Consider the following 230,661-nt stretch of genomic DNA (forward strand, 5'->3'; position numbering starts at 1 on the left):
ATATATTTTAATAATTATAGATGCATATTCCACGCCAAATCGATCACTTTTTGCACTCGATGTCCGGGATTTTGTTCAAACTGAAATATTAGGAGAGGGTTTCAGTCACCACTTTGCTGGTGTTTCCTCCTCCATTCACTGTGGCCCCATCGCTCCTAACTCTGACTGTACCTTTAACTGTGTGTGGGTTACTATCTAAATTTGTATGGGTATGATTATAAATGTTGCGCCAATGCATTTAAATAAAAAAATGTTGAAGTGTATAAAATGAGTATCTCTCAGTTTGTATAAAATTAGCTGTTATTTGAGTTGAAATACAAATACACTTAATTCTTTGTTTCAATCATATTAACAAATTTCAATGATTTTAAAAGATGTTAAATAACTTATTCGAAAGCTGAAAAGTCGTAGATTGTAATTAATTAAAAAAAATCAAATCCGGCGTGATGTTATTAATTATAAAGCTGTTTCATATTATGTACATTGTTTAGAAGCCCGTATTTATGGAACGATAATTCGCCTCAAATGGTGTCGGGAAGTGGGTTCCCGCAGCAACACTGTTCGCTTGTTTCATGTTCCATGGACCTGTTCATTTCCGCCTAGTACCGGTTTATGAAACAGCAAATTTGAAATCTGAATACCGTGTTATTTATTTAGGAAAGGTCTTAATTCTAAGTTTTTTATTTTATATAGAAGTAATCAATATATTCAACCTTTATTTTTATTAAACACACGTATAAGTAAGTGTATTACCATATTTGTTTTGAAAATTGTAGAACTAACCTACAAAATACAGCATGCTTGAATAAAGTAAATTGAAATTTATATTTATTTCTAGATTAAGTTGCTTCAGGCAAAACTTTTTAGTATTCAGGCATGGTAGATACTAGGAAAAGCAATAAAAACAAAGCAGATAGGACAAAAGTTAAAAAAAATCTGAACAGTGCTGTGACGACAGGCGCAAGTCCTAAGGTTAATAAAATACCTACGGCCTTAGTCAGTAAGTTAAACAATGCTAAAAAGAAGAAAGCTAAGAGATTGAATTATTCTCCTCAAAATCTTCAGAATGCTATTAAAGCACTGGATACAGGCATTTCCCTCAGAAAAGCTGCCAAAGCATTTGGAGTTCCCCTAGCCACTCTAGCTAGAAGGAAAAACAATCCTGAAATAGTAAAAACGAAAACTGGGCCAGCAAATGTTTTATCAGAAGCTGAGGAACAAGAAATTGTTAATTGGATATTACATAAAGCAGAAAGAGGTTATCCAGTTACCAAAACAGAGCTGTTAAATTCTGTACAAAAGTACATAGAATCGTTAAAGAGGAAGACTCCATTTACTAACAACCGTCCAGGTCGTCATTGGTACGAAGGATTTAGAAAACGCAACCCAAATTTGTTACCTAGAACAGTACAACACTTAACTTTAACTAGAGCTACTGTTACAAGAGAAAAATTAAGAGAATGGTTCAACGAACAAGACAGCTATTTGAATAATAAAAATTTGCTGGGCATTTCTCCAAATTCGATTTTTAATTGCAACGAAACAAACATTTTATTGTGTCCTAATTCAGGAAAAGTTTTAGCAGAAAAAGGATGTTGCTCAGATGAAAGTCTCACTGTTCTCTTCATGTACAGTGCAGCAGGTACTCGTGCCCCACCACTGCTAATGTTTGCTTACACAGAAAGTGTCCCCAAGAAAATGATTCAAAATACTCCAAAGGGCTGGGGCATCGGCATATCGGAGAGTGGAAGGATGACAGCAGAAGCGTTCTATGAATATATGACAAATGTGTTTTACCCATGGCTTCTAAGAGAAAATATACAGTTCCCAGTTATAATATACTTAGACAATCATTCACACATGACTATACCATTAGTATCTTTCTGTCGAAACAAGCAGATTGAGATTATACCACTTTATCACAATTCAACCCACATGATGCATCCTCTGGACACAACCTTTGTCCACCTTTTTAAAGAAACGTGGGAAAAAACTGTAGCAAAGTGGAAAATTCAAAAAAATGTAATGCAATTGAAGAAAGAAGATTTTCCAACAGTTTTGAAAATGGCACTTGATAACTTAAAAGAAGAAAAAGATGTTATTCAAAGTGGCTTCAAAGCATCAGGACTAGTGCCCTTTAATCCTAATGCTGTCATTTATGATGTTTTGCCAAAGAAAGAAAAAAGTGAAAGTATTTCAACTCACAATGAGGAAACTATGAAAGTGTATCGAGTTTCAGATACTATAACTGAGGATGCAAAACAGCATTTACAAAATTTTGAAAAAAATATACCACCTGAACTGTTACTGGAATTCAAGAATGCTCTGTCAAATGGATCATGGACTGGCAACATCGAGAAGAAAGCACTTTTTGAGTACTGGCTTCAAATATTAGGGAAACATCTTTTGGTATAAATAAATATTTATGAAGTTTTAAAAATCAGAAATCATTAATTCCTTTTTCTTCACGACGGAACGGAGAAAGCATATGCGTTTAGGATAAGAGGTTGTATTGTTTTGTGTGTGCTGATGTCTGCTCCCATTTTTCTCCAAAACTACTGGACCGATCTTCACGCGTTTTTTTTGTTACATTAATTAGGTATCGTTTGCCGGCTGGTTCTTAGATACATTTTATGGTATTTGACCGCCAGGCGGCGCTGCAATACAATGGCAATTAGTGATCCTGTAGGGAGTGATCGGAACAACGTGTTTCGTCGCTGATTGGTTGCCGCGATTTTGGAGCAAAACCGGAAGTAGCCAGAGAAAGAAACTGTAAAAAAGAAAGAGACAGAAATACTGACATAAGGAGTGAGAGAGAAATACTGATAGAAAGAGATAGATGTGTTTATTTCCGGTTTTGCTCCAAGGTGGCTGCGGTTATACACTAATAGCAATACAAAAGCAAGAGTGTATATTCTAAAGAAATTAAATCTTTCTAAGCCGTTCCCACTTTTGTAATGCTACAATATTGTGTGGCCTATTGAACATAGTCCTCTAAAAAATTGAAATAAAAATAAAATTAAAAATTTTAATAAAATCCACGACGATGTCAGCAAAAACTTAACAATAAAAAATAAAACACAGTGCTCTAAAAAGAGTGAAATTATAAATAATATTTGGATAATGTGTTTACACTAGAACATTTCATGATATATTTTTATCGATTTATAATTAATTAACAGCCGTCGTGCGTGACCCCACGTTTAGGTAAGGACTAGGTCAGATTGTTGGGTAAGGCGCTAGGTCACGCACGACGCCTGAACGAAGCCGTGTGGCTGTTGTTTATTCTTAGCGTAGTAGTTGTGTGCGTGATGAAGCTATGCGTAAACCAATACGAGATGAAGCTATCGAGAAAGAATCAATGTTCTGACCAATAAAGCTACTGAATTTTCTCGGAGCTAACGCACACCTATTCTGATGTATGTATTTCTACGCTAAGAACTCGGTTGGGCCTACACGTCAGGAGCTTGGCGCTATCCCCACCACTTCTGACTCGCTCTTGTTCTGCGAAGGCGAGAGCGAGTGAGAAAACGTTGAGAAAAGGAGCACCGAGGCAGACAAGCGGTGTGGTGGGAGAATACCCCTCACGAAACTCACCGGCCAATATATCTGAAAACGACTTTAGTTTCGTATATAATAACACAGATATTCAAGAACTTATTGGTATACAAATAATGTGCATATCTGTGCATTTTCTTGAGTTATGAAACTTTTTATTCCACAAAGAAGAGAAGATTCCTCCAGATATGCTCGATTTATTAGACTTACCAGAAAGTGCTACAGCATCGGAAAATGAATCATCAGAAATTGATAATTTTTGTACTTATACATAGTAAATAAAATAAAATAAAAGCTAAACGTATTTATTGCGAATAAATTTGTATGTTTGTTATATTGTGCTGCTAACATTCAAACACATTTCATTACGTAACCAATAAGACTGCTAGAGAAATAATAATTTCTTCGTGCTGAAAGTACTCATCAGAGTCTAAGCGAATATATTGGATGGCGTGCAAAAGCTATTTTTAAATATTACACACTTTTTTTATAGTTCGTAATATAGGAAACTAAAATACTGTGTTCTAACTCCTTAAATTCCAACTTTATAATGCGTTGGAGAAAGGTTTTAAAAACCCTTAGAAATTTCACTGATAATGTAAAAAATTTGATTTAAAGTTATTTTTATTTACCTTAAAAATTCGATAGTAGAAGCTTCAGACTACCTAGTAGACAAATGCTATATATACCTAATAGAGAAATAAATGTAATAGTAATAGTAATGCAATAATGAAATAGCATAAATTAGTAATTACGAAATTTCTTAAATGTTTCATGGACATCTTCTCGAGAAGAGCAATCTCGTATTGATTATTCGAAAATTTTCGTTATCAATAAAAATATACGTTAAATCGTAAAAGAAATCGTTGTGTAACTACGCACTTTCCTAATTCACCTATCGATTGGGGACTACTATCTTGTCTGAACACGCACACCGCGATAAATACATAATTCGTTTCATTCTTTCCGTTAGCGAGCTCAAATCAAGATTATTCTCGACAAGTGTGATTCATGCTTAAGTCTGCGGTTATAAATAAAAATACTAAGCACGGGTTTTCCTTTTTCTAAATGATACGACGGAGGTCAATAATCCTGGAATTTACGTCTGCCAAAAAGATCAATCAAGATAATGTATACATGAAATGTGATATCGATAAGTTTCTAAGATTTGTATCCAAGGGAATGAGCGATTCAGTTATCATGCGACTTCGTACATCGTACAACTTTTCAGTAATGTCTCGACTATGGGTCAGTTCAGACGAGCGATGCGGCGTCGTTGGGATTTCGAATCGGTACATATATATTAGGGCTGTTCGAGTACTCGAATATTGTAGCTTGAAATTCGGGCCGAGCCGAGTCGAGTACTCACGGGGGTGACACTTATTGATGTATATTTTGTTACTAGAGACACTATAATAACAGTCTGGCCATGAAAAGGCCAGCTTTGATTGGTCCGCCATTTTTTATCTATTCCCGCTGATTTTTAAATCTGTCAATTATACAATTCTTAATTGTAACACATTTTTAAAAAAATATATGGTTGAAAGTTAATACAAAACGTTTTTTGTCATACTTTTCTAATTGTTTGTAATATCTATTTATCTGAAAACGTGCATTTGGGTAATAAAAAAAATAATGTATATATATTCATAAACACTTTCATGACATAACCTTATTTTGAGGAGTTATTGCTATATATATGTACTACCATGGACCTGAAGGACGGTGCATGAGCTAGACTTATAGACGTGGGGGTGTAAGCGAAAGACGGAAGGGGAATCGAGCTGTTTCAGCCATCTTGTTATGAGATACTAGTGGTGCCATCTGTGTCATACCGTGGTAAACTTTGAGACTTTACACTTGCATTACACGGATTTGCAATTGTGTTCCGTGCTGCTCTTCTTTTTCTTTTTTAAATGTTCTAACGGTCCTTACGCAGAAAAAAAACTGGGCAACTTTCACCTCGCAATGACCGGCCGTCTTTTCCGCACATCTGCGATGCACGCGTTGGCAACGACTAAAGTCACTGAGGGTGACAATAAGCAGAGACAGGAAGGGTCGTCAGGGTCATTGGCACCAGCCCGCTAATATTGGGAAGATCCCAGGTCTGGTCTGGACGCCTTTGTGTACGACGCACAGTGGGCTGGAAATTCCTTTTTTTTGTGGGCAAAAGTCAAAACTATCCACGGTGTATCACACCTCTTTTAGCGTCTAAATACAGTGTACTGTATCGCAGAAGTAATTGTTAATTATATTTTCTGTCACTTCGAGGAGCCGAACACATACTATAAATCGTGCGCATCCAGCCTGCGCATTTTCACTAGCCCAATTCATCATCCAACACAATTTTATATATAATGTTTGTTCAACTGCTTTCTGCATAGGACATTTAATTATCTTATAATAAGTATATAACTTTCAGGTTCTGCTTCAGTGTTTTGCTAATAAAAAAATGCCTAACCCAACCTAACAAACTTTATTTTCTGGGGACATCCCCTCATCCATTTTTTCTTTTCACTTATAATTCCTTACTGCCAACGTAGCATATTGTAGCATAAGCACATTTCAAGTAATTAAAATGTACAATTAATTTTCTACGTTTACACTACCAGCAGACTTTCCGTTTAAATTTTTACAAGTACAACGCAAACACTGAGAATTTCTTTCCACATTCAGAATAGAATATGGAGGTAGCTAACAGCTCCCTCTCGCGTTCACCAGGCAGCCGCGTATCTATCGGTATTACCATTTCTGTGCAGAAAAAACCTGCTGTATTACCGACCTGCCAAATCGGCCAGGTCACGTGACGTGTCAACCCCCTTAAGGACATCACGCCCAGAAAGGGGCCGTCCTTAAATTACTTAAGGGTAATTTTGGCGAATTCCACCCCCGCTCCCTCCCCCCAAATATAAGCATTCGTAAGATTTGATATTCCAACCCCCTCCGTACGTAATATTTTTTACACTTAATTTTTTCAGTTATTAAAATTCTTTTAACGGTTTATATAATTCATTTAACTCGGTTTCGGAAAATTTAAACTAAAACTACTGTTCTGGAACATTAATGATAGAATTTGTATTTATTGAAAATTAGGTTAAAAAATATTACGTAAGGCGCTACCTGACTCCCCCTCCCCCCCAAAAGCCTTACGTAATTTAAGGATGACCCCAAAGGTCAATTTATTTTAGATTCCACGACACTGGTATATTCTGTGTCAGGACCTATGAATCTGTGTACTCACATATGGAGTGCATCAAAGTAAAATCAATTAAAAGTTCTTGTCTCTTTTGAAAATTATAATGAAGAATATCTATACTCACCGTGACATCACTCATACAGAATAAAATTCTCAATTACAGTAATTACAATATTATTTATCAACCCCCTTAAATGTCCACCCACTTTCTTCCTCTCTTATCAAGTTTTAATTCTTAAATTTTCGCAATTGCGTTACTATTGACTTTATCGTAACACACAACTGTTCAATTACCTGCCGATCAAAGTGAAGAAAGGTTGATGAATCATCGAAGTGAATACCGCGAAATCACAAGATTTCTGTTTCTCGCGGTAATCATCAGGGAGGTGAAATCCTTTACGTCTTTACGAAATCACTAACCTTCGATCTTGTAAGATCTCCAGAGACGCTTGAGCCGAATGGAGGATATTAACGATAATTAGACAAAACCCATTTCCGAGTACTCATATCTATATAGATATCTGAAAGAAACTAAATGACTTTGTTCTTTATTAAGGTGAAACTACTTTTATAGTTAGTTACCATATTGCTTTTTCATATCAAGATATTTCTTTTATATTATGCACGTAAAGGTGTTATCGATGGCTTCGTGCACAAATATTGTATGTCCACTTGTAAGCGTTTTCGAGAAATACAGATTTAAACATGCAACGGTACATAAGATTCAGGGACATACAATGAACAAAAATATTATTTTTAACAAAATTATGAAATAAATGTAAATGTGGATTTTATACAGCATAAAGAAACAGTCAAGAACTATTTGTTGCATATGTATAACAACTCAATTTTCACAAAAAGTGGACATACATTATTTGAGGAGCGATTTTTCAAAAAGGCATATTTCCACATAGAACAAATTTTTAATAACCGCAAAAATCTGTGGTACCTACGGTTATTAAAAAAATCTTGTTGTACCCACAATGGAAGTAGACACCGAAGTCCCCATCATAGTCAGCGGGGACTTCAACATCGACGTTACTACAAATACTTCACTTCTCGACTTCATGAGCAGAGAATTCAACTTACGAGGGGAGGACACCACGAGGTGGACAAGTTAAAAAAAATTATAAAAAAAATAATTTATAAAAAAGTAAGTTATAAAAAAAAATTTATGAAGTTTTTGGTTAACGTGGAGACATCTTCAAAAGGCACCCCGACTCTTTCAGAGGGGAATCCCCCGGGGGCGCCAGGGTAGTGTGGGATTTTTGCCCACTAAACCCCATGGCCACTATGAAATTTTTAATAATTTACATGTAAATATCTTTATTATTAAGGCCTATTGGCAGAAACGCTGGGACACCTATTTACTTATTTTCGACATAGATCCAGCGTGCCAAAGCTCATCAAAATCGGTGTCTATGGTGAATGTCCCAATTTCTGCTCATGTCCCCATTTCTGTTCATTTCGTATTTTTCTTATTATTATAAGCGTTACGTTTGTACTATAGTTGCAACAAAATAATTCTAAATTATTTGAACATTTACGCGTGTGTTGCACGAGCTTGGGGCTAATCAGAGTGCAGCATAAGCAACGAAAAACTTTTAAAATGAGAGACTCATGATTTTTCGACCGTGTCTTAGCTGGTTGTGCTAAGGAACAGTGTCACTATTGGTATTCGATAATTGGGCAGAAAATAGTTTTTGCAATAAAAGTTCTTATTTAATAACAAAAACAGATACCGTATTGTGCTCTGGATGTAGATTTTTTACTATTTTTTATTATTTTAAGTAGAAAACAGGTGATTAGGTTTAGGGTCAAGTGAATCACCGTCGTGTCCGCATTTCTATTCACCAAAATTTTAGCAACATAACCTCACAATTCAATATAGGCTGTAACCTCTATTTCTACTCGAAGGCATTTTATTTTTTGTTTATTATTATTTTATGCTTTACTCTTATGTTACAAAACATCTCCATAAAAGATGCAACATATTTTAACCTGAAAAGGCAACATATTATGTGAGCAGAAATTGGTACAAATGGTGAGTATAAATACGTACATCGCTATTTTTCGTGAGCAGAAATACGGACATTTAAAGCATTATATTTAATTACAAATTACTAGTAGTTAAACATCTTGAAATATCTTTTTTAAGTAGTTTTCGACTGGTTGATTTATTATTAAAGAATTAATCAATTACTCTGCAAAATTTGATCACAAACAAATTGTTTACACCTTCTTTCTGACGAGTAACCTCTTAAATGAGCAGAAATTGGGACATTCACCTTACCTCATGGTGTCCTCCCCTTGTTAGCTTACGTATCAACCGCATCACCGACCATACTTGGAAAAATTAGCATTGATCTTACATTCGCCAGAAATCTAGATGTATCTTACATGTCATTTGTTTCATACTTTAGCTATCACAGGCCTATAATCAATAAAATTGTCCTGGAATATTAATATCAAACTTACTTCTTCAATATCCGAGTATTTACGTCAAAAACTGCGGTTTGTGTCCCCGATACAACCTACCCGATTTTAGATACAAGGACTCAACTTTTTTTCCATTCATTATTATACTGTTGTTTTAAGATGAAGCGCAAAAAACGAAGTTTAAGAAATTTTTGTCTAATTTGGACGTATTTTTGGGCCAAAAATTTTTTTTTTAGATAAATCCAATCGCGAGCTTTTGCCAAACCAACATTTCTGTTTAATTGAGTTTTCTTGCCTTGTTATATGATTTTTATTTTTCGAGTTATTCGCGATCAAAGCGAAAATGGTACTTTTCACTTTGAACGCCTATAACTTGTGAACGCATGATCGGAGAAAAATTATGATGAGTGTTTTGGAAAGCTAAAAAATTTTCCTTTTAGGGTCCGTAATTTCCAATTTAATGAGATTTTTCAGTCTATAAAATCCATTTTTAAAACAAACCCCAAAATTGCATACTTACCATTTTTTACAAAACATGATGCCGCTTCAAGGAAAATCATGGAATCATTCAAGTGTCCACGTTTTTTTTCAGTTAAAAGTACCCATAAACACTGTGCAAACGACAGGACCGATCAGATTTTTTTTCTGTATGTCATAAATGGTGAAACATGCGATATGGCCTGAAGAATTGAAGGATCACTTGCTTTACGTTAAATTTTCTCTTCGAAACGAGCTTTTTGTCCTCGAAGCTTTTTAACGATGATTTCGTGTTTTTTATTAGTTCAACGTCATTTTAGTAAATAGGCGCGCTTTAATAGGCGTTTCGAACCCGCGTTTTACGAAATATAAAAATGCTTATAACTGCAAAACTAACAGTAAGTACCTATTATTGGACCGATGAGTGTACCAATTTTTTTATTATTTTGGTGAGTGGAACCGATCCTGAAAAATGTCCCACACTTGCATAAACACCCTGTATAAAGTATTTATCTAGGTATATGAAAACTTATTCTTTAATAATAATTTTTATAAATAGCTTGTTTTTCAGAGAAGTTCATTACCTAATAAGAAATCACATACTTTTCGACTTTACGACTGTTACGGCCCTGATCACAATATTATAAGATAGTACAAGATCAAAAGATTGAAAAATGCAAGGATTGTGATAACGATTGGTAAAATATTCGAAATATGATAAACTATGTTGTTTTATGTTAAACCATCAGCTGATTGAAAAAAACCCCGGTGAATTAAACAAGTTTTAATTAAATTTTGTACGACCGGAAGCCAACTTAGGAACAAAGCTGTTACTTTGGTTTACAGAAGTTGTACACCTCCGCAGGCAGAAAGTGTTAACTGAACGAATAATATATTTCAATCTCGGTGCGTAAGAAACCAGTATCAAGATCAATTACGTAAAGGGAACAGAAAGAAGAGGTCCCGAGATTTCTTTTTATTTCGCAGTGTATATATGTATATAGTCTAGCATCCTGAATGACCCATACTTTCACTTTCGTAATTAACGCAAATGCCTGTGCCTCGTGTTTACTCGCGTAGCAGCTGGGAACAGTATGCGGATTTCCCTGCGGAATGCGTTCTGCTGGCGGACAAATAATAATCATTTTTAGTTTCAGGTTCTTCGAGCAGCTTAGGTTTGCTGGCCTCCGAGGATGTCGAGACGCGATATCCGGTCGCGCACGCGCACATAGTGCCTGTTCCGGTGTGCAGTTGGTGTAATCGCGGTTTGAAGACATCCGAATGCTGGCATAACATACAATAACGGCTATGATACAAGCCGCTGTACAGACGATTTCACTTTTAGCCAAGAATCTGCATCCTCGTCTCTCCAGAAGGAAAGCCGGCTTACTTGCCTCTCCGTCGTGCGCGCGTCGTGTTCCCTTCTTTCCTTTTGCCTGTGCCGTACCATAGTCGAAGGCATTACAAGACGATATGGACGATAATAACGCTGTTGTACGCTGGACCGCGGCGCTGTATAGCTTATTCTCTGGCATACGTGCAGCTCGAATGCTGGCGTCGAGTTACACGCTCGACCACGATATATAGGTTCACCGAGTTAAAACAGAAATTAGGAGCGAACCGTGTCCCCTTTCTCTTGCCAAGCGAAGCGTGGTACAAAATACTTTCCCTCTCGTGTAGCAAGGCAGCAGGCTGCAGATCGTTGGGCGAAAGAGCGAGCAGGAAGGAAAAGGCAGGGGCAGGCAGGCGGACAGGCCTGTGGCTCGCAAACGGAAAACCGGAAAACGATTGCTTCTAATCGCGAGCCTCTGGCGTTTCCCTTCTACTTCTGTTCTTTGTCTTTCGCCTGGGCGCACACGCCTCCTCCTCTCCATCCCGCTGCAACCGCCACGTCACCATTTAGTCCTTCTTCGTTCAACAGGATACGTTTTCTAGTCCGAGCTGATGCGGGACCCGCCGAGCCTAAACTTTAGCCTCGAGATTCGGTCAGTACAAGTCACGCCAAGTGTAGCCACGCTTCCTGTCGTGGACTTCGCGATTTCGTCTCTGCAATTTGTTGCTCTTGAAGAACGAAAGTCGTCTGGCGCATCCGACATCATTCATTGTCTCGAGAAATGGACGAATCTCGGAAGGTAGTAGATCGTGAATAGAGCAGTGGGTCGATGATTTAAAATCATTTATGCTCTGTCAGTCAGTATGTTGAATTATTTGTTGTATACCAACGTCATTTAAATCTATATAAAGTATTAGTCAGCGCGTTAGTTTTCCAGATAGCAATAGTAAGCATCCTGAAGTCCTTCTTTTATGACCTTATCCGTACCCTATTACTCATCCTTGAACCTCGATCTCTATGCCTCATCCCTTAACGACCGTTAAACTCAGGACAACCCCCACTTTTCAGCTTACCGAAAACCGTACATATATATATATTACACGCAATTCTTCCAGTCAGAAGTACTTGAGCACTTCAGTCCGAATAGCCTGGACACGAGAATCTAGTTCTGAATCTATAATCTAGTATTTATCTGTAATCGTCTTAGTTTCCGTTATTTGTATTAAGTTATTTAATAAAATAAAAGTAATACGAAAAATACGGAATACAACATACTTAACGATCAAGCGAACATAGGTACCTGTATGTGAAGTTCGATCGTAATTATACGGGACTCTCGCCCGAGATGATTAGAAGTGTATATAGTAGCATTTATTCTACCTACTAACACTCACGGTTTAAGAGTTTTAAACCTAAAAATCTCCTCGACTCGTCATATCGTTTAAAGTCTTTATGATAAAAATATTGTTTGTACAAATTACTGGGCAAAAGAAATTACAACATTTCTTAGGTTATCTTTCCTGGGTGGGACTGTAATCATCCCTGGCGAGAGTCTCGTGTAATTACGATCGAACTTCACATGCAGGTAAGTTCGTTTGATCGTTAAATTATACATCGAATCTCTCCCTCAAGATTACAAGTGTAGCTTTTCAGAGTATGACAAACAGTTTTATTTTCATTATTATTATTAATATGTGAATATAAGTGTATGTTATATCTTAACTCAATGCAAAAACTATTTTAGCTTTCTAATTGTGACCACATATTTTTGGTAACGTTTAAGTTTACTAAGTACGTTAACACGGCTGACGCAAAACCTTCACTATCGTGGAAGGTGATTGGTCTTTTATAAAAATTAGCCAATGCAGTTGAATTTTTTTACCAACCTGCTGTCTTTTTGATCAGGTCTAAGCTTATCCCTTTTTCTGACGCTCTCGAGGTCGACGCATGCCTTGTGTTATGTGTCGTAAAAGACACGTCTATGTTACACTCCGAAAGGACCACCACTTGCTCAGAGTTTGGCTGGATACCGGCCCATGCGGTTTGCGAAAAGAGAGAAACAATAACTATTCGTCCTTTCGAATACGCTTAGTAGCCTCCACATACCTTAAAACAGTCTTAGTCACACAGATTTTGGGTTTGCTAGCAAAAAATGGAAGATCTAAAACTGGCTGCGGCGCTCCTGGTCTCGATGTTTTAACAAACCGAGGGATTTTAATCCTTACACCCTGCGCCGAAACAATGATATACTCTACCGAGATGAGAGAAAAGGTTTGAACTCTATGAGCTGTACTAAGGGCTAACAGAATGTTCGTCTTATAAGACAACTGTCGTAATGAGAACTGTTCCAGGGGAAACAGATTGATCATTTTTCTTAAGACTGGACTTACGTCGCATGTTGTTTCATAACGAGGCGTACTCGGTTGCGAACGAAATATTTCCTTCATGAAACGGGATATATATACATTATGTGTGAGGTTTTCTGACGTGATCAACGAAATAGCTGCTCTTGCGGAGTTGAGCGTTCCGCAGGACGCTCGCTCTTCAAATTTTTTGAATGGGAACTCTAGCACTGCCAAATGTGTGGTTTCCAGCGGGTCCCAGTTTCTTTCTTGAGAGAAGCTCCACCATTCCTTTAATGCTATATTATATTGTTGCGCCGGGGCGTTTTCATCTCCGGCCACCCCGACGCAAAGGAGTAGAATAATGATTACACGGGCGCACACACGACTGAACTATATTTGATTATACAGAGCAATAGTTTACAAAGGAACGACCCGCGCGTCTGAACGCAATGGCGTTCGGTACAAGACCATCTTCTTGTGGGCCTCCCGATCGTCCTCTTGAAGGGGGCCGACATTCTTCTATCTTCAGCTACGAGCACCAGCCGGCAATACACGGGCCTATACCCGGTGCTCGTAACACTGCTCCCCCCTCTGGAAGAGCGATCGTCCTGGCCGCATTGAATCCTCTTTGGAATCTTCGTACCCCTGTCTGAAGAAGTGGCCGTGCAGCCCCGTGGCTTCCTCAGACATCCGCCTCGGCATTTGCCTTCTCGCTCAGGGGAAAACCACGGAAAAACCCTGAGCAAGGCGTGGGTACAGCGGGACTTCTGGGGGTAGACCTCATTGCCTGAATTCTATTCGTTTCGCTCCTCGCTTCCTCTTGAAATGTCTCGCGACAAAATCCACGGGGAGCTCCGGGCCTATACCCGGTGCTCGCAACAATATTATTTTATTATTGCCCCTGCCAATGAGGCGACTACAATATGCAATGATGCAATAGGAATTTTTTTTTCTAAAAAAAAAAACGAGCTCCTGGTAATTTCGCTACATCCAGGGTAAGCTTGAGAGGGTGGTACCATTTCCTGCAAGGAGGCACCAAGAGATCACGATGATCTGGGGTGAGCTCGTTACCAGCTTTATAAGGGCCTGATACTCCTCATATCACGAACACTTCCCACCACGGCACTGTTGCTCATGAAAACGTGGGTTAGCGCTTCAAGACGATCTTTCCCCATGCTCTCGAAAATGCTGCCCGGCGGGCATCCAGTTGATCAGGCAGGTCCTAGTGGCTGCCGGTGCTAACCAGGCATCGGTTCGTCTACGTTTTCCAACTTCCCAACGTCTCCCGGTGATAACCAGGCACCGGTTCGTCCGTAACTAACAAATTCACAAATAAAATATCGATCCTCGGCTTCGCAAGCGACCTGAGCCGTGCGTCGGCTCGTAACAGGGTCAAGAGTAGCAGCGTTGCCGGGAAACATTTTCAGGACAAGGCGATTCGCGGAGGGGGAACACCTACAGGAGTGGTGGTAATGTGTGCGCGAGACGCCACGATGGGAGACGAACCGATGCCAGCGCCAAGCCAAGTGACGCCAGCCTCGAGGCTGCCTCGACAACATACATTTCCCGGTGACACTGGTTGGCCGTGGCGTCACTTGGCTTGGCGCTGGCGTCGATTCGTCTCCCATCGTGGCGTCTCACGCACACATTACCACCACTCCTGTAGGTGTTCCTCCTCTGCAAATCGTCCTGTCCTGAAAATGTTTCCCGGCAACGCTGAAGGGTAGTGACAGAAATATTACGAGATGAGGACTCTGCTTCTATTGGGATTAAAGAGTCGTCATCTGTGTACATCAATTGGTGACTGCTGACTAAATGTTTCTCATCCTATAGGTAGTATGATGATACTATCTTTATTTTATCTGAAGTCTGTGTTCAATGCTGAAGTTGTCTATACTGGGTGAAACACGTAAAGCATGACAACTGAATATTTTGAAAAATATTGACGGTATTAAAAAATGTTACTACTTAGGAAAAATTGAAGTATTTTAGGGGCAAAATTTACTTTTTCACCGCCTGTCACCGCCGTTTTTTAGGTGGAACTGTATAGTTTTCAATGTATATAACACTCTCCAACACGATTTTGTTCCACAATATCCACTGGATGATTCTTGTAGAGTTTTTCGCCCTGAACACTAATCCGCAAACCGTTTGTCACCATCACCCTCAGTTTTTGAGAAATTCGATTTTCAAAAAACTGCAATTTTTCAAATTTGAAAATCTTGTGTGTCGAAACGGTAATAGTTATTCGGTTGCTTGTTGCGTCAAATTATTCTATAAACCCTCCCGAATACAACGATATAAGTTACTATTGCATTATGAACATTTAAATATGTTTAAACATCGATCAAAGAGAAAAGGAAACCCGAAATGCACCCATTTTTGAAGATATCTTTAAATTTATTTCCAAAACTAAGGGTCTAGGAGAAAATCTGACTACTCCACGCGACGCGGCAGATAATTTTGCTTCAGAAAGCATCAACAGAAGTGGTAAGACACATTTTGTTTTCAACACAGAAGCGAAATAGTTTGGCAAAACGTGCGGCGTCGACAGTGGTAGTCAACGGCGGCGCGTGATCCACTGCCGCTCAGCGCAACCCAATCGCTTAACGCGCGTGACTACCACTGTCGGTGCCGCACGTTTTGCCAAACTATTTCGCTTCTGTATTGAAAACAAAACGTGACTTACCACTTCTGTTGGTGGTTTCCGAAAGAAAATTTTCTGCTGCATCGCGTGGGGTGGTTAAATTTTCTCCTAGACCCTTACTTTTTAAAATATATAGCAAGATATCTGCAAAATTTGGTGCATTTCGGGTGTCCTTTTCCCTTTGATCGATGTTTAAACATATTTAAATGTTCATAATGCAATAATAACTTATATTGTTGTATTCGGGAGGGTTTATAGAATAATTTGACGGAACAACCAACCGAATAACTATTACCGTTTCGACAGAAAAGATGTTCAAAGTTGAAAATTTGCAGTTTTTTTGAAAATCTAATTTCTCAAAAACTGAGGGTGATGGTGAAACGGCTATTGAATGTTACAGAACAGAAAACACGTTCAATTTTGTTGGACAGTGTAAGTGTTGTTCGCACTCAGGCGAATTCAATGACTGTAGTCACTCAAGATCAATCAAAGCAGCTATATTTTTCCAATCGCATTCATTTGCAATATTCTGATGTTTCGTGTCTACTGGCGGTTGGACAGATGTTCGAAATCATGACCTCCAGCTTTTAAAAACTTAGCAATTACCTTCCTAGCTGCCAACGTCGTTATTATGTTTCAAAATATTGCCTTCATTAGTTGTAGCGGTATTATTAATGCGAACTGCTAAAACTCGTGAAAAATGAGGGAATTCCAAGAATTTTTTGACATGTTGAAAAATTGCAGGCATACAGCACAGGTGTACTCTGAACGCTATCCTAATCGTCCACCTAAATCACGTATGGCATTTTTATGACTGATATGAAAATTAGGATATGCCAAGGTTATACTGAAGTAACGTGGGACATTGTTGAGTAGGGTGCGAATATCCCTTTGCTACCGAATTGCGAAATGTTTCCAAGTTGGAGGTGATCACATCGAACACCCAAAAAACATTAGAATATTATAAATAAATGCGACTGAAAAGATGCAACTGCTCTTTTTTACCTGTGAAAAATATACGGTTTCGTTTAAAAAAATTTTAATGACTTTGAAATGTACTGACATCTTCGCGTAGAAAAAAAGTTAATTATGCCGATAACAAGGCCCCTGAAAATGCTTCAATATACCTACTACTTGTCACGCTTTCGGTGCATCATCCTGTAGATACATGGTTTTGCAAGATAATGGAAAGTATTATTATTATATACATACGTTTGCCAACGTATCACAAATATAATGAGGATCACGGTGATTTTTACTTATGATCGTCTTTCAGCTTTTAGCTGCATAGTGTTTGAATATATGTATGTATATATGTAATTATTCGGGATATGAAGTGACAAAAATGAAGTACCGTAACGAGCAGAGGCTTGACATGATACTCATTTGTGGTGAGTATGTTTGGAATGCCTGATATTTAGCGTGCTTGATATATAGAATGATTGATATTTTTCAACGTTATCTCAGACCCCTTTCAGGGCTCCCTTAATTCGTTTAGGACGCTACTTTATAGGCATGTTATGAACCTACACGTTGTTACTTACAAGGAGAGTATTTTAGGTGTCCGCCTCCGATCATTTTGATTTTTGGATATGTTATAGAGGACCGAAAAATAAGAAATACGTATTTTTTTATTTTTCCCTGTTTTCATATTTGGGGGGTGAAAACTGCGTTCAAAGTTAGGGTTTAAAAATCATTTTTGTCGATTTTTGAAAATCTGGTGAGTCAGTCATATTTCGCATTCAAAGACACAAAATTCGTCCTTTGACACTATTCCCCTATCTCTAATAGTTCTCGAGATATTCCACAAAAATGATTTTTCAACCCTAACTTTGAACGCAGTTTTCACCCCCCAAATATGAAAACGGGGAAAAATAAAAAACACGTATTTCTTATTTTTCGGTCCTCTATAACATATCCAAAAATCAAAATGATCGGAGGTGGACACCTAAAATACTCTCTTTGTTAGTTTATCATTTTAGGTGTAAGTAGAATGCTCACTTATGTATTAATTATTGCTTAGTAGTGCTCAGACTCTGTACATTGAACTTGTCTTCTTTTTCTTTTGTATACCATGGGAATTTCCGTTTAATAAATAATAATAATAATAATAAATTGTGGCATGTTATTCCCATTAATTTAGAAAATAATACGGGCATGTTCGTTTACGTAGGTATGACCTTCATTGATCTTGCATGGCTCGGAATTGTAGGTCGTTAAACTCGTCTTATTAGCATAATACAAAATAGTATAAAATTATATAAAATTTACCCTATATCTATAAAATCATATGTGACGACAATTTCATTGTTTTTTTTATCGATTTTGTCACGTTTTCTGTAACGCTTTAAATGTCACGTTTTTTTGTAACGCTATAAAGTGGGGATATTAGAAATAACAAAGAAATGTGTTTGGTGTCCTTCTCGCCATTTATACAGGTTTAATGGAATACTGTTCTTACTTAAAATTCATGTGGCGTTTCAAAATTAAAAACTAAACCATCACGGAAGTCGTGTCACGATTTGTGAAACGCTTTAAATGGAGGTTATGTAAAAAGTGTTTGGTGTCCTTCTTTTCTACATTTGTCCAGGTTGAATGGAATACTGTTCGAATTTTAAATACATGTTGTGTTTTGAAATAATAACCAAAAATTCATGGAAGCCATTGTTTTTAATGGCCAACTTCTTGGTAACGCTTTAAAATAGGGTTATTGTAAATCATAAAGATGCGGCGAAGATCACGGTTAGCTAGCTATATTTCTATTCGTGATTAATTCAATTTTTTCGACCACTTTTAATAGGTTTTTAAAGGTTTGTCAACAATAAATTATACTTCGTGGCGTCGATAAGGTAGGGAATGACATGGAAATAATTCATGTTGAAATCAAAAAGATATGTTGGTTGTCCATCTGTTCTACATTTATCCAAGTTTAATGGAATACTGTTCAATCTTAAAATTCATCAAACAGCTGGCGCCTTGGGTGCTCAACACCCTGGGACAATCGCTTCGCTCAACGTGAGATCACTGATTTACAGGGTTTATTAAATTACCATCCGTGCTACACAGAAGACAATTTCCCATAGTCTTAGCATTTGCTGTAACAATTAATAAGTCTCAAGGACAGAGTTTTGATCACGTTGGAACATACATCAACAGACCTTCATTCAGTCATGGACAGTTATATGTTGCATTGTCCAGATGCCGCCCAAAAAAATTGTATAAAAATTCAAAGTTCGAAAGTTATTGAAAATATTGTGTGGAAAGAAGTATTGTAAATAAAGATGTTCTGAATTTAAGACAGCTTATATTTTCTATCGATATAAATCAACCTGATCTCGACAACTAAACAGCGAACGAAAACACCTGCTGAACGAAACAGTGAATTTTGCATAAAAGGGAACCAGTAACGAAGGGGGCGAGCTCGCCCCCGAGGAGGTTAGGCGCCGGAGGCGCCAGGGGGGCGTAGCCCCCCTAGTAACATATATCATAATATGAAAAAATCAGGAGGATCTTCATTTCCTCCTGACATTTCCACGTAGGATGATAATAATTTCATCATCCAAAGTAAAATCACACAAGTTTTATAGAAAACTAGCTTTAATACTCGCCCGAAATTTAGATTGTGATTTTATAAAAAAAAAATTTTTTTACTATTTACATATATATATTTTTTTTTATATAGTCACATTCATCTGGATTAGTCAACCATAATGAGCTGAGTCACATTGTGTGATCCCAGAGTTTATCCTTCGAAAGTTTTTAGGCGAAAGACAAGCACACAAACACATTAGAAGCTTTCTGCTTTATTAAGATATTTTTTAAGAAGTCATGTATGGGAAATGGTTCGCGTGACAAATCAGGTGGAACAACCTGCACAACTCGAAACTGTTCCTGCGTCTTTTGATTTCAAATTAAGTTTGTCCAGCTCTGGTCTACTATCGCTCATCGACACCGAAAGGGGTTTGAGAAGGACAGCTCCTCCTGGATCGGTGACTTTCTCGATTTTGAAACGATTCGGCCAGTAGCGTAGCGATCGGAGAGGTGAGCGTGGCAACCTTCTCACCACGGCGCGGCGCGGCGCGGCGTGCACGTAGAGGCCGCCTAACAATCACAATCGCCAGTGCCACCGAGTGATCCCCAGTCCCTGGCTTGTTCCCCACCTTCTACTTTTGCTACCGACATCGACGGGTATCGTCGGCCGCAGTTAGACCGAGTCCGCTCGCGCATTCACATTAATTTCCAATCCGCGCTGCTCTTGGTCGCCTCTCGTTTCTCCCCTTGGAGTACTCGCCGCGAACCCGCCGCGGGCTTCAGCAACCGTGCGACGTCCGTCGATCGAGTAGCCGCGATCTGCCACGGCGTGAACGAACGGTGGCCGCGGGGGTGACGAAAAGAGGTGCCCGCGAATTCGTTTGCGCGCAGCGCGGTAACGTCTCGATCCTGAGGAGGTGACGCGTGAAGCTTGCAAATTCCAGCTAGGCGTTCTGGTCGGTACCCCTCTATCGTTCGCCGAACGCATTCGGTATCCCGTTGAAGGGAGGAACCAGCGAAAGAAGTAACCGGGACCAGGAAGCCGACTGGTGCGCGCGGCAGACTCGGTTCAGGATATCACAGGATACATATTCGCGTAAGGACATTCAGCGCTGCGGCCGGGATCGAATTTGCTTGTCTCGGATCGACAGCGAAAGTGCACGTCCTCCGTACGTGCACGGTGTACGGTGCACTGGTGCCAGATACGAGCCACGCGACTAGCTGGTCGCTTCGCCGAGAACGGATGAAAACCGGAGAAAAGGATGCATTGTGTTTTGTAAAGTACACCTGCCGCTTTGGCGTCTCGGTTTGCGACCGACGTGAATGTTTGTCTTATGACCTGCCCGAGACAGCTGGCCAGCTCGACTTTTCGCACGGTGATCGGAAGACGATTTTACGTACATATGTTCGCCCGAGGATACGCGTTTTCACCGCGGCTGACGAGAAACCTCCAAAGGTGAACGTGTTCGGGCTTATAGGACACGGCTATGGTGTCAGGAAGTGGGTGTTTCGCAGGCGTTGCTAAACGCCTGATGTTGCGCGCGTATTGTCACTTTGCCCTCAAGATGATATTAGATAAATTGATCTTCTTTAATGATCTAATCGCCGAATTTATTTTGTTTAATTGTTTGCTGGAAAGAATTACAATTTAGCTTCATTATGGTACATCTTACATTCTGTCGTTAATGTTTGTGGGTAGAATGATCGGACAACATTAAATTGTTTGCGGCGTTCTTAAAGATGAAGACCTAAGATCTTCGTCATTGCAAAAGCTATTTCATTTTACAAGAATCGACTTCGTTGATATTCTTTCTAAATGGAAACGAGCGACTTCAACTTCTTTATCGTCCAGCTGCTTCTCTTTTCCCATTCACATAAGGTGAATGTCCCAATTTCGGCTCATTTAAGAGGTTACTCGTCATAAAGACGGTGTGAAAAATTTGTTTGTGATCAAAATTTGCAGAGTAATTGATTAAATTTTTAATAATATATCAACCAATTCAAAAACTATTTAAGAAATATATTTCGAGATGCTTAACTATTAGTAATTTGCAGGGCCGTACCTGGGTTTTGGCCGCCCAGGTGCAAAAACAATATTGCCGCCCTTATTAATTTAATATTTTTTTATTAAGAATTTCATATGCAGTGTTTACTTTTATATCTTATATACATAATTTTAAACAGTTATGCAAAAGAGTTTCGATTATTATTCTTATTAGTCAAAACTTCTCATATAATAAACGGCCTGCGGCCGCCCTTAAGTTTGCCCAGTTGCGGGGGCACCTTCTGCACCCCCGCCAGGAACGGCCCTGGTAATTTGTAATTAAATACAATGCTCTAAATGTCCGTATTTCTGCTCACAAAAAATAGCGATGTACGTATTTCTACTCACCATTTGTACCAATTTCTGCTCACATAATATGTTGCCTTTTCAGGTTAAAATATGTTGCATCTTTTATGAAGATGTTTTATAACACAACAGTAAAGCATAAAATAATGATTAAAAAAAATTAAAATGCCTTCGAATAAAAATAGAGATTACAACATATATTGAATTGTGAGGTTATGTTACTAAAATTTTGGTGAGTAGAAATGCGGGCATGACGGTGATTCACTTGACCCTAAACCTAATCACCTGTTTTCTACTTAAAATAATAAAAAAAAAAATAGTAAAAAATCTACATCTAGAGCACAATACGGTATCTGTTGTTTTTTTATTAAATAAGAACTTTTATTGCAAAAACTATTTTCTGCCCAATTATCGAATACCAATAGTGACGCTGTTCCTTAGCACAACCAGCTAGAACACGGTCGAAGAATCATGATTCTCTCATTTTAAAAGTTTTTCGTTGCTTATGCTGCACTTTGATTAGCCCTAAGCTCGTGCAACACTCGCGTAAATGTTCAAATAATTTAGAATTAATTTGTTGCAACTATAGTACAAACGTGACGCTTATAATAATAAGAAAAATACGAAATGAGCAGAAATTAGGACATTCACCTTATACAACAACAAACAAGTAGTAAATAAATAAATGCATTCATAAAACGGCTGGAGATTGAAGTTTATAACATTTTCTCCATTAACTCGTCAAGAAATGAATTGCCAAATTAAAAAATATAAAATAGCCAACATTCTTTGAAATCTATTTTTTATGCTAATTTTTTTTACGTTTTCATAACAAATATTTGTTTTGTACGATTATATTTCCCTATGTCCGATACTGAAATTTTTACTTTGCCTGCTTTTCTGTATGAAATTAGTGATTTTTAAAAGTGACTTTATAAATGTTAATAACAATAGATGACTCCATTTGAACATCTAATTCGACGTAAATAATTAATTTTTACCTGGTTAAGTTTCTGAATTTGCATTAAAGAATGCGTAATCCTATGTCGGATAAAAGCATGTAGCTTTGTTTGAAAACACATTGGTGAGTTGAATTGCTCTGAAAAATATAATTTTAAATCCTGAACTGAAACAGTTTGCGCACTTTGTTCTGTCTGTGAAACCATTCAACTTCATTTTGTAGTACAAAAAATTGCACAGACTGGTAATTTTTAAAAAATTGGATTGTTGTATCAGTTTCGTATGAATAGCATGAAATTTATATGAAATGGATTGTGAGGTAGCATTATGCAGGTTGAATCTAGAAGTTGGGCTGTGCTATAGTTCTAGGCAAGGGCATACATGTGGTAGAAATTTGATAAAAGAAAACGTTGCACTATAATAATATGACATTATATTTGTGATGAATTTTCTGTATCCTCGCTTTCATTTACATTCTAGCCAAGTTTCTACAATTATCCTGTATATAGAAACTAAAACTTAACGGTAATACAATAATGACAGGAGATAGGAATGTACCTATTTTACATACATGTAGTGGACTGTCCTGTAGATTACCGAAAACTGCGGTGACTTTGTCCGCGCCGGGGTGACATTGCCCACTTTTCGGAAAAACTTTTTTTATTTTTATTTATTTTTTATTTTATTTTTTTGTGAAGTGATTAGAACATATGGTGTTTTGTAATCGATAGCAATAATTTTTCCAAGGTCAAACGAAAAAAACAATAGCGAATTCAATCATATGGTAATTTTTCAGTCACAGTAAAATAATGGGCAAAGTCACCCCAGTTTACGGTACACACACAATATCGCGTTGTTCGAATAAATTTTTAATTGTAATTCTCAAAATCTTCAATATAATTAAACTTGCAAAAGAAAAAAGTAACTCGAACTACACTTGAAAATATATTTGTGAGTACACTACGCGATTGTACCTACATACGGTCAATTTTATAACGAGACACCCAGAAGCATATATTTGAAGAAGTTGGAAGAAAGTGTATCGAGATCTTGAGACTTGAGTGGTTTTTCACGAAGTTGCAGTTTTTATTATAGTTTGGAAAGTTTTCTCAGACCAGCGGCCATGGCCGTGATGGAAACACCGGTTCCCGTCAGATCACCGAAGTCAAACATCACGGGGCGGCGTACTGGGGAAAGATGGGTGAACGGACCGGACCACCTGTTGTTGTCTCCCGGTGCGTCGCTGCTGCTGGGACCGAAGGAGAGAGAGAAGGGAAAAAGGAAAAAATAATGACTATCTATCATTGGGCTATATATAAGCGAAATGCTTGAAACGTCATCCTGTGTTACAAAAACACACAGGAAAACAAAAATACAATACAATTACAAGTTTTCCTAGAAAGACGGGCGCGAGTAAAATCAACCAAATCGCATTTTCTAATATATGATGTACTTTAACGAACTACTCGCTTTGTTAGAGGAGAGAGATAGGCGGCAGGGGTGCAGTCGACCACGAACCTTCCAAGGAAGATTTACGCGCAACGCTCTTTTCTCTGGTTTTCAGTGCAAATGGCGGGCGACTTTTATTTTCGGCCATCGTTTCTGAATCTGTATAATCGAGGAGACGAGTTTTTTTTCGCATGAATTTTGCATAGCCTCGTCGAGTCAGAAGTGCAGATGACGTATATGGGGGGGAAAAAACTGGGCTCCTCGGTTGCATTTTTGACTCATCCTCGAAAATTACCTGCTTTACCTGAAACTCGTCTGCTTTTCGATTCATCGCGATCGTAAGGAAAGGGAACGAGCGTCGGAACCGTACGAAGAAACCGCTAGTGTGTTGATGTGCAGTGATCACGAAATTGGTGCGCGCGGGAAACACGTTGGGACTAAGGTCTTTTAACGGGAACAAATCCCACTGGTCGTAGTGGAAGATCCTTACAGTAGGCAGTTTTACCCTCGGCACATGGTAAAACGTTCCTGATCCTTCGTGGTCGTTTTTACGTGTCGTATGTGCGTGTGAGTGCACCTTTCAACTCTTTCATCATCGCGATGATATCGACAATCCTGACGGCTTCGACGATGGAAACATGAAGATTCTGCAAGATCGTGCACTTCATCGACGCAGCTCCACTCCTGTCGACCATACCTGACGTGAGTTCAACAGAATTTTCAAGAAGTCATTTCATTCCAAATCTATTAGATTCGTAATCATTCAGTCTTCCCGTATTTTATTTATTGTACTTTGAAATTAAGTAGGATAGAATTTTTGAAAATCATCCGTACGTTAATGACAAACGTATCAAAATGCTGACATAGCTAGATGGCAATTGAAGGTATTACAAGCTGGAGCCACCTCTAGTGATTGCCAAAATGCAGAGTTCATTTTCCAGAAGGCTACGGGTTACATCTGAAGACTTCGGATAATTTCAAATTTAAAAACTTGGTCTATATAAATTTCTACTGTCTCAATTGATACATGTATTGAATAGTAAGATTTTCTTTAAAGCAATCTGGGCTTAGTCACGCGGAGTAGTTAAATGATGAGTGGTTGAAGTCTGAACTTTGTTTAAATGTCATTCTGAATTAATCGTTTCTGGCTTGTAGGTAGGACAGAATTTATTTTCATGCATTGTTAGCATGAGAATATCTACAGTCGTTTTTATATTTTGAACTATTGTATCTTACATGTATTCTAACTTGAATAAAAATTTAATCTCAGTACATTATCGCAAGAAAGGTACCTATAAAGGAATGTTACTTACTTTGCACTTTGGTGTTTAGCACTAACTGATCGTTAGTGCTAAACACCGAAAAGCTATACACGAAAGACACTTTGCATTTAATATGCAGTGTGCCTATGACGAAAGGTGGTGTCCTTAAGGGGGTATTACACACAAAAATTCGATTTTTTTTTTGATTTTCTAATAGTTTGGGTTCATGAAAATATGACCCTAAAAGATTAAGGTGGAATTCGTAAAACTCCCAGAGTTATAGGGGCTTAAGGTAGTGCCTAACCAACTACGTTAGTAAAATTAGAGTTGGGTAATGAAGGATAAATATAAAGTAAGGTAAAGGCACCAGTAGTTGACCAGTTAAGAGAAACCCTTCACGTAAACAATAGTAACTACCTTGCTCTTTCATTAAATAGTGACAGTCGTTGCATACAGATACTCTTTAAGGTTTCTAAATTATGTAATGAGAACGATTTTTTAAAAAAGTTATATTATAAAAATCTTAGAACCATTTTGCAAAGTTCAGTAACTGCTTCAGAAGTTGACCATCGTTGAAAATAAAAATACTAGTAGTTGACCCTATGTTGGTCAGTAATTGACCACCTATACTCGAAAGAGAATTAAGGCAATGACGTAGCTAATTGTCTTAAGCATCGTTTATTATCAATAATTTAGAACAAGTTAGAACTAAAAAGAAAGTGAAATTGAAAGAAACTGGGTAAATTTACGAAAAAGTTGTATATATGTTAGTGATTTTTGAAGTCGTTGATTCCGAATCCGATATAGGATTTGTAAAATTAATTTGTTTAAACACTTTGTTTAAACAAATGATTGCAAAATTACATGTTTTGGTACATGTAGAATCGTGTTCTGCGGGGGAAATAAATAAACAAACATGTAATAAGTCTCCGAAATTGTTTTATTTATTCTAAAACGTTGTTTACAATATAATTTGTTAAATAAATTGTTTAAATAAATTAATTTTTTAAATCCTAACAGTATATACATAGTTAGTAAATTGACTATACCTGTCAACTTCTAGAAACAATTAGAATGACAAGAGTCATTACTTGACCACCCCACAAACTCTGTGTTTCTGAGGTTTGTATAACAAAATGGTGCATTTATCAAATATAGAACACTGTGAGAGTTTAGCAAGTGAAGAGTTCAGTCATAAAGAGTTAATAAACTAAGAATTTTTTTTATCTGAACTATACACCTGTTCTTAACAAAATCATTAAGGAAATAACTATATAGGAACACACTACTCACTTTGATGTAAATAAACGCCCGGTAATACTATTCATAATGTACTTCACACTTGAGTGTTTTAGATCTTAGTCGGTAGATGTCGTGGCACGTCAACTGCACTTTTTTCAAAACATCGTCACTTCTATAAACCTTATTTTTCACGTTTTTCTGAAAAGTGGCCAACTACATGGTAAACTACTGGTGCCTTTACCTTAGTATGATACTACAGAAATAATAATAATAATTTTTAACATCATGTATACATATTTTAAAAAGTTCAATGTTACTATAAATAATTGTAATACGAAAATAGAATATTAAATTGGTTAGCGTGGTGAATTGGAGCAGGAGATCTGACAACGTCGCACACATTCGGAGCGTCTTTTATAACCAAAATGTCGGAAAAAATGTTCATATGAATTTGAATCGTCTTGTGCGCCGGTTGTGCGACGTTGCCACGTTGACTGCTCTACGTAATTTCTAAAATATTTGCACGTAAACCTATTTTTTATGGGCATTTACAAAGAAACCATGTGGTCAGTTTCGCAGAAATTAATAAATTCCTTTCGTGACATTTCGGTGTACTTTTGTGCCAATTTTGGAACACTTCTTGAATATAGTTTTCCTGTTTCAGAAGAAAAACTGAATTCAGAACCCCCTTTTTCCGACTCTGCCATATGCCACTGTGTTAAAATGCGTCAACTTTAATTAACAATTTCTCGATAACTATGCGGTAAATCGACTTTAAACTTTGTACAAGGGTTTCTTGTATTCGAAATTAGTTTCGGACGAAATTTAAAAGAATTCTTGAATTTAGTAGAATATTCAGGAAATACCTTAAGGAGGTTCGATACCTCACTTGAGGGGCAAGCGGCGAGAAGGGTAAGCCTATGCTTATACATGGGAGCTCTGCAGTGATACCAATTTTAGATAAAAAAAAATTATGTAGACAAAAATGTTATTTACATGTCTATTCCTAATAAAATTATCACTACATATTTTGTTTTGGAATTCAATTAAACAAAAAGTATGTTTAATGCAGTTAGAAATATAATATTTTCATTAAAAGTAGCGTAAAATATGCGAGCGAAATGCGGCAACGTCGCTTTGCGTCCATCTTTTTTTCTCTTTCCACTTTACACTTGTGGCGTCCCTTTGCGCGTTCGTACTGGTTCGCAACAAATTACTAAATACATGTTTACAGCTTGGTAGTGTTTTTACAAATTTTTACTGTATCCTTTGTACAAGTATACACTGTATAGATGACTACCTGGCGTACAGCGTTGCCACGTTTCAAACAGTTCCTTCAGGCAGTTCCAAAAATACGAGCACACTGCTGTCTATTTATTCAATTATCTAATAAACCGTACGGTAAATGTCCATTTTTTTTAGAATTTTTAAAAATAGTTTTTATTTTATGGATAAAAAATGAGTATTTCTAGCTAAAAATAAGTGTTTTCATTCATAAAATAAGAACTATGCATTGGAAAAACAAATGCTTCGATTAAAGACTAGATTTGAATGTCTAGAAGAAACCTACAAAATTTCAGAAAGATTGGTCAAGCGATTTTGGAGAAATCGTGGTCACCGGTGTAAAAACAGCTTCGGGTAAATCAGTTGTAATTTTCCAATAACTCAATATTTTTTTATACCAAAACATAATATAATAACCTGTTAAAGCGTCCCTCATCTGAATACAAAAACCATTGCATAAATATATGCATGTACTTTCTGAAATAAATTCCCAAAGAATCGATTCTTTTTCTACCTCCTGACGGTAGCTAACCCCTTAAGGGACGTGGTTGGGGGATGTTCAATGAAATAAGAAAAGTCCTGTAAACGTGGTACCGAGAATGTACATTTAACAATATACATTCCATCAAAGTTTAATGTTATTAACGTCCGAAAGTCATAATAAGTTCTCGAAACAGCCACTACTTCCCTGTATCCAAAGGCTAATTGATCGCAAAAATGACTGACGCATTTGCTGCAATATATTTCGTGTGCTAAACTACATTATTTCGTAACTTCTCGCCATTTTCAAATGCATTTCTATAAACTTGTGTTACATAGTGGGGAAATGTCGAGTAAACGTGTCTATTTAAAGAAAAATGATTATAATTTAAATTTTTATAAAATTGTCACCTAAGGGTAATTTGAACTTTAGTGTCGTTAATTATTTCTGCGATCGTAAATATCTGATGAAATATGCAAACGTTACCGAAATCATAGTTAGGGGAATTTTTTATCTCATTTTTACTGATCAACCATCTTTTTAAAAAAAAAACATTTTTTCAGGGACAGCCTGTATAATGTCAAATAATAAGTCTAGTTTGTCAATGAGCTGTGTACGCAACTACATACGTCCACCTCGGTGCACAATTTCAACGACGAATGAAGATCTAGTGGAAAAGAGAAAACTGTTGAAATAATTAATTTCTTCATAAATATAAAATTATAAATACGTGAATGCAATCAGTGTTGTTTCAATGATTTTACATCAACTTCTTCGGCATTCGTATTTCTGATTCTAATTAGAGACTATCGTGTTAGTTTTACCGTTCGCTCGTTATAAACACCGTTACGAAATAATTATTCACGTAAACGCCTCCAATCGATTAGTGGCAGAGGCAAAAGATCTTGCATCGGACAAACTACTTCCGCGAAGCTCGCTGAAGACGCAATTAGAAGAACACGAAGAAATAATAATTCCACATTACATAAACGTTAATTTACATAAACATTCGACAATCGTTCGTGTCTGAAGTTTATTATAATCCTACTGAATTTGTTTATAAACAAGCAATAGTACATCCGTTTCCTTTGGTTTATAACATTAATTGCAGGAACTAATATTATCTGATTAAAGACTAATGTAACTGATATGGATACTGAGTAGGTGTAATTTATTGCAATTTGCAATCCAAATTCTTTACTTATGATTTGGACGTATGATACAGTGTTGTTTCACACACTGCAGTCAATCGTTTCTTCGTTTTATGCACGGTGAAAGTGCGGTAATTAGTAGAAAAGATTATTTTTATATTACTTCTTGGTTTTACGTTTACTGTTAATTTTACACCACTTCTATATTTCCATACTAATTAGACATCTTTTGTGCTTTAAGATAATTCATAACAAAATCTTAAATCGCTCGAATTTTGTTTTAGTGGTTTATTTGTTCTTTTAATTACATGTTTCATTTCCAACCGACAAAAGTTATTGTAACTTTAATTATAGAGCTGGTATCCAATTGTAATATAATAGTAATTAACTCTGAATAACGGCTCGTGTAGGTAGGTACTGTTTCACTACGAAAACTGTAAATTTACAGTAGTACAGATTGTTTCAAAGCACGTAACATGAAGGGGGAATTTCTTTGTAATAGATGAATAAAAACTGTACAGTGAAATTTGTTTGTGGGTACAAGTGTTACTTTTTCGAGAACATTAAGTTTAATACTGCGGATTGAAGATCTCAGTAGCCCTCGGTATACCGATACCAATTCGTAATTGCAATGTATTTGCAGTTGTAATTGCATAGTACAATGTAATTGAATTATAATTACGGATTAAGAGGTAACCAAATTGAGAGGTAATAAGAGGTGGGAAAGAAATATGTAGGTAAAGGTTTCGAACAGAAAAAAATTATTATGAGTGCTGAATAAGGTTATTATTCATAAATTTATTATATATAAAGAGAAATAAACCCCTTTGTTACAATTTTTCCACTTTTTTCACTTCTTCAGAGTTTTGAGCTGTAATTTAATTACATTTTATTTGAATTACATTGTAATTCAATTATGCGCACAATTACAGTAATTAGGAATTGAATTAATTGAAAAGTTTGAATTATGTAATTGAGTTACAATGTAATTGAATTACTATATAATTGAAATACAATGTAATTAAATTACAGTGTAATTCAATTAGCACAACTGTGACCGATACTCGATTTTAATTATGAGGAAGTAATATTTTTGGTAATAAATTGCATTGTTCCCATACGTTGTACGCAAACACATACTTCATGTACTGTGAAATGTCAATTTTTCCATAACTGACGTTTTGAATATGAATTAATTTCTGATTTATTTTTGAGCGTGTAATCAATGCAGATTACGATGTAGATTTCAAATTCTATAGAATTCTTTCATCCTCGTTTTTTATTTTCATTTGTTTTTCACCTTTTAATTGCACGCTTCGCTTTTGACACGTCAAAGTCAACCGTACGTGTCAGCAGCGCGAATCATATTTCCAGTCGCAATGAAATGTTTAAAAACAATCGGTCGTATGGCGCGTACGTTCGACTTCTTATTTAAAAAATGCAAGTTACGCACGCTTTGATACGTATATACATGGCAGTATAACGTCGAAAGTAAGATTAAATCTAATATTTTTGTTCAATAAAGGTTCTTTCGTAAGCGGAAAGTTGTATAGGGGGCGTGACAAGCAAGTGCTGCGCGAATACGCGAAGGATTTATTTAGAATCGGACATCGTTTTATATAGGACTAGCAAAATACCCTGCGCTTCGCTTCGGGCCTAAGAGATATTAAGGACTCCATGAAAACACAGTTTACCCCCTTTCACCCCCTTAGGGGTTGATTTGTGCAAAATCCTGAAAATGATTTTTGAGGATTTGTGTGGGGAACGTTTGTATGTAAAAACCAAGTTGATATCTAATCGGGCCTAAGAGATATTGAGAAGTCCGTGAAAACACATTTTACCCCTTTTCACACCCTTAGGGGTTGATTAGGGCAAAATACTGAAATTGTTTTTCAGGCATTTGTGTGGGCAATCTTTGTATGCAAAAACCAAGTTGATATCTAATCGGGCCTAAGAGATATTGAGAAGTCCGTGAAAACACATTTTACCCCTTTTCACACCCTTAGGGGTTGATTAGGGCAAAATACTGAAATTGTTTTTCAGGCATTTGTGTGGGCAATCTTTGTATGCAAAAACCAAGTTGATATCTAATCGGGCCTAAGAGATGTTAAGGAATCCGTGAAAACACATTTTACCCCTTTTCACCCCCTTGGTGACCAAATTTCCAAAAATCCTACCTTAGTAGGCGCCTGCGTCACGAAAAAAATGTACCTTCCAAATTTTACGTTCTTGGGTTAAACGGTTTGAACTGGGCGTTGATGAGCCAGTCACAGTCATTCAATCAGTCAGGACTTCTTCTTTTATACATAGACTAGCGTTCCCGCCTGGGTTTCGCCTGAAATATTAGCGTTACTGATTCATAATCTGTAATCTGCAATCTGAAAACTCGAGAGCCCTCGGCCACTTATTCCCGCCGCGGTGCTATTTCGCAAGCGAGAAGCGCCCGCCCGGTCGCCACCTGGTGGTGGCGTCGCGATCTACTATTATTTCAAAATCATTATTTAATTATGTAAAAAAAAAATAAAAACGTTTGAACCTTCCTCTCACCAAGGCGAGCAAAGTGATGTGGCACGCTTGTGGGTACAGTTCATATTTACTGAGAAACCGCATTTCAAATTATGCAACTTCAATTTTATATAATAGTATACATAGATTAGTACAATACAAAATAATTTGCAACAGTTTTAATGCTATGACCAGATTTTATAGCTTCCAAAGCATTTTCCAATTGTTGTTGCGAATAGTTTTTTCGTCGGTTATATTCTTTCGTCTTTACTAGCCATATTTACTTATTGAGGTTATGGTGCAAACTGACAAACACGTGAGATGGAAACATGACGTGGCATCTCGTGTCAATAATAGGAATTCATACATTTTACGAGTTCCGATTATTGACCCGAATAATTATTATGAATTTAATAAAAAAATTCGAAGCAATTTTTTTAAATAGTAAATTTACAATTATTTTTTAACTTATTCGAATATAGATTTCTTACATTAATATACTCGTGTAAGAAATACTTAATACCTAAAATTTGGTTGTTCTTAAGTTCGGTAACGAGAAACTACTTTTTCACGGCTTTGTAGCTGACACAATTGAAAATATTTATTAATTACTTAATTATATGTTATGATATACATTAGCGAAACCATCAGCAAGATACTTTGCACATTCACGAATCGAATTCAATACTTAAAACGCCCGTTCCGAACCGAAAAAAATCATATTTAAATATAAAGGATAAAGTGTTAATAATTGGGACTGGGTCGCTAATTGGGACATTTGCCTTAATTTCACGCTGCATAAAGTGTCTGCGACTTGGAAGGAGCTTTATTTAAATTTACTCCATATTTTGTAAATGCGAGTCTATCTAGTTGTAAGTTTCAACCAAAATTGTGTACATTATGAATATTTTACTGCTTATCTTTATTGCTTCTTGATTTTGATTTCTACACAACAGTAGATGTATTGTGCATACCTACACGTACGTTAATATTCATACCTGTTAAAAATAATACTGTCCAAACAGCTGAAGAGTTTAAGTACAACCCTCCAAAATTTCTTTCGAGCTTCTTTGTGTAGATCCAATTTATTTGAATGTATTGTTCGAAGCCACTCAAAACTATTAAGTATTCGTGCCAGTTCAAATAAATAATCAAGCTACAAGATATGAGCCGTTTATTTTGAAAGTGGCCTAACTCCATTTATACTTAAATCAAGATATTTACTATTGATAATGTCAGAAAGCAGTGATGAAGGTAATTTTAATTAATTAGTATTTACAAGTTAACCTGAGTTTTTGGACAATTGCGTTAGTTGAATAACCAGTACATTTAATTAATATAAAACTTAAATTTTAATATTAAATTTTAGAAATTATTTCACCCATGGGGAAGAACAGAACAAGACTATTTAGTTCAGATAGTGAGCAAGAAATAGTAACTAATGATTTAAAAAAAAAATCAAAAACGAAACAGAATTATAGAACAATATTCGTCTTCAGGGGATGAAGATACGATTAACAATGGAGAAGAGATCGATGAATCATACATCCAAAAAGTGCGAAAGATTAAACGGAATTCAGGAAAAAGATATTGTACTCAAACCGGAAATATTGTACCTGAAAAAAATTTCGAAAACAAAGATTGCCGTTGTCGGAATGCTTGCGCAAAAAATTACGACGAAGAAGAAAGAAATAATATTTTTGAGAAGTTTTGGGGTTTGGGAGATTTTAACAAAATCAATTTGAAGCTTCTTAAATTATGTTGAATGGACTTGGGCACCTTCAAATTTTATAATGAATCTGGTTGTTAATTTTGGAAGTGGCCTAACTCCATTCTTGATAAGAAAACGCATATTATTCACTTAATAATTGCCACTATTTTAATAGCAACTATAAATTTAACATCCTTAGATACACTTAAGCAGCATGACTCATTAGTATCCTATACGTATATTTTTAAATTCATTGAAACGCAAACCCTTAAATATCTCGATTCGAAGATAAATGGACTTAGGCCACTTTCAAACTAAACGGCTCATATCTCCCATTACAAATGTAAACAGCTTCACGTAAACAAAGACTGTATAAATTTTTTGTTATTAAATCACTGATCTGTCATAGGTAAAAATGTGCTCGCAAAATGGTGTGCCCTCAAATATTTACCATTTGAAATACCCTACGCTCCAGTTCGAAACAGAATCGCAGGAAGGAATTGGTAAATTAAGCACGTGCGGTGCGTCGTTCTTGTTGGACTATGGAAACGTTTCCACGTGTCACGGCCATCCATTCTCGTTCACAGGCGTGAATAGGTACAGATGCGGGTTTCCGATTTACATACGTGTACAAAAATAATTATATCCCGTTAACGGATCGTAATGCTCACGATTATCATACTAAAAAAAAGAGCAAGGAATGAGTCTTATTAGAGGAGCATGATTCATGTTTGTTGATGAAACCACTGTAGCGCCAATTTTGGAAAATGACGAAGTTGACACACACTTGGATTTTTCGATCGATCTTCCTCTATCTTTAAAGCAGGATAAAAGATGTGGCGCATAATGTCCCTTTGTACGTCAATACATAAACAGACACGTATAGTAGAATCACACCCAGCCTTGTGTATGGAGGCGTTTCGAAGATATGAGATTGTCCTTGGGTTCTTTTTAAAACTGAAACCTGTATTTGTTTGTAGCGGGATGGTGGTATACCTACGTTGTTCCGAATTCAACAAATCAGTCGTTTTTGTGGCGAGGTTCTCATAGTTGTTTGCGGGAGAACGAAATAAGAAAAGGTAGACAGTATCACTCTCTTACTGACTTTAGGTTTATTTACACCGTTTGTTTAGGTGCTCGATGCGACGATCGTTTACATCGCGATACTTTTGTAACCGATTTATTAACCCTGCGGGAGGCGCACCCCATGTTGTAACACAGGTTGTCGCTACCGCACAGTGTAACGAGTATATAAGAAAAAAAATCAATTTTCCATTAAGATACAGTTATTTACATGTAATTGATATGTTAATCATATTTGTACGCAAAAATATAATTTTTAACATAAAACAATTGGTTAAAATATATTTTTGAACGTAATTTTTATTAGTTAAAATATATATATTTTTAATACATTTAAACACAAATTAATAACAAACATATGAAACAATTATAAAAAATAAAATAATTTTTTTAAATAATTCGTATTGATAATAAATTTTAAATTATTCATTTTTATTATACATCTTCATCACTACCAGTTGAATCTGAAGGAATTCAAAGCTTAGTGTCTTTTACAAATAAATATTCTAGCACGGATTTGTCTAATTTTTCGTTTTATTAATGTATTTCTTCTTATGTGGAAGCACTTGGGAGCAGATCAAATTTACAACAAATTAAAGGGAATAAAAAGAACTAATTGTAGTAAAAAAATGAAAGAAATTTCGTTTTTTTTTTTTAATTCTCTCCAGAAGTTAGAAGATGCGACAAAAAAAGTAATAATTTGAGCCACTGGTAGGTATCCACATCTTTAAATGCAAGAATTTTTAATTACTAAAACGAAAGAAGGATATATTTTGCTTGTTTTCAAAAAAGAAAGAAAGAAAAGAACTTATAAATACAACAAAAATGCAGTGGGTAAATATTTCCTATGTATAGACTTTCAATGTAATTACCGACCTTAAATCCTTTATTTATGTTACTAACTTATGACGTTCTTATGTCGGAGGACTGTTTACTACCAATTCCACGAAATGAAATAAAAAATTTAAAAACTCAAATTTTTGCTTTTTGAACACGTGCCGCGACACTGTGCACCGGCTCAAAAATACTCAAAATTGAAACGTAAAAAACCACGGCTTCAGAATATAGTTTTTTAACTTTGTAATTTTTATGTTAAAGTACAGTGTTTTAAGAATCAAACAAAATTTATGAAATATCTTAAAATCTTTATTAAAGTTCTTTAAAAAATTGTAACAAAAACTCAAACAGTCTTCATATTTTCGTAACTAGCGCCTCTGTGGTAAATTTTACCTAGTAGCGCCTCCCGCCGAGTTAAAACCTGTTCCACACTATGAAACTAGTCTATTGTTGTTTTAGCATTGTGCTGCTGCATATGTATGTCAGAACTTTGCGGAGAGTTCTTATCATTTCGCTCTTCCTGCAAACAATCATAAGCACCTTACCACAAAAACCACTAATGGTTGCATCAACAACAACGTGTACTATAATATTACTATAAACAAACACATGTCCCCATTAAAAAAAAAACAAAGATGACCTTCAAAATTCCTAAAACGCAATTAACTACAAAAATTTCTTTTCATCCTACTTATGTACGTGTACTTTGAAATCATGTAAATTTTGTTAAACCCATTTTCCTCCAAATTTCAAGTACATCGCCAACTAGATGATGATAAAAAAAATTGAGAGTCATAGATTAAATAAGGAAAAACTTATTTTTTACTATTCAGTGCATTTTTATGTTTTTGAAGTCGGCTTTAATTTTTTTTTTAAATTTCTTATTTTTTACTTTTTAGTTATTTACGTTGTATAACTACATTTATATTAAAAAATGTGGGCAGACCTACAAATGGAGCTGCTCGTAAAGAAAATAACTGTTTGCTAGGCACGGAAGAATCCAATAGGGTAATTCCGGGATAGTTGGCCATACTTTCTTTGTAAGGCTCTCACACAAAAAGTTTTATGATTTAAATAAAAACAATTATGACACGAGATACTTTAATAATCTGCCTTTACAACTAGCTACAAAAATTAAACAAAAATGAAGACAAAATCATAAAAAATTAAAATTTTATAAAACCTTCGGTGGGTCATCTTTCCCTAAGTGTCCGGCAGATATGGGCAGAGATAGCTGAACGGGACGTATAACACACACATACGTACACTATATTGAATGAACAATTTTTGGTCAAAATGATTGAAACAGTTAAACAAGTTTATTAAATTTAAAACTAATTTTTCGTATTAATGATGTCATTAAATAATTCGTGTGGTTAAAAATTCGAATAATATTATAATATCGTGACATAAATAAATATAATTAATATACTCCTGGAAACTGACTGTTCCAAAAAATACAATACCTAAATTATAAAAGAGCACTAACTTGAATTGTTAACATTTGTTGATAAAGCGTATACAGATCATTGCATTTTGATATGCATACATAAGTTTGAATGATTTCTTTCATTTCTTCTTTCCAGCTCGGGTATTATTTGACCCACTGAACTTTCACAGCTCCACAATGGGCATTGTTCGGTACAGTAAGCAGTATGGTAAAAACTTACCTACAAATTAAATAGTCGAATGTCTGTACTGAATGCGTTTTCCAATATTTCTTTACTACGACTTTCCTTCATTCAATTACCCACACCTTTGAATAATCCTGTGCCTCTCATCATAATTATCGTAAGGAAGAAAAATGGAAATACATCAAGAGTGAAAGTAGTATTCTGAGATCATAGTTCATTTCTCTTCACACAAAGATGTTAGTAATAAGTCGCAAGAACAGCGAACTGGATGTATAGTGCCTATCCGAGATATAGTGACTTAGGTGTGAAGTCCCTCAGCGGGGCCTTACCCGACACCCGGCCGGGTATTGGCCGCCAAACGTGCCCCCCTACTACCTCTTGCAGGACTGTATTTAGAGAAGACCAGGACAAAACCGGGGCCCTAACAGAAAATAAAACAGAAATTCAAGATACGGTTTATCATTATTAAAAGACATCAATTAAGCTTTGCTACTGGCTATTAAAAATTGTCTCGTGTTAAATCCAAATAGGTACATTTTAGTAAGGTATATGTACTGCATTAGAACAGTAGTGGAGAATTTATGAATCAATATAATAATTATGTAGGAATTAATTAAAATTTACCATTTAATATTTTTTTATACGCTGCGTTAAACTTCTTCTCCGTACAGCCTATTTCCCGTACACAAAAAAGGAATTACTAGAAATTTTGAAAACAAAAACATTTAATAAAACATATGTAATAGATGAAATTGCAAAGGTATATGGACACACCGTATTAAGGCTGCCGCCATACTTTTGTATATTCAACCCAATTGAAATAATATGGGGAAAACTAAAAAAAAATATGTTAGGTGGCAGAATAAATTTCCAAAATACGACAACAGAGTTATAGAACTGATCCAGCAAAAAGTGAACGATATTGAAGCGGTGCATTGGAAAAGAGCCATTAATAAAGTTATAAGAATTGAAGACGAATATGTTCAACGAAATTTGTTGCACAATTTTACAAATTTTATAATAAATAGTGACGATGATACTGAAGAAGAAAAAGAAGGAGAAGACGAAGGAGAAGACGAAGAAGAAGAAGGGGGAGAAGAAGTTTAACGCATCGTATAAGAAAATATTAAATGGTAAATTTTAATTAATTCCTACATAATTATTATCTTGATTCATAAATTCTCCACTACTGTTCTAATGCAGTACATATATCTTACTAAAATGTATTTGGATTTAATACGAGACAATTTTTAATAGCCAGTAGCAAAGCTTAATTGATGTCTTTTAATAATGATAAACCGTATCTTCAATTTCTGTTTTATTTTCTGTTAGGGCCCCAGTGTTGTCGTAGGGGGGCGCGTTTGGCGGCCAATACCCAGCAGGCTGTCGGGTAAGACCCCGCTGAGGGACTTCACACCTAAGTCACTATATCTCGGATAGGCACTATATTTACACATTTCTAAATTCTTCTTACTTTATACTTATACAGAGCCCCTTAAGGGGGGAGCCTGGTGTAGCGGATCGAAGAAATCGATTTTTTTTTTTGCATAAATCAATAGTTGAACACCACGACAATATGTTCCCAAAGCCGCAAAACGAAATTCGAAAAATTAAAGCGGATATAGCCGGGTTTGCTACGGAGCGCCAGGCTACCACAAAACTTTAAATGCGTTTTTCTCGAAACGACAGTTTCACACTTTGCGGGCAATATTACTCCAAAAATATTCAACCAATCGACTTGGCCTTGTGCACGGATATTTGTGAACATTTTCTTCATAGAGCTAAGTTATTGGTATAATGATATTGTTTAAATAAATAACTTTTTTTACACATTTAAGGGGGGGAGTCTAGTGTAGGGGGTCGAAGAAATCGATTTTTTTTTTGCATAAATCAATAGTTGAACACCACGACAATATGTTCCCAAAGCCGCAAAACGAAATTCGAAAAATTAAAGCGGATATAGCCGGTTTTGCTACGGAGCGCCAGGCTACCACAAAACTTGAAATGTGTTTTTCTCGAAACGACAGTTTTATACTTTGCGGGCAATATTACTCCAAAAATATTCAACCAATCGACTTGGCCTTGTGCACGGATATTTGTGAACATTTTCTTCATAGAGCTAAGTTATTGGTATAATGATATTGTTTAAATAAATAACTTTTTTTTAGACATTTAAGGCAAAATTTCGTTGGAAACAGTGAATTTCTTATTCAAGAGGCCGCCATTTGTTCATTTTGCATTTTTTAAGTTTCAAATTTCTTCATTCTGTGCGTACTCTCATAAACTAAAAGAAAACTGTTCGATTTTTGGTTTCAGACGAAACCAAAAGACGCTACGTTGCCCGCAGTGCAATAATTGCGTCGCCAACGGACTGGGCATAACTTTGTTATTTGCCGCTCTTTTTTAATAATTTTTTTTTGTTATATACCTTAACCTGTTAATACAATATCCTGAAAGTTTCAGAAAGATCTATCAAATACTTTCTTTAAAAAAAATCTCGAAAAATGCCTCGATTTTCATTTAGTTACACCAGGCTCCCCCCTTAAGTTTCCCTCAAAACAAGATCACAGCGAAAGAAAATCAACTGTGTAATTTGCGACGTTCCTACAGCGAACACAAAGACGAACACCAGAGTAGCAAGAACGCTTCTAATAGCTTCTGTTCGTAGATATACCTATATTTATGTATACGTTTAATTGCCGGTAAATGTCAGCTTCGTGCATGAACCGCGCGGTCCATTGACAGTCCCGGCCACTTTCAGTTCTCTATTCTCTGGCACAGTCCCCGCTGTTACACTTTCCTTCGTGCGCTGTCACTGCCGCTGGAGAAACGGCCCGGACAGATCGAAACTCTCGTTTTCAATATCTCCGAGTGCCTCGTATGCGCGCACCGTAACGGGCAAATCAGCTCCGATTGTATAACGCGACCAACCCCTTATACATACACATAGGTACGCTACATTATGCCACGTGCGTTTACCGTTTGCATCTGTCCGCTAAGTGGCTCCCAGTCACTTTAATTAACAGTCATATTTGGTAGAGCGCGGTTTCTGCGGTTCCAGAGCCAATTGTAGGCGCTTCAACGATTAGGCTTCGAGCATCGAGGAAGCAGCAAGAAATGTAATAGCGTGCAGAGAAATTAATTGTTACTAGTCAGCTCGTGTTAAACGTCGTGCGAATGCAATTATTCGATAGTCATCGGCGAGACAGATAATTCTGTCGCCACAGCCACGCATTTCTCTTCATTTGTCTCAACATGCCATTTCATAATGATTCATTCTTAAGTATGGAAATACTGCCACCTGCAGCCTACAGTTGGCAGTGTCTGTTCTGTCGTTGCAAGAGAAGTTCGTTGATGAGGTACAAGTAGTAGCGGAATCAAGTACAATGGGTATTCATTAATATCGATACCTAAGTTTATTCTACTAATAGAATAATTCTCCTATCTGTAAATGCTCCACTTACAAGGGGAGTATTTTAGGTGTCCGCCTCCGATCATTTTGATTTTTGGATATGTTATAGAGGACCGAAAAATAAAATATACGTGTTTTTTTATTTTTCCCCGTTTTCATATTTGGCGGGTGAAAACTGTGTTCAAAGTTAGGGGTGAAAAATCATTTTTGTGGAATATCTCGAGAACTATTAGAGATAGGGGAATAGTGCCAATGGACGAATTTTGTGTCTTTGAATGCGAAATATGACTGACTCGCCAGATTTTCAAAAATCCGCAAAAATGATTTTTCAACCCTAACTTTGAACGCAGCTTTCACCCCCCAAATATGAAAACGGGGAAAAATAAAAAAACACGTATTTCTTATTTTTCGGTCCTCTATAACATATCCAAAAATCAAAATGATCGGAGGCAGACACCTAAAATACTCTACTTGGTAGAGCATTCGCTATAATATACATATACTTTATGCATATAATTTGTTATAATGCCACTACCTACTTGTACGACAGCATTGAATCCCTTTAAATTAATATTCAAATTTAGATGAACGTACATATTATTATCTATGCATACTGTGCGTGTGAAATATGTGTGTCAGCGAATGCCTGAGCAACAAAGAAAGCAATGAAACCCGTTCAAGGTTCCAACATGTTTTCTTAAAGTTCATTATACATGCCACCAAGCATTGCTTCTGTTCTTCAAGGTTCTTAGATAGGATTCAAACATGTTCCAGCAGGTTTTCATACTAGGTATTTGTAATATACTTGGTTCACACTGTTGACAGACTATAGGCACTATCAAAAGGTAGGATTTCCTAGACGCGATTCACCGCGGCGTACAGTGGTTCGAGTATAGTTCATGCTAGCTGGACAAAATTATTTTTTCGCGGTATTGGGTTTATATGGGGTTGAAATTGTATCGCAGTTTATTATTTCACCAAAAATATCAATAAAATAAAAATATGACTAATTCAATAAAGGAAAAAGAACAAAACGACAGTAGATGTTGTGCTTTAACTATAATTATCAGTTATAACATTATGATTATTCCTGTAATTTCTAAGTTTTCTATGGAATTTTTAAAAAAATTTCGAACCACAGTTGACTCACCTAACATAAAATGGCTATTAAAACAGTATTTTACTATATCTTCCACGCTACAAGGGTTGAATGTACGGAAAGTAGAGACTTTCTAGTTTTTTTTAATCACATAATCGATCTGCAGAAATTTGCAAAACTATATTTTGTGAATTGTTTTCGAGTACGACGCTCGGCAGGAGGGATAGCACAGTTGTTATATTTCAGACTCTATACGTATTATAGATTAACTATAACTATAAGTGTGCCTTATAACTATTAATTTCTTGTTAATTACATTACATTACATTATAGAGTCTGAAATATAACAACAGTGATATCTCTTCTGCCGAGCGTCGCACTCGAAAAAAATTCACAAAATATAGTTTTGCAAATTTTCGCAGATCGATCGTGTGATTAAAAAAAACTAGAAAGTCTATACTTTCCGTACATTCAACCCTTGTTGCGTGGAACGACGTGGAACATATAGCAAAAACACTGTTTTAATAGCCATTTTATGTTAGGTGAGTCAACTGTGGCTCGAAATTTTTTTCAAACTCCACAGAAAACTCAGAAATTACAGGAATAAACATAATGTTGCAACTGATAATTATAGTTAAAGTACAATGCTGTCGTTTTGTTCTTTTTCCTTTATTGAGTTAGTCATATTTTTATTTTATTGATATTTTTAGTGAAATAATAAACTGTGATACTCATCAGGTTTGTTTCTAACAATTTGAACCCTATATAAACCCAATACCGCGAAAAAATAATTTTGTCCAGCTAGCATGTAGTATGCTCGAACCACTGTGCGGCGAGCAGACCTCAGGCACCGCATTGAGGGTCCCAGTTGAGTTCGAGCACTTAACGGTTGGCATTCCTGTTTCAGAAAAACTGGATTGTTTATTCTTTATCGTATCGACATGGAAGTGACACCGATGACTTCCTTGCGTTTTTCCAAAGAAAATCATACCAAATATCATGTAAATCAGACTATTTTTAACGAGGTTACTTTGAAATCATGTAAATCAATTTTTCTGCTTATTTCCTTCATTATGGTCCGAATTGCATCGTTCTTGGGGTTAGTTTCATCGGCGAAACATAGGGAATCGATTGGCGTTGTTTTCGCAAAGATCTGATGAGAAATGCGGAAATCCTGGACATTTCTCACATCTTAATGGTACTTCAACCCCCGGGTCGAAAGCCATAAAATTCGGTGAGGTACCACGGGGGGTTGACCACGCCACGTGGTCCCAGCCGCCATCTCTTTGACAGGCGTCGCTCCAGAATTACTCTGTACGATACACATTGAGCTATATTTTTATAAACTGTGACATAAATATAAAATCTCGTATCCTAGATTTCATGGGCCTTCAAGTAAAAGGTGGTTCAACTCTCCCGGCCTCCCCCTACATACTGTATTGTCATTGAGCTTTATTTTTATAGCTCAATGGGAGAGTTGAACCACCTTTTATTTGAGGGTCCATGAAATCTAGGGTATGAGATGCATCGATTTTATATTAATGACCCCTCGTGGTACATAAGGTATGCAAAGAATTTTTCTCGGTAAAAAATAAGCTAAGAGAAAAACGGAAAGCGAGAAATTGAATAATCAGATAATATAAGAATTTCCAGAAAGTCAGATGAGCGAAAGAAATAACAATGAATGTACGATTTTAAAGTAAATTTTGAAAGGGGTCATTTGACCCCACTTGGTACGTTTAGTGTTAAAGTGGCTGTCAGATAGTACTGATAAAATAAAATATAGTATTCTATTTAACAAAACGAAGTTAAATATAGCAGAAACATTTCAGGTAATAAAGTTAGGTGCAACACCCTGTATATTACATAACACATGTAATATTTTGCGAAGATGTTTTTACTTTTACGTAATTACATGTAGATGGCGGGACTAATTGTAGGGAACCCTACTGGGTCATGAAATTATAGACTGCTTTCTTATGTAATTATCTTTATGTTTGGGGGTTATGGTAAAAATGCTAGAAGAAAGGAAGTTAGACACAAAGAAAATGCGAACACGTGTAGCTGCAATTATTAACGTTGAATAAATATCTATTTGTGTTATATAAGAGAAGAGTTTATCCTCACTAATTTCACCGCCTTTATCCACATACTTTTCTGTAATACATTACACATTTAATACAGTCTACCATTTGTACAAAAATGTTTATATACACATGTTTTATGTATGTATGTACCTATGTATATTATATATTCGTAGAGACAATATTTTTTCGCTTCGTTTTCTTCGAGAAAGAAGAGAGAAAGAAACTGAAGAGTACCTAAAGCGGAAAATATATAAAGTTTAATTTACTAAATAAAACGATTTAACTTTCACGATCAACAAATTCTGTGCATTACATATTACTTTTACATTTCAACTTTTCTTTTCCTTTCTACTTTCTTCTTCAAAAATATCTACCATTTGCATCGATAGAGTTTGAGATTATGAGAAACTTAAATTACTGGAACAATTCCAGATATCCTTGGAACATTTATAAGTATTTTAATTAATTTCCAATATAACATATAGTCCGCAAATAGTTTCGAGTCCTTCACACTGTAGTTATTCAAGTATTTCAAAGTTGTCTCCCAGTTAGGTTAGGTTTAGCTTTTCCGAGTACCTAATACAACAGATGATTCTCAGTGTAAAGCCTGCGTGTAGAATGGAATTTATATATTTTCACGTTTCCTAATGAATAGAATCCTTCCAGCGGCCCAATATTATCGGGTATTACATAGCGCAGAGAATATTCGAAAAGACCGACTTCCGCTTCTTTGCTCGAACGACTGATTTAATTCCCTAGCGCTTTCACGTGCGGCCAACACTGTTACTAATTGCGCGGAAATATTCGCACAGGTTAGTTTCCTTCCGTCTGCCGTTGCGTTTCCTTGATCGCGACAGACCGAGCCGCAGATTTATTATACTGCCTCTAGAATAGTTTTTGATTCGTGCCAAACCTCCGTCCCGTCCCATTCCGTTCTCACAGGGCGCTTTCACGCCCGGAGAAAACCAACCTTTCGATAAGCATTCACGTCGAATAGTTCGCGCACGGCCGAACGAAGTAGGCCGTTGCTCGGATCGTTTTCTCGTGATTTGACACATCGCCGAATTTTTCAGTCGCTCTTTCCCCTTAGCTACCCATTCCACCCGATTCCCTCTCAATTCTCCGCTTCGGGCGGTTCGCATTAAATTTTCCCGTCCTTCGAAAGTAAAAAAACTATCGTTTAGAAAGTAAAAAAAACGTGCGCTCGGGATGTGTTGCCAGCCAGTTATTCATTTATATAACAGGCCAGTTTATTAAGTTGCAACCGTTATTATGCCCGTTCGTTAGATTACGATCGCTCCGTCCGGTTCGCCTCGTCCGAAGGAAAAGAGAAACGTGAAACCCCCCGCGAAAGCGATTATTACACTTGGTAAACGAACTTCGCTGAACAGGTCACGGTTACAGTATAACGATTACACTCGGCCGTTTGTTAAACAGTCCCGGGACGTAAAACGGTTGTCTGCGCTGATTGCAGCCGACTGGCAACTCGAACGGAACGATCTGACGTGGACGAGTCCGGCTTCCGCGGAGAAATTTCCGACCGAGAATCGGTAATTCAGAGAGCCGAGACCCTGGCCACGCCGATCATTCCGTAACAAAATACCGGGGATTTACATGCGTACAGTTGCTCGCACTGAATGTCGTTACCCCCACTGTTTGCGCGTTGGGCTTTATAAAACACGCTATATGTAAATAAGATACGTTTGCAACGAATGTAGGAACGTTCTGTCTTTATTATCACGCAACATATTTAATGTAAAAATGTCAATTTTCTGGAACGAGAACAAAAGCGTAACGTTTATAAATATGTACATATAAAATGGGAATCTCGTGTTAGAAATTATTGGGCACTTACGTACGTTTACCATAGTTTATTCCTTTTATTATTTTCTACTGCACGAAGTTTATTATTAATTGGTTAGACAGTGGAGATTTTATTACGTGTTCTGTGCTCTGAAGAAAGTAATTGTACAACATTACTTTTTTTTTTAAATGGTTCTTTGTAACTGCTATAATCAATTCTAAGTGACGAGAATAATGCAGAATTCGCACAAATGTATGAATACCGTCATTAAGAATACCTGTAATGGTGATTTTCAAAATATTCGGGATACTAGAATCGGAGATTGTGCTATACAGTGAGTAAAAAAAGTATTTGGACGGTTTTTAAAATCGCATAACTTTTTTAGAATTGGTCCAAACAACTTGAGTTTTTTTTAGAAGCTAGAGGGATTAGTTTGCTAACTGACGCGTTTCGTCGTTTTGAAAAAAAAATGTATTTGGTTGGAATAGCGAAAAGAATAGTAAAGATCGATTTTCTAAACTTTTTTTGTGAGCTTGTAATGAAAATTAAAAAAAAAGTTTGTAGATTGCAGTAAGTTGTATACGTGCCTAAAATTTCATCAAAATCGGTTAACGTTGCTCCGAGCTACAAACGTTTAAAGATCGCAGAATAAAGTCGAAAATAGCTGATTTCGGGAATTTCGCAATTTTCGACCTTATTCTGCGATCTTTAAGCGTTTATAACTTACAGCAACGTTAACCGATTTTGATGGAATTTTAGGTACATATGTAACTTACTTCAATCTACAAACGGGTTTTTTGAATTTTCATTACAGGCTCACAAAAAAAAAGTTAAAAAAACGACCTTTACAATTTTTTTTTTATATTCCGACCAAATGCATTTTTTTTCAAAACGGCGAAACACGTCACTTAGCAAACTAATCCTTCTAGCTTCTAAAAAAAACTCATGTCGTTTGGATCAATTCTAAAAAAGTTATGCGATTTTAAAAACCGTCCAAATACTTTTTTTTACTCACTGTAAGCGGTTCAAGGCTGACAAAGTACTTACATATCTATACTATTATATAAAATTGAAGTCGCGTACTTTGAAATGCGGTTTCTCAGTAAATATCAACTGTACCCACAAGTGTGTTACATCACTTTGTTCGTCTTAGCGAGAGGAAGGTTCTAACGTATTTATTTTTTTTTAAATAATTAAATAATGATTTTTAAGTAATAGTAGATCGCGACGCGACCGCTAGGCGGCGACCGGGAGAAGCGCTTCTCGCTTGCGAAATAGCACCGCGGCGGGAATAAGTGGCCGAGGGCTCTCGAGTTTACAGATTGCAGATTACAGATTATGAATCAGTCACGCTAATATTTCAGGCGAAGCCGTGGCGGGGACGCTAGTTATGTATAATTGTGGATAGTTACATGTGTAAAGAATTTGTACGATTTAAAAGTCGAGATAATGTAGACACGCATATTTTTGAAAAAATCGTTTCTTTATATGTGTTGGTGATTATGAAAGTGGTGTAAGTTATGTATTTTTTTGTTTCAAGATATTTAGACTGTGACAAAAATATGTAACTACCTATTTCCTTTCTCACAAATTACTTACAGAGAACAAATGACTTTCACCAGTATCGAAATGAAGGTAAAAATGTCGCAGCTCATTATAAAAATTATACTATCATGTCATTGCTTACTTGACGGCTATTTTGCAACAAATATTGAAATATAAATCAATATAACATAAAATAAGAGAAATCTCAATTTATTATATATTTTTACTTACACCACTATCGTAATCATCGGCACATATAGTTGTTGGATATATCGTGATCCGTTTTAATATAAAATATAAAAAAAATGCTATAGTTCCATTTAAAATACAGAAGGTAACATGCACATCTCCGAAAAAAATGCAAATACGGATACCCTGGTGTACGGAAGTTATGCATATTTAAATATAATTAAACTTGTTTCTAAAACATTTTTTGTAAAGTTCAAGGAAAGTCCTGAAATTTCGTGGTGGCACTTACGTGGGACACCCTGTATAATATGTACGTTTCTGGATACCGTAAAACCTTGATTATCAAAACATCGATTAACAGAACGTTTAATTATACGAACATCGATTAACGGGACATCTGATTATTGGAATACTGATTAACCGAATGCTCGATTACCGGAACAGTGTTTGATGGGGAAAAGAAAAGCAAATGCCTACAGCACAGTATATTTATTTCGCTCATATTTTAACATTCACAGTTAGATTTTCAGTAGTGAAACATATACTGTTTATATTAAGCTGCCAATAAAATGAAAATGTGTGGTCTTATCTCTGAATACATATCGAAATCTGCAACGCACAAAAAGGGTGGAATGAAGATGAAGAAGAAGAAGAATAGAAATTCGGGCAACATCTGAATAATATTCCCCATAAATTCTCAAGGATTCACTGTTTTGAAAACTGTTATGAGAAATGCTATTAAATGTTATTGAAATGTTATTAAGCCTAAACAAAAACTACAACCACCGAAATAACTTTAAAACGAATATGTAGGTATGTCCATTTACAATTTATAATGTTTGGGAAGCAGAACTGAAATGTTAAAAAACTGCAAAATATTTGTTTGAGGCTTCTCAATTTTGTTCACTATCGAAACACTTGGAAATAAATCCTTTACATAAAAGCGCAATCGCGTTTTCCGAACGAGTTTTCCATTCGATTATCCGATCTCTAAAAGTTTGCCACTATAGTTGACTATAGATTAGTATAATAATAATTAATGTTCTATTATTCTGTTGTATGATTACATATACTAACCCAACCCTCTATTTGTATGTTATAAAAATTTTCATTAGTCTTTATGATCGAACAACTAACAATATAGATGATATTTTACACTTAAATTTTTAAAGTGTCATACATACGTACCTATTGCATTTTAAGAAAAAAAAAATAAAATAGAAAAAGGCGTGGGGAAAAGAGGAAATATGAGCTATCGTACGTTAGTGACGATTGAAACCGTTGGAAATAGCAAGCAACTGGGGCACGTGATTGGATCAGCTGGCGCGCTTCGATCATGTACGCTCGACGATTGCAAAAGTGAATTGGCGATTTCTTGAGCGTCGAAAGTCCTTTCCCGTGGAGGTATAATTACGTCGATTCTCGCCATATTTAATCGACAGCGCCCAAGGAGGGAGAAGAACCGTGCGGTGCCATGAAAGTACCTATGTATTTGGAAAAGTCACGGGCGACGAACTGGTATTAAAGTGTTCAGTCAATTTTCACTTCATCTTGCTCCGTGGAGTCAGAGTTTATTTTATCGCTTTTTGTGGCGTTCCGTGTGAGAGCGCGTGTAGTTTCTAATTTCTACCAGTGTGAATAACGTCTTATTTTAATTATAGGTGTTATAGTTATTAGTAAGTTGTTGTAAACCCCGGTTATTTTTTGTTTAGTGACAAGTGTAATAATCTCTTGCTATTACACTTTTAAGCCTCCGATTTTTACCCATTAAAACCCCACGGCCACTATGAAATTTTTAATAATTTACGTGTAAATATCTTTATTATTAAGGCCCATTGGCAGAAACGCTCGGACACCCATTTACTTATTTTCGACTTAGATTCATCGTGCTAAGGCTCATCAAAATCGGTGTCTACCTCATGGTATTCTACCCTTGTTAGCCAGTCTTCTTTTTTTTCGTTTCGAAATAATTTTCTCCGCATCCTCTGCAATTATTAAAGTCAAAGGCAGACTCTTAAACGGAATCACATTTATTGCCAAATTTTATTCTTTTAGGGGACTTTGTCTGTGTTCGACGCGATTCCGAGTAGGGTACCTTTTGAGCGGCACAGAAACGATATCTTCCAAAACTTGGGTTGGCGTACGTTCTTCATCGATTTCAGCAGCAGGACCCCTGATGCTTGGTCGATTCTAGTGTGCATTCAGTTTCAAATTAGTAAAGACCATATTAGATCGACCGGGATCATTGCTAGGACCATTCTAGGCTATACAAAAACAACCTTGAAAATATCTGAAATTACATCAAATACAACTATGGCCATCTCTCCCGGAAAAAATGACCATCTCTCCCTTAAACCCCTGGTAAGATGGCTATTCCCATTTCACTTAGACTAACAAACGTAATCCTGAATATTGTAAGGTTAAAAACACTGTAGACAATGCGCTATCGAAAATACATATTGAGAACTAAAAATATTCAGCATAAATAACATAAACAAGGTGACCAAAATATAGACCAAACATTTTGAAGCACTAGCTTAAATTTCACAGTGGATTTACAAACCTTTAAAAACTTTCTATTCCAACACTTTGAACTGAAAATGTTACTTTTCTAACCACACTTTGTACCCACGTGGAGGCAGCGTAATTAGGGTAAACTGCACCAATGCTGGCACTGCACTAATCACTGGCACTCCTGAGTAAAAAGCCAAATATTAAAAAATACGAGTTTAGAAAGTACTTTTTTACAATTTCTTATTTTTCTTTCACTGCAACACTGCAAAGCCCAGTAGTTGAACTACACACTTTACATCTGGCAACACCACAAAGTGGGACAAAGGGCTGAGATTTAGGTGTTTTCTTAAAATTTTGATAAGGGCTAGGTAAGCATATTTTGTCGCTTTATAACTAAGTAATGGATTGAAATACCGATTGACTAAGTATTGTAGGTATTTAATACTGAATTATATAGTCTGTTTAAACACTTTAAACTTCGTTTTTATCTACACACGTTTTTCTATATAACCTCAAATGTTAGGATGCCAATGATTGTACTTTTATGCCTATTTTTGTTTTTCATTGAATATCTTTAAAATAAAAGGCTTCATAGGTACTCAAGAGGTTTTATTTTAATGAGAAATCCATAATCATTGATAATAACTGAAAATTAGGACCATATAAAAACTTCACAAAAAAATATAGACATTCCAATTGGGATTTCCGCTTAGGGTGCCAATCATTGTACAATAGGCGTTTCCTTCTAAAAAATACTGTCACTGCCCATCTCTCCCGTATGACCATCTGTCCCTGACTTACCCTATAGTCATGGAAATGAATTGCATTGTATTTATTTAAGTGTTCCCCTTAGGGTTACAATGGCTTCCATTTACATGTATCTTAACCTAACTTAACTTAACTTAACCTAACCCCTCCCCCCTTCGCACTTATCTTTCCCTCTCTCTCGTTCCTTACCCTATCCTTACTCTATTTCTTATCCGATTACCCTCTACTTCTTACTTTCCCCCCTCCGATTTTCCTCCGTGTTCCCTTGTCTTCTTTCCTCCATCTTTTTCATCTACCCTTCCCTTTCCCCTAATATTATTCTTATCTTTTCCTGTCTTCCCCCGCCCCTTTCCTCCTCTCCACTGCTCCTTCCCAAAACGTGCTCCCACGTTTCCTCTTCTCGCCCGCATACCCTACAGATCCTTTCTTCTTCTTCTTCTTCTTCTTCTTCCCAGTACCTCGCTTCCCTCAATTTGTTTCCCACCCTCCATCTCGCAATCCTCTTCCATCTCTCTTCTTTCCACCCTTTCCTCAGGTACTTTGGAATCCCTTCCACTCTCACATCCCTGTACACCTTGTTGTACCTGGCCTCCCTTCCATTTCTCCTTCTTGCTTCTCTCTATATTTTCTTTCCACTTCCCTCCATTCCATTTTTCCTTCTCTCCTTCCCCCCTCCACCATACTCTGCTCCCATCCCCTTTCCTCGAAGTACTTCCTTCTGCCTTCCTCCCATCTCGAAGGGTTTGCTGGAAGCAAGTAACGAGTAGTCTTCGAAATGAATAGTCCAATTCGCAGGAAGGGAGTGCCGATGTTATTGTTTAAGTCACCGTTTGTACCTAAGATTGTTAACAAGTTGCTGGTTGGTATCCTACCTACATACCGATTTTTTTATTTAATTCTGCAAGACAAATATATCTGTATCTTCAGCTACAGCTGACGTGCATGCTTTAACAGAAATAGTATGTATTGCATCCGTGGCAATTGCTTGGCCTTTTGTGGGGAACGGAACACTAAGTTATTGTTGTGTACGTTAGATATTCAGTTACTGTCACTGCTTTCATTGAATTCCACAAGTGAGCACTCCTTTAGTCAGGAGCATTCACGACAGATGTACCTACTGCCTTTTGACACAACCTCCAACCCACCAGGGGGCATCGTCACTGTTCTTAAAGTGGTCGTTACACACTAATTTTGCACTCGCGTTACTATAGAACGAACAAACGCACAATACCCTGCTCTGCTCTGTCTTCGACCTGCTTGATAGTCGAAACCGAACTTATCGCATTCAACACAATTTAAGTCTTTGAGTATTTGGAAGTTATTTTCTGCAACTTACAGTTTAGGTTATACAGCTGATCAAATTACAGAACAATATTATTTTGACACAAAACAGCTATTTTCATAACACCTTTTCACATGAATAAATATTTCTCCTGTATTAATTAGGTTCACAGTTGGAGTAACTTAGTGGAATACTCGAAGGAAACTTATCTTCATTTAATTATCACAAGTTCGCTCATTCAAACGTATGTCAAACAACTGTTGTTATTAACAAAATGTAACACTCAAAATTCATCTTTAATGCTATTGGAAATTGCTTATTAAATAAATCAGGTTTTTTATTTTATATTTTAGTTTTATTTAACGACTAGGAAAGAATATCTTTCTATGACGGTATACTAAACAGAAATAAGCTCTTCTCTAACAACGGACTGTTTTATCACCGTTGCCGGATATTGAAAGAAAAAAACCTTATCTTTTACTATATTCAGGTTTCCCTGAATGTTGAATCACTTTTGCCTTTTAATAATTATAGTAATCCAACAAATGCATGTACTTATTTTCTAATTATGTTGCATACATTATGTTGTACCTTCAAATTTCCCCAATTTCTAAAGCTTTGTTGTGAAGATATACACAGTTCATATGCCCCATTTAAAATTGTTTCACGTAATTTTTGTTGTGCCTTAACCCGGGAGTAGGTGCGCCAAATAACTTACGTTAGTAGGCGCACGTCGGTCATTTCGACCGATGGTAATGTAATCAGGAATAACTTAATAAAATGACTAAAATAATATAAATAATGCAGAACACTGTATTTTACTTATTTCAGAATCGTTATACGTAAGTAATTTTCATTTTTTATGATAAAAAGATTAATCGTATTATAATATTATGAGTTCTGTAAAATTTATTTTTATAAAAATGATACATTGTAATTGATTTTAAAAATAAAATGTTACATAAAAATTTGTGCGAATGCAAAATATAAAATTACATTGTCTATTTATCAATTTGAATTTATCACTTGATTTTTAATTTTCAATAATAGCAATTATCTAATATATTCTATATTTATATTTGTTTTTCAAAAAATATACTTATAAATTTATGGTTTCATAAACGTATTAAATATTTATATATTTCTCGGATTAGAAACTGCATCTTGAGGATAAAGAATAATACTTACGTTTCCTTCACTCAAAGTACACGCCTCCTCTAAATCTGATATCTCTATATCCGCAGAATCAATTTCCGAATCTGTATCGTGATCGGATTACATAACATAATCGGAATCTCCTGCGGAATCACTGATCTCGTCTTCAATGTTTTCATTCAATAAGAAATCTCGGAAATTAGTATCAGCCATGATTGCCACACAGTACGCGTCGTACGCGACAGACGAAACGAGACTAACGTTAGCAGGCGCGCTATGGTCGAAAAGACCGACGCGTAACAATGTATGATTTAAAACCTACACGAGTGCACTAAGTGTCGCTCCGTAACGTAAATAAGTCAAGAACTCCTTCAAAGGGGAATAGCTCCACGAAAAAAGTAAACAGTCGAACGCTGTGGATCATGTTTCAAAACATATGAAATCGTCGGTTGAAAAGACCAACACGCGCCTACTCCCGGGTTAAAGGAGGCATGTGTACACACAGTGCCTGTACACGCGAAAGATTTACGAACCCATGCTTATTAAAACTTTTTGGAATACCACTAACGAATGACCTTTACTTAAAATACATTTTTTTTTTAAATTGAAATGCATTTTCAAAGTTAATACAATTATAAATTATTGAAAGAGATTGTCGAAAAGAATAAAGGTCCCAGGTTGAATATAGAAAAGGAACAAACTAACCATTTGACAGGTATAAAAGAAAAAGCCAGGCATTAAATTCTAAATTATTCTAAATTACCAGCAAGTCATGAATAAATTAACTTTCTAAGGCAACCGTTAAACAGAAAGTCGGTACGACTTGTAATTCATTTAATTTTTTAAATAGATACAAAGTATCCAAAATGCATAGTACGTAAAATCCGAAAGAATTTGAGAAAATTTACTAAAAGTGTAAAAAAGAGTTTGTCTGTGTGAGGTTTTGTTTCTGATAAGATCGATTTCAAAAAACGCAAATGGTACTTTTCATCGGAGAAATATTACTTTTATATATTATAAATTTATGAAATAAACATTTACACCGCAATCTATTATATAGAATTTTAGAATGGGCGTACCTTATCGAATTTTCAAATGACATTTTTTTTACAAATAATGCCCCGTCGAGAAAATTTACTGTACACTTCTGGTTTATGTCACATATTTTGAGGCGATCTATATGAGATATAATTTCAAACTGATATAATAACTGTCAGTTAAGAGAAAGTCGGAAGTAGCAATAAGAGGCATTGGTGTACAAGTACCAGTACAAGGAGTAATAAAGGAATTGAACTCGAAACAAAAATATATAAAATTTGAAATAAAAATTAGTAAAAGTTCTATGAATCAGAGTAAGCACTACCAAAAACGTAAATACAATTAATTAATAATGAAGTACCTAAGTACCTATATATATTTAATTCGAAGCGCGTGCAATCTTCTGCCATGCTAATCTTTTAAGAAATTGAAAATCACACTGCAACAAGTATAACCACAAAATAAATTAATTTCCAATAAATTTCATTACTCAGTGAAATTTGTATTTTCAATTTCGAAAAAACATTATACATTTCATAGAGTTTTACGTTGTATGTCAAGCTTAAAGTGGCAAATGACACAAACTTGGATCACACTTCTCTTCGTCATAAAACCAGATTGTCCCCCAAGTGGCTATATAGGACTTCTTCTCCCTTCCATCTTCAGATGGATTGAAAAGTTAGGCGAAATTACGTTCTCGCCGTTCTGGTTCTATCCAGCTGACGCAACAAGCTAAAAAGTCGCAGCTACTTAATGTCAACTAATGGCGAAGACTCGGTTAAAACTGTACACGTGAGGGACAAGAAGACGCGCAGGTTGTAACACACCGCGTAACGGTTCCCGGAGTGTTGAGATTAAAAATACAGTAAACTGGCGGTTTACGTGAGTTACAGGTACCACCACCTTTCGATCGATGACGGAGAGAAAAAAAGGTTTACTTTCAATCGCGTAGCATTGAGCTCTCCCGCTAGCTCTCACGTGGGGCTCCACGTGAACGTAGGTGGCTTATACAGTCAGCCACTCTGAAGAAAAATATGTACCGCGGTACAATTGGGAAATTTGTAACCGAGGACGGCTGCAAAAGCACGATGACACACATTCTGGGGAGACGATCACTTTTAAAAATGTCACAAGATATCTCGACGTGAATCACCCCTTCTTATGCAACGGTTAATGCCTCGTTACAGGAGCATTTATTGACGCTAGAAATTTCTTCGGGCAAATTAGTGACTCGTGCAATTAACAGGGCACAGTTTTACGTAAATGCATTCCCATTAGCGAGTCGCTTACTTTACAACCGGTAGCCACCTAGCCGGTTGAGCTATCTTTATTGGTTCAGGTACATTATATTATGTTGAGCACGCGTATGCCGAAAAATATTGCGGGGCGATTACACTGTCCAATAAAATTGAACTTTTCTTCTGTTCTGTAACATTCAATAGCCGTTTCTTATAGGTTTTCGTGCGCTGAAAACGAATCCGCAAACCGTTTGTCGCCATCACCCTCAGTTTTTGAGAAATTCGATTTTGAAAAAAAATTGCAAATTTTCAAATTTGAACATCTTTTCTGTCGACACGGTAATAGTTATTCGGTTGCATGGTCTATCAAATTATTCTATGAACCCTCGCGAACACAACGATATAAGTTATTATTGAATTATAAGCATTTAAATATGTTTAAACAACGATCAAAGGGAAAAGGACACCCGAAATGCACCAATTTTCGCAGATTTCTTGCTATATATTTTAAAAAGTAAGGGTCTAGGAGGAAATTTGACTACTCCACGGGATGCAGCAGATATTTTTCCTTCGGAAACCACTAACAGAAGTGGTAAGTCACATTTTGTTTTCAATACAGAAGCGAAATAGTTTGGCAAAACGTGCGGCGCCGACAGTGGTAGTCACGCGCGTTAAGCGATTGTGTGACGCTGAGCGCAGTGTATCGCGCGCCGCCGTTGAGTACCACTGTCGACGCCGCACGTTTTGCCAAACTATTTCGCTTCTGTATTGAAAACAAAACGTGACTTACCACTTCTGTTGGTGGTTTCCGAAGGAAAATTGTCCGCTGCATCGCGTGGAGTAGTTAGATTTTCTCCTAGACCCTTATTTTTGCAAATAAATTGAAAGATATCATCAAAAATGAGTGCACTTGGGGTGTACTTTTCTTTTTGATCGTTGTTTAAACATATTTAAATGCTTATAATGCAATAATAACTTATATATTTGTATTCGGGAGGGTTCATAGAATAATTTAACGCAAAAGATGTTCAATGTTGAAAATTTGCAGTTTTCTTCAAAATCGAATTTCTAAAAAACTGGGGGCGATGACGACAAACGGTTTGCGGATTCATGTTCATGGCAAAAAACTCTACAAGAATCGCCGAGTGGATATTGCCGAACAAAAATCGTGCTGGACAGTGTTGTTAGTGGTATAACTGAGAAGAAGGTGACTCTTAATGAAACCGTAAGTCGTAAACGCAATACAGATGCGCAGTTGCTGAAGCTTTATTCCTCACTTCCCAATTTTTTTTTTTAAAGAATCACCTCGTTCCAGCCTAACATTCATTAGACAATTAGGAACATTCGCTCAAACACAAGATACCTACTTGCATAAACTACATACTGCTCGTGACACGGACACCTTAGGTACACACAGACAGAAGAAGGTGTGCTGTTAAGCTGTGATAATCATGATCATTATCTAGCGGGAAAGGGGATCGTCGAGGACGGTGCTGTCGAAGATGATCACGGTGACAATGAGGCAAGAAGCTTCTGTTGCCAAGTAAGTATATGTAGATAATGAATGCGGAAAGCCGAATGATAATAATAATAATAATAATAATAACAATTTATTCACGGGACAAGCCCATTAAGCCCAATAATAATATAGGAAAAGATAATTACAGTAAACTACAATAAAAAAAAAAAAAAAAAAAGGGAGAAAAAAAAACACTAGACATGAACAAAGATTACCAGGTAGATAGATGGGGAATAAGCTAAGCAAAGTAATGCCTTCCGCAATAAGGGCTCTCCGAGTACTAGTCTTAAAGCTAAAACTAACGCTAAATACCAATGACGGCGACAGTGCTGACGACAACCCTGACGACAACGAGCGTCGAGGATGAAGTAGATGGAGCGAAGCACGTTGCGCGCTGTTCACCGACTCTGCCTATGTACAACGTAGCGCGCCGATACGGTGAAAGCTGATATTTTGTAACACTCCTGCCATTCCGTTCCGTTCCGTTCCGTTCCATTCCATTCTATGGTATTGCCCGCTGCAGCCGTTCGCTCGGTCACCTCTCGCCCGGCGCGGCGCGGCGGCTCCGCTCGTCTCTCGTAATCGAATGCGAGAACCCAGTGCTAGCAGTACAATGGTAGGCGCACCCAGAATACATTTTTCTCTGTTCTTGCATTTACGTTCCGCGAGATTCTCGTTTCTCGGCACCGACGTGGCTGATTTTCTTGAGCCAGGGTGCTGCTAACTAAGTAGTTGGAAAGGCATTCCAGTGCGCCATGCGATCACGATTGTCTTTCAGGGTGACATCCTAGCAAGATGTTCGATGGCTACCGAATGACGGGATATAGCCGGGTACTCGAATTACTCATTGTAACTCGAAATCCGGATCTGTATTCGGTGTCGAATATTTTATCTTAATGACTCAATTAAGCTCTGTTTAGTTGGATTCCAACTGAAGAGAGCAAGTTTAACTAGGGTGAAGGTACAAGTAGTTGACCGTGTAGCTGTAGCTGACAACTTTAAAAAAAAAAAACCGGGAAAAATAAGGTTTTTAGAAGTGCAACTATCTCTTTTTAACAGCGCACCGCACAGTGGTCCCAAATCCCAAAAAGCTGGGCAAAATTCAATTTTCGAAGTATACAGCAGCTTTTTGCTATTATAGCAGATTTGTTGTATATACATGAGTGCATCAAATACCGCTTGAATTTGTTAAATATGTTGATTGGTTATTGATATATAGGCCGTCAAAGTTGGCGAAATTTCATGCTCCTTAATGTCTTGAAAATGGGAGCATGTTTAATGTGTCAGAGAAAGTTTATCTGAGAAGATCAATATGTGAAACAGTTTACCATTAAAGTAGGTGTTATAAGCATAAACTTTCCACAGAAACAAAGTAAAATATCTATGAATTTATCCTTGTAATTCCCTTCTCAATGTGTCATAAATCTAAGTCGTGTTTTAATAAAATGGAAGGAAAACAAAGATGAGTGTCACCGAGTGTCATGCTGTAACAAGCTTCTTGATATAAAGTAACATGTCAAGTGTGATATCCAATTGAGAATATTTGCGGAAATTTGCGGTTTTTTTAAGATATTTAAATTTAAAGTGCCAAGTGTATTTAGTATAAGTATGAATAAAACAGCATTCGTTATTTCAAACAACCCTTATAATCCATAGTTTTCTTTTATTATTTTCGACAACGTACTTGCACTATGTGACCTACTAAACGGAGAAATGTGAGTTATTTCACTAGAATCAGAAAAATTAAAATTTTCAAAATAATTTTTAAAGAAGTTTTTAAATTATCGTCGTCATATTAAAATCAACGTTCTAATTATATCGTTTTAGTCAAAAATCGGAAAGTAATCAATATATACCTGTGTATAACTGTAAATAAACTATTAATATAATTCCCTTCGCATTTTTTGTTTTAATCACTATTCACTTTAGTTAAACTTTCTCTCTTTAATTAGAATCGTTATAAACAGAGTTCTATTCAGCCATGATTAAATATCCGAAACCGGGTACTCGGATACTCGGTTCCAAGATATCCGGATAGTAGGAGCCCTATTTCTAACAATAAGTGAAAGTAATATTTAGCTGAGAGATTAGTGAGTAGGCAATTTATTAAGGGGGTCAGCATAGCTCGTTCCCCTCCACAAAATTCTGCGCATTGTTAACACTGTATCTGTACCATTAATTTTATAATTTTGACAAACGTATGGTCCTTAATTATTTGCTGGCCCTTAAGGATTCCCTTCAATTCCTTATCTTGATAAACACCATACTACTATAGTTATGAGACTTGTCGATGTCACTTGTAGACACATCATTTGAATAACATAGTGTGCGCGCAAAACGGTCAACCCACCCGACCCGAGTAGCAGAACGGATGGTTACCAGAATTGGAGCGCACCGCGGTCTTTAACAGCACGCTGTAGAGTCAATTTGAAAATCTTATTTTATAGACAAAACTTCAAACAATCCCAACATATTTTTTCGGATGTTTACAAACATGAAGCGGTATTTAAAAAATAAGAGGTTGTTTAAAATTATCATGTTGTAAATATAATTTTTCAGAACGAAAATATATCGTTTCAATAAGGCGAATATTTCCTTATTAAAATGAGAGATGATCTAACTTCGTGTAATGTTTTGGAAATAAGTTTTGAAGCAATTCCGGAGATAAAAACTCATTTATAGACCTTCCTCATTTTCGTGAAAATGAGGAAAAATTGTAAAGTTCAATTTCACGTCGATTAGGTACATTATATTTCAGTTTCACCAAAATTCGAGTCATTGAACACAAAAAGTGATTGAACTAGCGTGAAATAACCAGAGGCGGATTCAGGAGTGTTTCTTGGAGGGGGCGAAATATGTAAAAGTACATAAGTACATTTTTGAACCCTCTTTTACAAGATTTAAAATTTGCTTGTTGCTTATATTTTTAATATCTCTATCTAATACTATAGTTTAAATAATTAAATTCACATTAGTTACTTATACAGAATAACACACAATGTCATAATATTTTTCTACTTTATTACTCTTCAGGGGGGCGATCACCCTTATCGCCCCCTCTGGAACCGCCCTTGGAAAGAACCCCAATAAGTATCACGAGATAAAATGATGATATATAACAATTCGTACATAAATTACAAAATACAGGAATGTATTGCTATATTCCCTTCTCACTCGAAATTACATAAGAATACATAACTTGAAAAGTGTAAGGATTCTGTACCTGTGGAAGCAGTACTGGAAAAATTAAAAGGATTTATCAAGAGACACGGTAGCGTCTCGCGCCAAGTACATGCTTAGCGCGCGACACAGAGTGCTCTATAACGCCACGCACCGCTATCAAGAACCCTTCGATTATCGAATCTCAATAATGGTTGATCCGATTAATTTTTTAATGGTCTCAACGGATTTCTTGGGTTTGATTTAAATGAGAAAAGTTTCTTCGTTTTGTTCCTACGTGCCTTATGAGCTGAGATATTTCAATGTAAAGTTTCAATTTGGCGAATTTTATGTTAATATGATTAAGAATCGTCATCGTCAAGTGTTGGCAAGAGGGGAGCATGAAAGCAGGGCCGTTCCTGGGTTTTGGCCGCCCAGGTGCAAAAACAATATTGCCGCCCTTATTAATTTAATATTTTTTAATTAAGAATTTGATATGCAGTGTTTACTTTTATATCTATATATATATATATATATATATATATATAGATATAAAAGTATATATATATTAAATTAATAAGGGCGGCAATATTGTTTTTGCACCTGGACGGCCAAAACCCAGGATATATATATATATATATATATATATATATATATATATATATCTACACATAATTTTAAACAGTTATAGTTCAAAAGAGTTTCGATTATTATTCTTATTAGTCAAAACTTTACATATAATAAACGGCCGCGGCCGCCCGTAAGTTAGTATGGCCGCCCAGGTGCAAAAACAATATTGCCGCCCTTATTAATTATTTGAAATAAATATTTCAATACCAATAAATATTTTATTCAAAATACTTGGCGCTGCGCTCCGAATTGGTGTTGCTAAACTGAATAAATATGTAGAAATCGCATTAATATTTTTCTTTCTTTCTTGTCTCAGTGGTGTCTTGTCTTATTTTATTATTTATACCAAGACAATTAACATTTTTTTGGTTTCGCGGTGCCAAGTATTTTGAATAAAATATTTATTTAGGTAGGTAGCTATGTCACTTGATTACTTTAAGTTGGAACAGTTATCCCATTACTGATTAAAATCTGGTGCATTGAACCTTCATCTATAAGTTTTTTTAATTGCGATTTTTTTTATAAAATTACAGATCGAATAGCCATTTTGTTAAAATTTCTTTTAAATTCAACTTACTGTATCGAAATATGGAGGGAGTTTTAGAATACTCTGAATGAATTTTTGTATGAATAGAAAATAAAGAATTTTGAAATTCGTACCTGATTCTTTCAGAGTACCATCAAATCGTCCGAAAAGAAAAGAAGAATACACGATTCTATAAGCTAATGTTTCCAGAAAAGTTACTAATCTCTCGAGAGATAGAAAAGTAACATTTAGGAATCCTTGAACGACTGGAATCTTGATCTACAGTCCGGTTAGTTCTCACAGAGAATTTTTGATAAGTAACTGTCGGACTTAATTTACACTGGCTGACTATTCACGAATCGTTCAAATATTATTCGGCGCTCTTTAACATTGACCGTACCGTGATCTTATCGCTGATGTAAATCACGTCTCAAAGGGCAACTATTTCAGAGCTGACGGAAACAAGACGTAACGAATAAATTCCTGTCTTCAAGGATTGTCTCATTCACGATTACTAATAACTCGGAAATTATTCTTGCAAACTACTCTTTGTTAGGTATGAAAATTTCTTTATTTGACATCGAACTCCATCACGGTATTCTGGAATTAACACGGTAAAAATTATTTCTCACTTGTACCGTGACGAATGCATGTAACACGTTGCTTTTAAGTGATAAATAGTGCATATTTATTTACCAGATGGGGGTAAGTGGTCAGGTGTAGCTTTTGGCATCTACACGTGATTTTGTCTCATTTATTCTAATTGTAAGTTATTTTTCTAAATGTCTCATAAGTCATACGATAAGCTTACTTATTAGATTATTCTTACATTCAAGCACCCTCTTGAATCTATTTGCGAATTGTAAGCTGTCATATTCATCGTTTTCCCTTCGAATGAATTTTTATATTATTCTTGTTCTACTTGTATTTTATTATTGTTTTTATAAGTGACTTTATAACTTAACCCTCGGGCGGGCGCGCCAATGAGAGGTACAGCAGGCGCGTGGTGAACTCAGTTGATCAGTTGAAAATAATCATTTTAGCCCCCTTATATATTACACTTCACAAACGGTTTCTCTGTTGACAGTGGTAACTTAAATTAAATGCGATGGGAAAATATTAGCAATGTATCCAAAAATGCAGTAAATGTATTTAAAAACACAAAAATAGTATATGGAAAACATTTTTAACATCAAAAATGAGAATCAACTGGCACAAGCATCATAGGGTTCTTGAAACACACCACGATCGCGCGGAGAGAATGTTAGTCTTACCGAGACCTAATGAAGGGAATACGCAGATCGGTGAACAGAGTTCACAAAGCGCACCCGCTCGAGGCTTAAGGGGAGATTCCAGTCTAAAAATCGATTTTTTTTATTTCATTTTTAGGAATACGTGTTTAAAAGGATTTGTTGAAATTCGTAAAATTCCCGAAGTTATACCCTAGTAGCATTTCTGGTTGGCCCACAGTATCCCCAAGTTGGGAGTTAGTTGGCCATCAAAATGCCAGCAATAAATGCTACTAGGGTAGGCATTTGAATAGCGGCAAATGCATGGGTAACATCCGGCCACTCGGCACTCAAAACTTTAAACGCGTTTTTCTCGAAACAGTGTTCTCAAAACGGTGGGACCTGTATCTCCAAAATTTATTATCCGATTCGACTGAAACTTTTTTTACTTTGAAGAATATACTCAAGGCTCGGAGGGATATCAGAAAAAATTATAAAAATTGAAAAACTATAATTTGCTAAGGCGTTGAAAGGATGATAACTATAGGGAAAAAGTGATTTCAATCTTCAAGTGTCGTTATTTTCTAAAAAATGTTATTTTTGCATTTTTTTCTGGTTTCCCCCCTAGCCAGAAGTATATTCTTCAAAATAAGAAAGGTTTCAGTCGAATCGGATAATAACTTTTGGAGATACAGGTCCGTCCCACCGATTTGGATCAATTTTTTGACGACTTGACTTTAACGACTCCCCAGTGCCGTCTGCAATGATTAATTATAAAACAAAAAATATATTTGTATAATTTAAGACATCCTTAATACAATACAAAAAGTCCCATTAAATTATATATATTAGTTTTCCTTTAATTAATTCCTAAAGATCACCTATTTTTGGGGGGGCTCTAGACCGGAAGGTCCCCTTAAGACAGTTCCTAACCAAATATATTAGTCAAATTAGAGTTGGGTAATAAACGATAAATATAAAGTAGTAAGATACTATGGAAATAATAATAATAATTTTTAACATCATGTATATATATTTTAAAAAGTTCAATGTTAATATAAATAATTGTAATACGAAAATAGAATACTAAATTGGTTAGCGTAGTGAATTGGAACAGCAGATCTGACAACGTCGCGTTCATTCGTAGCGTCTTTTATAACCAAAATGTCAGGAAAAATGTTCATATGAATTTGAATCGTCGTTCGTTACTTAAATTTCTAAACATATCGATTGTGCGACGTTGCCACGTTGACTGCTCCACGTAGTTTCTAAAATATTTGCACGTAAACCTATTTTTTATGGGCCTTTACGAAGAAACCATGTGGGCAGTTTTGCAGAAATTAATAAAATCATTTCCTGACACTTCGATGTACTTTTGTGCCAATTTTAGTACACTTCTTGTATATAGTTTTCCTGTTTCAGGAGAAAAACTGAAACTATAACCCTCTTTTTCGACTCTGCCACATGCCACTGTGTTTGCAGAATATTTTTTATTCCGAAGGCTAATGAAATATTAATAGATGGATATTCTTAACTTACAACGATACTGATTAACTTTCTGAAATTCTCTGAAAATGTTTTCCACATTTTTGTAGGTACACAAATACTTTTTATACTTTATCATCGAATCAATCAGATTTTGGCTTCCTTCCTGCCAACCTTTCACAGGATTGCATATTGCATGCTTCCACTATCCCTACAATCAATTCTTCTCTCATGCCAACTGGTGTTGCATAAACATCATCTTTTAATGTTTCCCAAACAGAAAGTCCCAGAGGTATCAGATCTGGCGATGTACGCAAGAACAGCGAAGGCAATAACAATTTTTAAGGAATGATTCACGAGCATATTATGTTTTCTGTAACCTTTTCAGCGAAAACTACGTATCCTATCAGATTCCAAGCGAGTGTCCTTTTATTTCGGGGTATAACACCCTGCGTAGCACTCGGTGTGTTAAAAGTACATTTCTGTTAACTAACACAATTACTTCATTCCTTGTAAAAAGTCACGTTGTTGTATAATTTGTTGTCAATTGCCATGCCACTGCATGGAAGAGGGAGCTCAACATTTCTCTCATGCGATCGGTAGGAGACAAAAGCGCTCGAAAGTCGAATACCAATCAATCGGTTAGTTGACGTGCGGATATCGCGACGAGTGACGGCTAGCCGACTATCACACGCGTTAAATATTCAGTGTCGGAAAATGTGCGTGACCTTGACACATAACTCAGAAACTGCAATCTCTTCGGTAAGACGTGTTTTGCACGCCATTCGTGTGTATCGAGTGGCTTTGTAGACCACTCTGACGGCCATTCGAGTGGCTGTCCACGTTTGCATTCGCACATGTGGTAGAGATTACGTGAAAAATTAATACGGTAAGTAGAACCGCGAATACTCAAACCGCTGTTGTTCAAATGCTTTATGCCAAACAGGGCATATAAATAGGTACCTGCGGAACACCGCTTCCCCTATCGAATCATGAGTAAGGTGAATGTCCCAATTTCTGCTCATGTCCCCATTTCTGCTCATTTAGTATTTTTCTTATTAATTTAAGCGTTACGTTTGTACTATAGTTTCAATAAAATAATTCTAAATTATTTGAACATTTACGCGAGTGTTGCACGAGCTTCGGGCTAATCAAAGTGCAGCATAAGCAACGAAAAAATTTTAAAATGAGAGACTCATGATTTTTCGACCGTGTTTTAGCTGGTTGTGGTAAGGAACAGGGTCGCTATTGGTATTCGATAATTGGGCAGAAAATAGTTTTTGCAATAAAAGTTCTTATTTAATAAAAAAAAACAACAGATACCGTATTGTGCTCTGGATGTAGATTTTTTACTATTTTTTATTATTTTAAGTAGAAAACAGATGATTAGGTTTAGGGTCAAGTGAATCACCGTCGTGTCCGCATTTCTACTCACCAAAATTTTAGCAACATAACCTCACAATTCAATATATGCTGTAACTTCTATTTCTGTTCGAAGGCATTTTATTGTTTGTTTATTATTATTTTATGCTTTACTGTTGTGTTATAAAACATCTCTATAAAAGATGTAACTTATTTTAACCTGAAACGGCAACATATTATGTGAGCAGAAATTGGTACAAATGGTGAGTAAAAATACCTACATCGCTATTTTTCGTGAGCAAAAACGCGGACATTTAAAGCAATATATTTAATTACAAATTACTAGTAGTTAAACATCTTGAAATATCTTTCTTAAATAGTTTTCGACTGGTTGATTTTTTCCCAGATAGCACAGGACGTCTTAAAGACGTCCATTTTACGTCTTTTTTTGGTCTGAACGTCTGACGACCTTATTAAGACGTCTTTAAGACGTCGGTGTCGAGATGTTTCTAAGATGTCTGTCTTAGGCGTCTTTAAGACGTCTGTGCCAAGACGTATTTTTTACGACCTTTTTAAGACGTCTTTAAGACGTTTCTAGGATGTCGGTCTTAGGCGTCTTTAAGTCGTCTTCGAGACATCTGCGCCAAGACGTCTTTTAAACGACTGTGTTGAGACGTGTTTAAGACGTCTGTGTGAAGACGCCTTTAAGATGTTTGTCCTGAGATATTTGTAAGACGTCTGTCCGAGTAAATGTTTAGGACGTCTCTAAGACGACTAAGAAGTTTTTTAAACGACTGTGTTGAGATGTCTTAAAGACGCAAATGTACATAAACAAGTCATGACTAGGCCGGCTCGCGATGAATAGTACGCGACCGCCAGGTGGCGGCCGGGCCGACCGCTTCTCGCATGTGGGATAGAGCAGTCATGCCTATAAGAGAGCCGGGCAGATCGTATACCGTCATTCTCCAGTACCGGCGTTTTTTGACGAAGGAAATTTATATTTTCTACTTGAACTTGAATATGCCAAGAAATGTCTCGTTCATTCGCTATTGCAAGACGTTCTTCTTTTTAATGAAGAAACGAAAATATTGATCAGCATGAAAATAGACTTTCTCAAATGAGAAGAAGAACAACTATTCGACGGGCTTTTCTTTTTAAAAATTTTTCAAAACTTTAAATTCATTAAAAAATTCTAATAAACACAAATCAAGTCACGCTTTAATATCTCTAAAATATCTCTTTAAAGAGCTGCAGTAGGCCTAATCAAGTCGTTACGAAGACATCTTTGAGGCGTCGTGAAAGTCTGAAACAAACGTCTTTATGACGTCTTTAAGACGTCTTGAAAATCTGAAACAAACGTCTTTATAACGTCTTTAAGACGTCTGTGTGCTATCTGGGTTATTAAAGAATTAATCAATTACTCTGCAAATTTTGATCACAAACAAATTTTGTACACCTTCTTTCTGACGAGTAACCTCTTAAATGAGCTGAAATTGGGGCATTCACCTTATGAGGTTAATATAAAATTGACGACGCATACAGTCGTAAATAATAATGATATCGCCGTAGGAGAAGCGTGTACGAATAGTGCTAATTGTAGAAACAAAACACGAGACGACCAAAAAAATTGATATACATAATTTTCAGAATTCACCAAATTAGTCAAACCATCGTAGCAAACTGTGAATCTGGCATTAAAAATATTTGCACTAAAAATCGTTGATGCATACACAGACTTACAAGAAAATTTGTGCTAAATGGTTCGAGAGACAAGAAGCATGTAATTCCGTATAGTTTACATTGCGGTAAAAAGCTACATCATTCAGTAATTAAATGAATAACAGTAGATAATTCTTCTGAAATAACAACACTACAATTAACCAAGTACCGCATACTGTATTACCTAACAACATGCTATAATAAATAAGGCTTGCATTTATCAGTAAGTGGCTTTACATTGCCCCGGAGGAATGAAAGTTAAGTGGGAACATTCCGATTTAACGACCCAATTATTCTTTAAAATGAAGTAACATCATATTATTTTAAAAACGAAATAACTGTACGATATAATAACATATTATCTAAAAGGACACTTCGAAAATGCCACTTCTGTTTACGATTTGCGTTTTGTGTCATCTTCTACACAAGTATTTAATTATTTGATTTCCCCATAACCTTTGATATGCATATTCTAATTAAGAAAATTTTTTAAAAATATGGCGAAATCTGGTAGTTGTTCCATTAAAATGTTAAGAAGTCACTCCTTTATCTTTAATAGTTCCTTTAACTCGGCGGGAGGCGCTACTGGGTAAAATTTACCACAGTGGCGCTAGTTGCGAAAATATGAAGACTGTTGGAGTTTTTGTTACAATTATTTAAAGAACTTTAACGAAGATTTTAAGATATTTCATAATTTTCGTTTAATTCTTAAAACACTGTACTTTAACATAAAAATTACAAAGTAAAAAAAAAATATTCTGAAACCGTGATTTTTTAAGTTTCAATTTTGGGTATTTTTCACCCGGTAGCGACAACCTGTGTTACAATATTATTATTACTATTAAATGTCTTTAGTGCACCATTACAATTAAAATTTAAAATTAAAATTACAATGGCGAGTAGGCGAGGTTCAGCATCAACTGCTGCTCTACAACCTAACCTAAAAAGCCGTTGGGAGATAGGAAAAGAAAGGAAATAACTACGAAACGACTACAGAGGAAACCGTGAGGGAATGAAAGAACGAGCACTAAGTTTAGAGGAGGCATAAGGCGACAGAGAACGTATACCAGAAGGAATGGAGTTACAATAATAGGAGGCTAAGTAGGAGAAGGACGCAGTGAATTTACAAGAGTGATGGCGAGGCGCAGACAAGTCAAAACAACGTCTCGTTGTCATAGAGCCGCTATAGTGCAAAGATAGATTGCAGCGAAGTAGATCATGCAGATACATCGGCGTACCTGTTGCGAGTATCTTATAGACAAGACAGCAGACAATGGGGTGCGCCTCCCGCCGGGTTAAAAAATGGCATGTGATAGACTTAACAAAACATCCTTAGTGTAAAATTATGTTGTCATAACCGTAACTCCATATATCGCTCGAAAATTCCTTTATTATTCAATCATTGCACAGGATTCTACGCAAAGCATCTTCTCATGTGTTCGCGTGCGTGATTTATTGAAATCAGCATCGTCGAGATCGTAACATAAGAAAACACACTCACGCTGCAATAATGAGCCCCATTTCAACGTTCCGCTGATTTATTTATTGAAGTGACGCCAGTTACGTAACCACCCCCTCCCCCCCCCCACCCGCGCGGTTCTATCGCGATCACGTTGTTTCGATTTCTTTCGTTAATTGCAATAGAAATCCGTGTAATTCGCCAGGCCGGGGGAATGTCTGCGGTGAATTTTATTACATAAAGCGTATTCCCGTTTTCGATTCCGCTGACTGTGAAAATTGGCGAACGGGCACGGCTGCGAGTAATTTGCACAACGCCTCCGAGTATTGCTGCTTCGACAAAACATTGACGCGTTCACGCCTGCGAGGGCCCCGCGAGCCGATGCACTTGCTCGAGAGAGCGTGTCCGGCTATCTCGAATGAAAGAGTCGATCGTTTCAAGCGAAAAAAGGCTTAATTTACTCAAGCGGAAATTGCTTTTGAAATTTTAGACGAAGCTCCTGTGGACAATTGCCTGTGAACCGAGTCGCTGGAGGACTCTTTTCTATGGCCTAGACGCCGCGCTGTGCCGCGCCGGTGGCATTGCGTAATCTTGAATCTGGAGTAACAGCAGATAACTTCCGGGTGGCTGAAGAAGTTGTTAAACTTTGAACGGTTTTTTTTTCAACTGTAACGCGCATAGTTAGTGGATGGTATATCCGAAAGAACAGTTTCCCCAATGATTAGCATAACTCTGTGCGTTGTACCTAACTAATTCTTCGATGCATACTCGTGGGAACCAACGTTCACCAATAATCTCGATAACCGCTCGACTATGTTTCTCTCTCTCCTCTGCAGGCGCACGTACTCCACGTTTATGTACTTCCTAAAAAATATAATAAGAAGAAGAAGACAATTTATATTATGATGGATGGCTTTTGGGGAATAATTATGGTATGGCTTGAAAAAGCAGTATTTTTGAAAATAATATTTATATAGGCGAGAGTAGGGTAAAATGGAACGCTTAACTTTGGAGGGTGATACCAAAAAGTCGGAAGGAAAAAAGACACGGTGACTTCAACAGGAGTCTTAAGTGAACCTTAGACTGTAATAAGAAAATCAAAGCCTTTGTTAAGAAAAATATTTGGCAACAAAGGAAAATGAGATTTAACGGAGGTATTGAAATGTTTGTCCCGGTCAAGTGGCGGGGTAAAGGGTGGTCTTCCACTTGAAGACCATGTAAACGTACAAAATCTTTATTTTTATGATTTAAAAATGTATTCGTTTATGTAAATAAATATAAATATATGTTTTAGGTATAACTATTACAAATAAAATATAACAAAACTAAACATAAGAAAAATATTTTACCAGGTAACATAATAATCAAATACACGTGGATTTTTACATGAATAATGAATATCAACACGTGCATGGAGAATTATTTACTTCTTGCGTTAGTGCATTTTAAATAAAATTTGTTAACTTAAATTTTGTTTTTGTATATTTTTTTATTATTTACTTTTTAGTGTCTAAGTTTTGATTTGTGGTTATATGTTGATTTTATATCGATTGAATTGATTTGATGTGTGCTTACAGGCTGATTTCAAGTCGTTTGGATTTGTGGTTACTTATGGGTTATATTTATTAATGACTGGGTAATTTTTTCACCCCTCCCGGTTGTTTTTCATAATTTTGTATTGCCATCATAACTACGCACTCGTGCAAAGTTTCAAGACAATTGGATTAGTGGAAGTGGGTTAAATAGGTTTTCCGTTTTACCCCAAGCAAAAGTGTTCCACTTTGCCCCGCATGGGGTAAACATTTAATATTTACGCTTCAGCGTGAGGTAAAGAACTGGGTAAAACGTCAAAATGTTCTTCCCGTTATAAATTTTCTAAATCCAAGTGAAGAAAAGTGATCGAAACTACAACACAATATCGAAACATCGATACCGGAAATGTTTGCAACACTACTAATCGAAAAGTAACGTGTGCACGGGTGTATGGGCTAGGTAAGTACCGCGGAGGGCGCCGCCTCGCGGTCACTTTTTTGAAAAGTGGGATGATTAATCGAATGTATGGGCGGTATTCTCAGTCGCTACTTATTCCAGGGGTGCACAGGGAGCCGTTTTAGTGCCTTGCTAAGAGCAACCCGCCTGTCCCGTTGCTAAGGTTAGAATCGGTGAGGAGAACTGCAGTAGTGTACATGCCTGCTCGTAGGCTCGTAACGTAAGTATATGTAGCTGGTTTCAAGTCATACCAAATTCACGTACACTACTGCAGTTCGCCTCACCGATTCTAACCTTAGCAACGGGACAGGCGGGTTGCACGCAGCTAGGCGCTAAAAACGGATCCCTGCGCACCCCTGACTTATTCTTAAGCAAATGCTTAAGGAGGTTCGATACCTCACTTGCGGGGCAGGCGGCGAGAGGGGTAAGCCTGTGCTTATACATGGGAGCTCTGCAGTGATACCAATCTTAGATAAAAAAAATTATGTAGACAAAAATGTTATTTACATGTCTATTCCTAATAAAATTATCACTACATATTTTGTTTTGGAATTCAATTAAACGAAAAGTATGTTTAATGCAGTTAGAAATATAATATTTTCATTAAAAGTAGCGTAAAATATGCGAGCGAAATTCGGCAACATCGCTTTGCATCCATCTTTTTTTCTCTTTCCACTTTACACTTGTGGCGTCCCTTTGCGCGTTCGTACTGGTTCGCAATAAATTACTAAATACATGTTTACAGCTTGGTAGTGTTTTTACAAATTTTTACTGTATCCTTTGTACAAGTATACACTGTATAGATGACTACCTGGCGTACAGCGTTGCCACGTTTCAAACAGTTCCTTCAGGCAGTTCCAAAAATACGAGCACATTGCTGTCTATTTATTCAATTATCTAATAAACCGTACGGTAAATGTCCATTTTTTTTTAGAATTTCATAGGAATACTTAAGCTTTTCATTGCAACATTTGTTAGGACTTTCTCACTATTTTTAAGGACTCTGTGTAACATTTTATAGAAATTTTATCGCTTCTCCCATAACAGCCTGTGTATAAGAGCGCAACTTTGATTTCAATTTTTTCATAAATCGTGCTGTCAATCGACTTGAAATTTTAACACAATGCGGACTACACTTTGAACATTAGATCAAAACACTTTTCAAAGATTTCTCATTTTTTTTGCTACGGTATCGAACCTCCTTAAGCATGTGGCATCCTCTACTAACCTAGTATCTAGTAAAGGATGCCGAATGCTTAAGCATTTGCTTAAGAATAAGTAGCGACTGAGAATACCGCCCTATGACATGGTTGAATATAGTGGGGAAAGAAATGAGGGTGAAACTAGCGGAGGTATTAAATGTTTGAAATTAGTTAAAGGATAAACTCGGTACGAAATTCACTGTACGGTCACGCAACAAGGCGATGGCAATAACTTTATAAAATATTCCTAATAGAATCTTTCAATTTTAGGTATAACGTCCACTACGAAATCTTCATTTCTGTATATCAGTATGTTGCACATAGTCCTGACTGAAATAATAGGGTTTATTATAGCTAGTACATAATAAAACAATTGTACAGAAATTGGGAAACCTTATGTAATGTTTACAGTGTACTTATATATAATAGTTTTGAATTTTAAACAGTACGTAATTATCTCAGCTTTAACTTTATATATATTTACATTATACCCGTAACCACGTACAACCCGTTAAACAACAAATTACAAAACGCATATTTCACGTTTGAATCTTAAACAGTTGCCGCCCGTACACTCCCAATATTTTAAAAAAAATCCGAGAGACGGCGCGACCGCTCCGCGCCGAAGATACTTACCTAGCCCCATGGTCTGTTACGAAATGCTGTGAGGACTATTTGGTCCAATGTCACGTGATACCTAAGAGAAACATTGATGTTCCGTTTTACTCTACTCTCCCCTATCTGACACTGTTCTAAAATTATAATTCAATGATTTAAGTGTTTTAACTTCTGTTCTTTTACGGTGGGCAGAAATAAATGTAGGTGTTGATAATTCCACGACATTCAATCAATCGATTTTTTTACAACAATTTAGTATATACTATTGTTATAAAAAATTGTGCAGGACATAAAATTACATGAGGTAAGTTCGGGTAATAAGGCCCAGCAGGTAATAAGGCCCATCTGTAATTTATCCTTGGCAGGTCAATCCACAATCTTGTTAATGCCATCTATTGCTTTTACTACATACGAAATGTCACTCGAAGAACCCCCACGCGTTTAATATAACATTTGTCGGCTGTAAATTCAAGAAATGTTTCGCCGGTACATTACGTTGCTACAATTATAAGAATTACGTCGGTTTTTTGGCTTTGTATTGGGAGTGCTCATTATCCAATTACTGTGCAACGATAGGTATGTGTAAGTGCATATGTTGGCAACATATTCCCAGAAAATTGATGATTTTGTAAAGTGCAAGCTTAACATATAACCTCGGTAATGAGGAAGAGACAAAACAGATAGTAAGGCCCACCAAATTATTAAGTGGGCTTTAAGGCCCAGGAAGTAACCAGAGACCCCTTCCAAAGCAGGAACGGTATTGAGAAGAGCTCCCAAGCACGTGTCACTTCAACCAGAAGAAAAAAGACAAGATTGTGTGAACAAGAGCCCACGGTATCCACCTCCAGAGAAAACGTGGATGGCAACTCTGCAGACAGTTGGTTTTGCAAATTATGCAGAACTGCATTCAAGACAGATATGCGACAGTGTGTCATGTGTCTCACCTGGATACACGAGGAGTGCGTTGGGCTCACACCTGAGGTCGAAGATGTCTTTGTTTGCGCGAATTCTACATATTAAATAGCTGGGCCTTATTTCCTGTAGTGCAGGTAATAAGGCCCATCTATTTAATATGTACAATTCGTTTACAAAGTTTTTAAAATCCTATTAATTTCCTTATTTGTTTTGTTCATATATTGTTACAAATATTACAGTGTATAGTTTAATGTCCATAGATTTCTATAAAAAAAAAGTTTTCAAAAATATGTACAAGTTTTTTTTAAAAAAATTATAGAACCTTAGGTGGGCCTTATTACCCAAATATACCTTATATTATAACTTAATATTTCTAAGAGCAATCTTCAATTTAGTTTTAAATAAAATTGGTAGTGCAGGTAATAAGGCCCACCTATTTAATATATACAATTCGTTTACAAAGTTTTTAAAATCCTATTAATTTCCTTATTTGTTTTGTTCATATATTGTTACAAATATTACAGTGTATAGATTAATGTCCATAGACTTCTATAAAAAAAAAATTTCAAAAATATGTACAAGTTTTTTTTTAAAAAATTATAGAACCTTAGGTGGGCCTTATTACCCGAACTTACCTTATATTATAACTTAATATTTCTAAGAGCAATCTTCACTTTAGTTTTAAATAAAATTGGCCCAGCTTTGTTACACGAACTTGGTGTAAAACAGTTCGATACGGTTTTGTAATTTGTTAGCATAATTATCGCCAGACATTGAGACATCTATTACAAAACACTTTGATAGTATCCGTCTTAGGAGTTGAGTATAAGAAGCTTGTTACAACGTATAATCTCGAAGCATGCATAAGATGGTCAAATTGCCAGTTCTATTACCTTGTCTTGCAATAATTCTTCATGCTAATGCGTACAACAACGAGACAATAACAACACTGTTTTCTAAATGTAGTTCAAGTGCTACGCGTTGTTAGAAACAGCATGTTAACTGGTTTGTCGGTAGTGCGTACGGACCTTGCCAAGAAATGGAGGCCAATTAGCAGAACGTAAATTAATTCGACGCAGGTCGAAATACGCAACTGGTTGCACTCTTCATGGTAATTCCTCACGATTTCTTCAATTTCTAGTTACATAAATGACGAAAGTACGACGCAATAGTAGTCGCGATGTTTTAATGAAATTCCTTGCTTCTTGCTTGAACTGAATAAAGCACGTAAGTCGTAAATGCAAAAAATTCGCTCCGCGAATTTCAGCGACTTTTATGTAACTATAAGACAGACATCTACGTGTAATGTGGTCACCATTTTCAGTCATAGTTACAGTTACAATAACAGAGAAGTTATAGGTTGACAATTATTGTTAGATGTAGCACTTACAGCTGTTACTTTTATAATCGTTATCCTTGACCAGAAGTTCCATCATGTACATTCTACAGTTTCAATTACCACATTCAGCTAAGAATTCGTAAACAATTTATTTGATTCCAAGGCTCTCAAAGACTCTTGCAAAACGTCACTGGTGTCTAATACTAATTGTAAATTTCCTTCGTATTTTTCCTCCGAAGAAGGTTCGTGCAATGATGCCTTTGTAGGCGCAGAAGTTTGAAAATAAATAATCTTATTATAATCCCGCTGACGCTTTTATTGTTATGTACCTACTTGGGGCGGATAAGTTTATTTTTTAAATATAATTTACAACATATTGCAGCTTATAAAATTTTTTCATTGTGACCGTGGCTTTTACATCTTGAAGCTCTTCAACCGAGCAAGTGATAGGAATATAAATACGTCGTTAACGTGCAAAATTATTTCTGTGTACAGTGACTCGCATTAATATTCGGGCATCATGCTGTGTACGAGATTATTGCTCTATATATTTGTTTACAATAGTGTTATTGAATTGCTTTTTTTGTAATATATTAAAAGACTTACAAAAAATTATATAACTAACGAAAAAAAAGTATTTTCAAAATTTTGTTAACGCAAGTTTGTAGCGCTTATCGCACCATTAAACTTTTGTTTGAAACATTTTTTTCTGTCTGTTGTACTTTGAAAGTTATAAGCGAAAAAGTGGAAGTGCCAATTTGACTTTGAGGTTAGTTTTCACCCCCTCAAAGGGCGATAGGGCCCAAATGAAACACACCGTTGCTCTTGTTTTGAGTCACTCCATAAAACCCACAAAGTTGCGTTCTAAACGGTGAGTCCGGGTTCGCGGTGTTCCCTTGTCAGTACTTATTGATTTCGTTAATATTAGACGTATTATTAGTGAATATGGGACTAAAAGGCAAAAATACATGCTTTGAAATTCGACAACTGGTTATTTACCAGAAAGAAAAGGGAAAATCATATCGAGAAATGGCCAAATTGCTAAATGTGGGCCAGGGCTGGGCAACCCGCGGCCCTTTCCCCGACTTGCCTTCTCTGCTGGGTCGCAGGAAAACGATCCCCACCATACTCTTTTAACTCCTACAGTGTGCGCCGTACCTATACAGGGTCAGCGTTTTATCCTGCCGTGTGCGCTCGCGTGAACTTGTAAAATGGCAACAGCGCCTCACGGACGCATTCCACTACAACCATGCACCGGCCCAGCGGAGAGCTGCCAGCGCCCGCTGGACAGCAGTGATGCCCGAGCTCCGCAAATTTTAGGATTGCATTCCGATATCTTTTATAGTTCAAAAGTTATACGAAAAAGGCCCCAAATTTTTCAACCCGGGCCGGGAAATTCTGAATAGCTCTTTGCGACGTTAATTTGAAAGAGACCATCCCAAAATTCTCGAAGCTCGGGCATCACTGCTGTCCAGCGGTCGCTGGCAGCTCTCTGAACGCCGGGACGGTGCATGGTTGCAGTGGAATGCGTCCACGAGGCGCTGTTGCCATTTTACCTGTTCGCGTGAGCGCGGGTTGCAGGATAAAACGTTGACCCTGTATATGACCGCACTCGTAGGAGTAAAAGGAAGGGACATGGAGTGACGGCTAATCTGCTGATGGTGGGGGTACCGGCTGACTGGTAGTGGGGACTGTGCGGCCCGCGACGGCGAACAAGTTGCTCAGCCCTGAATTGCAAGCAAGAGTACTGTAGCAGATATTGTACACAGGTATATTCATGAAGATCAAATCGATTCAATTCGGCAAAATGGACGTCCAAAATTATTAGATTCTCGCGAAGAACGCAACATTGTTAGAAGAATAAAGAATTATCCTAAAGGAAGTGCTATAAAACTAGCTGCCGAATTATTCCAAGAATCTGGAAAGAAAGTACATCCCGACACAGTGCGTCGGGTATTAACCTTTAGAGGGCCGGGCTGGCCAGTGTGGTGACCACCTAAGAATTTGGATACTTTACCGGTCATTTTGGTGGTATATATGCATAAATATTAAGTAAACAAAATGTACAATTTCAATGAAAAGATCCTGGCTCTCTAAAGGTTAAAAAACCATGGACACAACGGCAGGGTTCCACGAAGAAAATCATACATAAACCAAGTGAATCCTAAGAAACGATTAAATTTTGCTAAAGACTACGTTTCCAAAGACCAAACATGGTGGAGCAGTGTAATATTTGCGGATGAAAGCAAATTTAATCTGTTTGGGTCAGATGGAGGAACAACGATATGGCGTAAAGTCAATGAAGAATTGAAATTAAAAAACTTGAGAGCAACAGTGAAACACGGCGGCGGCAGTGCAATGGTGTGGGGTTGCATCTCAACTGCAGGTGTTGGTGAACTAGTTTTTATCGACGGTACTTTAGATAAAATGAAATCTTTAGACTTATTGAAAGAAAATTTAATCAAAAGTGCTGTTAATATAAAGTGACCAGACGTCCCGCATTGTGCGGCACAGTCCCCCGCATTTGAGCCCTTTGTCCCGCATTGAAAAGTGTCCTGCAAAGTGTCCCAGACTGGACGTGTCACCTTTCACATTTTCGCAGTGGCATAAAGTTACTGTTTCCTCTACTATTTTTGTTGCGAGAAAAGAAATATTTTTAATTTTGTTTCACTGTATCACTTTATAATCACAAGTATGTATTTTTAAATATATAAATCCTCACGGATCTGTTAATCCTTATTTTTTGCTTGCTTGCTTGCCCCGCATTGTAACAGAAAATAGCTGGTCACTTTATGTTAATATGAACATACGCAGTAGTTTTAAGTTTTATTAGGACAACGGTGCTAAGCACAAATCGAGAATTGTACAGGAATACTTACCTACATACATATACACATGCACATATATACATACATTCTAGGTTTGGGGAAGGCTATATTTGAGTACGCACAGTACCTTGATATAAGTTGTAGCTGTGTATCTGGTATAAACAAAAGGTGGTAAACTCATTCTCAATTATACCACACCCGCACTATTCTTCAACAGACCTTATAGTTTATAACACCAGATTTAATTTGAAACAGCAAGTATAAATTATTTAATTATATCTTGTTCTGAAGAAGATGATTGTCTTACTATGGCCAATTGTTTTATTTCCATTTAAAAACAATTAATATGTCATTATTTAATAAAACAAACTGATACTACAAGGTATTATTCGCAATTGTTACCCGCAATTATAGCAAGAGCAAGAATAATAACAACCCACTTGACATTCCATGTCAATGACATGTTATTAGCTGTATCATAGGCTTCTTAAAATATTCCAACAAACTGCGTGCCACGTTTTTTGCATAATCTGTGGTATATCGAATAAAGTACTAAATCATCTGTGTCGTGACTCCGTCGTTGGTCCCTTTCAAAATTCTTCCACCGAACAAAGGGCAAGAAGGCCCGACCAGTTCACGGAAGTGCGCCACGCAAAGTTTCGAATTTATCGTCGTCTCCTCCCACCGCCCTCCCTGCCGTATTCATCCACCGGGCTTTTCTACCGCCGTGCGTAACATACCGAGTTCACGTTTTGGTTCACATTACCGGCCCCGAGTAGAAGATATCCATCTTGGATCCTCGACACAATTTGGCGGCGGAACACGTCCTTCATTTCTTTTCATTTCACGTAGCACGCGGCAGAGCGACAGCCACGAACTCACGGGCCCCACGGATTGCTAAGCGTGGCAAGATAAAGTCGTTTTCACGCTCCTCCAATTTTGGATCTGCTCGATACACCGTGGATCCTGGGTTTACGCCGGTTGAATACGGGTCAAGGTTGAAAATCGCTGCAGCACATACGCGTTTTACGACCGATTGCGAGCCTCCGGTAGGATACGTGTAATGTCGCGTTCAGAAAATCGAACCTGTGCGTTGTGTAAGTCGCGTGCAGATACGGTTAAGCCCCGTTACGGGCTTGCGACAAGTTGCCGGCAACTTGGTCGACAAGGGACCAGTGTTGGAGATCCGTTTGGTTCTTGTCAAAGAGCACGCTCTCTAGCACTTCATCCTGTCTTTCTTTAATAACCATTAGAAAGCGTGAGGCTGACTTCGACCTTCGTTGCCCAAACCCAAGGCGAGTCGATGGGGGGCTCGAAGTGTCTTTTCGGTTTTTCCGCAAGGGCTAGCTGTTTGTAGGACCCTTGAGGGCAGTTGGATTCATAGCTTCAGACAGTACACAGCGTCTTAGCAGTTACAAAGCTAAAATTATATTCTCCGTAAACTCCATGTACTGGAAGAGTTTTTACTTTTAAATAAAGTATCGTTTTAAGTTTTTTGGAACGAGTGTTTAATCTCCTGGTACACAACACCAGAAACCTTTGTTGTTCGTCGCGACCAAGTGCGTACGAACTCATATATCCCCCGTGTACCTCGTGGTCGTTGGCGACCTGGTCGCCGGCAACTTGTCGCGAGCGCTTAACGGGGCTAAAGGCCCCTTATCGCGACGGCGCACAGTGGGGTATTGGGCCTCAAAAGCTGGCCAAAATTCTAGATGCTTTAGAATTTGTTCAAACTTGGTATATAAGGGCTCTTGGGGACGCTGATTTCGAATCGCATATCAAAACTTCAAAATTCAAAATGATAGCGCCAATATGGCGCCAAAAGTTGCAGAAAATTGACCAACATTATTTTTTGTTGTTTCGTGAAAAACAAAAATACTTTATTGATCTTAAAAAATATATTGTGTCACAATAAAATAAATCGATGATCAATCAGATGACGATGTCCACGGTTCCTTGTCGCGTCGGAAAACACTTCAGCTACGAACTCTTCATCATGGGAACTTGAATCTTGCGTGTCCAAGGACCTGTCTTAGTCACTAGGAAGACTCATTTCTATGGTTTCTTTGAGGAAGAGGTTCCTGTTAACACGGGAACGCGACCGTACAGGCGTGCGTAAAACGCTGCAACACTCGATTGTCATTTCTAGCTAAATTAGCTGTAAAACTACCATCCGGACGAATCCGGAACCAATTTCTTTTGCATTGTGATCACAAATCTTTATCAAATGTAATGACACCAAGAAAAGCATCCGGACGCACCCGGAAGTATAACAAAATCGTTAATGAATTCTTATAATCGTAAAGAAGATTTACTGAACTCTCGATTATCTTCAAACGTTAATAACCATACAAATATATATGATGAAAAACTAAAACCTGTTCGAAAGTGCAGTATATACTTACCTGAAAAGCTCCCATAATGGAAGAATTCACACACTTTCATTGTGTAAATAAATAAATGCATAAAAAGGTAATACCTTATGCAGAATTTTCTGTCGACACATACTTTGTGTTGCGCAAATGAGAGCTTTTAACACAATCTACTTACAAGTTAAATAGAATTTTATTCTGACTAACAGAAAGCGCATCAAGTATTCTATTTGTTGAATAACACTATGGCTGTTCCACAGCAATTTGGACTTGTAACATTCAATAGCCGTTTCTTATAGATTGTTGTGCGCTGAATACCAATCCACAGACCTTTTTTCGTTATCACCCTCAGTTTTCGAGAAATTTTATTTTGAAAAAAAAAAATAATATAAGATATAAGTTATTATTGCATTATGAACATTTAAATATGTTTAAGCAACGACCAAAAGGAAAAGGACACCCGAAATGCACAAATTTATGCAAATATTTTTCCTTCGGCAAACATGAACAGAAGTGGTACGTCACGTTTCGTTTTCAAAACAGAAACGAAATAGGCAGTTTGACAAAACATGCGCTATCGACAGTGGTAGTCAACGACGGTGGACTTTGGGCTCGGATTATCTGGAAAGACCTACCCACCCCACTGTTTTGCTTTCTCGCTGCGAGCGAGGGCCTTCGGGCCCTAGGTAGTAGACCGCCCGTTGACAGCCGAGAGCAATAAAACCAACAGGCCAGATAAAATGTTCATGTTCTTGATAAGTGTTGATAAACGTATTACCAATCGATTCCTTATGTCTTCCCGATAAAAATGGCCCTAAAAATTATATAATTCGGACCATAATTAAGGATATTACGTGAGAAATTTATTTGCAGAATTAAAAACTTGTTTCGTTAAAAATAGTCCGATTAAAATTATTTTCGGTCCAATTATACGGCAGAACGCCAGGGATCCATTGGCGTCACTTTCATATTGATACGATGAAAAATAAACAAATTCAGATTCTGTAGAAACTGACCGGTAGGCGACCGCGCGCGGGTCGGGCCGCAAAGGCCTTCGCCGGTTATTCGACATTCTGCTTATTGTTAGTATAAGAATAACATGAAAGCTGAAACATTATTCACAACTCAAGAGGAAAGGCCTATGAATAAACGAAGCATCATTCGCCGTCGGAGGAACTCCCCTTGAATAACCAGCTTCATCTCTGGCGCCTTGAGTAAAGCTAACTTACAAGGGGAGATCACCATGTGGTAAACACCGATTTTGATGAGCCTTGGCACGATGGATCTATGTCGAAAATAAGTAAATAGGTGTCTGAGCGTCTCTGCCAATGGGCCTTAATAATAGAGATATTTACATGGAAGTTATTAAAAATTTCAGTAGCCGTGTGGTTTTAATGGGTAAAAATCCCACACTACCCTGGCGCCCCCGGGGGATTCCCCTCTGAAGGAGTCGGGGTGCCTTTTGAAGATTTCCTCAAGTTAAAAAAAAATTTATAAAATAATTAAAAAAAATTTATTAATTAAAAGAATTTATAATTTTTTTTTTAACTTGGTGAAATCTTCAAAAGGCACCCCGACTCTTTCAGAGGGGAGTCCCCCGGGGCGCCAGAGTAGTGTGGGATTTTTACCCACTAAAACCCCACGGCTACTATGAAATTTTTAATAATTTACACGTAAATATCTCTATTATTAAGGCTTATTGGTTGAAACGCTCGGACACCTATTTACTTATTTTGGACATAGATCCATCGTGCCAAGGCTCATCAAAATCGGTGTCTACCACATGGTGACTAAGGAAAAAGATGAAGTCTCTTTATTTGAAAAGTTATTTCAATAATTTTTTATTCAAATAATGCCCATCTCTGCTTCGAGGGTCGAAAGCCATAAAATTTGGCGAGGCCCCGCGGGGGGGGGGGGCTCGTCACGGGGTACCAGGCGGCATCTCTTTGACAGGCGCTGAGAGAGAATCACCCTGTACTTGTACCAAAACAATCCTTTGGAAGTATTTTTGGGAACTCTGAAATTTTAATCTAAAAAAAATTTATTCTTAAATATATAAATATTAATTTAAATTATACTCCGATTTCAATTCAGATTAAATTTTACCTGATACGTATTAATCAGTAAGTTCTCAATCAAGTGTTTAAAGTCAAAAGAAAAAGCCAAGGATTATTAAACGCTTGATTTTTTACTATGATGTTCTTGGAAAGCGTGACGTGAACTTCTCCTTTCCACTCTGAAAATGGAGCACAACAATGGATTGGCCGACATTTAACCGCCTTGTTCATTTTGACGATCGATGAGAGGTAGTCTGTCGGAATACGCTGCTTTCGGACCCGAGTCACGGTCGAAGTGAAATTGGTGTTGGGAACAATATTGCGAAATGTACGTAAGAGCCTACTTAAAGATCGGTCTAGTTCGATACGGGTCAAGGTTGAGGCATCACAAACGTGAACGCGAAGTGGATTCTTTGAGACCCAGCAAATGTGCACCCAGAAAATGGTGCTCGAGAATGATCAACATACGTAAGTTAGGTTTATTTTTTTTTTTTTACCTCTCCATTATTATCGATTAATTGCTTCTATTTTTCCATTAAAAGTGGCGGAAATAATTATATCGAGTGAAATATTAAACCATTCACGTCATTCGTAAAAATTGACCTCCCTAAAGAAAATTATGAAGTTCATTGTTCTTAATAATCCATATCACACGCTGGTAATTAATCCACAGAAAAATTTGTATAATTCAGATTTATTATTCAATTTTTGCAAAACAACCAGTTCGGACATATTTTTAGATGTTATGCTAAAAATGATGGGGCAGGTAGTCGCATAGTTTACGGAAATAATAGTACATACGTAGCAATTCAAATATTTACAGAATCAGACGTGTAATAGGTTAGGTTGAAAAACAGTCCTGACTGAACCCCGCCTTTGCATTTGTCGTGTTTCTCTTTGTTTTGTATTTGCTGTGTCTTGTTTGTTTGCTATAAAGATGTTTAATAATATTAAAAAAAATAATAATAATATGTATTCATAAAGTTCTTACTTCGTGCAGTGTGTAGAAGATAGTTAACAACGTATTATGATCGGTTGTGAACGATGATTAATCGTGTCCAGTGTGTTCTGATTGTTTTGAAATGTTGCCCGTACCAGCAGTACTTATTCAAACTTAAATATGATTCAAAATTATCGTTGTGGAATGGAATGAAAATGTGCGAGAACTGCAGTAGTAGAAAGAAAAAATATTAGTTATCAATTAGAGAGCTAAGCAAACATGCAAAAAATTGATAATTATACCTTTTATTTAAGTTTTTATGTATCAATATATAATTATAAGTTAATACTTTAACCTTTGGTACATAGTTTGAGCAACATTTAAATAAAAATTTGAGGTTATTAAACTTAAAAAAAAAGGAATCAGAAACCATCTTCCCCTGCCACGGGGTATGACGGGGTACCATAAAGGGGGTAAGACGGTTCCCCTAAATATTTCCAGAATCGATGCAAATATGAATTTCTTCTAAATTGTTTTCTTCCTACCCCCCGTACAGGAGTTGCGGGACCATATCTTTTAAATATTCGACAAGTTCTTCCACTTCTGTTTGCGAAAATACACTCTTAATTGGACCTAACCGAATGACCACTTGATTTCCCTGTTTCAATTTTTGGACATAACGTTCCAATGTTGTTTGTGGAAGGCAATATTCTCGAGCAGCTTCCTTGTACCCCATTTTTGGGGGTTAGAACTTCATCTACAGATTTCTTCATAAAATCTTTTCACCATTTTCTCCGTCTAGCTTTTTCGGCTGTACTTACGAATGGCTCCAGTGGTCGATCCATACGAGGTTTGAGGGAAGGGGTGGGGAGGGTGTATGGACCCTAAATCTAAAATTGTTACTTCGGGAATTTATTAGTTTCCGAGATATTCATAAAAAACTTTTAGTATTTCTGTTGACTTATTCCGACTTAACGCATTCCACTCTCCACCTTGTCCCGGGTATTAGCATTGGTTGGGGCTAGAGTAGCGGGGGGGGCGGTGCGCGCGCCCGCTTGCGGGCGCGTAAAGCTTGGTAGCGAATAGAGCTGTACGAGTACTTGAATATTCGGGTAGCTTGAAATCCGAACCAATCCGGGACTCGGTTTCCAAGCCGAGCCGGGTACCCGAAAGAACCGAGCGGCTCGGATAGAACCAAGTACTTGAATTTTTTTCAAGCGGCCCGAAAGAACCCGGGCGGATTGGATGGAACCGAGCGGATTGAATTTTTCCAAGCGGCCCGAAAGAAACCGGGCGGATTGGATGGAACCGAGCGGATTGAATTTTTCCAAGCGGCCCGAAAGAAACCGGGCGGCTTGGAAAGTAAGCGGGCGGGCCCTAAGAAACCGGGTGGCTTGGAAAGAAACGAACGGTCCGCTCGACCTTCATTGGGACCGTTCGTTTCTTTCCAAGCCGCCCGGTTTCTTTCGGGCCGCTTGGAAAAATTCAATCCGCTCGGTTCCATCCAATCCGCCCGGTTTCTTTCGGGCCGCTTGAAAAAAATTCAAGTACTTGGTTCTATCCGAGCCGCTCGGTTCTTTCGGGTACCCGGCTCGGCTCGGTTTTTCAAGCCGAGCCAGGCTCGGCTTGCTTTTTCCGGGTACTTGATCAGCTCTAGTAGCGAACCCATGTGAGTTTGGAGATTTCTTTCCATCCTACTATATAGGGTGTTATTCTACTGATAGTCAATATTCTAGGGGGTGATTCTACATGCCAAAATAAGACGAAAATATAGAATATAATTTTTTAATATCGCGCTTCGTTTTCGAGAAAATTGACTTGGAATTTCAGCTAAATACGCGTGCCTTTCCGGCGTTCAACGAGGGCCGAGAAGATGGTCAGGATTTGCCGCGTTCCAGCTGACCGCCAACGGCTTCGACCGACGAAAACATCGAAAAAATCAAGAAAATGATCATCGAAAATCGTCGCTTGAGTGTTAGAGAGGTGGCTCGTGAAGTGGAAATGTCTCACATGTCCGTGGATAACATTTTGTCTGAAATTTTAAGCATGAAACGCATCGCTGCACGACTTGTGCCGATAGAGCTGATTTTTTTGCAAAAAGAGCATCGAAAAGTGGTTGCTGAAGAGATGACTTCGCGAGCTTCTAGTGACTCTACCTTTATGAAACGCACCGTATTCACGAGATATGGCCCCGTGTGACATTTTTATATTTCCTAAACTGAAATTACCACTTCGCGGAAGGCGTCTTGAGTCGATTAAAGCCATAAAAGAGATTTCGCAGAAGGAGCTGAAGACTATACCTTCTTCAGCGTTTGAAAAATATTTTTAAAACTGCGAGAAGCGTTGGCTTATGTGTATTGCCTCAGATAGGGTCTATTTTGAAGGCGATACAATAAATTTTGATGAATAAATAAGGAGTTTATGTTTTATTTACAAATTCCGGGTACTTTAGTTACATAATATAGGTATAGAGAATATATTTCCATCATTCGCATAAAGCAAGAATTTATAATGCGAAAATGCTGCCAAAATGTCATTCATAAAAAAATTGAGTAGCAGAGGAGAATAAAATATTAATCAACCATTACGAAACCTTGAACCAACATTATCACATGTAATTTCTCCTCGTCAACGGTACTTAATTTCTTCTATTGCTGATGTTGAAATTGAAGATATTTGACCCAATCTTCCTTCCCACCAAGTGCCCTCTTTTCAGTTAAATCGTGAAAAATTACTTTTTGTGCCTCCTCTGCTACAAAATTTTACCTTGTTTACACAATTCATTTCAATTAGAAAACGAATAGATCAAAAACAATAGTTACCTGATTTGAATAAAACAAATCTTCTCAAATGATTGTAAACCTTACTTTAGGTACTTTACCAAAAACTAGGCTGAAAAACAATTTACTTGAGCAATCAGAATGCACAGCAGAATCATATTGCATAAACGATATTCTTTCCTAAAGCGTATGTACACAACGTTCCAATATAGGTATGTACGTACGTAATATACACTTAATTTTAACAGGCAATTTTCCGAATAAGCATATCTGCGAATCGTTTTTTCAAGCCTAACGATACTCATTCAAACGTCAAATTTGATTGACAAATAAATACATCGTTTATATTTCAAGAAAACCGCCTGAATAGAAAGCTCGATTAACAAATTCGAGAATCCGCTCGCAGAACACTTACGGTCGTTAAATCCACCAACCGCATCCACGAGCCAATCTTGATTGCCGGTGAAAGGAATAAACGCTCTGAAAATGTTATCTGAATCGTATCGTATCCTGGAGTATAATTCCAAGTCGAATCAGCGATAAAGCATTATTATATGTGGATACGAAATAATTACCAAGGTAGATCCGTAGACTCGGCAATAATTGGCCGCATATCTGTCCCCATTGTCGAGGTCGCTAACGTTGCACAAACGCGGAGTGCAGCGCAACAGCTAAAAACTTCGTCTCTGGGAATGTCCTTGCGTAGATAGGTCCCGCATGAGTGACTTTTGCATCGTTGCTTCTTGCATAACGAGACGGCGGCGGCGACACGGGGATTGCGGGTGCATAACCCCTCCTGTGTATCTATATTAGAGGTGACGATCGACCGGTGACATCCTTTACGCAATCGAATTTTTTCTTCTTCTCCATTTCCGATTATTTATCGCCGAAAAGGTCACTTACCTGCAGCATACCTGACCGTTGATCCTTAAGGAATCCTTTCACGTCGCCAGGGTTCCGTGTACGAGCGAACACAGTATTAGAAGCTTTTACTTACGAATGACTTAACAATTCTTTTCACCTTTTCATTTTTGCGTCTCCCTCCGTACAGTAGTAGGTACCAAGCGCATACTGAGATAGTTAACTAAATGAATCGAAGCCTGCATACTTCACGGAATTAAATGTTTCAAGTTCTAAACATGTGCAACATTCCTTAAAGGGGTACAGGACTGTTGGATACGTAAAATCGGTGGTTTCGTTTGTGTCGGGTTGCTTAGGTACCAAGTAATCATTATACCCGTAATTTTCATAGTTTATTGTGGACGCGTTTCCGAGGAATTACTAAAAAAAAAAATTGTCGGAATGTTCAAATTTGTTGACATTATTAAGCGCTGAAGGTGGCCCTGTGTGGTGCGCAGCTGTAGTCGGTGTACGTAATATCAGGTGAACCAATCATCTGAAAGCAAAAGGTTTTGAGGTTAGTAATTTCTGCACCAAAATCCAAATCATGGAATTTGACTGGCGAATTTAAGCAAAAATTGTGAAAATTACACACGAATCAGTGTTTTTATAACAACTTTTACGGAAGAAAATCGTATTTAAACGTCTTCAAACGTTTGTAAAATTTTTTACAAATATCTAATGTTGATGCGGAAATTCCATGTTTTGGAGTGTGACGTCCCGGCCCCACCACATGGGTCACGCCGGTTAGTCTCCGCCGTCGCCGCTAGAGGTCTACTCTTCTCGCAAGTACTATTGTCCACTCTCGTTCATATATATACAAGTTCCAAGTTTATTTCCTCATAGTCCCCGTGTTTAGGGCAGGGGCCGTCAGCTATCTGCACATTTTTCCCCCGTAGCTTAATATAAGACTATTAGCTATACGTTGACATTTATTTTCAATTTTTGTTCTCCTTTATATTCTTTCTGCGACAACTGCTGTCACAGACTGAGGTATTATAAGTTATGAAGACTCTCGTACGAGTAATAAGAATATTATATACTGTTAGGCATTTCTTTTTATGTTTACTCTGCCAAAGATTTATTTAAAAGTATGTACTATGTTTTGAAATAAACACTTTAACAAAAAAAAGGGGCCGTCAGCTATAGCCCTACTGATGAAGTCTGGCTGACAGTCCCACCCAGGCTTCCGATTGGCAGCATTATTTTGTCAGCAATCGCGTTTAATACAATAGAGCAGGTATCCCCAGAATATTATTGACCTTCAATTGATCAAATTCACCCGCGACTTCTCTTCTTTAGTACCCTCCCGACCATTGACAATGATTCCATTAATTCTCTCGCCACGCAGGATGAGGCTTCGTCCCTTAGACAGCTCGCTTCTGGTTATATCACCCCTCCAATGGTTTCCCCCTTCTGTGGCAATGCGGGACTGATCCAAAACGCAGGTAAAACAATTCCTATCATTTATCATTGGCGGCGCAATAAGGCCAACAAGCGGCTGGCGCTAGGCCCCTACTGAGACTTCTTGACCGATAGAGCTAAGTTCCGATTCTCGATCCCCAAGAGGAGGGACTTCCATGATTTTCGCCGGCTTAACTTTGATAAATACTGGTGGCTTTCGAATAATAGTGAACACCTGCGCGACCTTGGAGAACGCAGGCTATTGCTCCTGCGGGATCGCCCCTTCTAGCTCCTGGAGTTTCACTTGCGATCCGCGACCTATAACGACTCATTTGGGTATTTCTGTACATAGTCCTAGTTGTTAAGTCTTTAGTTTGTAAGCATTAGTTTGTAAGTTTTATCCCAAGACTGATGCAGGCTTTTTTTTGACGTTGGTATTTTTCCCCACACAACCCCTTCGCCCCGCGAGTCTGACTGGTCAAACTGGTACATAGTTTTTCCCTTCTCTTGCAGGGGCTAGCGTACAGTAGTACGAATGTATTTTCAAATATGTAGACATAACTGGACACTCACAAACCATCCCAGATAATTGAGCTTTTTTCTTATGTTTGTTGCACTCATCAATACCACACAAATGTACTCCTTCTTGTCAATAAACATCGTGATAAAAAAAAGGCTGACGCTCCCAAGACGAAACACGCACATCCTTATTTTCCTCCTCGATCTTTAATGCCAATCCACCTGCCCCGCACAGTACTCCAAAAAGCGTGGCCGGCCCGAGGGATTACGGTTACGCCGGAGGCGACCGGGCAAGAGCCCTCTTTACCAGTGTTGCCAACTCAGATTTTTGAAAATCCGTACGAGAAAAGTTCAACATTCCGTAGAATTTCGTAGATCCCCCTTTGAAAAATCCGTTTATCTACGGATTTTCTTCAGAAGTTTTAATTATTACGTGTATGATAGAAGATAATTCCCTTGCTCATGGAAACCGTCCATTCCCAAATCCTTTCTAGAAATCCTATATTTCGACCCTCCCCTAATATCCTCAAAAGAATTATTGTCACAACAAAAATTCACAAATTACGAAAAAAAGTTCACGTGCAAAAGTTGTGAAATCGACTTTTACTAATTCCACTTCAGTACAAGAGCTTTCCCCAAAAATAATGTTTCCCCGAAAGTCGTTTTCGCCAGACTTTCGTCCCGACGTAAATTCACGAAAAGGAATTAAAAAAGTTCACATGCAAAGATTCTGAAATCAACTTAGCTAATTCCTATTGTACTCGTTCAAAATGCAGGGTGATAGAACTAGAAAATAATAGCTTGAATTCCAGCGATTAAGTGTGATGAAAAGCTCTTGTAGTGAAGTGGAATTTAGGTACCCGCAGTAAATCGGCGGTTTGGATCGTGAAATCAATGGCGACAGATGTCGCTACTAGTCGTTACAAAAAAAAAGTGATTCTTTTGCTGATTATAGGTTACTAACTCATGAAAAAGGTAAAAAATTCGAAGATTTCAGTTTACAATCCGTAGATCTATACATAAAATAAAAAATCCCTAGATCTACGGAAAAATCCGCAGGGTTGGTAACACTGCTCTTTACGTTCCGGAATCAATCACCAATCACCATCTCGATTTCGGGCGTAACAGGAGAAAGGAATTCTACACCTCCAGTTAAAATTTCAAGTGAAATATTAATTCGTTCACAAGTTATGATGTACGCCGTAATGTACGATGTAGTTCCGAGATAAACCGCTTCAAAGTTAAGTCGCCCTACGCCAATACCGCACTGCGGGGCCGTTACTCGGCGGTGCACTCACAAGGAAAGTATTTTAGGTGTCCGCCTCCGATCATTTTGATTTTTGGATATGTTATAGAGGACCAAAAAATACGAAATACGTGTTTTTTTATTTTTCCCTGTTTTCATATTTGGGGGGTGAAAACTGCGTTCAAAGTTAGGGTTGAAAAATCATTTTTGTGGAATATCTCGAGAACTATTAGAGATAGGGGAATAGTGTGAATGGACGAATTTTGTGTCTTTGAATGCGAAATATGACTGACTCACCAGATTTTCAAAAATCCACAAAAATGATTTTTCAACCCTAACTTTGAACGCAGTTTTCACCCCCCAAATATGAAAACGGGGAAAAATAAAAAAACACGTATTTCTTATTTTTCGGTCCTCTATAACATATCCAAAAATCAAAATGATCGGAGGCGGACACCTAAAATACTCTCCTTGTCATTTACATTCAGCGCTATAATTTCCGTAATTATTCGAATTTCGTCATGAAACTTTGTGGTAAATGATCACAAAGGATGACACTTTCAGAATTAATAATAAAAAAAAAAACATTTTTCGAGATTTCAATAGTCCTGTACCCCTTTAAGAAAAAAGAGAAAGAAAGCCTAGCTGTAATGGTCTTTCTAAAAGTACACATAGTACTGTAATCGTTTTACTTGTTTCTCCGGCCTCTTTACACTCACGGTGAAAGTATATTTATCTATTTATATTTGCGTGGAACTGCAAGGATATTTAGATAACGATACTCTACCAAATTTTTTTATTCGTGTTGGGTCATGTACGTAATGTTGTTATTCACAAGGAACTCCATAAGGTGAATACCATGGACATGGGGCGTATACCTACATCCTTCGTGCTATAGATACAAACTGGTTACGAAACTTTTCGTCGGTCCAGTTTCATGTCGATGCAAGAAATACATTGACACCCTTTAAATCTTTGCTCCAGATACGAGGAACGGGTATTGCATAAGCTCTACGGGGTACGGGGTACCATTGAATACCCTGTAAGAAACACGCCGATCTCGTTCCTTCGTGATCAACCATTTCCATAAAAATCGCATAAACATCGAGGTTCGTTAAGACCTCGCTAGAGATTGGAAGATCCTTTCAAAATCGATCGATCGTTATCTGTCACTATTCCCCGGATGAAATACGAATTTTTAATTTATTAAATACAGTAAGAAGGCTATTAATATTTATGTTAAAAGCGAGTAATTATTAATACAGTTAATTATTTTTCGATGCCAACATATACCTATTTAGTGTAGACGGTGTTATACTGTGTGTATTATAAATTATAAGCGAGAAGACGTGCAAGACGTAAGCGAACAAAAACATTATTATCATATTACTGTACCACCATTAAAATTTTGGAAAATTATTTTCAGCATGTGTAACCAGCGATTTGAGCTATGTAATGATTTTTCCGTTACGTTTCCTCGTGTCGAATTCCAAATTTCGATCATATTTTTCTTTAAAAGTACTTTCGTGTTTATATTTAAAGTTATCTCTTTCCTTCTTTAGCTAATACGTGTTCAAATATTTTGCGGTGCTGTTTGAGCAGTATGTACATGGTTTAATCTACAAAATCCATTGCTTAACAATTTTCGCTGTATGTTTAGAATAAATGTCATATTAGTAACAAAAATCATCCAGTAACCATATTTTTTAATACAAACTTACGTTTGCTTCGGGATAAGTAAGTATTATTTATGTAGCCAGTTATTTTCCTAAACACCACATTTTTGGTTGCAGATACACTTTACAGCCATAAAACTCTAGACACATTATTCATTAATTCATTGTTTTTTTTTGGAAACAAAAGTCCGTTCATTTGATGCAAAAATATCATTATACATTTTGATTCATTAAACAGTGTGAGATGATTCTAAATCAGGCTACATACCTATATTATTAGTTTTACTGCTGTGAGACTTCTTTCCCGAGATTGTGGCATAAGAATAAAAAATTTCTTTGTCATTTATACCTTCAAAGTTTTGGTTACAAAATATGAGCAATTAGTGTTTCGTGGTCTTATTTCCAGCGCAGTACTTAAATATCAGGAAGTAGTACCTTTGATGTAGATTTATGGTCGTGCAACTCAAATCATTGCCAGGATTTATGCAAGTATAACGGTTCTAAAACGCTCTTTAGACGTACATATTTTAAATATTTGTTCGCTTGTAAGTACCTACATATTGTATAATACGTATACAGGTATAATTTGTACCATTACGATGTCGTAATAAAACGAAATGTGCTTGTTTCTGTTTAATGGTATAAATCTGTGAATGGGACTTTTGTAAGGTGTCGTAAATAAGGCGCACCACCTGACAGAAATTGACTACGCTGAAGGAACAAAAATAAATGACAGTTGATCCGTGGAAAAGTTCGGCAGAATTACATTTGATCATTTAACTCGATTTTAAGATAAATGGTACTTAAATAATCTCTTCCTTTCTCTCCTCCGTGAATGTTAATCGAAGAGACTTATTGCTGTTGGGTCTATTTTTTTTTTCATGTCTACCTCGAAACGTGTCTGCGCGACTTCTGAATACATAAAGACAGAATCTATCGGCCTTAATTAAAATATTATTTTTAGACGAATTTGCATAGTATCATTGGGCCCAAAGCTGGGACAAAAAATAGCAATGCCAACCTTCCCGTTAGATCCACCCGCTACACCTTCCCAATAGATCTTAGCGCTAGATCTTCTCGGGTGATCTTACCGCCAACTCTGCCCGCCTGACTTTCCCGCCTAAAAAAGCACAGGGTAGCGTCGTGCCCTCAAGGGGTATACATAAAACCCCGGAGCTCCACCGAAGCCACAGACTCCAGTACGGACTACATCTTAACGGGGAGACCACTGTACAAAATCGGGAAAATAGATTTTTTTATTTTTCACAGTTTCTGAAAGACATACGTATCAAGAATGCTCTCTCCAAATTTTGTGAGGAAATTCATAAAACTGACGGAGATATAGTATTTTCGATGAAGCGGTGTCAAGCGCGCGACTGACAAGGGGACCTTCAGGTTTGGCAATTTCAGAAAATTTGGATACTTAGTGTACAATGTACATGAAGGTCTTCATTCGGGCATTAATTTCTCAAAGCGGTAAGACGCGCTTTTTAACCAAATTCGAGAAAATCGACTTTGAAAAATTTTGAGATCGCTTATATGTATACAGGGTGTTCTCATACCTATGGTCAATACTATAGGGGGTGATTATACAGGCAAAAATAAGACGAAAATCAAAAGCGACGAAATTGCGGTAATGATTTTGTTTTCGAGAAAATTGACTTTGAATTTCACCTGAATACGCGTGCATCGTAGGCGCGTACCCTTCAAGCGTGCCCCTCAAGCGCCTACAATGCACGTGTATTTAGGTGAAATTCAAAGTCAATTTTCTAGAAAACGAAACCATCACCGCAATTTCCTCACTTTTGATTCCCGTCGTATTTTTGCCTGTACAATAACTCAACTCGTTTTTATTTGTGGGTATGGGTAATATTTATTGATGACTGGGTAATTTTTTCACCCCTTCGGGTTATTTTTTTTTTTAAATATTGTATTGTCATCCAAACTACGCACGCCTGCAAATTTTCAAGACAATTGGATACTTGGAAGTGGGTTAAATTTGAGTTGTCAGATTTGAACCATACATACATTAAACAAACAAACAAACATACAAACAGGGTTGTGCCTCGTGGGAAAAATCAATTTGTTCGTTATTCGTCAGATGAAGATAACTTGGATTATTCGTAACATCGAATAATAATTGCAGATAAAGTATCTTTTACTCAATTCTTTATTTAAATAATTTTTTACCCACATAGACCCCACTTCTGCTTTTAAAACTCGTCTATTAACATCCAAAAATAGCACGAGTCTTAAGTTATAAGTGTTGCACGCATAATCGAATCCTATATGTTTATACATAATTAAATAAATATGTTGGAACCATTTCTGAGTATGTAGAAAAATATTAGCAGTAAGTGTAATAATTAAAAATGACTAAACATGTTGGAAATCTTTACGAGGATATTTTGTAAAATTGGTATAAAAAATATTTCAGACAAACATCTGGAGTAACACTACACAGACTTTATGAGCTCATTATGAAATTAACCATTATAGCTCATAAACCCTACCTAATTATTTGATAAAATTAGTTTTTATTCCATTGCTCTAATACGTTTTATCAATTAAGTCAGGGTTGACTACGTTTATTTATTCTATTTATTTATATATATTTTCAGGTGTTCATAAAGTAATTCAAATTTTTAAAAAATCCCAAAATTCTCGGGATTAGTTACATCAAATCCCGGGATTTTTGGAATCCAAAAAGCAGCCGGGATCGCGGGATCCCGGGGCTGTATTCCCTACCTGTGTATAAAACGTTAAATTATATTTCAGTTCTTCCCACTTTGCGTCGATGAGAAACACGAGGAAGTTTGTTGGTTATGTTTAAACGACGCAAGACATGGCGAGAGTTTTGCGGGCATCGATTCATATTTCTGTCGCTCATAAATTACGACTTCCAATTGAGGTTTTTCGTTCGTTCCGGGAACGAGCAAGTGCGGCAAAAGTAAGCAGGCACGACCTAATGGTTCTCACGCATACGTATCGCGGACTCGCGGAGGGAGGAGGCTGCGGTCGCAACTCACAATACGGGCCGTGTTGTTGGAGCCTACATGGAATTCGGTGTAAATTTCTAGACTGCGTGCCACAGCCCAATCCCCGGCTCTTGCGACAACGCGCTTACGACTTCCGCAATTCGGTATCGTATTAATAAGCGCGCTATTTCTTGCGTTAACACGATTAATACGGCCGTATATCGTGGTTACACGGCAACACCGATCCCGGGATCACAGATCTCATTGGACGACCCGTGTCGAAAGGCGTTGGTCGCACTGCTCGACACCAGCATTCAATACGCATTTGTCTGTTTCGAACCGGGAATATGATTTCGTTCATTTATCGAGAATCTCCATTCACGGAACTAAATAGCGGATTACCTTGAATGGGTCTCTAAGCACCAAGTATTTTGGTCATCGTCGACGCAACAGTTCAAACTCTACTTCTAATTTTAGTCTGCCACTATAGTCTGCCAGCGGCGGTGGCCGCGATGGAAACACCGATTCTCGTTCGATCACCGAAGTTAAGCATCGTGGGGCGCGTATCGGGGAAAGATGGGTGACCGTTTTTCTCGTGGTGCGGCGCTTGCTGCTGGCAACCTTACGGGTAGGTTTCGAGTCAAGATATTTGGTCTTTTCAGACCTCATTCTGCTTTCCGTCCACCCTATGGCCTTGCACGGTGGTTTTCTAGAAGGAGATTAAATGCTCACTCCATCTTGCTTGGTTTTATCGCGATAATCGCCAATCGACCACCCTCTTCCCCTCCATTAGAATGGGTTTCCCTTGTACGGACCCAGCGAGATGGGTCCGGTCGGAAATTCGACCATTCAGTAAGAGAAAGCCACATTCCAAGTGTCGCCAAGATCCCCTCCGGACAATAGATCCCTTTTAACAATATCCTGATTTCCAGAAGAGTCCCTTTTTCCAAATTCCGAGTGAGTTTTGAGTTTTTGTAACTTCTTCTTCAAAAAAATTTGTAGAGCATAGGCTCCAGAAATTGCTTGTTATCAACTTGTAAAACTTTAACATTAAATATCTCGTAGGGTAATTGTGGGAGGGATGCCGCACTCGGAGCACAGACGAGGTATATGCCGCACTCGTCTGTGCTCGGAGAGACGCCGCACTATCGGTATTTCAGGGATGTCGGTAATAAAACACACCGATTTCATTTGTTTGAGGCTGTTGATTTGGGTCAGTTTGCCAAGCAAGAGCGTGTTTCCTGTATTATTGTTAAAGATTTTGCTGTTTTTCGAAGTAAATCTAGCGCACTTTACCTGAATAGTTATACGTCGCGTTTATTTTACTATCACAGTAGCTAAAAATTCATAGTTTTTCTTGATAAAACTTTTGTACTACGGAACAGTTTACGGTTGAAATTATTCGAAAGCTCTTGCTTCGAAGCTTCTTTTTTACCGACTTCAAAAAGAAAGAGGTTATACATAGATTCGACCCGTATGTATTTTTTTATGTTTATCACCGTATAACTCCTCAGCATATGGACTGATTTTGATGTTTTTTTTTTATTCAAAAGAGGGCGGTGGCTCCACCCTACACTGCATCAATATTGGCCCAATATTTTGCCAGTTCTGGTTAATAATAAAAACTATTGTCACCTAATTATTATTATTTTATGTACATACACGCATTTCTCCTAAGCACGCTGTGTCAATATATATAAAACTAAAAAGACAAAAAATACAAAAATTAAAAAAAAAATTAAAACAGACTTCAAAAAAATAAAAATGCACTAAATAGTACAAAATTATTGAATCTATAACTCTCGTGTTTTTTAAGTCGGCGTCTCATCATTTGCACTCTGTAAATCTATCGCCGACTTAAAAAATATGAGAGTCGTGGATTAAATAAAGGATTCAATTTCTTTACTTTTTAGTGCATTTTTATTAATTTTTTTTTGAAGTCGGTTTTAATTTTTTTATTCTGTCTTCCTGTCATGCAGTGAAATTATACTTTCATTGTCAGCTTTGTAGCCTTAAGAAATGACTTTATAAATACTTTCATAACCGGTCAATTTTTGCGAAATAAATTTACCCAGTCGTAATTCAACGACGTTAATACTCTATGAAATGATCCCCCTCAGGCACGTTTATCATAAAAAAAAATAGTATCGTTCAAATAAATAAGTCACGAGTACATTAATTTCTATTATCTGTCTTTCTACATTTTTAATAAAAACAAGGTGCTTCGATCAGCAATCGAGGTTAGCTTTATTTCTTCCAGATCTTCCATCCACTCTTTCATTACTACCACCGGTCCTTGATGTTCTGCATAATTTTTTTTTATATGGAGCGTTTTCGACTCTGGTAGCTACGGCATGTCACCGTTATTTTTAACCAGTGTAGAGCCGATTGCAGTCTAACTGGTATTATCAGGAGCACGATGTTTCACAATAAGTATTTTTCCACGAAAGGTTGGCAAGCAACCTGCACAATGCGAAGAAATTAAAAGCAATAGTAAGAAAGAGGATTACTCAATTACAAGTAGCATTGGTTCGCGGTAGACAGCCTCTAATAAATTAAACACCTATTTCCTTCCGTCGGTTTCTGAGCGTTATAAATTGCACCTGCCAACGGAAACTTGTACTTCACTCTTTTGTCGACGGATTGAGGGATAAGTCGTACCTGATTGACGATCGAACAAATTCATAAATATTGAAATACGAGTGAGTTTAATAATCTCGAACATCGGTGATTTCCCTAAACGAGCTGTTGCTATACTCGCCGCATTCGTGAAGTGTAATTTTCGCTTTAGTGTTAGCAGGTATGTAGTTGGCTGTGAGTCACAAATTACTTGTGTAAGGCACACTCTTACGAGAGACTTTATTAATGTACAGCATGGTTCTGTAGTGACATTATTACACACTCTCGCTTGTCGATCGAGTCCTCTCACTGGCAAGGACAGCTCAAGAATGCTCCTTGCATCCCATTTATATCGTAAGAATCGAAGCATTCCACGTAAATCCCTACTCGTCCAGGGTAACTCTGTTTCCCGCCAAAATGCCAGGAGAGAGTTACTTTCTTCCCGCGCGTTTACAACACTGTTAATCGAAAAGTAACGCGTGCACGGGTCTATGGTCTGTCACAGAATGCTGTGAGGACCGTTTGGTCCTTAGACCTGTGATGCCAGATCGGGGACGGGTTCCCTCGAGAGTTTCCCCCACCTCGCGCATACTACGCCGGAGCAGCGTGTCCGTGAGCTCGGCGCTTCGGAGTCTGACTCACGGACACGCAGCTCCGGCGTAGTGTGCACGAGGTGGGGGAAATTCTCGAGGGAACCCGTTCCCGATCTGGCATCACAGCCTTAGACCATATATACCTATAGACACGGCCTGCTCTATATGAAGCCACGAGTCATAGTGAAACAAAGATAACGGGCAAAAGTGACGTCACTTGTGGGCAAAAGATAATTCAAAATGGTGGATAGTACCTCATACTATATACACAAGTGAGGTTATATCTTTTTCTGTGAATAATTTTTGAATAATTATTAATAAAGGTGCAAACATGTTGTATAAAGAATTGCAAAGACAATGATTAAATCGCATTTTCGGAAATATTTATACATCGCTGTAACTTACATCATTACTTTGCCCACATGTGACGTCACGTAGATGATTTAATCTTTGCGTCAGGGCAGTTACCTGAAGCCGTGTCTCTAAGTATATATGGTCTAAGGTTTGGTCCCATGTCACGTGATACCCACAGAGGATAAGATAGAGTGGAAGCATCCCATAAGAGCCCGTGTTAAAAAGTAATATACGAGACGCAGCGCCCTCTGGTGCTTCAGGCCCTCGAAATTTCGATAAAAGAGGCAATATTTAAAAATTTTAAAGTTAGAAATGAATGAATTAAAATATTAATTAAAGCAGAAATAATGAAAAGAACTGTAGATTTGATATAATGTTAAAATTTATTAATGGTGAATTACATTATGAACATTACAAACGTATTACATACATCACATTACATATACGTATATAAATAATACATAATAAATAAAGTTAAATTAATTTTTAAAATTATACACACATAAGAACACAAATTATACATACATAAGACATCCTTAATACAATGCAAAAAGTCCCATTAAATTATATATAGTAGTTTTCCTTTAATTAATTCCTAAAGATCACCTATTTTGGGGGCTCTAGATCGGAACCTCCCCTTAAGTTTACGTAACAAATAAATTCAGAGTTAAGAATCGACAACAGGAGCACATTATGTTAAACAGAATTCTACCATCTGCATAGAGATTACGACTGCAATGTCAATTAAACGTAAATAGCGGTTGCACAGATGTGAAGCACAGTTTACCTTCCTCATCATGCGTTGAACTCTCTTTCGTGACAGCAGTAAGCAATGTGTTTTCATTGATGTCTTCCCCGGAACTCTATAAGATGTATCTTTTATACCATTTATCCACTGCAAAACTACTTAAGCAAATGTTATTTAAAACAGAAATAGGAAATAGCAACTTGAAAGAGCGTTGCAATCTCAATAATAATATTATATGGAATTCATAAAAAGAATATGAGTTCTTTAGTATAGGGTAAATTCGGGAGACATGGTCGACCTAATATAAAATGGATATTAAAATTAATATTGATATCACTTATTTTATCAGAACAAACCTATATGTTTAGAAATTTATGCTAATTCAGAAGAACTGGTCGATATTTGTTTTAAGACAACATTTACTGTAAATCGGGTTGAGAACTGAAGTCATAACATCTGACCACCTCTCCCGAGGTGCCGGGAGAAATGGTTTTCGTCGTTGGCACAGATCATTCGTATAATTATTCATGGAAAAATAAGAAAGAAGAAAGCAAAATTATTTATGAGTGAATACAACTACTATTACCCGGTCGAAAGAAGATCCCCAAGAGGCGGGCTCGGGTGATACAGTCCGTCGCTATGACGATTGGTCAAATCACCTACTTTGGCACACTTTTAAAGACGCGACACACGAATTTTGGTTATTGGCTGAAGTAGGCACATACATTGTCGCACCGCGCGACGAAGAGAGCGCACAAAACACATCGAGATCGAGTGGAATAGAGCGATCTGACCGACGAACGCCAAAGCAATAGCGTAGGCATCTCAGACGGTTAACCATTAATATATAATAACATAAAAATTTCCTTATTTTTCACAATATATTCAGGAAAGTATTATCATTGGTTTGGTTAGATTTTTCTGATTAAAATAAGCCCAAACGCAATCTCGCACAGATTGTTTAAAAAATAAGGAAATTTTTATGTTATTATATATTAATGGTTAACCGTCTGAGATGCCTACGCTATTGCTTTGGCGTTCGTCGGTCAGATCGCTCTATTCCACTCGATCTCGATGTGTTTTGTGCGCTCTCTTCGTCGCGCGGTGCGACAATGTATGTGCCTACTTCAGCCAATAACCAAAATTCGTGTGTCGCGTCTTTAAAAGTGTGCCAAAATAGGTGATTCGACCAATCGTCATAGCGACGGACTGTATCGCCCGAGCCCGCCTCTTGGGGATCTTCTTTCGGCCGGGTAATAGTACAGATTCATTGATATTTAATTTGTTTACGCTAAACAAGTAGAGAACGCATCAAAGAAAAAGTGACCTACCTAGGGTAGGTGGGGATATTACTGCGGATGCCCCGATTACTGCGGATATTCTAAAGCAGATCATATTATATAATGAAGAAAATTGAAACTGAGAGTAAATTATTTATACAGGGTGTTTCATGTAAACTGATGCAAGTTATTTTTTATTTTTACTTAGGTACCTATTTTTATTTATCTTAGTTTTTATAGTTCATTATACCAGATTATATAATAAATAAAGTACCATCGAGGGGGTTTCCCAAGAAGAGCAGGGGGGGGGAATACTGATTGTTTAAAAATATTTTTCCTTCTTTTTTATAGATTTTGTCTAATTTGATAATATTAACTGAACATATTTTTTTATTTTACATAGCTAAGGGGATATAATAAAAAATATTTTTCAAAAGGGGAATTTTATGGCCACGGAAGAAATGTTAAAACCAATGTTTAGTCCATTAGAGCAAACATGAACTAACTGCTGTTCTAACAAATTAACCAAATTATGATGTTACCGCAAACATAATAAAAAGTTCAAAAACGATTTATGGTACTGTTTTGAAGAAAAGACAATAACGCGTAATAGATAAAGTTGTTAAAATTCCTGTGCTGTTAAGTAATAATAATAATAATAATAATAATAATAATAATAATAATAATAATAATAATAATAATAAGTTTATTTGTACTACAGGCTCACAGCCTATTACAAAGAAGGTTGTTTGGTTTTCACATCTACATCCTTACTTAAGCCTACTAACCATACTTTATATATTATTTATACTCTTATAACCACTAGGAAAAAAAAACAAACCTAAACCTAAACCTATTTATACTCTCATTACATTTCAATTAGCACAAGTTTTCTTATTTTTATGACTGACTGTACAAAATAAAACATGTTCTTTGCTTCCTCGATATTCCCAATATTTAATGCTTCAGGGAACTCTTTTCCCCTAACTTTTTGTGCATGCCCTTGTTGATATTGGGGACATACAAACAGAACATGCATTAAAGTCTCCCTTCTTCCCATGTTAATGTGCTGTTAAGTAGCTGCGTTGAATATTCAAGAAAATATGTGTATTACCATGTATGAGTTAATTATAATCTCACTGTCAATACCGCCTAGAATATTCATCTCCGCCTTCATGGAGTTCCATATAAATTGACGTTTGACAGCTTTCCGCCTATCCGGAATCTCTTATTATCGAGGTAACGACGGCTACTTAAGGATTCCGATAAAAATGATTTCCGGACTCCTTGAGGCATGGCCATCGGTTCGGACGATCCAGAAAAATGCAGCAAGGTTACGAAATTCCCATGATAGGGAGCGCTACGGTGCGCGTGTTAAATGAGACACAAACACACACGCCGAGCACGTTCAATTTCGCACGTGTCCCTGAGACAGAATAAAGACGAGGAGGACATTTAATTCTGAGAAAATACTTACGATCGGCCGACTGATTCACGAATGGAATGAAGATTTAACTCGGTTCTTTCCTGATGCGGACAGTTTTGTACGTGTTTGTCCGAGTAACCTCCGCGATGTTCACTACTGGCAATGCAGAATCATTAAATGAACATAAATAGCATTTAATATGTAGCAATATTTTAATAATTGATAATACTTTTCCGTTTCTCATAAAAAAAGAAACTCGAGGTTTATGATACCCGCAATAACTATTGAGGCCGTAAACGAAGGTCCCGAAGGAAAACATGCTTTGTCCAAAATTCAATCACGAAAGGAACGGAAAGCGGCTTACTCAAAAATAGTTTTGCTGACGCCAAATGTTCATATTTGGTCGTGCCTAAGGCCGCTACAAGTCCATTGATTGATCTTGGTTGCTAGCCAACAGTAGGTAAGTGCTCCTCGATACTGGATCGTCTACCGAATCTCGGATCTAAATAGTCACCGCTATCCTCATAATTTGCTTTGTGGCAATAGAGACTGGAGATTGGTTAGAGGCTGGTTTTTCATACACACATGATAATATCGATACTCGCTGGCTTCGTAGCGGGCCTTAGTTGCGGATACAGGAGAATCTGAAAAAGGTGGGCTAGCCAAGGCCGCAGGTTGACTCATTATCTCATTAGATCAAAATCATAATAGAACATGATTTTACATTGCCAACCTATAAGAATCGGGCACTTATGAATGAATAAGCACATTTTGTAGACAGATGTAAGTCGTGGTCGATTATCCTTTAGGGTAGCTGAACCACTGCTGTGCAACAGTATTTGTTATCCGTCATATTAATCTGGCATTACCGTATCTGAATGAGAGATGCACGCCCCGATAAAATTCTCTTATACTTTAGTCTTTCGTAACCATTACTGCAATGTAATAATTTCACCGTCATGAAACCTCCTATGACTTCAATTATAGCAAAATATGTTTGTAGCGGAACTGAGGACGAATAAGGTATCTTAAAATTAAAAAGTATTTAGACCAGCTGATTTGATCGCAGAAAAGAGATCTCTGCTTGTAATTAATTTTTTTTTGTCTCCTACGAATTAGCTGCATTTGCGTTTTGCGTTTTTATGGCATCATCTATTAATTTTTGCTACCTTGTCAATTATCCTTGGTTTAGCTCGCACTAGAAAGTGCGCGGTATTAAGAAATATCGTGCGAACGATTAGCATGCGGTACTTAAATATATTTAGCAATAACTACAATTCGAAATAAACAGTATACGACATATGGCGCATAAAATGAAAAAAAAAGTGGGAAATATTACTTGCACTGCGTGTTTCAGCCTTTTCTTTTTATCAATCGAGAACTCTGTACGTTTCGTCGACTGAACGTATTTTTAATGCAAATACTCTTTGAATACCTATAACTGATACATGTGTCTCTTGGTGAGAGGTGTGCAGAAAGTGCCTGGTAATTATGGCGATGAATATATATTAAGATAAGATTGTAATAAATCACAAGACAGCAATAAATTAGCAATGAGTCTTCATGACTTTCAAAGCCCACGAACGTATTAATCAGAATCTCGAAACTTATAAGATAAATGTTCCCCTTACCGGCCTGTAACTGTTACTAACCAATCACTTTTATTTTTTCATTAAAAGTGATAAGTAAATTGGTAGGGTAAGGTGAATGTCCCAATTTCTGCTCATATCCCCTGTTAGAATATAATGTTTATTTATTTAAGAAAATAAAAGTTACACAGTCGATCGTCAGTATAATAATAATAAGAACTGTGTAAAACTTAAACTAAAAGTAATAGAAAGAATAGTCTTTAGCGCGATACAAGTTAACCGTTTGGAGGGTTTTCTCGGACTGACAAGCGCAGGGGTCGAGAAGACCGTTTTCCCCTCTTTTGGGTCTCCTGTAGCGAAAGAAAGGAAAACTCACAAGTCACCGGGTCCCCAAAGTCCCTGACACTCCAACTCCAGGAACAGTCCATCGTTGTACACATTCCAACATCCCCATTTCTGATCATTTCGTATTTTTCTTATTATTATATGCGTTACGTTTGTACTATAGTTGCAAGAAAATAATTCTAAATTATTTAAACATTTACGCGAGTGTTACACGAGCTTGGGTCAATACATACATCGCTATTTTTCATGAGCAGAAACACGGACATTTAGAGCATTATATATTTAATTACAAATTACATCTTGAAATATCTTTCTTAAATAGTTTTTGAATTGGTTAATTTATTAATTACTCTGCAAATTTTAATCGCAAACAATTTTTTTACACCTTCTTTATGACGAGTTACCTCTTAAATGAGCAAAAATTGAGACATTCACCTTATATCGAAGAAGAAATTAAACAAATTACTTAGCACAGACCTAAGATAATCGTCAGTAAACCTAGGTGCGTTGATATAATTTGTATTGTAATGTTTAAGACTGTATGCATACAGGGTCAGCGTTTTATCCTGCAACCTGCGCTCGCGCGAACTTGTAAAATGGCAACAGCGCCTCACGGACGCATTCCACTACAATCATGCACCGGCACGTCGAATTTATTATTGCTAAATTCATGAAGTCTCGATTGAGTACTGCGGCCCGCCGGAAAGAAGACTGTTGAAATGTCACAGGGGGAGAGAGGTTCTTCGCTCGCATTGGCTCCGGCCGCCCGTGACCCGTTTGCTTACTTCGTATTCGTCGACGTTGTCGCGCCGGCCAATAGGGATATACTATTCGGGCCTGATATTCGGACCCTAGAGTTTCTCGACTGACTTCTTTCCATCGGGGCACAGTAGTTATGTAGTACTTTGTATTATAGAGGCTTCGGTCGGACAACAACGAGCTGGGAGGTGTTTCATGATAGTTTAAGAAGGATTAACTTATTAAGTAATGTTCGCCGTAATTTATAACCTTTTAATTTTAGCATACAAAAGTGTTTTGTATACATTCTATTTAGTGTGTTATACTAATTGTAAATTATCTGATGTGTGCAGCAGTCTCGATGCATTCATTTGGTATTTCTATTCATGATACAGGCAAAACTTCATAATTTCACGAACACTCAACTCAAATGACAAATTAGATGATAATATCTACCTATGAAGGAAGCAGATCAACAACTGCAGGATATGCAGAAACAATTGGTTGGTACGCAGCATATAGCTACAGATAGGGATAATTTCTGTGAGGAAAACAAAAACACGTTCTATCCGTGCAATAAGAGGCTGACATTAACGATAAGAAAAATTATGGTCGGACTCACGATCTCTCTTGTCGCCCGATTCGTCTCAACCGGTCTTCTAACCGGAAGGAACAGTTTCTCATTACTTCCTACACGACACGAGCAATCAGACTGCAAAGAAAGTGATTGTACACGCCGCGCAGAAGCAATCGGTGTTACTTTGCTAGATTTTCTTACTCACTGCCAACGAATAAGTCTGCAGTTCCGTTTGTAGTGAGATTCAATTTCAATTCCATAGTTCTTGTTATCGCAATACGAAATAAACCATGTCGATCAATTTTTTTTATAACTTTTCCGTTTTCCTGAATTGTTTGTGTGGTATTTGAATTAATTACATTCTTTCCCAACGTAATTTCAGTATAAATGTCTTGAAACGTATGTATTTTGATTCTGAAGCTGAGTTTTTCTGAGATTTGAATTTGTAAAATCGTGAAATATTTTGAATTCACAATAAAATTGAAGAAATTTTAGTTTGAAGTAATAAATGGAAGATAGGTAATGAATCGAACTTAATGATATACCTATTCTCTGTGTCATTTAAGAAGGAACCTGCCGACCGACGAGTTTAGACCGGTTCTGCGCAGGTTGACGCTCATTGGTGCCGGGAGAAGCCACTATTGGCTGTACCCCCACCAACGCTTCTTCGGAGCCAATGAGCTCATTCTATATGCGCGAAACGGGTTCCTTCTTAAATGACTGGGAGTATATTTGAAAATAAATGACAAATAACGTTCATTTGTATGTAACCAATTCATTTTTATATTCATTTGTATCAAAGCTAATTCGAATGAACATTTTTTGGTTCCTTGGTTGAACGCTGCTCATATCCCGCACTTGATTCTGAAATAGGTACATACACGTTTTAGGTAATAATTAAAAAGGATCTGTTGTATAGTTATGTAATGTTATAATTATGTAGTTACCATGGACGTCCGGAGGGGGTGCAAAAGGGGTAGTTGCCCCCCTGGCTTTTAAGAAAAAATCGCTTATTTTTCAAAACTGATTTTTATTAAGTTTATATTAAAAAAGGGAATATTTTTAAACTTTGGTTTTAAATTTGTAATTAAATTGACACTATAAAATGGGTTAAAAAAAGCAAGAGGGGTATATTTTTATTTACCATCACCCAAAGCTGCCCCCCCCCCCCCCCTAGAAAAAAGTCTCCGGACGCCCTTGGTAGTTACAGAACATTAAAAAGTAAAAAAAATTAAGTTAAACATAAAACTAGAAATATAAGATAATATTTTATGAACGATATCTATTTTATCTATATTCGTAAAAAATGTATTTGTTACGGGCGAAGTCCGCAGGGTGTACAGACATTGACATTGCCCGGGCAACGTGGTGGGAAAATTGCTGATTGGGAATTTTGTTGTTGAGCGTGGCAGGGATGGGAGGGCATGCGGTAAGGGCTCTTACTTTTCGCGGGTTTCCAGTTACCCGGGTACCCGGTGAACCAGGTCCTACCCGGTTACCCGGGTGCTACCCGGGTGTGCGGGTATTACGGATACGATTACCGGATACTCGTGTTGTACGGGTAATCGACGAAATACCGGTTATTGCAGTGGATCGTTACAAACATTACACCTGTCTTATATTTATCTGTAATCTATAAAATATTTCAACGTGAAAGAAAAAATAGAAATTAAAAATATTGTATTTCGTAAAGTAATGTGTAATAGAAATTTAATATAAAAAGGGCTCGACTATGTTAGCTTAAATAACTAGAGGAAATATATTTTGTTAAACTGTTTTATTCTACTATGTATGTATATATTTGCTGATTCCCTTAGGGTTACAGGGTATTACGGCGCAACTTACAAGGGGAGGACACCATTTGGTAGACACGGATTTTGATGAGCCTTGGCACGATGGATCTATGTCGAAAATAAGTAAATAGGTGTCCGAGTGTTTCTGCCAATGGGCCTTAATAACAGAGATATTTACATGGAAAATTATAAAAATTTCATAGTGGCCGTGGTGTTTTAATGGGTAAAAATCCCACGCTACCCTGGCGCCCTCGGGGGATTCCCCTCTGAAGGAGTCGGGGTGCCTTTTGAAGATTTCCTCAGTTAAAAAAAAAATGATAAAAAAAAATTTATGAAGTTTTTTTTAACGTGGAGAGATCTTCAAAAGGCACCCCGACGCCTCCAGAAGGGAATCTCCCGCGGGCGCCAGGGTAGTGTGGGATTTTTACGCACTAAAACCCTAAGTTTTTAATAATTTACATGTAAATATCTCTATTATTAAGGCTTATTGGCTGAAACACTCGGACACCCATTTACTTATTTTCGACATAGATCCATCGTGCCAAGCCTCATCAAAATTGGTGTCTACCACATGGTGTCCTCCCCTTGTTAGCCTGCCTTATCCTTCTACGCCGCTTCTCGCTACTTAAGACTAGCCACACTATTTAATATTTACATAATATTAGAGGATTTTTAAAAACCAGACTTAACCTAGACCTTACGCAAAACGCAAAACGCGCGTTGTTTTATTCTAGTATTAAATACGTATCGTAGCATTATCGCTAATGAAACTTGACCTCTTATTATACCTTTTTGTTCCATGAATATTGTTAGCTACAAATTATTAGTAATATATGAGATACTTTCATTTTTTCGACGTACATAACAGTTCTTCCGTAGTCCGTTCTTGTACTCAGGTCCGCGATTTCCGTTGCGTGGTTCCTATGAGCTGTATTACCCGTATCATACGAGTATCGAGTACCCGTAACCGTATTACCCGCAGACCCGGGTAGCGCCCGGGTAACCGGGTATCACCCGGTTAACCGAGTACCCGAGTCACCGGGTATCTGTTGGATTGTTGGTAACACAAAAATGAATTTGGTTACGTATGAGAACCGCTGACAAAAGCAATAAACCAGAGGCCAGCGGGCCCATGGGTCTGTTAGGGAATCCTTATTCTAACTGCAAGGGTAAGAGACAGAAGGCAGGCCTGTCCCTTTTCAAGTGGACAACGGACTTTTCGAATTGCCTTTGCGTTTTCTCTTCACTTCGAGTCTTGCCTTCAGCACGATACGACGTCCTTCCGAGCTGAGTAAAATAAACTAGAGTTTATAAAGAATATACTGTTTTACAGTTTATTTCATAACCCATTTCCAATAGTATCACCCGGTTAACCGAGTACCCGGGTCACAGGGTATCAAGAGCCCTAGCATGCGGTGGAGGAAGTAGCTATGTGTTAGATGCGACGGAGGATAAGAATGCTGTGATCTGATGAAGATGATGGATAAAGAGAAAATAAGTCCTCAAACATCTTATGTCGGAACTGTACAACCACTTCTGCGAGCTTTGCCCAGTAGCGATGTGCATTGTTGACATTGCCCAAGCAATACCGACTCTGTACACCCAGCGGACTTCGCCCGTAACATATTTATAACTAGCTTTAGTGCTCGGCTTCGCCCGAAAGAGTAACCCAAAATACAGCCACTGTTTGGTCCCACGATTTTGGAACTGAATTTTATGCGAAACGATACGTTATGATGAGACATCAATCACACGAAATTTTCAAGTTGAGATGACAATTACTTTCTGAGATATGGGAGGTCAAAGAAGTGATAATTCGTTGACGCTTCAGCCCATACTCTTGGATGTACAGACTTTTATGGCAGTCCGATAATTTAAACAATTATTTCCAGGGGTTTTGCTGACTGCTAACAATTTGAACTTAGATTTTTAAAATTCACAATGGCCGATTCAACATGGTGGACGATATATTTTTTAAAAAAAGCACCCACTACACAGACATTTATATTTCTTCATTTTTATTTTTTTTTTTTGTGAATTTTGAAAATCTAAGTTCAAATTCGTTGTTAGCAGTCGGCAAAATTCACAATGGCTGATTCAATATGGTGAACGATATATTTTTTAAAAAAGCACCCACTACACAGACATTTATATTTCTTGATTTTTATTTTTTTTTCGTGAATTTTGAAAATCTACGTTCAAATTCGTTGTTAGAAGTCAGAAAAACTCCTGGAAATAATTGTTTAAATTATCGAAGTTCGTACATCGAAGCGTATGGGTTGATGCGTTAACGAATTTTCACTTCTTTGACCTGCCATATCTCAGAAACTAATTGCCACCTGAACTTGAAAATTTCGTGTGATTGATGTCTCATCATAAAGTATCATTTGGCACAAAATTCCGTTCCAAAATCGTGGGACCAAAAAGAGGCTAAAAAATGCCTCATTTTTGGGTCCCTCTTTAGATTCTGATTTTATAAAAAAAAATTATTTATTTCTCTGTGAAAATAGTCATATTCATCTGGATTAGCTAGGCATAATGAGCTGGGGCACATTCCGTGGCCCCAGAGTTTACCGCTCGAAAGTTTTTAGGCGACACACAAACACATTCTGCTTTATATATTAAAAATAAGGTAAAATTAATTTAGGCAACTTTTTATTCGAATAAAAGATTATTCGATATTTATGAACAATATCATCCGTAAATTTCATCCGTAAATTTGAAGACAATTTATTCAAAGGGTTACTACAAATAATTTTAATTTAATTAAAGTTATTCCGTTATCCTATCACTGTTAAGATAATAAATATTTAATTCGTGACGGGACGTGAGAAGGATAATTTAAGCTCGCGAATTATTGAAACATATTTCTGCAAAATGCAACAGTTACATACATAAAATCGATAACTGAATTGTACATGTTTATTGGGGGATGAAAGAAAGCAAAACTGAAAAATTCATCGTTAGGTACTGTATTTGCTGATTTTGTATTTCGAAGGATCAAGATCAAGCCTTACAATATTTTGGCCTTTCCAAGCCTGAATGCTAAAACGTTTATAATTTCTAGGTACTAATCCTATCGTCCATTTTAATTTTTTAAAATTAAAACATCAGTTTGATTCACGATGGGAAAAATTTCAACCAGTCTTTATTAATCCGTTATTATTATTTTTCTAATTCGAAATCGAAATCTGTCACCAAATTCCCCATTCGGGTCGAACACCTACAGTGTACACATGCTGCTCGAAGTAAAAGCGGCAGAATCAACGTGTATGCGACCGCCGTCGCGTTCCCTGCTATAATTTCACTGACTTGGATATTTTTTTACAAATTCTTAATTAGCTACCGACTCGACAGCTCCTTGAATATCGCTTTATAGTTTCCCTCGGCGACGACGCAACAACTTTCCACTACTTCCTGCTATTCAAGCACGACGTTTAAATTGAAAAGAAAGTTAGCCGTTGCTTTGTATGTGGTATAACGCTCTTTATTCTCATTCGCTGCCTCCCCAGATGAAGCTCTCCCTGCAAGAGATCACCGTGTAGTGCGAGTGTCCGACGAGGGAGATGTAAAATTACTTTTCGCAATCGCTCCCATCGCTATCGTCTCTCTCCCTCTCTTCCTCCTGTGAGGCGACACGGCGAGCGATTCAAGTGCCCTTTACCTCGGTTCATCTTCGACTTTCTAGGATGCAACAGTTGGCAGTTCGCATTTGCAACACACAATTAGCTTTACTGTAATCATCGGTGAACGAGGAAAACGATAGTCGTTTCTCCGCTTTTTCAATAAAATGACAAAAGAAACGAAGTACAATGATTCAATAACGAAAGTGTATTATGAACACCATTGTGACTCCCCTCGAACGCCTACCCAAAGTCCCACCAACCGAAATTGAGTTTGCTACTGGTTCCTTTTGTTCGCATGGTCAAAGTTGCGAATTTTTAATTCGTTTTTAAAGCTTCTCCCATTAGATTTGCAAATTGAAAATCGATATCATTCGATTCATTCAGGCCCATGGTTTAGAACAATTTACAGACTTAACATTAACTTTCTTATACTGTCCTCTAATTAGTTACTTATGTTTCACTGTATATCAGGGGGTTTCTGTATCGTGCCTCTACGAGCTATAGTGACTTAGGTGTGAGGCCTCTCAGCGGGGTCTTAACCGATATCCTGCTGGGTATGGGCCGCTAAACGTGGCCTCCTACTACCTCTTGCAGGACTGTGCTTAGGGATGACCAGGATAAAACCGAGGCCCTAAAGATTAACTAATATAATTTCGATTTTCATAAAATAAAAAAGAAATTGAAGAAATTGATTATCATTATTAAAAGACACCAATTAAGCTTTCCTACTAGCTATTCAAAATTGTCTCATTGTCAGCACATATTAAATACAAATCCATTGTAGTAAGGAATATGTACTGCATTAGAACAGCTGTAATATAAATTACTTTATATTAACAACTTATTTTCAATTAAAATCACTGCATGTTTGAGCTAATTTTAGAGATTTTACCCTTTAGGACCCCGGTTTTGTCCTGGTAACTTCCCTAAACACGTTTGGCGGCCCGTACCCAGCAGGGTATCGGTTAAGGCCCCACTGAGTGTCCTCACACCTAAGTCACTATAGCTCGTAGAGGCACTGTACCTACCTAAGTAGCATTTCTGACGGAAAACAATTGTCCAGCCTTTGGGCCTGCCATCCCTGGCGAAGACCTTTGGCAGGTATAGTGCCTCTACGAGCTATAGTGACTTAGGTGTGAGGTACCCTGCGTGCTCTTAACCGATACCCTGCTGGGTACGGGTCGCTAAACGTGCCCCCACTACTACCTCTTGCAGGACTGTGTTCAGGAAAGACCAGGACAAAACCTGGGCCCTAAAGGGTAAAATAAGTTATTAATATAAAATAATTTATATTGCTACTGTTCTAATGCAGTAGGTACATATACCTTACTGAAATGGATTTGTATTTAATATGTGCTGACAATGAGACAATTTTGAATAGCCAGTAGCAAAGCTTAATTGGTGTCTTCTGATAATGATAAACAGTATCTTCAATTTCTGTTTTATTTGTTAGATATGACTATCCTCGAAGGCAAAAGGAAACGCTAAGGAAACACGCTCCAGGACAGTTCTGGGGTAAGTGCCGCGTGGTTCATCACAGTCCTCTCACCAGAAGGCAAAACCTTCCCCACTCCGTGGCTAGATCCTCCAGGAACAGAGTCCCCATTCTTTGGCAATACGGCGTCGGGCCGATTGCCATTCCCATAGTCTTTATCTTACTCTAAACAACCAATCATTCGACACCCGATGGCTACGAGACCCAACGTGGTCATCAGCCATCGCCCGTCGCCAGGTCTGTTTAGTCTCACGTACCCTCCAACAATACCGCGCGCAGGCTAAGTCCCTGCCATAAATCCTTAAAGGCAAGCCAGCATGAGGCTATCCGCCTTCGACTTCACCCTTAATTTTGGTGACGCTAACATATTTTATTAAAATCGAAGTTGTCACACTTAATCTATAGGGCCCCGGTTTTGTTCTGATCCTCCCTAAACACAGTCCCGCAAGAGGTAGTAGGGGGCCACGATTAGCGGCCCATACCCAGCAGGATATCAGTTAAGACCCCGCTGAGTGACCTCACACCTAAGTCACTATAGCTCGTAGAGGCACTATAGGTATCCACTTCAACAGGCAGCGCCACCCGTGGCGCCAGTAAGACCGTCCCCGGTCCTTGCTATTCCAGAGGGTTTTCTTCCAGTGAAAATCAGTAATTTCGCAAGCGCTATATCTTAAAAACCAGTGGAAATAAAGTGTATACATTAAAGTATATCAGCAGCTAGAGAACAGCCAGGGACAGTCTTCTTTTGCATTTTATCTCATACCTTATTGAAGAAGTCGATAACATTTTAAGTCAGGTGACCCAAGGAGTGTGAACCATGCAATGCAGATCAAACCATTAATCTCTGAATTAGCAGGAGCTAAGTAGTACCTAGTCTGCTTCCAAATGTATTGACATTAAGCCAATTTGACAGATAGTAGAAGCAGCTATAGGCGCAAGAGCAATAGGGTGTCCGATAGTTTCAGTCAAAACCCAAGAAATCATTCGACATAGATTTTTCGTTCTCAAAGTCACATCGAGCTTGTGATGTCGACTGCAACGCTGTACAATTTAAAATATATTTGGTACTGCGTGTAAAAGTGTTAATGATTCTGAAATTATCTTGAAAATGACCTTGGACGGCGCCACTTCCCTGTAGACATTCTTTCATATTTTCAATAGCAGTGAAGGCAATTAAAGTGTTCGAGATAAGTGGGGATACCCTGTATGTTACGATACCCTCTATGCATTCATCAGAATTGTCTTGATAACAGAGATCCGTATAAAGTTTTGAAACACCCTGCATCAACCTTCTATTAATTTCAATATTTCATTTCGAAACAGATTTCTGATAAAGCATGCATAACATTCATATCACAAAAATAGTCAAACATCTTACAAAACAGCAATATCTTCCACGGTTTTCTAAAAGAAAAACAATTTCTGTACTACACAGCATAGGGATTCTGGTTAATTACCTCACTTTAAACGTTCTTTCTATATTCGTATATTGTATATACGAATTCTGAAATAGAACAATTATGCCTCATTTTTAATTAAAGGACAGTTGTACAGAATTTTACAAGTTAAAATAAATAACTTGATATGATGTAAAAGATTTAATGTATTGTTTTAATAATTTGTGAATCAATAAAACATTAAATTTATTATAATGGTTATATTATATTTAGTTTGTACTATGTATTATAGTATAGTAATATTTCTACTGAATAAGTAGTTTATACAGTGTACCCTAGCTTTTCCATTTGTTCAAGTAACATTTTAAAAATTACTCCTGATATTCATCGGAGTAAGCAATCTTTATCTCTGCCTGCAGCAAAAAAAAGTAATATTTATGATGTATGATATTGCAGTTAATGTTTTTGCCGAATGTCTAACTTATTCAGCTTTTAAAATATTGGCTACCTTATTGAGCGATAAGTCATAATTTGCGCGGTAATTTGTAATAATTTGTAAACTCTTATCTCTCATTTCGATTGTCATTGTTCTCAGTTTCTTTTCATTACCGGCATCAATTCACAAGTATCAATTCCTCAATTTTAACATATGAATATGCATATATCAAACTGTTTGAATTTCGAGCAAGAAATTGATTTCGCAAGGATTTTAAAGTTTTCGTCATTCATCTTGGTTACCACGGCTTCCGAGAAGTAATAATTAAACTTTAGGGAAATCAACATAACTGGATCTTTGGTGTGTTCCAAGAATTCTGGTGATCCGCCAACTCATTTAAATTTACAAGAACCTGTATCCGAAAAATCTGTACCTTACAGTGTAACGTCGTCCCCATGCTATTAATCGTCAAAATTCAGAAAATGTGTATGAACTTCATGTAAAATTACTTGCAGACAGAAAGCAATTATAATATAACGTCATCGTTGTTACTGCTAATGACAGTTTAATACTTTGCAATTTGTAGACGACCAATAAAAAGATCACCACTTATGTGCTTTATAAATCAACAATTTATTCTTCCCATCAACGAATTGAAGGGATTTCTTTGCAACGTAAACTCAACTTCACCTTGTCAGTCAAGAGTCCAAAGTATTAACCTAATTAGTAATTACCCTTTCACCAGCCACAGAGTTCCAGATTGGCGTCGATAATATAACCACCCCCCACCCCCATAAACACGACTCATGTATGAAAGAAACTAATTCCCTTTAATTCTCGAAAAAAATTAAAAAAGTTCAGATGCAAAGATTGTGAAATCAACTTTGCTAATTCCAACTGTATACAAATCAATTCAGTGCTCAGATTTTCAGCTTCGGTTTTAAGGAATTAGCGGGCGTTGTATAAGAAAAAAATATGAAGTCGATTTAAAACAAAATGTTTCATATTCTCTGGGTCTCTCTTACAGCGTATTCGGACGGTCGCACCGGGTGCGAATTTTCGGTGAGCACTAGTGCAGGTTGCCGAATGTGCTATTAATCTATTACCGACTTTGATTCATTTAAATTAGTCTCTACAGAAGATGTCGCTCTTGTAAAAGTTTTTGTGTCAACTACAGGGCTCTCGCCCGCTAATTCCTTAAAAGAGAAGCTGAAAATCTGAGCACTGAAGTGATTTGTATACAATTGGAATTAGCAAAGTTGATTTCTCAATCTTTGCATCTGAACTTTTTTAATTTTTTTGAGAATTAAAGGGAATTAGCTTCTCTCATACATTTGTCATGATTATTGGGGGTGGGGGAGATTTCATCACTTTTTTCTTACATACAGATAAATCTAACGTAGAAGTACAAATGATACTCTTTTTTGTCCTCTACTTTTTCATGTATTTGAGGGGGGTAGGGCAGAGGAGTGACATTATAAGATTTCTGGGAAAAGGTTTTTGTCTGTTGATTCTGCTTTTGAAAGGCGACATCTGCTGGCGTCAAGTGGAGAAGTTGTGGGGGATATCCGATTAGATAGACTACGTGACTAATCGAGGAATTTAGGAACACGTCCGTTAGGTCGGGGAACAGAATATTTAATGAATTTATACAGAAAATGTAACAAAAACCTTAGCAACTAATAAACAGAAGAACAATTAATTATAAACATTAATAACTCACTTCATTCATTCTTCATTCATTCGATAAATTATAAAGTCGCGCGCGAACAGGCATACCACAACACAAACACGAAACCCCACAAAGTAAAACGAGAATGGCGACATCTACTGGCGTCAAGTGGAGACGTAAAACGAGAATGGCGACATCTACTGGCGTCAAGTACTAGCGCTACGTGACGTCTGACTGTCTCTTAAAAAAAGTATCATTTCGATAACTATTAATTCAGAATAATTCTTTTATCTTTTAGAAAAACAGCTTGAAACATTAAGTAAAACGACAAATGGGTTAAAAAAAAAACTTAATTGCTGGATCATGTTAAAACACCGGAACTACGTCAAAGATAAGATAATAAGGCCAAAATAGCTGCGGGGTCGTACCCATTTCGCTAGCATTCGTGTATAGAGACATGGTCGCTCAGTGTGCCTATGGGTAGAGGGGGAAGGGGAATTAGCTTCCAGACGCCACCGCGTCTGTTGATCTTTGCGAGAACGTAATCTTTTCAAGGAAAGAGACTGACAACGTTGAACGCGATCCCTTCTTTTCCGAAAAATTGCTTCAGAACCAATCGATTCCATTCCGGTTGGACTATACATTTTTGTATTTTCTGTTTTCCTGTGTGTTTCTAACACACAGGATGGCGTTTCAAGCATTTCGCTTATATTGCCCAACGAACGATAGTCATTTTTCCTTCTTCCCTCCTCTCTCCTTCGGGTCCCAGAAGCAGCGACGCACCGGGAGACAAAGTGGTCGGGCGGTCACCCATCTTTCCCCAGTACTCCGCCCCGTGATGTTTAACTTCGGTGATCTTACGGGAACCGGTGTTTCCATCACGGCCATGGCCGCTGGTGGACTATACATAGTATCATTTCTTGAGGATCTGTCATATTGGCTTTAATGTACAGCCAAGCTGTGGATTTGAATCTTACGGAACGGCCACACATACAGGGTCATCCGTTAAAACTGCAACCTGCGCTCGCGCGAACTTGTAAAATGGCAACAGCGCCTCAAGGACGAATTCCACTACAACCATTCACCGGCCCGGCGTTCGGAGGGTTGCCAGCGACCGCTGGACAGCAGTGATGCCCGAGCTTCGAAAATTTTAGGATGGTCTAAAATTTCTAGGATGGTAGGAAGGTTGCAGTGGAATGCGTCCGTGAGACGGTGTTGCCATTTCGTCTGTTCGCGCGCGCGTAGGTTGCAGTTTTAACGGATGACCCTGTATTTAGTGTACGCGGTGTAGGAGCCGGCATTCTCTTCCAAGAATCTTGCCTGAATGTGTATGGGCCATTCTACGCCAGCTCGATCACTTTTGCTCCTCGATGTCAGGGATTTCGATAATATTTAAATATATTACAGTCCATATGAAATTCGGGACGGCTTAAGTAATCACTTTTCTAGTTTCGAAGTTGTTTAAAAAATACAAGCCCCTCGAAGTTTGTAATTTTTACCGATTTCTACGGAAACTGCCTTCACAAATGAATTTTTATCTCGGAAACTATTAAAGCCACGGACTTCGGTCTTTTTTGTTATGATTATGAAGGATTTTTGCGGGATCAAAATATTTTTGTTTTTCAAATTTCACAGCGCACATTGAATTATAAAATGAGCAATTTTTTTCTGCAGAAATTCACTTCTGAACGCGTCGCGTTTTCCGTAGGCCGTTCCGCTTACGTCCCAGAGCGCCTAAAAGTGTATTATAGTGTTTCGGTGGACGCGTATTTACTTGACTAAAATTCAAAGTCAATTCTCTCGAAGACGAAGCGCGATATAAAAATTGTATTCTATATTTCCTCTTATTTTGGCCTACAGAATCACCCCATAAAATGTTTATCACCTGTACTGAAACACTGTGTGTGTGTCTAGGTACTATCTGACAGGCAGTGGAGTACTTTGCTCAATTACGCAGCAAGAAAGTCAAAGGTAAATTTGAAGGTCTAATTGAAGCTGAAAATGAGTTTATCACTCATGTTCATTGCGAAAGGCACCTTTGTCTCGCGAAGGTCGAATGTACTCTACATGGAAACGTTACTTCCTAACGAAACAATAGTCGTTTTACTTTTGTCACTTCCCATGGATTTCCCTTGTAATAAAATTTTCACCTCCATAAATATACCTTGGCCCGTACAATGCCCGCGAGTCTAATGCGCGAATGTGGGGCAGTAAAAGTAATCAAAGGCGAGAATTGCAGAAAATGTGTTGTCAGCGGTGATCGCTGCAAATAATATCATTTACGTTCTTTTGGGGACAACTCTTTTATTGGAAACAAATGGTCCCGCGGTGTCGAGATTACAAAGTGTTTTTCATGTAAACTCGGGCAAATAGAAGTAATTGCTTTCACTTGTGCTTTACTTTACAAACTTTTTTAGCACAAACCTGTCTAACTGATTTTACTGAAATTTTTACGGTCTCTGAATTAAAATGGTATAGTTTTTTTTAAGTAATTATTTACCGTAGGTCCCTGTCTTATTATATTTCACTTTCACACTGTGCATCATTTGCGAAATGTATGCACTTAAACTCGTAAAATTGAATTAGATCAGTACACCTAAAATGTAATAATGGATAAAATTTAAATATAGAACATAATAAATTTAAATACAATTTTTGTAATTCATTTAGACTATTTGGAGTGAAGTACCTAATAGAATAAAGAATGTCGTATAGTCACAATTAAATAGAATTGCTTTTAAAGAACATTGATCAGTTTCAGTTTTTTTATCATATTTAAGTATTATCAGCAAATAATGGTGTCCAACTCCTAAGTAGATAAGGTATGAGCATATGAGTAGGGCGCTAGACTACCGCTTTAAGTTAAGTTATCATGATTAAAATAATCGTTCACCTGTGGATTTTACATAACATTTCAGAAAAGCAGAACTAAACAATTCAACAAATCAAACATACAGTGGCTCGCATTAATATTCGGACACTTTTTAAAATCGCATAACTTTTTTAGAATTGGTCCAAACGACTTGAGTTTTTTTTAGAAGCTAGAAGGATTAGTTTGCTAAATGACGTATTTGGTCGTTTTGAAAAAAATGTATTTGGTCGGAATAGCGAAAAAAAATAGTAAAGGTCGATTTTTAAACTTTTTTTGTGAACTTGTAATGAAGATTAAAAAAAAACCGTTTGTAGATTGCAGTAAGTTGTACACGTGCATAAAATTTCATCAAAATCGGTTAAAGTTGCTCCGAGCTACAAACGTTTAAAGATCGCAGAATAAGGTCGAGAATCGCGAAAATTCCCGAAATCAGCGATTTTCGATCTAAAAAACTACTTTTTCAAGAAAACGTTATAGTGTATTTTGAGTCTGTGGCACGTGAGAAAGGTTACTCTTATATTATTGTGTATTACTTGCTTAAAGAATTGCCAAAGGTTCTAATAAATATTTAAACTGATTGATTAAATATCTTGACTTTTCATTAAGGGTGTATACCTAGTCAGGCGGTTGAAAAGAGGCGAATATTTGTGAATTTTTTTTGAAGAAGCGGAAGCGTATATTTTCACAAAACTTTTTGCGCTTAAAAGAGCAACATTTAAGGAACATTTGGTAATTTTTTCGTAGAAAAATATTTACGTTTATAATAAAGTAACAACCGACATCCTAGAAGCATTTTTAAAAATTTGATTCTGCTAAAAGCAAAAAACAAAAAAGATTTCGTGAGCATATTAATGTATCTTCCGCTTAACGGAGGGAATTTCCGAAATATTAGTTTAAAACAAAATGCAGGCTTTTTAAACTTGAAATCCTGATTTTTTCGTGCAAAAATCACGCGAAAAAATCAGAATTTCAACTGGATGTGTAGAACATGTGTCATTTCGGCGCAAGCCTCTGATACGGTCTGTAAAAATTCGAGATTTTCATAAAAAAAATCCGGTGACTTCTTAATTTTTTTTATGAAAGTCTCGAATTTTTACGAACCATATCAGAGGTTTGCGCCGAAATGACACATATTCTACACATCCGCTATTTTTTTCCAAGTCAATTTGAACCTCAATTCGCTCACAATCACAAAAAAATGAAGAGAAAAAAATATTCGAGAAAAACGCATTTAAAGTCTCTGGGCAAAGGCGACGCTATAGGTTGCCGCTTGACGTTTTTAGCTGCCAAATCTACAATTTTGCAAATTTTACTATAAACCAAGCGGCATTTCATTGAGAAAAGATAGGACTTTCGGAAAGTGCAATAAAAAATTGAATTTTCGACTGCCTAGTCCCCTCAACTGGCTCGTATTTCCAGAAGAAACATTGTTTTCTCTCGAGGAGCGAGATGAGCCATTTAATCTTTAGCATGTAAAACTAGATTCGCGGAATGTTAGAAAATGGAATCGACCATGTAACTAAGTAGTGAATTTACAACGTATTCGACTTAAAATTAGTGCAAATGGAATTTCCAGTTATTATTATAGTTGGGCAAGCTACAACGATATAATTTTTCTTTACAGAGGTATTTCAATTTTTACGGAATATGATATGTGAGTCCGGTAATTCGGGAAGGAATCTTAGTCTGCGAACATAATTTCCGTTCTCTAACAGAAAATGTATTTGCTTTGGTACCTTTCGCCGCGCCGCGCGTTTCTCTTGAAACGTAATTAAGTTTTCATTATAGTGGAATTAAAGATTCTAATATATGTGCGTTTTATTTCTTCAATAATTTTATAACACAATTAACGTAGTTTTTTCTTACGAAACAGGATGAAAATTCATGATTAGTAGATAGTTGTAAAAAGGAGATTTACAAGAAGCAAACATCTAAGTAAGATGTACAAAATATGGAACATTATTTATTAAATCACAAATTGTTAAACTAAAATTTTTATTTCAAACTTAGTAAAAGAAATCCCAAAGAAGCCAAAGCCAGTGGCGGACAATATAACTAATTAATTTTGTCGAATTATAATCTATGTATGTACATGTATTTTCTTCAAATGCCTTTATATTATAAAACATAAATAATTTTGTATTTCATAAACTAAGTAGTAATAAAGAATTGGTAGTAAGTTGAGAAGAGTTTTTGAAGCGTTAAAAAAATGAAAAAAAAATATATATTTTCACTTGAACCGAATACATATGTTCAGGGTAATCAATGGTAAAATAATGTTCTTTAGTAAATCGTAACCTAAAGTGATAGAAGTAAGCGACAACGTATTTTTGGAGAGGAAATGGAAGATGTGTAAGATTTTAACACTTTAATAGGGTAAAGGACCCAATTACTGTCACCCTAAGCTGTTTTACGTCAAATAATAAATAAATCTTGTGAAATGATGCATAAAAAAAATTTAGCATACAACTGAAACTGTTATTTATACGATACAAAAAAAACAGTATTTAATTTTTTCTTTAAAAATTTGAATAAAACAATCAAAAATTTTAAGCGGATATTAGGAGAGTGAAAACGATGACTTCATTACTAGCGAAAGAGAAAACAAGGCGTTAAAGAAAATGCTTTAAAATTGTAATATTTAAGCTATTAACATAAAAAAAAATATAATGTTCTAAATAATATAAGCATCATAGAAAGTAATAAAGATCCAAATTCAACGATTCATTAAGTCTTTTTACTTATTAATTGGGTGACAGTGATTGGTACAAGCGTTTCAAGCATTTTGGTGTTACTGCCATGGCAGTAACTACTCATGTGAATACAGCATGTCCTCATTACTGACACCCAACGTCATGATTTTTGGAAAAAATGACAGTAAGTGTGATAGCAGTATTAGGTTAGCTAGCAGTAATTCGGGTGACAGTATTAGGTTGGCTCGCAGTAATTGGGGTGTCAGTATTAGGTTAGCTGGCAGTAATTGGGGTGTCAGTAATTGAGTCAAACACATTTTAAAAGATATCAGTAATAGATCCCGAAATATATTTTTTAAAAATTGATGCTTTTATACATAAAAATCGAATTTTTAAGGTTCATCATTTTTTCCATCAAGTAAACATATTAAACAATAATAAATAACAAGAACAACATTATACATTTAGCCTATAAGTACAAAACTATAAGATAATGTTAGAATCAACGCTTAAAGTGTCAGTAATTGGGTCCTCTACCCTATTTAAATCAAAGGCACTCAATTGTTGACAAAAAATGTCAGGTTAATTCAGGGGTGCACAGGGAGCCGTTTTGAGCGCCTAGCCGCGAGCAACCCGCCTGTCCCGTTGCTAAGGTTAGACTCGGTGAGGAGAACTGCAGTAGCGTACGTGCGTGCTCGAAGGCCCGTAGCGTAAGTATTAGGGGCGTGCGGGTACCCGAAATTACGGGGCCCGATTTGCGATTCGGGAGCCGATTTTCTTGCTTAAAAATTCTTACATCTGATCACACTGCAAAATCATAACTTAAAAGTTATCGGGTCCCGGGTACCCGAAATTACGGGGCCCGATTTGCGATTCGACAGCCGATTTTCTTGCTTAAAAATTCTTACATCTGATCACACTGCAAAATCACAACTTAAAAGTTATCGGGTCCCGGGCACCCGATAACTTTGTGATCAGATGTAAATACTTTTAAGCAAGAAAATCGGCTCCCGAATCGCAAATAGGGTCCCTTAATTTCGGGTACCCGCAGACCCCTAGTAAGTATGTATAGCTGGGTTCAAATCATACAAAATGCACGTACACTACTGCAGTTCGCCTCACCAATTCTAACCTTAGCAACGGGACAGGCGGGTTGCTCGCAGCTAGGCGCTAAAAACGGCTCCCTGTGCACGCCTGGGTTATCGTATGACGTTTTCCTAATCACACTTTATATACTAAAAAGATCGTCCTTTTTTTTACGCGATCTGACATTAGCAATGGCGACAAAACAGATTCGCATTTGCCTATTTTCGGGTGGCAGGCGCACCTCGAATTTCGCGACTTGTGCTATGGCGTGGTCGAAAGTTCTTGTTTTGACGCGCGCCGTCAGCGTTAATTGATGCAATTCAACTTTCCTTCCGGGATCGTCGTGTGTTCTAGCTGTTTGTTCGTATCCAACGCCTCTTCTCGCCGGTTCGTTACTGTCGGCTTTAGCCTCAGGCATGCGTGAACCCATCATGTAGGTTAGCTCTGATATTTTTTTTATTTTCCCCGTTGCGCTTCGGGCGCGGCGCGGCGAAAATTATGTAATGCGCGTGGGTTTCTTCATCGTTACTTACGACACTCGTCAATAAATTTCTTTTCTAAGCAGTAACATTCTAACGACGATGCTGCATTGAATATTTTATGAGGAATAAATCGTTTGTGTTCATATGTTATAGCAGACACACGTACATGTGCACATATATGTACATGTGTCTGTCAAGCGTAAAATTTTTGAGAGATAATTCTGAAATTTTACGATCTTTACGACGACGTAAACGATAGTAAATATTTTAGAGGTGTTGGATGTAAATTAAAAGATCACGTTTCAAATAATTTGCAAGTACTATTTTTTTTTAATTATTACATTTTTATAATCGACACATGTTATAAAATTTATGTCGTGTCTACCGCACTTTACATATACACGAAGTGTGCGGTTTTTAACAAACAATTTATCACAAAGGTCCATTGTGCAAATAGTTTGACATATAAATAAACATACGTTACGCGTGAAGCTTGCTACATAATTTTCCCTGTTACTCTTCCCATGAATGTCGATTTAAGTCTATGTACATACAACAGGGCCATTTTACACCGATCACCCAATAGCACTGTCCAACAGCCATTTTGGTCTGTAACATTCAATAGCCGTTTCTTATAGATTTTTGTACGCTAAAAACAAATTCGCAAACCGTTTGTCGCCATCACCCTCAGTTTTTTGAGAAATTCGATTTAAAAAAAAATGCAAATTTTCAATTTTGAACGTCTTTTGTGTTCAAACAATAATAGTTATTCGGTTGCATGGTCTGTCAAATTATTCTATCAACCTTCGTGAACACAACGATATAAGTTATTATTGAATTATAAGCATTTAAATATGTTTAAACAACGATCAAAGGGAAAAGGACACCCGAAATGCACCAATTTTGCAGATATCTTGCTATATATTTTAAAAACTAAGGGTCTAAGAGATAATTTAACTACTCCACGCGATGCAGCAGACAATTTTCTTTCGGAAACCACCAACAGAAGTGGTAAGTCACGTTTTGTTTTCAATACAGAAGCGAAATAGTTTGGCAAAACGTGCGGCGTCAACAGTGGTAGTCAACGGCGGCGCGCGATACACTGCGCTCGGCGTCACACAATCACTTAACGCGCGTGACCACCACTGTCGACAGCACCCTTTTTGCCAAACTCTTTCGCTTCTGTATTGAAAACAAAACGTGACTTACCACTTCTGTTGATGCTTTCCGAAGGAAAATTGTCCGCTGCATCGCGTGGAGTAATCAGATTTTCTCCTAGACCCATAGTTTTGGAAATAAATTGAAAGATATCTGCAAAAGTGGGTGCATTTCGGGTGTTCTTTTGCCTTTGATCGTTGTTTAAATATATTAAATGTTCATAATGCACTAATAACTTATATCTTTGTATTCGGGAGGGTTTATAGAATAATTTGACGCAGCAGGCAACCGAATAACTATAACTCTTTCAACACAAAAGATGTTCAAAGTTGAAAATTTGCAGTTTTTTTTCAAAATCGAATTTCTCAAAAACTGTGGGTGATGGCGACAAACGGTTTGCGGATTCGTTTTCAGCGCACAAAAATCTGTAAGAAACGGCTATTGAATGTTACAGAACAGAAAAAAAGTTCAATTTCGTTGGACAGTGTAATTTAAATGTTAATGTAAATTTGACGTATCTAAAAATAATTCATAAGTGACATGCTTCGACATTGCCATTAATTCACCAGGAAAGGCGACATACTTCGTTACACGTAGTGGCCAATAGCCAAGAAAGTATTTATATTAATCCGCCATCACGTTTAACAACATCGTTCGTTCATAAAGATATTCCGTGTTCTGTTTCAGCGATGTGACGCAGCCCATCAGGAATACTTTTACGCAAAATGATTCGTGCCCTTGTCCTTCTATGCATGGCCGTTCTACCTCTCGTACGATGCCACAAGGTAAGACCACGTCAAGTACCATCGGGAGCACCAAGGACACTGTTATTCCGTGCAAGCGCTTCCGTAAAACAAAGGACACGCGAAATGCCGCGGTGGTCCGGGCCGTTGACTCGAAATGACAAGATGGCCGCAGAATGGGACAACATTAATTGCCGATTCGCCGCTTGTTACGTAGCGAGTTCACGGTGCGTGGAACACTGGCTTCCCGTTTATTACTTTGTTAACGAAGGAAAGGATTTAGTCTGCTCACTGGATCTAGACTGCTGTACTGTACTCTCGTATCTTCATACACCGTGCCATCAGATTTCCGTGTACATATGGGTATAACTTACGTAAAATTACACGATGCGTACCTATGTAATCAGAATTATAACCCTACACCTTTCTACGTAAACTGTGTACTGCTTTCAGTGGCATAGTATTAACCCTTTCACGACGGCTGATTTTGATGCATAATGCATTTCCCTTCTCCTATTATGCTTTCTACACACTACATATTTGCGCCTCGCATTTTTTTTTTTTTTTAATCAGAATTCTTTTGCTTAGTGATACAAGCGAAGTTCGTTGCAATTATTGCCGATAAGATTTGCCAGAGGCGGGGTGCCTTTAGTTCGCTTCGAGTAATATGAAGGTGCGTCTTCACCAGCGTTCACGAACTGTTCACGAAACCAGTGGCCATAGCCGTGATGGAAAACACCGGTTCTCGTTAGATCACCGAAGTTAAGCATCACGGGGCGGTGTACTGGGGAAAGATGGGAGACCACCTTTCTTGGGCCGAAAAATAGATAATTCTTTGTGAATTTTTTGTACAAAAACGGTTCAACAAATTAATTTGAGGTTTGGCAGGCTGTTTTATTGTATCGTGAACTATTGTTCTGAATTTTTGTGTGCCAGTGAAAATAAACATGGCAGATACAGAGAGCGTTGAAAATTAATTCGGTGGTCCTGGCATTGACGAAAAGTACCGCAAAGGTTATCCGAAACACAAGAAGGAAAAGAGATTCTTTTCCTTTCCTTTCCAGGACCACCCGATTATTTTGCAACGCTCCCTCTGTATCTGCCATGTTTATTTTCACTGCCACACAAAAATTATATATTTTTCGGCCCAACAAGGCGCAATCCCCCCTTAAAACACTGCGATCGATTTTTCGGTGAGCTTGATAGTCTGTCGACCGTCGCGTCCCGTGAGCGCTAGTAGGAATCATCCTTCAATGGTACTGTTTGTACACTCGAACCGGTAGATAAAACGAATGGGACAGTAGGAAACAGCAGCAGTAGACCCGATCGAATTTCCTAACGTAATGTGTGAAAGTGATCGACCTTAGGAGTCTATGGTAGAGTGATAGTTAATTACAACTCGATTTCTGTGACACGGTAAGTGGCTAGGTGGTCTTAAATGGTAGAAGCAGACCTTGGGCCGCGATTGGAAAACTTTAAATACATACGTGTATGTATTGATTACGGTGAGGCCGTGCACAAGCCAAATATGCGAGTCGAACTCTCACGTATATGTATGTGCATGCTTCAAATGACTATTTGATTATCAGCTCCGCAATCATTGCCAAGTAACACGCACTTGACGCACTTCACGGCAATAAAGCAATCGGTAATAAAAGGCAAGTGACTCTAACGTAACGTGTGTGTGGGGTATAATTCATTAAAACTTGTTCAACTGGAAGAAAATATTGCAGAATGATTACTTTTAGCAATCTGTACTCGACGGTCTTCTATCAGGGTGGTAGAAGACAAAAGTGGATTCGTCATTAAAAACTGTTTTAGATCATAGGGTAATAACAATAATAAGATAATGTCAATTTAATATACTTCTTTGTAACTCTAAAAATTCACCACTCTTTCAAAACTCTCTAAACGCCGCTTGCCAATAATTATTTAACGCACATAGCAGAAGAAAAGTACTCTTTTTTAACGATTCTTTGTAGATTGGTCTTACGCGACTGGCTGTCTAAAACGTTTGCTTAGCTGTGCATCTGTCACAAGTAAACATATACTTTCCTGAAATTTCAATGAAAATATTTTAGGTTAAGAGCTAAGAAGGGGTGGGCACCATGGTAGACACCGATTTTGATGAGCTTTGGCACGCTAGATCTATGTCGAAAATAAGTAAATAGTTTATTCCCTAAAGTGGGGGTGGTCAAATTTAGTAATTTAATTGATATAGTTTAATTTCTTTGATCTGAAGCCTTGACTAGAACTGAAAATTTGAAAATCTGGCATCCGATTTCTGGAGGGTAGTGGATTCCTAGACTTTCTAAAATTTAGTTTATTCCCTAAAGTGGGGGTGGTCAAATTTAGTAATTTAATTTCAGTTAATTGATTAGTTGAATTAATTGATGTATAAATGTAGATTTTAAATTGAAATTATTTATATAGTAATTTAAATATAATGTATAGAGATTTAATTTAATAATGAATGAAAGTTTGAATTAGTTATTAATTTTAATAAAGGTAATTTTAGTGCCAGCAACAGCGGTGAAACTAAATTTGTAAATTAATCTATTTAATTTTTGAATTGGTGAATTTATAATAAATATATTTAATTAAGTTGATTTAAAGTATGGTGAAATATTTTTAATTATTATATTAAATTTTCTTTAACTAATGTTTATTAAATTTTATTAGAAGTTAGGATTAGATACCCTATTATAGAAGTGATTTAAATTGAATTGACTAATAAATGTTGATCATTAAAATTAACAAATGTGGCGGCTTTATAATTTATTTAGAGGAATTTGTGAATTAATTGATAATCCACGATAGGAGTAACTATTATAAATTTTATGTATTGCTGTCCGAGCGTTTCTGCCAATGGGCCTTAATAATAAAAATATTTGCATGTAAATTATTAAAAATTTCATAGTGGCCGTGAGGTTTTAGTGGGTAAGACTCCCACACTACCCTGGCGTCCGCGGGAGATTCCCTTCTGGCGGCGTCGGGGTGCCTTTTGAAGATGTCTCCACGTTAAAATAAAACTTTATAAATTATTTTTTTATTATTTTTTTTAACTTGGGGAAATCTTCAAAAGACACCCCGACTCCTTCAGAGGGGAATCCCCCGGGGGCGCCAGGGTAGTGTGGGATTTTTACCCACTAAAACCCCACAGCCACTATGAAATTTTTAATAATTTCCATGTAAATATCTCTATTATTAAGGCCCATTGGCAGAAACGCTACTGCACCTATTTGCTTATTTTCGACATAGATCCAGCGTGCCAAGGCTGATCAAAATCGGTGTCTACCTCATGGTGCCCTCCCCTTCTAAGACAGACCACCAGCTGAAATATTATTATATAATTGTTCTATGAAACGAATATCAATTTGTCTCTATTTGTTCCAATGAAGCAGAGCAGCTTGTACAGCGTGTACTATAAATAAACATAATTTATTTAAAATATAAAAGGAATGCTAATATAATTGAAAATATAAATGACAACATTGCACCGCAAATTGTTGATGCCTTTGTAACGATTCTAACGCATAATAATAAGGAAATGCAAAATGCCGTTAATGATGAAACATATACTACATCCAATTGCAATAATTAATACCCAATGAAAGTTGCGTTTTTTCGCTTCCTCGCGTTAGTATTACGTGTTATTGTTCTCACGATACGGCAACAATTACTTTTTCACGTCTGATATTTCAACACGCCACACGTCGCCCACACGTGGGAACATTATTTAAGAAGAAAATATTTAAAAAATAGGAAGCAAGCGATAGTTTGATCGAATCAGTGTTATTGACAGTGGCAGTCAAGACGCAAAAAGTCACAAACTGACTGATAATGAGAAAATCCACTTTCCTGCCGTTCAAATGTTCAAATATTGATTACCATCAACATTAGCTGTTTTCTCATAAAATATTGGCAACTTTAGTTTAAATGGTGTGTATTATATTTGTATTGTACAGAGTGTCCCAAAATTGAGGCAGAGTCCGGAACATGCAACATCCTGATGTGAGACATCAAAAAGTCCTTTGCCGTTTTGGGATTCGAGGCTTCGTTCTTGAAATATTAACAGTTGAATATTAGCAGTGGAACTTCCGGGCCGCGCGGTTTAAAGCCGAAACAGCTGACCCGAAGCAGAGACCTCTAGCACGTCCACGCAGGAGGCGCGCGTGCGCTATCGCGCGCTCAACTGACTCGGCTTTAAGAGCGGAATTGTATTTTTGGGGCTATAAACAGCAAACTTTGCGTTTTTTTATTAATTATTAATAATAAACATAGAAGTGATGCACGATCCACCAACACACCCCGCAAAATTCGTCGTCCGCTGGTGTGGATGATATTAAATTATAAATATCAATTTTATCTTTCAGGTAATCTGAAACAGAAAAATGAAACTGCCTTTTACTTTATACATATGTGGCTTCAGTGTGGTGAACCAAAATAAAAGAAAAAAAAATTATTGAGGAGAGTGGTGAGTTTTTAAACTGAAAGGTCTGAAGCTTTAACCTTCTTATGTAACAAAAGAAGTATATAACAGAGAACTTATCGGTATTCTGGTTCATCAAACGGAAGCTACATATGTATAAAGTGAAACGCCGTTTTATTTTTCTGTTCCAGATTACTGGGAAGATAAATATCATCCACATCAGCGGACGAAGAATTTTGCGCGGCGTGATGGTCGAGCATGCATAACTCCTGTATTTAATATTAAAAATTAATTTTAAAAAAACTGCAGCTTCTTCAAAGATGCATATTAACATGGTCCTTTCGAATAAATCGAATCGCTACTTAGTTTCTTAAAAAAAAATTCCCAAGTTTTTACACCCCTAATATTCAACTGCTAATATTTCGAGAACGAAGCCTCGGATCCCAAAAGAGTAAAGGACTTTTCGATGTCTTCGTGCATCAGGATGTCGCATGTTCCGGACTGACGCTCAATTTTGGGACAAAATTTTGAAATTCTTGGGGGTTTATGACACTTTAATCGCTGTTACTAAGGAAGAAGATACGCCAAGCCCTTCTATGCCCTTATAATTAGAATTTATGACTATTCCTGCACATAAACAGTAAACGTACTTAACATGAAAAATGTACAGAATATCTTAATCCCAAAAATTGCGATGCGATAGTAACGCTGGTATCGTAAACTTAATTCTTACTAAGAATCTTAACAAGTAGGTATGTTATTTATATATCTGGTGCGAGTAACGCAGGTTCTTGCACACAATAGTCTTTTACAAATTTTGTCACGTTAGATTAAAATAAGATAATGCACAACAAATTAAACCCTTCACGACATCAATTGCATAATGAAAGCTGAACTATGGCATTGGCAGCGGGAATTTGCAAAACTGAAATGTTACCAGTACCATTTACATAGTGTTTTATGTTCTGTCAGAATATATTTTTATATCATAAGTAATACATATAAAATAATTATTAATACGTTCAAGATCTATGTTCATAGTAAGTACGTTTGTACACGCGACAGTTCTATAGCGCAGGGTTAGTATCTTGAATCTTGGATATCGATAGCTTAGTCATTAGTGCACAAATATTGTATGTCCACTTTCAGCGTTTTCAAGAAAAACAGGCTTAAACATGCAATGATGCATAAAAATAAGGAATATACAACAAACCAAAATATTACTTTTGACTTTATGAAGTAGATATAAATGTGATATTTATACAGCATAAAGAAGCAGTCAGGAATTATTTGTTGCATATAAAAACTCAAATTTCATAAAAAGTGCACTGTGACGTCCCGGCCCCACCACATGGATCACGCCGGTTAGTCTCCGCCGGCGCCGCCAGAGGTCTACTCTTCTCGCAAGTCCCGTCCACTCTCGTTCATATATATACAAGTTCGAAGTTTATTTTCTCCTAGTCCCCGTGAGTCTAGGGCAGGGGCCGTCAACTATAGCCCTACTGAATGAGTCTGGCTGCCGGTCCCAAGACGAAAAAACACCGCGCCAAAAATCTTCTTCTTTTCCTCCTCGATCTTTAATGCCAATCCACCTGCCCCGCACAGTACCCCCAAAAGCGTGACCGGCCCCGAGGGATTACGGTTACGCCGGAGGCGACGGGGGGCAAGATCATCCCTCTTTACGTTCTGCAATCAATCACCACCCAATCACCATCTCGGTTTCGGACGTAACAGCACATACAATATTTGTGCACTAAGCCAAGCCAAGCCATCGATATATTCGTTTAGCAGAGAACTAGAGCTGGTTAAGCAAAAATAGAAAAATGTGGAGGTTGCGTGATACATCGAAAATATCAGTCGCTAGTCGCAGAAGTATTTCATGTGAAAGTGTGCGTACAAAGGTATTAAAAGCGCCCTCGAAACTCTTTATAAAATACCGGTTTTATTCCACGATTTTTCATAGTGAATTTCCCGGTTCTTTTTTTATAGAAATTGGAAACTGATATAGCATCACTTCTCAGAATCAATAGGCCGAATAGCAATTCTGAGCAACCCATATTGATTGATATAATTGGTGAACATACATATTGATTCTGGTCAGGATTCCAGTATCAGTTCTTATGTCGACCCCATACCGATTTCATATCGGTACCGTATAAATTTTTTTGTATCCGTCCTATATTTGTTTTAATATTACTTTCACATAGAATAAATTGCATTATGATGTTGTTAAATCTTAAATCTTATTTGTTAAATTCTAAAACGTTATGAAGAATCAGAAAATGTAATATAGGTGTAGAAGCAATTCTTGTGTGTATTGGCTTTTACCAGTTCATAAGGATCGTATTTTTAAAACAGTTCCAATCTTTGTGGAACCGATAGTGACACCCATACGGAACCAATATGAAACCGTTATCGAACGGGCACGAGGACTGACAATTTATAATCAGAATCGATACACAGGAGAAACTTTTCCCCCATAAAAGTTATACTGTGTATTATTTCGGTGCTTCACAACTGTTTCAGAAGGCCTGGTCGTATAAAATCTTTATTTCTATAACAGTTTCAATCTCGGATTTTTCAATTTCTCTAAAAGCCATGTCCATTGAATTATGTTGTTTATAAAAAAATCCACCATCTTCACGGATCCTTCCTTCAAATTTAACTTTTCGCGTACAGAATATTAAACGAAAAGATTCAGAAACTATAAAGTGTAATTAATACATACTCATATAAGTAAAAATATGTTTATGAGGGAACTTAGTGTAGGTAATCGGCAGAAATCAACGATCTTTTGGCGAATTTTTTGAAAGAAAACTATACATACAATCTTTTTAAAACTTTCAGACTATATTATTATGTTTTTCAAGAAGCGAATAAACATTTTTTTATTTAAAAATAATGCGGTAATTCCAAATGGCGAAAGTGTTTCGGCGCGGCCTCGATGTTCAGGAAGTTCAACCGCGTGGAGTCTAGGGTCTGTTGTCGTGATCTGAAACCAGTATACCATATAGTTTTGTGTCTTTAATAAAGTTACGCTACGAAAGAACCTCATTTCGCATTCAGAAATGCAAAATTAAGATAATGGTGAGTGATTGAAAAATAGATGCGTCTTTCATTAAAAAATTTCACGTTAATTGTGCAATAAAACTTATTAAATTTAATAATATTATTCCGGATTGAGGTACATCCATAGTGTACTTTTATTAAAAACAGAAAATTATTTGGCTTTTTGGTTTCAGGCTACTACAACGGACCCTAGACTGCACGCAGTTGAACAACTTGGACGCTCCAAAATATTTGCGCCATTTGGAATTACCGCGTTATTTTTATATCAAAAAATGTTTGTTCAATTCCTGAAATACTTAATAATATAGCCTGAAAGTTTTAAAAAAATTGTATGTATAGTTTCTTTAAAAAAAATTCCCCAAAAACAACCTTGATTTCTGCCAATTACACCAGGTTCCCCCCTTAGTCAAAAGAGGGTAAAAAATTCACGTTGTCAGTGTTACTTTCGACTTTCAGCTTGGTAACTACAATAACATTTTTACTCTTACAACGTAAATAAAGCAAATAATATTCCCCACAATTATATTTAATGAATATTAAAATTATGATTATTAGTGCATTATAATTATGTATATATATAGCACTATTGTACGCAATCCATTTTTGCCTCGGTGACGTGTAGACAGTACTTGGCAAGTACAAATTAGAAATTGATGAAGAAATATTCACTATTCAGTTCATTAATGCATTTTGAATGCAGAACATGTTTCGTGGACATAAAAAAAAAACAATCAGATACATTTTTGTTTAGAAACTACGAGTGATGAACAGTATAAAGAAAATCAGAACCGAATGAGTTCTACTTCTGGGAGTGACAGTTCGGACTACAGTAGAGCCTCCCGTATCCGTATTAATAGGGAGACAAAAGCGGCAGGGTATGAGAATTTTCGGCTAACAGAACAATCACTTGGATAATCAAATTGGATAATAGAAAACACTTTGTTTCAATATTTAAGGATCCCATATGTTTCGCCTGCTAAATAACATATTTTTTTTAACATAAATAACTGTGTAGGGTTACATTCTTTTTGTACTTTGTAAATTCGTTCTTCCCATTAAGAGTTTCACATGGAGAATGCGATCTAACATTGTCCATGTACCACCAAAAGAGCTTTTTCTTTGCGATCTTTACTAACTTTGTGACCAGGAGCTTTTGTGGTGGTGCCTTCCAAATTAAACCCGCTTCGTCACCATTGTATAATGGATATCACTGATCACTTAGAAAATTATGAAAGCCTGCTTTAAAGGTTTCCGCGGTGATACTATCTGCTGAAAGTGTTTTCGGCCGAATACAAGGCCGTATACACAAGACTGTATGTAAACGTCGCTACGAAACGGCTGCTCGGATAATAGAACGTTCGCGTATTCGAGTACTTGGATAATGGGGGTTCGGGATGCGGGAGGGTCTACTGTACATACATATGCTGGCTAACGGTAGGCACTTGATATTCAGTTTAGTGAGTACTCGTAGACTTTTAAGTCCTGAACATTTGCTTAAACACTTTGTATAAATCAATAGCGCCGAATAAGGAGCAAAGTGTTTGTTTCTAAGGATAGCAATATGTGAAAACCGTGTGGCTTATAGTAGAACTTACCGAAGTCAATGTCAGGAGGTGAAGCAAGTTCACATGGGAGAAATAAAAATCTAACGTACTGAAATTTTAGGAAATCGATATTAATCATAATGTGAATGAAACTAAAAACATTTTGGCCAGCTTCATCGAATTCATAATTAACTTTCTCTTGTACAAGTATCAAAACTTTCTTCGCGTGCCCGGAATATCCCACATAAACTATAGAGTGCTAGAATTTACGATGAACTTTTTGTTTGTTGCAGATCCACGAACACATGACAAGGGAAGAGATGTTATCGGTGTTTCACACGGGACATGAGTCTGGTAATCGCTGTGAGAAAATTAGTTGCTAGCGGTAGATGGCTGTCTGTTCTTATGATTTAAACTTGAATTACATTCATTGCGTGGAAGAGGCCTTGTATAAGGGAAAAAAACGATTGAATTAAATTTACTTAAATCTATGCAGGGTGCATTCGCCTAACTTTATCACCTGACATGTTTCAGCTATATTTAAAATTTAGCTCGTAACAAGTGACAACCATGAACAAAGACATGTTGATGAACAAGTGATGCGTTGTAAAAGGTCGAAGATTAAATAATGAGTTTAGTGGCAAAGAAAATAAATAATACTATTGTCTTACGTGCATGGAATTTTATAGCAAATAAATGAAAAATTGGTGCAATGTAGGGGAGACCGGGGCTAGTTGATACGTTATCCAGTTTTCAATTTTTTTCATTTTTGTTTGAATTAATTACTTAATAACAAATATGCTAAAATAAACTTTGGTCCTTCCTCTTTAATATATAGTAAGAGAACTTGAGAAAATACATAAAAATGAAAGAAAAAATGTTACGCCACTGCGGAACAAGTTGATACTGCACTGGGGCACGTTGATACATCTGTAAAATATCCGTTTAATGAATAACCAATAAATTTGACAAATATAAATTTAATTTAGATACCTTTCCAACAATATAGATTAAAAATGAACAAAGACGTATTCTGAGAACCAAACAGATATTTGAACAAACATAGAGAAACATTTTTAATTTTTTTTTTATGTCTGGAATATTCCACTTTAAAGTGAGGTGTCTTCTTCTTTTTGTTAACATATTTTAATAAACTCATTTTGTCAATATTGTATATTTTCGCGCTTTGCTTTAATGATATTAAATCATTTTCTATTGCTGCACACGCTTTTTCAAAAATATTTATAGATATTTCGCCGCGATTTGTCTTTTTGATATAATTTCGCATCATTTTCCTAGAAATAAAAGGAAAAGATTCAATTAAAAGTAGTCGGGGAAAATTTATACACTGTATCAGCACGACCTAGAGGGCTTTTTTTTATATTTTATAAAAAAATATAGAGCATATAAACAAAATGACAAAACGTAATTGTTTTATCTTCAAAAGACTGAATGTGATGCCAAATTAATTCGGGTTATAAAATTCTCTATACAGTTTCAAGACAGATTGAAAAGTGAACACAACTGTACTCCCTGTCATTTAAGAAGGAACCTGCCGATCGACGAGTTTAGACCGGTTCTGCGCAGGTTGACGCTCATTGGTGCCGGGAGAAGCCACTATTGGCTGTACCCCCACCATCGCTTTTTCGGAGCCAATGAGCTCATTCTACATGCGCGAAACGGGTTCCTTCTTAAATGACAGGGAGTATACCCTATTTACTTTTTCTCTATATAAACGAAAACAGTTAAAAAATGATTGCTAACGTCAAGGTACACATACGTATGTACGCTGGATCGTAAGGAAGAATTGAACAACAAACTTCATATATCTCACTCAAATGGAGCTATCGTCTGTATCAACCTACCCCTGTATCAACTAGCCCCGGTCCTCCCCTACTGAATGTAAGGATGTGCTCATAAAAAATGCACCAGCCAAAACGTTTTTTTATAACTGATTATAAATTTTACCTGTTTCATTTATTCTTATAATTCAAGTCAATAAATATTTTCATTCTGTAAATTTAAATTTGTGTTACTATCGGCTGGGACATTCCATGCGAACTCAGACAGATTTCGGAGTAAGTTTTCGTAGATTGCTGAAATTTGAATATGTTGCAGTGTTTAGTGATATTTAAACGTACCTCAAAGGATTTTTCAAAATTTTGAAAAATGTCGATTTTACAGCTGTTTGAAGTAAAATGCTAACTATGAATAAGTATTAAAAGAATACAGTACAAATACAAGGTCTCACACGTTTTCCGAGATCTGCACCTGTTACTTTATTTTCTTTCCAATTGTATACCAGTTACTTCAATCGAATTTGCATGGAAAAATCAAGCACTGAATTCTAGTTTTCAATAGCTGTTGTGGAACAAATATAATGTAACATAATAAATGCATAAAAGTAAACATACATTGTATCGAGCCCTCACAATTTGGAATTTTTTCTATGAAACTCGTGTGACTTAAAAAAAAGTGACATGTAGGCATTATAGAGTGGTATAATTGGATTCCTTTTATGTTCCTCTTTATTAACATTATAAGTGCTAATTTTCCATTTTCAAGACGCTCCCTGAACTTATTTTCAATCATTTTAAAACATAATACCTTTCTTTATACATATTTAGTTGGGATAATAAAGTGTACATTGTAACATAATTGACTTCCTGAGCACAGTCCTTAACTACTTTTAATATTTCAGACCAATTTCTATTACGAGCATATAAAAATTGACTTTTCAAAAATTTCTTTGACACTTTTTATAAGCACCATGAGAAAAAACACTGTACCCTAGACAATTGTTCTATAATCGTTCTGTGTTAGAGCTTTTATTTATTTGTTTGTGACAAATTTATATTAAAACTAAATAAATCATTCTGTATTTGATTCATTTATAACTTTGTGGTAAAAGTAATATTTCAATAACTCACGGATGAGACACGAATTTTTTTCTGACAATGGGAAGAAGAATGCAATTGTTTCTTGATTTTCATTTTCTGTTACATGAAAGTGGGAAAGAACGCTGAGGAAAGAAGGAAGTCAAATGTGTTCGTTAGAAGTAAATTAGCTACCTAATGAGTTAATATTGTAAAACGAGAACATTAGAGAGAGAGAGAGAGAGAGAGAGAGAGAGAGAGAGAGAGACATTAGAATCACCAAAAACAAACTACATTTAAATTCCAGTACCAAAGTACGAGATTGTGCCTGTATTACATTCGGTGCATAAGAGAAGTTTGGAGAAGCCGGAGATACACCTAAAGGCCTTTGGGAAGGACATCAGTCTGTCGTTAAAACGAACAGAGGGGTTACTGACAGCAAAGCATTTACCGATGTGGACTGTCACGAAAAACACGTCGCAACCTGATGGCCTCTACTACGAGAAGGTGACAGATGTGAGTTTTTATTAAAAAAAATCTCCTTTCTTCGCCTAAATGACGTAGATACTTTGACTCTCCTTTGCTAACTTTAAAACATGGCTACTGCTTTTATGGTATGAATATACAATTTGATTTACTGATGTGACATGTTCGTATAATTATATCGCCATGGTGTTTAATGTGATGTCAATGAAGAGCAATAATTATGGAAAACCCCAGTCGACGAACACAAATTCATATGGAAATCTGTGAGCGTTTCTTCCGGGAACTGAGCGTAGGATCCATTTCAAATTGCCAAGGTACCTTTTTATACTTATGAACAAAAGGAAAAACCATTAAGGCTGCCGTCTCACTGGGCCTTGAAGTGTGCGCGTGTGCTCACACAAGCTAGGAAAAGCGTGTACGTATACGCGGTGTAGTAAACAAACGGTTTCAATCAACATTCGTCCTGGAATCGGCAAGAAGGAAGTTTTTGCGGGTACAGTTGCCTCCAGTAGACATTCGTGCAGGGTGGTCTGGTGCGTTTGAAGGCTATACTGCCGAATGGACCCAGTGGCCGATCGACATGAGGTTCGAGGAGAAGGGTGGGCAGGGTGTGTGGACCCTAAATCTAAAATTGTTGCTTCGGGAATTTATTAGTTTCCGAAATATTAATAACAACTTATTTTTTCTGTAAAGGGTCCCACACATGTGTTGATACAGATCACGATGCATGGATCTGAGATTTGTTTCGAGTATCAAACAACACGTATATGTAGGGGAGACCGGGGCTAGTTGATACGTTTTTTGCAGTTTCAAAATATTTTTCATTTTTGTTTGAATTAATTACTTAATAAAAAAATATGCCAAAATATACTTTGGTCCTTCCTCTTTAATATATAGTAAGCGAAAACTTGAGAAAATACATACAAAATGAATGAAAAAATTTTATTTGGACGATCAACTTGGATGTATCCAAACTATTTACTTTTCCTTTATATAAACGAAAACAGTTGAAAAACGATCGTTAACGTCAATGTACACACACGTACGCTGGATCGTAGAAAAGAAGATAATTCTTCTGTATCAACTTGCCCCCTGTATCAACTAGCCCCGGTCCCCCCTACTTTGGAACGGAATCATTAAACATCAGTATAGTTGTCAGCCTTGAGTTCTCGGATATGCTAAATATTTAATAACACATACTGCCCACACATTTCAATCGTATGCAATTTAGAACATAAGAAACAAAAAGGTAATGATATCATAAAAAAACAGCAATAAATACAACAACAACTGTACACTAGGCGCCAGAATCGGCTTCCGTTCGGAAATTTGGCAACGTTGCATGTCACTAGAACCGCTGAGTTACGCCTAGTGACATGCGACGTTGCCAAATTTCCGAAGGGAAGCCGATTCTGGCGCCTAGTGTACATCTGTGTAGGAGAAGCCCTTCCCCGGAGGTTCAGGGGTAGTATGACACTTTTACTCACTAAAACCCAACGGACATACATTCGCGCCATACATATGTACTCCAGCCCCTTCGTACACACTTCCCTTTGTATGAAAAGGCAGCACGAAAGACCCCTATAGGTAGCAAAAAATTGCAAGAAAGTGACATGTTGGACTGATAAAAAGGCTAGACTCTTCGAATCTCATTGATCCCCCTTCGCTTCTTGTGAGACTTATCTCTGCACGACGCGCGGTGATGAAAACAAGGCCTTTCATGGCAAGCCGATCTTTACGTTTACATCTCGAGGGATGCATTATTTCTTTATACGGGCGAAACATCCCAAAATCGGTTTACTCTTGCTGCGCATGGCCTGCGCCGCATGTACATAGAACGTCGTTGTTAATTGTTCTTTCTCTTTCAGGGCGACACAGATATCGGTGACATCTATCAAGACACGACGAACATGGCGTCCATTCTGCTGCACCGGGACGGGAATGGGAAAGTTCTCGTTGTAAGAGGCCATTCTTTCTTAATGTACCTTTCGACATCCCTCTATTATTACGACTCGTCTCTTCCGCCAACCGTCGTGACTTACTTACTCCCTCTGTTATAATTATCGCAATACTGCAACCCGTAGTTGCAACGCGCAAGTACGAAGCAATTAGCAGGGCCGTGATTAGGGATAAATTCGTTGTTACTACACGAATGGTCATCAACTTGCGGAGGAAGAGGGCCAAGGGTAAAGATGTACCTCGCAGCCGTGTCAGTTGCCAGTAAATTGCTGACGCTTTAGGACCCTGTTTAATGTAGAATTTTCATGCGCGAGATTGCTGTATATATAATTGCTGCGAATTCCTAGCCCTAGCAGAAAACGGGATGCATTAATCTTAAAATTAGAACTACTCTGCATTAACTGGGCCGCAACATAAGTTCTACGCGGAGCACAATTATGTCGCGAGGTTTTTGTTCATATTTACAATACATTTAAGGGGTTATACCTAGTCAGGCGGCCGAAAAGAGGCGAATATTTGTGAATTTTTTTTGAAGAAGCGGAAGCGTATATTTTTACAAAACTTTTTGCGCTTAAAAGAGCAACATTTAAACAACATTTGGTAATTTTTTCGTAGAAAAATATTTAAGTTTATAATAAAATAACAAGCGACATCCAAGAAGTATTTTTAAAAATTTGGTTTTGCGGTGAGCGCTGCCATTCGGAACCAGATTATCTAAAGTCAAGAAACAAAAAAGATTTCGTTAGTATATTAATGTATCCTCTGCTTAACGGAAGGAATTTCTGAAATATTAATTTAAAATAAAATGGCGGCTATTTAAATTTGAAATCCTGATTTTTTCGCGTGATTTTTGTAGGAAAAATCATGATTTCAACTTTAAATAGCCGCCATTTTGTTTTAACTTAATATTTCGGAAAATTCTCTCCGTCAACCTGAGGATACATTAATATACTAACGAAATCTTTTTTGGTTTTTTGATTTTAGATAATCTGGCTCTGAATGGCAATGCTCACCGCAAAACCAAATTTTTAAAAATGCTTCTTGGATGTCGCTTGTTATTTTATTATAAACGTAAATATTTTTCTACCAAAAAATTACCAAATGTTCTTTAAATGTTGCTCTTTTAAGCGCAAAAAGTTCTGTAAAAATATACGCTTCCGCTTCTTCAAAAAAAATTCACAAATATTCGCCTCTTTTCGACCGCCTGACTAGGCATAACCCCTTAAACCACTGTAAAGGGCTTTAAATAAGGTACCAAATAAACAGAATTAAATTTTTTCTTAACACAAATAAGTTCAAAATATTAAAAAATAAATAAATAAATAAATGTAAAAGATATTAAATTATACATCATTAGAAAGGAATAATTTTTTCCCATTTTTAGGCGTAAATTTCATTCCGATATCTTAAAAGGAAGACCCGAAAGGTGGGAAATTTTAAATCCGGCCCACTGTGCGCCGGTTCATTTTGGTATGTTTTCACGTCGATATGTTCTGGAAAGTTTCGAAAGTATTGTCCGAGTATACCCGAATACATATTTGCCCGGAGCGAGTCAAGCAAAATTTTCTCGGCAGAAGTGACTGCTCGAAAAGGCATAATCGACTCGAACAGACATTTCCTAAAACCTTGCGCTACTCAAAGTGTTGACATAACTTTTTCATATTATTTTCCGTAGCTCGAGAACTTTTGCGAAAGGATGAAAAAGGATTTTACACTCATCATTCATATAAAAGGACAAAGTTCAGAGATATTAATGACATCAACTTTAAAAAGCACATTAGAAAATTTTCTATTTTCTTTCATAATGTCAAAATTTATTTTCTTATTATTCTAATAAAACAAAGTTTTACGCCCATCACTTCAAATTCTTACCACTATTTCTGCATCTAAATATCTTGGTTTTTATAATTCTAATAAAACAGAGAATGCAAACGTTGTCGTTTGTATTCGAACGCGATGCTGTTACGCATAAACAAGCTGTAACCAAAACGCAGCGAAGTGCGAAGGAAAATTGCTGAAACAGGTTGGTTGATCGTTTTGACATTTCCATTTTTAGGTCGCGATCGATGTTTCTTTCCCGGCTCGTACCAGATGCATTGTGAAAACATTGCGTGTACAAGAGAGAAGAAAAGCAATAAAATTCCCCATATTGGTTCCACCTTCCTCAATAGTTAGCAATTTCGAGAAGAAGGCTGTTGGTCTCAATAATTGCACGTCCAACCAAGCGAAACTCAGTTTCACTTAAATAGGAAGTTCGATCTCTCGTGAAGTCATAAAGAACGGGAAGAACAGAGGAGTATTGCTAAATGTGGTATTATTCACGGCTTGTGGCATCGTTCAAAATCCGTTGACAAACGTATAAATTAAAAGTGAAAGGACATTTGCATTAAGGGGGGACCTGGTTTAGGACGCTGAAAACACGGTGATTTTTTAAGAATTATTTTCTCAACAAATATAAATAGAATCCTTCCAAAACTTAGAGGGTGTTTCACTGTATATTCAGACAACAAGAAAACTTTGTTTTATTCAATAATAATTCATTTAATATTGTTTGTTAGTTGTCAAATTGTGCACCTACATCCTAGCGGATCCAATTTTTGTCCGAAATAAAAAAGGCGAGGTTTTGTTAATTGACATGAATTTATATCGTCCATGAATGAAGAACATTTATGGAGAAATTAAATTAAACTATTTCTTTTTGCATAAAAACGTCGAATTTTTTCCGTCAAGATTGTAACTTTTTCGTTAAAGTCCCATAATTTTTGTCAATTTTAGGCATTTTTCTTATTTTTTTAATACATCCACGATATAAATTCATGTGAATTAAGGGGACTAGGCAGTTAGAAACTCGATTTGTTTTGTTGTATTTTTCGAAAGCACCACCCTTCCCGAGTAAAGTGCCGTTTGGTTTATGTTAAAATTCGCAAAATTAAGGATTTTAGACTAATTCCAGGTAAACTAATTCCTCTTTCGAAACTTTAAACGCGTTTTTCTCGGAACCATATTCCCTCTTCGTTTTGCAGTGATTGCGAACAAACGGAGGTACAAGTCGATTTGAAAAAAATTCAGCATATGTGAAACATGTCTATTTACAACCTGAACCTACGCGTAAGTCTGTGAAAACTTCTGTTTTGACCAAAAAAAAATAAAATGGCTCTTTTCCCTGGCGAAAAATCAAGTTTCTTTAAAATTTGCCGGTTTACAGCCGCCATTTTTATAATTTTGATTTTTTTTTCTTTTTCAATAGGTTCAGGGCAGAATGGGAGTCAGGGCAAAGTATCAGTTTCAGAGGATATATCACAATTCAATTTCTTACGGCCAGAATCACTGCAAAATTACAGCGGCTCCAGAAAAAACACCTATATATATCAGGCAACTGTAGCGCTGTCATACATATGTATATACTATTCAAATAATTTTTTTTTACTGTTTATAGTATTAACAAACATTACCCAAAAGTACTAGTCACAATTTGTATTCATCTCCTTGTAATTAATTCGCAAAAAATACTTGACTGCCTAGTCCCCTTAGTCATTGAATCAGAGATCGATAATAGTTTACGTTCTAGATAAGCCTTCTAACTAATACTCACGCCGAGGGTTTCTACGCTAAACATAAATTTGTACAAATTAAGGGGTTATGCCTAGTCAGGCGGCCGAAAAGAGGCGAATATTTGTGATTTTTTTTTGAAGAAGCGGAAGCGTATATTTTTACAGAACTTTTTGCGCTTAAAAGAGCAACATTTAAGGAATATTTGGTAATTTTTTGGTAGAAAAATATTTAAGTTTATAATAAAATAACAAGCGACATCCAAGAAGCATTTTTAAAAATTTGGTTTTGCGGTGAGCATTGCCATTCGGAACCAGATTGTCTAAAATCAAAAAACAAAAAAGATTTCGTTAGTGTATTAATGTATCCTCAGGTTGACGGAGAGAATTTTCCGAAATATTAATTTAAAACAAAATGGCGGCTATTTAAATTTGAAATCCTGTTTTTTTCCTGCAAAAATCACGCGAAAAAATCAGGATTTCAACTTTAAATAGCTGCCATGTTGTTTTATCTTAATATTTCGGAAAATTCTCTCCGTCCAGCTGAGGATACATTAATATACTAACAAAATCTTTTTTGTTTTTTGATTTTAGATAACCTGGTACCGAATGGCAGTGTTCACCGCAAAACCAAATTTTTAAAAATGCTTCTTGGATGTCGCTTGTTATTTTATTATAAACGTAAATATTTTTCCACGAAAAAATTACCAAGTGTTCTTTAAATGTTGCTCTTTTAAACGCAAAAAGTTTTGTAAAATTATACGCTTCCGCTTCTTCAAAAAAAAATCACAAACATTCGCCTCTTTTCGGCCGCCTGACTAGGTATAACCCCTTAAATTGACTTACTAACGCAAATCAATGGTTGTTGTATTCCAATTAACAAAACGAGCTATTGTTCCTTCAAATTTGTACACTTTATCACTGTTGTTCTACAACGTAAGCCTCTTTGGACCTATAAATCATTAAGATCTAGAAACAAATTATTTTATCGGCGAACTTGTAATTTCCTTTCCAAGCGATTAGTCTGCTTCAAATGTGAGACTAATTTTAGCGAAGGCTAGTAGACCGGAACTGTTTGTAAAATAATACTCCGATAATAACTCGCGTGTAGTTCTTGATAGGCTTATTGAATTATTGAAAGCGACAAAAGTACCGGGCAGCTAAACTTCGGAAATAGCGCATAACGTGGGTTGGTTACGTAACAACGTAAAAGCGTTGTTTTACGCGACCCGCGTGTCTTGACCTTTTGCTTTCACTCTCTTCCTCCTTCAGTCTGACCAGTGCACCTCTCGAGCCGCAGATCGAACAACTTGATCGTGCCCAAAGATCAGGAATATCAGCCATCGGGCAATTCCATCGGCTTTAACTGCTTCCCGGTGAACACGAAATGTCTACCTCCATGGACGGTGTAGATACACACGCTAGATAAAATTAGTCACGTTGCAGTAATTACGACTCGTCTAGACTCTAGACTCTAGGCGGAAGTATTCGCCATCAGGCGGAAAATTGGCGTCGTGGCCACACTCGATCAAGCAATTGAACGATTACTTATAGCTTTTTTATTCCGTAAGAGAAGTAACAAATGTTTTATCGAAACGTAAAGTGATACATGCAAAAAGACCCCCTTCATTTTCTGTTAGACGGTTAACTTGCTTCCTGCGGCGTTCTGATGCTTATACGTAGTTTTCGCTTTCTTCTTAAAAGTGGATCGGGTAGTAATTGAGAAAGAACCGTAATTCGTGAGAGTTTCTTGAAGATTAGAAAGATGTGGGGCAAGGCGAAGAAACTTGAAGGTGAAAGATCGGCATGACTACAGGGTGATTTAAAAGAACGGCCAAAAGACTAATGCGCATACTATACCTATTCGCAAAAACGAAGGAAAGGCGTTTATTTAACACAGTTTCGGGAATTAACTCCAAAATTTACCGCACTTTATTTATCAAATGTTGCAGGACTACACATACGTGTGGATACCGGGTGACGCGAATTCCGGGATAATAAAATAGGACAAGAAAAAATAAAGCGGCGCTTGCTTAAAATAAATTAGTGGCCTAACGAAAGGATATTAAATAAACGAACTATTGCGCGTTTACCACAAAAATTAAAGTATACAAATTTCTTTGAAAAGTGAAAAAAATCTGGTCTGTTTCAGGATGGTAACATCGGTTCAGAACTGATGATTCGACCGCTGCCAGATCGTGTGTTACACGAAGTAGTGAATAAGATTCCGGCTCTTCGTGAGCCTGAATTACTTCCAAACGTAACGAGAAGTAAAGGAGATCTAAAGCACACGAGTCATCACGTGGTTTTCAAGAAAGTGAGTGGACCCAGCGGCGACGAGTACAGTGATTTCAGTAAGTACCGGTTGATCTTTACGCGTTACCACATTGAAGGTGAAATCCTCTGGGGATCGATTTCTCGCAATTAAACATCGGTTTCAGCGCTGATGGAACCCGACCACATGGCCAAAAGGTACAGGCTGAAGCGCTCGGTCAGCGATAGATCAAAGAGGGAAGCACCTTACGTGATTTATCCGGAAATCCTGTGCATTGTGGATTACGATGGATACAGGTGAGATGAACGACTTTAAGGGGTTATGCCTAGTCAGGCGGTCGAAAAGAGGCGAATATTTGTGAATTTTTTTTGAAGAAGCGGAAGCGTATATTTTTACAGAACTTTTTGCGCTTCAAAGAGCAACATTTAAAGAATATTTGGTAATTTTTTCGTAGAAAATTTTTTACGTTTATAATAAAATAACAAGCGACATCCAAGAAGCATTTTTAAAAATTTGGTTTTGCGGTGAGCATTGCTATTCGGAACCAGATTATCTAAAATCAAAAAACAAAAACGATTTCGTTAGTATATTAATGTATCCTCAGGTGGACGGAGAGAATTTTCCGAAATATTAAGTTAAAACAAAATGGCGGCTATTTAAAGTTGAAATCCTGATTTTTTCCTGCAAAAATCACGCGAAAAAATCAAGTTCATTTTTTAAGCTGGTTCCATCTGGAAATCCAGATCCAAACCAAAATGGAATATATTGGTCTTTTCAAGTTATTTTGCTACCAGTTCTTACACAGATTTGCATATCGAAAATGCATGTTCAAGAAACACACATATTTCTGAATGAAATCGACTCAAATTTTTAGTTGTTTCTGACTAGAATGTAGAAGTGAAGATCAAAATTCGGATGATAGTCATCGGGTTTTCCAAGGCATTTTTACTACCTGGTTTTATTTGTATTCGCTACATTCGCGACACATTTATGGTCCCTCGACCGATTTTACTCAAGTTTTCAAGGAGTCGTCGAATAATCGTTACCACTTAACACCGTGGAGTTAAGGTTTGATATAATTTTATTCTTAAACCTACTATTATCAAGAGCTTCTGTCATATCAACTCTTGCATCGAAGTCTTGATCGGGGATCAAGCTGCCTCGTTAGCTCCCGGCGCCGTTCTTATGTCTTGCGGCGCACATCGCTGCCGCGAGAGGAGTTACCGGTATCGCGGCCACCTAGCGGTGTTCGAACCAACTCAATTATTTCTCAAGTATGAGTTTCGTAAAACCGAAAGGAAGCGCATTAATTTTCTATCCACCAGTCCATTGGAAACCGGGCTAAATTCTTTCTCTTCGAAGCCCATATGCATCCCGTGAATTATTTCCTCTTCCAGATTGAATCCGTAAGATTTTTGATCCGCAATTTCAGATACGAACCTTCCGGGTTTATACAAATGGTAATTCCTGATAGAAACTGATAAATTTTGGACCTGAAAAATCCTGATTCACCCATCGATCTGGATATCCGCATTGAACCGGAAAAAAGATTTTGAACTGCCAAAAATCACTGCTTGAAAATCCAGGTAGTACCGCATTGAACCAGATAGATCCAGTTCAAAATTCAGTGCGGTTCTAACTGGCAGTTTCAGCAGGGTATGGCATTGAAACCTAAAATTCCATGTCACACTTTGTATTCTCGAAATTATCGCAAAACTGTCAGGCAACCATAGAAGGAACATGCAAATGAGTAGATTAAGTGTTTAACTATAAAATTTCGACATATTTTAACCATGATTGGAACGATTGAATACTTACTGGAAAAGTTTTGCAGATTGACGTTTTCTTATTCTACAGATTAAGTAAGATTACTCGAAAATGTTAAAATGGCGGTTCATCGACAAATGTCATTAGTTAGCAGGTCATTAGCCCCTATTATCTACGGTGTTACAAATTAGATAGCGTTAGTATTTTATTAGATACTTCCGTATTCCAAATTACCAACAGTATTCCAAATATGCAGCACTTCCTCTACATATACAACTGAAATTAGGAACACAGCAAAGCGCACAGTCAGATATTCTGAAAGGTATAATTATACACCATACATAGTTGTAAAGTGGACCATCTGGCAAACATTAGTGTTATTATTAAACTTATTATGCAATTTGTTTTAATTGCATATCTATAGTTATTCCAGCAGTTACATAGTAGGTGCAGAACTACTTAGCTCACCCGTTACCCGGTTTCACCCGGGAATTATTTATGATGAACTAAAAAAGCCTAAAAAAAATATAAATACCCTATCGTCTAATCTAGGACGTACATAATGTATATTCAAAATTTCATTGAAAGCTGTTCAGCCGTTTAGGCGTGAAAGAAGGACAAAAACAGACAACCTTTCACTTTTATATATTAGTAGGGATAAAACGTTAGAAATCAGAAACCATTATTACCTGGATAAATTATTTCAATAAAACAATTTAAATTTCCTTGCATAAATTACCTCAGATGAATATCTACTAAAAATTAGTTGAATAATGTTCCACATTGCTACAAAATATTCATACTTGCTAAACATACCTAATGAGTTTTTGATTACCTACAATTTTTTAGTCACTTGCGAGTAATGTCACAAACAATTTAGCCGTCCAACTTCATATCACACGTACAAGTTACGCATTTAATTTGAATGAGAACGAACAAAAAATAATCAAGAACGAAACCACAAGTCAAAGAAGTATTCTAACAAAATGGATCGATGACTAATCGAGGTTTCTCTTTCAGATTGCACGGCGGTGATAATGTACAGATCAAAAGATACTTCGTGTCTTTCTGGAACGGGGTAGATTTAAGATACAAGCTTTTAAAGGGGCCAAAAATCCGTATCAGTATCGCGGGAATCATCATCTCACGGGTAACGTGTAATATATGAACCCAGCTTCGGCATCCAAAAAACCATAAAATCGTACAACCTGTCGCGTTATGCAACTGCGCACAATTTCTTCCAGGGAAGGGACGCCACCCCGTATTTGGAACGGAATCGTGTAGGTCGAGACGCCATTGATTCAGCGGCTGCGCTGACTGACATGGGCAAATACCTTTTCCGGGAGAGAAGGCTTCCGGTCTACGACATAGCTGTCGCTGTGACAAAGTAAGAGTGCTCGTTTCATTAACTACAACCTACGGATAATACGTGAATTATGTGAAATCTAAATGTACGTAAACTTTTCACTCGCCAACTTTTTTTTTCTCTCAATTAATGTTACCTACGAAGTAAGAAGAATAGATACTAACAACGAAAGATAAAGGAAGTAATACTGATTAACTCGCGTACAGATCGCGGATATCGATCGATCGAATGTTCTCCCCTTCACAAAAGAGCACTAAACGAATACGTTCTATGCCCCCCTATATTAATGTTATACCCTCCACACAGCAGTCTGGTGATTTCATACTGTTTGATTTTTATCCCGCAAAACAGGTATGATATGTGCCGTCGTAGGAAAGGCGGCCGCTGCACTAAGGGAACTGCCGGTATGGTTTATTACATAGCGATCACGCTTTCTTTTTCAATTTGTGCTTGTTTATTCTTTCTTACCATGTTATACTTATCATTAGCATTGGAGAGTATTTATACTGACCTTAATGTAGTGTTGGGTTTGACGGTGCAGTAGTGGCATATTTTGATGGGGCATATGGGATCATTCACCAGAGGATAAACAGTTCAAAAGTCTTATCCTTTCTCGTTAAAGAAGACTCGTTGCTCAGAACATTTCATATTTATAAGTACAAACTTAACTCGTTATGTGTAGGAAAGATGATAAAAGGGGATGAGTGGTTTGCACACTTTGTACGGGATCACCAAATCCATTTGAACCGCAAGGTGCAGCATTTGGTAAAGAAAAATCATGCGCACCTTTAAGGTACTGTAAAAAGATATGAATATTATGTTTATTCGTTAGTTTTACAAAACCACTTGCTTAGATGTCATTTTAAAGAAGGATCTTTATCAGTAGGACTATCACTTCAATCTATACTAAAGAATCTTATGAAATTAAAACGATGGCATTACTAAAACCTAAAGAAGAATCTGTAAATACGTTGTAAGTGCTATTCCTTATTTTATAGAATTCTATAAAAAGTGTTGAAAAGGTCATCCTATCATAAGATACAGCAGGGTTTCCTAAACTATTTTCCGCTGAACCTGAATAGGTGTTACGCGACAATTTGGGAAGGTTTTATACACTGCAACACATTTAAAGATCTTCTACTAACAAGGGGAGGACACCATGTGGTAGATAATGATAGAGATATTTACATGTAAATTATTAAAAAATTCATAGTGCCCGTGGGGTTTTAGTGGGTAGAAATCCCACACCACCCTGGCGCCCGCGGAAGATTCCCTTCTGGAGGCGTCGGAGTGCCTTTTGAAGATGTCTCCACGTTAAAAAAAAACTTTATAAATTTTTTTTGTATAAATTATTTTTTTTTATAAATTTTTTTTTTAACTTAAGGAAATCTTTAAAAGGCATCCCGACTTCTTCAGAGGGGAATCCCCCGGGGCGCCAGGGTAGTGTGGAATTTTTACCCATTAAAACCCCACGACCACTATGAAATTTTTAATAATTTCCATGTAGATATCTCTATTATTAAGGCCCATTGGCAGAAGCGCTCGGACACCTATTTACTTATTTTCGACATAGATCCAGCGTGCCAAGGCTCATGAAAATCGGTGTCTACCTCATGGTGTCCTCCCCTTGTTAGATTCGGAGAACTTATAAAGTGTTAGTATTATTGCAAAGTATCCGATATACGAACAGTTCAGTGAACCAGCAATTAACATATGACTATGTCGAAATGCACACAGTGTCAGTTCATGGAAATTTCTTATTCAATACTTACTTGTGTTATGATACGTGAAGAACAGGTTCCTCAAGTTCGTAATGCTTGATTCTAAATACCGAGGGATATTGATTAAGTGTCACACGCCGATTTTGACGAGACTCTGCAGACTTGCAGAAATGTGAAAAACATTCGATACGTATTTCTTTTATCGGCCATCGTCCAGATTTAGGTGGTGAGAATAGCCCCCAAATCTGAGGGTAAAATCATATTTTGCTAATATCTCAAAAACCATTGGGTGTAGATAACAAATTGATATAGCAAAATGGTGTGCTTTTAATGGCAAATTCAGCTACGTAAACAGTTTCAAGAAATATCCATTTGTTTAAAAAATATTTCAGTACAATGTTTTCAAACCTCAACTTTGACGAATATTTTCACCCGATGGCCGATAAAAAAAGTACGTATCCTGCAGAATTTCGTAAAAATCGGTGTATGCCACTTGAGTAATGTCGCGTGTAAGTTTCTAAATTCAAGCTTGCTTGAAGATTATTTTCCGACATAGGGTTCAACTCGTATTGGTGACAACTACAATATGTGTGCAGTACTGCTTCGTTAAGGGGTTATACCTAGTCAGGCGGCCGAAAAGAGGCGAATGTTTGTGAATTTTTTTTGAAAAAGCGGAAGCGTATATTTTTACAAAACTTTTTGCGATTAAAAGAGCAACATTTAAAGAACATTTGGTAATTTTTTCGTGGAAAAATATTTACGTTTATAATAAAATAACAAGCGACATCCAAGAAGCATTTTTAAAATTTGCTCACCGCAAAATCAAATTTTAAAAATGCTTCTTGGATGTCGCTTGTTATTTTATTATAAACGTAAATATTTTTCCACGAAAAAATTACCACATGTTCTTTAAATGTTGCTCTTTTAAGTGCAAAAAGTTTTGTAAACATAAACGCTTCCGCTTCTTCAAAAAAAATTCACAAATATTCGCCTCTTTTCGGCCGCCTGACTAGGTACCCTTAAGAGCTCGTGGATCATTCCTCCCACCTTTTTTGTTTACGCAGACTGGAAATTCATTGCACGCTAGCTCTCGGCTCCTGGAAACTGAGAGTGATAAACTCGGCGTTCGTAGTAAGTCATGTGCTACTGACAATTTCAAGTTATTAATTGCATCTTCCTGAAAGTGGTACCAGTGGATATCTGAGATTTTCCTAATGAGCGGTTACGAGCTTACGTTCCGCCCGATCACGCGAGCCCTTAACCTGGCTATACTGTATCTATAAAAGTTTAAGACTACCTATTCGATTAAATTAAAAACACTTGTTAAATCTTCCAATGATAACATTGCAGTTTGTACCTATAATTGTGAAATGCCCAAAACTGAACTATTACCACAAATAATTTGTAACACTAATATAACAAGGCAAAACGTTTTATCTAGCATCTATGCAGTAATCAAAGTGTGGGAGATACAGTTCATTTGAGTGGACGAGAAAGCATACGCTTTTGACAATTGTAATTCACTACACTTATAAATATGGTGTTGAATATACTTGACATGTAGTTATTTGAGGAACTATTTGCCTCTTTAAAAGAAAAATAGTTTAATGTGTATTGCGCATACCTACTCAAATCTTTTAGTAAGAGATCCAATTGAACTTGTTGAGGTAATGGTATACTAATATGCAATATCTGTAGAGCAAACTCACAATCGTGAGAACGATCAATCTCACAAATTTCCAAAATTGAAACCGAAACGCTAGCGCTGTGCATAGAGATCTTTCTAATCAAACATATACATAGCACCGAAGATTTAACACAAATTTTTACAAAGGAGATGCACGACAAGAAGCTGTATATGTTATCTTAAGAGATGATTAATAATTGCTACAAAGCATCAAACTCCGAATATTTAGAAAAATTTCCATGTAAAGAGTGTTTTAGCAGGAAAGGTCTATATTCTCATGGGAAGTCATAGTATCGGTTGTTCTAAAAAAAGAAATTCAGATGTACGTGCGCTATTCCACAATGTTACTGTAATATAGTTATTTGGATGCACAGCTGCAAAATTATTGATAACAAAGAAATATTTCTTCCGGTTGTAATATTTATTATTCAAATCATAAAGTTATTACAGTTTATATACATTTTCAAAACCATTTTCTACCGTCAACATCAATGCACTTTGCAACTCGCCTGAGAACATTATGTGTTGCTCGTCAGGAGTTCATTTTGAGTTTCATTTACATATGTCGACCACAACATTTATTATGCCACCGAGCAGTTCGGCTTGTGTACAGGCAGTGAATTCACACTTTACTTTTCATTTAATCACATAAACAAAAAATATGTAAATAAAAATGTTTTATATTAAACGATTTTATTAAAAATGAACTAACAACTAAATTAAAATGCACTAAAAACTAAAAAATAATTCTCTTCTTGTACTGTAATTGTGATGATGTTAATATCACTTTAAATGATTCACTTTAAATAAAATCGTGGGGTACCATGTGCAACCAGAAGTTGAAGTATTAAAGTGATTCATGTCCTGTTATGAAATATCGTTCCCTACGATTTTATTTAAAATGAATTATTTAAAGTGATATTAACACCATCAAAATTGTACTACAAGGAAAGAATTTTTTTTTATTTTTTTTTATTTTCTCGTTTTTAGTGTTTGTGGATTTACATTTCACAGCTCGGACTTCTTTACAAAAATCTTTTATTGCTGTATACAGTTTAACACTTTACTGAGACGCTATAATGCTACAGTCACTAAAAAATAATTATTTTCTTCTACTACAATTTCGATGGTGATATAATAACGCCTGCAAAGTTTTAGTTTTACTGTTCGTACATATGTGACGGATCATTTCTCGATAAATTATGTATTTTCGGTAATCGCGATGCGACTAGCGCCCCGATGCAGCGACTTTTTGTCGTTTTCGTAAAGAACGCGAGTGGCTCATTTCAAGTCCTTTGGATTTGTAGTTATGGATTATATTTATTTATGACTGTGTAATTTCTTCACCCCTAGGGTTAATTTTTTTTTAAATATTGTATTGTCATCCAAACTACGCACGCCTGCAAAGTTTCAAGACATTTGGATAGTTGGAAGTGGGTTAAAATTGAGTTTCCAGATTTGAATCAAACAAACAGAGGATCGAAGCTGAATAACATCGTTTAAAAATCATTTAAAAATCAGCAATATCTCTAACAATAAGAAAACAAAACAGCCAACTTGCGAGGGAAATAACTTATTGTTCATAAAATTTAAAATCCTGCGTGCAAATAACACATTGTTCATTAAATTGAAAATACTGCAGGCAGATAATATCATTGTTGATGAAATTGAAAATACTCCACGTAATATCGGAATCGGTTCGAGATAGGACACATATACAAGGTGATTCAGAATTACAGGTTACGAGGTAGTAGGGAACGACAAAAAAAACATTTTCTGTCTCATATACAATGTTTGAGTTATTTAATTATAAATCTTTAAACAGTAATCTTTAAAATCTTTAAACAGTGTGATTTGTTATGCAGAGTGTCCCAAAATTGCGGGACAATTCTGAACATTCAATATCCTGATGCAAAAAGACATCGAAAAGTCCTTTACCGTTTGGGGATCCGAGGCTTGGTTCTCGAGATATTAAAAGTTGAATACTAGCGGTCCAAGTTCCGGGGCGCGCAGTTTGAAGCTGAAACAGCTGAGTGCAGAGCAGTGGCCGCTCGCACGCTGCCGCGCGCTCAGCTGACTCAGGTTTAATCTGTGGGCTCCGGAACTTAGACCGCTAATATTCAACTTTTAATATCTCGAGAACCAAGCCTCGGATCCCCAAACGGTAAGGGACTTTTCGATGTGTTTTTGCATCAGGATATTGTATGTTTAGGATTGTCCCTCCATTTTGGGATACCCTGTATGTAAGATGATGATAACATCACTCTTTTCTCATACTTTAATTTTAACTTTCTTATAAATATGGCAGAAGTTCCCGTCACATTATTTACAACGTCTTCGAGATAATTAGCTAATAATTTTTACTTCAGTGTACGGAAATGTCACTGTTGCGCTGATGCACCTTTCGCAATGAAGTGAATGGTCAGAAATTTCAACAACTGTTTTACATTCAGAAAATGAAAACTGTAGAATAATATCTAACGTCTAGTGGTAGGAATTTACAACTAACCAGGAGAGGTTTTTAGGTGTCCTCCTCCGATTGCTTTTGTTTTTGGATGTGTTTTAGAGGACGGAAAAATAAGTAATGCGTCTTTATATTTTAGCCCCTTTGCATGTTTAGGGGATGAAACCACCCCTCAAAGTTCATAAGAAAAGGTGCAAAAGTTCCTATTGTTAGTTTAAAGAATATTTTTGCGTCGAATGTTGCGTCCACGGAGCGTTTCCTGGTTGGCAGGGCCAGCGGAACCCATTATACAAATGATGCGCCGCATGAGGGCGCCAGCCGAAGGGGGCGCTAAAAAAAAATATCGCACGCTTATTCATAAAGGAATTCAACTCCCACATAAACAAAATGTAAATGTAATTCTTTTTTGTACTCCGTAAAGGCAATACATATTAAATAGAAAACAGATGGAAAACTTTGGGACGCCAAAAATCTTGCATAAGGGCACCAACCATCCCCGTGTCGGCCCTGCTCGTTGGCCAAGTTTGTAGGTTTATCAATACAGAGAATATTCACAGTAACTCAACTATATTCTATTCAACACACTACAGAACGATAACTAATAGTTTAAACAATATGGGTTTTTATAATCTCAGTATGTCTATTCACTATGGCGCTCGGTATAAGAGTGACAGAGGTCGATATCATTATCGTCGTTGGGTTGGGGAAGTCCGACCATCTTCTCTCTTCGGATGCGAGCACCAGCAGGTCATGAATACTGTTAGGCACGGTGCTCACACCAATATTATGACATTGTGTTGAATAAAACTTGATATAAATTTCATTTTCGTCATAACTCGCTGTATGGACGATATTCTTGTCGTCAATACCCCCCCGCCTTACGTAATTTAAGGACGACTCCTTATTGATCAAGGATTCATTGGTATTTCACACAACCGTAATTGGCGAATTCTGCGTGCGTCTCCGAGCGATCGGGGTATGGCGGATTACTTGTCAGCAACAATAAAGCGCAATAGGACATGTTTATGAGACAAAAAATGTTTCTTTCGTCCGATGTCCCATGCCATAAACGTTTTCTCAGAGAATGACCGATACTATGACCTCCTACATTGACCTTCCCTCCTGGGGCACCCTGTATAACAGAATGAATCTGGAAACTGAAACGGACTGTAGCTTTTTTTTACAAGATTGCAACAATAATTGATAGAGGACAATCTTGCTGTGATTAGTAAATTTTACTTTACCACGTCCACATTTATTTAAAAAAATGGACCGATGTACATAACTGTGACGTGCAACCACGTTATTTAAAAATGGAATCGTATACATGCTTTCAAATTGGCAAACTGCATTTTAAGTTTTATGCATAACTCGGTTGCCGCGTGCGCAATGTGTCTTATGAGGAAGCGTAATGGATGGAAATTTTTAAACGGTAAAATTTGACAATCGGAGTTCTGACTAATGCTATTTTCGTTTGGCTTGCAATTAGTCATCTTTATGTTGTTATGGGTTTCGTTTAATCCCTAGGTGTGTCGTTTCAATAATGAATCAAACCCTTTTAAGTTTTTCCAGTTATTGAAAGTATGGCTGCTCCAGTTGAGTTCAATGAGGATGTTTCTTATAATATATTACTGCAACAGCTTCTGAATTTTATGCATTCTACAAACACTGTGAACATACATGAGCTTTCTTTTTGCTAAAGCTATCGCGATAATATTCGATAGGCAGGATAAACTGACACTTCGTTTAAGTATCACATTTAAGTACCATCAAGTACGGACGACGTACAAACATGACTGTACATCGTAAGTACCTAGGTACGGCGCGGTAAATGTAATACTGAACCTTTGTCTCGGATGAGATGTTTAAATATCTATTGCAATAAAATCAGTTTCTGACATAGAATACGAAATGTCTCGGGATGTATCAATTTTTCGATGCCTACGGCTTAACATACAACCTGCAGAGTGTCCCAAAAATGTTAGAGTTCCTTGACTGGAATGACTCGTGGGGTGATTTGAAAACGGAGTTGGGCATTAACTAAATAAAAAATTATTCAAGTAAGGATCAAATAAAAGTTACTTTAGCGTTAGATTATTCGACGAATAAAGTTATTTTTTTATTCGATGAGAATTTATTCGACGAACAAAGTTAATTTTTTTATTCGACGAAAATTTATTTGACGAATAAAGTTAATTTTTTTATTCGTCGAGAGTTTCAACTTCAGCGTCGAATAAATTTTTTAACTTTAACTGTAACTAACTGTAACTGTAACTTTAACTTTATTCGACGGTGTATTCGGCGTCGAATAATTTTCTGGCAAGCGTTCGAACCGTCGAGGACAAAGAGGCCGCGATGCTAGCGCGATGCAGTCGCTGCTCGTTTATCTGTGCACACTTGCGTAGCGCAGTCGCGATGCAACAGCGATACAAATATGACGCGGTGTTCGGAACGATGGAGCTGCAGTGATGGAGGGGGAAACATCTACAGGAGCGGTGGTAATGTGGGCGTGACTGACGCAGGCGCAGTTCATGCACACATTACCACCGCTCCTGTAGGTGTTTCCCCCTCCATCGGTGCAGCCGAATTCCTCCGAACTCTGCCGAACACTGGGTGGACGCTTAGTCGCGCGACTGTATCACTGCAAAAAGTCGCCGTGTGCATAGGCCCTAAGGCCTGGCGCTCACGTTACAATGTACCTAGTATCGCCCGATGACGAAAGTTTAAATCTTCATCAGTTTTATCCTACCTTTTTGCAAATAGTACCAATGCATCGTAGAAGTCTTCCTGGCGAAAATAAGCCTAAGCGCGACGTAAATGGCACTAGTTTTAACAGTATCGAATTTTAATACACTATCCTGAAGAGTGGCACATATTATTGTTACAACCACTTAGTTCAATTATATAGGTCGTGCTTAGGCTTATTTTCGCCAAGAAGACTTCAACAATCCATTGATTTTATTTTCAACTCGGGTTAACTTTATTCGACACATTTACGAATAATTTTTTTAACTTTTATTCGTTATTCGAGATTTTATTTAAATAAAATTTTTGCCCATCTCTGTTCGAAACATCTTTTCCCCTGGCGAAAATGATCTAAAACGATCTAAAAATGATCTAAAGAGGTCTAGAAGATCTAGAACAGAGTTTAGGCCTAATAGTTAACGAAGAATTTCGCTTCGTTTCTTGAAAATTTACTTTACTTTCTATTAGGACTAGTCAAGGTCAACACTTTTTTACTCAGTATTCAATATTCTTCGATACTTTGACATAAAACAGGGGTGCACAGGGAGCCGTTTTTAGCGCCTAGCTGCGAGCAACCCGCCTGTGCCGTTGCTAAGGTTAGAATCGGTGAGGCGAACTGCAGTAGTGTACGTGAATTTGGTATGACTTGAACTCAGCTACATATACTTACGTTACGAGCCTACGAGCACGCACGTACACTACTGCAGCTTTCCTCACCGATTCTAACCATAGCAACGGGACAGGCGGGTTGCTCGCAGCTAGGCGCTCAAAACGGCTCCCTGTGCACCCCTGGCATAAAAGATATAGCATTTCAAGTAAAATAACGAAGTTGACCTTGAAATCTCCGAAACGTCTTCACCTATACAAAAAAGTACACGCACTACATAATCTGCTCCTCCTCCAAACCATGCAACTCTTGCGTAAACATTTTTTCGTACAACGCATTATTTAGAAGTTACTCGAGGTGTGCAAGTTGCATGGTCCACCTTGTATATTTATACACAGAATAGTGAGAAGGCTCCATTTATTTATATAAAATAAGTACATGGTTCTTCTTGTAAAATATGGTCAAGCAAAGTCAAAACTCACTAATTTTCTTTATCCTCGTGTAGAAATAAAGCTATACATTGCCTGATCCAGTTTCTAGAGTCACGCTGCATGGGTTCGTTCTTTCGTCGACATTTGGGCGCTTTACACATGCGCTCAAAAGTCGACGATTGCCTGCCACATACCGGCATGCACGCAAAACTGTTGGTGTGATGTAAATTTCTCTGTACATACGTCGAAACTTGAGTGAAGTAGGAACGCCGTGATTTGTAGACGCAAGAATCACGCTTTTGTGTCGGTGTAGGAGTGAAGGAAAGAGTGCACGCAAGAACGTACTAATTCTAAATAGGCAGCGGGTTTGAGATTCGGGCTCGATTTCTTTCGGTCGACTGCGTCGACTCCAGAATTATTTTGGTTGTACAGGGTCATCATTTAATCTTGCAACCTGCGCTCGGGCGAACAGGTAAAATGGCAACAGCGCCTCACAAACACATTCCACTACAACCATGCCCCGGCCCGGCGTTCGGAGGGCAGCCAGCGACCGCTGGACAGCAGTGATGCCCGAGCTTCGAAAATTTTAGGATGGTCTCTTTCAAATTAACGTCGCAAAGAGCTACAGTAATCGCCCGTTATGAGTTCGTCGAACGAGGCTGGCGGCGGTCTCATAGTCTGTGATGCCAGATCGGGGACGGGTTCCCTCGAGAATTTCCCCCACCTCGCGCGTACTACGCCGGAGCAGCGTGTCCGTGAGCTCGGCGCTTCGGAGTCTGACTCACGGACACGCAGCTCCGGCGTAGCGTGCGCGAGGTGGGGGAAATTCTCGAGGGAACCCGTCCCCGATCTGGCATCACAGCTCATAGTGGCTTGCGGACATGGTTCCGCGAGGCCAGTGGCGTGAGTGAGAGAACCGGACAACGAGCGAGAGGACACGAAGTTGCCGTCGGGTACGAAAGAGAGAAAGCATGATACTTTGTCTCGCTCCGTCTCTCAGCTCGAGCTTGGGCTCGACCCGCGCGCGGGCCCGTTCAGCTGAAAGACGGAGCGAGACAAAGTATCATGCTTTCTCTCTTTCGTACCCGACGGCAACTTCGTGTCGACGCTATCGTGTCCCCTCGCTCGTTGTCCGGTTCTCTCGCTCTCGTCCGCGGGCTTCCAAGAAATGGTGGGGATAGTTGCCGGACTCTCAACGGGCGGAAAAACGGACTCATAACGGGTGATTACTGTACAGGATTCTGAGGTGCGAGTGGTAAACCGATCATAAAAGCGGAGCGCACGGCTCGCTTACCTGGGCCGGGAAATTCCGAATAGCTCTTTGCGACGTTAATTTGAAAGAGAACATCCTAAAATTTCGGAGCTCGGGCATCACTGCTGTCCAGCGGTCGCTGGCAGCTCTCCGCTGGGCCGGTGCATGGTTGTAGTGGAATGCGTCCTTGAGGCGCTGTTGCCATTTTACCTGTTCGCCCGAGCGCAGGTTGCAAGATTAAATGATGACCCTGTACTATTGCGAGATGAGAAGATGCAAGACTACCCACAAGCTGAAATGTCACAGGGGCAAGGGGAATCGCCCGCTCGCGTCAACGTATCCCCTCCAACACAGTTCGTCCCGTGACGAAGAACGCAAACGAAACCAATCGCAACAATCCGCGGATATGGACAGCCGCTAAGAACCGAAAAGCAGGACTTCTTGGAGGGGATAAGGTGGAGCGAGCGGGCGATTCCCCTTGCCCCTGTGACATTTCAGCTTCTGGGTAGTCTTGCTTCTTTTCATCTCGCAATAGTATATACTTCCGAATGGCCCCACCAGTGTTGCCGGGAAAATGTGTTCCTGGGCAAACTATTCTTACTGGATAGGGGACTGGGAACACGCCACGCATACGCGTGATGACGCCGAAACATCTGTTTTTCCGAAGCTACTTTTAATTCACCTGAAGGTGCTACAAATTATGAAAATAGTGTATAACTCAAAAAACGACTTTAAAATCGTACAGTTAATAAATTAATGTTAATTTATATAATAGTAGATAGCAACGTACATAGAAATTTGCATTACACCAGCACTTTTGCATGCACGCCGGCAGGTGACACGCAATCGTCGGCGTTTGAGCGTACGTGTGAAGAGCTCTAATCAAACCGATGAAAGCAATTTGTAGGATTTGAAAAGTATGCTACCGACCACACCAAGTGACAACACTATCGCTAATTGGCAATGATTTATACGCGTGCTAGTCGTGTGTTTGCTTTATCGTTAATTCCACGCTATCGCCTTCCGCGCAAACCAACCGTGTTTCTGAGCTTGATCAAGGAGGAAACTCCGAGCACGATGTTTGATATCGCTTCACGGTGTTTGCTTTGTCAAGTCAGGAGTTCAGGCTGGGCACACATCAGCACTGTTCCGGCATGCCAGTGCCCGGTGGTAAGAAGAAGAGGGGCGTAGAGGATCTCTTCTTCTCACCATACATACTCTGGCACGGAACTGACGCGGAGCTGATAAGTGCGGCCAGATCTTTAACCGGCAATCCTCGAGAATGAACCCATTAATGCTTTATACTCGTCAGAATCCAGGTGGAACACAACTGGCTGTTTATAGGCGCGAAATTGTGAAGAGATCTAGGAACCGTCGCTCTAGAATCATGCCTAACGTGTGCGAGATTTTATTATAAATTTTGCTCTTACCTAATGGGAGAGGACTTGTCATATTGTATACGAGCGGCACGTTTCCGTCGATTGTCCCGTGACGTGGCCCGAACCAAACAGATTGTGAACCTACATGATAAAGAGGAACTTTTGTTGTTGTATTGCAGATTAGATATGTGCAGGAGGCAATACGCGAATGACGTGTGCAATAGAGGAACCGCAGGTACGTCTCTCGGGTTTAAACGAACAACAAAACAGAACACGAAATTGACGAGCGAAGTTTTATCTTTCAAGCTCTACTTATGTGCACTGCTCTATGAAAGTTTGGTCTTTCTTTCCATTCTCAAATCTCTTTCACTGCAACTCCACGTGAACGGATCTAAAATGCATACACCCCGTACGAATGACATCGTTAAGGCTTTCGTGGCCCAGGTTCTTGCAGTTGGTACTGTTTGAAGCTTCCAGGTATCGAACTTGTCCTTCTGGAAGTATGTTCTAACGTTTCACCAACATCACGTCTGACTTTCTCGGGATGAAGAATATACTGATAAGTAGCCACGAAACATTAGAATCATTTCGGCAAAAGGACATAGCTTGCACTCGGAAGTCTGGAACATTATAAGTATGGGCTGTCCACAGAATCCTGGTCTAACAATAAGCTATGCACACGCGTAACACTCATTAAAATAAAGGACAAATTTTATGGTCCCCTGGTGCGACTGATATTATACGCCCTGATAGCCAGATCTGGACAGCAGAATCTGACGTCAGAACTGCAGCAGTCTGTGTCCGCATTTGGCTGCGTTGTGATGTGCAGAGCCTGAGGTGCTGTGCCTGATGTCAGATGGACAGCAGATCGACAGCAGATTTCACCGTCTGTTAGGCACAGCAACAGCGCCATCTGAGGTCCAGAATTACCAAGCAATTGCCTACAGATGGCGCTGTTACTGTGCCTAGCAGACGGCGAAATCAGCTGTCGATCTGCTGTCCATCTGACATCAGGCACTGCACCTCAGGCTCTGCACATCAGAACGCAGCCAAATGCGGACACAGACTGCTGCAGTTCTGACGTCAGATTCTGCTGTCCAGATCTGGCTATCAGGGCGTATTTATGATTTTCGAGTAACTTGATACCAGAATACTTTATGAGGAGAATAAAAAATTATCAAAATCTCAAATCTGTGCCTCGTATTAATTCTTGGTCCCGATACTTTTCGCATAGATGTTAAACAATACTAACAGTTTATAGATGAGATAAGTGTCAATACTATTATAAATGTATGAAATCTCGTAAACAGAATGCAATCGTTATAACATAAGCAGTTGTATTACTAAGTATGTAAATAGAACTTCAAATAATCCGCAATTCTTACAATACTTGTGATTAAAATTCGTGGATGCCTAATTAATAAACTATGTTCCTGATATATTAACAACGAAGGAGAGAGTAAATCATTAACACGCATATTTCGTAATATTACATACATATATTTGGAAAAGTAGGAAGATGTAATATTTGTAACATTATCAAGAGTACATTTATGATGATATCGACAGTAACTCATTTTGTGGTACCAGTATCGATTAGCACATGTTCCTAGGAAATGTGTCGGTACCAAAACTTGATATGAAGATGCATATGTATTAATATTTTAGTACAGAATTACTTAGATATAAAACGTAACTTGGTAACCATTGCTACTTAAATTCATACTGCCTAACAACTTTTCTATTTGTTTTGATGAGTATTGCACGCACGAGGGCCCTGTACTTTAAACGATTACGCGTCGCCGTCGCTTTTCTCTTCACTTATATTTCCCCCCTTTTTACTTTCTTACTATGGCAGCTTGTACAAGTTCTTCATTCTGTGTCTTTCAATGTCACCGCAAGGCGCAAATGGCAGGGATGAACACAGCGATCGGAGCTTCCTTGAGCTGAATGTAAACATTCTGCCCGGCTTGGTCACGCGTGTTTTCCTGTTTCCGAACCTCACCTCTCTTACAATTAGTCTGTGGGTTACAAGTTTGCCTCTCCCTCCTCTTTTTCTCTCTATCTTTCTCGTGTCTCACACTGATCGCACGAACGAGAACGAAAGTGGTCCATTGTATTTGACCTGAAACGGCACCTTTCCGGGCGCGAGACTTTTCCCTTTTAAATCTTCCCTGCTCGGCTCTCTGCGCAGTGGCTACTGTGCCGCAGTGTCTGCTCATGTCTGTTGCATACACATGTAAACACGCCCTTGGCATATATATAATCGTTCGCCTATAATCATTTATGTGTCTGTGCATTATATCGTGATACTCTGTCGGATTAATCGTGTGTGTTCTCGTGTCATCTTATTATGTACTTTAAGAATATCTGGGAAACGTTCGTTCTTCTGTCACTTCTACAGTCTATTTGTTCCCTTCTGAATTACTTATGTCTTTTCTTTGTCTTTGGCTGCATTTCTGATAAGGACCGTGATCGGTAAGTTTTTAGATCGAAACAACTGAAGGAACGTTGAGAAACAGAATAATATTGAAACGATAGATATCACGAGGGAATTACTGTACCTCGCGTTGGAATTGTTAGGGGGAAATGTTCTAAACCGATTTCACGATAGACGATGGTTTCAGTGTTTCAAGGGCTTCAGTTAACTGATGAACGCTTAATTAACACCAGATGCATGCTGCCTATTACAGTTCTGATCGACCAGCTTTGCGCAATGAGAAAAGTATTTAGTGAACCAAATTAATCCTACTATTAGGTGTCTGTTACAATCGGCAACTTAACGGGGTACATACGTGTCTTCATTTTTGAGAATGAACAGAATTCTTTTATTGAATGATGGTACAATTTTATCTCATCATGTGTAACTTTAATTTCCATCGTAATGATTTAACACTAATAAATATTGAAATTAATCTATGTATTATACGACATTTGTTGCTATTCACAAATTTTATTCTTTGCCGTTTTATGGGTATTTTATTTATCCTGTTTGTGTATAAATCTGCAACTTTCAACTGAAAATAGACAATTACTATATTCATTAATTTTATTGTTGGTATTAACTTTGCAACAATCAGTGGCGGATTTAACAGGGCGGCCGATGAGCGGTTGCCGCCTGGGCCCCTGCCTAGAAGGCCTCCTAGGGCCCAATCTTTAAAAAAAAGTATGAATTTATCCAAACTATATTTTTTTCTGTACCACTACACTGAGACCGTTTTTAGTAAACTACCTCTTCGTTTTCCTGGAAAAACGGGTCCCTCCAGAAGTCCCCGTAGGGCCCCATCCTTAAAAAAAAATTATGATCCTATCCAAACTATATTTTTTTCTGTACCACTACACTGAGACCGTTTTTAGTAAACTACCTCTTCATTTTCGAGGAAAACGGGGTCCCTCCAGAAGTCCCCGTAGGGCCCCATCCTTAAAAAAAATTATGATCTTATCCAAACTATATTTTTTTCAGTACCACTACACTGAGACCGTTTTTAGTAAACTACCTCTTCGTTTTCCTGGAAAAACGGGTCCCTCCAGAAATCCCCGTAGGGCCCCATCCTTAAAAAAATTATGATCCTATCCAAACTATATTTTTTTCTGTACCACTACACTGAGACCGTTTTTAGTAAACTACCTCTTCATTTTCGAGGAAAACGGGGTCCCTCCAGAAGTCCCCGTAGGGCCCCATCCTTAAAAAAAATTATGATCTTATCCAAACTATATTTTTTTCAGTACCACTACACTGAGACCGTTTTTAGTAAACTACCTCTTCGTTTTCCTGGAAAAACGGGTCCCTCCAGAAATCCCCGTAGGGCCCCATCCTTAAAAAAATTATGATCTTCTCCAAACTATATTTTTTTCACTACCACTACATTGAGACCGTTTTTAGTAAACTACCTCTTCATTTTCCAGGAAAATGGGGTCCCTCCAAAAGTCCCCGTAGGGCCCCATCCTTAAAAAAAATTATGATCTTATCCAAACTGTATTTTTTTCAGTACTACTACTCTTAGCCCGCTTTTAGTAAACTACCTCTCCATTTTCCCAAAAAAAATGGGCCCCTCGGAACGTGTGCCACCTGGGCCTTTTTTCTTAAATCCGCCACTGGCAACAATACAGATCGATAATAATCTGATGATACCAAGCGTGAGAATATGGTGAATGAATAATTATTTGCCAACCCACATCATGAAGGCACTTTTTTTAAGTCGCGATTATTACATTACCTCCGTACTAATTTGATATAGCGAAATCATTATCTGATTCAGGAGACAATGCATCATTAGCCTTATGAACTAATAATTTTTTGTAATTACTCATTAATACGTATCTAATATTGGTGTTACATAAAATTACGTACAGTTGGTTGTGACTGGAACATAGATTTCTTTTCGTCACATAACGTTGATAAAGTGGATTATAAAGATTGTAAACATAATTTCTCGAATCTGTCGCTGTACTCTTTACTTGCGAGTACCTACTCTATGTTGCTTTTCATAAAAAATCTCTGTTTCTCTGAAAAACTTGTTTGTATTTGCAGTAGTTTTCACGATACCATCGCAGAGAATGCAATTTTCAAAAATGGTTTATGTTTTAAACTTGAGTCATGATAATTTTTTTTCGTAGTTCTTAATAACACATTATTACTTCTTCAAAAAAGAAATACCCCACAACAAGGTATATTTTATGCAAGCCAAGTATTCTTATTTTCTCAAAATTGGAGACGCGTTCACATATATATGGTTGCTCTGGTAATAAATTAAAATCGCTAGGTGTATAGCTTATTAGTCTAAATTGAGTAACAAATTTAGTAGCGGCATTAACATTTCTATTAATATTCGTATAATACTTTATACGTACTCTAAGGCAGCACAAATTAACCCGTATGCATCTATCTAGGTTTCGCGTACGTGGGTGGAGCCTGTGTCGTAAATAAGCGTCTCGAAAAGGTGAATTCGGTCGCTATCATCGAGGACACCGGCGGATTTAGTGGAATTATTGTTGCTGCCCACGAAGTCGGTCATTTGTAAGTTATTACCTAAATGTACTTTAAATCAGTGTTTCAATAGATCACTGTTTGCACATATTTTGTTATACACGAGAAAGAAGTACTGCTGGGAGCTAAAGAGACTGCACCCGGAAGGAATAGAGGTCCTATTAGCCATAGCTTTCACTGTGCTGTGTTGTGTATGTATAATAATTGAATAAAACCTATACTCCATGTCATTTAAGAAGGAACCTGCCGACCGACGAGTTTAGACCGGTTCTGCGCAGGTTGACGCTCATTGGTGCCGGGAGAAGCCACTATTGGCTGTACCCCCACCAACGCTTTTTCGGAGCCAATGAGCTCATTCTACATGCGCAAAACGGGTTCGTTCTTAAATGACTCGGAGTATACAAAGAGTTTCATTTATTATCCAGCACATTATCTCAGCTCACATTCGAGCCGCACAAGATTTGACCTTGTGGCTTACACTCACTAATTACTTTAAATTCGGGCTACATATTAATTAATTAGCAAACATAATTTATATGAAATTTCAGCATCCTAGCTGGAACAGATTGCCAGAGATTATCATTGTTTTTAAAAATCCAGTAAAATTGCATATTTACCATCATCTCACTCTCGATATTTTGACTCGACTTCGAGCCAACACTTGGTATTGATACTCATCTCAAAGCTGACAGTGCAATTTCCGAATAAATATATATGCAAAAAAATTTATTCGTTATTAATATAAATAATTATATTCAAAGTTAAAGTTTCGATAGTAAATCAATCGATGTGTTCCTCAACATCGAATCGTTTTAAAAAAAGTACCATCCAATTCTGTTTATGTAACGGTTATGTAAATCAGCGGGTATCAAATCAGTTATAAATGCAGCATAATAAAACAGTAAAGCTGCATACCTACTTGACTTTGATGTGTTACGGAATTGTGATTAATTCCTTTAATTCGATAAATTAGAATATAAGTATGCAGGATTTGGAAGACAGTTGGGACATTTGAAATCAGATAAATCCTTCAATAAAGATTTGAAAATGTAATTTTTTGTTAACCCTTATGTCAATAACCAAACGTCCCTACGTTGTTCAATAACCAGGGTACCCACTAGGGCAGGCCTGCCCTTTACGGTGCAAATACGTCCTGAAGTTCTGGGACCCGGGCAACAGCCGAGCGCGGAACTGTTACGTTGCTAACTACAGCATGGGCTGCGGGAGAACTGCATCGCAACGGGTAACATTGGAGCAGTCCCGCGCTCGGCTGTTGCCCGGGTCCCAGAACTTCAAGAGGTATTTGCACCGTAAAGAGCAGGCCTGCACTACGGTGTAGCGAAAAACACTTTATTCGTCGGACCGCATCGTTCTGCGTTTGTCGACATTTTGATATTTTTCACTAAAATTGCGAATATTCAAGGCGAGGTTCACAACAGAAGATATTAACACTATTCCTACCACGACCGGTCAAATAGCCGTTTTTAAAATTTCGATTAGTATTTCCTACATACAACGTAATTAAATCGCCTTTAAACATCACGACTTTTCCTCAAACATACGTATGTACATGATATACTTCTGAATAAAAGGAACTATATTTTTATACTGTCAAATTGACTATTATCTTCATTCTATATTAAAAAATATAAGTCGTGCTAAAGACCGGTCGTTTGACCGGTCGCGGTAGGAATAGGTAGACGTGAAGTGTCGGTAGGAATAGTGTAAACCGATCGAGCTGAAATTTTACACATGTATTACTGTCGCGGGTGGGCAAGTTTTCCGCACTATTACTATGCGGTCCGACGAAAAAAGTGTTTTTCTCTACACCCTAGTGCCCGGGTACCGTCGTCATGGAGAATCACTATGTAAACTTTGACGGCATAATTCTCCGAATCCAAGACCAATAAAGGAAATCTGAAAATATATTTCGCTTTCAAAATGTTCAAATAACGAAGATCCAAGCAGTCATGACGAAATTTTCACGGGAACATGAAAAAAAAAATCATAAAACATGCCCAGGTGGGTACCCAGGTACCCGGTTATTGACATGAGGGTTAATTTCCACGTGTTGTCAAAACGGGATCATATTATCCGAATGAGCTGAATTTTTGTGTAGTGCAATTTTAGATCAAAAGGACCACAACTGGGGGGTCTCCTTTCAAAATAAAAAATCTAAAAATAAGTGGCACCATAATATATATACATGTAAAGGTGGTAGGGTCGATAATGAGATGATTCTTTATGAAAAAGGAAATAAATATTTAGAATTGTCGATTTATCACGTTTTTTTCGAAAGTACTCACTGTAAACATTAACTTCTAGCTATAGAGTACCACAGAGTCCATGATGATGAACTGGAAATCATTATATTTAGTAAAGTAACAGTACTGGTTATGTTACACGTTAAAAAGTACTGGGGTAAAGTTCGTTGTCAGAAACTTATTTTCTTAGAGACATCTCAATGTACTTGCAAGTCATGGATATATTTGATACTTGCAGGTACTGTCTGTGCTTTGCCATTTTGACTGATCAATGATAGCACAGAATAATGCTAATACATCATACCGTAACAGGTATCGTTACGTTCTACGAACAAACACTGTAAATTGTGTAAATTACGATAATAAATATTTTACTTTAACCCTCGGTTGTCACACTGTGTCAAATTGATCCTGCAATTTTTTAAGCAAAAAACTTTTTGTCGCAACTCTTATTGCTTCAATTTTTTTTTTTAAGCAAGATGACACTTTAAATGTCAACTTTCGACAATGGGCAAATATTCTACAATGTTCAAACTTTATTTCAGAATTTTTAAGACTTAATTTAACAAATAGTTTTTAAATAACAACTGATTGAAAATTGGCAGGGTCAAATTGACCCAGTGTGACGACGTTCGAAAAAGTAGGTGTGACCACCGAGGGTTAAAGTGCAGACACGTGTTGATACACATTTAAAATGGACACAACTTATTTTGATTGTGAAAATATCTTAGACAAAGTTATTCCATACTTTTCATTTGTTCCGTCGCGAGAATTAATATTACCTAGTTGATGATTTACAAAAAAAAGAATTTCCTTTAACTAGAACGAACAATCTTGGATGTATCATTGGTCTGACCGAAACAACTGTTCCGTAATTCAGACTTACTTCTGTCGTGTAAAAATAAGGTTGACTTAGATAGAACACATGTTTCAACGGAACTGTATATTATTTTAAGATACAAATATTATAGGCTAGGTGCAGTTCACGATGGTTCACCACCACCTAGCTACCTCGGCGGACCTGGAGCGGAAAAATGCCGCTGGGAGGACGGCTACATTATGAGTGATCTCAGACATACTGAGAAAGGCTTTAAGTGGTCTCACTGCAGTGTGTCGTCGTTTCATCATTTCTTAAAGTAAGATTCTAACGTAGTTTTAAACGACATAACGTATACGCAAACTATTACTTTGCAGAACTATTTAATGGAGAAAAATTTTGAACAAGTGAATCTTTAAATAATAAGATTTAATAAACTGAAGAACTATAACGACACTGAAGACATAAAACAATTACCAAACAATGCAAACTTTTACCAATTCTGCATAAAACTCGTTAAAATTTTATTTAGTTGCTGTGTTTTATCTGCATGCTATTTGCTACTAAATTTTAATTCTAAACAATTCTAGTAAAGGTATGGAGAACAAAAAGACGCTTACATTTAAATAAATATTAGAAAATAAAATATTGAGTGTAGGTACATGTATAAACTATGAAGTCAAATTTTAGAAGTGCATTATTGTATTCAATGTAATGATAAAAAAGGGTGTTCCTCAGGTTTCCGTAGAAACTTTATCAGTTTCCGCCACATTTCACTGTTGTTATTGTAACTTTTTAATAAAGCATTTATGGGCCTGTGTGTGTGACGTTTTCATGTTATTTTTAGTTGGTGAACATACTGATAAAGTTTGTACGGGCACCTGGAGGACACTTTGCATAAACATATATAGATCAATAAATAATTTATTTCTGGGTTTTCTATTCGCAAAAGAAAAATAGTTCAAATTAAATGTCACGTCTGTAACCGCCCCGACCCCCAGTGCAGGCAGTGCCCAAACACTGTGGCGGGTGGGATCATAGACATACAGGGTGTCCCACTAAGGAGTGGACAGCGCGATATCTCTTAAAGTATTGTCGATAAAAATATAAAAAAAATAGGGAATTGCATGGTTCGAGGGGGCCCATTTATTAGCGCGAACGAATTTTGTTTTCGATTATTATTTTAAAAGATACGATGGTCAAGTTTGGTTTTTCAAATGGAACTATTTTTTTTGAAGACCTGAGTTGATAGTGCGTTCCAAGACAAATTCAATAAGCTTTAATGTATACACTTTATTTCCACTGGTTTTTAAGATATTGCGCTTGCAAAATTACTGATTTTCACTGGAAGAAAACCCTCTGAAATGGCAAAAACCGGGGGCGGTCTTACTGGCGCCACGGGTGGCACTGCCTGTTGAAACTGATACCTACCTGCCAAAGGTCTACGACAGGGTTCGCAGGCCCAAAAGCTGGACAATTCTTTTCCGTCAGAAATGCTACTTAGGTAGGTACATCTGCGGTGTCGAGAAGCGCATCGTTACTTTTATTTCGCACTTGCTTCTACGCTCGGATGGCCGGTTCTTTTGGGAGGGATGCAAGTTGGATTGGTTACGTTAGGAGGGTATTGCTGTGACGAGGGCCTCTTGAAGAGAGCAGCCGTTTGTGAGGGATGCAAATCCGATTGGTTCTGATACAATCTGCTCCCTATGGTTGAAATTTAGTCTAGCAAGTTTCACTCCTCCTAACCTAACCAATCCAACTTGCATCCCTCCCAAAAGAACCGGCCATCCGAGCGTAGAAGCAAGTGCGAAATAAAAGTAACGATGCGCTTCTCGACACCGCAGATGTACCTACCTAAGTAGCATTTCTGACGGAAAAGAATTGTCCAGCTTTTGGGCCTGCGAACCCTGTCGTAGACCTTTGGCAGGTAGGTATCAGTTTCAACAGGCAATGCCACCCGTAGCGCCAGTAAGACCGACCCCGGTCCTTCCTATTCCAGAGGGTTTTCTTCCAGTGAAAATCAGTAATTTTGCAAGCGCAATATCTTAAAAATCAGTGGAAATAAAGTGTATACATTAAAGCTTATTGAATTTGTCTTGGAACGCACTATCAACTCAGGTCTTCAAAAAAAATAGTTCCATTTGAAAAACCAAACTTGACCATCGTATCTTTTAAAATAATAATCGAAAACAAAATTCGTTCGCGCTAATAAATGGGCCCCCTCGAACCATGCAATTCCCTATTTTTTTTATATTTATATCGACAATACTTTAAGAGATATCGCGCTGTCCACTCCTTAGTGGGACACCCTGTATATAGACGGAGCAGAAGCTGGGACTATAGGCGAGGGGAACGGTAGGCTTGGAGGGGAAAAGGCAGAAGTCAGATACAGGCACGTCGGCCCGACGTCAGGTTAGCTTCGGAAGCATTCGGTATACATAACCACTGCGTTACCCGATTTGCCTGTATCGCTCCCCTTACCGCGAATCTTACACCCCCCTCAGCTTACGCTCTGTCTATATATGTCTATGGGTGGGACGTTATCGGCGAAAGCCATCCTGCCGGGATCGAGCTTGCGCTGGTGGCTCTACCTATCCGTGGTGCCCACTGGACAGCGTTCCGCGCCGCATCGCGGCGTGTAGCGCTGACTAAACGAGCCGCCGCCCTTCGGGGTAGATCCAACTTGCCCAGTGATTCCTAGCGGATGAGGGCAGGGTTTTTCCAAGTACCATTTCAGCAGAACATCTACGCCGAATTTCCCTTGGCAGCGGAACGCGACGAAGGTTAAATTTTTGCACACACCACCTTGCCGGCCAAATGCTCGTATAGGCGAAAGCCTGAGGTAGAGCGCGCCCCATCCGTGCCAAGATGGCTACACTAGTTGTCACGTCTGTAAATGTGTTTCTACTTCGCTTGAATACATTGTACATATAGTTCGCGATTACTTTCGGCTTCACTGTACGTTGTGATTCATCATGGTCATTAAATCGTGGAGGAAAACCAGCTGCATGACTTGCACGGTCTCTGGACCTTGATGTGCTTATGTTTATATTCTTCATCTGGGGATATCTCAAACGCCTTGTCTATCAGAGGCCAGTTGTTAATTTAGAACAGCGTTGTCCAGCGTAGGGGCCCCTCACGCGCATGCTTCCCCTTCCAATCTTCCTCTGGCGCAGCGTGCCTTCCGTTGTCAAGGAGACCGCGCGACGCTAAGAAGGCTGTCATGATGGGCTAGCCCGGCTAGCGTCTTCGCGGTTAGCGTCGCGCGGTATCCCTGACAACGCGGACGAGAGTGGGAGAACCCCAAGCTCCCGCGGGAGCAACCTTGGACAGCGCTGATTTAGAAGATCTCCACGATTGTATTACAGAAATTTATCAAACGATTCGAAATGCTGGTGGGACTTTAGCACAATATTTGGCCGTCCATGATGCATTCTTACAAAGCATATGCAGTGTTGTCCCGTTAAGAGCACGAGCCCTCCGTTCCGGGAGAACATTTCTATCCCCGCTACTTCTATACTCGCCGCGATGAGTGCGAGAGACTGAGATTGAACGGGGGATAGCAGCGGCATCATATTACTAAAAGAAGACGGCAAATACGAAAGGCAAGCCGAATAGCATACCGTTTCGTTAAGAAACTGCCTTGTCCCCCGAGCGGCATGCTTACAACGAGACATCACTGTATACTTACTCAAGGCAGCTACTCTGAATGTTTCCTTTAATGCGAAAGCCTATAACTCGGAAATAAAGGATTTGTAGAACTATGTTTGTACATACAAATTATTTTTTATTACTACACCAACAATGAGTAGAATAAACTTGTAAAGTGAATTCTATTACTTTTTCGGGGTACCTCTTACAGAATTCAGCATTCAAATCATGATTTTCTGATACAATTCCTTGAATTACTGCTATTAGAAATTTCAAATAACCTATGGATTGGGATTAATAAATAGGTGTAGTGATTTAAAATTTTCTTTAATCTCTGAATTTCAGTGGTGATACAGCAACGTGTTTATATAACGCTCCTCATGAAGACGAAGCACTACCTAGAGTTCTGCCTGGGAAACTGCTCTCATTGGATGCACAGTGTCGGAAGGACCGCGGGACCAGTGCTTGTTTCGTAAGCTTTACACAAACAGATCAAATCAGCATAGATTGTTCTGGTATTCCACGATCTTTGGCAATATTGAGATATTGTAACATTTGTGTGACATTTTAGAAAGACGACAGAGTTTGCGCTCAGCTGTTCTGCTTTGATGCTGGTTCAGGATATTGCGTAGCATATCGCCCGGCAGCTGAAGGCTCGCCCTGTGGAGATGGTCAGGTAAATGATTAAAAGAAAAAGATTTTAATGACTAAAAACACGCTGCTAAAAACGCTGTAAAATATTTCCACGATATGACTATTGTTGACTTACTTTTATAAAAATATATGCTTGTTTCCGTAGCTGCTTTTATGTAAATCAAACAATAACAAACTTCATTTGTAAGTATTCACTTCGTCAGCTGCAGTTAAACTTTATCAGTGTAATAAAATGTTTAAATTGGTGCTCTCGCCCCTCAGTTTTGTGGCACGCTCTAATCGAACTCGGAGAATTCCAGGGATCAGAACGTGCCACGGTCTCGTTAAAGGGACCTCCAGACGCTGAGACATGAGTTGCAGTGAAACATTGATACGAGCATTGACTCCCAAGTTTCATGAAACCGGCATCTTGCTCACGAGCCAGGAGGGTGAGCAAGATGCAAGGCGCATGTACAGTATTTCCTCGTTACGGGCTCGGTTTGGTGTACGCGATACGGACTTTTCGCTATCCCCACCACTTCTGTCTCACTCTTGTCCGGCGAAGGCGAGAGCGAGATGGAACGAGAGCGAGCGAGAGGCACTGAAAGCGAGCGAAGACGGTACGAGACAGACGACGCGTTGATGTTTTGTCTCGCTCCGCCTTTCGGACGCCTGACACTCTGTCCTTTGCGTGCTCGATGGTCGCAAGCCCTTACCGTGAACCGGGCCTGCGTCAAGATTTTGCGAAGCGGTTTTCGTGCTCACGGTAAGCGCTTGCGACCATCGCGCACGCTCGCCGCGCACGCTCGCCGCGCATACAGTGTTCCATCGCGCAAGCTCGCCGCGCACGCAGTGTTCCATCGCGCACGCTCGCCGCGCACGCAGTGTTTCATCGCGCACGCTCGCCGCGCACGCAGTGTTTCATCGCGCACGCTCGCCGCGCATACAGTGTTCCATCGCGCAAGCTCGCCGCGCACGCAGTGTTCCATCGCGCACGCTCGCCGCGCACGCAGTGTTCCATCTCGCACGCTCGCCGCGCACGCAGTGTTCCATCGCGCACGCTCGCCGCGCATACAGTGTTCCATCGCGCAAGCTCGCCGCGCACGCAGTGTTCCATCGCGCACGCTCGCCGCGCACGCAGTGTTCCATCTCGCACGCTCGCCGCGCACGCAGTGTTCCATCGCGTACGCTCGCCGCGCACGCAGTGCTCCATCGCGCACGCTCGCCGCGCACGCAGTGTTCCATCGCGCACGCTCGCCGCGCACGCAGTGTTCCATCTCGCTCCCCCCTTCGGCCAGAAAGAAGCGAGAAACGAACACTCGGAATTAGGGCTCTGTTCACGATACAGGCTCAATGCCGGTCCCGACCAGCGAGCCGCTAACGAGGAAATACTGTATCAATGTTTCACTGCAACATGTACCAGCATCTGGAATCCACTTTATATTGAATCGGCGGACCTGACCTTTCAATATTAACGGGGCATTACTGTACTTTGATTAGCGTGTACATAAATTCGTTAAAACTATCCTATTCACAGGACAGTTTCGTGCTGATCACAATTGTTTCAATAATTACAGTACTGCCTAAATGGAAAATGCGTGGCTGAACACGAAAACATTATACCAGATTATACGCAAAATATTCCAACGTACGTCCGCCGAGACGGTACTTTTAATCCCACAGCCCAAAATCGGCCTCTATTCGCTCAATACAACAGCACAGAGTACAGGTAATTATTTAATGCTTTGTAATGTTTTATATTTTTTATTTGGAGCAATAATTTAATTATTGATATGTACATATACAAGGTCACAGTTAAGCGTATGCAAACACTTTCAACAGTTAAGAGTAGGTAGTACTTTAAGGAGAAAAATGTTATATGGACATAGAGTATACAGACCTTACGTTTTGAGTTAAGCAGGAATTAAAGCAAAATGTACACTAATTTTTATGTATTATTAATTTTCTTCAAGTCTCAAGAATATAAATTATTTAACGTCCTGCAATTGATTGCTGCTACCCTCCTATTACTGTTACAAATTACAAATAATAAAATTGAAAAAGTGGATAGGATTCCCTTCGTTGATAACCACGTCCCCTTTATTGACCAACTAATTTCAATTTTTCCATAAACGAGTAATTAAGAAAGTCGAACCTAGAGCGCCGAAATCGTCACAACCAATACCGTGTTCTCATATGTAGATACTTATCTATGTACTTGTTACTTTACCATGAACCAGAACCTAGACTTGGTTAGCATTTTACGAAGTATCGAAGCATATGCTTCTAAAACAATAATTGATTAGATTGTATCTTTAACCGTCTCACGGTAAATTTCATAACCACGTAGTGTGTGTGAATAAGTGTGTACTCGTGAACTCCCCCTACTTCCCCTCGCCCCGGTTACACAGGGTGTTGGCAACAGGTGTCAGAAACTTCAAGGAGCGATTTTACATGCCTAAATGAGACGAAAATCAAGAATGACAAAATCGCGTCAGAGGTTTCGTTTCGGAGTTATTAATTATTGAAGATACGCATAAAAAGCGTTTGACGCGAGGGACTTACAATTGAAGCGTTGCGGGTAGTATGTGTGAACTCAATAAAGACATGTCTTGAGAGAAACGCGCGTTAAACGTTTTCCATAAGGGCGAATTGGACAAAAAGTTCTTGTACCTCGTTTTATGTATTAGTAATTATTTTTTCGCTTTTTTTTAAGTATTGGGAATAATAAATGCAGCTATAAGATATTTGTAAAGTCAACAAATTTCCTTCAACCTTTTTTCTAAAGTACATGGGAAGTATACTATATTAATTATAAATATATGAAACAAATTTTTAGACGAAAAATATACTTTTTGAGGAGGTAAATATAATTCCAACGAAAAAAGTTTTTTGGGATGGTCAGTTTTTGAGATTGCAAGGTCATGATTTTTTTTTAAGTGATCTTATATTTTGTTTCTATATTGTTACAGAGCGTGAAAAGAGAAATTTAACCATATATAAACATGTATATTAACGGTATACTACAATGGAGAAAAACGAGGTACAAAAATAAAGAAAAATAAAGTTTCCCGTTGTCCGATCGACTTCAAATTTTGCACAGAGTATTTTTTCGTCCAGGGGCACAATTCTAGGGGGTGTCCCGAAAAAATTGAAAGTCGAAAAATAAGAACCATCCTAATGGGCAGTATGGGAATGAATAATTAATCTCCAAGAAACATTAAAGGAGCGGGTGGGACTGAAAGGGGCAGCCCGGCAAAGTGGAGGCTGTGGCGTTCGTTCTTACTACCGGTACTGTGAATGCTCAAAAGTGTTTTTTTTTTCATTTTCCATAAAACCATATTTTATATTGGAAAGAAGGGAGAACTTCAAAAAACATATTCATGGATATGTATGTTCTGTGTTGGTTGGCGTAGGTCAATTTGGTAAAATAAAAAAAATTTGACAAAATGTTGAGTCCGCCCTTACTACACGTAACGCCTCAATTAGAATACCTACCGCCAGCGCGCGGTAGCCAGGGCAGACGCGAAGAAGGCAGTAATAGGTACACTTAAGTATTGGTTTATTTAAAAAAAAACCCAAAACCCGTACCGCATGTCCATTTTTGTTGCACCATAATAAAATAATACTTGATTTTAAAAAATAATTTTTTTTATGTAAACTAGTAGGAGGGACACTTATTGTCGAATCAAGCGAAATCGATCAGTTTCTTTAATTTGATATAACTTCGAAAACAAAGCTTGAACAACCTGCGTTTATATAACATTTTTTCCTTATTTTGCGTTATAGAACCAACCCCAAAATATTAACAAGCTATTAAGGATTGCCCTTTACGATGTCTCTGTATCTTCCCGTTATTCTTAATTGAAATTGTTTCTTTTACAACACGCAATTTCAAGAAGTATGAAGTATCGATTCTGTATGAATGTCGAGTGTCTTGATAAAAGAAAAATAAGGCTAACCGAGCTCATCGACGTTAGATCTGGACTCTGACTTTTGATAATACTATAATGCTATGTCACGCAGGTACCCATGGGAATCGTCGACACACAGCACACCACAGTCGAGATTTAAATACTCCTCGCTATTCTCGAATATTTTTTCGTCAACATCGACGAGCAGCCCTTATAAACTCGTCACTTCATTCGCGACAACCCCGGCAATTAAATACACACAAACAACTGCTAGTTATTTGTACGCCAATAAATATAAGACTAAAGTTAGCGCTAGTAGCGATAATAATAATAAGAAGAAGAACAACTATGGTAGCACCACTACCAGAAGGTATAATAATTATTTGAATTCGTATTACACCGTTAGTCCTCTCCCGAAAATCACTAACGACCCGAGTTATCCAAAAATTACTCCGTTCAAACATAAGAGTACTATCAACACGATGTCGTTTCCAACAACAGCCAAAGGAGATCAGAACGGGCTTCAAAGCAATGGTCGCGGTAAGAGAAAACTGTATCACACCAAAGACATTACTTTCCTCTTGGATTACAGAACCTTCTTCTTTTCATCCCTTCAGCATCGTTCATTCTCGTCAATGTTATCGACTTGATAACAATTTCTCTCGGCTTCTTTCACTTTATCGCTTCTTCTGCTTCATCCTTTAAAACTCTATTGTGATATACGTTCTTGGTAGGTGATGTTCTTCTTTCTCTTACTTACAGAATAAATATTTTCGATCATCATTATGTAATACCGTAGCTGTTAAGACGCTGCGACGTAATTCAGCATTAAATCTCTGACAAATCGCTTCTGACATCACGTCGCTTATCCATTGTTCGATACCTCGTGTGCCGTTCACATTCAATTCACTTGCAGGACAGTGAAATGATTTCTGTAAACCAACACTTGACATCTATCTCTCCAATGATTTGTGATATCTGCTCTTTTAACGGATTGCTCAGCAAAGAATAACTATTGTGTATTATATTTGCGGTAATTTATAACACATTTCTAAGGTAGATCCCACAGATACATTGAATACACATCTTAGGCACTCGGTGTTCCTGATCATTAAATTCTTTCTTGTGACTACATGGTTGTATCATATAATGAACAACCATGTCATACTCATCCTACGTTTGTTATATATATACACACTTCTTGTATGTACACATAGAACAAAATTATAAAACTTGTTTCTTTGATTATATAATTACCAAACAACTATAATGGCATTGAAAATTTTCTACCAGCTTATAAACACACCGGATTGGATAGCGTCAAGTCTGCAAATAACGAACGCTCCACTTCCTTAATCGGATTTTTTGTATAATTAAACACTTGAAATTTAAAAAGAAAAACACTGCTGCATTTATAAATAGCCTTTAGTTAAACAAAAGTGAACTGAGTTCACTGCCGTTCTTGATAATAAATGGTATTTCAATTTTGAAATGTACAGGGTCAACATTTTATCCTGCAACCCGCGCTCGCGCGAACAGGTAAAATGGCAACAGCGCCTCACGGACGCATTCCACTACAACCATGCACCGTCCCGGCGACTGCTGGACAGCAGAGATGCCTGAGCTTCGACAATTTTGGGATGGTCTCTTTCAAATTAACGTCGCGAAGAGCTATTCAGAATTTCCCGGCCCGGGTTGAAAAATTTGGGGCCTTTTTCGTATAACTTTTGAACTATAAAAGATATTGGAATGCAATTTGCGCCGAAAGATGAGAAAAAATTATTCCCTCTTAATGATGGATAATTTAACATATTTTACATTTACTTAATTTTTTTCTATCAATTTTTTAACCATAATTGTTGTAAAAAGCTTTTGCAAACTGTTTATTTGATACTGTATTTAATGCTGCTTTTGAAATTCGTGGTGTTGATAGACAATAGAGGGTAGTTGTTTCTGTATCATAACTTTCAGAAATTGAGAAATTAAATTTTTATTCAATTATGTGTTAGTTCTGCAGAACTCAGAATCTATTCTTCTGGTTTTCTTTTTCATGATTTTATCCTTAATGCAGTGCATACCTAGATCAGACGTAAGGGGTAATTAATTGGACGTGTCTTTGATTGTAGCGGTATTTGAATTTTTTTTCTAGAATTTTTGGGTCTGAATGTTTTATCTACGCAACGCCACGCCTATACCGGCTTCCGTTAATGTCATTTTTTGGTACGATGCGCCAGGTGGCGAAAAACCTCTCCGTACAAGGGTATAGCGCCGCGGTCAACTCTGTCGTAGCTAAAATTTTTTGAGACGGGTACGAAATCAGTCGACATTATTTTCAAACCTCATTACAGTAATCTGGGGTGCAAGTAGTAAACTGATCATAAAAGCGGAGCACGCGGCTCGATTACCTGGGCCGGGAAATTCCCAACAGCTCTTTGCGACGTTAATTTGAAAGAGACTATCCTAAAATTTTCGGAGCTCGGGCATCACTGCTGTCCAGCGGTCGCTGGCAGCTCTCTGCTGGGCCGGGACGGTGCATGGTTGTAGTGGAATGCGTCCGTGAGGCGCTGTTGCCATTTTACAAGTTCGCGCGAGCGCAGGTTGCAGGATAAAACGCTGACCCTGTACTTGGTTCATGATAACTTCGAAACTTATTCCCCGCTGGTCCATTCCACTAATGTTCACCGAACACTGCCATCTCTTTTCAGAACCAGAGGGCGATGAGTGCACGGACGTAGGGTCAGATTGCGCGGAGCTGATTGACAGGCTGAGAACATGGCTGTGCCATTTGCAATCTGTGAAAAGCCGCTGCTGCGCGTCCTTAAAGACAATTTGTGTCGCTTGATCGCTCATGGAAGGATTAACAAATTGTTAGGACGTCGCGTGGCCGCATCGACCGACCACAGATCCGACATAAACCGGCGCACAATCAGCACGCGTTCAGCTCACTCGAGCCGAAGTCTCGGCAGAACGGAACTAAACTGTGTCCACGGTGTCGGGCCACTATTTTTCGAAAGAAAAACCTCTCAGAGTTCTGGATGCCCTCGCGGCTGCGATCGCGCGAAAGAAAAGTGGAATTCTCATCATTAAGTAGTTACGTATAACTGTGTTACCCAGAATATAACTTCATTTTTCTTTCTTTTTTACGGTAGTAGTGCAGGAGCTTTGTACAGTGAGCGGGTGCATGAATTCGACTACGAGCAACCTGTTCAGTCGATATCACCCGGTATATTCGGACTGCATATTTATTCGTGCATATGCACGCGATCGCGCGGGAAACTCGTGTCGCAATAGGAATGTTCTTATTCTATGCGCGATTGTATGTGTGCACATGAGAAGAGCTTCCCTAAAATCATGAAAATTGTAGCGCAAGACAATAAATGGTGATTATACAATGGATGTTTGTGTTTCCGGCTCTTTGCCCTTATCTTCTTGTCGACGTTTATTAAATAAAAATGCATACTGGTGATTGGAGTACACTAACTTAACATAGTATTATACCATTCCCAAATCAAAAGGTGAATGAACGAGGTATGCAAACTAGTATGCAAACTAATTCGAAGTTTTTAAGATATCGAGAAACCTATGACAAGATAGGAGTCTAAAGTCCATTTCATATATATTGGCCGGTGAGTTCGGTTCCGCGAGCAGTGCGCGAGGAGAAATCAGCCACCACCACCTGACGATCGTGGATTGGCAGTTGAAGTTGCTGGGCCCCCGAAGGGTATGGTGGGGTAACGGGAACGCTGCTTGACTCCGCCGAAACGTAGCCATGTGGCTGTTGTTTATTCTTAGCGTAATAGTTGTGTGCGTTACGAAGCTATGCGTAGGCCAATACGAGTTGAAGCTATCGAGAAAGAATCAATGTTCTGACCAATAAAACTCAAATAAGCTCCTGAATTTTTTCGGTCCTAACGCACACCTATTCTGATGTATAAATTTCTACGCTAAGAACTCGGTTTGGCCTACACGTCAGGAGCTTGGCGCTATCCCAAAATTCTCGAAGCTCGGGGCATTACTGCTGTCCAGCTGGCAGCTCTCCGAACGCCGGGACGGTGCATGGTTGTAGTGGAATGCGTCCGTCAGGCGCTGTTGCCATTTTACAAGTCCGCGCGAGCGCGGGTTGCAGGATAAGACGCTGATCCTGTATATTGAGAGATCAACGATAATCGTCAGTCTATCTCTCTTTTGATTTCGCTTTCGCGTTAGCGGTTGTCATTAATAGTAGAGTCTAATCATCGTTTCCCTCATTGTAAGCATGCATTGCAAGCAATGACGGACGCGATGAATTTATTGAAATGGTGGGTGGATGGGATCGGTGTTTGTTTAGGGATGGGTCACTTTCGTAGGTGCCTCCGCGTTGGTGTGCCCGGTTCCTTGGTAACGTTTCTCAAGCATTGCAACTTGCCAAACGATATCAAGCTAAAGCCTGCGATCTAGTCTAAGGGTCCAGATGAAGCGAAACTTACATTCAGTGAGTTTGGTTCGGTCTAGATATCTAATCAGGATTTTATTCTCTTTCAGGTAGGTATTTCTTCGATGGTTTTACATGACTCTTTCCCTGTCATGCATCTTATCGATGTTTCCATTCTCTCGTCTCCTTTATGTATCTCTTCGATGGCGTTTCATGATATATTCCAGGGGTGCACAGGGAACCGTTTTTAGCGCCTAGCTGCAAGCAACCCGCCTGTCCCGTAGCTAAGGTTAGAATTGGTGAGGTGAACTGCAGTAGTGTATATAGCTGGGTTCAAGTCATACCAAATGCACGTACCCTACTGCAGTTCGCCTCACCGATTCTAACCTTAGCAACGGAACAGGCGGGTTACTCACAGCTAGGCGCTAAAAACGGCACCCTGTGCACCCCTGATATATTCTATTTCATGCATTTCTTCGATGGTTTTGCATGATTTATTTCATTCCGACGATATATTCGATGGTTTTGAACTCTGTACGCCCTTGGCGAGGTATTCCACGTTACATCGTGAAAGCATTTCTCTTCCACAAATAATGTTGTTGTTTATATAAATTTGTATGTTAAATAAATTTGTTTTGCGTTAAATAAACTTGTTCTTGTTTTGTTGTGATCCTTCTTTCTCGGTCGTTCCACGGAATACGTTTATAAAACGATCTTTAAGTTGTTACTCTAACAGAATCATTTGTAAATCGCGGGTTTCGAATGATCTAATTTTACACTTCTTGAATTCTAATTCCTACCACACGTAGCGTTACAATCTGTTTCGAGGCTTCGCCGGTAACGTTGCATGCGACACAAAAATGGTAAGGGGGTTCTAGGGCCGGTATTCTCAGTCGCTACTTATTCTTAAGCAAATGCTTAAGCATTCGACACCCTCTACTAACCTAGTAGCTAGTAAAGGATGCCAAATGCTTAAGCATTTGCTTAAGAATAAGTAGCGACTGAGAATACGAATCCGCCCAAATTCAAATGCACATCGAGTCTGCGCATCGCCTGAAGCGGAACTCTGGAGTTCGGTTAGGAAGGGGAACTTTCCATAAGTTGTGCCAAGTTGCACCTTCTCTGATCTGCATTTGCAGTGATTAAAGCGATAATATTCAGTGGAGTGTATATACAAATATAATATGCCAATGGTACCTACTTGTAAGGAGTTAAATACAGTATTACAATAATTAATCCATTGGATTAATTTCAATTTATAGTATGGATATGTATATTATTGGTTAAATGCCTATTGTATCAGTTGAAGGTATTTACTGTAAATTTACGGAATGAATAAATTTGTAAACAGATGTTATTGTTTTGTTAATATTATCAACTTATTCGTTTAATCTTCGTACCACAGATATAAATCTTGGCGTTAAAAGTACACATTACATAACTGTACTAAATGTTTGTATGTAAATATACATATATATAAGTATAATAACAAAAACACTTCTGTCTTACTATCTAAATGTATAACCATATAATTATTATTGCGAAAAATGGAAATTAGTGAAATTAATAACCCTTCTTTGGAAGAGAGTATGTACAAATTATTGGGAGCATTTGCTTCATCAACCGAAGAAGGTATATACACGCCAAATTGATATACTGCACAACTTCAAATTGTAACTTTTAGTATTACACTTTTAAATTCATTACTTTCATTTTTATTGCAATCTTTAATTTTTCTTATCTTTGTGTTGGTTCCTTTATGCTATTTAAGTACACAAGCTTCTTTGATATATACATATAATTTGATCAAAAGAGAATTTAATTCATATATTTATTATTACTATAACGCATAAATTCGATTATAAAGAAAGTAACAAATAATATGTGCTTCAGACTTGTCAGAGATACTTCGTAAACTTTATGATTACAAGCATCCAAAGTTACCAATTGCAATATTTTTTGAATTCATGAAAGTCGCATATCAGGTCAACAGTAACTCCAAAAATGTAACCACTATGCAGTCTACAGACAATAAACTTGATTGGAATAAGCTGACAAAAATTAATTTAAATCTTGAGACACGAAATCATAAAATAATAGATAAACAATGTATTAATAGTAACGAAACGCATGAAAATGAATGTTCCGATGCGATAGAAAAAATGTTACTCGAACCATATGATGTCAATGTGAAAAATTCTGCATACTCTTTTGCATCGGCAAATGAGCAAATACATGCATACGATAAAACTGTACTACATAATGTTGAAAAATGTAATCAAGTTACGAAAAGCTCGCTACAAGTGGACGAGGCTAAAATCTCAAGATTCGTAGACACAGCAGAAAGTCTTTTAATGACATTGATGAAGAAAAATTTAAGTGAGATATTGCATGAAGGTTTACTGGATTCAGTACTACCATATGTGATTCCCAGACCTATTCTATCGCAACCTATTATTAAAAAATTTATTGCCAATGCTGAAATGAAAAAAACTAATTCATTAAGCAACAGTATTGAAGCAAGAACTATTACAAATGTAACGCATAAGGATAGAGAAAAGGACAGAAGCAAAACACATAGGAAGTCAATGGAGTAAGTGTATCAGTACTTAACAGCAATCTAAACCGAAGTGAACGTTGATATTACTAATGACATTTTATAGAACTACTAACAGCTTTTTCTGCGTCTGTACAGAAATGAAGCAGAAATTCATGTTTACGATGAAGAGAAAAATATTAAAAAAAACTTCCATTGTCCTCAAAAACTTCTTATTCAAAAAATGCGTTATTTTGCTGATGTAACGGCAGGTCAGAAATTAGAAGAAATAGACATATCAGTTCACTGTGACATTGTGATTTTTGACTGGCTAATGAGATGGGTGAAAAAGGATATTATAAAGAAATCCGAGTGGCCAATTTTGGAAGCTAGTAACGTCATTCCAATAATGGTATCTGCGTCCTTTTTACAAATGGAGCCACTTTTGGAGAATTGTTTGCAATATTGTCGTGACAATATGTCTGATATATTAAAAACATCGACAATTTTAACTTGTTTAGATGACAATCTTCTAATAAGGTATTTTATGTTTACTGAAATACATTTTATATCTTCATTCAGTAAAACAAGAGTAGTTTTGCTTTTAAAGTAACAGTAGACCATGTAAATTGTAGAATATTGTGTACATTTATCTTACAAATGTGAAAACAGCAAGACCCATGCATATTTCCTTATTTAAGGGGACCTTCTGGTCTAGAGCCCCAAAAAATAGGTGATCTTTAGGAATTAATTAAAGGAAAACTACTATATATAATTTAATGGGACTTTTTGCATTGTGTTAAGGATGTCTTAAGTTATAGAAATATATTTTTTGTTTTATAATTAATCATTGTAGACGGCACTGGGGAGTCGTTAAAGTCAAGGCGTTAAAAAATTGATCCAAATTGGTGGGACCTGTATCTCCAAAAGTTATTATCCGATTCGACTGAAACTTCTTTTATTTTGAAGAATATACTTCTGGCTAGGGGGATTCCAGAAAAAAATACAAAAAATTGAAACATTATAATTTTCTAAGGCGTTGAAAGTATGATAACTATAGCGAAAAAGTGATTTATTGAAATTTTGTCACAGATTTTGTAAAAAAAATTCTAATTTACCATATGTCGAGAAAAAACCAAAAATATCTTCGAAGAATTTTAACTCTTATAACTTTCAATATTAGAAGCTAAAAATCTAAAGAGTTGCTGTTCAGGTCAGTGGGGTATTTGGTGTAAACCTAGAACAAGCGTAGAATTTGTGCCCCCCCCCTCTTCCCATCCATATCATTCCAATTCCAGCTTTTCTGATCTACTTTTTTGTTAAAAATGTTCATCACACAAAACATTTAATTTATAATTCAGGTAATCCTTTTAAAGAAAGTGGCGTTGAAGGGCGGAAGAGACGAAAGTTTGAGGCAAATGAAGTCGAAAAGTGCAGCAAGTTTTTTTCGTAGCTTCTCTAAAGAGGCATGCGAAGCACACGAATAACACGCGTAAACTTCTAACATTAATCATCCAAATAAATTAATTCAAGAAACACTATTCCTTTCGGCTTTTCTGCACCGCCCCCCTCCCCCCACCGGCATTAGCGCCCAGGGCACAAGCCCTACTTGCCCCACCCTAGATACGCCTCTGTATTCAGGAATATTTTGAGAAAAAAAATATTTTGTAAGTAGGCTTTGGAGAAATGCTATTTATTTTGCATATAGAAGGTACAGAGTGTCAAAATCAGCTTATAGGTGGCTCACACACAGAGTATTAACGAAGGGTCAATAGTCAATTTTTACTAAAAAATTTCACTGTTATGATAAATAATTTAAGAATTTATTACAGATTGCTAGAAGGATTTTCAAACGAAGATGTAGAAGCATTAAAAGACAAGAAAGATAAAATTCAAAGTAAACTGTTTTGCAAATTAATTATGTCACTTGCTGACATAACACCTGACAATAGCAAGGGGCATTACAATTCATTGGCTACATTATATAAATGTAGTAAATGTGGGAAAAGTATTACTCAGTCAGTCTCTAATTACGTGCCATGTATCGCAAGTGCAATGAAAATTGATACCCATGGAAATATTCATAGTAAACATATAAGGTATAATTTATAATATTCAGATTTATTATAATATTCATAATTATAACGAAACCTATGTTATTTAGAGATGTAACGTGGTCTTTAAATGATTACATCGTTACTCTTCGAATGGAATTACGCTCTTGGCGTAAAGTTTATTGGAGACTGTGGGGTGACTGCCATTTTCTGTTTTGTACACGGTGCCATATGTATTTTCCAATTCACCAAATCAATTGGTGTTGTTGTCATGCAGAACTTCCACAATTTTTTATTAATGAACATCAAAGACCTATGCCATTTCCATTGGGCAGATATCCTTGTTGTAGTCAACGAGCACATAGATTTGAGGTACTACCAAATCAAGAGGGTTGTAGGTACAGGGTAAGTATTTGTAAGTATGTATCCAGGGTTGCCAGATCAGGCCTGATCTTTGCCGGAGATTTCAATTTCGTTGAGGATTACAATCTGGTGGGGGGAAGGGGGAGTGAGAGAAAAAAGGGCCAATAAGAAAACAGACATCTAAAATTTATTATAATAATGACTTCTTATAAAGGAGTAATAATAACAATAATAAAAGTATTGTGAATATTTATTCGAATATGTTACAGATTTTAAGTTTTTTTTTTATTTTTTTATGGCATGCTGCACCAGTGCAAGTGCGTGCCTGCCGAATTCGCTAATATTCTCTATTCTGCCGGAGATTTTTATTGTGCCTGCCTGAGGCCGGAGACAACGGTTCAAAACCTGAGACTCCGGCTGAATGCCGAAGATCTGGCAACCCTGTTTACATCCCTTATTTGAAAACTATTATTATTACACATGAGTTGAAAATTGTTTATAACATTGTTTTACAAAAAACTACAACTCTAGGTACTCAACTAACTTAACATAACTTACATATATTACGTCCTTTTTACTTAGGAACATATCCCAGACATTACAACACAAAAGGATATAAGTGTATTAAATATCTTTACCACACATCGAAAAATAATAGCTTTGGAAACACCGCAATTATTTTTCCCAGAGAAAGTTACAAGATTAGTCGCTTGTGATGCATCTTTGCAACCAGGAAAATTAATGTGTAAAGATATCATGTGGTGGAATGGAATAGAACTTGCGCTGCAACGACCAAAACTTGGACTCCTAGGTATACAAATACTTTTGTGCCTTGACTTACTATTTGTTAAAATTCCTTGCTATTTGTGCTATTTCTGTCTCTTAAATCACTCAATATTTAGGAAAAATTTGGAGTGGAACGGGGTTTCGACGATCATCTCAAGTTCAAGATTCACAAAAGTCCTTACAGAAAACTTATCAACAAGTTTCTGTTATGACTGATTATTCATCAATTATATCGTCAGCAAGTGATAGCGATGAAGATGGCGCTGTTACAACTTGCGATAATAGTAGTGTCGATGAAGAATCGTATTTCAGCGAAGAATCTAATGCGCAGACTACTATAAGGTCAAAAAATAAGATTGAGAAAAAGGCAAAGAATCAAATCATGTGGAGGTAACAAATCGACGTGCGTTACGAAAAGTAGCACGTTTCAATTTTCTTACGAAAAGTAGCACGTTTGCGTTCGTTCTCACGAAAACTACCACGTTTCGGTTTTCGCTGTGAAAACTAGCACGTTTGAGCGGTTTGCCACGAAAAATAGCATGTTTCGTCTTTCGCTGCGTAAACTAGCACGTTAGAGCGGTTTGCAACGAAAAGTAGCATGTTCGGGTTTACCCCGCGCTCGCAATTCCCCCACTCTCCCTTACTTAAATTATGTAGATTAAAATTTTCATATGTGTTGTCTTTTGGAGATTAGGTGGAATTATTATTTATTAAATACTATTTTCAACAATTGAATTCTTTAAAACTGACCACGCGCTGAAACGTGATAGTTTCTGTAGTCTGCAATATAATCCAAAACGTGCTATTCTTCGTGGCTAAACCGGATAATATGTTAGTTTTCGCCGTAAATTCCCAAATGTGCTATTTTTTGTGGCGAAACAGTACAAGATGCTAGTTTTCGCCGCAACAGTACGAAATGTGTGCTATTCTTCGTGGCAAAGCAGTCAAACGTGTTAGTCTTCGCGGCGGAAGACCAAACGTGCTAATATTCGTCAGAAACTACGGAACGTGCTTCTTTTCGTGGCAAACCGAAACGTGCTACTTTTCGTAACGCACGTCGAATTGTGATACTAAACAATTGACGATATCTTATTATTCTCATATTTCTTTAAAAAGTCTATGCTTCAGATTATTGACATCAAATTTAATTTGTTTCTAGGAACAATGGTCAATCTTGGAACGACAATTTAAATGTAAGGTACAATCAAGATAATCAAAGAGATTTCGAAGAAAAAGCAATTTTACAAATGACAACGCTACTAACAAAACGAATATCCGCAGATTTTTCTTTATTAGTAAAGTCGTTATATAAACAAAATCGAAAAAAATATCAATTAAATGGTATATAACTTTCTACTTAATATTTTATATATAACGTGTTAACATATTTAAAACTCTTATTACGATTAATATTGTTCGAAATAGGTGGAACTTATATGAGATTGGAAGCAGAATTTCGGGACCAACTAAACTTGTCTCACAAAAGCAAGAACATTTCAGGAAAGTATCTTTTACGCATGAAATCAAGTAAATAATAATTATGTGGCACTTGATATAATTATCATTAAATACTGTGTATGTTAAAGCCATTCCTTAACTCTTACATTACTATATCAAAAAAAGGAAAAGTGAAAAATATGTTTCAATAACGCAATTAAGAGTATTATTTAATTTGAAAACTTAATTCTTAAATACACCAAGCATGCAAGGATGTATTAATATAAAATTATTCTCACTTCACGCCTATATTTTAATACAACATTAAAATTTAATTATAATGTAAAATAAATGGTACAAAAATAAATACTATATGATAATTGAAAGAATACTTAGGCAAAATACCTTTACTTATACTGTTTGTCGTGTTTCTCGAGAAAATGTAAAATATTTAAGGTTTCTTGTGAATCGCGTACAAATCACTTCTGTCGATCAATTTGTTAAGCTCCTCTTCTGTAAAAGCTATATTAAAGATTAATAATTAGAGAACTATAAAATCTGTGCACGTTAAAATAATACGAAATTTTCATTTACGATTTACCTTCATTTTCAGATGCAACTACTTGACATTCTTTCGATTCCAAAAAACTCCGTAATTCTATTAACGTTCCCTTATCATTCATGTTGAATCCTTGAATCTTTTTAGAAATCACCATCTTCTCTAAGACACGCTTCGATTCTGCACGGGCCATAATTGCTTCATCGATGGTTCCTTTAGTACAAAGTTTATATACAACTACTGGACGGTTCTGACCTATCCTGTGGCAACGTGCCATAGCTTGTATGTCCATTTGGGGATTCTACAAACATATTTAATTATTCCGCGGTCGCGACAATTACAAGGCATACATAAGGAAAGTATTATACCCAGTCACTGTCATATATAATAACAGTATCCGCTGCCGCAAGGTTTAATCCAACACCACCTGCTCTCGTAGATATGAGAAACAGAAATATATCAGAGCTTTCGTTGAACCGCTTAATGTTTTCTTTTCTATCTTCTAGTCGAATGTTGCCATCTAATCTGACGTAACCATAGTCGCGCAACATAAGATAATCTTCGATCATGTCTAATATTAATGTCATAGTAGAAAATAATAGAACTTTATGTCCTTGGCTCTTAAGTTTTGCAAGCATTGCATCTAATACCATAAGTTTACCAGACGATTTAATTAAATCCTCGTCTATCTTTGGTAAACCACTTGCATCTAGAGGACAATAAACTAGATACGGGTGATTCACAATCTTTTTGTACATTGGTACTAAAAACATAAAAAAAATAAATATAACAAATAAACCTGATAAGAACTAACATTTCTCCGTAAGACCTTAACTTACCTCTATGTTTCATTTGAATATTAACTAAGAAATTTCGATTCCGATCATTAATGTTAGTGTATTGTTTCCATATTAATAAGTTGTTTTTATCGACAGGTTTTGTCTGTTTCCAAACCTCTGTGTCTGAACTGTCGTCATTTTCCTGGCCTGAATTACTTGGTGACATTCCTCTTTCAAAGTTATTATTTCCGATGTTCCTCAAAACACAACTTCTCTTAGGTCTCTTACCATCAACGTCCGGGTATATAAGTGTTGTTTCATCACTTTTACTTAATCTATGTATTTCACGATTCAAAACAGCTGTGTATAAGTCATGTTGTAGTTTTGTGAGTGGGGCATAAACAACTACTTCTTTCTTTGGCGGAATGTCTAAACAAACGTCTGTCTTTTCACGTCTTAACATAAACGGTTTTAGTATTTCACGTAATGTTCCTAACACATTCTTTTCTTCTTCTAATTTTAACATTTTTTTCGTTCCCTCATCATAGTCAAGCTGTTTTGCGTCAAACCACGATTCAAATACAGCTAGATCATGAAAAATTTCTGGCAATAAAAAGTTTAATAACGACCATAATTCTGCTAAATTATTTTGCAACGGCGTCCCTGTTAGTAACAGCCGATTCATGGACTTACAAGCCTTCAAAACTCTGAAACATAATGATCTAAAATAGTCATGATAATAGGACATAATAATCAGCGCACCATTTTTAAAGGCAAATTAATTAACACTTTGCCTGGTTGCGGGTTTTCTAAAATATTCGCACGGTCGCTTCTGTCGAGATTGTTTTCTCCGGCTCGTCTTTGCGATTTAATTAACCCTTCGGTGTGCACGCCCGCGGCAGGTAGTCGCCAATTTTACATTTCGTATCGATGCCAAAGTTTCATATCACGATTTGACGTCGTTCCCACCCACGGTCCGGATTGAAAACAAATACCATTCGATTCGTTAAGTCTTCAACTAATAAATGCCTTTTTCAAAAAAGTGGAGAGATTTTGGGAACAGTTAACAAAAATTAAAACTTACGATAGTACACACCGCTTGGAACTGCACGGATCCCATGGTCAGTCCGCACGCACGCGTTTTCAAAACAATAGCCTAGCGTAGGAAAGTATTTATATACGATGGGTTAAAACAAATTTTTCTTTCAGTGTTTTCAGTATTCTCGAGAAAAATAGTAGAAATATCTGCTCACCATATAAAAGATTATCAATATTAGGGAGCAGATATTCCTACTATTTTTCTTGAGAATACCGAAAACACTTAAAGAAAAAATTGTTTTAACCTATCGTACATAAATACTTTCCTACACTAGGCTATTGTTTTGAAAACACGTGCATGCGGACTGACCATGAGATCCATAAAGTTCCAAGCGATGTGCACCATCGTAAGTTTTAATTTTTGTTAACTGTTCCCAAAATCTCTCCACTTTTTTGAAAAAGGCATTTATTAGTTAAAGACCTAACGAATCGAATGGTATTTTTTTTCAAGCCGGACCGTGGGTGGGAACGACGTCAAATCGCGATTTGAAACTTTGACACCGATTCCTCTTAAGTTTATTAACAATAAACAAAATATTCTATATACAGTTTGAGAAAGCATTCCTTCAGCTTTAAAATGAACCCAAGACGGTGGCATTATCTTTAAAAATGACCGAGATATTACAGTTTAAGTGATGACGCGTCTGCCGATTTTGTATAAATTTTCGAAACTCTAACATTAAATATTTCGAAAACTATTTGACATAAGCCGTTGAAATTCAGTATACTTTGTTTTTGCAAGGTTATCGACAAATGCTGAAATTTTGAAAAGAATCGGTGAAACTAAATTTTTCATCTATTCGTTTTGACGTGGAATAGCTCGCACATGAGTGAAGAGTCGCTCAGACGGTGAGAAACGAGGCGATTTTCGAACTTGTTTTGTTTTTAAAGCAAACATAAAATCACTCCTATGCCAGGCAAAGAGTCAGTGTTTTTACAGCTACTTAAAATATTTGTGATAATAAATTTTAAGATACATACTGGATAAGTATACACTCGTAGTTTTTAATTCTATGTCCTTCGTCAATTATTATATATCTCCAATTCTGACTTTTAATAAAGGACTTTTCAAATAATGGTACCTCGAAACTCGTAAGTACTATCGGTTGTGTACTATAATTTTGCGGCATCTTGTGTTTCTTTCTTATTTCTCCTTGTGCAATTAATCTTTCGTCTCGATTACCATATAATAAAACGACTGGTAATTGCGGCGCAAATTTTTCAAATTCCATCATCCAATTTGGTATAGTTGAAAGAGGTGCAATTATTAAATAAGGGCCATCTTGCCGCTTTTCAATGAGGTGACACAGCAAAGCTATCACCTGTACCGTTTTACCAAGTCCCATTTCATCTGCCAAAATCCCATTTATACCATTTTCATAAAGAACTTTCAACCAATGAAATCCGTCCTTTTGATAATCTCTTAAATTTCCAGTGAAATACTTCGGTGCCTTGAAATCGTCATTAATGGTTGCTTCATCTGCTCCATTTTCAGAATCATTAATTAATTCCTGCTCAATGTCTTCATCGCTTAAGTTTAATTTATTTCGCTTCACATCAATTTTCTTTCGCAGCTGCAAGAAAATTACAATTAATAAGAGTACCCTACGAAGCGAAATCTAATAAAATTGTAATATTAATTTCTTTACATCGTCGGTTATATAATCCTGTATATCATAATTTTTCGGAACTTTCTTCTTTCCCGTATCTTGTGGAGGTGTGTTTTCGTCGGTGGCAATACTTTTCTTTACACCTTTCTTACTACCCTTGCTAGTGTCTTTCTCTGCATTACTATTGATTTTATTAACAATATATGAAGCGTAAAATTTACTTCTGTTTAATAAATGCATCAATCGTTTGTATTGTTGTTCCTGTAATTCGCGATTATATGCTTCATCTTTTTCCTTCTGTTTATTTTCAGATTCTAAGTCATATTGTCGCTTCCTTTTCTTTTGTTTTACCACGTTTTCTTGCAGAGGCTCATTACTCAATTTCATAGGGTCTGAAATATTTGTAAAATATGCTTTTCACATTCAGAACAGAAAAATAAAGAATACATAGAAATCTTTGTTATATCTTCTTAAATTATTATTATTATAATAATGATGTATACTAACAATGCAACAAACTGTTAAATTTGTTATGTTTAGATTAAAATAAAAGTGTAATTATATAATATATTGCAATTTTATACAAAAAATCTAAATAGATATGAACTCAGCAGAGTATAGATATAAATATGGCTTATTTTAATAATATAACGATACTGTTACTGCTGATACAATATTTAAACCGATACGTTCTGAGAAGAAACACTTAATTCTCTGAATAAAGATACTAAACAAACATTCATAGAGCTCATGATAAAACCGTTAAAATAAACTTAAACATAATCAATGTATTATTTTGAGAAAAGAAATAGACGTTTACACAAAGCATTGTTTTTAAAACAAAGCATTTTCCTTTAAGTACATTATATTCGTATTATGAACGTTGAAAGACGAAATCGTATGTATATACGCCGACCACAAGCTCCAGAAACTTGTTTCCGTTTTCTATTCATTTTTAGATAAATAGCATGTATGTTTACCTGTGATCAAACTTGTATCAATTGAACTATTAGACTTTAATAGTTCTGCCATTTTCAATTAACGATTAAAAATACTTCCTTTCCACCTACAGAATAAGCACCAGATTAAGCAGAAGCGACACAAAATTAACGATGTATTTAAACTTCTCTGACCCAAGTTTCCGTACCGGTCGCACGATCGCAAATGCCCGCTAAAGCAGATATCCCCTCCTAGGCGCGTGGTTGTTCACGTGGTTACTGTGCGAACTAAAGCACTAGGTTAGGTTAAGTTTTTTATTTTCCCCTAGTTTACAGTTTCTTATAAACTAGCGAATGGCACTTCAGGAAAACTAAAGCACTAAAGAGGTCAGTATGCGCATCCGCCACATCCGAAGTATCAGTAGAATTCTGTGAATTTCCAATTTGTAAGTACCGAATCTAAATTTAGTTTTGTTCAGTTTATTAAAGTTTATTTTTTTTTTGTTTAAGATTAAATTGTTACTTTCGTTGTATTATTATTCTAAATCCTCGTTCTGCGAGTAGAGCGCTTTAGCGCTAAACGGGCATCGACCTGCGCTCAAATTCCCCACGAGGAGTCAGTAGTTCCTAGACAGTCGCGCAACAATGGGTGTGTTCCGATTCACGCATACTGTGCATCACGGTGTAATAGACAGGTGTTCCGACTCCTTTTCAGAACGTGTGACTTTTTCGTCCTAGTTCTTCTGGCGGCCGCTAGATTGGCGCTTAAACAGAAAAAGCTGACTTTTTGCGCATAATACTACTACAATTACATAAATGCATGTGTACATGGATTTCTTATCGCGACGACCAGAGGAACCAAACAGAAATCGGCACACAAAATCGCTAGGGTAAAGGTGCTGAGTCGGAACACCTGTCAATTACACCGTGCTGCGCATAGACTGCAGGCAATGGTGATTGGTAGTTCATGCAGTGAGCGAACAGACTGCATAACCTAATTCGTAGAATTCCCTAGAATCCTCAACTTATAGCGCATGATTCGTGCAGCAACTACAGAAAATCAAACCATAGGTAGCCAATGCACATAATGCGCGCACGCGCATTTGTCCCTTTACGTACCCTTCTGTATTTCGAATTCGAATACTCCAAATACGTAGGGTAAAGTAGCCGAATATGAGACCCATTTCTTAAAAACATCATAACTCTTGACTAAGAGCAGTTTTATTAAAATTCGATACACGTTTTAAATGTAGAATATGTATTCACACATAGCTCTGTATTTGTTGTCATTGAAGTAAAATTATAGACTGACGTGAGTTAAGTTCGATATGTATTACTCGAATGATTCCAATGTAGCGCGCGAGTATGTATTTCAAAGCGTACGTAAAGAGACAAATACGCATGCGCGACTGACTATGCCGTCTATATACTCAATGCGCGAAACGGAACGCACCCACACATACATTCATACATACTCCGCATAAAGCCATGTTCACGTTATAGCGTAACTTAAGTAATTAATGTTACTAGGTGTGGAGCAGGGAAATTATCCATATCAAACAATTCTAGTAATTCGCAATTTGTAATGCAATTATTCATCTTTGTAGGGTAACTCCATGGTGTAACTCAACAAATCTGTGAACTAAATATATTCGAAGTGCAAACTATATGTTTATTTATCAACAGTACGAATTATTTAGAATATTCGTATTATTAAGGTGTATAAAAATTGTGATTTTGTTTAGATTGCATAGTAAAATTTGTTTGCCTTTCAAAAATGTGGCTACATTTTCTTTATAAATGAAAATAGGTATGTACATACTATGTGACAGGTGTAATAAGTAGCGTATGTGGGCGGATGATTTACGATAGAACTTTATTATTATATTTTTTAAGTATAAACGTCGGCGTTATATTTTAATGATTTGTTTGAGACATTGTTGAACTGTACTATCTCATATTTATTCTCTTCATGTAGGATGAATTATTGAAAACGCATATAAACTAGTTTAAAGAGGCGGATATGCAATAATTTTTATACTAAGTGTTAATAGAATTAACACGGTTACTTTTACAACTATGGGTAAGCAGAGAATATAATTTACACATACACGCATTTGAAAACATTTGACATTACCAATATTTCAGAAGATTCCATGGATGCGCGAAAATGGCAACAACATTTATCTTTATTGCGAGAACAGTATGTTAATTTATATAATGCGAATACAGAACTTCAACGTGAACATGCTATTGCTATTGCAGATAAACAAGAATCTGGATTTATCAAAAGACTCTTGATAATTATAGCATCATTATATGGTCAACATCGCTATAGGTTTGTTCTGAAATCATAAGTTTACGTATAGATATGATTAATAAATTGTGTATTTTATAGCGATGTAACTATTAAATTAATGGATCAAGAAATGCCTGCACATAAATTTGTACTGTCTGCTAGAACAGATTTTTTTAGTGACTCAATACTCTCTGAAATAACTACTTTGGGTAAGAATTTAAAGAAGAAATAAGAATATACAATGCGTATCACAGTGGTTCCCAACCGGTGGGTCGCAAAGTGTTATCTCGGGGGTCGTCACAGTTTTTTGTTTTTTTTCTAAATATCAAGCTAGAATTATATTCTGATATACTTATTTTTACTGTTTTCTTCACCTTAAGGGGTTACACTTAGTCAGGCGGCCGAAAAGAGGCGAATATTTATGAATTTTGTTTTTAAGAAACATAAGCGTATATTTTTACAAAACTTTTCGCGCTTAAAAGAGCAACATTTAAAGAACATTTGGTAATTTTTTCGTAGAGAAATATTTACGTTTATAATAAAGTAACAACCGACATCCAAGAAGCATTTTTAAAAATTTGGTTTTGCTAAAATCAAAAAACCAAAAAAAAGGATTTCGTTAGTATATTAATGTATCCTCAGGTTGACGGAGAGAATTTTCCGAAATATTAATTTAAAACAAATTGGCGGCTATTTAAAGTTGAAATCCTGATTTTTTCGCGTGATTTTTGCAGGAAAAAATCAGGTTTTCAACTTTAAATAGCCGCCGTTTTGTTGAAAATTAATATTTCGGAAAATTCTCTCCGTCAACCTGAGGATACATTAATATACTAACGAAATCTTTTTTATTTTTTGATATTAGATAATCTGGTTCCGAATGGCAATGCTCACCGCAAAACCAAATTTTTAAAAATGCTTCTTGGATGTCGGTTGTTATTTTATTATAAACTTAAGTATTTTTCTACGATAAAATTACGAAATGTTCTTTAAATGTTGCTCTTTTACGCGCAAAAAGTTTTGAAAAAATATACGCTTCCGCTTTTTCAAAAGAAATTCTCAAACATTCGCCTCTTTTCGGCCATCTGACTAAGTATAACCCCTTAATAAATTTACCTTACCATATATGGGGGGAGGGGGGTCGCAGGTTATTGGAATATTATAAAAGGGGCTTGCGACTCAAAAACGATTGGGAAATACTGGTATATCATAAATAGACTACGGATGTTTATGCATGTATAATATGTCGTAATATGCAATATATATGCAACACTTATGCAACATATATGCAACATATATGCAAAATACAAAGTGAGTCATCCAAAGTTGAAACCTGAAATATTTCTTGGAAATTGCTAATTGTAGCTAAAAATGTTTCACACAGAAGTATCTATAGTACATTCATCACTTTATTATTTTATTTAGGTAGGGTACATGTGCCTTATTGCGGCCCCTACCCAGTAGTCAGCCTTTTCGGAAATAAATTGCTTAGAAATAAGAAATTCGGAATAAAATCTTATATATTTAAACGAAACAATGATCAATGTACTCTTTCCTTCGAATGTGGGAACTTTCATGCCTTAAGCGGTAAAAATATGAACTGCAGAAAGCTTTTGTGTTGGCGATTGGATGGTTGACGACTAGTGAGTCAATTTGAATTAATTTAATACCATAGGCGGCACTTGGAAATAGTGTATACCAACACTAATACGAAGTTTTTTATGTTCAAATTTTGAATACGCGATTAATAAAATTCGAATGAACTTTCCGTGAAATTATAATTGCATTTAAACTTAGCATTATGCAAAACATATGCAATATGCAAAATAAAAAGTATAATTTTGGATTTCTCTAATGACAAAACAAATTTCTGTCCAGGTCCCATTACTTTATTTTTTGCCTATAAAAATATGCATTTGCCTGAACATCCGCAGTCTAATCATAAATACATCAACCCCCAAGAGTTTGAATATTCTGAAATTTTTGTACGGCTGTACTAAAATTTTGTTTCATTTTATACATTTGAAACTATGAAAATAAATTTTCTATAACATCATGATAATTTAACATTTACGGTAAATTTGGCCACAGAAATACTGATTTTTACATGTTTCATAAGTATTTATTTCTTTCACTTGGCGTTATAAGTAGCTAGTGCTGTTGTTTGCAGTAGGGTCATTCCACGCGAAGTCGGAAAATTTTCGGAGTAACATTTCGGATTTTGGTGCAACTTGGATATGTTGTAGTCTTTAGGGATATATAAACATATCTCGAAGGATTTTTCAAAATGTCAAAAATTATGGATGTTACAGGTCTTTGAAATATAGTGTTTACTTTTTTTCCAAAACTTGTAACTGTTGAACTAACAAACTGATAAGAATGACCTTTTGGGTGCTTACAGTGGTGATATAAGAGTACCTAATAAAAATTATTTCACCTAATAAAAACAAATATTTAATCATTTATTTAGCAATTGTTCTTAACAAATGCAATTTTATAATTGAAGGCCCCTTTTAAAACATTTGGAAAATTAGGAAGGTATAGCCCTGTTGTCCTCTTTACGGACACGTTTTAAAAAACGTGGACACTTTAAAATTGGCCAAATGAAAATTAATTGAATGTAACGCTATTAAATTAACTGTTTAACAATGCATTAAAAATGACAAGTTACGATCTTAAACATCCATATTTTCTTTATGCTTGAAATCCATCCATATAAATAAAAATGTAAATGTTCGTTTGTTTAAAATCTTAAATCTCCGAAAGTTCTTCACCGATTGCTTTGAAATTTTCACACAACGTTGCATTCGAATACGCGCGTGTTTTTATATACCTACTATTATATAGATGTCACACCTGTGACAGGTAAAAACATGCTTTTTTGAAAAACAGAGCCACAGCAACGCGTGGCCGGGTACAGCTAATTAATAATAAATTGTAATAATGAATTGATGATAGTATATTTTAAACATATTTTTCTATACTACTGTGAGCGTTTTCGAGATGCATTAAACGGTATAGGCTTAGATTGATGTAACTGTTAAATGATTAATCCTTATTGACATTATTTAAAAAAATAAGTAAAATTCTTTTCAGACTACAATTTGTTAGTGGATCAGCTATGATTTCGGATTGTTCTTCAGTGCATAGAACATATTCAATAATATTTCTAGGGTTGATTATAAATTGAATTTTTATAGCAAGTACATATTAGTTGGACAAATGTTTTCTAATACTTGCAAATTTGAAAACATGAGCATCTTTAAAGATGCAATTATTGCGACGTGGGATAGTATTTTTAAAAATACAATTAAAAACCTTATTTAAAGTATGAAAAAACGGTGTTTTTGTGGGATTTTGGACAGCAGTAATCATATTATACATTATCAAGTATGATTTATAAAATCGAACTAGTTAAAATAAAATAAATTTAGTTTAGTGTTGGTTTATTTATGGAATGTTATTATCAAGTAAATATTACGCCCGTATATGAAATTTACTCTCTTAACATTGTGTATTGATGTGAAACAAATTTTTTTTCGATTCTTTAATGAGACTGCAGAACATGAAAGCTTGGGCAGGCTGGTGTATTTATAACATACATTCTGTAATAAAAAATTGTATATCACAATTGTTCTATAAACATACTTATAGATTGGTCTCATTTGGACTCCAATGTTGGATTAGCATTATTGAAATGGATTTATACAGGGAAAGTGTCTCAAGAGAATTTAACATTAGACCTAATGAAAGGAGCATCTAATTTTCAATTATTAGAATTAGTCGAGCAATGTGAAAAATATTTAACTGGAATAGTGGAACTCAAAGATTGCGTACAATTGTATGCAGCTGCTGAAGAGTTAGGTGCCCAAAGATTAAAAGAACATTGTAGTTCTTTGATTTCAACGCATTGGGTAAGATAGAAATGATACTTACTAGTTCCTTTAATTATAACGTGACTTTATAAAACTTTAATGGATGTAGGAAGACTTAACTGGGGAAGATTTTAAGGAAATGCCTGGTTCCTTGTTGTACAAGCTACTGCAAACGAAAAGTAAATATCCATTACATGCTGCTGTTCGATTGATGAGGGAAGATGTGGTTTTTCTATATTTGGTGGAACATAATTCGGAGGTAAGTAATTTCCAATTAATATAAATTGTATGCACATGCAGTAGATATTGCTTGGAGATGTAGCAAACGTATGTACATATGTGATTCTATAAAAATGATTATATTTTGACCGTTCTATTTTATTATTTTTCAATTTAAGACTAGTAAAATAGATCTATAATTTTTTGAAACCTGATTTAAGGGGTTATACCTAGTCAGGCGGCCGAAAAGAGGCGAATATTTGTGAATTTTTTTTGAAGAAGCGGAAGCGTATATTTTTACAAAACTTTTACCGCTTAAAGGAGCAACGTTTAAAGAATATTTGATAATTTTTTCATAGAAAAATATTTACGTTTATAATAAAGTAACAACCAATATCCAAGAAGCATTTTTAAAAATTTGGTTTTGCGGTGAGCACTGCCATTTGGAACCAGATTATCTAAAATCAGAAAACCAAAAAAGATTTCGTTAGTATATTAATATATCCTCAGGTTGACGGAGAGAATTTTCCGAAATATTAATTTAAAACAAAATAGCGGCTATTTAAAGTTAAAATCCTGATTTTTTTCGCGTGATTTTTGCACGAAAAAATCAGGATTTCAACTTTAAATAGCCGCCATTTTGTTTTAAATTAATATTTCAGAAATTCCCCCCGTTAATCGGAAGATACATTAATATGCTAACGATTTTTTTTTGTTTTTTAATTTTAGCAAAACCAAATTTTTAAAAATGCTTCTTGGATGTCGGTTCTTACTTTATTATAAACGTAAATACTTTTGTACGAAAAAATTACCAAATGTTCTTTAAATGTTGCTCTTTTAAGCACAAAAAGTTCTGTAAGAATATATGCTTCCGCTTTTAAAAAAAAAAAATCACAAACATTCGCCTCTTTTCGGCCGCCTGACTAGGTATAACTCCTTAAGTGTTTTTTACTATCGTCTTGCGTCTGCGATTATTCACATTAATTATATTTCCTTCCAACTTATGGCCAAAAAATGAGTTGCAATATATCTTAAATCATTAGGTGAATATTCTAGTAAACTCAAATATCGTTTTAGCTCGTTTATTTAATCGTATAATTACTTTACTTTTTACTTAATAACATTGTAACGATTATAATTATAAAGGCACTGATATCGTGTATAAAGACATTAATGTTAGTTATTAACTAAACGATTTAGTATCGTGTGCAAAAAATCATGTTTTTATATTCATCTTAAAAAATCTCGAATTCTTGTCCTACGTACATGTCGCCACCAAATTTCAGGACATCGCTTGAACTTTACAAAAAATTATTTTAGAAAAAGAGTGAACTATATTTAAGTGTTCCTTAAGTATCCTTATTTGCATTTTTCGGAGACATGGATGTTACATTCTTTTTTTTTAAATGTACTTCTAGCAATTTCTTAATATTTTATATTACAACGAATCATGGCAAATCCAACGCCTATACATAAGTTGCAAAAAGAAACACGAATAACGTATAAAAAGTCAATGGTAGTCGAGCTTTCAGTTACAATAAATTTTCGAATTGCAATCTATCTTGTTGTAAACATAGCTCCGCTTGATAAAACAAATATACATTTGTTGCCGCTATGGTGCTTTCTCGGAGAACTTCTTTACATGCTGTGCGGATTCTTTCCTTTCTACCAACTATGTTTTGAATTAGAATCTTTTGTTTTCTTAGTGCCATATCAAGCGAAAATTGACCAGTTCCTTAATATATGTATGTTGCACAACTTCATTTGACTCTTTATATTATTTGTGTTTCTTATGTAACTTATGTATAGTCGTTGCCATGATTCGTTCTACTATGAAATATTTAAAAAATGCTACAGTTCCGTTTCAAAAACAGAAGGTGGCATCCAGATCTCCGTAAAAAATCAAGTAAGGGTACCTTGGTTTACAGAAGTTATACACATTTAAATATAGTTGAATCTTTGTCTAAAACAATTTTTTGTAAAGTTCGAGGAACGTCCTAAAAGTTCGCGGCGACACTTACGCGAGACACCTTGTATATTAAGAACAGAAATAAGTGCTTACAATATTAGGTACTTGGAATAAAAATGTTATATTGGCTTTGTAAGTAGTAATATCACTATTAATACAAAATTATAATATACATTCATGGGTTTGATTGATTGCGATGAATTGCATAAGTGAAAACTACAAAAACAATATTCTGATGGACCTGTTGGTGCCCCCCTGTCTTCACCAATGGAGCAACCTTCTTCATAAGCCGTTTTCACTATTTCTTCTTTATTTTGCCATTTATTATCTACCTTACTATAGATAGGAAGTATGCTTTTTTGAGGAGCACAATCTCGTTTTGTAGCTACGACTACAGATGCTGTAAGAATATCCAGTGATATATCAATTAAGTACTTTTCTAAATCCACCATTTAAGATAAAATAAAAATCTGCTTACTTTGAAACTGATGATAAATAGTTCTTTTCATACAAAACGTCGATGAGGGACAGTAGACTTGAAATCGAGCACTTCCATCAAATTGCGAACATAGCAAATCGGTGTGTTCGTGTCCTGGTTGCGATGCAAAACATTTGAAGCACGACATACCGTCTGCGGTTATTGGTATCATTGTATCTAGAAGAATTCAATAGTTTAATAACTTGCCGAAAGTAATTAAGAATTTTATATTAAATCTGGCATCAAATATTGGAGCACTTGTTATAAGGTGAATGAATAAGCTTTCGTGTGATAAATCTAAAATATCTGGAATATGTACATACACAGACAAATTGCAGCAGTTAGTACAATTTCATGTGACTTTATTTGGAATGTCATCTCATTTATTCCTGAATTAAAACCAGACACGAGTAAAATATTTGTATCTATTTTACAAGGAGAATATGTTCCTTTAACGTTAATTGTGCCTGTTACAGGATCACTGTTGTTGGCCCTTGCTTAAGTTTTTGTCTGTTATCACACTAAAGTTCAATTTATCATCATTGTTACATAGGCCTGAAACAACTTAATTACATAAAAATAAGATTATTATTATTATTATTTTCAAAAAGTTTATACATTAACATTTCTGTGATTACTAACATGTAGAGCATTTCAAAATTGGTGTCGCGACAAGGATGTTTATAAATCTGTGTTGACTGATTTCACCATAAGTTATTTGTTTCTGTGTTTTTGGTATTCAGTCATTCTCATGAGATGAGATAAAAGTAAACTTGTAATGCTGATACAAAAGTTATAATACTGACAATATTTATAAGTACAAATGTATGCAAAAACAGTTTATAGACCGATTTGTGAAATTGAGATACAGTTAATTGCAGTCATTTTTCTTGAAAATGTAGCCTGGTATAAACAAACTTTATACAAACTTTATATTGATGTTGGATCATCAATTGTCTAGTTGTTATAATTTTTGTGTAACTTTTCGTACAGATAAAAAATCAGTACGCAGAATTTGTGTGAGAAATATGCAAGTAAAATTCTATTTATTTTGACAAATCATACTGAATATCTTGAAACATAAAAGTGACTTCTTATATGCAAGCATTCTTTAAAAATATTTTCGTTTGTAACTATTGACTAACAGATTTCACATTATTCAAGTCCCATATCGCTCATTTGCTGCAACAACGACACAACTCAAGATTTGCAGTCTTTGAGTTATTAGTATAGAAAAAGCGGTTGTTGTCTAACAAAACTTTTCAACTCATTTCCCCAAAAATCGTGATTTTTTAGTTATGTTGTTGTTGCAGCAAATGAGCGAAATGCTACGGGCCATACCCCTGAATTCAATTAATTGATTATTTAGCTTTAAATACAAAAATATACAGTATAAATAAAGGCTGTACTTCCGGAAGGGACCGATGGCCGATCGAGATGAAACTTGGTGGGTATTACGAGGGGTGTGGAAAGACCCCAAATATAAAATTTTAGCTTCGGCAATTAATGCGTTCTAAAGATACAGGGGTAATTGTGCATAAAAGGGTACACCGATGTGGCGAACCGATGTGAGTTTGCCGATGCGAAAAATAAGAGTGTGGTTACAAAATTTCAAAAATAAAAAATGGCAGAACGAGAGGGTTCCCGGGTAGGGGGATTGCACCAACGTCCAAAACAAATTTAAAAAAAAAATAATAATTTTTTATTAATATTTCGGAAACTAATAAATACCCGAAGCTAAAATTTTAGATTTAGGGTCCACATCCCCTCCCCACCTCTCCCCCCAAACCTCATCTCGATCGGCCACCGGTCCCTTTTGGAATAATATCCGAAATAAAATGCTATTGAAGTGTGAGTAAAAGTTAACCCAATATTCATCTAATGTTCAGTTAAGAATTAATTAAATACATTATTTATTTGTTTTTGATCTCGCATAAACCAGCTTAAAGATTTTTATTTTATAAAGGATAATGTTAAATGTGTGAAGTATTTTTTCCAAGAACATGTTGTAATTGCTACGCATGATTAGGAAGCTCTTTACAAAAGGAATCCTATATCATTTTTATCTTGAAGAACAAATGGAAGCACCTTCAAAAATAGACTTAACAATCAGGGCCGGCTTTGGAGGGGGGGCAGGCAGGGCGGCTGCCCGGGACGCCAAATTTGTAGGGGCGCCGCCTTATGTGTTTATTCATTCATATCCGTTCTGCTAATTGATTTTCGTGCCCTTGGAGGGGCGCCATGATAATCTTTCCCGGGGGTGCCAAGTATGCTAAGGCCGCCCCTGTTAACAATTACAACTTTCAGCTTGTCAATAACAGAAATTGGGTTCTTCTAATGAACGAAGAAAATAATATTGATGCAGCATTTGAATGTGCTTTAGAAGCGTTTCCCATCCACAATAAGTTTACTATTACCACTTGCTACATCGACAAGCTCAAAATTACAACCGTAAAGTCCATATTAAAGGATTCTCATTAAATTTTCAGACTAAAGTCGGTATCAGATATATTGGCCGGTGAGTTTCGTGAGGGGTATTCTCCCACCACACAGTTTATCTGCCTCGGTGCTGCTTTTCTCAACGTTTTCTGACTCGCTCTCGTTCCACCTCGCTCTCGCCTTCGCAGAACAAGAGTGAGCTAGAAGTGGTGGGGATAGCGCCAAGCTTCTAGCGTGTAGACCAAACCGAGCTGTCAGCGTAGAAATGCACACATCAGAATAGGTTTGCGTTAGCTCCGAAAAAATTCAGGAGCTTTATTGGTCAGAACATTGATTCTTTCTCGATAGCTTCATCTCGTATTGATCTACGCATAGCTTCGTAACACACACTATTACGCTAAGAATAAATAACAGCCAAACGGCTAGGTTCAGGTGGAGCCGAGCAGCGTTCCCGTTACCCCACCATATCCTGCGAGGGCCACGCAACTCCAACTGACAAATCCACGATCGTTAGATGGTGATGGTTGATTTCTCCTCGATCGCTGTTCCCAAAAACGAATTCACCGGCCAATATATCTGTTACCGACTTTAGTAATGGCATCATGCGAATGCTTTTGTTAAGAGCGTTCTGAAAGTATATAAGAATTACATTGTTCTCTGGTAAAAAATCAATATACAGTGAGCCACGAAAGTATTCGAACCCTCGCTATTAAAACAGTAAACAATAAAAATATACATGTTAGGCTTAAGTTCTAAAAGTAATGTTGTAACTACTGTAAGACACAAGTATCGAGATTACATATATCAAATTTAAAATGAATCGGATAATATTTGTAGAAGTTATGAAACATTTATTGCAATGATGTAATGAAACAGGGTCACAAAAGTATTCGAACGGCATTAATTATATGCACCTTATTTTATATTATTACATTATATATTACCTTTGGCTCCAATTACGCTTTTGAGACGTTGCCGTGTGCTGTGCACTAGTTTGTCAGATATTTCAGATTTGATAGAATTCTATACTTCTAAAATCTTGTGTTTTAGTACGTCTTTCAAAGTTGTGTTGTAATTTTTCAATCTCCTGTCGATTTCCGCCTACAAATATTTGATGTGGTCAATATCCAGACTTTATGGGGGTGTATGTAACCTGTGTGGTGTATTATACATTATACAATAACCATTCTTGCTTAATTCCGGCCATATGCTTGCGGTCATTGTCTTGCTGGAAATACAAATCTCCAAAAATTCCAATTTGTTATCACTTTCTTCTAAATTGTTTTTTAAAATATTTAAAAATACATGTTTATCTAAAGTGCTATCTATAAAAACAAGATTTCCAGTGCTGTTTGCAACCCCACAACACCACGAAACCACCATAATACTTTACAGTAGGGCGTAAATTTTTAATATTCATTTCTGAGTTCGGTTTTCTCCATACATATCGACCTCCATTCGAACCAAATATATTAAAAATGTATTAAAAGTATATTTGATTCGGATGGAGATCGTTATGTCTGGAGAAAACTAAACTCAGAAATTAATACTAATAATTTACGATCTACTGTAAAGTATTATGGTGATTCCGTGATGTTGTGAGGTTGCAATCTTGTTTTTATAGATGGCATTTTAGATAAACGTACATTTTTAAATATTTTCAAAAACAATTTAGAAGAAAGTGATATCAAATTGGGATTATTGGAAAACTTGTATTTCCAGCAAGACATATGGCTGGAATTATGGAAGAATGGTTATTGTATAATGTATAATACACCACATGGGTTACATACACCCCCATAAAGTCTGGATATTAACCACATCAAATATTTGTAGGCGGAAATCGACAGGAGATTGAAAAATTACAACACAACTTTGAAAGACGTACTAAAACACAAGATTTTAGAAGTATAAAATTCTATCGAATCTGAAATATCTGAAAAACTAGTGCACAGCATGCGGCAACGTCTCGAAAGCGTAATTGGAGCCAAAGGTAATATATAAAGTAATAATATAAAATAAGGTGCGTATAATTAATGCCGTTCGAATACTTTTGTGACCCTGCTTCATTACATCATTGCAATAAATGTTTCATAACTTCTACAAATTTTATCCGATTCATTTCAAATTAGATATATATAATCTCAATACTTGTATCTTATAGTAGTTACAGTATTGCATTTAGAACTTAAGTCTAACATGTATAATTAAATTACTTACAGTTTTAATAGCGAGCGTTCAAATACTTTCGTGGCTCACTGTACATACTTTTAACATTGTCCTTAATGTTTAGACATTTTTAGCTTACATATTAGTAACAGTTATATTAACCCTTCGTGGTCACACCTTATAATCACAAGTTGGTCACACGGGGTTCAATGTTCCCCAGCGTCATTTTTCGAGTTACCATTTTCGTATTTTTAAATCTTTTAACTTTTCAGTGATAATTGTACTTCGTAATACTTATACAATCATGGTCTAATAGTCTTTTTCTAGAAATGTAAATTTTAATATGATAAAATTTGTAGTTGAAAACGAGCGATTTTCCACGGTTGTGGGAAGAAAGCAATTTTTTCATTTTTTTTTTGCGATAAATCCCCTTTGGAAGTCGTAAAGACGCAACATTTTAACTCAAAAATTATTCTTGGGGTACAATACACCCCGTGTGACCACGAAGGGTTAAACTTAAGTTATTATATTGAAAAATATAATACCTTAGAATTAATTTGTTATTTCCAAATAAATTGTAAAAGTATCAAAATTAATTTGTTAGCCCCTATAATTATTTCTATGATATATACATTTTAGTCTACATACAGCAGGTTTATTTGATGCGTTATTACAACAAGCTTTGATAAATTAGTGTAATGGTTATTTCAATATTAGGAAAGAAAATTTTACAAAACCAATATCGTGTAAAAAAGCTATTAATTTATTAAACAAACGATTACAGAATGAAAAATATGTTTTCAGTAAAAAAAAAAAAAAACTTACAAGTTGAACATTTTTGACTTTAAGGACAAGTATCACAATTTCGAATATGCTGAAATTTGTTGAATTCACAATCAGATTTTTTAAATTATTTAAACTATTACAAAAAGATTTTTATGTACGCATGATATCGAATCACTCTATAAGACAGGTAATTGCTGACACCTGTTTTAAATTACACTTTATATCCACAAGAGATCGCACTGCAATATCAGAATTTTAAGTTATGTTTTTTTTTGCTGCTACAAAATGCGTTCCTTTGCTCGGAAAGTAGGGTTAGGTGACTGAATCATACGCTACGTCATGTCCTTTCTATCCTTTACGAACCACTCCTGATATTATTACAACATAATTATCATATTCTTTCCCGTTTCCTTTTTCGTATTAATGTTTGTGTGTATATTCTTTACGCTAAAAATATGTAAATATCGTTGTACACATGTGCATCCTTTATCGCGGGCCTCCGCTGGTCGTACACACAACATTCCCTTTATCACCCTTTATACATGAGATTAAAACAGTGGTTCTCAATGTATGTTCATATGTTATAAATAGACTACAGATTTTTTTATGGAAACGTAAATACAGATTAAAGGTAGAGAAATATGACTGGACGAAAAATTTGTTTCGGTTTTGCAGGATTTTAAAAGTATATTTTTTATTGTACATATTCTGTGTATTTCATGTACAGTGGCTCACAGCCATAATCGTACACTCTTTAAAATCGCATAACATTTTTAAAATTGGTCCAAACAACTTGAGTTTTTTTGAGAAGCTAGAAGGATTAGTTTGCTACGTGACATGTTTCATCGTTTTGAAAAAAAATGTAATTTGCCGGAGTAGCAAAAAAAATAGTAAAGGTCGTTTTTTCAACTTTTTTTTGTGAGCCTGTAATGAAAATTAAAAAAAAACCGTTAAATCGGTTAACGTTGCTCTGAGCTATAAACGCTTAAAGATCGCAGAATAAGGTCGAGAATTGCTGATTTTGGGAATTTCCGCGATTCTCGACCTTATTCTGCGATCTTTGAGCGTTTATAGCTCAGAGCAACGTTAACCGATTTTCATGAATTTTTAGGCACGTATATGACTTACTTAAATCTACAAACAGGTTTTTTGAATTTTCATTACAGGTTCATAAAAAAAAGTTTAAAAAACGACCTTTTCTATTTTTTTTTTTTGCTATTCCGACCAATTGCATTTTTTTCAAAACGATGATGCCATGTCACGTAGCAAACTAATCCTTCTAGCTTCTAAAAAAAACTAAAGTCGTTTGGATTAATTTTAAAAAAGTTATGCGATATTAAAGAGTGTTATGGCTGTGAGCAACTGTAGATAATAGCAACCACAGAATATTTCATTTCAAAGATGATAAGAAATGCTAATAAATGAGAAACAGAACAAATAGTAATGAACAACTGTACTTATTTACATCTGTAAAATAAATCAACTAAAACTTTTTAGTTGTAATTATAATTGTAAACCGGTAGAATGCTCTTCTTTGCAAGCAAATTAATATTAACAGGATAGCGGACAATGCTTTACAATTGAGAGTCTTGAGCCAACTACATATTAGCAATATGTTGTAATTTAAATTATAACAAATAATTTTAATAGAGGATGAGTCACATAATGTGTCCACACTGAATAACTTCTAAAGTATGTCTTCCACAAAAAACTGTTTTATATAGAAACCACATTGTATTGAAGAGAGTACGTGATGCTGAAACAGCTTTTTTAAATAATCAATTTGTTTACGAGATATCAAGGTGACCTTGTATTTTTTAAATGGAATGCATCCCTTTTTACATCAAAATTCAGAAAAGCAGTGAATTTTCTATAACAAACTATTAAGTATATTTTTATCTCTGCTAAATCTAATAACAGTAACAGTTGCATGGAAGGCAATTACGTTGAGCACCTACTGTAACTAATTGTAAGTTAAGTAGTGAAACCATGGGCAACGTTTTTGTAAATATCTCGCTAATTATTAGGTTTAGGAGAAATAATGCTGAATACTTTCTTATAGAAAATGGACTGCTCTTTTAAATTTTGGTACAAAAAGGTATACATTCCATTTAAAAAATTCAAGGTTACCTTGATATCTCGTAAACAAATTGATTATTAGAAAAAATCGTTTCAGCATCATATGCTCTCTTCGATATCGTGTAGTTTTTATATAAAATACTTCTTTTGTAGAACACATACTTTAGAAGTTTTTTGGGATTGACAAATTATCTGAATCACCCTGTATATTGCAATATTGCAATGCAACAATATGCGTTCCCTTTGCGAATGTATTTAATTGATATAAATATTTTCATAAAATATTTTATTGTTTTTAAGAGTTTTTATAGAATTCAACGTTAAACGTGATACTATTACAGTAGAGCGAAGTGGATTTTAGTTAATTTAATTCTTTTTATTTATTTGGTTTTGTATAGATAGAGTATATTTTATTTTGTTATATTTTTGTAATTCCATAAATATTAAGGAAACTGAACATTTTCAAAATAAGTACAAATATTTATTTACCATTTTAATTATATATTTTTTTGTGAAAATTCGAAAACCGTTTTTTTTTCAAAACTCAGTTTTTGTATAAACCCTAGTATAAGGAAACAGTATAAACAAGAAATGTTTGACTATCTTTTTGTTCTTTTCTATGAAAGACCACGATAGCTGAAATCAGTTTCAGATTTTCTAGAAAAAGAGAAACATTTGAATAGTTTGTTAAGAATAATAGATATTAAAATCTTTGCGGACTACACGTTCCATTGACTATTTTGTTATTTTTATTTTTTAGTTACCACAGGCTGTGAATGCCTTTGATCAAAAGGGAGAACTGCCTTTAGAAGTTGCATTAAAAACACGTCGACCATCTTTAGCCCGTATTTTAGTTGAACATGGGGCTGATTTAAACGCAAAGAGTTCAAGGAGTCTTTCTTTACTCCAAGCCGCTATTTTTGAAGGAGATTCGTATTCAGCCGAATTTATAATCGAGCAATTGGAAAATAATGGCAATACACAAAAATTGTGCGAGCCTGTACATATTACAGGAAATTCAGTGGGCATAAAACATCTTGAAGAACTAGAAGGATGTTCAGCATTACACTTGGTAACAAAGCATAACTCAGAAAGTATGTTAGCAGTTGGATCTCGATTATTTCAAGCTGGCATCGACCTTAATACACAGAATCATAAAGGATGGTACAATACCTTATTCATAATCTATTTCATAGAAATTTCTAACGTTTTCAATATTACTACTTCTCGATTTTGCAGGACTGCGTTACATAGCTGTATTTGGGAGAAGAATGAACCACTTTTTGATATTTTGTTAGAATGTCAGAGTATAGACTTAGATAAAACAACTAATGAAAATGACACTCCATTATGCATAGCAATGAAAATCGATCCATTCTGCAAATCTTTTGCTAAGAAACTTTTATCTAAAGGTGCAACTCCTAATCCCGTTTACAAAACTGCAGGAGACACTTTATTACATATTTTGACCAAAGAATGTAAAGAAGAGGCAGCTTTGTTTTTAATTGATTATTGCGAGGATAATTTAATGAAAAAAAATAACGAGGGGTATTCAGTTCTACACGAAGCTTGTAAAGTTGGTTTGAAAAATTTAACTCGGGCTTTGTTGAAAAATGGGTTTTCAGTAAATGATGTCACAGTATCCACTGGCGATGCACCGATACATTTTGCTGTTTCAAATTTATATTTCGATATTGTAGTGGAGTTGTTAGATGCTCCCAATGCAAAATCGCAATTAAATTTACAAAATAACGCAAACGAAAGTCCTTTGACCTTAGCTATAAAAGCTCCGTTTAAGAAAAGTAGAGATATTATTTTAGCTTTAATAAAAGCTGGAGCAAATGTCAATCAATGTAATGAAGAGGGCTTGACATTATTGCATCAAGCAATATTAAAAGAGGATTCAGCAACTGCCATCTTTTTATTAGAAAATGGTGCGGATATGAATGCTAGGTAAACACTATTAGACCTCATCCATTTAATACTTACGGTGTGATGTAATCGGCCATATAAAATTAATGTTACTTTGCGCATCACCTAGGACTGCAAACAGAGAGACTCCACTGCAACTGTCTGTACATTGTAGACTGAGTGAAGTTATAGAAGCTCTTTGTAAAAGAGGTGTAGATACTTCTGTGGGATGTCCATTGTGGGATGCATTAGATTCAAATCAAGAAGATATAGCATCTATTCTAGTTAAATATGGAGCTGATACTGACTGCTGGAGTCCTGGTCCGGATGCATGCCAACAAACATTATTACATAGAGCAATTGATGGCAACAAAGAAGATATTGCGCAATTTCTTATAAGGAGGTATGGCAGGGCTACACAGGGAGCCTTTTTCAGCGCCTAACGGCGAGCAACCGGCCGTATGCCGTTACTAAGGGTAGAATCAGTGAGGAGAACTGCAGTAGTGTAGGTGCGGGCTCGTAGGCGCGTAGCGTAAGTATATATAACTTGGTTCCTTGTGGGGCCCAGTGTAGAGCAGGCCCCGCAACATAATTCGGTGGGATCATGAAATTTTCAAAACATTTGCTATTGCCGGCATTTCGTATGACTTGACGGTTCGATTTTACTGATAATAAAACATTTATTGCTAATAATACTTATCTTTTCAGCGACACATAAAATAATTAGAAAGTTAATACTATACAAATAAATAATTCGGATACAAAGAAAACTTACAAGTGCAATGATGAGCACCAGATGCGTACTGTACATATGTATATATTTATTCATATACAGGGTCAGCGTTGTACCCTGCAACCCGCGCTCGCGCGAACTTGTAAAATGGCAACAGCGCCTCACGGACGCATTCCACTACATCCATGCACCGGCCCAGGTAATCGAGCCGCGCCCTCCGCTTTGAGGTTTGAAAATAATGTCAAGTGAACTCGTACCCGTCTCAATTTAAAAATTTTTAACTACGACAGGGTTGACCGCGGCGCTATACCCTTGTACGGAGAGATTTTTCGAATCCTGCGTGTAAAAGCCACAATAATGGCGAATCGTTCCAAAAGATGACATTAACGGAAGCCGATATAGGCGTGGCGTTGAGTAGCTAAAACATTCAGACACAAAAATTCTGGAAAAAAAATTAAAACACCGCTACAATCAAAGACACGCCCCATTAGTTACCCCTTGCGTCTGATATAGGTATGCAGTGCATTAAGGATAAAATCATAAAAAAGAAAACCAGAACAATCGATTCTGAGGTCTGCAGAACTAACACATAATTGAATAAAAATTTAATTTCTCAATTTCTCAAAGTTATGATACAGAAACAACTACCCTCTATTGTCTATCAACACCACGAATTTTAAAAGCAGCATTAAATACAGTATCAAATAAACAGTTTGCAAAAGTTTTTTACAACAATTCTGGTTAAAAATTCATAGAAAAAATTAAATAAATGTAAAATATGATAAATTATCAATCATTACGCTGACCCTGTATCTTGTTCTAGCTTTTTATAAATGATATATATTGTTACTTAAAATTTTGTTTTCTTTGTGTCCGAGTTATTTATTTGTATAGTATTAACTTTCTAATTATTTTATGTGTCGCTGAAAAGATAAGTATTATTAGCAATAAATGTTTTATTATCAGTAAAATCGAACCGTCAAGTCATACGAAATGCCGGCAGTAGCAAATGTTTTTGGAAATTTCATGACCCCACCGAATTATATTGCGGGGCCTGCTCTACACTGGGGCCCCACAAGGAACCACGTTATATATACTTACGCTACGCGCTTACGAGCCCGCACCTACACTACTGCAGTTCTCCTCACTGATTCTACCCTTAGTAACGGCGTACGACTGGTTGCTCGCCGTTATTCGCTGAAAAAGGCACCCTGTGCAGCCCTGAGGTATGCCATGCCTTAGAATACATAATTGAAAATTAAAAATTATATTTTCATTTGAAAACAATATTTATTTTAGCGGCTGTGATTTAAATGCTCCAAGAAGACTTGGACCAGATGGTGAAGGTGGTGACGAAGCAAGAGATGAATGTACTCCGCTACATTTATGCTGTCAATGGGGTTTAGAACAAGTTGTTCAAACGCTTATTGAACATGGTGCTAATGTGAATGCTCGAGATGCAGAAGGCAAAACTCCCGTTCATGTAGCTATACAAAACCAGCATTCACAAATTATTTCTCTGTTGCTTTGCCATCCTAATATAGATTTAAATAAACGGGATAAAAAAGGGTTAACACCGTTTGCAACAGCTTTGACGTTTCGAAATAACAAGGCTGCGCAAGCAATATTGGAACGACTACCTAAAGCTGCCGAACAATATGATAATAAAGGCAGAAACTTTTTACATACTGCTATTCAAAAGAACGACGTGGAAAGCATTTTATTTCTATTATCTATCCAGGTGAATATTAACTTTTAAGTATTTGAATGGATTTCCATTTATTTCGTAAGTATTAAAAAAAATATCTATATAGAAACAAAAAAGACGCAAAACAGTTTATAATTGAATGATTTATCATTTTGTAGGTAGATGTAAATTCCAGAGTGCACGATGTTACACAAACTCCACCTTTACATCTTGCCGCGATGTCCGGAAATGAAATGTTAGTACGAAGTTTAATTTTGGCTGGGGCACGTGTTAATGATACCGATGCAAATAGGAATACTGCTTTACACGCTGCAGCAAAATCAGGCCATGCTGCAGTTGTATCAGCTTTTTTACAGGTAATGAAAAATGATTTATATACATTTCTATGAAAAGGCATTATTTAAAGTGTCCCATTTTTATTCGTTAATACAACATTTTAATATAATTCTAGTATAATATTAAATAATCACATTATCTACTTTCTCGTTTGTAGAACAACATTAATTTTGATGCAGTGAATGCAGACGGTGACAACACATTGCATGTAGCTGTAAGAGAAGGTCACGTATCAGTGGTAAGAACGCTTTTGACTGAATGTACACTGGATGCTGAAGCAGTAAATCTTAAGGGAAGAAACCCTCTACATGAATTGGCTAGATGTGGAAAAGATAACGCTGCAACTATATGTGAACTGTTTTTGGAGTGTATGTCACAATATCCAGTAAATAATGCAGGTAGATATGTAGAAATACATCGTATGTGCGTTTTCACTACTTCGTACTGTTTTATAAGATTTGGTAGAAAAAAGTATCTTTTAGTTGCGTTTTTAATAACTGTTAGCCGTATACGAACAAATATTCAATGGAAATATGGCATTGATTATGTCATGACAAAGTAAATTAAAATTAATATTCTGTTTAAGATTTGGATGGCAATACTGCACTACTGATTGCTTACATGAAAGGTAACGGCCAACTTTGCCGTACTTTGGTAAAGGCTGGCGCATGTTTAGGTTCTATGAATAAAGAAGGCATTACAATCTTTAACTATCAAGTAGCAACAAAGCAATTACTATATAGATTGCTGGATTCTTTAACTCAAGAAGCACCATGGGCTGATAAAGATCTTTGCCTGGAATGTGGTACAAAATTTTCTCTCACGATGCGAAAACATCACTGGTAAAAAAAATTATGAAATGATACTTATGCAGAACGATAGAGATACACGGGAATCTATGGAAAATTTTATAATACTAATCTGTTAAAAAAAATTTTTAGCCGCCACTGTGGTCGAATTTTGTGCAATAAGTGTTCTGGTCACGATGTTCCGATTGTAAAATTCGGATTGAATAAACCAGTACGTGTTTGTGCGGTATGTTTCGATGTATTGCAAGTAGGCACTGAATGAGATGACATTTAAATAAAGGAGAATATTCATATGTAAATAAAGTAATCATTCCATATGTATTTCTCATAAAAAGCATATTGAATGTGTGTCCAATTCTATGTCAACCATGCTATATATATTTTACTGTATTGTATAATTATTCTTGTTGAAAATTTGTTATATTTATAGTTACTAAATTTTAAATACAAATGAAAGAAGATCAACAGAAATACATACTCTGATAAGTTATTATTTATTCCTAGCGGTAGTTGTACATCTACAATGTATCAAGGTAACGCACAACAAGTTTTAACAAAGATTTCACATTTTTTACGAAAGTGTGGCCTTACTTAAGTTTACTAAATAGTGTTTCTGCCACACAGTGATCTACACATTGTACATAATCAATTAATTCCTCCAGACACGTTTCCTCTGTTTTACTCCTTGAATTAACACGGTCGTTACATGCAGTAAGTTTTTCTTGTATATTAGCACATTTAGGTCGGCCTGAGCATTTTTCCTGCAAAAAAATGATTCATTATAGTTGTTTGTAGGTATACAAATAATAATGATGTACAGTTAATATTATTGTTCTCAAATAATATTTTGATTAAGAGTACATTGCGTGACAAGGGAGAGAAGAAAGCGATTTCGACGACCGGCGAGGGCAGCATTTTACGCGAGGCAAAATCGCGTCTCTCCCTTGTCACGTGCAATACTTTTTTCAACACCTGCATGAAAGGTGTGTTTTTGATAGCCTGCTGAGCGATTCACAAAAAAATACACATGATCGATAACGATTAGTCGAACAAATGCACTGGACTCCCTAATAATATCTCTTAGGCCCGATTAGATATCAACTTGGCTCTAACTCACAAAAATTACCCACACAAATGCCTAAAACCCAATTTCAGGATTTTTCCCTAATCAACCCCTAGGGGGGTGAAATGTATTTTCATGGATTCCTCAAAATCTCTTAGGCCCAATTAGATATCAACTTGGTTCTAACTCACAAAGATTACCCACACAAATGCCTAAAACCCAATTTCAGGATTTTTCCTTAATCAACCCCTAAGGGGGTGGTGAAAAATGCGTTTTCATGAAGTCCTTAATATCTCCTAGGCCTGAAGCGAAGCGCTTTGGTAGTGAGGAATTAGATGTTCCTAAATTACATGGCGACACTGCTACATTATATTCTACTAAAACTATTGATCCGAAATATCATACAAATGTTGGTCCATGAATACTCTCTTCATGACTTGTAACTTTTCAATGTTGCATGTTACAAAAAGAATCCAACATTCACATGAACTGCGAAACATGTAAATATTATTTGAGATTAGATATTCCAGCAGAATATATATAGTCATAGTTTGACATCAAATAATAATAAGAACACTATTAGTTTATAAATACTATAAATCTCTAAGTTTTATAAAATTTCACTATTATTCAATTGTGATTTATTATTTAATATTCTGGTTATGTATATTATCCATTGGTTTACGATAAAATGAAATAAGTGAGACAAATGAATTTTTATTTACTAAGATCTGCAAATAATTTTTATTACCATGAAGGTTTGTTGTTCAAGTCATGAAATAATAAATATGAATTTAATGTGTGGAGAAGAAAAACCTACTCAAATGTGTCCCTTTAAATGGAATGGATGTGACAAGTCAGAAAGAAAGCATTTTTAATTAGTGAAATGCACTATGATACTTTGAGCTTTATAAATAAAGCTAAATCAAATCTATTGAATGTGGTATATTATCAATTTATGTCAAAATCGAGATTTAATTTCATTATAATATAAATATATTTATGATAAAGATGAACTGAATTAAGCATATTCTATAATTTTGTAAGTTTATAATTTTATATTCGAAAACAAATTGTACTACTCCTTTTATCAACAGAGTGTGAGTACGTAACGAAGCCCTAAAAACATTTTGAACAAGGGTATTATATAATAATTTTTACTCACACGAAGTACTTTCTGAGGATCAACTAACTCTGCTTCTTCGTCTTCAGCTTTCACGGTTGGGATGTAACGTTTAAAGAAACTTTCTAAGAAAGACATTATTGCAAATACTTTTTATGCCGAATTTACACAGAGAATGCACCGAATGCAATTTGTTTCTTGTGTAGTATCGGTAGTAATTGTAGTAATACAAAAACGATAGGTTGGAAAATGTTGGTTAGAGTTGCCTGTCTTATGAATGCACCATGCTTGATGGCAATGATTGGTAGAGTAAAGGTCCGTTTTCACGCGACAGTAAAGCGCCCTCTTCATTTGAGAGTATATCCCGACTATTACCAAAGAGGAGATATAATACCCAGATAGCACACGTCGTTTATAAGCCGTTTTTAAGACGCCTTTCAGACTTTCAAGACGTCTTAAAGACGGCTTATAAACGACGTGTGCTATCTGGGATAATAGCGAATTCGGACAGTCGCACTGGTGCGCACTGAGTGCGAATTTTACCCAATTGAAAGCGAAAGAGTTCGCACTCGGTGCGCACTAGTGCAGGTTGCCGAATGTGCTATAAGAGGCGTCACTCCGGGCGGAACCTTTGAAATCCTTACTTGACCTTGGCATTTAAATTGGTTGTGTATTCGAGCGGGATATTCAAATCGACTAAATGTATCTTATCGCAATTTGCTGATTATTGCCGAAGTTTTACTGTGGTTTACCGATCATTGCCGAATGGGTATTTAAATTGGTTGTCTAGTGATTTCCCTAGTTTATGTCTGTTCTTGTCGAGTGACGCCTCTTATTATATCTCCTCTTTGCTTTTACGGTAATAATACATGTCATGACTTGTGTCGTCGTGAAAACTAGATGTCGTGAAGTCGTAACCGTGTCATAACATTTGACTCACGCTGCCACACAGTGTCTCCCAACGAAACCCAGATAGCACACAACGTCTAAAGACACCCAAAAGATGTCCAAACCTAATGGGATTTGACATGGGGGCGGGGCCTAGCCAAGATGGCGCTGATATGGATACAAGATACATGTGTTGTATATGCGATAATGTAGTTTTTTGCGAAAATATCCCTTTCTATGCAAAGTATTTGTGATTGGGCAGGTTCAAATCCCGCTCAGCGGAATTTTTGCAACGGCACGAGAACGGGCAGGGATTGATGTGTATCCAACGAGCGCTTCTACTTTCCGCCACTAGATGTCATGGTGACGGATGTCGGATTCCAAAAATGGACGTACATACAATTGACGTCTTGCAAACGTCTGCGCTGTATGGGAGAATACCGAATTCGCTATTAGAGCATATGGTACGTGTCCCGATTACGGTGTCCTGTCCCCATTACGGTGCCTTTGTACTTAAAGAAGCCGTACAAAAAGAACTCGCATAAATAAATAGGGAAAGAATTTTTCTTAAGTTAAACTATTAATGTATGTGTTGCAAACGAGAGTGTTGCATTTTTGAACGATCAAACGAGTTTACCTGAAGTAAAGTTCGATAACTAATTCCTATAATTACAAACTGCGTAAAGTACATGCATGCTTCATTTTCCGAACTGTTCGATTATCCGAACAATTCGAATTTCCGAACCATCTCGGTCCCAAACAGTTCGGATACTTGACGCTCTACTGTATGTACATATATATCTTTTCACTTTAAAAATGTTGGCTTGACTTTACAATGTTACATCAGAGTGTTCAAGGGGTTATAAAAATTAAGAAGTACAAAATAAATGCAAAACAATGTATTACGAACTGAATAAAATGAGCCTAGGGTAGATGTCCCAATTACCGTGCCTTTATGCTTAAAGAAGCTCTACAAAAAAACTCGCATAAATAAGGAAATAAATTTTTTTAATTAATTTAAACTATTAATGTATGTGTTACAAACGAGAAGGTTGCATTTTTAAACAATTAAAGCATAGTAAAAAAAAATTCAAAAATGCATATGAAGATTTCGATGGATTTACCTAAATCCTTACCGGAAACGGTAAGAAACACGAACTTTACAGAAGTGAATAAATTGATAATTATCATGATTTGCACTTATGTAAAGTGTTTATTATATCATAAAAGGTTCAAATTTTAGGAAAAAATAGCAAAATGAGCACTTTTGAAACGTTTTCGTATTTTTAAAGTGAATCCGGTAATTGGGACAGGAATTTAACGCTTGCTCCTATTACCGTGCCCCTCGAAGCCCACTGGCTCCATCTGTAACTGATAAACCTAACCTTACTTTCGTTTCTCAGAACGGGTGAACAGAAATTTATATTTGCATATTTTGCTTTTGTAATGAAAATGTCATATTACAATTACATAAAAACACCTATCGTAGAGCAAAAAAATGTTTTGAACAGTTCAAAGTTCAAAGACATAACCTAACCGCGGGAACGCTATTCAAAAAAGGGCACGGGAATAGGGACAACGCATTTTTCAGGGCACGGTAATTGGGACAAAAACATGTATTTTTATTTCAATTAAAAAATATATGAAAAATTAACATTTTGAACCCGAAAAAATGCCTTAATAAAGAGAAAAGTTCAAAACACCAATATAAATTTTCACCAAGCAAAATTAAAGTAAGAGAAGTGAGTAATTAAATCTTTCACGAGCAAGTCGGCGTCAAAGCACGGTAAATAGGACATCTACCTTATGTAGCGACAAGTTACAAATTTGTTTGTTGTATAGTAAGTGATTTGTCACTAGCTTCGACATACCAATACCCAATACCACTTAAGCCTTAAGCCGTCTCGCGTATTCGCGCGTCGACGGCATAATAATTCCAGGCGCACTTGCGTTGCGTATCACAAATCGCGTGAAGTTGGACCGCGTTTAGGTAGGGGCACCTTATTTTCCTATTAGTTTATGATGTTGGCACCATATTTTTTAGCTAAATGCACATGTGCACAAAATATGTGCAATTTTCTTCAAAAGCAGAAAGTTGATTTGCCAATAGGTCACCTGAAAAATCTGTGAGATCAAGGTTGATGTGGGGGCCAAACGTTATTCATTTTCTGAGAAGATTTTCAGCAAATATTTTGCGATACGTTTGTGAAATGTTAATTACTTTTGTAAATTATGAATAAATGTACAAAATGCCAACAGTAAACCAAATTTGCGACTATTTTTTCTACGTTACTAAAATCTGCGAGTCAAGAAAGATTAGGAAACGGAAAGAAATGTTGAATACTTGGCTCAGCCAGCTACTTGGACTTCAATTTTGTCTATTTTACCATACTGATATTTTTGAAAGATATGAATATTGTATTACGAATAACAATGATATTTATTTTCCATTCAGAATGTTTACATGATTTATTTCGTAAAATGGTCAAAAGAACCGTCATGGTCTTTATAAGAAGGATGGCGTCATCCGAAAGTGTTCGCGTACTTTTCTCACAGCTATGAGTCCGTTGAAGTACAGTGAATGTATTCTATGTTCCAAGTAAAATACATTTCGTTCGATTAATTCGTTATCATAACATTGTGTGTAATACTGATTAATACTCCGTAGAAATTAGGAAAATCAAGGTGCAGTGGATCGTGCTCACAGTTAAACATTGAGGTAGTTTTGTGCCAGTGTGTTGGAAAGGTAGTAGGAATAAACCTCTATATTTTTCACAAAGAACTGTTACGAAGAACAAAAAGTAGTCAAGATACAATACTGATATCTAAATGACGTCCAATAACGAATATAATATTATAGAAACAAGTTGAAAAATTATAGGTTTGGAAAAAAACCGGAACGTATTCGTATAAGACTTAAAGGCTGTGTTTTTCATAAGAAAACCTTCTACTTTATTGGAATTTATACAAGGGAATAAGTAAAACAGACGTGATACAAGGAATCCTTCTCAAGAAATGATTACCATATCGTTTCTTAATGTAGAAGTTCAACTTAAAAACTTCGAAATGTTTGAGGTTATGTTTCAATGAAACTTGAATTTTTATAGTAAGAACCGAGGCAAGTTATCAGGAAAACAAAAACAAACTGGATGTAAGTTAAAAAATGGAGACAGATCTTTCTATTATTACGTATCGTGTTTCTTAGTTGTGGAAAAAGTTTCATTGTAGTGGTCTAGGTTTTGTATGTTTTCGTTTGAAATATACATTTTTAGAAGTTTGCTCAGTTCCCTTTGATTAGTTTGTTCATTCACAATTTGTATTTTTAAACTGTTTCGTTTTTGTGACTGTACGTGTTGGGATGACATGTTACAATTTTTAAGCTGTAATCAGGGTTGCCAGATCAACCGGGGAGGGGGGTGAGAGAAAAAAAAGGACCAATAAGAAAACAGGCATCTAAAATTCATTATAATGGGCAAATTCCACTTATGCCCAAATTGCCCGTGCTTTTCATTAAGCCAGATTTCCCTGAAGGCAACGTCAAGAATTTCAAAGTCGATTTTCTCGAAAATGAAGCGCGATATAAAAAAAGGTACTCTTTCCTTTCGACTTATAACAAGTAAATAAGTCGAGAAAAAGGTATAAAATTTTTCGATATTGCGCCTTATTTTCGAGAAAATCGACTTTGAAATTCTTGACGATGTGTCCAGTCGCGTATAAGATCTACCCTAATGAAACTCTCGGGCGATTTGAGCGTAAGTGGAATTCGCCCAGTGACTTCTTATAAAGGAGTAATAATAATAAAAGTATTACGAATATTTATTAGAATTTGTTACAGATTTTAATAGTTTTTTATTTTTGTATGGCATGCTACACCAGTGCCAGTGCGTGCCTGCCGAATTCGCTAATATTCTCTATTCTGCCGGAGATTTTTATTATGCCTACCTGAGGCCGGAGGCAACGGTTCAAAACCTGAGACTCCGGTTGAATGCCGAAGATCTGGCAACCCTGGCTGTAATGTAAAGTGTCGAGTTATACCTACATAAGATCGTGCTAATTTCGTATTAATGTCTTATATATATGTTGTATATTTTTGTAATGTGATATATGTATTAAATATATATATAGTATGCAATACTCGTAATGTAAAGTTACTTTTATATAAGCTATAATGTAACGTTCTGATAATGTAATAAAAAGTATTTTCGTATACTTAAAAAGTTTATGGTATTTCTTATAAAGTGTTACTATCACCTAAGGGCAATGTTATCTCATCACTGAATTTTATTCACGGTTGTTGTAGCGGTGCACATGAATGGATGATGCTTGGAGGCAATGAACGGGATGGAGAGACATGGGCATGGACATGGACATTCGCACTCACACCGTCATCGCCATCCACACGGAAATTCGCAAAGCGCATCTCAGAACTCAAATCAGTCGTCCAAACATAGCCACACGCATATACCACATTCGCAGAAGGATACGTCCGCCGTACAAGCACCTCAGAAGCCAAGAAATTACAAGTTGCTGGTTGATCCGTTTCTGGTTAAAGGGGCAACGAAGTTGTACAGGTACGATGGCACTGTACCAGGAGATCCGACTTATCCCGAAGTTCAGCCTCGGGACCCCAGGTCGCAATTAACAAGGATTTGGACTCGTTTAGAGCAACTCGACTTACCTGTACCTAGATTTAAAATTGACTCCAATTACTGCGGCGAACCACCGCCTCTTGAAGTAACATTTTGCCATTTAAATGATAACATCGATAAGACTTTTTTAATGGACATGGTCCAGAAATTTGGAGCTGTGGAAGAGCTGATTGTTTACTATCATCCTTTGACTAACAAGCATCTTGGTATCGCAAGAGTGGTATTTGAAAGTACGAAAGCTTCTAAAGCGTGTGTAGAAAAATTAAATAATACGTCTGTGATGGGTAAAGTTTTAAAAGTATTTCTCGACGCATTTGGAGATGAGTGTAAAAAGATCTATGACGAGTTGACTGTAGAGAAGAAACTGGAGAAGAAAATTGAGAAGGAAATAAAGCCTGAGAATGATCAAGGAAAGCAAACGCCGATTGAAAAGATTGTCACGGAGGAGAGGGATGATTTCAGAAGTAATAAAAAAATAGCCTCGAGTGTCGAGAAGTCCAGAGACACGTATGTAGAAAACTCGAGATACAATAAATATAGGGACTATCCTACCCCTAGTGGCAGTACAGGAAGTGATTTAGGCTATGGTACTGCGCCTAGCGAACTTAATTATTCTAGTAATTACTCTCAAAATTCTACCCCAGCCACAAATTATGATTTCTATTATAGTGGTTATCATCACCAGCCTCCGAATAATTATTTAGCAAATATACCTCAGAATGTATCGCAGAGTATCTCGATTCCACAAAATTCAAGTATGTGGTGGGGGAACAACACAGGACCGGCGGGTTATGCGTCGTCTTCTATTTGGTCCGTTCAACATGGGACAAATTTAGACAATCCCAATTCTAATGTAGTTCCAACTGTCAAGATTTCTGCGATGAAGATACATCACACTCCTAAGAAGGAAAAAGAAAATCAAACTGCCATGAAAAACTCGTCGCGAGATTCACCAGTAGAGACTCGGAAAACGCTAGACTTGGATACGAGAATTGCTATGTTATTGAAGGACAAGGCGGGAGGAATGGCACCACCGTTCTTACAGTTTGGTAGCGATTCCGAAGATGAGAAAAAGTCCGTTAATGCAGAGAACGAAATGCTCTCGGAACCACCAAGTCCTTTCCTGTCCCACGAAACATACAAATCGTGTTTTGAGAAAATGAGAGAGAGGAGTAAGGAACGATGGAAAGTGCACGAGAATAGTATCAATCAGTTTTCAGTCGATGAGGATTTAGGTAGCGTCATCAGTTCGAGCGAAGATGAAGCATTATTGGGAAGTTATAGTCCTGCGCTAGATGAGATAGAACCGGAACCACCGAAAGACCCACCACCTCCACCTCCACCTGATGACGATAGGATGTCATTAAGTCCATTAAGTTCAGGGGATGAGAAAATTGAAGAGGTGATTACATAACTAAATATGTAGGATACAATCATGTATTCATAGATTTAAAATCTTTCTTCCGTATCAGGGTTTCCCAGACTATGTTCCACGGAACACCAGTGTTCTGCTGAACCGGAGTAGGTGTTCCGCGACAATTTGAAAGGGTTTTATACACTGCAACACATTTAAAGATCTTCTACTAAGTAGAAGCTAAGTGTTCCGTTAATATTTCCGGGTTTGCAAAGTGTTGCATTGCAGAAAATGTTTGGGAAACCCTGTTCCATATAATTGCAAATATGAAATATTTTACGATTAAACTGCACAGGTTATAGCTCAAACGGAACCTACGACTCAGTTATATCCAGGAGCTGGTTATCCTGGACATTTAACCCATTATCCTACCAGTGATATGTATCACTGGCCACGACCAGCACAATATCCGTACCCTTATGGAACAACATATTTACAAAGTCATTATCAACCTAATACTACGTCATTCTCTGGAACAGTAGGAAATCACCAAGGAGCAAATTATTATCCATCATTTCAATCACGGCTACATGCGATGGCGAATCAGAATATTACAAAAGATAGTCCACAGGTATGTACATTTTGAATTTATACATTTACATCAGGGTTGACTAACTGGTGGCTCACGAGCCACCGGGGGCACCTCCGCCTTGCTGCCACGCTGAACCTCCCAGACTTTGACGATCGCAGTCAAAAAGAGAAGGAAGGAAGGAGAAATCGACTGCGATCGTCAGAGTCTGGTCGGTATGGAGGGAGGCCATTCAGCGTGGCAGCAAGGCGGAGGTGCCCCCGGTGGCTCGCGAGCCACGAGGTAGTCAACCCTGATTTACATATATAGGATGATTCGTATATCTTAATTACTTAAAACATTTGGAAATTGTCTGAAATAATGTCTGTTTCGATAATCGCAGAAGGTGGTGAAAAGACCGTTTGATAAATTCCTTCTCTTTTTATTATTATTATTATTATAAATAGCATTATTGGTGTATAGCAGGCCTGCCCTTTGCGGTGCAAATATCTCCTGAAGTTCTGGGACCCGCGCTCAGCTGTTGCTCGGGTCCCAGAACTTCAGGAGGTATTTGCACCGTAAAGAGCAGGCCTGGTGTATAGAATGGTGCATTTTTATTACTGACTAATAACTTTGGTCAAAGCAGCCGTAGCCGTGATGAATACACCGGTTCTCGTTAGATCACCGAAGTTAAGCATCACGGGGCGGTGTACTGGGGAAAGATGGGGGTGACCACATCCACCTTTCTCCCGATGCGCTTCTGCTGCTGCTGGGATCCGAAGGAGAGAGGAGGGAAAAAAATGGAATGACTAAAATGTTCGTTGGGCAATATAAGCAAAATGCTTGAAACGCCATCCTGTGTAAAAACACAGGAAAAACAAAAATACAACTTTGGTCAAGAAAACTTCATATTCAGTAGAATAATGGTAATACAAACATAGAGTTCTATTAAAAAGAAATAATATAGGTAACTTCGAAATCTATCGAAGTAAACCAATTCAGAATGAATACTTTTCATCACCATGTCAGTTTCTCGGAACTAAACGGATGCCCAAAATTAATTTTCGGAAAAGTAATTATTCACAAGAATATTTTAAGTGGTATGATGGCAGGTCATCCTATACATATTCTACCGATGTAATACATATGTATGCATATGAAATTTATTCACTGAAAATTTAGGGCCCTACTATTAATGGAGTATTAAACAGAGTTGTGAATGAATTGAAACAAATTTTAAAAAAGGATTTTAATAAGAAAATGATTGAGAATACTGCGTTCAAACTGTTTGAAGTGTGGTGGGATGAGAAGAAGTCTGAGAAAAGTCAAAATCAAGGAGGAGATAATACTATTGTTAATAACAGTAATAAAGAAGAAGTTCCAAAGCCTCAAGGAATATCGTTACTTTTAGAACAGGGAACATCACTTGGATTTAATTACGATGGATTTGGTTTGGGCATTAGAGCTAGTATGCCAAAGATGCCTTCTTTCAGGGTAATGTATTTTTTGCAAATATTTATTTTTAATTTCAGTGATATTTGTGGTAACGCAACGGTAATATTTGTATTACAGCGCAAAATTAAAGCTCCAAGCCCATTACCGCAAGACGAAGATAGTCGTCAGTCTGATCACGGAGATACTGAAATCATTGAAAGTGATAGCGATCTTGATTTAACATCGGTACAAAAAGTTAAAAGACCGATCACTTCTCTTCCAAGCGTTTCTTCATCATCGTCGTCGTCGACGTCGTCGTCATCAAGTGATAGTAGTAGCGACGAAATGAGCTCCAGTGAATCTTCCAGCAGTTCTAATAATAGTTCCGATGAAGAAGTATGTTCTGCAAACTTTGAAGATGAGGTATATTGATGTATCATGTATACCTTTACTCATTCGGTTATAGCCATTCCAACATGTATGCACGGCGAAGAATGGATCACTTCACATAGCTGACATTTGTATCGCGAATATTTCTACAGTATTTCGAACGCGCTTGCCAAGAGAACTGTTGAGCATGTCTGGTCTGTTTAGACACAAGCCTGTGGCGTGACTTTGCTTTAACACCATATTCACGAAATATTGTAGGAGAATTCCCGAAACGAATGCGACCTGCCCATGTGAAGGCTCTCCCAAACCAACGCGAATATCCGCTCCGCGCCGCGAATCAGATATGCGCTCCCACAGATCAACGCGAATTTCGCCGCGCTGAGCGGATCCGCCGCGGATCAGATAAGGCTGCCCATAAACAGCCACATATAAAAAACTGTTGAACCGCGGCGGATCCGCTGCCGCTGCTAATATTCGTGTTGGTCTGTGGGAGCCTTTGAAGTGGGCAACTTGCCGCTATGTATTTCTGTTGGGGCAGCCAGAATCGACTGAGCCTGGGTGTACAAGCTTTGCCTATGTAATGAAATGTAAAAATAATCTTTTACTTTTAGCAAGACACGGACAGTCGTATATCGGATCATCGTCCTCTGGCCTGCAACAGCGAGGATCCTGATATTTTAACAGAACTTGCAATTCAAAGGTCCTTAGATTGCCCAACTCCTACGGGCAGAGAAACACCAGTACCGCATGTTAAAATAAAGGATGCAAATTCAAATGAGTTTCCACAATTCGATAATGAAGCCAGCCCTGTATCGTCTCCGTTAAGATCTGAAAAAGATAAGGAAACAAGTGAAATCCTGAACGAAAAGTTTGTTGACGAAGAACATCATGAAAAGCTTAGAACAGCCAATAAAGATATTGACGTACAGAGCCTGGAGGATGAGACGCAGAAGAAAGTAAAGATTGCACATTCTTTAACAATGCCGGGGAAACAAGAATCTCACGATATGCAAAAAATGGAGAATTCTGCTGCAGAAGCTTTAATAACGTTAGCTGGACAAGATAATATTATAAGACATAGAAGTCCGGGACCTGTACAACCAAATATTATTAGAGCTCTCCAAACTATGTCTGCTAAATACATCACTGACGAACCTATATTAAAAGAATCAGAAAAGATTGAAATGTTTAGTGAGATACCTACTACAGACTCGGAGGAAGAAAGCTTGGAGATTAGGAGATTAAGGTTTGTAGAATCATGTGATTTGTATGTAAATATGATTGAAAATGTATTAAATAGGGGTGCGCGGGTACCCGAGATTATGGTCTCGGGCGGGCTCGGGCGGGTACCCGCAACATACGAATGTTCGGGTAGCTCGAAATTTTCGGGCTTGGTTGGAAGAAGTCGGGCAGATTCGGTCCAAGGCGTTATCGTCGTATTTCGTTGTCGATTACTCATACAATCATCAGACATAATTATAAATTGAAACGCTCTGACATATACGAAAATTTTGCTGCTCTGACTATAGTTCACTGAAGACTGAGTGTCATGCATTGTCAATTCATTAGCTCGGACAGTGTCGTGTCCCAAAACACAAACATTATAGATTCGTGGAAATGTAACTACACAAGATTTCCTATATTGTCAGTAGCAGCTATGATTGTATGAGTAATCGACGACGATATACGACTATAACGCCTTAGACCGGACCTGCCCGATTTCTTCCAACCATGCCCGAAAATTTTGGGCTACCCGAACATACGTATGTTGCGGATACCCGTACTTTCGGATACCCGCACACCCCTAGTATTAAACTCCCATGTTTTAATATATTAAGTACATTATATTGTACTGTAATTGTTTTCATTAGGTACCAAGCTGAAGCTGATCTTCGATTAAATGGTCAACAGAGTCCAAGTTCGCCTGGTTCACAAGCTTCACAAGTGTTCATGGAACATTCATATTCATTGCCACCAGCGCAACCAGAATTTACGGAATCTCTAGTTCGCGTACCTCCAGCACCAATCAAACCTGTAAAAATGAAATCCTCGAAAATCATAAAAGTTGATAAAAACAAAGACAAAACCCATAAAGTGGAAAAACGGAAATTCAATAAGTACACAAAAATACATAGTCGCCAAAGTCATGAAGGAGAAAAGGAAAATATTCAAAACGAATTTGTTTATGAGAAATATCCTCCAAAAGTTCAAGAATCAATGGTGACGTATAAAGAACGAGACCTTATGTCGGAAATGGCTATTTTATATGAATTTTTAACTAGAGGAATAGACGCGGAAGATGTAGAATATTTAAGGCAGAGTTATGAAGCTTTATTAGCCGATGATAATCAAGGTTATTGGTTAAATGATACCCATTGGGTTGATCACCCTGCGACAGATATTCCGAGCCCTGCGAAACGAAGAAAAAGAGATGAGCTTAGATTGCATGCAAGTGGGAGTGCACGAACAGAAGGATATTACAAAGTTGATATACGAGAAAAAGCCAAACATAAGGTATGGTTTTCCTTTCGTTCACACGTAATAATTTTCTTTTTATTTAAAACAAAAAAGAGAAAAAAGCAGATATACATTAGTGATGGAAAGGTAACATTTTTTCATTGGAAATTGCTTATTTCATGTAGCATCACTATGCGCAAAGTATACAACGCAGTAATGATATCGAAGATAGTAATGGTCCTTATGCTGGAGGCGATGGAACAATAAATGGTCCAAAGAACAATACTAAAGCTTTAACTGGTAAAATGCAAGCTTTATCTCGCGAAGCTCGAAGTAACCAACGTCGATTATTAACAGCTTTTGGTATTGATACTGATAGCGATCTCCTGAAGTTCAACCAACTGAAAGTGAGATTTAAATTGTTATTTGGTTGTAAATATTACTACAATGTTGTAATTGTTATGAAACGTTTTCATTGTGTTTATTTAATCTTACAGTTTAGGAAGAAGCAGTTAAAATTCGCTAAGTCTGGTATACACGATTGGGGTTTGTTTGCCATGGAACCAATTGCAGCTGATGAAATGGTCATTGAATATGTTGGCCAAATGGTGAGACCAGTTGTCGCCGACTTAAGAGAGTCTCAATACGAAGCTACCGGGATTGGTAGTTCCTATCTATTTCGTATTGATTTAGATACAATTATTGATGCAACTAAATGTGGCAATTTAGCCCGTTTCATTAATCATAGCTGCAATGTGAGTATTATAATATTTGTACTCTCAAAATAATTTAAATATTACATGATCCGATTTCCCAGTGTGATTTATTATTCTTTGTCTTCCATAAAGACAATAGATTTATAGACCTTCATCTTCTTTCAGCCGAATTGTTATGCAAAAGTAATTACAATTGAGAGCCAAAAGAAAATTGTAATCTATAGTAAACAACCGATAGGAGTTAATGAGGAAATCACTTATGATTATAAATTTCCATTGGAGGATGACAAAATTCCTTGCCTATGTGGAGCTTCTCAATGTCGGGGTACTCTGAATTGAATCGTTCATGAAATTATTATTGTTCACCTCTTTTTCCTGTCTACTACACTTCATCGTACCTTACTCATATTTTTGTAAATATTTCCCCATGTAAACATTTTATAAAATGCAATGGAAAATGCTAAATTATGTTAATATGTGCTCCTTTTCTTTCTCTAACATTCTTCCCACTATTATAATAATATGTTTAATGAATTCAAATATCGTTACGACATTTATAGTTTACGATTGTTTAAACAACTTAAGTTACATTAAAGTGTAGGTGTGTGGATATGAACGGAAGAACACACACCTTATGTGTATATATAACTCGAGATTTATTTAAGAATAACAAGTTATGTTTCTGTTAAAAATAAAATTTGTTGAAAGATAGCTCTTATGTCAATCGATATAAACGCGGCCAAGCTAATTTTTGTTTTCTAATCAAATTGTTTGAATTGAATGTAAGTTATGTATTTACAGAATTGTCCTATATTGCGCATGCTCAATAATACGGACTCTGCATACGCGTACTATGGGTGTGTTCAATTCACGCATACTGCGCATAGACTGCAGGCAATGGTGATTGGTGGTTCACGCAGTGAGTGAACAGATTGCATAACCTAATTCGTAGAATTCCCTAGAATCCTCCAACTTCTAGCGCATGATGCGTGCAGCAACTACAGAAAATCAAACCATAGGCAGCCAATGCACATAATGCGTGCATACGTAGTTGTTCGAAGTCGAATACTCTAATCAGGTTATGCAGTCTATACACTCACCGTATGATCCACCAATCACCATTGCCTGCAGCTATGCGCAGTATGCGTGAATTGAAACACACCCTATGTCTACTAGGCGTCAAAACGGCTTCCCTTCGAGAAATTTGGTAACGTTGCATGTCACTAGGCATAACTCAGCGGTTCTAGTGACATGTAACGTTGCCAAATTTCCGAAGAGAAGCTGATTCTGGTGCCTAAGGCGGTATTCTCAGTCGCTACTTAATCTTAAGCAACGACTGAAAATACCGCCCTTATAGGCCAATTGTGTCATTTGCTTGGCTTGGCGCTGACGTCGGTACATCCGTGACGTCACATTCGCTTCGCGTTGTCGCCACTTGGCTGGCTTCGCGCTGGCGTCAATCACGCGTCATTACCACCGCTCCTGTAGGTGTTCCCCCTCCATCAGCGGTAGCTGGAGACCGCCGATCCATGTACGAGAATCCAAATCCATCTTCATCCTACTTGCATGCTGTGTACACACACACATA

General features: G+C 37.0%; 8 protein-coding genes and 3 long non-coding RNA genes across 36 annotated transcripts; 7 read left to right on the top strand and 4 right to left on the bottom strand.

The window, feature by feature from the left end:
* The first annotated feature begins 255 nt into the window (after positions 1–255).
* On the top strand, positions 256–2,447 carry LOC143369932 (uncharacterized). 4 transcript variants are annotated; one of them, XM_076814442.1, is made up of 2 exons: positions 256–744; positions 839–2,447. In XM_076814442.1, exon 2 carries the CDS (start codon positions 877–879, stop codon positions 2,413–2,415), a length of 1,539 nt encoding a protein of 512 aa, XP_076670557.1. In that variant the 5' UTR covers positions 256–744; positions 839–876; the 3' UTR covers positions 2,416–2,447. The 4 variants fall into 4 exon arrangements, with proteins under 4 accessions (XP_076670557.1, XP_076670558.1, XP_076670559.1 ...); XM_076814443.1 differs by having other exon boundaries at positions 256–740; XM_076814444.1 differs by having other exon boundaries at positions 256–740; positions 845–2,447.
* An 8,035-nt stretch (positions 2,448–10,482) lies between these two features.
* On the bottom strand, positions 10,483–11,758 carry LOC143369859 (uncharacterized). The gene is made up of 2 exons (XR_013085515.1): positions 11,061–11,758; positions 10,483–10,954 (listed from the first exon to the last, which is right to left on the bottom strand). It is a non-coding gene; the product is annotated as an uncharacterized LOC143369859 (long non-coding RNA).
* An 8,266-nt stretch (positions 11,759–20,024) lies between these two features.
* Positions 20,025–179,449, top strand: Sona (sol narae metalloprotease). Of its 10 annotated transcripts, none has more exons than XM_076814049.1 (18): positions 20,025–20,622; positions 24,629–24,987; positions 124,124–124,221; positions 133,518–133,587; positions 136,408–136,616; positions 138,455–138,544; positions 144,246–144,447; positions 144,535–144,664; positions 147,156–147,285; positions 147,380–147,522; positions 159,967–160,022; positions 164,678–164,804; positions 168,010–168,174; positions 171,852–171,978; positions 172,078–172,182; positions 173,717–173,868; positions 176,166–176,593; positions 178,759–179,449. In XM_076814049.1, exons 3-18 carry the CDS (start codon positions 124,162–124,164, stop codon positions 178,893–178,895), a joined length of 2,331 nt encoding a protein of 776 aa, XP_076670164.1. In that variant the 5' UTR covers positions 20,025–20,622; positions 24,629–24,987; positions 124,124–124,161; the 3' UTR covers positions 178,896–179,449. The 10 variants fall into 10 exon arrangements, with proteins under 10 accessions (XP_076670164.1, XP_076670167.1, XP_076670169.1 ...); XM_076814054.1 differs by lacking the exon at positions 20,025–20,622 and having other exon boundaries at positions 24,282–24,987; positions 176,166–176,423; positions 176,505–176,593; XM_076814052.1 differs by lacking the exons at positions 20,025–20,622; positions 159,967–160,022 and adding an exon at positions 147,853–147,905 and having other exon boundaries at positions 24,281–24,987.
* Positions 149,706–152,587, top strand: LOC143369818 (uncharacterized). Its single transcript, XR_013085501.1, has 3 exons — positions 149,706–149,835; positions 150,249–151,572; positions 152,431–152,587. It is a non-coding gene; the product is annotated as an uncharacterized LOC143369818 (long non-coding RNA).
* A 2,057-nt stretch (positions 179,450–181,506) lies between the features above and the next one.
* LOC143369730 (uncharacterized) lies at positions 181,507–188,029 on the top strand. The gene is made up of 10 exons (XM_076814046.1): positions 181,507–181,773; positions 181,870–182,096; positions 182,358–183,057; positions 183,160–183,540; positions 184,833–185,099; positions 185,165–185,459; positions 186,000–186,228; positions 186,320–186,593; positions 187,363–187,544; positions 187,629–188,029. The coding sequence occupies exons 2-10, from the start codon at positions 182,012–182,014 to the stop codon at positions 187,736–187,738; spliced, it is 2,523 nt and encodes an 840-aa protein (XP_076670161.1). The 5' UTR covers positions 181,507–181,773; positions 181,870–182,011; the 3' UTR covers positions 187,739–188,029.
* On the bottom strand, positions 187,476–192,804 carry LOC143369731 (lymphoid-specific helicase). Of its 2 annotated transcripts, XR_013085475.1 has the most exons (8): positions 192,667–192,804; positions 191,726–192,078; positions 191,058–191,650; positions 189,039–189,685; positions 188,568–188,962; positions 188,242–188,500; positions 188,033–188,162; positions 187,476–187,946 (listed from the first exon to the last, which is right to left on the bottom strand). XR_013085475.1 is itself a non-coding variant. In XM_076814047.1 (7 exons), exons 1-7 carry the CDS (start codon positions 192,716–192,718, stop codon positions 188,092–188,094), a joined length of 2,370 nt encoding a protein of 789 aa, XP_076670162.1. In that variant the 5' UTR covers positions 192,719–192,733; the 3' UTR covers positions 187,952–188,091. The 2 variants fall into 2 exon arrangements, 1 of the variants encoding a protein (XP_076670162.1); XM_076814047.1 differs by lacking the exon at positions 187,476–187,946 and having other exon boundaries at positions 187,952–188,162; positions 192,667–192,733.
* A 1,339-nt stretch (positions 192,805–194,143) lies between these two features.
* LOC143369725 (rabankyrin-5) lies at positions 194,144–214,906 on the top strand. Of its 9 annotated transcripts, none has more exons than XM_076814030.1 (15): positions 194,144–194,281; positions 194,603–194,707; positions 194,773–194,827; positions 194,890–194,962; positions 195,023–195,132; positions 198,575–198,834; positions 198,905–199,054; positions 209,695–210,098; positions 210,174–210,883; positions 210,972–211,248; positions 212,878–213,319; positions 213,445–213,642; positions 213,780–214,020; positions 214,209–214,464; positions 214,564–214,906. In XM_076814030.1, the coding sequence occupies exons 3-15, from the start codon at positions 194,785–194,787 to the stop codon at positions 214,691–214,693; spliced, it is 3,294 nt and encodes a 1,097-aa protein (XP_076670145.1). In that variant the 5' UTR covers positions 194,144–194,281; positions 194,603–194,707; positions 194,773–194,784; the 3' UTR covers positions 214,694–214,906. The 9 variants fall into 9 exon arrangements, with proteins under 9 accessions (XP_076670145.1, XP_076670139.1, XP_076670144.1 ...); XM_076814029.1 differs by having other exon boundaries at positions 194,217–194,438; XM_076814028.1 differs by having other exon boundaries at positions 194,217–194,434.
* LOC143369792 (uncharacterized) lies at positions 200,083–207,406 on the bottom strand. 4 transcript variants are annotated; one of them, XM_076814173.1, is made up of 4 exons: positions 206,895–207,406; positions 201,785–202,016; positions 201,462–201,638; positions 200,083–201,383 (listed from the first exon to the last, which is right to left on the bottom strand). In XM_076814173.1, exons 2-4 carry the CDS (start codon positions 201,837–201,839, stop codon positions 201,103–201,105), a joined length of 513 nt encoding a protein of 170 aa, XP_076670288.1. In that variant the 5' UTR covers positions 201,840–202,016; positions 206,895–207,406; the 3' UTR covers positions 200,083–201,102. The 4 variants fall into 4 exon arrangements, with proteins under 4 accessions (XP_076670288.1, XP_076670285.1, XP_076670287.1 ...); XM_076814170.1 differs by having other exon boundaries at positions 201,785–202,025; XM_076814172.1 differs by lacking the exon at positions 206,895–207,406 and adding an exon at positions 202,104–202,996 and having other exon boundaries at positions 201,785–202,025.
* On the top strand, positions 211,310–212,633 carry LOC143369816 (uncharacterized). The gene is made up of 3 exons (XR_013085499.1): positions 211,310–211,377; positions 211,554–211,681; positions 212,402–212,633. It is a non-coding gene; the product is annotated as an uncharacterized LOC143369816 (long non-coding RNA).
* Uqcr-11 (Ubiquinol-cytochrome c reductase 11 kDa subunit) lies at positions 214,907–216,915 on the bottom strand. The gene is made up of 2 exons (XM_076814190.1): positions 216,660–216,915; positions 214,907–215,192 (listed from the first exon to the last, which is right to left on the bottom strand). The coding sequence occupies exons 1-2, from the start codon at positions 216,753–216,755 to the stop codon at positions 215,019–215,021; spliced, it is 270 nt and encodes an 89-aa protein (XP_076670305.1). The 5' UTR covers positions 216,756–216,915; the 3' UTR covers positions 214,907–215,018.
* A 2,972-nt stretch (positions 216,916–219,887) lies between these two features.
* Set1 (SET domain containing 1) lies at positions 219,888–229,547 on the top strand. 2 transcript variants are annotated; one of them, XM_076814016.1, is made up of 10 exons: positions 219,888–220,656; positions 221,806–223,556; positions 223,864–224,139; positions 225,259–225,570; positions 225,649–225,906; positions 226,512–227,146; positions 227,772–228,414; positions 228,543–228,764; positions 228,855–229,112; positions 229,239–229,547. In XM_076814016.1, the coding sequence occupies exons 2-10, from the start codon at positions 221,838–221,840 to the stop codon at positions 229,410–229,412; spliced, it is 4,497 nt and encodes a 1,498-aa protein (XP_076670131.1). In that variant the 5' UTR covers positions 219,888–220,656; positions 221,806–221,837; the 3' UTR covers positions 229,413–229,547. The 2 variants fall into 2 exon arrangements, with proteins under 2 accessions (XP_076670131.1, XP_076670130.1); XM_076814015.1 differs by having other exon boundaries at positions 219,889–220,656; positions 225,649–225,933.
* The last annotated feature ends 1,114 nt before the right edge of the window (positions 229,548–230,661 follow it).

Source organism: Andrena cerasifolii, chromosome 6 (genome assembly GCF_050908995.1).
Source record: "Andrena cerasifolii isolate SP2316 chromosome 6, iyAndCera1_principal, whole genome shotgun sequence".
In the NCBI taxonomy this organism is placed as follows: Eukaryota; Metazoa; Arthropoda; class Insecta; order Hymenoptera; family Andrenidae; genus Andrena; species Andrena cerasifolii.

Coding starts and splice junctions, on each gene's coding strand:
- LOC143369932 (XM_076814442.1), top strand. CDS start 877: ATGGTAGATACTAGGAAAAGCAATAAAAACAAAGCAGATAGGACAAAA.
- Sona (XM_076814049.1), top strand. CDS start 124,162: ATGATTCGTGCCCTTGTCCTTCTATGCATGGCCGTTCTACCTCTCGTA. Junction 138,545..144,245: donor GGAATGGGAAAGTTCTCGTT/GTAAGAGGCCAT, acceptor GGTCTGTTTCAG/GATGGTAACATCGGTTCAGA. Junction 144,665..147,155: donor GTGGATTACGATGGATACAG/GTGAGATGAACG, acceptor TTTCTCTTTCAG/ATTGCACGGCGGTGATAATG.
- LOC143369730 (XM_076814046.1), top strand. CDS start 182,012: ATGGAAATTAGTGAAATTAATAACCCTTCTTTGGAAGAGAGTATGTAC. Junction 182,097..182,357: donor TGCTTCATCAACCGAAGAAG/GTATATACACGC, acceptor TATGTGCTTCAG/ACTTGTCAGAGATACTTCGT. Junction 183,541..184,832: donor GATGACAATCTTCTAATAAG/GTATTTTATGTT, acceptor AATTTATTACAG/ATTGCTAGAAGGATTTTCAA.
- LOC143369731 (XM_076814047.1), bottom strand. CDS start 192,718: ATGGCAGAACTATTAAAGTCTAATAGTTCAATTGATACAAGTTTGATC. Junction 192,079..192,666: donor TGATACAAGTTTGATCACAG/GTAAACATACAT, acceptor CAAATATTTCAG/ACCCTATGAAATTGAGTAAT. Junction 188,163..188,241: donor AGTTGCATCTGAAAATGAAG/GTAAATCGTAAA, acceptor TCTTTAATATAG/CTTTTACAGAAGAGGAGCTT.
- LOC143369725 (XM_076814024.1), top strand. Junction 210,099..210,173: donor ACACAGAATCATAAAGGATG/GTACAATACCTT, acceptor TCGATTTTGCAG/GACTGCGTTACATAGCTGTA. Junction 214,465..214,563: donor ACGATGCGAAAACATCACTG/GTAAAAAAAATT, acceptor AAAAATTTTTAG/CCGCCACTGTGGTCGAATTT.
- LOC143369792 (XM_076814173.1), bottom strand. CDS start 201,839: ATGACATTCCAAATAAAGTCACATGAAATTGTACTAACTGCTGCAATT. Junction 201,639..201,784: donor AACTGCTGCAATTTGTCTGT/GTATGTACATAT, acceptor GAATTCTTCTAG/ATACAATGATACCAATAACC. Junction 201,384..201,461: donor TATTTATCATCAGTTTCAAA/GTAAGCAGATTT, acceptor ATATTCTTACAG/CATCTGTAGTCGTAGCTACA.
- Uqcr-11 (XM_076814190.1), bottom strand. CDS start 216,755: ATGTCTTTCTTAGAAAGTTTCTTTAAACGTTACATCCCAACCGTGAAA. Junction 215,193..216,659: donor ATCCTCAGAAAGTACTTCGT/GTGAGTAAAAAT, acceptor ATTTTTTTGCAG/GAAAAATGCTCAGGCCGACC.
- Set1 (XM_076814015.1), top strand. CDS start 221,838: ATGAACGGGATGGAGAGACATGGGCATGGACATGGACATTCGCACTCA. Junction 225,934..226,511: donor CTGCAAACTTTGAAGATGAG/GTATATTGATGT, acceptor TTTTACTTTTAG/CAAGACACGGACAGTCGTAT. Junction 227,147..227,771: donor TTGGAGATTAGGAGATTAAG/GTTTGTAGAATC, acceptor TGTTTTCATTAG/GTACCAAGCTGAAGCTGATC.